The 288,358-nt window shown below is 39.6% G+C and overlaps 3 protein-coding genes across 3 annotated transcripts; 1 reads left to right on the forward strand and 2 right to left on the reverse strand.

The window, feature by feature from the left end:
* Positions 1 to 10,470: 10,470 nt before the first annotated feature.
* Positions 10,471 to 13,753, reverse strand: LOC150060066 (golgin subfamily A member 2-like). The gene is made up of 5 exons (XM_090337775.1): positions 13,637 to 13,753; positions 12,619 to 12,873; positions 12,040 to 12,510; positions 11,668 to 11,928; positions 10,471 to 11,553 (listed from the first exon to the last, which is right to left on the reverse strand). The coding sequence occupies exons 1-5, from the start codon at positions 13,751 to 13,753 to the stop codon at positions 10,471 to 10,473; spliced, it is 2,187 nt and encodes a 728-aa protein (XP_090193901.1).
* Positions 13,754 to 24,632: 10,879 nt separating this feature from the next.
* LOC150060067 (golgin subfamily A member 2-like) lies at positions 24,633 to 37,625 on the reverse strand. Its single transcript, XM_090337776.1, has 5 exons — positions 37,536 to 37,625; positions 26,781 to 27,035; positions 26,202 to 26,672; positions 25,830 to 26,090; positions 24,633 to 25,715 (listed from the first exon to the last, which is right to left on the reverse strand). Exons 1-5 carry the CDS (start codon positions 37,623 to 37,625, stop codon positions 24,633 to 24,635), a joined length of 2,160 nt encoding a protein of 719 aa, XP_090193902.1.
* Positions 37,626 to 41,097: 3,472 nt separating this feature from the next.
* LOC150060068 (uncharacterized) lies at positions 41,098 to 199,572 on the forward strand. Its single transcript, XM_090337777.1, has 9 exons — positions 41,098 to 41,447; positions 42,758 to 42,935; positions 78,823 to 78,857; positions 80,461 to 80,525; positions 80,877 to 80,920; positions 136,395 to 136,496; positions 136,868 to 137,079; positions 196,305 to 196,465; positions 199,513 to 199,572. Exons 1-7 carry the CDS (start codon positions 41,098 to 41,100, stop codon positions 136,886 to 136,888), a joined length of 795 nt encoding a protein of 264 aa, XP_090193903.1. The 3' UTR covers positions 136,889 to 137,079; positions 196,305 to 196,465; positions 199,513 to 199,572.
* The last annotated feature ends 88,786 nt before the right edge of the window (positions 199,573 to 288,358 follow it).

Consider the following 288,358-nt stretch of genomic DNA (forward strand, 5'->3'; position numbering starts at 1 on the left):
TTTCAGGACGATTCCGTAAATGCTGAGTAGTGGAATTGCTGGGACAGTGGGGAGTTCTATGTTTAGTGTTCTGAGGAACTGCCATACTGCTTTCCATAGTGGTTGAAGGAGTTTACATTCCCACCAACAGTGTAGTAGTGATCCCTCCTGGCCACATCCCCTCCAGCATCTGTTGTTGTTGGATTTCTTGATCATGGCCATTCTACTTGCGTGAGGTGGAATCTCAGAGTTGTTTTGAGTTGCATTTCTTCTATGGCCAGAGATGTCGAGCATTTCTTCATGTGTCTATAGGCCATTCTTATTTCTTCTTCAGGGAAGCCTCTCTTCAAGTCTTTGGCCCATCTTTTAATGGGATGGTGGTTTCATTGAAGATTAGTGTTGGAGTGATTCAATTTTTTGAGCTGTAGATATATTTTAGATGTGTTGCCTTGTGTGTTGTCTGGTTGTTGACATTCTTCTCCCACTCGGTGGGCTCTCTATTTATCTTTCTATCTATGTCCTTTGCCATCCAGAAACTCTGCAGTTTAATGCAATCCCCTTTATCCAAACTTTCTTTGATTTGTATTGTTCCTGGTTCTTCTACGAGAAAGTTTTGGCGTGTCCCAAGGAGACCTAGTGTATCTCCTGTTCTTTTTTGTAAAGTTTTTAGGCTATCTGCTTTTACCACGAGGTCTTTGATCCATTTGGGGTTAATCCTGGTGAAGGGTGACATAGAAGGATCCAACTTTGGTTTTCTGCAGGTGCTTAATCAGTTCAGCCAGCCTCACTTTTTGCTCCCTTATCAACAATTGGGTGGCCACAATTCTGTGGGTTGATTTCTGGGGCTTCAGTCTTTTCCATTTTTCCTCGGGCCTGTTCTTGTGCCAGTACCACGCTATTTTGGTTACTATAGCTCTGTAATAGTTTAAATTCTGGTATTGAAATTCCTCCTGCCCTTGTTTTTCAATTATTGGACAATGTCAGGGTCATTTATTTGATTGAGACTCCTAGCACTACTCTAGGGGAGGACCATTAGCATAGATTTAAAATTGAGTTAGAATGATTGATGTGTGGGCATGGCTCTGGTGGTTTCAGATCCCGGGTTAAATACTTAAAATTGGAGTTTTGATTTTTGTGTGAAAGTTGTATACTTATTGTACATTTGGTAACAGTAAAATGATTTCCGAAGCTTTCTTGTTATTTTTTCAATGAGGAGAGATGTGTACGACTTATCTACCAGAAAGTCAGGCATTTACAAATCTCAATGTCTTTGCTTATTGTTTCTTTGAGTGCTTTGCTGGTATCCTCCTTGATTTCTTTCTTTAGGCTTTTATAGTTTTCATTAAATAATTCATTTACATCCTTGGTTACGTTGATTTCTATATATTTTTATTGTTTCTTGCAAATGGGATCATTTCTTGATTCCTCCTTCTGTTTTTTTATTCTTGGTGTACGCGAAGACTACTGTCTTTTGAAGGTTGATTTTGTATTTTGCCAAATTGGTTATTAGTTCTAAGAGTTTGGGAATGGAATTTATTGGGTCATTCAGGCATAGGATCATGTCATCTGTGAATATGGATAGTTTATTTTCTTCTTTTCCTATGGGGATCCCTTTGATGTCCTTCTCTTGCCTTATTACTCTGCCTACGTGTCCCAGCATTATATTGAAGAGAAGTATAGAGAGTGGGCTTCCCTGTCTTATTCCTGATTTTAAGGTAAATGGGTCATTTAGCTTAGATCTGTCATATAGCTTTAATTACTTTAAAGAATGTACTACTTATTCCTATGTTTTCTAGTGCTTTCAACATGAACGGATGCTGTATTTTTTGAAATCCTTCCTCAGCATCCAGAGAAATTACATATGATTCTTAACCTTACATCTATTATTATCATGTATTACATTAATTGGTTTGCAAATGTTAAAGCAGTTTTGCCTCTGTGGGATTACTCCTACTTGATCATAGGGTATAAGTTTTTTAAGATTCTTTGGCTAGTATTTTGTTGAGGAGGCTAGTGTCTGTGTTCATCAGAGAGAGTGGTCTGTAGTTTTCTTTTTTTGTTGGTCCCTTCCTTGATTTGTGGATGAATGTAATATTGGTTTCATAGAATGTGTTTGGGCTGGCTGGCTCACTTTGTTTGTATTTCTCGGAAGAGTCTCAAAAGTATGGGTCTTAACTCATCTTTAAAACTCATATAGAATCCTGCAGTGAAACCATCTGGGCCTGGGGTCTTTTTATTTCGCATGTTTCTGATTGCTTCCACTATCTCATTGTATGACATTGCTTTGTTCAGTTGATTTGTCTCTTCTTGGTTCAATGCAGGCAGCCTATGTCTATTTAAGAAATCATTTATTTCAATAAATTTTCCTGTTTCATTGAATATAAGCCCTGGAACTACTTATTGAGGATGGTCTGAATTTTTTGAATGTTGGTTGTGACGTTTCCTGTGGCATCTCTAATCTTGTTTATTTGAGTCTCCCCTCTCCTTTGTTGATTAATCTCGCCAGGAGTCTGTGGATTTTGTTGACTATTTCACAGAACCAGCTTTTTAAGATTTATTAATTTTATATATGGTAGGTCTTATTTCAATCTCAGGAATTTCTTTTAATTTTGCCCTTTCTGTTTCTCTAGTTGTTTAAGAGGTAACTTTTTCTTGCTCATCTCGGTGGTTTAATTGCTTCTTTAGGTTATTTACATGAATTTGTTCTGTCTTTTTGATATGGGCTCCTAGGGTGATAAATTTGGTCCTTAGGACTGCTTTTGCTGTGTCTCTTCTGTTGTGATGTACTTTTCATTGTCATTGCATTGTAAGAAGCATTCCATGCCTTATTTGCTTTATTCTGTAACCCAGGTATTATTCAGAAGGGGGTTATTCAACTTTTAAGAGTTTGAATGGGTTTTACACTGTACTATACTGTTTAGAACTAGTCTGATTCCTGGTGATCAGATAGAATGCAGGGGATGATATCAGTTCTCTTGTATCTGCGTAGTTTCTTTGTGTGAACTATTATATGACTGTTTTTGAGAATGTTCTGTGTGCTGGAGACAAAAATGTATAGTGTTTTGCCATTGGGCGGAAAACACTTTGTATGTCTGCTAAGCCCAGCTGGGCTATGGTGTCATTGAACTCAGAGGTGTCTTTGCTTATCTTTTGCTTGACTGATACGTCCTTTGGTGAGAGTGGTGTATTGAAATCTCCCACTATGACTGTGTTTGAGCTTGTCTTGTCCTGTAACTCTATAAGTGTTTGCTTGCCACACTTAGGTGCTCCCCTGTTGGGAGAATAAATGTTTATATCTGTAATATTCTGGTTATGAACTGGCCTGTTTACTAATATATGGTGGGCATCTTTATTTACTGATATTACTGAGAGGTTAATTTTGTCAGAGATTGAGATTGCTACTCTTGATTTTTTTGAATGGTGTGTTGAAATGAATCATTCTTTTCCATCCCTTCCCTTGGCATTTGTTCTGTCTTTGGCAGTGAACTGTGTTCCTTGGAGACAGAAAGTTGATGGATCTTGTTTCTGAACCCAATCTGCTGTTCTTCTTTTGATTGGATTGTTAATTCCGTTCACATTTAGGGTAATTATGGAGAAGTGGTTAGCATTCTTTGTTATTATTTACTCTTCCTTCTGTTTCTTTTTTCCCCCTTTTGTGCTAAGTGATCTATAGATGATAGCTTCTTGATGTGATTTCCTGCTGTTCTGCTCTTTTTTCTTGATTATTTAATATTTTTTGAAATGCTGGCTTAGTGTGAGTGTGCATTAATTCATATACTGTCCTTTGTTATGAGATTTTTTGTTTCTTTTTCAAATGTAAATGCTAATTTGACTGGATGTATCAGTCTGGGTTGGCACTTGTGGGTCTTCAGGGCTTGGATGATATTTTTTCCATGCTCTTCTTGCATTGAGGGTTTGCATGGAGAAGCCTGCAGTGATTCTAATTTTCTTCCCATTGTAGTATAGTTCTTTCTTTGTTTTGCAGCATTAAGGATCAGCTCCTTACTATTCAGGTCTAATGTATTTTTTAATAATATATTTTTATTGTAATTAATAGAAGGGTTACATTGTATTCGCCAGATAGAAGGTGCATTACTTAACAAATATTGCTACCCCTTCTCATGTTTTTGTCCCAATTTCCCATCCCCAACCCCCTCCCCTCATTTTGATTTACCCCCTTCCCTACCCTATTACAATAAACAAATAAACATGGCATTCAGTGTATCAGATAACAAGGTAAGAGACTGTAACAATATGAGATATAAGGTCTAAAATTTTTACTATGATGTGTGTGGCAGAGTTCCTTCTGAGGTCTTATTTATTAGATGTTGTATAGGCTTCTTTTATGTGGGTGAGATTTTCTCTTGTGAGACCGGGGAAGTTTTCTGCTCTAATCCTGGTGATTAAGTGTTGCATCCCCTTCGTTTATATTCCTGGAACTGCTTTTGAGTTCTCTTGTTATTTCTTTGGCCAGGTCTAATATCATCTCTTTGAGTGGTGTCTTGCCTCCCATCCCTTCTTGTATCATCTCTTTGCATGGTGTCTTCTCGCCCTCTTGTTTCCTTTTGGGGTTTGTGTGGGACCTTGGTTATTGATACATTTCGAGATTTGTCTCTGTGATTTCCTCATTGGGACTTCAGGGCTTGCCACCTACTGCGCTTAGTTTGGTATGTTGGTGGCCAGTAGGTGGCTGTCTTCATTTGGTTTGGGGCTTGTGGTTCTCTCTGGGGATAAGTGCATCTGCTTGGTTATCAGCCCAGATGAAATTGTTATTGTCTCCACAGTTGGCTTCGGGTAGCTGGGACAAGCTGTGGATGTGAACTTGTGGTATTTCTGGGTCAGGAGGATTGTATGGCTGCTTTCCAGCAGAGGCACACTGCCTTTGCTGACACATCTACTGATCCCCAGCAGTGGCTCACAGTTATGTGTATGAACCTGGGATTCAGCTAGATAGAGCAGGGGTTGGGACTTGTCCATCAGGTACTCAGAAGCAGTGCACCATTGGTTCTATTGCAGTGAGTGGGGCACACACCTGATTCTCGGTATGAGCAGGTAGCTGTTGTTGGCATGTCTCCTGCTCTGAACGGTGATTGGCACTTGATACTTTTGCACATGCCTATGTCTCAGCTGGGTAGCACAGCGGTGGTTATCTTGCACACCTGATGACATACAGTAGGGCTCAGCTGTAGGTGCTCTCTCTTTGTTTGTATACCCTTATTCAGGGCATGTTCTCAGTTGCCAATAGGGAGCATGTTCTCAATTCCCAGTAGGAGTGAGTGAGCAGCTACCGCTGACATGCCCACTTATTCTCAGTGGAGACACATAGTTGTATCTTAGTTACATAGCACCGTTGTAGTGGGGTGGTGTGTCCTCCCAATTCTGGGTCTGAGCATGCAGCTTTTGCTGGTGTGCCCACAAGATCCAAAGGCTGCATGCAGTTGCACTCCTGGGTTTCAGCTAGCCAGCACAAATGGTACTAGTTTGGCTGCACAGTTTCCAGAGGCTGGGCCTGGCTGAGGACGTGTACTCTGGGGGTTTCCACAGTAGGGCAGAGCAGCTCCTTTCTGGTTCACAGAGTACAAGATCGGCCTTTGCTGGTCTGCCCTCCAGTTCCCCACAGTGGTTCGGCGTTGCTGTCCCTGCTCTTTCTGTTTTTCTTCAGTAGGGCAGAGCATACCCCTGATTTCCACTGGTGGCACAGGGCTTTTATTGGCTGTGTGTTTTTCTGTTTCTCATTCGCGTGACCACCCCCGGCTGGCTTGCCAAGGGCTCCCAGAGGTAGAGCGCCCTACCAGGTATTGGCTTACACGGGCAAACACACCTACCCCCACACCTGCTGTTGGGGTGCTGGGTGTTTCCGCCCATCCATCTCCAGTCTCAGTGGCCTGGGGGAGGGTGCTGTTGGGAGGAGCAGGACTCTGGGTTCCTTGTCTCCCCCAATGTTTGCCTATCCTTCTTGGGCAAGAGTGAGAGGTGTCTACGTTATGTTCTATAATTTGCCACCAGAACTACTCTCCTTAAGGGGTGGGGGAATCCTGGTGGGCTACTTGCTGATCTGGGGTCTGGCTGTGGGCTGTTCTGTGGTATTGAAGGCTCCTTCCTGATCAGTGTGTGCCTGGCACATGCTTTTGTGGCTCTGAGGCTCTGTGGCAAGGGATGGGGCATGGGTCTTGGAGTTTCTTATTATTTGAATGCATTGATTATGAGCTTTATCAGTTTTTCATTGCCAGTTTGTGTAGTTCCCTGGTGCTTCCTATATTTGTAGTTGCAAGTTTCTTAGGAGAGTTGCCTCCTTGGACTCCCCAGCCTTGGACTCCTTTCTGTGGGAGGGAGAGAGCTAGGCTCCATCCCTAGGGTTTTGGTGCCATCTTCCCTGAAAGTGCAAACTATTCCTACGAGTAGTTGTGACTTTTCATTTAGATTGTTACTATGTAAACGTGAAATATATATTGTATATTAACGTTTTACCTTGCAACCCTGTTTTCTTGAAATTTCATTAGGTTCAGTGAACAGTATGCCATATTTACCACTTGAAAAATCCCTAGATGAGCAGGTGCCGGTGTCACATGCCCATAATCCTAGCTACCCAGGAGACTGAGATCTGAGGATTGTGGTTCAAAGGCAACCCAGGAAAAAAGGTCAGAGACCCTTATCTCCAATTAACCACAGGAAAACTTGAAGTGGTGCTGTGGCCCAAGGGATTAGGGTGGACAACTGAACTGAACTGATCAGGGACAACACCAGGCCCAGAGTTCAAGTCCCACGACTGACAAAGTAAAATTCATCAATGAAAAACTGAGGTGCTTTATATTCTCATACAGATGTTCCGTAATCGTACACATTATTCTGCAGTATGTTGCTGTACTTCTTTGGTGTATGATTTCCCAATACAGGATACCTGCTTTTGTTCTATTACTGTTATTAGCATTATTCATTTTCTCAAACTTGCAAGATTTTATTCTTGTCAGTCATAGGGCTTGAACTCTGGGCCTGGACACTATCCATAAGTTCTTCAGCTCAGTGCTCTCACACTACCACTTGAGTCAAAGAACCACTTCCGGATCGTCAGGTCTAATAATGTTTTAAGCTTTCTCAGTTTGTAGTTTTTTTTTCACCGTAGTGTACTATCATTATGGTTTATTAAAATACACATGAGAAAATTCATTGTTGCTGTTATGGAGAAATATTTAAGAATCACAAACGCAAAGAATTATTAAGGATATAAACTAACTCACCTGAGAAAATAAATTTTACCTTCAATCTAAATTATAAGAACTGCTTCATAAACCATAAAACTTCATCAGAAAAAATTAATAAGGTAATGGAAATTAATCTCACTAATCTCATTATTCTTCGTCTAAATATACAAAGAATTTTTTTATTAGTAATAAGCCCAGCAGGAGCCCCTGCTCTGGAAATCAGTGGACTTTGAGGTGTCTTAGAATTGGGGTGACCTCCCAGCCATCTCTGGCCTATGTGGCCTGCAGCTGAGCCATGGTATCAGGTCCTGTGAGGACGCCATGCGGCTGCCTATGTCTCTGTGCCACTTGTGCCAAGGCTTTGGGAAGTCATGGACGGAAGCTCATCATGTGCCTCAGTGTGGAGAGGAGAGGGCCCAGGCCCAGGAGAGGGCCCAGGCCCAGGCGCGGGCTGCCCCAGCCTGAAGGCTCCTGGGGGCGCTTGAGGTCGGGCGTCAGCAGCACAACATGTTCCCTGGCCAGGGTTCCCTCGGTCTTCAAGGTGCCCTTGGGCCAAACCTTTCTGCTCCCCTCTCAGCTCCATGTGCCCTGGGCCTGACGTGGGGGAAGTGACCTCCCCAGCAGCTAGGGTCTCGGGGTCTGCCTGTGTACCTGCCCTGCCACCCCGTGCCAGGTCCTGCAAGCCGCAGCAGCAGCTCCTGCAGCTCTCTCCTCCTCTCCATCTTCTTCTGGGCCAGCTGTGGACACACTAGCCAAAGCTCCTGTTCTTGGTAGACAGAACTCCACTGTCAGCTTTTGGGTGGGTACTTAAGAGTCTGAGACTTCTCTGCTCAGACTTCCATCCTTAGATCTCAGTTTCCTCAGTAGGTAGAACGACAGGCCTGAGCCATCACTTCCAGATTGTAAGATATTCCTTTTCTCCAAACTGCAATGCTTAAACATTCACTAGGACTGTGACCAAAGGCAGAGTTGATGACTGTGACTGATGACTAGTGTGAGCAGTTCCGAAGAACGTGGGACCTTCAGTGACATGGTGATGCCCATTTCAGGAGGCGAAGCTCACATGTCTCTCAAGGAGAGAGATCCCTGTGGGTCTAGGCAGTGTGTAGACTCTGTGTTGGTGCTAGCCATAGATTTATGTATGAATTGCTGACTTACACTGTCGAGAATAAGAAGAGTCCTGGGAACTCTGTGTGCTCTTTCATAATTTATTATGTTAAGTCACGTTCTCTAAGGGATGTGCCGGCTGTGACACTTAACCTACTGTCCAAATAAAACAAATGACTAATTTCAATGGTTTTCAAATCTTGGAAATGGTCAGGGTCATTTGTTTGACTGAGACTCCTAGCACTAATCTCGAGGAGGACTATTTACCTAGATTTAAAAATCACTTGGGATGATTGATGTGTGGGTTTGGCTCTGGTGTCTGAAAGGGGTATACTTACCATACCTTGAGTTAAGAAAAGTGATTTCAGATTCTCTTGTGTTATTTTTTCAATGAGGAGAAATGTGTATGACTTCTCTACCAGAAAGCTAAGGCAATGGCAAGTCTCAGTCTCTGCGTGTGATTCCTTGAGTCATTTTGCGGGTGTGGATCTTCACATATGTGCAGAAAGGTGACTGGCATTTGGGAAGGAGTCTGGAGTGAGCTCCTACTGCTCCAGCAGTAGGGCCTGGGCTCCATCTCTCAGTACTAATATGAGAAAAGTATACATACCAATGACCCAGACACTGAGCTAAGCAAAAATATGTGTAATTGCCTGTGTGTGTGCCCAAGACTCTGTGTGTGTGTGTGTGTGTGTGTGTGTGTGTGTGTGTGTGTGTGTGTGTCGGTGACTCCCACTAGAGGGGCTTAACTCAGGGCTTCATATTCTTGCTCAGGTTTTTTCCCTCGTGACTGGCACACTTCCACATGATGCATGCTTCTACAATCAGTAGAGAGTCTAAGCAGGGGTAGTGGGAAGGGATGGTGGAATGAAATGGAAGCAAGGGTGAAAATGCAGGCAGCACACATGTGATCAAGGCAGTGAGAATCAAGAACTGAGTCTGGGCAGGCACAGGGATGAGTCTAGGGCAGCAGAGAGGATGATGGAAGGGGTTAATCTGATCAGAGGAAACCTCAGAAAAAAACGTGAAAGCTATTCTTAATAGTTTTGAATTTTCATTTTTAAATTGTTACTGTCCAAGGTAAAATATATTTTGTACCTTAACCTTTTTTTTTCAACCATGTTTTTTTTTTGAAATTTTAATATTTCACTAGATTCTATGACCTGTATGCCATATTAATCACTTGAAAAAGAAATAAATGAACCAGGCTCCAGTGGCTCACACCTGTAAACCTAGCTACTCCAGAGGCTGAGATCTGGGGATTTTAGCTCAAAGCAGTCCTGGGCACAAAAGCCATGAAACTATTATCTCCAATTAACCAGTTGGAAACAAAAATGACACTGTGGCTCATGTGATAAGAGTGCTAGCTGTGAGCTGAATAGCTCAGGAACACTGCCCAGGCCTAGAGTTCAAATCCCATGAACAACAACAAAATTAATGAATGAAAAATTGAGATGCTGGATATTGCATATTTTATTATGCAATACACTTCTGCACTTCCTTGGTATATATTTTCCCAATACAGAAGACCTCTGCTTATTCCAGTAATAATTATTTCGTGTCGACATTTTCAGACTTTCTTTTTTGTCATTTGTGGGGCTTGAACTCTGGGCCTATGGATTCTCCCTAAGCTCTTCTGCTCAGTGCTACCACTCTACCACTTGGGGCACAGAAACACTTCTGGATTGTCAGAACCTAATAACCTTTTACTCTTTCTCAGTTTGTACTAGTGTTTCACCTTAGTGTACTATCACTGTGGTATATTAAAATACACATAAGAGAATTCAGTGTTGCCATTATGGAGGGATATTTAAGAATCACAAATGCACCAGACTCTAAAATGTATATTAACTCACTTGCTAAAAAACTTTTACCTTAAGTCAAAATTAGGAGAATGATTCCAGAAATCAGTAAAACTCTATGTCAGGAAATACACTATCACTGATATGCTAAGGGAAAATTACCTCATCACGCTCAACTATCATTGCAAAGAATTTATTAGTAATAAGCCCAGCAGAAGCCCCTGCCCCTACAATCAGTGGACTTTGAGGTGTCTTAGAATCGGGGTGACCTCCCAGCAGTCTCTGGCAGGTGTGGCCTGCAGCTGAGCCATGGTATCAGGTCCTGTGAGGACGCCATGCGGCTGCCTAAGTCTCTGTGCCACTTGTGCCAAGGCTTTGGGAAGTCATGGACGGAAGCTCATCATGTGCCTCAGTGTGGAGAGGAGAGGGCCCAGGCCCAGGCGCTGGCTGCCCCAGCCTGAAGGCTCCTGGGGGCTCTCGAGGTCGGGCATCAGCAGCACAACATGTCCCGCGGGGGAGGCCTCTCCAGGACAAGGGTTCCCGCGGTCTTCAAGGTGCCCTTGGGCCAAGCATTTCTGCTCCTCCCTCAGCTCCATGTATCCTGGGCCCGACACAGGGGACAAGGCCTGGCCAGCAGCGGGGGTCTCGGGGTCTGCCTGTGTCCTGCCCTGGCACCCCGTGCCAGGTCCTGCAAGCCGCAGCAGCACCTCCTGCAGCTCTCTCCTCCTCTCCATCTTCTCCCGGGTCAGCTGGTGGACATACTGGGCTTTCTCGCGGTGCAGCTCCTCCAGGACTGCCATCTCTTCTGTACAGGTCGCAAGAGACGCCTCGATGGCGCCCATGTGCTCAGACAGCTGGCTGCACTGCAGCTGCAGGTCCCGTACTGGACTCTGGAAGTCCACGTTGTCGGGCAGGGCGTGGAGGAAGCAGATTGTCGGCTGATTGTTAGCCACCTTCAGGTCCAGCTTCAGGTCCCCAGACCCGCCATGGCTCCAGCTTCTGGGGAAGAGGGCCTGGTGCTCCAGTCTCGTCTGGCACTGGGCTGCCAGGTTGGCCAGGCAGCTGCAGCGGGCCTGCTCCTCCTGCAGCCGCTGGCTGAGCCTGTCTTTTGTGGATTCAGCGACTGCTAGCACCTTCAGGTAAAAATCCCTCAAGCTTTGAGGATTCTCTACATCTGTGGGGACAGTCAGATCCCCTGGAGTTGCCTCCTCACTCATCTCCTCTTCCTTTCTCACTTCTCCACCTTCCTTAGGGAAGGCCAGGAAGCTGAGCAGGGCCTGTGGATGCTCCTGCTGCTGCCTCCTTGCTTCCAGGCACTTCAGGGTGTCCTTTTGAGGCACCCTGTGGTCCCCCAACTTGCTGTGCCCCTGCCCTTGCTCCAGGTGCTCCAGCAGCCGGGTCTGCCTCAGCAGATGCTGCTGCAGTGCCTCCTTCTCTGAGGTCAGCTGCTGATTGTAGGCCACGTGCTGAGCACAGGTGGCTCTGAGCTCCTGCAGCTGGGCCAGGCACTGGCCATGCAGCTCCTGCAGGTTCTCAGCTGCTTGGCTCCTGGTCGCAGCCACCTCTTTCCAGTCTTCTACCTCCTCCTGTCGCTGCTCCAGCTTCTGCTGCAGCTGTTCCTTCACCTGCTGCTCTGAGGTCAGGAGGCTGGCCAGGTCCTCCTTCTCAGAGCTCAGCCTGTGGAAAGCATCCTGCAGCTGGGTCAGCTGCTCTTGCAGCGCTGCGTTGTGCGCACAGGTGCGTCTGATGTTCTGATCCCTTTCCTTGTCCTTCTTGTCCAGGATCCGCAGCCGTTCCTGCTGCTGCAGGGTCTGGAGTCTAAGGCTCTGGTTTTCCTGGACCTGGGTGTGAAGTTGGTGCTCCAGGATCTTTATGTCCTTCTGCATCTGGCAGGCCTGGGCCTGCAGCTGCTGTTCAGCCTGAGATGGTCCTGTGGGGGGCTGCGGCTCTGCCAGCTGCTTTGTCAGTTGGGCCAGGTTGGTCTCTAGCTGCAGCACCTGCCTCCCCGCTTGCTCTCTCTCCTCTCTCATTTGATTCATCTGCTCTGTGAGCTGCTGGACCTTGTCTTTCCACGTGGACCTCTCCACCCTCAGGTCCTCCTCAAAGGTGTCTCTCTCCAGCTTCAGTGCGCTCACCAGGCTTCTCAGATTGTCTCGTTGTCTTTTCAGCACTGCCCGCTCCCCCAGTGCTTGTTGAAATTTTCCAATTCGGTTCTTCATGTTGGTCTTCTGAGTCCAGAGCACTTTGATCTTCTCCTGCAACTCAGCGTTGGCTGCGTCCAAGTCATCGTAGCTTCGGGCCTTTTCCTGCAGCTGAAGCTTCACATTATTGAGGTCTTCCAGGAGCTGGAGTTTCTTCTTCTCAGTCCCATTCTGCATGGTGGTGAGTGCAGACACTGTCTTCTCTAGCTGTTGGCAGCGCTGCTGTGAAGCCTGCAGGTGTCTGCTGAGACCTTCATGCTCTCTTTCTCTCTCCTTGGCTACCTTTTCCATGTGGGCCAGGGCAGACTGCAAATCCCCTTCTTGGGAAACCAGCATTTGTAAGGAGAGCGTGTGGATTTCCAGCTCTGTTCGCAGTGCTTCTTGCTCATGTGCTGTCTTCTCCTTTTCCTTCTTTAGTTGTTGCACCTCACTGCACAGCTGTTGGATTGTTACCTTGCTGGAGTCCAGGGCAAGCAGCAGGTGTTGGTATCTTGTCTCCAGATCCCTGGTGGTATTGGGACCTGTGACACTCTTGACCTCGGCCGCTGTGACTGTGTCCAAAGGCAGGGGAGGCTCGGGGTCAGCCTGGAGTTTGGCTGTACCCTCAGTTGAGTCACAGTGTCCCGTGTTGTTTGTCTTGGGGCTACCTCCCTTTTTGTTTTTCTTCTTGTTCTTCACGTTTGCAGGTCCACTCGGACACTTCTTCTGCTGGTATTCTTGCAGGAGTTTCTTCCCTGCATCTATTTTTTTTCTCCTTGTTTGTTCAGACATCCCAGCACTGGGACGGGGAAGATGGGCGGGCCACATTCCCAGGCTCTCTAAGATCACCTCTCCTCTCCCAATCAGTAAGAACTATGTCTTTTTTCCTGCTATTTCTCCCAAATTACCTGAATTCTCTCACTCACCACTTAGCCACCTCTATCTTCCTCTACAGCTGTAGTGGTGTAATCCAACGGAGGGAATACCAGTGCCACTAGGCAACATGACATGTGGGCGTGGCTCCAATTCCTGCTTCCCATTGGTCAGAGAGAATTAGTAAGTAATCGGGGGTGTGGCCGGACACTTGTGATCCAGGTGGGATGGGTGGAGTCATAATGACAGGTGTTCTTGCACCCCCATGCCCATCTAACTCTGTCCGGTTTGGTTTGGGGGCAAGTGGGAACCTGCTTTAGGTGGATAGTCCCCAGTTTCAATGCACCTTTCCTGGGTCCCTCATAAAACTATGGCCACCAGAGTTTCTCCCTGTCTTTCCAGGCAGTGGCACTAAGAAAGAAGCTATCCAGTCCAATGTCTTCCTGTTGTCAGTTCTTGCTAAAGTAGCTCAAGTTTTCTAATCATGGTTGCTGACACTTGAATTCTGTTCATGGAATCTCTGAGGTTCCTGATGTTCTTCATATAACGTGCTCTTCTTTCCCAGAGGATCTGGAGGGGTCAGGGATATCCTACGTCCAGGGCTTGTCTCCATGAGTATTGATCTTGCTGCTCGCCTAGGCCATGCTTCCTAGATTGCCTTTTTTTTCACAGTTTGGCTGATGATTTCAGAGGAATCAGGACAGTCATGGGAGAAAGGAGAATATCTGAGAAGCGCATGCTGCTGCCCATGTGTATGTGAAATCCTCCCCAGCACAGAAAGAACAACTGGCACATGATTGAAACCACAGCTGCTGTCCAGCTGTCAATACGCAGCTTGGTTCTGGGAAGTCCTCTACCACTCTTTCTGATGGCTGCACAGAATTCCGTTGTGCATAAATACCACATCTTGTTGATCCACTCATGAACTGAGGGGCATCTTTGTTGGTTGCATATCTTTACTATGGTAAATAGTGCTGCAATGAACATTGTTGTGATATTGGATTTAGTTTGTCCTTGTTTCAGGACGATTCCGTAAATGCTGAGTAGTGGAATTGCTGGGACAGAGGGGAGTTCTATGTTTAGTGTTTTGAGGAACTGCCATACTGCTTTCCATAGTGGTTGAAGGAGTTTACATTCCCACCAACAGTGTAGTAGTGATCCCTCCTGGCCACATCCCCTCCAGCATCTGTTGTTGTTGGATTTCTTGATCATGGCCATTCTACTTGCGTGAGGTGGAATCTCAGAGTTGTTTTGAGTTGCATTTCTTCTATGGCCAGAGATGTCGAGCATTTCTTCATGTGTCTATAGGCCATTCTTATTTCTTCTTCAGGGAAGCCTCTCTTCAAGTCTTTGGCCCATCTTTTAATGGGATGGTGGTTTCATTGAAGATTAGTGTTGGAGTGATTCAATTTTTTGAGCTGTAGATATATTTTAGATGTGTTGCCTTGTGTGTTGTCTGGTTGTTGACATTCTTCTCCCACTCGGTGGGCTCTCTATTTATCTTTCTATCTATGTCCTTTGCCATCCAGAAACTCTGCAGTTTAATGCAATCCCCTTTATCCAAACTTTCTTTGATTTGTATTGTTCCTGGTTCTTCTACGAGAAAGTTTTGACGTGTCCCAAGGAGACCTAGTGTATCTCCTGTTCTTTTTTGTAAAGTTTTTAGGCTATCTGCTTTTACCACGAGGTCTTTGATCCATTTGGGGTTAATCCTGGTGAAGGGTGACATAGAAGGATCCAACTTTGGTTTTCTGCAGGTGCTTAATCAGTTCAGCCAGCCTCACTTTTTGCTCCCTTATCAACAATTGGGTGGCCACAATTCTGTGGGTTGATTTCTGGGGCTTCAGTCTTTTCCATTTTTCCTCGGGCCTGTTCTTGTGCCAGTACCACGCTATTTTGGTTACTATAGCTCTGTAATAGTTTAAATTCTGGTATTGAAATTCCTCCTGCCCTTGTTTTTCAATTATTGGACAATGTCAGGGTCATTTATTTGATTGAGACTCCTAGCACTACTCTAGGGGAGGACCATTAGCATAGATTTAAAATTGAGTTAAAATGATTGATGTGTGGGCATGGCTCTGGTGGTTTCAGATCCCGGGTTAAATACTTAAAATTGGAGTTTTGATTTTTGTGTGAAAGTTGTATACTTATTGTACATTTGGTAACAGTAAAATGATTTCAGAAGCTTTCTTGTTATTTTTTCAATGAGGAGAGATGTGTACGACTTATCTACCAGAAAGTCAGGCATTTACAAGTCTCAATGTCTTTGCTTATTGTTTCTTTGAGTGCTTTGCTGGTATCCTCCTTGATTTCTTTCTTTAGGCTTTTATAGTTTTCATTAAATAATTCATTTACATCCTTGGTTACGTTGATTTCTATATATTTTTATTGTTTCTTGCAAATGGGATCATTTCTTGATTCCTCCTTCTGTTTTTTTATTCTTGGTGTACGCGAAGACTACTGTCTTTTGAAGGTTGATTTTGTATTTTGCCACTTTGCCAAATTGGTTATTAGTTCTAAGAGTTTGGGAATGGAATTTATTGGGTCATTCAGGCATAGGATCATGTCATCTGTGAATATGGATAGTTTATTTTCTTCTTTTCCTATGGGGATCCCTTTGATGTCCTTCTCTTGCCTTATTACTCTGCCTACGTGTCCCAGCATTATATTGAAGAGAAGTATAGAGAGTGGGCTTCCCTGTCTTATTCCTGATTTTAAGGTAAATGGGTCATTTAGCTTAGGTCTGTCACATAGCTTTAATTATTTTAAAGAATGTACTACTTATTCCTGTGTTTTCTAGTGCTTTCAACATGAACGGATGCTGTATTTTTTGAAATCCTTCCTCAGCATCCAGAGAAATTACATATGATTCTTAACCTTACATCTATTATTATCATGTATTACATTAATTGGTTTGCAAATGTTAAAGCAGTTTTGCCTCTGTGGGATTACTCCTACTTGATCACAGGGTATAAGTTTTTTAAGATTCTTTGGCTAGTATTTTGTTGAGGAGGCTAGTGTCTGTGTTCATCAGAGAGAGTGGTCTGTAGTTTTCTTTTTTTGTTGGTCCCTTCCTTGATTTGTGGATGAATGTAATATTGGTTTCATAGAATGTGTTTGGGCTGGCTGGCTCACTTTGTTTGTATTTCTCGGAAGAGTCTCAAAAGTATGGGTCTTAACTCATCTTTAAAACTCATATAGAATCCTGCAGTGAAACCATCTGGGCCTGGGGTCTTTTTATTTGGCATGTTTCTGATTGCTTCCACTATCTCATTGTATGACATTGCTTTGTTCAGTTGATTTGTCTCTTCTTGGTTCAATGCAGGCAGCCTATGTCTATTTAAGAAATCATTTATTTCAATAAATTTTCCTGTTTCATTGAATATAAGCCCTGGAACTACTTATTGAGGATGGTCTGAATTTTTTGAATGTTGGTTGTGACGTTTCCTGTGGCATCTCTAATCTTGTTTATTTGAGTCTCCCCTCTCCTTTGTTGATTAATCTCGCCAGGAGTCTGTGGATTTTGTTGACTATTTCACAGAACCAGCTTTTTAAGATTTATTAATTTTATATATGGTAGGTCTTATTTCAATCTCAGAAATTTCTTTTAATTTTGCCCTTTCTGTTTCTCTAGTTGTTTAAGAGGTAACTTTTTCTTGCTCATCTCGGTGGTTTAATTGCTTCTTTAGGTTATTTACATGAATTTGTTCTGTCTTTTTGATATGGGCTCCTAGGGTGATAAATTTGGTCCTTAGGACTGCTTTTGCTGTGTCTCTTCTGTTGTGATGTACTTTTCATTGTCATTGCGTTGTAAGAAGCGTTCCATGCCTTATTTGCTTTATTCTGTAACCCAGGTATTATTCAGAAGGGGGTTATTCAACTTTTAAGAGTTTGAATGGGTTTTACACTGTACTATATTGTTTAGAACTAGTCTGATTTCCTGGTGATCAGATAGAATGCAGGGGATGATATCAGTTCTCTTGTATCTGCGTAGTTTCTTTGTGTGAACTATTATATGATCTGTTTTTGAGAATGTTCTGTGTGCTGGAGACAAAAATGTATAGTGTTTTGCCATTGGGCGGAAAACACTTTGTATGTCTGCTAAGCCCAGCTGGGCTATGGTGTCATTGAACTCAGAGGTGTCTTTGCTTATCTTTTGCTTGACTGATACGTCCTTTGGTGAGAGTGGTGTATTGAAATCTCCCACTATGACTGTGTTTGAGCTTGTCTTGTCCTGTAACTCTATAAGTGTTTGCTTGCCACACTTAGGTGCTCCCCTGTTGGGAGAATAAATGTTTATACCTGTAATATTCTGGTTATGAACTGGCCTGTTTACTAATATATGGTGGGCATCTTTATTTACTGATATTACTGAGAGGTTAATTTTGTCAGAGATTGAGATTGCTACTCTTGATTTTTTTGAATGGTGTGTTGAAATGAATCATTCTTTTCCATCCCTTCCCTTGGCATTTGTTCTGTCTTTGGCAGTGAACTGTGTTCCTTGGAGACAGAAAGTTGATGGATCTTGTTTCTGAACCCAATCTGCTGTTCTTCTTTTGATTGGATTGTTAATTCCGTTCACATTTAGGGTAATTATGGAGAAGTGGTTAGCATTCTTTGTTATTATTTACTCTTCCTTCTGTTTCTTTTTTCCCCCTTTTGTGCTAAGTGATCTATAGATGATAGCTTCTTGATGTGATTTCCTGCTGTTCTGCTCTTTTTTCTTGATTATTTAATATTTTTTGAAATGCTGGCTTAGTGTGAGTGTGCATTAATTCATATACTGTCCTTTGTTATGAGATTTTTTGTTTCTTTTTCAAATGTAAATGCTAATTTGACTGGATGTATCAGTCTGGGTTGGCACTTGTGGGTCTTCAGGGCTTGGATGATATTTTTTCCATGCTCTTCTTGCATTGAGGGTTTGCATGGAGAAGCCTGCAGTGATTCTAATTTTCTTCTCATTGTAGTATAGTTCTTTCTTTGTTTTGCAGCATTAAGGATCAGCTCCTTACTATTCAGGTCTAATGTATTTTTTAATAATATATTTTTATTGTAATTAATAGAAGGGTTACATTGTATTCGCCAGATAGAAGGTGCATTACTTAACAAATATTGCTACCCCTTCTCATGTTTTTGTCCCAATTTCCCATCCCCAACCCCCTCCCCTCATTTTGATTTACCCCCTTCCCTACCCTATTACAATAAACAAATAAACATGGCATTCAGTGTATCAGATAACAAGGTAAGAGACTGTAACAATATGAGATATAAGGTCTAAAATTTTTACTATGATGTGTGTGGCAGAGTTCCTTCTGAGGTCTTATTTATTAGATGTTGTATAGGCTTCTTTTATGTGGGTGAGATTTTCTCTTGTGAGACCGGGGAAGTTTTCTGCTCTAATCCTGGTGATTAAGTGTTGCATCCCCTTCGTTTATATTCCTGGAACTGCTTTTGAGTTCTCTTGTTATTTCTTTGGCCAGGTCTAATATCATCTCTTTGAGTGGTGTCTTGCCTCCCATCCCTTCTTGTATCATCTCTTTGCATGGTGTCTTCTCGCCCTCTTGTTTCCTTTTGGGGTTTGTGTGGGACCTTGGTTATTTATACATTTCGAGATTTGTCTCTGTGATTTCCTCATTGGGACTTCAGGGCTTGCCACCTACTGCGCTTAGTTTGGTATGTTGGTGGCCAGTAGGTGGCTGTCTTCATTTGGTTTGGGGCTTGTGGTTCTCTCTGGGGATAAGTGCATCTGCTTGGTTATCAGCCCAGATGAAATTGTTATTGTCTCCACAGTTGGCTTCGGGTAGCTGGGACAAGCTGTGGATGTGAACTTGTGGTATTTCTGGGTCAGGAGGATTGTATGGCTGCTTTCCAGCAGAGGCACACTGCCTTTGCTGACACATCTACTGATCCCCAGCAGTGGCTCACAGTTATGTGTATGAACCTGGGATTCAGCTAGATAGAGCAGGGGTTGGGACTTGTCCATCAGGTACTCAGAAGCAGTGCACCATTGGTTCTATTGCAGTGAGTGGGGCACACACCTGATTCTCGGTATGAGCAGGTAGCTGTTGTTGGCATGTCTCCTGCTCTGAACGGTGATTGGCACTTGATACTTTTGCACATGCCTATGTCTCAGCTGGGTAGCACAGCGGTGGTTATCTTGCACACCTGATGACATACAGTAGGGCTCAGCTGTAGGTGCTCTCTCTTTGTTTGTATACCCTTATTCAGGGCATGTTCTCAGTTGCCAATAGGGAGCATGTTCTCAATTCCCAGTAGGAGTGAGTGAGCAGCTACCGCTGACATGCCCACTTATTCTCAGTGGAGACACATAGTTGTATCTTAGTTACATAGCACCGTTGTAGTGGGGTGGTGTGTCCTCCCAATTCTGGGTCTGAGCATGCAGCTTTTGCTGGTGTGCCCACAAGATCCAAAGGCTGCATGCAGTTGCACTCCTGGGTTTCAGCTAGCCAGCACAAATGGTACTAGTTTGGCTGCACAGTTTCCAGAGGCTGGGCCTGGCTGAGGACGTGTACTCTGGGGGTTTCCACAGTAGGGCAGAGCAGCTCCTTTCTGGTTCACAGAGTACAAGATCGGCCTTTGCTGGTCTGCCCTCCAGTTCCCCACAGTGGTTCGGCGTTGCTGTCCCTGCTCTTTCTGTTTTTCTTCAGTAGGGCAGAGCATACCCCTGATTTCCACTGGTGGCACAGGGCTTTTATTGGCTGTGTGTTTTTCTGTTTCTCATTCGCGTGACCACCCCCGGCTGGCTTGCCAAGGGCTCCCAGAGGTAGAGCGCCCTACCAGGTATTGGCTTACACGGGCAAACACACCTACCCCCACACCTGCTGTTGGGGTGCTGGGTGTTTCCGCCCATCCATCTCCAGTCTCAGTGGCCTGGGGGAGGGTGCTGTTGGGAGGAGCAGGACTCTGGGTTCCTTGTCTCCCCCAATGTTTGCCTATCCTTCTTGGGCAAGAGTGAGAGGTGTCTACGTTATGTTCTATAATTTGCCACCAGAACTACTCTCCTTAAGGGGTGGGGGAATCCTGGTGGGCTACTTGCTGATCTGGGGTCTGGCTGTGGGCTGTTCTGTGGTATTGAAGGCTCCTTCCTGATCAGTGTGTGCCTGGCACATGCTTTTGTGGCTCTGAGGCTCTGTGGCAAGGGATGGGGCATGGGTCTTGGAGTTTCTTATTATTTGAATGCATTGATTATGAGCTTTATCAGTTTTTCATTGCCAGTTTGTGTAGTTCCCTGGTGCTTCCTATATTTGTAGTTGCAAGTTTCTTAGGAGAGTTGCCTCCTTGGACTCCCCAGCCTTGGACTCCTTTCTGTGGGAGGGAGAGAGCTAGGCTCCATCCCTAGGGTTTTGGTGCCATCTTCCCTGAAAGTGCAAACTATTCCTACGAGTAGTTGTGACTTTTCATTTAGATTGTTACTATGTAAACGTGAAATATATATTGTATATTAACGTTTTACCTTGCAACCCTGTTTTCTTGAAATTTCATTAGGTTCAGTGAACAGTATGCCATATTTACCACTTGAAAAATCCCTAGATGAGCAGGTGCCGGTGTCACATGCCCATAATCCTAGCTACCCAGGAGACTGAGATCTGAGGATTGTGGTTCAAAGGCAACCCAGGAAAAAAGGTCAGAGACCCTTATCTCCAATTAACCACAGGAAAACTTGAAGTGGTGCTGTGGCCCAAGGGATTAGGGTGGACAACTGAACTGAACTGATCAGGGACAACACCAGGCCCAGAGTTCAAGTCCCACGACTGACAAAGTAAAATTCATCAATGAAAAACTGAGGTGCTTTATATTCTCATACAGATGTTCCGTAATCGTACACATTATTCTGCAGTATGTTGCTGTACTTCTTTGGTGTATGATTTCCCAATACAGGATACCTGCTTTTGTTCTATTACTGTTATTAGCATTATTCATTTTCTCAAACTTGCAAGATTTTATTCTTGTCAGTCATAGGGCTTGAACTCTGGGCCTGGACACTATCCATAAGTTCTTCAGCTCAGTGCTCTCACACTACCACTTGAGTCAAAGAACCACTTCCGGATCGTCAGGTCTAATAATGTTTTAAGCTTTCTCAGTTTGTAGTTTTTTTTTCACCGTAGTGTACTATCATTATGGTTTATTAAAATACACATGAGAAAATTCATTGTTGCTGTTATGGAGAAATATTTAAGAATCACAAACGCAAAGAACTATTAAGGATATAAACTAACTCACCTGAGAAAATAAATTTTACCTTCAATCTAAATTATAAGAACTGCTTCATAAACCATAAAACTTCATCAGAAAAAATTAATAAGGTAATGGAAATTAATCTCACTAATCTCATTATTCTTCGTCTAAATATACAAAGAATTTTTTTTTATTAGTAATAAGCCCAGCAGGAGCCCCTGCTCTGGAAATCAGTGGACTTTGAGGTGTCTTAGAATTGGGGTGACCTCCCAGCCATCTCTGGCCTATGTGGCCTGCAGCTGAGCCATGGTATCAGGTCCTGTGAGGACGCCATGCGGCTGCCTATGTCTCTGTGCCACTTGTGCCAAGGCTTTGGGAAGTCATGGACGGAAGCTCATCATGTGCCTCAGTGTGGAGAGGAGAGGGCCCAGGCCCAGGAGAGGGCCCAGGCCCAGGCGCGGGCTGCCCCAGCCTGAAGGCTCCTGGGGGCGCTTGAGGTCGGGCGTCAGCAGCACAACATGTTCCCTGGCCAGGGTTCCCGCGGTCTTCAAGGTGCCCTTGGGCCAAACCTTTCTGCTCCCCTCTCAGCTCCATGTGCCCTGGGCCTGACGTGGGGGAAGTGACCTCCCCAGCAGCTAGGGTCTCGGGGTCTGCCTGTGTACCTGCCCTGCCACCCCGTGCCAGGTCCTGCAAGCCGCAGCAGCAGCTCCTGCAGCTCTCTCCTCCTCTCCATCTTCTTCTGGGCCAGCTGTGGACACACTAGCCAAAGCTCCTGTTCTTGGTAGACAGAACTCCACTGTCAGCTTTTGGGTGGGTACTTAAGAGTCTGAGACTTCTCTGCTCAGACTTCCATCCTTAGATCTCAGTTTCCTCAGTAGGTAGAACGACAGGCCTGAGCCATCACTTCCAGATTGTAAGATATTCCTTTTCTCCAAACTGCAATGCTTAAACATTCACTAGGACTGTGACCAAAGGCAGAGTTGATGACTGTGACTGATGACTAGTGAGCAGTTCCGAAGAACGTGGGACCTTCAGGGACATGGTGATGCCCATTTCAGGAGGCGAAGCTCACATGTCTCTCAAGGAGAGAGATCCCTGTGGGTCTAGGCAGTGTGTAGACTCTGTGTCGGTGCTATCCATAGATTTATGTATGAATTGCTGACTTACACTGTCGAGAATAAGAAGAGTCCTGGGAACTCTGTGTGCTCTTTCATAATTTATTATGTTAAGTCACTTTCTCTAAGGGATGTGCCGGCTGTGACACTTAACCTACTGTCCAAATAAAACAAATGACTAATTTCAATGGTTTTCAAATCTTGGAAAAGGTCAGGGTCATTTGTTTGACTGAGACTCCTAGCACTAATCTCGAAGAGGACTATTTACCTAGATTTAAAAATCACTTGGGATGATTGATGTGTGGGTTTGGCTCTGGTGTCTGAAAGGGGTATACTTACCATACCTTGAGTTAAGAAAAGTGATTTCAGATTCTCTTGTGTTATTTTTTCAATGAGGAGAAATGTGTATGACTTCTCTACCAGAAAGCTAAGGCAATGGCAAGTCTCAGTCTCTGCGTGTGATTCCTTGAGTCATTTTGCGGGTGTGGATCTTCACATATGTGCAGAAAGGTGACTGGCATTTGGGAAGGAGTCTGGAGTGAGCTCCTACTGCTCCAGCAGTAGGGCCTGGGCTCCATCTCTCAGTACTAATATGAGAAAAGTATACATACCAATGACCCAGACACTGAGCTAAGCAAAAATATGTGTAATTGCCTGTGTGTGTGCCCAAGACTCTGTGTGTGTGTGTGTGTGTGTGTGTGTGTGTGTGTGTGTGTGTGTGTCGGTGACTCCCACTAGAGGGGCTTAACTCAGGGCTTCATATTCTTGCTCAGGTTTTTTCCCTCGTGACTGGCACACTTCCACATGATGCATGCTTCTACAATCAGTAGAGAGTCTAAGCAGGGGTAGTGGGAAGGGATGGTGGAATGAAATGGAAGCAAGGGTGAAAATGCAGGCAGCACACATGTGATCAAGGCAGTGAGAATCAAGAACTGAGTCTGGGCAGGCACAGGGATGAGTCTAGGGCAGCAGAGAGGATGATGGAAGGGGTTAATCTGATCAGAGGAAACCTCAGAAAAAAACGTGAAAGCTATTCTTAATAGTTTTGAATTTTCATTTTTAAATTGTTACTGTCCAAGGTAAAATATATTTTGTACCTTAACCTTTTTTTTTCAACCATGTTTTTTTGAAATTTTAATATTTCACTAGATTCTATGACCTGTATGCCATATTAATCACTTGAAAAAGAAATAAATGAACCAGGCTCCAGTGGCTCACACCTGTAAACCTAGCTACTCCAGAGGCTGAGATCTGGGGATTTTAGCTCAAAGCAGTCCTGGGCACAAAAGCCATGAAACTATTATCTCCAATTAACCAGTTGGAAACAAAAATGACACTGTGGCTCATGTGATAAGAGTGCTAGCTGTGAGCTGAATAGCTCAGGAACACTGCCCAGGCCTAGAGTTCAAATCCCATGAACAACAACAAAATTAATGAATGAAAAATTGAGATGCTGGATATTGCATATTTTATTATGCAATACACTTCTGCACTTCCTTGGTATATATTTTCCCAATACAGAAGACCTCTGCTTATTCCAGTAATAATTATTTCGTGTCGACATTTTCAGACTTTCTTTTTTGTCATTTGTGGGGCTTGAACTCTGGGCCTATGGATTCTCCCTAAGCTCTTCTGCTCAGTGCTACCACTCTACCACTTGGGGCACAGAAACACTTCTGGATTGTCAGAACCTAATAACCTTTTACTCTTTCTCAGTTTGTACTAGTGTTTCACCTTAGTGTACTATCACTGTGGTATATTAAAATACACATAAGAGAATTCAGTGTTGCCATTATGGAGGGATATTTAAGAATCACAAATGCACCAGACTCTAAAATGTATATTAACTCACTTGCTAAAAAACTTTTACCTTAAGTCAAAATTAGGAGAATGATTCCAGAAATCAGTAAAACTCTATGTCAGGAAATACACTATCACTGATATGCTAAGGGAAAATTACCTCATCACGCTCAACTATCATTGCAAAGAATTTATTAGTAATAAGCCCAGCAGAAGCCCCTGCCCCTACAATCAGTGGACTTTGAGGTGTCTTAGAATCGGGGTGACCTCCCAGCAGTCTCTGGCAGGTGTGGCCTGCAGCTGAGCCATGGTATCAGGTCCTGTGAGGACGCCATGCGGCTGCCTAAGTCTCTGTGCCACTTGTGCCAAGGCTTTGGGAAGTCATGGACGGAAGCTCATCATGTGCCTCAGTGTGGAGAGGAGAGGGCCCAGGCCCAGGCGCTGGCTGCCCCAGCCTGAAGGCTCCTGGGGGCTCTCGAGGTCGGGCATCAGCAGCACAACATGTCCCGCGGGGGAGGCCTCTCCAGGACAAGGGTTCCCGCGGTCTTCAAGGTGCCCTTGGGCCAAGCATTTCTGCTCCTCCCTCAGCTCCATGTATCCTGGGCCCGACACAGGGGACAAGGCCTGGCCAGCAGCGGGGGTCTCGGGGTCTGCCTGTGTCCTGCCCTGGCACCCCGTGCCAGGTCCTGCAAGCCGCAGCAGCACCTCCTGCAGCTCTCTCCTCCTCTCCATCTTCTCCCGGGTCAGCTGGTGGACATACTGGGCTTTCTCGCGGTGCAGCTCCTCCAGGACTGCCATCTCTTCTGTACAGGTCGCAAGAGACGCCTCGATGGCGCCCATGTGCTCAGACAGCTGGCTGCACTGCAGCTGCAGGTCCCGTACTGGACTCTGGAAGTCCACGTTGTCGGGCAGGGCGTGGAGGAAGCAGATTGTCGGCTGATTGTTAGCCACCTTCAGGTCCAGCTTCAGGTCCCCAGACCCGCCATGGCTCCAGCTTCTGGGGAAGAGGGCCTGGTGCTCCAGTCTCGTCTGGCACTGGGCTGCCAGGTTGGCCAGGCAGCTGCAGCGGGCCTGCTCCTCCTGCAGCCGCTGGCTGAGCCTGTCTTTTGTGGATTCAGCGACTGCTAGCACCTTCAGGTAAAAATCCCTCAAGCTTTGAGGATTCTCTACATCTGTGGGGACAGTCAGATCCCCTGGAGTTGCCTCCTCACTCATCTCCTCTTCCTTTCTCACTTCTCCACCTTCCTTAGGGAAGGCCAGGAAGCTGAGCAGGGCCTGTGGATGCTCCTGCTGCTGCCTCCTTGCTTCCAGGCACTTCAGGGTGTCCTTTTGAGGCACCCTGTGGTCCCCCAACTTGCTGTGCCCCTGCCCTTGCTCCAGGTGCTCCAGCAGCCGGGTCTGCCTCAGCAGGTGCTGCTGCAGTGCCTCCTTCTCTGAGGTCAGCTGCTGATTGTAGGCCACGTGCTGAGCACAGGTGGCTCTGAGCTCCTGCAGCTGGGCCAGGCACTGGCCATGCAGCTCCTGCAGGTTCTCAGCTGCTTGGCTCCTGGTCGCAGCCACCTCTTTCCAGTCTTCTACCTCCTCCTGTCGCTGCTCCAGCTTCTGCTGCAGCTGTTCCTTCACCTGCTGCTCTGAGGTCAGGAGGCTGGCCAGGTCCTCCTTCTCAGAGCTCAGCCTGTGGAAAGCATCCTGCAGCTGGGTCAGCTGCTCTTGCAGCGCTGCGTTGTGCGCACAGGTGCGTCTGATGTTCTGATCCCTTTCCTTGTCCTTCTTGTCCAGGATCCGCAGCCGTTCCTGCTGCTGCAGGGTCTGGAGTCTAAGGCTCTGGTTTTCCTGGACCTGGGTGTGAAGTTGGTGCTCCAGGATCTTTATGTCCTTCTGCATCTGGCAGGCCTGGGCCTGCAGCTGCTGTTCAGCCTGAGATGGTCCTGTGGGGGGCTGCGGCTCTGCCAGCTGCTTTGTCAGTTGGGCCAGGTTGGTCTCTAGCTGCAGCACCTGCCTCCCCGCTTGCTCTCTCTCCTCTCTCATTTGATTCATCTGCTCTGTGAGCTGCTGGACCTTGTCTTTCCACGTGGACCTCTCCACCCTCAGGTCCTCCTCAAAGGTGTCTCTCTCCAGCTTCAGTGCGCTCACCAGGCTTCTCAGATTGTCTCGTTGTCTTTTCAGCACTGCCCGCTCCCCCAGTGCTTGTTGAAATTTTCCAATTCGGTTCTTCATGTTGGTCTTCTGAGTCCAGAGCACTTTGATCTTCTCCTGCAACTCAGCGTTGGCTGCGTCCAAGTCATCGTAGCTTCGGGCCTTTTCCTGCAGCTGAAGCTTCACATTATTGAGGTCTTCCAGGAGCTGGAGTTTCTTCTTCTCAGTCCCATTCTGCATGGTGGTGAGTGCAGACACTGTCTTCTCTAGCTGTTGGCAGCGCTGCTGTGAAGCCTGCAGGTGTCTGCTTAGACCTTCATGCTCTCTTTCTCTCTCCTTGGCTACCTTTTCCATGTGGGCCAGGGCAGACTGCAAATCCCCTTCTTGGGAAACCAGCATTTGTAAGGAGAGCGTGTGGATTTCCAGCTCTGTTCGCAGTGCTTCTTGCTCATGTGCTGTCTTCTCCTTTTCCTTCTTTAGTTGTTGCACCTCACTGCACAGCTGTTGGATTGTTACCTTGCTGGAGTCCAGGGCAAGCAGCAGGTGTTGGTATCTTGTCTCCAGATCCCTGGTGGTATTGGGACCTGTGACACTCTTGACCTCGGCCGCTGTGACTGTGTCCAAAGGCAGGGGAGGCTCGGGGTCAGCCTGGAGTTTGGCTGTACCCTCAGTTGAGTCACAGTGTCCCGTGTTGTTTGTCTTGGGGCTACCTCCCTTTTTGTTTTTCTTCTTGTTCTTCACGTTTGCAGGTCCACTCGGACACTTCTTCTGCTGGTATTCTTGCAGGAGTTTCTTCCCTGCATCTATTTTTTTTCTCCTTGTTTGTTCAGACATCCCAGCACTGGGACGGGGAAGATGGGCGGGCCACATTCCCAGGCTCTCTAAGATCACCTCTCCTCTCCCAATCAGTAAGAACTATGTCTTTTTTCCTGCTATTTCTCCCAAATTACCTGAATTCTCTCACTCACCACTTAGCCACCTCTATCTTCCTCTACAGCTGTAGTGGTGTAATCCAACGGAGGGAATACCAGTGCCACTAGGCAACATGACATGTGGGCGTGGCTCCAATTCCTGCTTCCCATTGGTCAGAGAGAATTAGTAAGTAATCGGGGGTGTGGCCGGACACTTGTGATACAGGCAGGATGGGTGGAGTCATAATGACAGGTGTTCTTGCACCCCCATGCCCATCTAACTCTGTCCGGTTTGGTTTGGGGGCAAGTGGGAACCTGCTTTAGGTGGATAGTCCCCAGTTTCAATGCACCTTTCCTGGGTCCCTCATAAAACTATGGCCACCAGAGTTTCTCCCTGTCTTTCCAGGCAGTGGCACTAAGAAAAAGAAGCTATCCAGTCCAATGCCTTCCTGTTGTCAGTTCTTGCTAAAGTAGCTCAAGTTTTCTAATCATAGTTGCTGACACTTGAATTCTGTTCATGGAATCTCTGAGGTTCCTGATGTTCTTCATATAACATGCTCTTCTTTCCCAGAGGATCTGGAGGGGTCAGGGATATCCTACGTCCAGGGCTTGTCTCCATGAGTATTGATCTTGCTGCTCACCTAGGCCATGCTTCCTAGATTGCCTTTTTTTTTTTTTCACAGTTTGGCTGATGATTTCAGAGGAATCAGGACAGTCATGGGAGAAAGGAGAATGTCTGAGAAGCGCATGCTGCTGCCCATGTGTATGTGAAATCCACCCCAGCACAGAAAGAACAACTGGCACATGATTGAAACCACAGCTGCTGTCCAGCTGTCAATACGCAGCTTGGTTCTGGGAAGTCCTCTACCACTCTTTCTGATGGCAGCACAGAATTCCGTTGTGCATAAATACCACATCTTGTTGATCCACTCATGAACTGAGGGGCATCTTTGTTGGTTGCATATCTTTACTATGGTAAATAGTGCTGCAATGAACATTGTTGTGATATTGGATTTAGTTTGTCCTTGTTTCAGGACGATTCCGTAAATGCTGAGTAGTGGAATTGCTGGGACAGAGGGGAGTTCTATGTTTAGTGTTTGGAGGAACTGCCATACTGCTTTCCATAGTGGTTGAAGGAGTTTACATTCCCACCAACAGTGTAGTAGTGATCCCTCCTGGCCACATCCCCTCCAGCATCTGTTGCTGTTGGATTTCTTGATCATGGCCATTCTACTTGCGTGAGGTGGAATCTCAGAGTTGTTTTGAGTTGCATTTCTTCTATGGCCAGAGATGTCGAGCATTTCTTCATGTGTCTATAGGCCATTCTTATTTCTTCTTCAGGGAAGCCTCTCTTCAAGTCTTTGGCCCATCTTTTAATGGGATGGTCGTTCCTTTGAAGATTAGTGTTGGAGTGATTCAATTTTTTGAGCTGTAGATATATTTTAGATGTGTTGCCTTGTGTGTTGTCTGGTTGTTGGCGTTCTTCTCCCACTCGGTGGGCTTTCTATTTGTCTTTCTATCTATGTCCTTTGCCATCCAGAAACTCTGCAGTTTAATGCAATCCCCTTTATCCAAACTTTCTTTAATTTGTATTGTTCCTGGGTCTTCTACGAGAAAGTTTTGACGTGTCCCAAGGAGACCTAGTGTATCTCCTGTTCTTTTTTGTAAAGTTTTTAGGCTATCTGCTTTTACCACGAGGTCTTTGATCCATTTGGGGTTAATCCTGGTGAAGGGTGACATAGAAGGATCCAACTTTGGTTTTCTGCAGGTGCCTAATAAGTTCAGCCAGCCTCACTTTTTGCTCCCTTATCAACAATTGGGTGGCCACAATTCTGTGGGTTGATTTCTGGGGCTTCAGTCTTTTCCATTTTTCCTCGGGCCTGTTCTTGTGCCAGTACCATGCTATTTTGGTTACTATAGCTCTGTAATAGTTTAACTTCTGGTATTGAAATTCCTCCTGCCCTTGTTTTTCAATTATTGGACAATGTCAGGGTCATTTATTTGATTGAGACTCCTAGCACTACTCTAGGGCAGGACCATTAGCATAGATTTAAAATTGAGTTAAAATGATTGATGTGTGGGCATGGCTCTGGTGGTTTCAGATCCCGGGTTAAATACTTAAAATTGGAGTTTTGATTTTTGTGTGAAAGTTGTATACTTATTGTACATTTGGTAACAGTAAAATGATTTCAGAAGCTTTCTTGTTATTTTTTCAATGAGGAGAGATGTGTACGACTTATCTACCAGAAAGTCAGGCATTTACAAGTCTCAATGTCTTTGCTTATTGTTTCTTTGAGTGCTTTGCTGGTATCCTCCTTGATTTCTTTCTTTAGGCTTTTATAGTTTTCATTAAATAATTCATTTACATCCTTGGTTACGTTGATTTCTATGTATTTTTATTGTTTATTGCAAATGGGATCATTTCTTGATTCCTCCTTCTGTTTTTTTATTCTTGGTGTACGCGAAGACTACTGTCTTTTGAAGGTTGATTTTGTATTTTGCCACTTTGCCAAATTGGTTATTAGTTCTAAGAGTTTGGGAATGGAATTTATTGGGTCATTCAGGCATAGGATCATGTCATCTGTGAATATGGATAGTTTATTTTCTTCTTTTCCTATGGGGATCCCTTTGATGTCCTTCTCTTGCCTTATTACTCTGCCTACGTGTCCCAGCATTATATTGAAGAGAAGTGTAGAGAGTGGGCTGAATTTTTTGAATGTTGGTTGTGACGTTTCCTGTGGCATCTCTAATCTTGTTTATTTGAGTCTCCCCTCTCCTTTGTTGATTAATCTCACCAGGAGTCTGTCGATTTTGTTGACTATTTCAAAGAACCAGCTTTTTAAGATTTCTTAATTTTATATATGGTAGGTCTTATTTCAATCTCAGAAATTTCTTTTAATTTTGCCCTTTCTGTTTCTCTAGTTGTTTAAGAGGTAACTTTTTCTTGCTCATCTCGGTGGTTTAATTGCTTCTTTAGGTTATTTACATGAATTTGTTCTGTCTTTTTGATATGGGCTCCTAGGGTGATAAATTTGGTCCTTAGGACTGCTTTTGCTGTGTCTCTTCTGTTGTGATGTACTTTTCATTGTCATTGCGTTGTAAGAAGCGTTCCATGCCTTATTTGCTTTATTCTGTAACCCAGGTATTATTCAGAAGGGGGTTATTCAACTTTTAAGAGTTTGAATGGGTTTTACACTGTACTATATTGTTTAGAACTAGTCTGATTTCCTGGTGATCAGATAGAATGCAGGGGATGATATCAGTTCTCTTGTATCTGCGTAGTTTCTTTGTGTGAACTATTATATGATCTGTTTTTGAGAATGTTCTGTAGGCTGGAGACAAAAATGTATAGTGTTTTGCCATTGGGCGGAAAACACTTTGTATGTCTGCTAAGCCCAGCTGGGCTATGGTGTTATTGAACTCAGAGGTGTCTTTGCTTATCTTTTGCTTGACTGATACGTCCTTTGGTGAGAGTGGTGTATTGAAATCTCCCACTATGACTGTGTTTGAGCTTGTCTTGTCCTGTAACTCTATAAGTGTTTGCTTGCCACACTTAGGTGCTCCCCTGTTGGGAGAATAAATGTTTATACCTGTAATATTCTGGTTATGAACTGGCCTGTTTACTAATATATGGTGGGCATATTTATTTACTGATATTACTGAGAGGTTAATTTTGTCAGAGATTGAGATTGCTACTCTTGATTTTTTTGAATGGTGTGTTGAAATGAATCATTCTTTTCCATCCCTTCCCTTGGCATTTGTTCTGTCTTTGGCAGTGAACTGTGTTCCTTGGAGACAGAAAGTTGATGGATCTTGTTTCTGAACCCAATCTGCTGTTCTTCTTTTGATTGGATTGTTAATTCCGTTCACATTTAGGGTAATTATGGAGAAGTGGTTAGCATTCTTTGTTATTATTTACTCTTCCTTCTGTTTCTTTTTCCCCCTTTTGTGCTAAGTGATCTATAGATGATAGCTTCTTGATGTGATTTCCTGCTGTTCTGCTCTTTTTTCTTGATTATTTAATATTTTTTGAAATGCTGGCTTAGTGTGAGTGTGCATTAATTCATATACTGTCCTTTGTTATGAGATTTTTTTGTTTCTTTTTCAAATGTAAATGCTAATTTGACTGGATGTATCAGTCTGGGTTGGCACTTGTGGGTCTTCAGGGCTTGGATGATATTTTTTCCATGCTCTTCTTGCATTGAGGGTTTGCATGGAGAAGCCTGCAGTGATTCTAATTTTCTTCTCATTGTAGTATAGTTCTTTCTTTGTTTTGCAGCATTAAGGATCAGCTCCTTACTATTCAGGTCTAATATATTTTTTATTTATTTATTTATTTTTTATTGTAATTAGTAAAAGGGTTACATGATATTTGCCAGATAGAAGGTGCATTAATTCACATACATTGATTCCCTTTCACATGTCTTGGTACCCGTTTCCCTCCCCCCCACACCCCCCACGCTTCTTGGTTTTCCCCCCTTCCCTATGAAATTTCAAATATCCAAATACAAATGAATTCAATATATCAGATAACAAAGTGAGATACTATACCAATATGAGATAACCAAGGGACAGCAAAGGAGATGAGAGACAACATAGTACATTAAGGACAACAATCATTCATTATATGGCTTTTGTTTCAATATCCTGGAGGTCCTTTCAATTAGCTTCACATTATATGGCCTTATGTATCAAGATTTTGCTCTATTGCAAATCTCTGCTAGTAGAGCCCAAGGTTTCTACTGATTATGACGAATGAGGGAAACCATTGAGCCTAAGATCCTTTGAGTCTGGCTTCCATCACTTAATATGATTCTTTCTAAGTCTTTCCATTTCCTAACGAATGGGGCAATGTCATCATTTCTGACAGCAGCATAGAATTCCATTGTGTACAAATACCACAACTTGTTGATCCACTCATCAATTGAGAGACATCTAGATTAGTTCCATATCTTTGCTATGGGGAATAGTGCTGCAGTGAACATTGTTGTGCTAGTGGGTCTAGTATGTCCTTGTTTCTGGGTGGTTGGGTAAATGCCAAGTAGTGGAATTGCTGGGTCATAGGGGAGTTCTATGTTTAGCCTTTTGAGGCACTGCCACACTGCTTTCCATAGTGGTTGAATGAGTTTGCACTCCCACTAACAGTGTAGTAATGATCCCTCCTGGCCACATCCCCTCCAGCATCTGTTGTCATTCGTTTTCCTGATCCTGGCCATTCTAGCTGGAGTGAGGTGGAATCTTAGAGTTGTTTTGATTTGCATTTCTTTTATGACCAGAGATGTTGAGCATTTCTTCATGCGTCTATAGGCCATTTTTGTTTCTTCTTCAGAGAAGACTCTCTTGAAGTCTTTGGCCCATTTTTTAATGGGATGGTTGTTACTTTGGAGGTTAGTTTTGGAGTGATTCAATTTTTTGAGTTGTTGATATATTTTAGATATGAGGCCTTTGTCCGTTGTTTGGTTGGTGAAGATCTTCTCCCACTCTGTAGGCTTCCTGATTAGTTTACTAGCTATGTCCTTTGCAATACAAAAGCTCTGCAGTTTAATGCAGTCCCACTTATCCAGCCTTTCTCTGATTTGTTGTGATTCTTGGTCCTTATTAAGAAAGTTTTGACCTGTGCCAAGGAGGCCTACTGTATCTCCTATTCCTTCCTGTAAAGTTTGCAGTGTGTCAGCTTTTACCTCCAGGTCTTTGATCCATTTGGAGTTAATTCTAGTGCAAGCTGACAAAGAAGGATCCAACTTTAGTTTTCTGCAAGTGCTTAACCAGTTCTGCCAGCACAACTTGTTGAAGAGGCTGTCTTTCTTCCATTCTATTTTTTTGGCTCCCTTGTCAAACATTAGGTGGCCATAGGTCTGTGGTTTAATATCTGGGTCCTCAGTTCTATTCCATTGGTCTTCAGGCCTGTTCCTGTGCCAGTACCAAGCTGTTTTGAGAATTATAGCTCTGTAATAGAGTCTAAAGTTTGGAATTGAAATTCCTCCAGCGCTGTTCTTTCTGCTAAGGAGTGTTTTTGCTATGGGGTTTGTGGCCAGACACTTGTGATCCAGGCAGGATGGGTGGAGTCATAATGACAGGTGTTCTTGCACCCCCATGCCCATCTAACTCTCTCTGGTTTGATTGTGGGCAAGTGGGGAACTACTTTTTATCTGTACTTACTTTGTTTTACATTCATCTTCCTGGATTCTCTCATATATTATCATCAGAGTTTCTCCCTCTCTTTGCACGATCTTCTAGAAAGTGGCACTAAGAAAGGAGCTGTCCATTCCAATGTTTTCTAGTTGTCAATCCATGCTGAAGTAGCTCAGTTTTCTTTTTGTTTTTGTTTTTGTTTTTTGCTGATACTTGAATTCTGTTCATGCAATCTCTGAGGTTCCTGATGTTCTTAATATAATATGCTCTTCATTCCCAGAGGCTCTGGAGGATTTAGGGCCATCTCATGGTCCGGGCTTATCTCCTTATGCATTGACCTTACTGCTCACCTGGGTCCCGCTTAGCCCAGCACCTGTTTTACACACTTTGTCATGTGATGTCAGAGGAATCAAGACAGTCATGGGAGAACATAAAATGTCCAAGAAGGGCATGCTGCCTTCCAGAAATATTTGAAATGCACCCCATCAAAGCAAGAAGAATGACTTGTACAGGAGTGAAAATAGATCTGCTACCCAAGTGATTAATACCCAGCCATAACCAATTGACGTTGTGTCCTCTGCCACTTCAGAGCCCTTGGACATGTATTTCCGTATGTTGTGATTGGTTGCCCTTCAGACTTTGGCTGAAGTGATTGGTGAGTTAATAGCCTGTGGCCCTCTTTTCCTTGCAGTGGAAATGTGTGCAGGTTGTGGTGGGACACACTTGAGATTATACTCAATTCAGTGCTTTGGATTAATGTGTTGTATTTAGAAAGCTACCATGCATAGGTGTTGCCTCCTCAGTTCCTTGACTAAGATGGCCACTGTTCCTGAGCCTTTGCAGAAAGAATTTGCTATGTGGGCCACAGTCAATTGCATTTCTCTTGTGTTAGCACATCATTTGCTTAGGTGTCTATGAGCTGGAATACATTGGGTCTTATATACACAGGGATAGAACTGGGCATTCACTTTCAGTGCCTGTTAACCCAGCATTCCTGTGGCCATTCACGTTTTGGATCTTAGAAACTGGAACAGGCTCCTCTTCTGCCTTCTCTTGGTTAGGCCTATCTGCTCCAGTCCAGCCTGCATATTTGTTACCTGCAAACACATGAAGTGGCCTCCCACCCAGAGTGACTTCTTCAGCTCTGCCATCTTACTTGAGGTACTCGGTGTTCTTTTAGTTTTAGCAGTAAATTTCTAGATACCAATCCCTGATTTGCAGTGTTGGTTTGTTATTTCTCGTCACATGTTGCTGAATTCCATTGCTGCTTGTGTTGTTGAGGATTATTATGTGCATGTTCTTTAGGACTGTGATTTTAATATTCTTGTAGTGCTCCTATCTTTGTTTCAATTTAAAATTAGGGTAGCCCCATGAAACAAATTGGGAAATCTTCCTTCTTGCTTAATTATCTGAAAGCTAGTCATTATTTGTATTCATCTGATGTTGCTGTTGGTTGTGTTTCCTGCCCCGGCTGACATTTAATAGGATCATCAGATCTCAGATGCCTTAGTTTTTGGTAATACGGAAATAGCCACTAGCACCAGTCTATTGGTATTGATTCTTCTTCTTCTTCCTCTTCTTCCTTGTACTTCTCCTGCTCCTTTTTCTCTTTATCCTCCTCCTTATCCTTTCATTTCTTTCTGGTGGTAGTATAAGTGAAAATGCCTTTAGTTACCAAGCATTTTATCATATTCACCAAGCCACTAGTCCTTACTTTGAGTTATTTCAGATATAGTCTAGCTTTTTTCCTTGGCAGCCTTCTGACCTCTACCATCTGATTAACTGGGATTATAGAATTGTGCTACAATAATCAGAGCACTTCTTTCTTTTTTTAAATTGTAATTAATAGAAGGATTACCTTATATTCACCCGAGAGAAGGTGCATTACTTCACAATCATTGATACTCTTTCTCATGACATGGTCCCCATTTCCCTCCCCCTTCCCCCCACTCATCTTGATTTCCCCCCTTCCGTATCCAATTTCAAGTAACCATTTAAGCATATATAAAATATATCAGATAACAAGGTGAAATATTGTAACAATATGAGATAACCAAGGGATGGCAAAAGAGATGAGAGTTAACATAGTACATTAAGGACAACATTCACTCATTATATGGCTTTTGTTTCCTTATCCTGGAGGTCCTTACATTTAGTGTCATACTATTTGGCCTTATGTCTCTAGGTTTTGTTCTATTGTAAATTTCTGGTAGGAGAGCCCAAGGTTTTACTGATTAAATGACAAATGAGGGAGACTATTGGGCCTATGTTCCTTTGAGTCTGGCTTACTTCACTTAATATGATTTTTTCTAAGTCTTTCCATTTCCTTACAAATAGGGCGATGTCATTCTTTCTGACAGCAGCATAGAATTCCATTGTGTATAAATACCACATCTTGTTGATCCACTCATCAACTGAGGGACATCTGGGTTGGTTCAATATCTTTGCTATGGTAAATAGTGCTGCCATGAACATCGCTGACCAGAGCACTTCTTTCTTTCAATAGCATTCTTTAGCAATGAGATTGTGGCCTGAAGATTTATGTAATTGTAATCTTAATTAGTTTATAGGAATATCTTCTGTTTCTTGTATTAGATTTGCCAAGTTGTATTTTACAAAGAATTCTACCCAAACTATTCTTATTTGTTCACATATTAATGATAGTTCTTTTTTCTTTTTTTTGCCAGTCCTGAGCTTGAGCTCAGGGCCTGAGCACTGTCCTTGGACTTTCTCAAGGCTAGAGCTCTACCACTTGAGCCTCTGCACCACTTCCGGCTTTTTTCTATGTATGTGGTACCGAGGAATCAAACCTGGGTCTTCATGCATGCTAGGCAACCACTCTACCACTAGGCCAAACTCCTGGCCCCTGTTTTCCCTTTTAATGTCAATAATTTGTTATTTTTCTTACATTCCTAATAGACTCACGTGATAAACATATGGTCATTGCTTCAGTGTTTAATTTGTAGAAAAAATCATTTTAATATTGATTGCCCTGACCTTCATGCAAAAGTTCTCAGCCCCTGTTAAATCAAAAGCATACTATTTTGCAAAGGTGAGGTTGTGGCCTTTAGCAAATATAAGATGAGTAAGCTAGCTTCCACTAGTAGCTTGTTTGTACAAGTGAGACCTCGCTAAGTGATGAGAAAGCAGTGTGTGTAAAACTGTCGATATCAACTGTAATGGAGACTTCCTCATATGCAGTGAATTTAGTCACCTTGTGTTTCGTCTTCAAATATATAGCCTTGGGCTCAGGTAGCGTGACTTGGGACAAGTGGGGATTGAGAAGATCCCACAGGGCCTTGGAGACTTAGTGAGAGAGTCAGTGATGCGATGGAGAGACGAGGTTTCCACACACAGGATTTTAGATATAACACCTAGAAAAAAATTACAAAGCTTATTTCATAAAAACTGTGAACACATGTGAAAGCATATACAGGGTCATATACATATGTCCACAAACAAGTTGACTGAAGTATGGTGTATCCAAGGGATTCCAGTGGTGTGGCTTTTCTGGACAGCTAACAGCTGGATCCTAGGGAATTGAAACATGCTTTCTTGGGGTTGGAGTGTTTTGAAGGTAGAGGATGGGTGGGAGAATGCAGTCATAACATTTAATGCACATATGTGAAAATGGAGATAGGTAATTTGGGGGCATGGGAGAGGGAATGGGAGAGGTGACCCATGATCTGATTTGTTGAGTTCAAAACCCTTGGTATAACTGCTACAAGATAATTTAAATAATAAGAAAAAATCCTAGGGGTCAAAAGTTAAAAATAAAACTGATTTTAGAAGCAGCTTAGAATACTGTTGTATATTTCTAGCACGATGACGTAGGCAGAGAAGAGAAATGACATTAAATATTTCTCAATACATCATTTCCTGTATGTTCTGGGTATAGGTGAATTAGATGAAGAGATGAACTGCTGTGTTTTGGCTTGTTGACAAGTTCATTTGCTCTGGGGTTTGTAATTCCCTAAGCTGAGAGCACAACTTTAGGACCGTGCCTACCTGCATCCACAATAACTAACATGGAAGCAACACTCAGATTCTAGCTCTTATGCAGATCTGAATGAGTCAGAGGAGTTGGCCTACAAACCCAACTTACCTTTGGAGAACCTACAGAATCAAGAGTTAATGTGGATACAGGAAAGTAGCATCCAAATTCCAGGATGACACCCTGGGGGCCGTGATCCATTTGTACTTACTCTCCATGTAAGTAGGAGTTTGGCACTGGCCTCTGGGGCAGAAGGTTCCAACAGCAAGAACCAGAACTGGTTGGAAGAACACAATGGATAAGATAAATAATAGTTCAGATTTATGTGGAGGGTGGGTAGCCAGCCTAAATAAACATGGAGATGGAGAGCCAGCAGGCTTAAGCAGTTTTGTAGCAAGGGCAGGGGCTGTGGAATATAGAGAGTGCGTGCATGCTTCCTGAGAAGGGTGCCACAGCCCTGGGTAGCAAAGGACTCAAGAGAAATGGAAAGGAAGTTTGAAATGTGTGAGAACATCACCTTGAAGTAAGTCTGTTGATTCATCATCACCGCCATAAAATGTTTTTCAACATCAAATGAACCATCAAATGATGGTTCTCAGTGACAAGTGGATTTTTCTCTTAGCGTAAACATAAAAATCCTCCTCATGATTAGAACTAAATGTCAAGATGTAACTAGAGTGCATAGCCTGAGACAAGGGAGAACATGAGTGTCCTGCATTAGCTAAGAAAATAGTTAAATGTATTTTTGTTGTCCGTTGTGAGACTTGAACTCTGGGCCTGGGCCTTGTCCCTGAGCTCTTCAGTTCCTGCTACCGCCCTACCCCCTGAGCCACAGTACCACTTCCAGTTAAATGTTTAATTATATAAACTGTCATTTAAAAATATTGGTTAAGATCCATCTGATACATAAGAGCCTCCTTGAATGGCTAAGGAGCATCCTTGAACTTACATGATCAGCTCTGTATTGAGCTGGTCTTTTTCTTCAAAATTACTACTGAATAAAAAGGTCATATTTTTAATGAGACAAGAAGAAATACTACCAGAAAGTGTTGTGCCAAGATTGTTCCAAGTTCTGGGAATGACCCCCTCCTCCCTTGTTTAGGGCCCATGTACTTGAACCCCAGGTGGTAACAGCTTGGTACTCAGTGGTTAGACACCTGAGTTCTAATTTGACCAGTGGTTAATTGTGATTCTCCTTTAAAAACGGTGTAAAGGGCTGGGAGTTTGGCCTAGTGGTTAAAGTGCTTGCCTAGCATGCATGAAGACCCGGGTTCGATTCCTCGGTACCACATACATAGAAAAAAGCCGGAAGTGGTGCTGAGGCTCAAGTGGTAGAGCTCTAGCCTTGAGAAAGTCCAAGGACAGTGCTCAGGCCCTGAGCTCAAACCCAGGACTGGCAAAAAAAAAAAAAAACAAAAAACAAAAAACGGTGTAAAGTTCTTGCTCAGGGTCTTTAAGCGTTGCCGGCTGTTGGTACGCGGAGGCCCGAGTCCAGACTCGAAAATAAATGAACCCCTGCTTTTTAGCTTTGGCTGTGGTCTCTGGTGGTCTTTTTGGGGTTCTAGAAATTCAGGTACAACATTTGGTGCGTTGGCCGGGAACCCCCAAGTCAACTCAGACGCCTAGTCAAGGGGTCGTGGAAAACCGCAGTAAATAGGCTGGCTTAGTTTGTCTTTGTGTATTGTGTTTTATTTGATAATTTGTTAATCTGGGTTGCCTATAGGTTCTGTATCTGGGTCAACGAAGAATCCTGGCAGACGTGCTATAGGATTGTTGATGGGGCCAGTGGGAGATGTCTCCTGTGCCCTTATTGGGAACTATTGTTAGGATGGTCCTGCTGCGACAATCCCTCTGTCTGATAGTTCCATCCAGGCTGTATTGAGGAGCTATTGTTAGGATGGTCGTGTTGTGATTGCCCCTCTGGTTAACAATTCCCTTCTGGTTATTGGTTTAAGCGCACACATGTTGTTTTTTTTTTTTTTTTGTATTTCTGTTTGTTTTTTTGATTTGGATATCTTCCCCTGAAATGGGTACTACTCTGCTTGCTCTTCTAATAATGAATTTTAAGGATGCTAGAAGCAGAGGTTCTGATTTGAGTAAAAATAAACTAATTACTCTTTGTAATTCGGAATGGCCAACCTTTGATGTTGGATGGCCCCCAGAGGGCACTTTAAACCTTTCCATAATACGGAAGCTAAGGGAGAGGATACCAGAACAGTTTGGCTACTTTGATCAGATTCCTTATATTCTTGTTTGGCAGAATTTGGTAGAAGATCCTCCTGCCTGGTTATCTCCCTTTCTTCTCTCGAGAAGTGACGTCTTGGCTCTACGCCAGGCTGATGCCTTTCGACCCAAGCCCTCAGCTCCTTTTCACCCGGTCTTGGCCGATAGTACAAACCCCCTTTTTCTTGAACCCCCTCCATATTCTCCTTCTCCTTTCAATCGGCAATTTTCTATGTCAACAGGAGGAGTAGAGGTTTCTTCTTTGGGCGAGGTGGAGGCGAAAGTGGCTTCCCCAAATGTCATTGAAGGCCCAGCGGGTAGGACACGGGGACATACTCAACGAGCAGCAAGCTCACATTTTCCTGATTCCACGATGGCCTTCCCACTGCGTGAAATTAGTTTTCCAGATGATACTGGGAATTCTAGGTTCCAGTATTGGCCTTTTTCCACCAGTGACCTCTATAACTGGAAAACCCAGAGTGCTTGTTTTTCTGATAACCCTAAAGTTTTGATTTCTCTTCTAGAAAGTGTTATGTTCACTCACCAGCCCACCTGGGATGATTGTCAGCAGCTCCTCCCAATCTTGTTTACTACGGAGGAGAGGGAAAGAATCCAGGTGGAGGCCAGGAAATTGGTCCCTGGCGACGACGGGCAGCCAACTGTTAATCCAGATTTGATTAATGATACTTTTCCCTTAACTAGACCTCCCCAGGATAAATGGGATTACAACACAGCAGAAGGTAGGGGAAGGCTACGGGTGTATCGTCAGACTAATGGCGGGTCTCCGGGCTGCCGCTCGCAAGCCCACTAATTTGGCTTAGGTATATTCAGTTCTTCAAGGTAAAATAGAAACTCCTTCTGAGAACTTAGAGAGATTAATGGAAGCCTTTAGATGGTTTACCCCAATGGACCCTGAAGCCCCTGAAAATCAGGCAGCTGTAGTTATGTTTTTTGTTAACCAGGCAACTTCAGATATTAAGAGGAAGCTACAGAAATTAGAGGACCTAGAAGGAAAAAGTATCCAAGATTTACTCAGGATTGCTCAGAAAGTTTTTAATAATAGAGATGCTCCAGAGGAGAAACAGCTGAGAGCAACACAGAGAATGACTAAAGTACTGGCTGCTGTAGTTCAACAGGGAAGACCACCACAAAGAGGTTCACGTGGCCCACAATCTTCAAGGCCTTCAGTTCGAGATTTGAGCAAAGATCAATGTGCTTACTGCAAAGAGTTTGGTCACTGGGCTAGGGAATGCCCGAAAAGAAAAAAGAACAGATTGGACAAGTGGCAACGAAAAAATTCCATGTTAGTCACTCATGACGCAGAGGACTAGGGGGGACGGGGTTCGGATCCCCTCCCCGAACTTAGGGTCACTTTGCAGGTGGAGGGGACTCCTGTCCAGTTTTTAGTGGACTCAGGTGCTCAGCATTCGGTTCTTACTAAGCCTCAAGGATGGTAAAGGATGCAAATAAGTTGACCCTGGGACAGGAGTTACAGGTCACAACACCTCACGCTATCGAGGGCATTCTTAAACAGCCCCCAGATCAATGGCTCAGTAATGCCCAGCTTATTCATTATCAAGGACTGTTGCTAAACCCCCTCAAGATTCTTTTCCAGCCTCCAACTGCCCTTACCCCAGCCTCGCTACTGCCTGATCCAGACCTGGAAGCCCCACTTCATGACTGTGCTGAGGTTTTGGCCCAAGTGCATGGAGTAAGAGAGGATTTGCAAGATAGGCCTCTGCCAGATGCGGAGACTGTCTGGTTCACCAATGGAAGCAGCTTTATACAACAAGGACAGAGGTATGCAGGGGCTGCAGTAGTCTCAGAGACTGAAGTAATCTGGGCTGAGTCCCTGCCTCCAGGAATGTCAGCACAAAGAGCGGAACTGGTGGCTTTAACCCAAGCTTTAAGACTGGGTAAGGATAAAAGACTGACAGTTTATACAGACAGTTGGTATGCTTTTGCCACCGCCCACATACACGGGGCAATATACAGAGAGAGGGGCCTCCTTACAGCAGAAGGAAAGACTATCAAAAATAAGGAGGAAATATTGGCACCCCTGGCTGCTCTTTGGGAACCAAAGAAACTGGCAATAGTCCATTGCCCAGGACACCAGAAACCTGTAGATCTAGTGTCCAGGGACAATCATCTGGCTGACTAGACTGCCCGGGAGGTGGCTTTATCTTCAACTCCAGCTCTAGCCCTCCAACTCCCAGACCCAGGACCCAGAGTCTTACCACCGATCCCAGGGTATACTGAGGAAGACTTGCAATGGATTGAGAAACTACCTATGGTACAGCTCCTTGATGGATGGTGGAGAGATTTCAGGAGTCACATAGTACTCCCAGAAAAATTAGAGATGAAGATGTTACAAAAAATTCACCATAGTACTCATCTGGGAGCCAGAAAGATGCAAGACTTAATCAGCCAAACTGGACTACGAATTAAGGAAGCAACCGTCAAAATTGATCAGATTATTTCAGGTTGCAGACTATGTCAGCTAAATAATGTAGGGAGAAATCAGCAAAATTTAGGGGCAAGACAGCAAGGGATAAGCCAGGAGCCTATCAGGAGGTAGACTTTACTGAAGTAAAACCAGGGAAGTATGGATATAAGTATTTGTTAGTTTTTGTAGATACCTTCTCAGGATGGGTCGAGGCTTTCCCCACTAAAAGGGAAACTGCACAGATAGTGGCTAAGAAGATACTTGAGGGCATTTTACCCAGGTATGGTTTTCCAGTAATGATAGGTTCGGACAATGGACCTGCATTTGTCTCGAAGGTAAGTCAGGGACTGGCTTCCATACTTGGGGCAGATTGGAAATTACATTGTGCCTATAGACCCCAAAGTTCAGGACAGGTAGAGAGAATGAATAGAACATTAAAAGAGACCCTGACCAAATTGACCATGGAGACTGGCACAAACTGGGTAGCTCTTCTCCCCTATGCTCTGTTCAGGGTTCGAAACTCCCCTTTTAAATTAGGACTTACCCCCTATGAAATAATGTTTGGTAGACCTCCCCCTATAATAACTAATCTTAAAGAAAATCTTGTTAAAAAAGAAGAGGATGGTGATGTTGAATTTTTGTTTTCACTCCAAACCCTGCAAAGGGCTCATCAAGAAGTCTGGCCCAGGCTGAGGGATCTGTACAAGACGGAATCACCTCTGGTGCCTCATCGCTATAGACCAGGTGACTGGGTACTCGTGAAATGCCACCGGCAAGAAAATCTGGAGCCACGATGGAAAGGACCCTTTCAGGTCATCCTGACAACACCCACCACCCTCAAGGTAGATGGAGTAGCTTTTTGGATCCATTACACCCATGCCAAGCCAGTGGATCCGTTTCCAGACCTTATAGAACTCTTGTCCAAAACAACTTGGAAGATAGATTGGACTAAAAGTAGCCCTTTAAAAATTAAGTTACGTCGCTAAAATCAATAATAGTTATGGGCAGTATTTGGACAGGGACTTTGTGTGGATAAATACTCATAGTTGTGTATTTCCATCTACTGGTGTTAAATGGGAAAGGGAGCAAAGTGAAGGAATTTTTCTCCTTGGTTGATAACTCTGTTTTTTGTCTTAGCTGGACCCTTAGGCCCTTGTGTGATTATGCAGAGATAGCCAAGATTGGCTCTAAAAGTATCATGGGAAAGGAGAAGGTTGTGCCAAGATTGTTCCAAGTTCTGGGAATGATCCCCTCCTCCCTTGTTTAGGGCCCATGTACTTGAACCCCAGGTGGTAACAGCTTGGTACTCAGCGGTTAGACATCTGAGTTCTAATTCGACCAGTGGTTAATTGTGATTCTCCTTTAAAAGCGGTGTAAAGTTCTTGTTCAGGGCCTTTCAGCGTTGCCGGCTGTTGGTACACGGAGGCCCGAGTCCAGACTCGAAAAAAATGAACCCCTGCTTTTTAGCTTTGGCTGTGGTCTCTGGTGGTCTTTTTGGGGTTCTAGAAATTTGGGTACAACAAAATATGTATACTAACATGAAAATCTATACATAGAAGGACCCCTGGAATCCTTTCAGGAAATAAACAAATATTACTGTTAAGGAGCCTTATAGCATGCTAGGTAAACCATGTATATGATTAATTCTCAAGACAAATCACAGCAATGGTGCAGAGACTCAGTATAATGGTTTAACAAGTCACCTATCTGGATTTCCATTAGTTGGGTTAGGAAGCCCAAGTAGTAATTCATTTTATAAAAAGTGTAGGACATAATAATGTGAATTGCTTTGATACTGCCAATTCTGGACAAAAAAAAGATGGAGGGAGAGACATAGACAGAGACAGAGGCAGCCAGACAGACTGAGATACACACACACACACACACACACACACACACACACACACACACACACACACATATCTATATATAGACACAGAGAAGCCGGGTGCTGGTGGCTCATGCCTGTAATCCTAGCTACTCAGGAGGCTGAGATCTGAGGATTGAAGCACAAAAAAAATCTGTGAGATTCTTATTTCCAATGAACCACCAAAAAACAGGAAGTCTTGCTATGGCTCGAGCGGTAGATGGTAGATGGTAGATTTGAGCTGAAGAGCTTAAGGACAGTACCCAGGCTGAGAGTTCTAACCTCATGGCCAACCACAAGAGAGAGACAGAGAAAGAAAGAGAGAGAGGGAGGGAGGGAGGGAGGGAGAGAGGGAGAGGGGGAGAGAGAGAGAGAGAGAGAGAGAGAGAGAGAGAGAGAGAGAGAGAGAGAGAGAGAGAGAGAGAGAGAGAGAGAGAGAGAATGATGGAGAAGACCTTGGGTGCCAGTTATGCACCTTGAACTTCGGGCCTGGATGCTGTCACTGAGCTTTTGTGCTCAGGTGGAACTCTACCACTTGAAACCATAGCTCTGCTTTTGGATTTTAGTAGTTAATTGGAGATAAGAGTCTCATAGTTTCCTGTTAGGCCTGGCTGTAGCTAGTGTAATCCATACCTGGCTCATCATGGGTATTTCATTATCGTTCACATTTTGCCAAACGGCACTACAAAAAATATCAGGTAAAAAATGGTTATGATGAGCCAAAAATAAAGGAGTGGAGCCAGTTTATTAGTATAGTAACTGTTTCTGATTTCATTTTATTTTTCAGTCCTCTTTTTCATTGTTGCTTGAGTTTTACATTGATTATCCTGACCTCTGTATTTTTTTCTCTTTCAAACAAGAGGGGGAGGATATTTCTTCTCAGCATGTCACACTATTTTTTCATAGAGAAAATAGATCAGTTTAGTGAAATAGTTTGGATCTAAGAGCCCATTGAAGAAAAAAAGGAAACAGTCAATGATTTGATTTTTATTGAGATGGAAGGTAATGGTTTTTAGCCATATCTATATATACAGTATAGCACTCCATTTCTCAATAAGTCTTGAATTTGAAAATAAAATAATACTTCACCTTTATATACTGTTCTTTCTTCCAAGAGCTCAAACTTTCTCCATATTTTTTCTTATTTATTTTTATCATAACTCTGGTGTAGACAAGAAAGGGTAGATAATGATTAACATTCTTAAAGGAAAATGTGTCTTTTGGAAATTTTATTTGAAGGTTGAGCGAATGTATCTTTTCTCTCACTATGAATTGTGAGAAACATAAAATCCACGCAAACGTATATACATATAGATTTATAGTGCTGGTATCCAGTTTTTTGAAAACTTATATATTGGTGCTTATAAGCCATAGAGTAGAACAAAATGAAATACATAAAAATACCCTGTGCTTTGTTTTATGACTCTAGATGATGTGATGTCACTATACTTCTGAAAGCAAGAATTTGTATATAGTAAATGCTAGAAACATAAAATCAGCTTAAATATATGCCTTGGTAAGGGAATATTATCAGGCATGAAGCTGTGTTAGCCATGAATAAAATTGATCTTAATGATCATTAGATGTCTGGCAGTTCAAACACCATGCCTGTAATACTTGTCAGAACGTGTCTGAAAAAATATATTTCACTGATGAATACATGCCAAGCTTGATGAATGTATTCTTAGAGCTGTTCTAGGAGATTTTATTTTCCCATTGCCATTTCTTAGTATTTTGAATAACCTACCTTTCTTTCTTTTCTTTTCTTTCTTTCTTTCTTTCTTTCTTTCTTTCTTTCTTTCTTTCTTTCTTTCTTTTCTTTTCTTTTCTTTCTCTTATGTCTTTTCTTCTTTCTTTTTTATTTTCTGCATCCCTCCCTGCTTCTCTGCCTCCCTTCCTTCCTCCCTCCCCCCCTTTCCTCCCTCCTTCCTTCCTTCCCTTCCTTCCTTCCTTTCTTGATGCGATACTCCCTATTCTTTTGTTACAGTTTCTGATGTCTGTATAGGTAACTATACAGGCATCAGGAAATATAGATGGGGAGAGATACAGTTTGAGTCTTTGCATGTTTAGAAACCTCTTCTTTGGACTCTCATAAGTATCTAAGACTTGAAAATGTGGAGGGCTCCCCATGCCTTTATTGAGAAGGACATCATCTTTGAGTCACATTCCTCTGCAGGCAAGCTGTCTTTCTCTTTGGTAGTTCTTTGGACCTTCTCCTTATCCCCAGATACACAACACTTTACCAGATGCATTTAAATTCTGGACCTAAAGTAAGTCTTGTTACCCTGAAGTCTGGATCCATCTCTTGAAATAGTATCTATAAGCACTTCTGGAATAAGCTTTTTTTTAAAAAAAAAAAAAACCAAAACCTCTTCTTTCTTTTTTTCCCTTTTATAATTATTTTGATACAATATATCATAGAATAGCCTATCGCATCATTTGCTTTTGCTTCTGTGTTTCAGTCTCCTCCTATTATAGCCTGGGAGAGTTCTTTAGATGTACTATCTAAGTTTGTTATTGAATTTTTATTTTGACAATTGCATTTCAGTTTCTAAGAGCATTTTCTACTTGATTGACAGTGCCTCTTTCATAATGCTGTAGTTACTTGATGGATCAGCTTTTTATCAACCAATCAATCATTTTGGGAAGAGGATAATTCATATTGTCAAGGAAACTTGCCCTCCCCACACCAGAAGGATGGATGTTTTTTTCTCACCTAATATATATGGTAGATAGAGGAAGCAGTGCCAAACGAGGCAGGGTCCTCTGCTCAGACAGGTTGAATGCTCAGTTGTCATTGTCTAACAGTTATTGATAATTGTATCTGTGAACTTGTATTATGGAATATGGGCATGAGCAGGGGGGTTCATGTAATGTGTGTGTGCGCCATAGTGATACTCACCTGTAGTTCCAGCACGTGCATGCTGAGGCAGGATGATGGTAAGTATGGAGTCAGCCAGAGCTACCTAGGGAATGCTGGGCCAGCTTGGGCAAAGTTCCAAGGCTGGCAAATTCCAGGATATGCAGATGATTTCTGGGGGTTCCGAAAGATGCAGACAGAAACAGGAGAAGTGTTGCGGCTGACTGTGGAGGTGCCGCAGGCTCGAGAGGCAGAGTCCTAACCCACCACTCTCTGGATGCAGGAGGAAGGCGTCGGCCACTAGGAAGCATGAATGATCCTGATGCTCTTCAATGCCCTTCAACCTGTGGCTCTTCTCTCTCTGCCCACTCCTTTATTTGGGAAACTAGACCGTGTACTAGTGCAATCCATAGTTGCTTTTCCTTTTAGTCTCTCCTTACTCGTCAGCAGGTAAACATGGTGTGTTAGTGGCACATGCTTGTGCCATGAAACCAAACAAAAATACTTCAGTGCATGCAGCTTTCCCAAGCCTCTGCTAAAAATTACATGTGCGCATGTGAATTACAAAATCGAACTGATTTGATAGTCTGTGTAATGTACTTACATTGCAAAAACAGTTATTGTACTATATAGACACGACTGGCTCAACTCCTGTAATAATTTTAAAGTTTGTTTCTCTTTTACTTAGAATGCCATTCAGTTACGAATGAAAAAAAAATGCCATAATATGTTCAGAGAGAGACAGAGAGAGGGGGAGAGAAGGAAAAGAAGTGGGAGAGGAAGGGAGAGAAGGAGTGAGAGGAATGGGGAGAGGAAGGGAGAGAGAGGGGGAGAGGGAGAAGAGAAAAAAGTTCTCATTATAGCCATTTCAATAGCACTGTCTTTTTCCAGAATTTCTAGCAGAAGGCCTCCTGCTTGCATTGTATGTTAGACTTCACAAATCCCATAGCCAGCTCAGCACATGTGCAGAGTCTGTGACTAACAAAGCTCATTCTCTATCAGCATACTCTGGAAGTGATAACTGGTAAGTTGCTTTGGCAATTTTCTTTTAGGACAAGTGGAGATACCATCACAGAACACTATCTTATCTTGCTTAGAGGAAATTAATTGGTCAAAATAAACCTGTGTAAATGGAGAAAATAGAAAGAGAAGAGACAGAAATCATAGAACTGGGTTTCAGTGATTGAAAACCCCTGCGCTCAAGTGATCCTCCTGCCCCAGCGTACTGGACTAACTGGGATATAGCAGTGTGCCAACTGCATCCAACTGGGCTTTGGTATTTTAATGTTTCATATATGTTTATAATTTAGATCTAAACTTCCACATATAAGAGAAAACATATATCCTTTTTTTCTTTGAACCTGATTTTCTTTCTCTAATTTTTTTCCAAGACCACCCATTTCTCTGCAAATGGCATAATCTTGTTCTTTCTGATCAAGGAATAAAATTCCATTATACATAGAGCCAATTTTTCTCGATCTATTCTCATTCTTCTGTTGTTGGCTATCAGAGCTGTTTCTATAGCGTGGCTTTGGTGACTAGTGCAGCAATAACAATGATTGTGCAAATGCTTCTTCTATAATTTGTAATCTTTTGAATGAAGGTCCCGGGGTGGTATTTCCTCACCATAAGGTGGTGCTGTTTGCTGCTTTGAGGAATTTCCAAACTGCCTTCTGCAGTGGCTATGCAATTTACTTTCCCTGCTGGAGTGGAATAGGGCTCCATCAGCCTAAGGCTTCAATAATTTTAAGGAAGAAATTAAAGTACAAAATTGTGAAGAAGCAATGCCAAAGGTGAATGTTGATTACTCCTTTGCAGAATGCTGTGTGAGAATATACTTAGAGTCCAGTGTATCAACCAAGGGCCTACCATTTTTTTTGTATACAAAAATATATCTGGTGGTTGGAAATATAAAAGGAGAGAAAGAATCAAAGGGCTTAGCCTTTTCTCGAATATCAATTTAAATCTATAAGAAAGAATTCCGAGTGGGTTCATCCCCTAAGTATTGATGGAGGAATAACTAATGAAATGTAAAATTCCACTCTAATATTAAAGAATAGAGCTTGTTAGATCTCAAATCATTTTGACAGATAGCATGCTGTAAGAGGGGATAGGAGCCAAGGTAAAAGCTACTGGCAGTAGAGGAACAAGAAAGGGTAAGAATCCAGAGCAGAGAGAAGTTTCAGGGAATTTTTCTTGGAATTGCTTACTTTTTATAAGAATGCAAGAGTGATGGATGATTCCAAAGCTGAGCTTTAATACCCAAGGATTGTGTGATATTTATTGATTTTAGAAGTGTGTTCAAATGTCTGTCTAGCTGTCTCTCTGCCTGGACTGCTTAAAAATGGGTAACTGCCACTAGGTGACACTGCTTGCACATTTGTGCAATCTAATATTAAACACACACACACACACACACACACACACACACACACACACACACACACACACACACTGACTGACTATATGCAGTAGGCATAAGGAAAAGCTTAGGGTTTATAAGAAAGATCCAACATAGAAGCAAGTCAGAAATGTAAAGTGCTTTTGTCTTTTAAAGATGCCAGCTCATATTGTGTATATGTTTATTTAAAATAGGAAAAGGAAGGTGGGAAAACAAGATGATTGGGAGGGGGTGGGGGAGGGAAATGGGGACAAAAGCACGAGAAGGAGTATCAATGTGTGAAAAGTAATGCACTTACTACCTGGCGAATATAACTATAACTCCTCTATACATTATCCTGACAATTAAAAAAAGATGCCATCTCTTCCTTTACATTTTCTTATTATTGTTGATAACTGCTGCTTACTACCATTGAAGCCTCCTGGCTCCATCTTAACCTGCAGCCTCATCCAAGGGTTCTTTGGAGGGCTCTTGCTTTGGGAGACAAACATTCATTTTATTTTGTTTGGTTTACCAGCCTGATTACTCATAGTAAAGTTTTTGATATGTTGGAAATAAGCAAGAATCAGGGTGATTTATGGGTAAAAGGCATCAGGTTTCTTAAGATGCCAATATATCAAATTAGGTCTCTTAAGTAGTACAATAAAAGTTCGCCTACACAGGTGAAACTTGAAGTTTCAACAAAAAAGATAAAACATATTTTATAGCATTCACATTGGAATTTATATAAAAGAAAGATAAATTAACTAGGAATATATTTTGATTCCTAAAGACCATCTCCTTTGCTTAAAAAGCTTTCCAGAAAATCTCTTTCACTACTTTACAACAGTAATAAAAACAACAGCAACAAACACAATTTAGACAAATTCTTGAAATGACACTAATGGTATAGATAGAATTATTTTTATTTTATAGGCAAAGAAAATGAAGCACAGAGTGTTAAAAATACACTAAAGCCAGGTATTTAAGAAAGGGTGAATGTAGGATTTGAATTCAGGTTGTCTACTTTCACTACACTGTGCCACTTTCTCAAATTTTATCTAAAATTTTATATTAAAACTTATATTAAAATTAATTATATAGCAATTAATTATATAGCAAGCATATGAATATATAAATATATTTATTTAAATACCCAATTAACACTAAGTATACAATATTTTATATTATAAATATTAGTATATTAATTATATGAAATGTTATATAATATAATCAAATATGCTAATATTAGTATCCTATATTAAACATGATATTACCATATGATAATAGAATACTAATCTATTCTGGATAAAAGGCATATTGCCAAAATTAGATTAAGAGTAAAAATGCCCTACTTAAAATTTGTCATGACATGGAGAATTAGGAGTTGAGGCATGGCTCGTGTGGTAGAATGCAGGCACGGATAAATGTGAGGCCTGATAGAGGGAAATCATTATGGTCTACTATACTTGGGTTCTGAGAGAAACCCCTCAATTGATAACATAAAAACCTACATAGAAGTAGATTTTTTTTTTTGCAGGGCAGGGGGTTGAATTTAGAGCCAAGGTTTTCCACTCAAGGTGTTTTTCCTACTTGTACCATGGCTCCACCTCTGGTTTTGTGCTGGTTAATTCCAGATAAAGTGTCACAGATTTCCTGTCTGGGATGATGTCTTGGAATCATGGTCTTCTGATCTTAGCCTCCTGAGTGGTGAGGTCACAGGTGTGAGCCACTGGTGCCCAGCTGGGATGGGTTTGTGCTGTTATCATGGCCCTTGAATTCCATAATTCAAAATGCGGAGCAGGGAAGTTTTGTCTTTTGTGTCTCTGCAGAGTGGGAGATTACACAATGTTATGTAACTGATACCAAACAGCAAAAGCAAGTCTGAAGGAAGTGTCTGTGAACATTAAAGCCTTACAATCCTTCTGAGAAAATACTGTCTGCAGAAAACCTTCTCCAGAACACAGGACTCAGTTCTCAAGGGCCAGAAAGATGGGGAGCTTCCATAAATATCTGTGGCTTCCATGCTGCTTGGTTCTACATGGTTTAACATGCTTATTCTCATGCCATTTCTGCCATCACTCAGAAAGCTTTTCTTCAAGACTACTGGCAACACATTCTTAGAAAGAGAAGATGATGTGATAAATGGCCTTTTATTTTCTGTTACAGATCCACATGTCATCAGACCCATCTGATCTTTGGTGACAAAGAATAATTCTCAGTGATAATGACACAATCACAGATATTATTAGCAAGTGGATTTTGCAATGAATTAAGAATGAACCTATTAGCTGGACACTGGTATTTCACGTCTGTAATCTGAACTATGCCCGAGGATGAGGCTCACCTGTCCAGGTCAGACAAAGTCCAATTAATTTTTGCTAGTTAATCTTCAGGAACTACCCCCTGCGTGTGCACGCACATGCGCGCGCGCGCACACACACACACACACACACACACACACACACACACACACACACACACACACAATTGTGAAACACATCTACCCAGCATCATTTGTAAAGGAATATGCACAGTAAATAGAATTGCTATTCCTACAAATTTGTCTTAAAAATAGAATCCTTGCAACGGGCATATACAGGCAAAGCTAATATTCAAAGGGAACGAGGAACATTTAGAGGACAGCTGCCTGCATGGGGGCAGTGGAGGAGGGAGGACATTGGTCTCCAAACAGCAGGACCTTCAGACTAGGCTGACTGGTCTCAGGTCAGGACACCACACGCTGGGATGCTGCTCACAGAGCTGCAGAGTTGAATGCTTTTCCCACTGGGTTTTCATGTCATTCTTATCCCTCCTTTCTATGTCCCCATTTCCACTTTGGAATGACAACATTTACAGTGTACTCTTGTATATTAGAAGTATGTAGCTTTTGAAAATATATTATTATCTTTTAAATAGTTGTACAAATGGTATCAGTTCAACATACCAGTTTATGAGCACAGGCATTTTGATCCCTGTCACCCTTTCATCCTTCTCCTCCTTCTCCCCAGCTCTCCCTACCCCAGCCATCCCTCAAGTTACCTGGCTCCATTTTCACATGTGTACATTGCATGTACACATTATGGCTGCATTCTTACACTTTTCCTCCCCTCTCTCTTCTTTCTCCCCTCCCCAACTCTCTTACCTTGACCTCCCCACCCACCCCCACATTTGTCTGTGTCTTCATTCTACCACATGAGCCATGCCCCAACTCCTAATTCTCCATGTCTTGACAAATTTTAAGCAGAGCACTCACCCTTAGTCTAATTTTCACACTATGCTTTTTATCCAATATAGATTAATATTCTATCATATGGCAATATCATGTTAATATTAGCATATTTAATTATATAACATTTCATACTAATATTAATAATATAATGTATAGCTGATATTAATTGATCATTTAATTTAAGAAAATATAGTTATATATTAATATGCTTGCTATATAATTAATTGCCTTGTAATTAATTTTAATATAAATTTTAATATAAAATTTTAGATTGGTATTCATTTTGTAAAGGACAGTAAGTTCCTTATTCAAAGGACTTACACCACTGGAATTCTTATTGCATATACATTTGTGTGTATGTCAAGGGGATATGAAAAATAATGCAATTTCTCTGACAAATATCCACACACTAGCTATATATATATTTATACTTATAAATTATATATGTGTATATTTTCTGCCAGTCCTGGGGCTTGAACACAAGTCCTGGATACTATCCCTCAGCCTCTTTGTGCTCAGAGCTAGCCCTCTACCATTTGAGCCACAGCACCACTTCTGGCTTTTTTGAGTTGTTTATTGGAGATGAGAGTCTCAGGGATATTTCTGTTCTGGCTGGCTTTGAACTGCCATCCTCAGATCTCAGCCTCTTGAGTAGCTGGGATTACAGGCATGAGCCACCGGTGCGTACCACACTCACTGTCTTAAACAATAATTTAAAGAAGAGACAGAAAAGCTTCTTATAGATGCAGATGAGTGCTGGTGGCTCACACCTGAAGTTCTAGCTACTCAGGAGGATGCTCTCTGAGTGAGGGTCATGATTCAAAGCCATCCCAGCCAGGAAAATCTGTGAGACTTTTATCTCCAATTAAATTCTAGAAAAGCAGTGTTACATGAATACACATATATGAGGAGAATTCTAGTAGTGTAGATTCTAATCTCTCAGTTGAGTTGTCAATCCAATTATTTTTTTGATTTACATTTTTAAATAATTTTTATTGTGATTAATATTATATTCACCAGATAGAAGGTGCATAACTTCACAAATATTGATACCCTTTCTCATGACATGGTCCCCATTTCCCTCCCACCCTCCTCCCATTTATCTTAATTTCCCCCCTTCCGTATCCAATTTCAAATAACCAATTAAGCACATATGAACATAGAAAGTTATCTGTCCTTCAAACTAATATTACCAATGGATATAATAGAGGCATTAGGTTACATGCTAAAACTAAAAGGACTGTAAATATGGTTGGTTCGCAATCCAATCTTCTTAAACGTATCAAGATGTGGTATTTATACACAATTTAATACTATGCTTTCATTAGAAAAATAACATCATTCCATTCCTAAAGAATTAGAAAAAATCATATTAAATGAAGTAAGCCAGACCCAAAGAAACACCCTCATTTTTAATAATTAGTGTACATCTAGGATTTTCCTAGCAGAGGGTTGCAATAATCCAAAAGCTATGTACATATATGGCCATAGGATGAGGCTAAGCAAAATGAATTCCAGGATAACAAGAGGTTTATTTTTGTGATTGTTTTTCTTTTTTCTTTTTGCCAGTCCTGGGCTTGAGATAAGGGTCTGAGCACTATCCTTGGGCTTTCAAGACTGGAGATCTATCACTTCTGGCTTTTTTTTCTATGTATGTGGTATCAAGGAATCGAACCCAGGTCTTCCAGCATGCTAGATAAGCACTCTACCACTAGGCCAAACTCCTGGTCACCGTGATTGTTGTTCTTTTCTCTTTTTTCCCACTTATGGTTTATTTCATGCTGTTTGTATATCTGACTTTGGTGCCTGGTGTATTTTATATATATATATATATATGTATATATTTGTTTGTTTATTTGAATAAGGAAGGGAAGAGGGAAAAACAAGATGATTGGGAGGTGGAGGTCAAGGAAGGTGGAACAAAAACATGGGAAGGGAAATCAATGTTCAAGTAGTAATGTATCCTCTATCTGATGAATGTAACTGTAACCCCTATATACAATAAAATACAATAAAAATAAATTTGTAGAAAAAAAAAAAGAAAAGCACTGTTACAGCACTAGCCTTGACCAAAATGAGCTCGGAGACAGCACCCAAGCCCTGAGATGCTGTGTTGGCTGAGGACTGGCTCTCTGTTTTGCACATGTTGATCTTTTTATAGTATCCATACAGGGGAAATGGAGAGAGAATAAGAGACGGAGAGAGAGGGCAGGGATGAGAAGAGATGCTGGTGTCTTTTCTTATAAAGGACCTGCTTCCTTAAAACACTAGGGAATAGAATTTCAACATAATGAATTTTGGACAAAACATTCAGTCCATAATCTAAAAATTAGGTAAGTAATCCTTTTCTTAACACGTTAGGATGCATTTTACAAATAAATATAGCAGCTTCCACAATTTCCACATAAATTGTAGCCATGTATCAGAATTATTTTGCCATGCAGAACAACCAAAAATTATAAACTATTTAAACTGCTCCTGTGAAGGCAGCAGAAGTTGTGAGGACTTGGATGTTGAGATTACTAGAGGAAAGGAAACACATGGAAACAATCCCAGTGTTCTGAATGCCTTTTCCCTTTAGGGCTTTGCTAATTGGGAAGCAGGAGTTGAAAGGTTCGAGGTGGAAGAGACTTGTAATTAAGAGACTAAAGTTAAGCAGAGCTTTTAGTTCTATTTGTTTAGCAGAAAAATATTTAAATTCAGTGCCTACCGAACAGCAGGAGACTTGGTAAACCACCCAGGCTTTAATGTGACAAGTCAGAAGGCCTATCTATCTTGAAGCAATGGTAAACTGGAAATAAATGACCATATAGGCTCATATTTCAGTTTTGAGATATATTAATCTCTATTGGATAATGACAATCAGCTTCTATCTTTATAATAGAAGCATCTACAAATAAGCCATGGAAAAAATACCTTGTAAAGTTTCAATTTATTCCTGCAACTGATTATTACAAAATATTTGTAATATAAGTTAAAAAGAACTTACCAGGAATTCAAATGACCAGCTTTAAAAACAAACAAACAAAAAAAAAAAACTAAGAGAAAACAGACCAAACACTGAGGATCTAAAACAACAGACATATTGCTTGATAAGACATGAGCTTTGGTAGAGGTGATCTAAGTATGCTAGACCAAAGTGTCCATGCTCACTCTAACTAATATATTCTAATTCAAAATGCTTACTGAATTGTGTTAAATACCTCAGAGGAAGAACGATGAGGGATTCGAACTAAATTTTTTTTAAAAAAGAAAATGATCAAGTAGAAACTAAAACAATTAAAAAATTAAGAACTTACTAAAAGTTACCAGAAAAATACTGGTAAATAGTCAGTGAAATGAAGGATTAATCAATAGAATAGTGAGTTTGAAAAACTTTGAAAGGAAAATGAGGAAAAACAGTGAAACTTGAACTAGAAGAAAAGTCTTAACACTACAGAGAAAATAATAAAAAATGGAAACATGTTAATTCAGGTAGAAATTTTAAAAAAATCACAAAAGTAAATGCCAATGAAATCAACTCTTCAATCTTAACTTTTATGAATCTAAAATATGTGTAGATCTCATAGTATGAAAAAATTAACCTGAGAAAAATTCTTTACCTTGTCCAGGAAGTTTTAAAAGTACCAACATATATTAATTAACAATGAAGAAGTGGAGCTGTGGCTCAAATGGTAGAATACTAGCCTTGAACAAAAAGAGCTAAGGGACAGTTCCAAGGTCCTGATTCAAGGCTCAATATCGGCACCAACAGAATTAAACATATCCCCATCATAGTTTGTATATAAAGATAAAACCAAGCATAATGTATTATTTTACACTCAAGCAAAATATATTATAGGAAGTCAAACTTGTTTAAATTCTAAAATTTCTGACTAAAAAGTCTAAAAGTCAATCAATAACCCAATCAGTGAATAAAATTAATCACATTAGTAGAAGAAAAGAAGCTTATTTATTTTTTTATTTTATTGTCCAGGTAATGTATAGAGGAGTTACTTATTTTTATTTTTATTTTTGTTGGTCCTGGGGTTTGAACTCAGAGCCTGGGCAATGTTCCTGAGCTCTTTTCTCAAGGCCGGTACTCTATCACAGTCCTACTTCTTTTTGTAAAATATATATTTTTATTGTAATTAATAGAAGGGTTACATTATATTTGCCGGATAGAAGGTGCATTACTTAACAAACATTAATACCCCTTCTCATGTTTTTGTCCCCATTTCCCTCCCTCACCCCCTCCCCACATCTTGTTTTTCCCCCTTTCCTATCCTATTTCAAATAAACAAATAAACATATATACAATATATCAGATAATAAGGTAAGATACTATAACAATATGAGATAACCAAAGAAAACAAAAGAGATGAGAAATAACATAGTACATTAAGAACAAGAATCACACATTATATGACTCTTGTTTCCATATCCTGGAGGTCCTTTACTTTAACCTCATCCTATATAGCCTTATGTGTCTAGGTTTTGCCCTGTTGAAAACCTCTGCTAGGAGAGCCCAAGGTTTCTACTGTTTATGACAAATGAGGGAAACCATTGAGCCTATGTCCCTTTGAGTCTGGCTTACTTCACTTAAGATGATTTTTTCTAAGTCTTTCCATTTCCTTACAAATGGGGTGATGTCATTCTTTCTGACAGCAGCATAGAATTCCATTGTGTACAAATACCACATCTTGTTGATCCACTCATCAACTGAGGGACATCTGGGTTGGTTTCATATCTTTGCTATGGTAAATAGTGCTGCAATGAACATCCTTGTGCTAGTCGCTTTAGTATGTCCTTGTTTCTGGATAAGTGGGTAAATGCCAAGTAGTGGAATTGCTGGGTCATAGGGGAGGAACTGCCATAGTGATTTCTCCATAGTGGTTGAACAAGTTTGCACTCCCACCAGCAGTGTAGTAGTGATCCCTCCTGGCCACATCCCCTCCAGCATCTGTTGTTATTGGATTTCTTGATCCTGGCCATTCTAACTGAAGGGAGGTGGAATCTTAGAGTTGTTTTGATTTGCATTTCTTTTATGGCCAGAGATGTCAAGCATTTCTTCATGTGTCCATAGGCCATTTTTGTTTCTTCTTCACAAAAGTCTCTCTTTAAGTCTTTGGCCCATCTTTTAATGGGATGGTTGTTTCTTTGGAGATTAGTTTTGGAGTGATTCAATTTTTTTGTGCTCACAGCCCTTATTCTGTTTTGTGTCAGTGTGTATGTTTATTTGGAAATAAGAGTCTCATGAAAATTTTCTGGCTGGTTGACTTCGACCCTCGATTCTCAAATTTCATCTTCTTGAATAGCTTGGATTATAGGTATGAGCCACTGACACTATCTTTTAAGGCATACATTAGTAAGACCCTATCCCATTGAAAAAGTCCAGTATGGTGGTAAAATTTATTGACTTTTTGTATGTCTAGTGAAAAAAATTGTATTTTTTATTAGTCGTAAATACAATCAATGGCAAATAAAAACACAGTGGCAAGAATTAGATGTATTACACTTCACAGGCTAAAAGAGGCAGAGTGGCAACAGCACGGATTACAAGCAAACCTTTTTTTGTCAGTCAGAAAAAGTGCTTTGTATTTTATTTTGCACATATTTGGCTTTGTTTTCCTAGTAGTCTTGGCTACCTGACCACGTTCTTTTTTTGTGGTTCATGGGGCTTGAACTCTGGTCCTGCCCAGTGTCCCTGGGCACTTCAGCTCAAAGCTACTGCCCTACCCTGGAAGCCACAGCTCCACTTCCCCTGACCACGTCTTATAAATTATGGGGATTCTATTCATTTGCTCTGCTTTTTGTATGTCTGAACTGAGATGAATAATGAGGTGATTCATTGAAAACACAAGATATTTGTATGTTTATGATTATATTACATTTTTATGTCATATTTCCCTAAGCTGTGTTTAATTCTGAGTTGTCAAAGGAGCGATTGTTCTGTATAATTGTAATCACAGAAACAAAAAGTGTGTGTATATGTTGGTACTTTTATAATTTTATAGCTTCCACATATAGGTTGTTCACAAATAGCAAAAAAACATGAAAACATTTATATATAGTTGACTAAATACCTTGAAAATCCACTAAGTATTAGTTACTTTTGCATCATGTGACTGAGTACCAGGCGGAAGAAGAAAGGATTTACTTAGAATCACAGTTTCGGAGGATTTTGAATATGGTCCTTGGTTCTGTGAGTTCTGGGCCTTTGAGAAAGCAGCACGCTGCATTTTTAGGAGAATGTGGCAGAAGCTGAGTCTGTCATTATGGGCAGAAAGTGGAAAACAAGGAACGGGGTAGAGATCAGGCTGAACCATCAAAGTCATATCCTCAGTGACTTATTTCCTGAGCATAGATTGATCCCTAGTTGGAAACCAAGAAAATGTTCAATATATGAACTTGTGGTGGGACATTTTATATTCAAATCGAAACATTGAGATACTCTGTCAATTCCTTTAGCAGCATTTGGTCTGAATATTGCAGTCTTGAATTATCAAATATTCAACCTGTACTTTTTCTGGAAGGACCTGAGAGGAAGTGAGTAAGATGTCAGGCAGTAAGATTCCTAAGTGACTCTCTCTGCATGAAGTCATCAATTCAGACAGCTGTTCATATATAAAAGTAATTTCCCGAGAGTGGAGGGTACTAGGCGGGAGATTATTGCATTTGGTCTTTTCATAATGGTAAGAAAAGAGGTATCAAAGAAATCCCCAAACTGCCATTGCATTGATCTAATGTGGGTTCATATTTAGGTGTGTATATATATATATATGTGTATATATATATGTGTGTATATATATGATATATTGTTTTTGGCCAGTCCTAGGACTGAACTCGGGTACTGAGCAATGTCCTTTGGGCTTTTTCTTCAGGGTTAGAGCTCTATCACCTAAGCCACAGCACCACTTCTGGGTTTTCTATGTATGTGGTACTGAGGAATTGAACAAGGTCTTTGTGCATGCTAGGCAAGCACTCTTCCACTAGTCCAAACTCTGACTCCTATTTAGGTATAATTTATTATGTTCTAATTATTGTTGCATATATATATATATTCTCTCTGGACTAAATGATAAACAGATCAATTAACCAGAATGTCTTGACCTCTATCTAAATACACAGAATAAAATCAATAATTACCATGCTTAGAGATTACATTATGTGAGGAAAAGATGATTTGGAAAACTCGTTCTACAGTATTTTTGAAACCCATTCAGTGAAAGTAGGAATAAGTGAGAATATAAAGATTTCAAAATATTTCTTTTTTTATAATTTTTTTATTGTAATTAATAAAAGGGTTACATGATATTTGCCAGATAGAAGGTGCATTAATTCACATACATTGATACCCTTTCACATGTCTTGGTACCCATCACCCTCACCCCCACCCACCCCCCACCCCCTTCCTATCAAATTTCAAATAATCAAATACAAATAAATTCAATATATCAGATAACAAAGTGAGATACTGTAACAATATGAGATACCCAAGAGACAGCAAAGGAGATGAAAGATAACATAGTACATTAAGGACAACAATCATTCATTATATGGCTTTTGTTTCAGTATCCTGGAAGTCCTTTCAGTTAGCTTCATACTATATGGCCTTATATATCAAGGTTTTGCTCTATTGCAGATCTCTGCTAGTAGAGCCCAAGGTTTCTACTGGTTATGACAAATGAGGGAAACCATTGAGCCTAAGTTCCTTTGAGTCTGGCTTACTTCACTTAATATGATTTTTTCTAAGTCTTTCCATTTCCTAACAAATGGGTCGATGTGTTCATGTCCTTTAATTTGCTGAAGGAAAAATAAAGCCTAGCTAGGATGCAACTTGTCTGCTACCTGATTTGCAAATGGGAAAATGTTCCAGGTAGCGTCTCAGCTGTAGTCTAACTTTCATAGAGAAAATATTTAAAGAGGTAGTTGCATCCATGAATTCATTTCATGTGACTATGGATATATGCTACATATGTATGTACGTGTGTGTATGTGTACATTCATGTGTGAACATGTGTATGTGTGTGTGTCTGTGTGTACTGAGTTTAACACTCAAGGCCTGGGTGCTACCCTTAGTATTTTTGCTCAAAGCTGGCACTCTACTACTTGAGCCACAGCTCTAGTTCTGATTTTTTGGTGGTTAATTGGAGGTAAGAGTCCCATGGACTTTCCTTCCTGAGTTGGCTTTAAAATCAGGAGCATTTAGTGTAGAGGCTTGAGCTGCCAAAGTCAGTCTTAAATACATGATACATTTTAAAAGAGACTCTGAATCCCAATTTTGAGATTTATCACATTCCACTTGGAAGTGTAAAAAACTTGGAGAGCAAATTAAAGGTAGTTTTACGACCACCCTAATTAAGCTCACTCCACAGTATCTATGTATAATAAAACCTTGATTTTTTTCCACTTTGGTGTGAATGGGGTTAGTCTTCCAAAAGCTATCTTCTTTTGTCTCCATGTTAGTGAAATATATAACGGAACACAGTTTTGCCTGTATTTCGCAGTCACTGATTTGACCTTTACTCTTACTGATTTTTGAGAAACTTATTTTAAATGTTAATATTCCTCCTTCTGTGCCATATATTTTACCATTTTTACTGTACATTGGTAGTATGCAAAAGAACACGCAGTAAAAATACACATACATCTCTCACTTTGGGAAATCCATATCATTGCAAGTGTTATTTCAGTAGTGGAGGGATAAGTAAGTGTAAGCTATCTTAGGTACAAGTTATTTAATCTGCCTCTATTTTCTGAGAGTGGGAAAAATAATCTCATAATTTCTAAATGCTACTTAACACTGTAACTCACAAGCCTGCCTCATAGGCTGCTTCTTATTTAGTTTTCTAAATTAATTTTTGGACCTCTATTCTGCAGTTTACATGTATGTAAGTCCACTCTTCATTTATTTATATTTTTACTATCATCTTTAAGTAGTTGTACAAAGTAGTTGCCATTTAAGAAAGCAGTTTATGAATACAGTGCATTTTGACCAATGTCATTCATTCCTTTCCACATTCTCACCCACTCTTCCTGACCCACAGCTTCCCACACTCCTCTTAATTTTGTAGGATAGACATTTTCTTCTTCTTTCATCTCCCCCTTCCCCCTGATCTCATCCCACTCCTTTCCAGTACCTGCTTTCTGGTGTTTTATTTTGCTGAACTTTGATTTTGGCTTTCTAAAGAATTATACTATTGAGATTTCCCTTGCATCTACCATACTTCAGTGAACATTTCATACATTTGCATACAACTCAATGTCTTTATGGATTTGCGTGTGGGGGAAACATTAGAGCTCCTGGGCACAAGTAAAAACTTTTGGAATAAAAGTCCAGAAACACAGCAAATCGTGATAGGACTTGATAAATAGGACTGTAGGAGACTAAAATGTTTCTGCATGGCAAAGGACATAGCTGGCCAGCTAAAGAGACAGACTACGGAACAGCAGAAGATTTTTGCCCATTATACATCAGACTATAGCCAAATATCCAGAATATACAGAGAACTTAAATAATTAAGGTCTCAAAAACCAAATAACTTGGGCTGGGATGTAGCCCAGTGGCAACGTGCTTGCCTAGTAAACTGTAACATCTTTGGTTTGATCCCTGATATAAAAAACCCCCCAAACATACCAAAATTAAAAAAAACAACAACAACACAGCAACTCTATTAGTAAATGGGCTAATAAGCTAAAGAGAATCCTCTCAGAGGAAGAAGTAAAAATGGCCAGTAGACAAATGAAGAAAGGCTCAGCATCTCTGGCCATAATAGAAATGCAAATGCAGTCTTATTTATTTTGACTTCCTTTCACATGCCAATAACAGTGTAAATTTGCCTGTCTTAAGACTTGTATTCTATGGAAACTGGTGGCAAAATTCAGTTCAAATATTTTTCCTTCAGTGCCCTCTTGGTTCCAAATTATGCTTATTTCTCATGCATACTTAGAATCTGCTGACCCACTAAGAAAGCTTTGAGAATTTTGATCATAAAATATTCAGTTCTATAAAAATGATTTAATCTGATCATTGAGAAGTAGAGTTTATTCTGCTTTTCTTAGAATTTACTCTAAAAGGAAAGTGAATCACTTGCAGGGTTAGAGCGTTCCATTCATTAAAGTGCTGTTTACACAACTTAAACATAAAAAAAGCATTATTTTCTTTGTTAGCCAGTATACCCCAGCGTGTGTGTGTGTGTGTGTGTGTGTGTGTGTGTGTGTGTGTGTGTGTGTGTAGTATAAGGAACTGGCTCTGAGAATTCCCATTATCTGCAGTTGGCCAGAGACCCAGAGACCCAGTAGATTCATTTGAAGTCAGAAAGCTTCAGAACCAGAAAAACAGATGGTATCTGTTCCTGTCCCCGCTTCATACAAGCTCTGATGTTGCTTTCTGACTCTGAAAGCTGGTGCAGAGCAATGTTCCAGTGAAGAATGCAGCCATGATATTCAAGGCATGTCTTCTGAAACTAGGAAAATTGAGCAGATGAGTGGGGTGGGATGGAAGGGGGAGAAAGAGGAAGGGGTGATATTGAATAAGAATGCACTGCCATCATAAACTGACATGATGAATGGAAGCCCCTTGTACAACCACTTAAGATACAAAAAAAGATCAGTAAGGAGGATTTCAGCTTTTTTGTTCTGAATGGAACATGTCTTCAGTTGATCAGACTTGGCTCACCCACATAAGAAGGGCAGTCTACTCTTTATTTCAGGGTTAATAACTGTCCCAAGAAACTAGAGACACCAAATTTCAGGGCCCATACGCTAGGCACATAATGGTGCCTTATCATACTTATGATAGGAAACTGTGCTCAGAACTATAACTTAGTAGATCTTTTTTTTGCCAATCCTGGGGCTTAGACTCAGGGCTTGAGCACTGTCCTTGGGCTTTCTCAAGGCTAAACCACTACCACTTGTGCCATAGCCCCACTTCTGGCCTTTTCTGTGTATGTGGTAGCGAGGAATCGAACCCAGGGCTTCATGCATGCAAGGCAACCACTCTACCACTAGGCCAAACTCTGGGCCCCCACACTTAGTAGATCTTGATTATTATGTCAACTCTTGACTGATGATGTGATGTAAAATTCTCATCTCATGAGACTTATTTTAGATTTCTATAAGTAATGAATGCAGGGAGTGAGTCACACACACCTGTAATCCCAGCCTTTTAGGAGACTGAGATCTTGGATCTGGTCTCAAAGCCAGCCTGGGCAGGAATGTCTGTGAGACTCTTTTTTTCATATATTTTTTATTGTAGTTAATAGAAGGGTTACATGGTATTGGCCAGATTGATGGTGCATTAATTCCCATACATTGATACCCTTTCACATGTCTTGGTCCCCATTTCCCTCCCCCCCAACCCCTCATATTGTTTTTCCCCGTTCCCTATCCAATTTCAAATAACCAAATACAAATATATCCGATATATCAGGTAACAAAGTGAGATACTGTAACAATATGAGATAAGCAAGGGACAGCAAAAGAGATGAGAAATAACATAGTACCTTAAGAACAACATTCATTATATGGCTTATGTTTCTATATCCTAGAGATCCTTTCATTTAGCATCCTACTACATGGCCTTTTGTATCAAGGTTTTACACTATGGCAAATCTCTGTTAGGAGAGCCCAAGGTTTCTACTGATTATGACGAATGAAGGAAACCATTGAGCCTAAGATCCTTTGAGTCTGGCTTAATTCATTTAATATGATCTTTTCTAAGTCTTTCCATTTCCTAACAAATGGGCCAATGTCATTCTTTCTGACAGCAGCATAGAATTCCATTGTGTACAAATACCACATCTTGTTGATCCACTCATCAACTGAGGGACATCTAGGTTGGTTCCATATCTTTGCTATGGTAAATAGTGCTGCAATGAACATCGTTGTGCTGGTGGATTTAGTATGTCCTTGTTTCTGGATGGTTGGGTAAATGCCAAGTAGTGGAATTGCTGGGTCATAGGGGAGCTCTATGTTTAGTCTTTTGAGGAACTGCCATACTGCTTTCCTTAGTGGTTGAATGAGTTTGCACTCCCACCAACAGTGTAGTAGTGATCCCTCCTGGCCACATCCCCTCTAGTATCTGTTGTTATTCGTTTTCTTGATCATGGCCATTCTAACTGGAGTGAGGTGAAATCTTAGAGTTGTTTTGATTTGCATTTCTGTTATGACCAGAGATGTCAAGCATTTCTTCATGTGTCTATAGGCCATTTTAGTTTCTTCTTCAGAGAAGACTCTCTTTAACTCTTTGTCCCATCTTTGAGCTGTACATATATTTTAGATATGAGGCCTTTGGCTGTTGTATGGTTGGTGAAGATCTTCTCCCACTCTGTAGGCTTCCTAATTAATTTACTAGCTATGTCCTTTGCCATACAAAATCTCTGCACTTTAATGCAGTCCCAGTTATCCAGCCTTTCTCTGATTTGGTGTGATTCTTGATCCTTATTAAGAAAATTTCAACCTGTGCCAAGGAAGTCTAGTGTATCTCCTATTCCTTCCTGTAAAGTTTTCAGTGTGTCAGCTTTTACCTCCATGTCTTTGATCCATTTGGAGTTAATTCTAGCACAGGGTGACAAAGAAGGATCCAGCTTTAGTTTTCTGCAAGTGCTTAACCAGTTCTGCCAGCACCACTTGTTGAAGAGGCTATTTTTCTTCCATTCTATTTTTTTGACTCCCTTGTCAAAGATTAGGTGGCCACAAGTCTGTGGTTTAATATCTGGGTCCTCAGTTCTATTCCATTGGTCTTCAGGCCTGTTCTTGTGCCAGTACCAAGCTGTTTTGATAATTATAGCCCTGTAATAGAGTCTTAAGTTTGGTATTGAAATTCCTTCTGTGCTGTTCTTTCTGCTAAGAGGTGTTTTTGCTATACGGGGTCTTTTATTATTCTATATTAAATTTTGGATTGCCTCTTCTATTTCTTTAAAGAATGACATTGGGATATTGCGTTGAATTTGTAGATAACCCTTGGCAAGATTGTCATTTTCAAGATATTGATTCTTCCAATCCAGGAGCATGGGAGGTTTTTCCATTTCCTTAGTTCTGCTTTAATTTCCTTTTTCAGGGTTTTAAAGTTTTCATCAAAAAGTTCCTTTACATTCTTAGTTAAGGTAGTTCCTAGGTACTTTATTTTCTTTGAGGCTATTGCAAAAGGAGTTGCTTTCCTGATTGTTGCCTCATTCCTCTCACTGTTGGCGTAGAGGAAGGCAGTTGATTTTTGAGGGTTAATTTTATAGCCTGCTACCCTTACAAAGTTTTGAATCAGCTCAAGGAGCTTGGGAGTAGAGTCTATAGGATTCTTTAAATACAGAATCATGTCATCTGCAAAGAGGGATAGTTTTATTTCCTCTTTCCTTACTTGGATCCCCTTTGTGCTTGCTTCTTGCCTTATTGCACTGGCTAGGAATTCTAATACTATGTTAAAGAGGTGTGGAGAGAGTGGGCATCCTTGTCTTGTTCCTGATTTTAGAGGGAATGACTTTATCTTTTCGCTATGTATGGTTTCAGTGAAAGTAAATTTTGCTTGATGAAGTTCGGAGCTCGGGATTGGGTGTGTAGATATTTAGGATGGTTATGTCCTCCTGGAGGAAAGATCCCTTTAGTAGTATGTAGTAACCTTCTTTGTCTTTTCTCACTAATTTTAGTCTGAAATCTATTTTATCTGATATGAGAGGCCGTTAGCTTGATAGAGTTTATTCCAACCTCTCATTTTCAAAAGGTGTTTGTTTTTTGGGGTAAGATGTGTCTCTTGATGACAGCAGAATGATGGATCCTGTTTTTTGATCCAACTAGATAATCTGTGCCATTTAATTGGAGAGTTAAGTCCATTGATATTGAGAGTCAGGATTGAGAAATTTTTATTAGTTCCTGACACTTTTACAAGCTTTCATTAGGCCTTGTGTCTTGATAGTTTCTGTGGTACTTAGATGTTATGAGTTTTAGCTGCCATGTCTTTCTCTGTATTACATTTGTGTTGGTTTTCCATGTGTAGAACATCTTTGAGAATTTTCTGTAGTGTTGGTTTTGTTGCTACATAATGTTGAAGCTTTCCCTTGGAATGGAATGTTTTTATTGTTCCCTCAGATATGAATGAGAGCTTAGCTGGGTACAGTATTTTTGGCTGGTAGTTATTTGACTTCAGGGCATGGTATATATTGTTCTATTCTCTTCTTGCTTGCATGGTCTCTGCTGAGAAATCTGGGGTTATTCTGATTGGTTTGCCTTTATAGGTGATTGTTCTCTTCTCCCTGACTGCTTTTAGGGTCCTCTCTTTGGCCTCTATTGATCCAGTTCGGATTATAATGTGACGGTGGGATGTCCTTTTCTGGTCAGGTCTGTTTGTGGTTCTAAAAGTTTCTTGTATCTGGATGGGCCTTCCCTTCTGGATATTTGGGAAGTTCTCTGAGATGATTCCCTGAAGTATATTTTCAATACCATTGACCTCTTTCGCTAGACCCTCCTCAATACCAATTAGCCTTAAATTAGGCTTCCTAATTGTATCTTGGAACTCCTGTAGCGTTTTCTCATATTTCCTAGATTTGAATTGACTCATTTTCTGTTCTTTCTCTATAACAACTAAATTATCTTCAACCCCGGAAATTCTGTTTTCTGCATTGTCTAACCTGCTATCAAACCTATCTACTTTATTCTTCATCTCCCTTGCTTCTAATTGCTCATTTTTGATGCCTTGCATATCTTGTTTTAGATCATGTATGGATTTTTTTAGCTCCTTGATTTCCATTTGAGTGGTTAGCTCAGCAGCTTTATTCTCTTTGAACATTTGTTGGAGTTTAGTTACCTTTTTGTTTGTGGATTCTATGAATTCATCCATTTTTCTTTGAAAAACCTTTATTATGGACTCCTTTATGGCTTCCCCTTTTTCTCATATCACCTTGTTTATGGTTTCCTCTTGTTTAGCTGTGGCTTCCTCCCTTATCTCTTTCTTTATGTTTTCACATTTTTCATTAATGATGTTTATCAATTGCATTTGTATAGCACTTGGAAGACTCTCCTCTAGATTTGCCAGTGACTGCTCCATTGCCTGTTTATGTTGGGTTGGAGATGCTATTCCTTGATTTGACATTTTTCTTGAGATTCTTGTTCTGCCCATTTGAGGATTAATACTAAACACGATTATAATTTTTCAGATATAACCAACCTAGACTTTTTAGTTGGCTGACAATAGATATTAGCTCTTTTAGATTGGTAATAACACTCTCTCTTTCTTTTTGCACACTTGCATACAAATTTAATACAACCACAGATGACCAATTTATGACCAAAACAATAAGACTCTAAATCCAATCTCTATTGTATTTAAGTCCTTCTGGATCTAGAGTATTATTGAACACCTAGATACACAGCATTGCTCAACAACCATCAAATGTAGATCCATGCATTATAAGAGTTGAAGGATGAACAGAGGACCAGAGATAGAAAAATAATATGAAAGACAACAAGGGAGGTAGGAAAAGAATAATACAGGAGTGTAAGAATATTATAGTAATGAAGAAAGGTTATCGTGTAAGGACAACTGACCTAAGGTGATAGACAGGTAGAGTATTTGTGTAGAAAATTTAGATGAACTTAGATAAAACTTATCAAAATAAGAAGAGTAATAAGAACAATATATAGAGAAAAGAGAGAGGTTGATATAGGAGATTTCAATGATACCAATTTAAGAAAGAAAAGAAAAAAAAGAAAAAAGAAACAAAACAGCAACAAAATAAAAGAAAACAACACACACACACACACACACACACACACACACACAAAACGAAAACGAAAACAAAAAAAAAAACAAAAACAAAGAAAAAGAAAAAAGGTGGGGGGAGATTCTTCACTGTTCTGAGTTCTTATCCAAGAGATATTAGGGTTGAGGACCTGGAGTTTAAAAATCAGGTGACTGTATCAATATGGATATCATTTTTGTTCAAACTGTACACAGAGCTGTCGCTGTGTTTCTAGGAATGACCACAGTGACAGCAGGATTGCGGGAAAAGAAAGGAGAAAAAAAAAAAAGGAAAAAAAGGAATGAATCATAACATTAGAAAAAAAGGTGTAGGTTAAATGGCAAAGAGAAAAATAAGAACATTTAAAAATGAAAATAAAATGGGATAAAAAGAAAAGATAAAAAAAGTATTCTTCAGGGTTTTTTTTTTTTTTTTTTTTTTTTTTTTTTGGTGGGGGGAGAGGTTAGGAAACTTGTGTCTCCACTAAGTTCGGGTTCTAAACACTTCACAAAGTCATTTTCTCTTGTGATTTGGCTTTGCGGTTTTTCAGATGAGATTGCTTGTTTGGTAAAACAAGCTAAAAGATCTGCAGGCGGCTTTGTTTACCAGGTCTGCGGGCAGCGCAGGGGGAGGGACTTCAGCAGCACTGGGGCTGGATTTCTGGCTAAGGGATCTCTGGGAAATCCTTTGCCAGTTAGGTGGCACTGTCAGCACCACCTCTCAGGCTCCAATTGCTTTGCCCTGGGTCATTGCCAGCAGTCAAGATGGTGCTGCTCTCAGCTGGTGGGGGAGGGGCTCCCTCCCAATGCCGTTCCTGGAGCAGAAGTGGAAACTTCTTGGAGGTACTCACACATTGCTGGATTCTCCAGTTCCATGAAGCTGGCAGGTCCTTGCACGGCCGGGTGTGGGCTCTGGGCTCGCATAGGCTCTGTGTGGCTCTGTCTGCAGCTGGCGGGTCTGTGCTGCTGTGGAGACAGCGCTTTCTCTGCTGTGATTCAGAAGAGCCTTTGTCTCCAGGCTGCTCCACGGTGGAGCTCTGCGCTCTCTTTTCGCGCTGGTATTCTTCCTTTTTTTCCTCTCTGTCTGAGTTCCCTGTGGTCCTAAAGCTTACTTAGGATCAATTTCTGTTAGAGGACTGTCTCCTGCACTGCCAGTACATGAATCTTGGCAGGAGCTCAGTAAGTCTCACCCTGAACCGCCGCCATCTTCCGTGGAATGTCTGTGAGACTCTTATCTCCAGTTAATTACCAAAAAACCAGAAGTGGAGTTGTGAAAAGTGGTAGAGCAGTAAAGAGCTCAGGGACAGGGCCCATGGGGGTCCTGAGTTCAAGCCCCACAACTAACCACAAAAAAACAATATATGAAACAGTCTGCTCAGTATAAAATACTATATTGCATCATTTTGATTAGTTGTTTTTGTGATGTCTAAATTAATTATTTTTTTTAAATTTTTTAATTGTAATTAGTAAAGGGTTACATGATATTTGCCAGATAGAAGGTGCATTAATTACATACATTGATACCCTTTCACATGTCTTGGTACCCATTTCCCTCCCCCCCCCACACTCCCCACCTGTCTTGGTTTTCCCCCCTTCCCTATGAAATTTCAAATATCCAAATACAAATAAATTCAATATATCAGATAACAAAGTGAGATACTATACCAATATGAGATAACCAAGGGACAGCAAAGAAGATGAGAGACAACATAGTACATTAAGGACAACAATCATTCATTATATGGCTTTTGTTTCAATATCCTGGAGGTCCTTTCAATTAGCTTCACATTATATGGCCTTATGTATCAAGATTTTGCTCTATTGCAAATCTCTGCTAGTAGAGCCCAAGGTTTCTACTGATTATGACGAATGAGGGAAACCATTGAGCCTAAGTTCCTTTGAGTCTGGCTTACGTCACTTAATATGATTCTTTCTAAGTCTTTCCATTTCCTAACGAATGGGGCAATGTCATTCTTCTGACAGCAGCATAGAATTCCATTGTGTACAAATACCACAACTTGTTGATCCACTCATCAACTGAGGGACATCTAGGTTGGTTCCATATCTTTGCTATGGGGAATAGTGCTGCAGTGAACATTGTTGTGCTAGTGGGTTTAGTATGTCCTTGTTTCTGGATGGTTGGGTAAATGCCAAGTAGTGGAATTGCTGGGTCATAGGGGAGTTCTATGTTTAGCCTTTTGAGGCACTGCCACACTGCTTTCCATAGTGGTTGAACGAGTTTGCACTCCCACCAACAGTGTAGTAGTGATCCCTCCTGGCCACATCCCCTCCAGCATCTGTTGTCATTCGTTTTCCTGATCCTTGGCCATTCTAACTGGAGTGAGGTGGAATCTTAGAGATGTTTTGATTTGCATTTCTTTTATGACCAGAGATGTTGAGCATTTCTTCATGTGTCTATAGGCCATTTTTGTTTCTTCTTCAGAGAAGACTCTCTTGAAGTCTTTGGCCCATTTTTTAATGGGATGGTTGTTACTTTGGAGGTTAGTTTTGGAGTGATTCAATTTTTTGAGTTGTTGATATATTTTAGATATGAGGCCTTTGTCCGTTGTTTGGTTGGTGAAGATCTTCTCCCACTCTGTAGGCTTCCTGATTAGTTTACTAGCTATGTCCTTTGCAATACAAAAGCTCTGCAGTTTAATGCAGTCCCACTTATCCAGCCTTTCTCTGATTTGTTGTGATTCTTGGTCCTTATTAAGAAAGTTTCGACCTGTGCCAAGGAGGCCTAGTGTATCTCCTATTCCTTCCTGTAAAGTTTTCAGTGTGTCAGCTTTTACCTCCAGGTCTTTGATCCATTTGGAGTTAATTCTAGTGCAAGCTGACAAAGAGGGATCCAGCTTTATTTTTATGCAAGTGCTTAACCAGTTCTGCCAGCACAACTTGTTGAAGAGGCTGTCTTTCTTCCATTCTATTTTTTTGGCTCCCTTGTCAAACATTAGGTGGCCATAGGTCTGTGGTTTAATATCTGGGTCCTCAGTTCTATTCCATTGGTCTTCAGGCCTGTTCCTGTGCCAGTACCAAGCTGGTTTGAGAATTATAGCTCTGTAATAGAGTCTAAAGTTTGGAATTAAAATTCCTCCGGCGCTGTTCTTTCTGCTAAGAAGTGTTTTTGCTATACGGGGTCTTCTATTATTCCATATTAAATTTTGGATTGCCTCTTCTATTTCTTTAAAGAATGACATTGGGATGTTGATGGGTATTGCATTGAATTTGTAGATAGCTCTTGGCAAGATTGTCATTTTCACAATGTTGATTCTTCCAATCCAGGAGCATGGGAGGTTTTTCCATTTCCTTAGTTCTGCTTTAATTTCCTTTTTTGGGGTTTTAAAGTTTTCGTCAAAAAGGTCCTTTACATTCTTAGTTAAGCTAATTCCTAGGTACTTTATTTTCTTTGAGGCTATTGTAAAAGGAGTTTCTTTCCTGATTATTGCCTCGTTCCTCTCACTGTTGGCGTAAAGGAAGGCAGTTGATTTTTGAGAGTTGATTTTATAGCCTGCTACTCTTCCAAAGCTTTGAATCAGCTCAAGGAGCTTGGGAGTAGAGTCTATAGGATTCTTTAAATACAGAATCATGTCATCTGCAAAGAGGGATAGTTTTATTTTCTCTTTCCTTACTTGGATCCCCTTTATGCTTGCTTCTTGCCTTATTGCACTGGCTAGGAATTCTAGTACTATGTTAAAGAGGAGTGGAGAGAGTGGGCATCCTTGTCTCGTTCCTGATTTTAGAGGGAATGGCTTTAGATTTTCACCATTAAGTGTAATACTAGCAGTAGGTTTCTCATACGCAGCCTTTATTATATTGAGGAATGTTCCATGGATTCCTAGTTTCTCCAGAGCTTTTAACATAAAGGGGTGTTGGATCTTGTCAAATGCCTTTTCCGCGTCTATTGAGACAATCATGTGACTTTTGTCCTTCCTCCTGTTGATGTGTTGAATTATATTAATTGATTTGCGTATGTTGAGCCAGCTTTGCCTCCCCGTGATGAATCCAGTTTGATCATAGTGTATAATTTTTTTTGATGAATTGTTGTAGTTGGTTGGCCAGTATTTTGTTGAGAAGTTTTGCATCGATGTTCTTCAAAGATACAGGTCTATAGTTTGCTTTCTTTGATGAATCTCTGTCTGGTTTGCGGATGAGGGTTATACTGGCTTCATAGAATGAGTTTGGTAAGGAACCTTCATTTTCAATTTCGTTGAAGAGCTTGAGGAGTATTGGTGTGAGCTCTGCTTTGAAGACCTTATAGAATTCAGCTGTGAATCCATCTGGCCCTGGGCTTTTCTTAGGTGGAAGTTCTCTAATTGCCATTTCTATTTCAGAGCTTGAAATAGGCCTGTTGAGTTGGCTTAGTTCTTCTTGGTTCAGTGTGGGTATGTTAATATTGGCTAGGAATTCATCCATTTCATCTAGATTCTCAAATTTGTTGGCATAAAGGTTTGGGAAGTATTTCCTCATGATATTCTGGATCTTGGTAATTTCTGTCGTGATATTACCATTTTCATCTGCGATTTTGTTTATTTCGATATGCTCTCTTCTTTTTTTGGTAAGATTTGCTAAGGGCTTGTCAATTTTGTTAATTCTTTCAAAGAACCAACTCCTTGTTTTGTTGATTCTTTCTGTAGTTTTTTTGGATTCCAAATCATTTAATTCTGCTTTGATTTTAATAATTTGCTTTCTTCTACTGGGATTAGGGTTGGTTTGTTGCTCTTTTTCCAGGAGCTTAAGGTGAGACATTAACTTGTTGGTTTGCAATTTTTCCAACTTGTTGTTGTAGGCACTCAGCACTATAAATTTTCCTCTGAGTACTGCCTTTGCTGTGTCCCAAAGGAGTTGGTATTTTGTGTGCTCCTTACTGTTAAATTTCATAAACTGTTGGATTTCTGTTCTGATCTCTTCGATGACCCATTGGTGATTCAACAATGTGTTGTTCGGTCTCCATGAGTTACAGGGTTTTCATTGGTGGAGATGTGTGTTCAGTTCCAGTTTGATGCCTTTGTGGTCTGAGAGTGTGCATGGAATAATTTCAGTGTTTCTGAATCTGTCCAGGTTTGTTTTATGGCCTAAGATGTGATCTATTTTGGAAAATGTTCCACGTGCTGCTGAGAAAAACGTATATTCTGTTGTTGCTGGGTGGAATATTCTGCAGATGTCTGTTAGATCTAGTTGGTCTATATAGTTGTTTAGTTCTAAGGTTTCTCTGCTGAGTTTTTGCCTTGTTGATCTGTCCATAGGTGAGACTGGTGTGTTAAAGTCACTGACAATCACTGTATTTCGATCTATGTATGGTTTCAGTGTAAGTAAAGTTTGCTTGATGAAGTTTGGAGCTCTGGGATTGGGTGTGTAAATATTTAGGATCGTTATGTCTTCCTGGAGGAAAGATCCCTTTAGTAGTATGTAGTAACCTTCTTTGTCTTTTCTTTCTAATTTTGGTTTGGTCTATTTTATCTGATTTGAGGATGGCAACTCTAGCCTGTTTATGGGGGCCGTTAGCTTGATAGAGTTTATTCCAACCTCTCACTTTCAAAAGATGATTGTTTTTTGGGGTAAGATGTGTCTCTTGAAGACAGCAGAACGATGGCTCTTGCTTTTTGATCCAACTAGACAGCCTATGCCATTTAATTGAGAGTTAGGATTGAGAGATATTTATTAGGTCCTATCATTTTTAAAAGCTTTTATTTGGGCCGGTGTCTTGACAGTTCTTGTGGTCCTTAGATGGTATGCTGTTTAGGTGCCATTTCTTTCCCTATATTGCATTTATTTTGGTTTTCTATGTACAGAACATCTTTCAGAATTCTCTGTAGTGTTGGTTTTGTTGCGACATATTGTTGCAGCTTTTCCCTGGAATGGAATGTTTTTTTGTTCCCTCAGTTATGAATGAAAGCTTAGCTGGGTACAGTATTTTGGTTGGTAGTTATTTGACTTAAGGGCATGACATATATGCTTCCAGTCACTTCTTGCTTGCATGGTCTCTGCTGAGTAATCTGGGGTTATTCTGATTGGTTTTCCTTTATAGGTTACTGAACCCTTTTCCCTGGCTGCCTTTAGGATCCTTTTTTTGGTTTCTATTGATCCAGTTCAGATTACAATGTGGCGGTGGGATGTTCTTTTCTGGTCAGGTCTGTTTGGGGTTCTAAAAGTTTCTTGTATCTGGATAGGTCTGCCCTTCTGGATATTTGGGAAATTCTCTGAGATGATTCCCTGAAGTATATTTCCAATACCATTGACTTCTTTCTCCACGCCCTCCTCAATACCAATTAGCCTTAAATTAGGCTTCCTAATTGTATCTTGGACCTCCTGAAGCGCTCTCTCATTTTTCCTAGATTTGGATTGACTCATTTTCTGTTCTTTCTCTATAATAACTAAATTATCTTCAGCCCCGGAAAGTCTCTCCTCTGCATTGTCTAACCTGCTATCAAAGCTATCTACTTTATTTTTCATCTCCCTTGCTTCTAATTGCTCATTTTTGATGCCGTGCATGTCTTCTTTTAGATCATGTATGGATTTCTTTAGCTCCTTGATTTCCATTTGAGTGGTTAGCTCAGTAGCTTTATTTTCTTTGAACATTTGCTGGAGTTCGGTCACCTTTTTATTTGTGGATTCTATGAATTCATCCATCTTTCTTTGAAAAACCTTTATTATGGCCTCCTTTATGGCTTCTTCTTTTTCACTTATCACCTTGTTTATGGTTTCCTCTTGTTCAGCTATGGCTTCCTCCCTTATCTCTTTCTTTATATTTTCACATTTTTCATTAATGATGTTTATCAATTGCATTTGTACAGCACTTGGAAGACTCTCCTCTAGGTTTGCCAGTGACTGTTCCATTGGCTGTTTACATTGGGTGGAGGGGGGTGGGGGATGTTGTTTCTTGATTTGACATTTTTCTTGAGTTTCTTGTTCTGCCCATTTGAAAATGGGAGCAAGATTAATACTAAACACGATTATAGTTTTTCAGATATAACCAACCTAGACCTCTGTAGCTGGCAGACTCTAGATGTTCAAAAGTTTTGATTGGTGTTATCACTCTTTCTTTTTGTGCAGTTACCGACTAGTCTAATAATCCACTGATAAGCGATTTATACCCAAAACAATAAGCCTCTCAATCCAATCTCTATTGTCTTAGTCCCTCTGAGCCTAGAGAATAATTAAACACCTAGATATACAGTGTTGCTCAACAGCCATCAAGTGTAGATCCATGCAGTATAAGGGTTGAAAGACGAGCAGAGGTCCAGAGATAGAAAAATAGAATGAGAGAGGTCAGGGGGTAAGTAGGTAGCGTATTTGAGTACAAAGTTTGGAAAGTATTAGAATAAAACTTATGTGTTGCTCCGCGACTAGCTCTTAGCCCAACCAGTGGCCTCACAGTGGACCATGGGATGGATCTGCGAGCTTCCGTCTGAGTGCGGTTGGCAGACGTTTTCCTGTGCTGCTTCCAGGGGCGGCCCCAAGCCAAGGGTCTGGGGATTGAGAGTTTCAGGGGCTCTCAGCAGGACCAGCAGGAGACCCCTCTGTTCCCAGGGGCGGGGCCCAGCTGGGGACGTGGGCTCCAAGGGCGGAGCCGCGCATTTTTGGTTCTCAGAAGGGGAGCTTGGCTGCTGGTCGGCCCTTCAGATCCCTGCTGTGTTTCCACTGCTTTGTCAGAGTCTGTGACTGTGCGGGGGGGGGGGGGGGCCCTCGGTGGTGTCTTGCTCAGGATTCCCAGCTGGAGGATGCCCCGCTCGAGAATTGAGGGGGGGCAGATTCTGGCTCCTATTTACCCGCACCCCCTACCCACTGTTGTAAGGCAGGGTCCCAAAGCGCTCCACTCTCCAGATCCAGTGGCCTGGGTGAGGAGCCTGGTGGGCGGGTGGGAGCTGGGACAGCTCCACCTCCCCTGGTGGGGTGCTGAGTCTTAGGGTCCGCCCACTTGTCAGTCTCTAGTCAGAGGGCTGGGGGTTGAGCCCATTGGGTGGGTGGGAGTTGGGACAGCCCCGCCTCCCTTGGTGGGGTGCTGGATCTTATGGGTAGCCCGCCTGTCAATCTCCAGTCAATGGCCTGAGGGAGGGGGCTGTTGAGGGGAGGACAGGATTCTAAATTCCTTGCCCCCCTGCTCCCGCAAGTCTTTCTCGGGTGGGGTGTTGGGGTCTGAGTTACGTTCTATTGCTTGGCACCTGCTCCGCTTTCCCGATGTGTTTGGGGATGCGCTGTATTACTCACGCCTCTGTGTCCGTCTGCGGGTGCTCCACGGTGGTGGGGAGTCTTTCACTCCCCTCGGGTCTCCGCTGCCACCTGTGTTCTGCGTCTGGGTTCCACTGCTTGCTGTTCTGGTTTCGCATCTGGGTTCCGCTGCTTCCACCGTTCGCTGGCCGGGTTCTGTGCTGGTTTCTGCAGCCATTGGGTTCCCAGCCTGGCGCCCTCCACTGCGCCGCTTTTCGTGTGTCTAAATTATTTAATAGATATATCTTTATAGATTCAAATTGTAAAGCTACAAATAATAATTATAGGTTTATATATTTTCTTGAAATTAATTTTTAGAAGGAAGACTACAAAATGTAATGTGGTGACCTTATTTGTAGTATTTTTAAAGATGCTCCTTAACAAGTAATTTTTAAAAATTCATAACAAGTAATTTTTGATCCTAGCAATTAAAATTTTAATGTAATACATTTTATGAAAATTATTAATTGCATTGAATTAGAATCTCCCTTAACAATTCCCATTATGCTAAAGCTATTATTTCACCTCACTCATGTTTTTCAATGAGGCCCTAAATCTTTGGTAAATATTGGTTCTTAATGTGGTGATAAATTTTGATTGCAAGTTGCCATTTTGCAAATAGCATTTAGCACCACGGGAAATTCAGGCACAAATGTGTTGATCCCAGCTAGGTTCACATTCCATCCTCTGCAACACAGACTTTAAGGGATGCTGTCAAACATCTGTCTTGTCTGAAACTCCTGCCTGAAGAAGGTGAGAGGAGTGGGTCACCTTGCTGAAGCAGAGTCTCTTGAATATGCAAGAGTCCCTTTGAGAGAATTAAATATAATCACTTCCTAATATTAATTAGTGCTCAATTAATCCAGTCATAATTACGATGAGGCAGACAAACAGAAGTCTAAATAGGAGTTTACATTCTTTTGTGGGTGACCAAGGAAGGCTAGGACATCTTACCGGGATTCTGGTGGCCTACACCATCTGTCACCCACTCTATGTAACTATGGAATGTTCACTGAAGATTTGGTCACTTCCCCTTTGGATCAAGTTCACTGAGACATCAGATCAGGGGCACAGTACATGTGAACATTTGCTGTACACATCCAGTGTTGGTTTGTCTTGTTCTTCTCACAGGCCTCTGGAAGCTGTTGTGGAAATGCTTTCTAGTGTATGACTGCTCAGCTCCCCATGCTTCTGCTGGAAGGAAGGCCATGTCATTGTAGCCACCCAGCATCATTGTCTGTGAATGCTCACCCACACCCAGAGCCCCAGAGGCAAGGTGCCTTATTGCTGGCTTTTTGTGTGACTCCTGCACCCTTGTTCTTTCCTTAATTCTCTTTACTGTGTTCCAGCCTTGCATCCTCTGCTTCTTTCTCTTGTGGCATGCAGGCCTGACTGTTGGTGCAATCCAATCACATACGAACTTGCTTTCAAACCAGGCATCAAACAGCCTCCTCTCTGCTCTTCCAGGTAGGGACAACAGATCTAAACCTGTGTTCTCTTTTGGAGACTGGCACGACCTCACATTACTTCCATGTTAGGCTCTGCTTATTCCTTGACAGGTCCCCTCTTCTGATTTGACAGTGTTACTCATGTACTTTCCCTGTCCTGACATGACCCAAAGAAGTTTACTTTTTTTGGCATTTCCTTTTGCTCTTAAAAAAATAAAAACTTGGGGGGCTGGGAGTGTGGCCTAGTGGTAAAGTGCCTGCCTAGCATGCACAAAGACCCAGGTTCGATTCCTCAGTACCACATACATAGAAAAAAGCCAGAAGTGGTGTTGAGGCTCAAGTGGTAGAGCTCTAGCCTTGAGAAAGCCCAAGGACAGTCTCAGGCCCTGAGCTCAAGCCCAGGACTGGAAAAAAAAATAAAGTTGGGCTTTGAGTTTAGCCTAGTGGTAGAGTTCCTGTCTAACATGCATAAAGACCTGGGTTTGATTTCTCAGTACCACAGATGTAGAAAAAGGCAGAAGTGGAGCTGTGGCTCAAGTAGTGGAGTACTAGACTTGAGAAAGCCCAAAGACAGTGCTCAGGCTCCGAGTTCAAGCACCAGGACTGGCATTAGTTAATTAACTAATTGATTAATATATTAAAAATTAAAAAGTTGTAAGCTGATGAGGTCTAAACATATGATCAATTAAATTTACTTAAACAACTAAGAATGAACCTCCTTTTTTCAAGCATCAAAATATTTGCCTAGCATTTTAGATTTGACCCTGGGCATTGGGCTTGCCATTTAGAAAGACGTATCCCTTCTGGACTAGAGGTGTCACAGGAAGTCTAATGTCTTGGCTAAACATCAAGTGTCACAGGTGGCCATATTGTCTCTTTGGTTCTTTAAATTTGAACTGTAGTGAAGAGAAGACTAAAAATATTTTAAGGGGCTTTATGCTTTTCTATTTCTCATTTGAACAGGAGCCCCATGAGTAGATTTTGCATCTGTGCCTCTGATTCTTATGTTTTCTGTCTAATTCTAGGAACAAGACAATAACAAAAGGAAGAAATTGAGAAGGTAACTTCTTTTAAAAGACATATTTGGGTTTCATCTCAGGGCCTTGCCCTTGCTAGGTAGATGTTGTTTCATTGAGTCTTGCCTCCAGCCATTTTGCTTGTGTTAATTTTTTAGTGGGCTCTTACTTTGTGCCTGAATTGTCTAGACCGGTGATTTTTCTGTTCTTGCATTCTTCCCTAATTAGGACAACAGGCATGTATCACCAGCTTTTTATTCATTGGGGTGGGAATAAACCTTTTTCATGGGCTGGCTAAACCTCTCAGCCTTCAAAGTAGCTAGGGTTTCAGGTATGAGCCACAGTACCAAACTGAAAAAGTGATATGTTGATAGTACCTGAGCATGATGTATAGTGTTCAGCATAATCTCTAGTACAAAGCCAGAACATCACAACTACTCACTGAAAACCTCCATTGAGGTGTCCAATCTGTGTTGACCACATTCGCTGACCTGTCCTTCCATTAGAACACAGCAATGATATGAGAATCCTTTGTGCTAAAGCAATGTTTGATGACTATCATTGACTTTGTCATGTAGCAAGGAGAATTATAGTCTTCATTAGTGAAAGAACTCTTGTTGGTAACACTATCCTCATTTGTTTGGTGCTATGTTTGTTAGTCAATTAAAAAAAGTAACCAATTCAGGAAGTGATGTCTGTAAGGAAGCCGATGAGATTTAGGATGGGACAAATCAAGTTTACAATTTCAGAATCAGAGCTAATAGCACATCGGGATCAGTCGGGGATTATGACTTTGGTCTTTATCTTTTGGTGTACAATACATGCCAAAAGGGTGAACTCATTGGAAACAATCTGAATATTGAAAGATAGGATTCTATTTAAATTAAGTAGTGTGGATAGTTCTAGAGGCCAAAAAAGATTCCTCTCAGACTTGAGACTTAACTTTGTCAATAGAAGATAATGTGCAATAGATAGGCCTTGACATTCATGACTGAAAATTGCAGAAATTCTAGCAGTATTTTAGTTAACTGAGGTCTTGGCTCCTGGACTATTGTGTTGTATCATTTGCCAAGAATTTGAATTATGGCAATTGATGTAACTGCTATGCTTTAGTTTCTTTTAAAAATTTTAGGGATTATGGAAAAAAATCTCAACAGAAATGGTTAAAACTTTTAAAATATGGCAGATTTTATACAGCAATGTAATGGGAAGTGTAATTTGTAGGCTGTGTACTTCACCTCATGTAGACACTACCTCAGTCAGGGTTTCTTGGTTGATAATAAAATGATATCCCACCACAACTGTCTTGCCAAAAGGGATTATGAAGTTATAATCATTTATGGAATTGTATTGCTGAGTCCTATGTGAACTTATCCTGGGCATGGGCTCTACCTTGCATTGTCAACATTGACCAGGCCTGCTGGGAAGAGAACTGTACTGGGCTGGGGTTGGATCCTGGGCCCTAAGATGACACCCAATGGGGAAGGGAGATTAGAGCTCTTTGCTCCCTCTTTGAGGAAGAGAGGAAAAAGTAAAGGAACTTGCTCAAACTGAGGAAAGGTGCTCTGAAAGCACTAGGTCACCAGAAAACACAACAATTCCTACTCCCAGCCCCTCATCTAAACTGATCTGTTTTGATCTTCACAGATCTCTGGTGAAATTCCATTATAAAGGACTCAGGTCAAGCATGATCTTGCCAAAGCTCTCTACAAGTAAGTAGCTGAGGTAGACTGCAGGCTTAATGTTAGGTTTTGGATATGTAGTGCCTCCTCAAAGGCTCATGTATAGAAGGCTTGACTCCAACTTATGGATCTAGTCATTAGGAGATAACTGTATCTTTAGGGTGTGATTGGATCTAACTTAACATGTAAATTCATACATAGACACATTTAGAACTGGCATGATTGGGAGATTATGGAAAGTATTGGGGGTTGAGCCTCTCTGTTCTCGAAGCTACATTTTTTTTCACTCCTTTCCATCTCTCTTTCTGCTTAATGGCTGTTATGAGACATGTAGTCCTGTTCCATTGTAGCATTTGGCAATGATATTCTGTCTTACCACAGGTCCAGAAATGAGCCTATCCATGTGGACTGAAAGCTCTGAAATGGTGAGTCAAGATAAAGCTTTCCTTCTCTTCAATTGTTGGTATCAAGTGTTTTACAGTGATGCAAAGTGAAATAGCTCAGTGGTTAGCTAAGTGGACCAATTATAAGTGTAAGGTTTGCTGAAAGGAAACTCCACGCAGTTCAGGAGAAGAGGGTTTATTGCGTGAGGAAAGAGCAGACTCCTGCCACCAAGATGGAGTCGGATGAGCAGGAGGCCTTAGGGCGGGAAGTGAGAAATTATATAGGGGGAGGGGTGTAGACACAGGGGAAGTGGATGTGATCTCAGAGGATGGGGAAATACCTCAGTTTGGACCTCTCACTGCCCCCAGGCATGCCAGTTGCCAGGGTTACAGGTGCTGGGCGGGGATTTCCAGGGTGCAGGGGGAGAGAGCCAAGGGAAGAAGTCATTTTTTCCAGTTGCACCTAACATTCCCGCCTTCTGATAGTTATAAAGGGTCACGGACTCTTTTTGGCTACTTCCTGCTGACAAAGGGTGTCTTCATTGTGGGTAGAAGCAGGGATGCTGTCCGTCCAGAAGGAGCAGTAAGAGTTCCATGGTAGTGAACGTGCATACATGTCCTTGGATGAAATTCAAAAGAAGTCTTAAGAGGCAGGGGTGCCATCTTTTTCAGGGATGCGAGATACCTTGGCATCATAGAAGGGGCAAGAGCAGGAGCCTTTTACATTCTTGACAGAAGAAACCACTGTGGCTGTCCGTTGAGCTGTCCGTTGAGCTGTCCGTTGTGGGAGTGCCAATACTGGGACTTGAACTCAGGGTCACTGGTTTTCCCTACACCTTTTCTACTCAAGGTTGGCATTCTAGCTACATTCCCACTTCCAACATTTTCAAATTATTTGGAAAAAAAAGCCTCTCAGATTTGTTAGCCTAAGCTGATTTTGAACCAGGATCCTCAAATCGTAGCCTTCTGAGTAGCTAGGATTATAGCATGAGCCACTGGTGCCTGGTGGAGTTAAAAAAACATGTATACACATGTATATGTATGTATATATATATATATATATTGCTATTATTTCTGCCAGTCTGAGAATAAAAGAAAGATTTGTTGAGTATGCTTGATAGATTTAAAAACCACAATATTTAATTTTTTGTGCTTCAAGAAGTATTATATAAATACTTAAAGACCTACTCATTGAGTCTATTTTCTGAGTACTCAATAAGGCTATAAACTTCTTCAGAAAATGACCCAGGGTTCTGTTGATGCATAAATTGATCTGACCACTAAACACACGTGCGTGCATGTGTTTATCCTGGGGCTTGAATTCAGGACCTATCTAAGTGCTGTCTCTTAGGTATTTTTGATCAAAGCTGATACTCTGCCACTTGAACCACAGCTCCACTTTGAGCTTTATGGTGGTTAATTGAAGATAAGGGTTTCATAGACTTTCCTGTCTGGACTGGCTTTGTATCTCATTCCTCAGATCTCAGCCTCCTGAGTAGCTAGGATTACAGGGGTGAGTCACTGCCACCTGGCTTAAATCTCAAAGTTTTAAGGGATTGCTATGCCAGTCATGACCATTGTTTTTTTTCCAGGTATCCGAGGAAACTTGAGCTATAGAAAGGCCACTGGCCTTGGAAAAAAAGAGTTTTGTTCCCTCTTTTGCCCACCTTAGTAGCCGTGGGAACCTGAGTGAAGCTGGTCCCCAGCAGCCTGGGCTCCTTGTCTGGAACAGGATAAGTGATGCTCATATGCTCTCTTTCATGGGAATTGTAGATTAGTCATGTCAGTGCTTGTAAAATGGCAGTCCACTATGCGAATCAGAGGAATCATTATGAGGCCTGACAGTTCAACTGCTGTTTACAAAGAAGGAAATATTCTTTTATTTATAATAGTGTTTTCCTAACCCAGTTTCTAAACTGCTGCTGCTACCAAGACCCAAAGATTTCTATTACCAAAACAAGATAAACAGAATGACATCCAAACTATATATGCAGTAGATGGTTGGTGAATGTTCTTTTGGCACGGAATGTTCCAAAGCCAACACAGCACTATATTGGATCATTTGTCATAGCTTTCCTTGGTCTTTTGATGGATGAAGGAAAGCAAGATTTGACTTTCAGCATTTCCTTCAGGGGAAAGTTCATATTGGTTTTCTAGTTTTGAAATAAGACTAAATTCTAGAAGAAAGGATCTAAGAACGAAGTTACTAAAATTAAGAGGGGAGAAGTAATTTCCTATTACTAATATTAAATAGCACCTTTTGAACTTTACTATATATGAGGTACTTTTCCAAAGACTATCTAATTTCTTTGCCACCTGGTAGAAAGATGCTTACCCTGCATACAAATGAGGGAATTGAGGCTGGCAGGTGTTCAAGAGCTTGCCCAAGGTCAAACAGATGTTCACTAGCTTTTCAAGGTCAAAGTAAGAAGGGGAGCTGTGGTATAACCCAGCCAGTCTGAGCCTAAAGCCATCCCTCTTACCCACTTTGCTAGATTCCAGAAAGCACATACAAACGACTACACACCACAGCACAAGGGACAGTCATGCAGTGTCTGGCCAAAAAAGTGAAGACTTTTTGGTATTTCTGGTATATCTGCAGATTGACATCAGAGTTTTCATGCTAGGTATGATTCAGGGAAGTTGATGGGGAGCAGAGTAGGCTTTTGGAGTATGGAGAAAAACGTCACAGACGACAGAAAAGTCTTTGTATATTTGGTTTGTGACAAATGTAATTTTATTTTATTTTTTGTCATTACTTGCTCAGCAACTGTTATTCCAGGCCTTACAACCACATTTTATTTGCAAAAATATTCCATGGATTGGGAAAGGATTCTTCTAAGGAAATCCATGCCATGTCTGCATCATAATACACAGTTCTTTCACATTTCACTGGGAGACCAAGCCAGAAGGAATCATTCAGAAAGCTGGAAACAAAGAAGAATTTGTCTTTGATGTACTGTGCCTTGAGTACCTGGCAGTTCATCTGTGTGGCCCCACTGACAGAAATGAAGATGAACTTATGGCCTGTGGAATACCATATGGCATCTCTTGGTTTTCTGACGAAGGCAAAAGCACTGCTTTGCCTGAACTTTGCTGTGATGGAAAGCAGAAGGGGTCCTTTCCAAAAAAATACTCTGAAATGGTGAGAAATCATTGTAGCGATGCTATAAAAATTTCCTTAGCATTCTCCTGGGATAGAGTGCTGAAGCTCAGAGGAAAGAAAAAGCAGACTAATGGAGTTTTCTTGTTCACCTCTTAGGATAGCTAAGAGGTGACAGAGCTCTTGACAGAGCCATCTGATTTGGGAGCCATTTCTTTCCTTTTGGCCATCTCCCTTGCGTCCTTCTTTGTACTTTTATCTCACACACATCTTTCTTTTTCTTTTATGAAATTAAAAAGGAATGGATCATGTCATTTTCTGTTAACCTTTCTGTTAAAAAAAGAGTCTCAATAGTGTTAAACTATCTGTGAAACATTTTGCCTAATAATTTCTATTCAAAATGAACATTAGGTAATAATTTACATGTTTAACATATTAAGTTAACCATCGTATTGCCTGCTGATAATCCTAGCACTCAGAAGGCAGAAGACTGAGTGTTTGAGGCCAGCTTGGGTTAAGTAACAAGATTCTGTTTCAAAATAACAAATGAGAATTTAATACCTGGTTGTCCACTGGGATAAGGAGCCTAAGAGAATGGTCAGGGTTCTATGTCTGCCCATGAAAGCCACCAGAACTGTCACTTCATTCTTCCTGGTCTATACCACAATAAATAGAAAAGTGTTCTGCACAGACTCACTACTTTTTTGCCCATTTCTGTTCTCAGGTCCTGCAATCCATCTTTATCACTCTCTAGATCTTTCTAAAAGGCCTCTCTAAAAGGCCTCATGGCTAAACAGTATTTTCTCTCAACTTCTCAGCTCCCTTTAGCATTTCCTGACATCAGTGACCTTGAAAGTTGTCTCCTGTTCTAATTTTTCATTTCTTACAGCCCAGTACTTCTTTGTCTCCCTCTGCACTGGCAGAAGCCCCCCCCCCAGGTTATAGGTGGAGGTTTCCTTGTGTACCTCTATCAGATGAAGGGAATATGCAAAAATGAGGGCCTGGATATATGTTCTCAGGAAACTTCAGGGTCTCCCAGCCCCCCTATAATTCATGGAGGCCACTGAAGGGCAGCTCCTGCTGTAGTTTTGGGGCTCTCACTGTAGCTTGTATATAGACTTCTGGAGTACTGGTGAAAATGAAGCTGAGGACCTTCCTAAATGTTCAGGAGGTGGCAGAAACATCTCGTCTTTCATCCGGGGAGGTTTTATACAAGCTTGATTCCTAATAGAGTAATTGATGTGGTCTGCCCAGTCCCCATCTTACAAGGCTATGGAGGAGTAAAGAGAGACTTTGTCTATCCTTGCAAATAGTCGAAAGGAAATTTCATTTAGTTCTATGTTCACTTAAATGATTCTGAGAGAATTACTGCTCTCAGGAAAATTTAAATTATATCATCAGACAGACTGTAAGAAATGTTATACATGTCCCTGTAGTGACAAGAGAATTTTAACACCATTGATTATGAGAATGGAAAAACATCCAATTTTAGCAGAGCAGGGATTTTTGGTTTTTGTAGAAATAGTTCATTTAACTTTCTATTACTTCAGTATAGTACACAATGAAAATATGGGATCTTTGTTTTCAAATTGAGAATTGTTTGCAACTTAAGAATTTCAATGTGGTGGCAGAAAAATCATTAAACCAAGGGTAACTTCATACCAATGAACCTGATCTTGCCTGTGTATTATTAATACTTACCAAAGGTTGAGTGGTGTGAATTGGCCAAGTAGGACTTTGTACCAGTTCTGGGTGTATCAGTACTGACACAAGTGAAATGATAAGGAAGAAAAGTCACATTAAAGAGCAGTGTATGTAGATCATGTCTCTCAGCATACAGCCTTACCATTTGAGTCTTGTTTTCTCTGCTTTGTTATTACTCGTTTTCAAATAGAAGCTCCTTTTACTAACCAATGTGGCTTCACTGATATCAAGATAATTGCTCAGGGACTCTGCTTCCCAGAATTTATAGGAAATTGAGGTAAGGATCTGGGTTATGCATATGCTTATTTATTTTCTTCTTACATAAAGTCAAGGAATACATGTCAATTTAATATTTTTTATTATAACAGTAGTTAGATTGTGCTCAGTATATTATTTGGAATTTCACTATGGTTTTTACAGATTCCTGACACACCAGTTTTCTCAAATTATAGCTTTATATTACTCAATAAAGGAACACTACACTTCTTTATTTCTTACAGAAACATCTACCATTTAGAAACAGGCACAATGGTCTTTGAGTTCATATGCTTGCTGTGTCCCAGTGTTAAAAGGAAGATTCCTTAAGCACCTCATTTTGGGAGAATTTAAAAAACGGAATGAAGAGAGTGCAGTCATAATAGTCAAGATATGTATGTGAAAATGGAGCTAGAAAAAACAAAGGGCAAAGTGGTTTGGGAGAGGTAGAAGAAAAGGATGAATGGGTAACACTGATAAGGATGTAGTACTCAAAACCTGATATGCCAAATGGAAACCCATTTGTACAACCACTTCAAGTTAATAAAATTAAAACATAAATGGGTTTTTATTATACAGGTTCAACATCAAAGGGGAAGAAGCTGTAATGTTTCTACTCATTAACCAGCATATCTAAATATCTTTGGCTACCAACCATGGCACAAAGGCATTCAACCATGTGATCTGATTTACTTATGAGTGCATTCTCATATGCACATGAAAACTCATTACATAGATGGAAGCACGAAGTTTACAAAATGATACTTTTATATGTAATGCTTTCAAAGACTTATGACTTTTTTATAGATATGCATGGCATATGAAATTATTTTAAACCATGTTAGTCAGACTCATTAACTTGTTTCTGACTATGGAAGCAACTGTGGATTGTGATGCACCATCTAGAAAATAGTCCTTTTGACTGGAGTTGCTCATACCTTGGGGTTCTTAGACATAAACTGTGCCTGTGCTAAAGCACAGTTTATGGACTTGTTTTTCAGGACACAGTGTTCTTAGGTTTTATCAGGCTTGTGGTAATTGATCTGAAAGTACCTTCAGATTCATCAATCTTATCTTCAAACTTTTATTTCTCTCCTATTCTGTTTTTAGTGGAGTTGCGTTCTTTCTCCCATCCCCTAATATACTGCAATCAAATGTATTGTTAGAAAGCTTCATGGACAAGAGGATAATATTTTTAAATTTTACTACATGATAGTAGTAAAAATAAAGTAACAACTATATTTAATATAAAACTTATTCTTTGATGAGAGCTTTAATCATTTTTTCTGGACTTCCACGGAAAATGCCACAAAGCAGATGTCTTTTATCCTCATGTTTTCATATATAGAATCTGAGATTGAGATAGTGAAAGTAATTTTCCCACACTCTCACAGAGTAGTAAAGACATGTAACACTGATTTATGAAACTTGAAGCAAACAAACTTCTACTGCCCTGTACCGAGCAGAATCTTTATGGATATTCTTCCCTCCCTCCCTCCCTCCCTCCTTCTCTTTCTCTTTTCTTTATTCTTTCTTGTAGAGCCAGAGATCTAGGCAAGGGAAGAGGTAATTTAGTTGTGCATGTTAATATACTGAACAAAGGTACCACACTCAGTCTAGGAACTGGCTGCATTTCTTTCATTCCTGAGGGGGTAGTTGTTCACTTCAGTAGGTTCAAGCTCAAGGCCTCAGGCTTTGATACATTTCTGAATCTAAGAATGCAAGTACACAGGTGCAGTTCATAGATGCAGTTTCCTATTTCTCTAAACAGACCTGCTCTTAGACAAAATAGAGCTTTCCAGAGTGTCTCTGTAATCTGCTTTTCCTATAGAATAGATACTCCTGAAGTAAGAAAAGGTGAATTAGATATTAGTAAAAATTGAATTTGATGTTAGGGCAAAATAGCTTAATTTATTGTGCTTTAAAGGTGTGATCCCAGCCTGGTGTGGAGGCTCAAGCCTGTAATCCTAGCTACTCAGGAGGCTGAGATCTGAAAATCCCAACCAGCCGAGGCACAAAGAGACTGAGACTCTTAACTCAGGGAAGTGGGGGTTGGCTCAAGGGTAGAATGGGAGCCTTGAGCTGAAGAGCTCAGGACAGTGCCATAACTCCCCTCTCCCCCAAAAAAGGTGTGATCCGTGTGTGTGTGTGTGTGTGTGTGTGTGTGTGTGTGTGTGTGTGTTTACTGGTATTGGTGCTCAAACTCAGGGCCTGGACACTATCCCTTAGCTTTTTTGCTTAACTTTGATGTTCTACCCCTTGAATCATTGTTCTATGTCTGGTTTTTTTGGTGGTTAATTGGAGATAAGAGTCTCATGCAGTTTTCTGCTTGGTGTAATTCTGAACCATGATCCTGGGCTCTCAGTCTCCTGAGTAGCTACAATGATAAGTTTGAGCTACCAGTGTGTACCACTGATGCATTTTGAATGCTAGGTACTCTTCTAAGCTGACTTAGGGATGGGAATCAGCATCATTCCAATATTGGGAAGCCAAGGGGAAGGGATATTAACAAATCTGCTCAAAGGTACATGAACTCTAAGGAGTAGGTGTAGGCCCCTGTGTTCCAACCTCTAAGCTACATATCCTTTTATCTATGGGATTCTACCTGAGTTATCAGCTAGTTTTCATCTGGCATAGAATTTAAATTTGTTGCCATGATTGGTCAATTTTTTAAAATTGTTGGGATAATGTGTAGAGGGGTTACAGTTACATTCATCATGTAGTAGGAAAAATATTAAGAAAAATAATAAAAGAGCAAATTAAACTTATTGAGGATTTCTTCAGTCTCTGCAAAACATAAGCTCACTTAAGCACTGATGTTCTGTACTTGATTAACTTAAAAATGGAATCGAAAATTTATGACTGTGGTGCTTTTTAAATTTTTATAGTTCTTTGAAATTCATACCCCCTCTCGTGTTTTTGTCCCCATTTCCCTCCCCCAGCCCCTCTCAATCATCATCCCCCCTTCCCTTTCCTAATTTTAAATAAACATGTTTATATAATATACCAGGTAACAAAGTCAGATACAGTAACAATATGAGATTAACCATGAGGGCAAAAAAAAGAGAAGGGAAATAACATTGTACATTATGAACAACAATCATTTAAGTTGATTATTTAGTCATGGTGATGCCATGCAATAATCATTCCTCCCAAGGCACACTACTCTTCCAGAAATATATTGAGACTTCATGCCATAGCATAAACAGTTCCCAGTGAAGATTTTCTATGCTTTCTCCCTTGAGGCTTCTCACAGAGAAATGCCGGCTAACAGAGTTTTTAAAATGTTAATTCAGCTAAAATCCAAAGCCAAAACGAAAGAGGTCCAGGTAAGAGTTGACAAGCAAGACTACCTAGTGAAAGGCTGCATTGTCATTAGCCAATTGAGAGAAACCTCTTATTTTCCAAAGTTTCCATTTCTCACAAATCTACCTTCAAGGAGAGAGGGGGGAGGGAGGGAGGGAAGGAGGGAGGGAGGGAGGGAAGGAGAGAGAGAAAGAGAGAGAGAGAGAGAGAGAGAGAGAGAGAGAGAGAGAGAGAGAGAGAGAGAGAGAGAGAGAGGTACAGAGAGGCAGACAGAAACAGAGAGGGACAAGAGAGAGATGGGAATCCAGGTATTAGAAGTAATTTAAAACAACTTTTATTTTTTTATATTTTTTATTGTAATTAATAAAAGGGTTACATGATATTTGCCAGACAGAAGGTGCATTAATTCACATACATTGATACCCTTTCACATGTCTTGGTACCCATTACCCTCCCCCGTCTTGGTTTTCCCCCCTTCCCTATCAAGTTTCAGATAATCAAATAAAAATAAATTCAATATATCAGATAACAAAGTGAGATACTGTAACAATATGAGATACCCAAGGGACAGAAAAGGAGATGAGAGATAACATAGTACATTAAGGACAACAATCATTCGTTATATGGCTTTTCTTTCAATATCCTGGAGGTCCTTTCAATTAGCTTCATACTATATGGCCTTATGTATCAAGGTTTTGCTCTATTGCAAATCTCTGCTAGTAGAGCCCAAGGTTTCTACTGATTATGACAAATGAGGGAAACCATTGAGCCTATGTTCCTTTGAGTCTGGCGTACTTCACTTAATATGATCTTTTCTAAGTCTTTGCATTTCCTAACAAATGGGTCGATGTCGTTTTTTCTGACAGCAGCATAGAATTCCATTGTGTACAAATACCACAACTTGTTGATCCACTCATCAACTGAGGGACATCTAGGTTGGTTCCATATCTTTGCTATGGTAAATAGTGCTTCAATGAACATTGTTGTGCTGGTGGATTTAGTATGTCTTTGTTTCTGAATGATTGGGTTAATGCCAAGTAGTGGAATTGCTGGGTCATAGGGGAGTTCTATGTTTAGCCTTTTGAGGCATTGCCATACTGCTTTCCATAGTGGTTGAAAGAGTTTGCACTCCCACCAACAGTGTAGTAATGATCAATCCTGTACACACACCCACACCAGCATCTGTTGTTATTCGTTTTCCTAATCCTGGCCATTCTAACTGGAGTGAGGTGGAATCTTAGAGTTGTTTTGATTTGCATTTCTTTTATGACCAGAGATGTTGAGCATTTCTTCATGTGTCTATAAGCCATTCTTATTTCATCTACAGAGAAAACTCTCTTTAAATCTTTGGCCCATCTTTTAATGGGATAGTTGTTTCTTTGGAGATTAGTTTTGGAGTAATTCAAAATTTTGAGCTGTTGATATATTTTAGATATGAGGCCTTTGTCCATTGTATGGTTTATGAAGATCTTCTCCCATTCTGTAGGCTTCCTAACTAATTTACTAGCTATGTCCTTTGCCATACAGAAGCTCTGCAGTTTAATGCCGTCCCACTTATCCAGCCTTTCTCTGATTTGTTGTGTTTCTGGGTCCTTATTAAGAAAGTTTCAACTGTTACCAAGGAGACCTAGTGTATTTCCTATTCATTTTTGTAGAGTTTTCTGTATATCTACTTTTGCCTCGAGGTCTTAGATCCATTTGGAGTTAATCCTAGTGCAGGGTGACAAAGAAGGATCCAACTTTAGTTTTCTGCAGGTGTTTAATCAGTTCTGATGACACCAATTGTTGAGGAGGCCGTCTTTCTTCCGTTCCATTTTTTTTTTGCTCCCTTATCAAAGATTAGGGACCATAGGTCAGTGAGTTAATATCTGGGTCCTCAGTTTTTTTTCCATTGGTCTTCAGGCCTGTTCTTGTGCTGATACCAAGCTGTTTTTATCACTATAGCTCTGTAATAGAGTCTTAAGGTTGCTATTGAAATTCCTCTTGTGCTGTTCTACTGAGAATTGTTTTTTTCATACTGGACCATGTATTAGTCAATATGGAATTCTGGATTGCCTCTTCTATTTCTTCAAAGAATGACATTGGGATATTGATGGGTATTGCATTGAATTTGTAGATAGCCCTTGGCAAGATTGCCATTTTCATGATATTAATTCTTCCAATCCAGGAGCAAGGGAGGCTTTTCCATTTCCTTAGTTCTGCTTTAATTTTTCTCAGGGTTTTAAAGTTTTCATCAAAAAAGTCCTTTACATTCTTAGTTAAGTTAATGTCTAGGTACTTTATTTTCATTGAGGCTATTGCAAAAGGAGTTGCTTTCCTGATTGTTGCCTCATTCCTCTTATTGTTTGCATATAGGAAAGCAGTTGATTTTTGAGGGTTAATTTTATACCCTGCTAACTTGCCAAAGTTTTGAATCAGCTCCAGCCACTTGGGAGAAGAGTTTATAGGGTTCTTTAAATACAGAATCATGTCATCTGCAAAGAGGGAGAGTTTCACTTCCTCTTTCCCTATTTGGATCCCCTTTATGTTTGCTTCTAGCCTTATTGCTCTGGCTAGGAATTCTAATACTATGTTAGAGGAGTGGAGAGAGTGGGAATCCTTGTCTCAGTCCTGATTTTAGAGGTAACGGCTTTAGATTTTCTCCATTAAGTATAGTGCCAGGTGTGGATTTGCCATACACAGCCTTTATACTGAGGAATATTCCATGGATTCCTAGTTTCTCCAGAGCTTTTAGCATAAAGGGTTGTTGGATCTTGTCAAATGCCTTTTCTGCATCTATTGAGACAATCTTGTGATTCTTGTCCTTGCTCCTGTTGACCTTTTGAATTATATTAATTGACTTGTGTATGTTGAACCAGCTTTGCGTCCCTGTGATGAAAGCTGTTTGATTGTAATGTAAAATTTTTTTGGGTGAGTTGCTGAAGACAGTTGGCCAATATTTTGTTGAGAAGTTTTGCATCAATATTCATCAAAGAAATGGGCTCTTTCTTTGGTGAGTCTCTGTCTGGTTTTGGGATGTGGGTCATGGTGGCTTCGTATAATGAGTTTGGCAAAGAACCTTCGTTTTCAATTTTGTTGAAGAGATTGAGCATTATTGGTGTGAGCTCTACATTGAAGACCTTATAGAATTCAGCTGTAAATCCATTGGCCCTGGGCTTTTCTCGGTTGGAAAGTCTCTTATTGTCATTTCTATTTCAGTGCTTGAAATAGGTCTATTTAGTTGGATTAGGTCCCCTTGGTTCAGTGTGTGTATGTTAATATTGGCTAGAAATTCATCCATTTCTCCTAGATTCTCAAATTTGTTTGCATGAAGGTTTGAAATGTATTCCCTCATGATGCTCTGGAATTTGGTAATTTCTATCATGATATTACCTTCTCATCTGTGATTTTGTTTATTTGGGTGTGCTCCCTTCTTATTTTTGGTAAGATTTGCTAAGGGTCTGTCAATTTTGTTAATTTTTTCAAAGAATCATCTCCTTGTTTTGTTGATTCTTTCTATAGTTTTTTTGGATTCCAATTCATTTATTTCTGGTTTGATTTTAATAATTTGCTTCCTTCTACTGGGATTAGGGTTGGTTTGTTGCTCTTTTTCTAAGAGGTATGGTGTGACATTAAATTGTTGGTTTGCAATTTTTCAATATGTTAATGTAAGCACTCAGAGCTATAAATTTTCCTTGAGTACTGCCTTTTTGTGTTCCTAAGGAGATGGTATTTTGTTAAATTTCATGAACTGTTGAATTTCTGTTCTGATTTCCTCGATGATCTGTTTGTGATTCAACAATATGTTGTTCAGTCTTTGTGAGTTACAGGGTTTTTGTTGGTGGAGATTGGTGTTCAATTCCAATTTGATGCCCATGTGGTCTGAGAGCATGCAGGGAATAATTTCAGTGTTTCTTAATCTGCACAGGTTTGTTTTATGCCCTAAAATGTGCTCTATTTGGAAAATGTTCCATGTGCTGCTAAAAAAAACGTATATGGTGATGTTGCTGGGTGGAATAATCTGCAGATGTCTGTTAGATCTAGTTGGTCTATACAGTTGTTCATTTCTGAGTTTTCTCTGTTGAGTTTTTGCCTGGTTGTTCTGTCCAGAGGTTAGAGTGGTATGTTACAGTCACCAGCAATCACTGTGGTTCGATTGATGTGTGGTTTTAGTGAAAGTAAAGTTTGCCTAATGAAGTTCGTTGCACCGGGCTTTGGTTTGTAGATATTTAGTATGGTTATGTCCTTCTGGAGGAGAGATCCCTTTATTAGTATGTAATAAACTTCTTTGTCTTTTCTCACTAATTTTAGTTTGAAGTCTATTTTATCTGATATGAGGATGGCAATTCAAGCCTGTTTATGGGTGCTGTTAGCTTGTTAAATTTTATTCCAACTTCTCAGTTTCAAAATACATTTGTTTTGGGGGGCCAATATGTGTCTCTTGAAGACAGCAGAATGATGGATCTTGCTTATTTTTTTTTCTTGAACGCATTTTACTTCAGATTGAAAACTGGACAGTGTCCACACTGTTTGTCACAAAGATACAAAGTATTCACAAATACAATGCTGGTCACAGAGGAAATGTATACACACTTCAAGTTCTCCTTCATGCTTTTTCTTTTAGAAAGGTACTGTTTACCAAAAGGAAACTTCAGCAGTACAGGAAAAACTATTTTCCCAATAAATTTACGAAAACTTAAGATTCGCAATGGAATCAAGATTACCTTCCCGCTACCACTGCCACAATATAATCACATGCTTATTGGAACACTAATAGTTGCACCCTAAGAGTACATTTACTTTCAACAATGAGGATGATTCTTTAAAAACAAACCAGTGTGGTAAATGTAACATGGAGCTCTGTGAGTAATAGGTGTCTGAAGTAGGCAGCTAATACTGGATTTAATATTATTTTATAAATAATTGTTCCCTTAGCAGTAAACATAAGTCTATGCATTCACAATAATTCTATAAAATAAATACTGTGATTATGCAAAACTTTATGACAAACTAGTTTCAAAAAAACCCCAAAAGCTTCAACATCTTAATAAAAATTCTGATTAGAATAAAATGTGACTCTAAAACATTGTCAAAATAATATCACATTTGGACCTTGCTTTTTGATCCAACTATACAGTCTGTGCTGTTTAATTGGAGAGTTAAATCCATTGATATTGAGAGTTAGGATTGAAAAATATTTACTAGTTCCTGCCATTTTTAAAAGCTTTCTTTAAGGCCTGTTCTTGGGATAATTAGCTGGTATGATTTGGGGGTGCCATTTCTTTTTCAGTATCACGTTTGTGTTGGTTTCCATGTGTAGAACATCTTTCAGAATTTTCTGTAATGCTGGTTTGGTTGCTATGTAATGTTACAACTTTTCCTTAGAATGGAAAGTTTTTATTGTTCCCTTAGTTATGAATGAGAGCTTAGCTGGGTAGAGTATTCTTGGTTGGTAGTTATTTGTCTTAAGGGCATGACATATATCTTTCAAATCTCTTCTTGCTTGCATGGTCTCTGCTGAGAAATCTGTGGTTATTCTGTTTGGTTTTCCTTTGTAGGTGATGTCCCCTTCTCCCTGGCAGCTTTTAGGATCCTTTCTTTGTTCTCTATTGATCCTGTATGGATTATAATGTGGCAGTGGGATGTCCTTTTCTGGTCAGGTCTGTTTGGGGTTCTAAAAGCTTCTTGTATTGGATGAACCTGCCCTTCTGGGTATTTCAGAAGCTCTCTGAGATGATTCCCTGAAGTATATTTTCAATTCCATTGACCTCTTTCTCCAGGCCCTCCTCAATACCATTTAGCCTTAAAGTAGGCTTCCTAATTGTATCTTGGCACTCCTGAAGAATTCTCTCATATTTCCTAGATTTGGTTTGACTCATTTTCTGTACTTGATAACAACTAGATTATCTTGGACCCTGGAGATTCTCTTTTCTGCATTGTCTAACCTGCTACCAATACTTTCTACTTTGTTCTTCATCTCCTTCCCTTCCAATTGCTCATTTTTGATGCCTTGCATCTCTTGTGTATGGACTTCTTTAACTCCTTGATTTCCACTTGAGTGGTCTCTTTGAAGTCTTTTATCTCAGCAGCTTTACTCTCATTGGACATTTCTTGCAATTCGGTCAGGTTTTTGTTTGTGGAATCTATGAATTCATACATTTTTCTTTGTCTAACTCCCTCACGTGCACATAAATCTTTTATTATGACTTCCTTTTTGGCTTCCTCATGTTCACATATCTCCTTCTTTATAGTTTCCTCTCATTTAGATATGGCTTCCTCTCGTTCATGTATCTCTTTCTGTATGTTTTCAAACTTTTCATTAATCATGTTTATCGATGCATTTGTGTAGCATTTAGAGGACTCTCCTCTAGTTTTGCCATTCACTGCTCCATTGCCTGTTTATATTAGGTGGGAGTTGCTGTTCCTTGATTTGCCATTTTTCTTGAGTTTCTTGTTAAATTCCTGGGTTTTCTGGTTTCGTGAAGCTGGCAGGTCTGTGCCACAGCTAGGTGATGACTCTGGGATTGAGCAGGCTCTGTCTGGCTCTGTCTGTGACCGACAGGTCTGTGCTGCCGAGAAGTGGTATCTGCTCAGGTTCCAGAGGGAGGCTTTGTCTCTTCAGTAGCTTCGAGCAGCTGGCTTGGCTCCATGCTGTCTTTTTGCGCCAGCTCTCTGCCTTTTTCCTCTTCTGAGATCTCTGTGGTGCTAAAGCTTATTTTGGATTGTTCTTTGGGTATAAAGTTTCTGCTACGATGCTAGAATTGGTATCTTGGCAAGAGCTCAGAAAGACTCACATTGAACTGCCGCCATCTTCTGCCGATCTCGACCTGAGACTTTTATCTCCAATTGACCACTAGAAAATGCAAAGTGGGGCTTGGCTCAAGGGTAGGAAGATAGCCTTGAGGTGAAGAGCTCAGGGACAGTGCACAGGCTGAGTACAAGCCCCATAACCCAGAAAAGAAAAAAAAAGATTAGGTGGCCATAGATTTGTGGGTTGATTTTTGGGTCTTCAGTTCTATTCCATTGGTCCTCAGGCCTGTTCTTGTGCCAGTACCAAGCTGTTTTGGTTCTTATAGCTTTGTAATAATAGCTAGAGTTTGGTATTGAAATTCCTCCTGTGCTGATCTTTCTGCTAAGGATTGTTTTTGCTATAATGGGTCTTTTATTACTCCATATGAAATTTTGGATTGCTTCTTCTATTTCCTTAAAGAACAACATTGGGATATTGATGGGTATTGCACTGGATTTGTAGATATCCCTTGGCTGAATTGCCATTTTAACGATGTTAATTCTTCCAATCCACAAGCATGGGAGGTTTTTCCACTTCATCAGTTCTGCTTTAATTTCCTTTTTTTGTGTGAAAAGAAACATTTTTATTATTCTAATAATGATGATGTACAGAGGAGTTACAGTTACATAAGTCAGGTCAGGTATGCATTTCTTTTTAGACAATGTCATCCTTTCCCTCCCTCCCAATTTATTCTTCAAAAATATAATTTCGTTGTAAAGATGATGTACAGAGGGGTAACAGTTACATAAGTCAGGTGATGAGTACATTTCTTGTCAAAAAATGTTGCCCCCTCCCTCATGTTCTCTGCATGTCTTGAGTTTCACAAGTTTTCCTGTGCTGTCAGGGCCATAACTGTGGCTCATATTTGGCTGTAACTAGAATATCTCTCCCAGGGATTCTAGTGTGGAAGTATTCCCAGGGTCAGTCCCTGGGGTGAAGAATTAGCAGGGTGGAAACTTAATCTGAACATCTGTTTAGGGATGGAGACTTAGGGAGGTGATTCAATTCAATGAGGTTCTCAGTGCAGATCCAACATGACTGAACTGCTAGGAGCCTTCTAGGTGGGGGAGAGACTAGAAGGTACACACAAACATGCACAATCACCATTTCTATCTATGAGGCCTCTGACACTATGAAGGATATCACCAGATATAGCCCCAGGCCTGTAAGCACCTCCCTAAATGTCTGTTTGAGCATATTCCAAGTATATTGTATGCATGGATGAAAAGTTATTATTATTATTTTGCAACTTTGGGGCTTGAGCTCTGGTTATGAGCACTGTCCTGGGACTTTCTTAAGGCTAGTGCTCTACTACTTGAGCCACAGCACCACTTCTGGCATTTTTCTATGTATGTGGTACCTAGGAATTGAACCCGGCCTTCGTGCATGCTAGGTGAGCACTCTACCACAAGGCCAAACTCCCAGCCGAAAGGTTGTTTTTTTTTTAAACCCACTTTAAAATGGTAAAAAATGTTAAACAGGGCCAGTGTTAATCAGGGTTCAATTCATTACTACTACATACAGAGAAAAGCTGAAAGTGACACTGGGACTCATTTGGTAGAGTGCTAGCCTTGAGAAAAGTCCAAGGACAGTGCTCAGGCAATTTTCAAACCCCAGGACAGGAAAAAATGTTAATCAAAGGGATAAAAGGATGTAAGGAGATGAAGAAAGAATAACAGGGGTAAATTAAGTAAGAGTACACTATCTACATGTATGGAAACATCATAGTGAACTGTGAAATCTATTTTCTAATGTATGTTTTTATGAACAAATAATAAGGCTATTAAAAGAGTGTGTGAGGGCTGTGAGGCTGGCCTAGTAGAATGAATACCTGGCTTGCATGAAGACTTGGATTCGATTGCTGGTACCACATCTAGTAAAAGCCAGAATGGGAGATGTGGCTTAAGTTGTGGATCAGTAGCCTTGAGAGAAAGCACACTATAAGCAAAGGAACTCAGCAATATATGAAGAGAAATAACAAACCAACAGTAAAAATTATGGATTGGTACCAAGAAAATTTACTTTAAAAACCCCAAGAACACCAAATACCTCAAGCAAGATGGAGGAGCCCAAGGAGGTGATTCTGGGTGGGAGGTGACTTCAGAAACTGCAGGTGATTGATGTGAAGGCCACAATGAATCAGCCAGGCCTGGAATAGAGAAGGCAGAAGAGGAGCCTTGTCCAGCTTCACAGAAGATCAAAAATGTAAGTGGCTACAGGAATGATGGGTTTACTGGCACTGAAAGCAAATGCTCAGATCAGTTCATTACATATAAAGAAAAGCTCACTGAATTCAAGCTCACAGTCCCCTAAGAAACTTCGCTGCTAACACAAGAGCTATGGAATTGACTGTAGCCCAACAACTGATTCTGTCCTTAATTTTCAGGACCAACAGCCATGTATCAAGGCACTCTACGAGGCATGGCCTAGACAAGTGGCAAGGTCAATACTCATGGACACGAGCCCTAGACGTGGGATGTCCCTGAACTCTCCAGATCCTCTGGGAATGAAGGGCATGTTATATGAAGAATATCAGGAACCTCAGAGGCTCCGTGATCAGAATTCTTGTGTCATCAGGACGTCAGTGGCTCCCACATCTGAATTTAAGTGTCAGCAACTATGATTAGAAAATTTGAGCTACTTCAGCATGGACTGAAAACAGGAAGACATTGGACTGGGCAGATAGCTTTTTTCTTAGTGCCACTTCCTAGAAGATCATGCAAAGACTGAGAGAAACTCTGGTGGCAATATTGTGTGAGGGAAACCAGGAAAGGTGCATGTGAAACTGGAGTAGTATCCACCTAAAGCAGGTCCCCACTTGCCCCCAAACCAAACTGGACAGAGTTAGATGGGCATGGGGGTGCAAGAACACCTGTCATTATGACTCCACCCATCCTGCCTGTATCACAAGTGTCCGGCCACACCCCCGATTACTTACTAATTCTCTCTGACCAATGGGAAGCAGGAATTGGAGCCACGCCCACATGTCATGTTGCCTAGTGGCACTGGTATTCCCTCCGTTGGATTACACCACTACAGCTGTAGAGGAAGATAGAGGTGGCTAAGTGGTGAGTGAGAGAATTCAGGTAATTTGGGAGAAATAGCAGGAAAAAGACATAGTTCTTACTGATTGGGAGAGGAGAGGTGATCTTAGAGAGCCTGGGAATGTGGCCCGCCCATCTTCCCCGTCCCAGTGCTGGGATGTCTGAACAAACAAGGAGAAAAAAAATAGATGCAGGGAAGAAACTCCTGCAAGAATACCAGCAGAAGAAGTGTCCGAGTGGACCTGCAAACGTGAAGAACAAGAAGAAAAACAAAAAGGGAGGTAGCCCCAAGACAAACAACACGGGACACTGTGACTCAACTGAGGGTACAGCCAAACTCCAGGCTGACCCCGAGCCTCCCCTGCCTTTGGACACAGTCACAGCGGCCGAGGTCAAGAGTGTCACAGGTCCCAATACCACCAGGGATCTGGAGACAAGATACCAACACCTGCTGCTTGCCCTGGACTCCAGCAAGGTAACAATCCAACAGCTGTGCAGTGAGGTGCAACAACTAAAGAAGGAAAAGGAGAAGACAGCACATGAGCAAGAAGCACTGAGAACAGAGCTGGAAATCCACACACTCTCCTTACAAATGCTGGTTTCCCAAGAAGGGGATTTGCAGTCTGCCCTGGCCCACATGGAAAAGGTAGCCAAGGAGAGAGAAAGAGAGCATGAAGGTCTCACCAGACACCTGCAGGCTTCACAGCAGCGCTGCCAACAGCTAGAGAAGACAGTGTCTGCACTCACCACCATGCAGAATGGGACTGAGAAGAAGAAACTCCAGCTCCTGGAAGACCTCAATAATGTGAAGCTTCAGCTGCAGGAAAAGGCCCGAAGCTACGATGACTTGGACGCAGCCAACGCTGAGTTGCAGGAGAAGATCAAAGTGCTCTGGACACAGAAGACCAACATGAAGATCCAAATTGGAAAATTTCAACAAGCACTGGGGGAGCGGGCAGTGCTGAAAAGACAACGAGACAATCTGAGAAGCCTGGTGAGCGCACTGAAGCTGGAGAGAGACACCTTTGAGGAGGACCTGAGGGTGGAGAGGTCCACGTGGAAAGACAAGGTCCAGCAGCTCACAGAGCAGATGAATCAAATGAGAGAGGAGAGAGAGCAAGCGGGGAGGCAGGTGCTGGAGCTAGAGACCAACCTGGCCCAACTGATAAAGCAGCTGGCAGAGCCGCAGCCCCCCACAGGACCATCTGAGGCTGAGCAGCAGCTGCAGGCCCAGGCCTGCCAGATGCAGAAGGACATAAAGATCCTGGAGCACCAACTTCACACCCAGGTCCAGGAAAACCAGAGCCTTAGACTCCAGACCCTGCAGCAGCAGGAATGGCTGCGGATCCTGGACAAGAAGGCCAAGGAAAGGGATCAGAACATCAGACGCACCTGTGTGCACAACGCAGCGCTGCAAGAGCAGCTGACCCAGCTGCAGGATGCTTTCCACAGGCTGAGCTCTGAGAAGGAGGACCTGGCCAGCCTCCTGACCTCAGAGCAGCAGGTGAAGGAACAGCTGCAGCAGAAGCTGGAGCAGCGACAGGAGGAGGTAGAAGACTGGAAAGAGGTGGCTGCGACCAGGAGCCAAGCAGCTGAGAACCTGCAGGAGCTGCATGGCCAGTGCCTGGCCCAGCTGCAGGAGCTCAGAGCCACCTGTGCTCAGCACGTGGCCTACAATCAGCAGCTGACCTCAGAGAAGGAGGCACTGCAGCAGCACCTGCTGAGGCAGACCCGGCCGCTGGAGCACCTGGAGCAAGGGCAGGGGCACAGCAAGTTGGGGGACCACAGGGTGCCTCAAAAGGACACCCTGAAGTGCCTGGAAGCAAGGAGGCAGCAGCAGGAGCAACCACAGGCCCTGCTCAGCTTCCTGGCCTTCCCTAAGGAAGGTGGAGAAGTGAGAAAGGAAGAGGAGATGAGTGAGGAGGCAACTCCAGGGGACCTGACTGTCCCCACGGATGTAGAGAATCCTCAAAGCTTGAGGGATTTTTACCTGAAGGTGCTAGCAGTTGCTGAATCCACAAAAGACAAGCTCAGCCAGCGGCTGCAGGAGGAGCAGGCCCGCTGCAGCTGCCTGGCCAACCTGGCAGCCCAGTGCCAGACGAGACTGGAGCACCAGGCCCTCTTCCCCAGAAGCTGGAGCCATGGCGGGTCTGGGGACCGGAAGCTGGACCTGAAGGTGGCTAACAATCAGCCGACAATCTGCTTCCTCCACGCCCTGCCCGACAACGTGGACTTCCAGAGTCCAGTACGGGACCTGCAGCTGCAGTGCAGCCAGCTGTCTGAGCACATGGGCGCCATAGAGGCGTCTATTGTGACCTGTACAGAAGAGATGGCAGTCCTGGAGGAGCTGCACAGGGAGAAAGCCCAGTGTGTCCACGAGCTGACCCGGGAGAAGATGGAGAGGAGGAGAGAGCTGCAGGAGCTGCTGCTGCGGCTTGCAGGACCTGGCACGGGGTGCCAGGGCAGGACACAGGCAGACCCCAAGACCCCCGCTGCTGGCCAGGCCTTGTCCCCTGTGTCGGGCCCAGGATACATGGAGCTGAGGGAGGAGCAGAAATGCTTGGCCCAAGGGCACCTTGAAGACCACGGGAACCCTTGTCCTGGAGAGGCCTCCCCGGAGGAACATGTTGTGCTGCTGATGCCTGAACTCAAGCGCCCCCAGGAGCCTTCAGGCTGGGGCGGCCTGAGCCTAGGCCTGGGCCCTCTCCTCTCCACACTGAGGCACATGATGAGCTTCCGTCCATGACTTCCCAAAGCCTTGGCACAAGTGGCACAGAGACTTAGGCAGCCGCATGGCGTCCTCACAGGACCTGATACCATGGCTCAGCTGCAGGCCACATAGGCCAGAGACTCCTGGGAGGTCACCCCAATTCTAAGACACCTCAAATGCACTGTTTGGGGGGCAGGGGCTCCTGTTGGTTTTATTAGTAATAATAAATTCCTTGCAATTTACATGAAGAATCATACGATTAATTTCTATTAGAATATTAAGTTTGTGTGATCGAGTTTTTTGTTTATGTAGTTTTTCTCATAAGTTTGATTTTAAGTAAAATTTATCTGCTCAGGTGAGTTAGTTTATAACATTAAACATTCAGTGCATTTGTGATCCTTAAATGTTCTTCCACAACAGCAGTATTGAATTTTCTCATCTATTTTAATATACCCTAATGATGGTACACTAAGGTGAAAAATTAGTACAATCTGAGAATGTGTGAAAATTCATTAGACCCGATGATCCAGAAGTGGTTCTTTGGCTCAAGTGGTAGTGTGATAGCATTGAGCTGAAGAGCTTAGGAACACAGTGCCCAGGCCCAGAGGAATTCAAGGCCTATGACTGACAAAAATAAAGTCTTTTAAGTTTTAGAAAATGAATAATACGAATTACAATAATAGAACAAATGGCAGTATCCTCTGTTGGGAAATCATACACCAAAGAAGTACAGAAATATACTGCAGAATAATGTATACGATTATGGAACATCTGTTTGAGAATATAAAGCACCTCAAGTTTTCATTGATGAGTTTTATTTTGTCAGTTGTGGGAGTTGAACTCTGGGCCTGGTGTTGTCCTTAATCAGTTCAGCTCAGTTGTCCACCCTAATCCCTTGAGCCATATCACCACTTCAAGTTTTCTTGTGGTTAATTGGAGGTAAGAGTCTTTTGCCTTTTGTGCCTGGGCTGGCTTTCAACCATGATCCTCAGATCTCAGTCTCCTAGGCAGCTAGGACTATGGGCACATGGTCCCAGCATCTGTTCATTTATGCATTTTTCAAGTGGTAAATATGGCATTCTGTTCATTGAACATAATGAAATTTCAAGAAAACAGGGTTGCAAGGTAAAACATTAATATACTATATATATATATTTCATGTTTACACAGTAACAATCTAAATGAAAATTCACAACTATGCTTAGGAATAGCTTGCAGTTTCAGGGATAATGGCATCAAAACCCTGCGGACGGAGCCTAGCTCTCTCCCACATAGAGGACTGGGGAGTTTAGGAGGCAACTCTCCTAAGAAATCAGCAACTACAAATATAGGAAGCAACAGGGAACTATAGGAACTGGCAAAGAAAAACTGAGAAAGCTCATAACCAGTGCACTCCAATAATAAGAAACTCAAGGACTCCTCCCCTACCCTTTGCCATGGATTCAAGTTTTTTATCTGTTCATGTATTTTAGATATCATCTGTTTTTTTTTTTAGTTAATTGGAGATAAGAGTTTCATGACTTTCCCTGCCTAGACTGGCTTGCTTTGAATATTGATGCTAAGATCTTACTTTGCCTAAGTAACTAGAACTACAGTGTAAGCCATCAGCTCCTAGCTTCTCTTTTTTATTAGTTTCATGTAGATCTTATAGGGCAGTGAAATTAGGTCATTTATTTGCAAACATTTATTTGCAGAATATAATTAAATTTTTGATATCTTAGTGGCATTGAGTTTTTGGACACTCATAAGCTTCCTTGCCAATATTGTCTGCACTGTTTACTTTGTTGTTCTTGTCTTTTTTTCCCTGTAAAGTGTTTTTCCATTGTGGGTTTTTTTTTTGGCCAGTCCTAGGCTTGAGCTCAGGGCCTGTGCACTGTCCTTGGACTTTCTCAAGGCTAGAGCTCTACCACTTGAGCCTCAGCACCACTTCCAGCTTTTTTCTATGTATGTAGTACCAAGGAATCAAACCTAGGTCCTTGTGCATGCTAGGCAAGCACTCTACTACTAGTCTAAACTCTTGGCCCTTGTACTGTGCAGTTTTTTTTTAAGGTTAACATTTTTACATTCAGTTAGGTAAACTAACTCTCTCAGATTTTTTTTTCAGTTTATCTTTTTATGTGGTCCCTCCCTTGAATGACTGGAATGGGCTGCCTATTAGAGTTAATGAGTTTAGAAAGAATATAAGCAACTTGAATTCCTTGTTGGTAATTAATGAGACAAGCAGTGAATATTAACAGTGGCTCTTGTTTTCCTTGGTGAACAGTGGACACTGAGCAGCCCAGGGCCTCTGGGGTGCAGGCCCGATCATCTCATGACCCAGGAGGAGTCCCACAGAGTTGATTGGCGCCTCCCCTTGGGGCTTGCCATCAGACCTCACAGCCTACAGTGTCTGATCCTTCTTATCCTGGGAGATAAACTGACTGATTGCACTGAGACACTGCCCAAATATGGACAGATTAAAAAAAAAACAACAAATTTAACCATCACACATGTGACCATAAGGAGCTGTGATAGTACTGTCAGCCTAAGAAGTCAGCCAGAGCTCCTTCTGAGGTCTCCGCCCTTCAGGCAAATGACAATACCTCATGCATGGTAAATGCTGGTCTCTGCCAGGAGAATTACTCAGCATTTCCTAGATCTATTTTCAGCCTCCTATGAATGTAAAATGAGAGCAGCGTCTGCACCATCAATATACTTTAGTGTAGGGGTGACCCAGACCTTTCCTTCCTTGGAAATAGAACAGTCTGGAAGAAGGACCTCATCTTTGGTATCTAATTTCCAATAGTACTTCACCTCAACTATAACATCAGTGGAGCTCACTTAATGAAAACATGTTCCCTGAGATTTTCCAGTGCTCTAAAAACACCTCAGCAGAAAACATACATGGGGGCTATGAGTATGTCATAGAGGTAAGAGTGCTTGCCTTGCATGTGTGAAGGCCTGGGTTCGATTCCTCAGTACAACATAAACAGAAAAAACTGTAAATGATGCTGTGGCTCAAGTGGTAGAGCTCTAGCCTTGAGAACACCCAAAGACAGTGCCCAGGTCCTGAGTTCAAGATCCAGGACTGGCAAAATAAACCAAAACCAAAACCAAAATATACATGACAGAGAGTTGACAGGAAAGTAGCCACCATTGATTTATGAATTATAGACATAAAAATGTTCGAGCATTCTTTTTTGTTTTTTCATATATTTTTATTGTAATTAATAGAAGGGTTACATTATATTCATAAGATAGAAAGTGCATTTTTTCACAAGCATTGATACCCTTTCTCATGTCTTGGTCCCCATTTCCCTCCCCCTCATCTTGTTTTTCCCCCTTCTCTATCCTATTTCAAATAACCAAATACACATATATGTAATGTATCAGATAAATGTTCCAGCATTCTTTTGACTTAAGTATGTGGTGGAGTTCTTTACTTAATTCTTTGGGAACTATGTAGAATGCCTACAAAGCTCACTCAGTATTACTCAAGAATCACTTCTTTCCTCCCTCCCTCCCTTCCTCCCTCCCTCTCTTTCTCTCTCTTTCTTTCTTTCTTTCTTTCCTTCCTTCCTTCCTTCCTTCCTTCCTTCCTTCCTTCCTTCCTTCCTTCCTTCCTCCCTTCCTGTCTTCTCATCCTTCCTTCCTTCCTTTCTTTCTTTCTTCCTTCCTTCCTTCCTTCCTTCCTTCCTTCCTTCCTTCCTTCCTTCCTTCCTTGCTTGCTTCCTTTCTATCTCTTTCTTCTGGGCTTGAACTCAGGGCCTAGGTCCTACCCAGGAGCTTTTGTGCTCAAGGATAGTGCTCTTCCATCTAATCTGTAGCTCTACTTCTGGCTTTTTGGTAGTTAATACAATGAGACATACAATAAGTCAATGAGGTTTAATAACAGGAGGACAATTTAACATTATTTCAATTTTTTTCTCCTCAGGGTAGGCAGTTTTCTAGCTATGGCAAATGTTGTCACAAAGAAGTGAAAGATGAAATGATGATTCATTGGAGAGGGCAAAAAGAAATATAATAGAAGAATTTTGAGAATAAAAGTTGGTGCTGCTGGGCGTGGAGGCTCATGTCTATAATCTTAGCTACTCAGGTGGCTGAGATCTGAGGATCAATGTTCAAAAGGACCTGAGATTCTTATCTCCAATTGTAGAAAGTGGGAAGTAGGGCTTGGCTCAAGGGTAGGGTGGTAGCCTTGAGCTGAAGAGGTCAGGGACAATGCTCCCTGGCCCAAAGTTCAAAACCCATGACTGACAAAAAGAAAAACAAGAAAACAGAAAAAAAGAGAGAAATCTTATTCATTCATTCTTTGCTTCATTTCTTCATGCTTCAAAAGCTTTCATTTTTCATGGATTGTGCTATGTCTCCAGCTGTTCAATAGCTTTCTTAAGAAGAAGCACAATTAGCCAACTGTCACTTCTCTAGGGGTATGAATTTCTAATATATTGTATTTTGACAAACTTTTATAACTAGATGAATTATTTTTCATCCCCTAAAGGCTCTCTTTAATAAATGGCCACCAGGCACATCCATAATGCTAATACCAATTTGATTTAGTCTTTCTGGATGAATGCTTTCTATGTGACTTAAGGCTTTGGTGCTATCTTCCAAGTTTTCAACTAAAGGGAAAACTCCAGTAAGTTTTTTCCCAGGAGTTTGTTTCTGGGTACTCAAATCACATTTCTAGGTGGGGTTGGAGAAGGAAAATTAAAGAAACTGAAAATGAAAATATCATTAAGCATTTTCTGATTCTAACATTCATTATGAAGAGAAATACTAGTCTCTTCTGAACTAGGTTTCCTTATTAGCGCTCTTGGGAAAAGAGATATTTCATTCCTTTCCATATTTCCCTCTCTCCCATTTACTGTACAGCTATATAAAAGTTTTCTATTGAATCAGAATAAAAACTGATAATACCACTTCTGTTTTTATCCACATATTTTAGACTTACCTAAAATTTTATCATGGCAGTAATGAAAAGAATTGTAACTAACCCTTAAAGAATTCATAAGGATTAGCAAATATTTTTGGTATGAAAATAAAAGCAGTTTCTTGCATTTGACCTGAAAGAGACCCTGTAGATATAATCTGTAAAGCTAAATCTGTGTGCCTGGCACTGGTCGTTCACTCCTATAACCCTAGCTAGGGACGTTGAGATCCGAGGATCATAGTTCAAAGCCAATTCAAGTAGGAAAGTCTGTGATATTCCTATTTCCAATTAACTACTAGAAAACCAGAAGGGGAGCTGTGGCCTGAGTGGAGAGTGCTAGCCCTGAGCAGAAAAGCCCAAGGACAGCATCCCGGTCTTGAGTTCAAACACCAACCAACCAAACTAAACAGTACTTAAATTTGTAAACTCTAGACTTCTCTTCAAAGCCTCACAGAGAAGCAAGCTCTCCAGGAAGTCTGCAGGGAAATGGTTTGCTTATTATAAGACTTTCTGAGAGTTTGTTTAAAAATCTGGCCAAGAGAAACTTGTTTTTCCAAGATTTGGAATTGTTAAGAACAACTGCAAGAGAGAAAATATTTTTACTTATTTAATCATTCATTTTGGAGATCCTTGACTTTAAATTCAGGGCCTTGCTCTTGTTAAGTAGGTGCTCTATCACTTGAGCCACACCTCCAGCCCTGGGAATAATTTTAATAGTAGTATATTATAGTAGCATTTTCCTGAGTGATAAAATGAAATATATAAACTAGGGAGGGTACATGATTTTTTTTTTGCCAGTCTTGGGGCTTGCACTCAGAGCCTGAGCACTGTCCTTGGGCTTTCTCAAGGCTAGAGCTCTACCACCTGAGTCACAACACCATTTCTGGCTTTTTCTATGTAGGTGACACTGCACTGAGGAATCAAACTCAGTTCTTCAGGCATTCTAGGCAAGCATTCAACCACTAGGCCAAACTCCTGGCCAATGAATTCCTAATAAATGAAAATATATCTTGTAGTGTTGTTTGTAAAAAAAAAATCACACATTTTTTTTACTTTTTAAAACTTTTTTTCTTTTTTATTGTTGGGGTAATATATAGAAGGGTTTCAGTTACATTCATTAGGTAGTGGGTGTATTACTTCTCAAACATTGATACCCCTTCTCATGATTTTCTTCCCCTTTCCTTCCCCCCATCCCTTCCCAATCATCTTATTTTCCCCCTCCCTTCCCTATTTCAAATAAACAAGTAAACATATATACAAACACAGACACATATATTATTAAATTCAAGTGATAAGCATATTTTTCATATATATTTATTGTAATTAATAGAAGGGTTACATTATATTCATCAGATAGAAGGTACATTACTTCACAAATATTGATACCCTTTCTCATGTTCTGTTTCCCATTTCCCTCCCCCCCTCACAACATGGTTTTCCCCCTTCCTTCCCCTATTTTAAACAACCAATTAAGCATATATAAAATATGTCAGATAGCAAGGTGAAATATTGTAACAATATGATATAACCAAGGGACAGTAAAAGAGATAAGAGATAACACAGTACATCAAGGACAACAATTCAAGGGATAAGCATATTTTTAAACCGTTAATGAGATTTCCATATTGACCAAAAACAATTTCTATAGACAGATATTTTATATTTCACACATGATTAACCTGTTCCTGATGACAAAGATGACATCTGAACCCCAAGGGAGATGTTGGCAAGGCTTCTGAGGCAGTTTTCACAGGAGAATCAGGAGACCTTGCTTTATTAGACATTTTGGATATCATTCAATTTTTTATATCTGTAGCAAGGGAAGCCCTCTTGGAATATCAGCTTTAGGAGTACAACTCACATACACATTAATTCGCACCTAAATAGCAGACTGTTCCTTTCCTTTCATTCCTTTCTTTTGCCTTTTCTTCTTCCTTCCTTCCTCCCTCCCACCCCCACCCCCTCTTGTGGTGTCAGTCCTGGAGTTTGTACTCAGGGCCAAATCACACTTTCTGAGGTTTTTTTTTTTCCCCACACTCTACCACTTGAGCCACAGCTCTACTTATGGCCTTTTTTTGGTGGGTAACTGGAGATAAGACAGGCTTGCTTCACACCAGGATCCTCAGATCTTTAAGACAACAAACTGAGATTTTTGGAGGTTCATTTATTCCAACAATTAATTATTGAGCAGCTTGCTCTTTTCTAGCCAGTAGTAAATCCTGGTGATACAGAAGGATTTGCAATGCTAGATAGAGAAACAAGTCAAGATAGGAAGATAAGCAATGGATTAAGATAGATGTGTTGAAAAAATCATTAGGGAAACAGCAAATGTGTGTGTGTGTGTGTGTGTGTGTGTGTGTGTGTGTGTGTATTCAACTTTTCTGCAGAGCAGAGAAGATATTATGGTCAAGGCATCATTTGTGTGAAAGCTGAAAATTTAAGCTGGGGTTTTCTATGGAATTGGGGAAAGCTATTCTAGTCTGAGTGAAGAGCTAGTGCAGAGTTGTGAAAGATCATATGCAGAAAGCAACATAGTTGCACATTGCAGACACCATGTGGGGTTAGAGGGGTTGGAGTCTGGGCCAGGCCTGAGCCAGGACATTCCCTTTGTCATAACAAAGTGTTGTAAATTAGGTTGTTTATAAACAAGAGGAAAATGATTTATCACAGTTTAGGGAACCCATAGTTGGGTTCTACTGAGGTCTTTTTCCCTCACCTGGGTTGTAGCTACTAATTTCTTATAGCCTCACCAACCAAAGAGAATGTGGGAGTCTCTTTTTACAGGGTGGTATATCCTATACATGAGGACTCCATTCTCATGAACTAAGAACTTCTAGAGTCACTGCACTGGAACAGGAGAATGCAATCCACAAATTCCAGAGTCCTAGAAACATTCAGTCAATTGTAGAAAATATATAGGCAGTAGAATTTCATCCCTCAATGTGGAATGCTCTTTAAGGAAGAACTCATGAGTTCAGATTTGTTTCCCAGGCAAAATAATTTGAAGGTACAGACTTTATCTTAATTTGTTTTACTGGAAAATATTTATTTCTTGCCTGATTCAAAATTGTTTTAATTGAATCCAATTATAATTTGTGGTACAAATGTAAAAACAGTTGGAAAGTGTCTGACAAGAAGGAAAGAATTTCTTCTGTCCAAGACTTGATAATCCAGAGGAGTGGTCAAGTGTAAATTCCATTGCATGGGTGGTTCTGAGAGGGGCTTTTTGGAGTCAAGATATCATAGAGAAGGAAGTAGGGATGAAGAGGAGTGAGGCAGGGGTGAGGCAGGGATGAGGTGTGATGAAATGGTTTTTGGAGGATCTGCATTGAGTATTGGATAATGAAGTTTTCTTTCTTTAAAGTATATTAATTAAACAAAGGAGTTTCATTGTGATGTTTCCATATATGCATATAATTATACATAATTACATATTCATATACATGTCTCATTCTCTCTCTGTCTCTCTCTCTATATATATTGTATGAAACATACTGAAAGTCTTAAAAATTGGTTTTCACAAAGGAATAGTTTTGCGGTGTTATTTCCATTGTCTGAACTAGTATCTGACTTCTACAAGGTGATGGAAAAGAGATATAGTCAGGCTTGGTACTAGAAAGAAAGTAGGCTTAATTTCCAGAGGAAGTAGGATTGAAGAGCTTCTTTTAACTTAGGATATGTTCAAACATGTTTGTAGATTGAAGATGTTTTCTAAGTTCACACACACACACAAACACACACACACACACACACACACACACACAGATCAATGTTTAGGAAGAGAGGCTCCAATGGGAACACTTGCACCATCATAAAGCCACAAGCACATTCAAAGAAATGGAGCTAAGCAGATAGTTTAAAAAGTAAAATCAGGAGGATCATGTAAGTTGTTCTGAAATAAATGTGCTTGCCTGCACACATGATTGCAAGAGTGATGGCAGTTCTAGGCGGGTGGGAAATGGGCAGACACCTTAGAAAAATATTTTCTGTGTAAGACTGGGTGGTCTATGTAAGGCCATGGTTCTTAGCTGCCCTGTCTTCAAGTTGTGATCAAGTTTAATGTACACAAATCTTCTTTATAATCGCCTGTTCTTTTGTGTTACTGCTGTTGTTGGAGTCTGACACAAGTGACTCCAGGATGATGCTGTAACTTTCAGAAAGGGGAGATTCCCATGGGAGGCCATGGAGCGAGATTGTGGAGTGAGGCACAGGGTGTCTCAGCACAGCCCCAGACATCCATGCAGCCTTATGGAGCCTGATTGCTGATGGGCCGCCGCAAGCCAGTGAGCCACAAAACCCATTGTTCTAAACATGCAACATGATGCAGAACCCAGGAAGCCCTAGCACAGAGACAGAGTGGAAACATGTTTTTTTTTTGTCTTCACATCTTAGACGATACAATCATGGATGATAACAACGCGGTGGAGGGGTTAGATTGTAGACATGTAGACTTGCAAAAATGACTCCCTTGCACAGTCCTGTTTCTGTGCTTTCCCTTCTTCCTCTATCTGAGCTCTCTCCCTTCACAGATTACTATTACTTCCGCAGTGGTAACTCATGCTCCCCTCCTCTGAGCTGAAGTCTGTGGTCTGGGCGGATTCCCATGACTCTCTGGACATAGTTTAGAATCCTGTCCCCAGAGCAGTGCCGTGTGTATCTCCTCTGTTTATTCACAGCCCCCTCCTCCAGACAAGGCTGAATCTCCTGTGTCTTCACAGCCCCATCGTTTAGCTTAGGTACTATCACATGAAGTGGCTGTTGAACTGAAACTGTACCAGCAAGTTGCCCAGGGGTTATTTGGGGAGAAAGATGTATAAATTAACCATTATGCCACTATGTGATAAGAGCTATTGCAGTTATCTGTGAAAATAAAACTTGAGCTATAGCCCAGTGGCAGGCCCAGCTAGCTCTGAAGCAATTGTGCTTTTCCCCTGGTGTATTTTAGCAGCATTTATTTTTTTACTTAGGAAACAACTGAAAAGATATTAAATTGTATAGTTATAAAGCAAAGATCCTCAAATGGGAAATTACAATTTAACAGCAAAATACTAACCTCAGAGCAGCTATAGGCCAGCTTCATTTTCATGGGCCTTTAAGGCATATCACTGAATTTGCAGACACCTGTAAATAGCTCCCTCCCACTGGGCATGGTGGCTCATGCCTGTATTCCTACTTACTCTCAGGAGGCTGAGATCTGAGGATCGTGGTTCAACACCAGCTCAGGCAGGAAAGTCCTTGAGACTCTTATCTCTAATGAACCACCAGAAAACTGGAAGTGATGCTGCTGCTCAAAATAGTAGAGGGCTAGCCTTGAGCAAAAGGGCTTAAGGACAGTGCCCAAGTTCTAAGTTTAAGCCCCAGGACTGACATAAGCAAGCAAAAACCCACTTTCTCCCTGTGAATAAAAATAAAGGCATAGCACAAAGGTTAGCTTTAACATTATTTTAAGAAGGTTTTTTTTTTGGTAAGTAGTGAAGGTCAAAGTGATTAAATCAGACAACAGTAATTAAAATCGACAAAGTCTTTATCCCTCTGTGGCATGTATGTTAATTTTTGTGCATTTTCCTTATTGTAGGGAAGCAATTGTTAAGAGTATTTCTTAATCACTTAAGCTCATCTCTCTACACATCAAGCATGTTGGTTCATTTGAACTGTATAAAAGGTGGGAAACATTCATTGAATGGATTTTGGAGGAGGAATCCTGGTTTGAAGAAAATTTATTAATGTGGAGATCAAGCTGTATTCATACTTTTCCTCAGGCAATCTGGATGTAATCTGGTTGTGAAATCAAATTTTGATTGTCATTCAAAACCTCTTGGGTTGCTTTGCTAAAGCTGTACAGTACTGGTAAATATGATGTTCAAGGAGAACAAGAAATAAGATGAGATATCATGTGCAACTAACAAAGCATTTTGAAAATAAAATGTTTATATGTACGTTTTTCTTTTTTTATAGAGCTAACTTTTCCTTTAAATCCTTCTTGCTAAATATATCCTTCTTGCTTTTAGATTTGGCTACATATTTATTGTCTTCAGATTCAATGCCCCAGGATTCTATAATAATAATAATAATAATAATAATAATAATAATATAAGGGGTAAAATTTACTGGGTATATATTACATAAGAACTATGCTAAATGACTGCTTTCAAGAATCTCATTTCTTTCTTACTTAGGTCCATTTCAGAAATAAAAAAACTGAGATACAGAAATAATGCAGTCAGCTTCACAGACTGCACTCACCTCTCCCATCGTTCAATTCCAAAGCTGTGCCCAAAGTGCATACTTTTGAATATAATATTCACTTTTTAGCTCTTTTCTTATCATTAAAACGTATGCAAAGCAAAAAGATTCCCAGAGTCAAAATATGAATAATAACTTCCAAGATTTAGGGGAAATAAGGGAATTAATTGGTAAACATTACTTGTATCAGTCATTTCAAAGGAAAGGCTGGGTTAGAAGTATCTCAGTAATTACTTATTCAGACTTGTAGATTCAGAAAGGTTTTTTTTGTATTAGAGGACAAAGATATCTTTAGTATCAATTTGTGGTGCCAAAGTTCAGGTTTAATAACTCAATTAAAGTAGCATTTGCACTGAAATGTCCTAGATATAGGAAACATTTTTTCTGTAGTACAAAAGAATGTTTTGCAAACAAATACATCCTTCTAACATGTTGTTAATCGCAACTTATTTTGATTAATTAATCAGTCAGTTAGTGCTGATACTGGGTCTTGAACTCAAGGCCTGGGTGCTGTCCCTTAGCTTTTTCACTCAAGGATAGTGCTCTACTGCTTGAGACATAGATCCACAGACCTTTTGCCCAAGCTGACTTTGAGTCATGATCCTCAGTCCTCAGCCTCCTGAGTAGCTTGGACAATTTATGATTCGAATAGCAGATAGATTTAGATCCAGGTTGGTGATATCAGTTCAGTGTTTAGCTCTAGAAAAACTGAGACAGGACTGCAGAGGAATCCACAGCCATGGTTGTCCTACTTAAAAGAGTTGATTGATGGGAGGGTTAAGTGCTGAATTGAGAAAGGGACTAATAATAAGCTTCCTTACGAACTACAGAAAAGTGATCAAGATTTCAGTTTCTAAACTTGAGGTTGTTTCTTGGTTTTAATCATTTCTTGTCCCTCTGTGCCATGGTATTGCACATGATGATTATAATACATGCTATAATTATAGACTTCTTTCATCAAGTGTAAATTTAAAATATAACTTTTGTACTGAAATTTCCATAGTAATTCTAACAAAACTCTTTGTAGTTCTCAATTTTTCCAAGTCCTACCTTTCTTTTGTAGTTGTATTTGACTGGAGTACAAATACTAATTGTTAAATTTGGGGGTGGGTGAGTGGAGGTAAGGCTAATATTACAGAAGATAACAACACAGGTGGAAAACAGATTTTACTTATGATGGCAGCTCTTACCAGTTGAATTAGGCATAAGGCAGACTAGTTCTGCCTCAGGCAAGAGAGAACACATTGATTGACTGGTAATGTCTGAAGGATTGTGGAGGGATAGGATTGTGGTGCCCAGATCCAGTTCTCCCTAGACTAATTATTGGGAAGAAAAAAGTCTCAGGTTGAACATGAGACTCAACAACTCCAGCTCTGACAACTGGCATTTGGCAGTGTAAGCTGGTGCACTCCACAGGCTGAACCTGATGAACCTATCTTTTCAACTCCCATGCCAACCTATGATGCTTACAGCTCTGTGATTCGGCCACTTTAGGTCTGTACTGGAATTCCAGGGTGTTTGATGTGGAGGTCTAGACACCATCAATTGGAACCATGTCAGTACGATCGCCATTAACTATTAAGTATTAACTTAGAAACCATTAAGTATTAACTTAGAAAATCTTCCCTCTCTCCCTCCCTCCCTGCTTCCCTTTCTTTTTCTCTTTCTTTTTTCCTTCTTTCCGATATAGATTAAATGCAGGGTCTCACACATACTAGGTAAGCTCTCTTCCACTTCAGTCATGCCCCAAGTCTTACGTGTATGTGTGGTGCTAGCCTTGAATGCAGGGTCTAGGTGTTGTCCCTGAGCACTTCAGCTCAAGGCTAGTGCTCTGCCACTTTAAGCCACAGCACCACTTCTGGTTTTCTGGTGGTTAATTGGAGATAAGAGTCTCATGGATTTTTTGCCCAAGCTGGCTTCAAATCTGATCCTCAGATCTCGGCCTCCTGAGCAGCTAGGATTATAAGTGTGAGCACCAGCATCTGGCTCTTTCTCTTTATTTTTATTTTTTGCTCCATTTTAACCACATTGTTTCTAGGGCAAGGTTTCCCTAAATCTGCTGGTGCCGGCCTTGGTCTTGCTCTCCTCTTGTCTTTGCCTCCCTGTAGCTGGGATTGCAGGCTAGCATAGCAACACTGAGCCTCCATTCATGTCCTTGAAAGCTTTGTTTCTATGATAGGAGCTCTACCCAATTTCTGCCAAATAATTTATGGCAAAGATAAATATCAGGTCAAGCAAGGATAACGTGTAACTTTTTAAGTAATGAAATTCAATTAATGAAGTTATCAAACAAAAAAAGTTCATTGACGTAATTTTGCCAGAGTTACTGTTATGAAGGGGGTTTCAATCAGTCCACTACTGTTTGCTGTTTCAGATTCTTTTGTTACTTGCAAACTGCAGATTGCTTTTTCAGTTATTCATGGAATGCAAATACATTGGTGATTCTTTCTGACCAGATGTGCTGGATAGGCATGAGGGCACAATCATTTTCCTAACCAATATTTCCATTAAGAACCTCTTCAGCATCTTAGAATTACTTGCTCCTCCTTCCAGCTGAATTGAATGGTCCAGCATTGGAGGAGACAGGTTTGTGTCCTCAAATGCTCTTTGGGGGCCAGGAGCCTGGGATGCTCGAAATATTCCAAAGTACATTAAGCCCTGGCTTGATCTTGCATTGAAACTCAAAGGCTGTCTTTAAAGTCAAGGAGCTGGGAATGACTGATTTCTAGATTTGCATCAGATCAGGAGGGAAGCATGCCCCATCCTCACAGGTCAGCATTTGTCAGCTGATGCGGGAGGGGGACTGGGTGTCTGTGGGACAACCCAGTGGAAAGTGAGCAAAGCTATTGGGAAATGGCTCCCTTTTCTCTTTGTCTCCTGCCTCACTACAGTGCAGATGTGACTTGAACAATAAATCAAGTATATTTTATGTATTGCTAATCATTTTTTGCAAATCACTTTTTTCATATATTTTTATTGTAATTAATGGAAGGGTTACATTATATTCACCAGATAGAAGGTGCATTACTTCACAAACATAGATACCCTTTCTCATGTCTTGGTCCCCATTTCCCTCTTCCACCCCCACCCCTCATCTTGTTTTTCCCCATTTCCATATCTTATTTCAAATAACCAGATAAACATATATATGATATATCAGATAAGAAGGTGAAAAACTGTAACAATATGAGATAACCAAGGGACAGCAAAAGAGATGAGAGATAATATAGTACATTAAGGATAATAATGACTAATTATATGGCTTTTGTTTCTATATCCTGGAGGTCCTTTCATTAAGCATCATAGTATATGGCATTATGTATCTAGGTTTTGTTCTATTGTAAATCTCTGCTAGGAGAGCCCAAGGTTTCTACTGAATATGACAAATGAAGGAAACCATTGAGCCTATGTTCCTTTGAGTCTGGCTTACTTCACTGAATATGATTTTTTCCAAGTCATTCCATTTCCTTACAAGTGGGGCAATGCCATTCTTTCTGACAGCAGCACAGAATTTTATTGTGTTTAAATACCGCATCTTGTTGATCCACTCATTAACTGAGGGGCATCTGGGTTGGTTCCATATTGTTTCTGTACTAATTTGTATATGGTTCCATATCTTTGCTATGGTAAATAGTGCTGCAATGAACATCATTGTGCTAGTGGATTTAGTACGTCCTTGATTCTGGACGATTGGGTAAATGCCAAGTAGTGGAATTGCTGGGTCATAAGGGAGCTCTATGTTTAGTAAGGAACTGCCATACTGCTTTCCATAGTGGTTGAAGTAGTTTGCACTCCCACCAGCAGTGTAGTAGTGATCCGTCCTGGCCACATCCCCTCCAGCATCTGTTGTTATTAGTTTTCTTGATCCTGGCCATTCTAACTGGAGTGAGGTGGAATCTTAGAGTTGTTTTGATTTGCATTTCTTTTATGGCCAGAGATGTTGAGCATTTCTTCATGTGACTATAGGACATTTTAGTTTCTTCTTCAGAGAAGACTCTCTTTAAGTCTTTGGCCCATCTTTTAATGGGATGGTTGTTTCTTTGGAGATTAGTTTTGGAGTGATTCAATTTTTTGAGCTGTTGATATATTTTAGATAGGAGGTCTTTGTGTGTTGTATGGTTTGTGAAGATCTTCTCCCACTCTGTAGGCTTTCTAGTTAATTTGCTAGCTATGACCTTTGCCATAGAGAATCTCTGCAGTTTAATGCATTTCCATTTATCCAGACTTTCTTTGATTTGTTGTGTTTCTGGGTCCTTATTAAGAAAGTTTCCACCTGTGCCAAGAAGACCTAGTGTATCTCCTATTCCTGCTTGTAAAGTTTTCAGGGTATCTAGTTTTACCTCGAGGTCTTTGATCCATTTGGAGTTAATCCTGGTTCAGAGTGACAAAGAAGGATACAACTTTAGTTTTCTGCAGATGCTTAACCAGTTCTGGCAGCACCACTTGTTGAATTGGCTGTCTTTCTTCCGTTCTATTTTTTGGCTCCCTTATCAAAGATTAGGTGGCCGTAGGTCTGTGGTTTAATATCTGGGTCCTCAGTTCTATTCCATTAGTCTTCAGGCCTGTTCTTATGCCAGCACCAAGCTGTTTTGATAATTATAGCTCTGTAATAGAGTCTAAAGTTTGGTATTGAAATTCCTACAGTGCTGTTCTTTCTGCTAATAGGTGTTTTTGCTCTATGGGTTCTTTTATTATTCCATATGAAATTTTGGATTGCCTCCTCTATTTCTTTGAAGAATGACATTGGGATATTGATGGGTATTGCATTGATTTGTAGATAGCCCTTGGCAAGATTGTCATTTTCACGATGTTGACTCTTCCAATCCAAGAGCATGGGAGGTTTTTTCCATTTCCTCAGTTCTGCTTTAATTTCCTTTTTCAGGGTTTTAAAGTTTTCATCAAAAAGGTCCTTTACATTCTTAGTTAATTCCTAGGTACTTTATTTTCTTTGAGGCTATTGCAAAAGGAGTTGCTTCCCTGATTGTTACCTCATTCCTTTTATTGTTGGCAAATAGGAAGGCAGTTGATTTTTGAGGGTTAATTTTATACTCTGTTACCTTGCCAAAGTTTTGAATCCGCTGAAGCAACTTGGGAGTGGAATCTACATGGATCTTTAAATACAGAATCATGTCATCTGTAAAGAGGGAAAGTTTCACTTTCTCTTTCCCTATTTGGATCCCCTTTATGCTTGCTTCTTGCCTTATTGTTCTGGCTAGGATTTGTAAAACTATGTTAAAGAAGAGTGGAGAGAGTGGGAATCCTTGTCTCATTCCTGATTTTGGAGGGAATGGCTTTAGCTTTTCTCCATTAAATATAATGCTAGGTGTGTGTTTGTCATACACAGCCTTTATTATACTGAGGAATGTTCCATGGATTCCTAGTTTCTCCAGAGCTTTTAGCATAAAGGGTTGTTGGATCTTGTCAAATGCCTTTTCTGCATCTATTGAGACAATCATGTGATTCTTGTCCTTGCTCCTGTTGATGTTTTGAATTATATTAATTGACTTGTGTATGTTGAACCAGCTTTACATCCCTGTGATGAAACCTGTTTGGTCATAGTGTATAATTCTTTTTGATGAGTTGCTGAAGATAGTTGGCCAGTATTTTGTTGAGAAGTTTTGCATCGATGTTCATCAAAGAAATGGGTCTATATTTCTCTTTCTTTGATGAATCTCTGTCTGGTTTGGGAATGAGGGATATAGTGGCTTTATAGAATGAGTTTGGCAAAGAGCCTTCATTTTCAAGTTCGTTGAAGAGCTTGAGGAGTATTGTTGTGGACTCTGCTTTGAAGACCATATTGAATTCTGCTGTGAATCCATCTGGTGTTGGGCTTTCCTTGGTTGGAAAGTCTCTTATTGTCATTTCTATTTCAGTGCTTAAAATAGGTCTGTTTAGTTGGATTAGGTCTTCTTGGTTCTGTGTGTGTATGTTTATATTGGCTAGAAATTCATCCATTTCTTCTAGATTCTCAAATATGTTGGCATAAAGGTTTGAAATGTATTCCCTCATGATGCTCTGGATCTTGGTAATTTCTGTCGTGATAGTATCATTCTCATCTGTGCTTTTGCATATTTGGGTGTGCTCCCTTCCTTTTCTTGGTAAGATTTGCTGAGGGTTTGTCAATTTTGTTAATTTTTTAAAGAATCAACTCATTGTTTGGTTGATTCTTTCTATAGGTTTTTTTTGGATTCCAAATCATTTAATTCATTTGATTTTAATAATTTGCTTCCTTTTATTAGGATTGGGGTTGGTTTGTTGCTCTTTATCCAAGAGCTTGTGGTTTGACATTAAATTGTTGGTTTGTGATTTTTCCAATTTGTTAATGTAAGCACTCAGAGGTATAAATTTTCCTCTGAGTACTGCTTTTGCTGTTTCCCAAAGGAGCTGGTATTTTGTGTGTTACATTTTGTTAAATTTCATAAACTGTTGAATTTCTGTTCTGATCTCTTCAATGACCCATTGCTGATTTAACAATGTGTTTTTCAATCTCCATGAGTTATAGGATTTTCATTGGTGGAGATTAGTGTTCAGTTCCAATTTGATGCCCTTGTGGTCTGAGAGAATGCAGGGAATAATTTCAGTGTTTTTGAATCTTCACAGGTTTGGTTTATGCCCTAAAATGTTGTCTATTTAGGAAAATGTTCCATGTGCTGGTGAAAAAAATGTATATTGTGATGTTGCTGGGTGGAATAATCTGTAGATGTCTGTTAGATCTAGTTGGTCTATACTTTTGTTCAATTTTGAGGTTTCTCTGTTGAGTTTTTCCTGGTTGATCTGTCTGGTGAGAGTGGTTTGTTAAAGTCACCAACAATCATTGTGTTTCATTCTATGTGTGGTTTTAGTGAAAGTAAAGTTTGCCTGATGAAGTTCAGTGCTCCGGGATTAGGTGTGTAGATTTTTAGGATGGTTGTGTCTTCCTGGAAGAGAGATCCCTTTATTAGTATATAATAACCTTCTTTGTCTTTTCTCACTAATTTTAGTTTGAAAAATATTTACTAGTTCCTGCCATTTTAAAAGCTTTCTTTAGGGCCTGTGGCTTGACAGTTTTTACAGTACTTAGCTGTATGATTTTTAGGTGCGATTTCTTTGTTAGTATCACGTTTGTGTTGGTTTTCAATGTGTAGACCATCTTTGAGAATTTTCTGTAATGCTGGTTTGGTTGCTATGTAATGTTGCAACTTTTCCTTGGAATGAAAGGTTTTTTATTTTTCCTTCAGTGATGAATGAGAGCTTAGCTGGGGACAGTATTCTTGGTTGGTAGCTATTTGTCTTAAGGGCATGACATATATCCTTCCAATCTTGTCATGCTTGCATAGTCTCTGTTGAGAAATCTCTGGTTATTCTGATTGGTTTTCCTTTGTAGGTGATTGTTCTCTCCTCCCTAGGTGCTTTTAGAATTCTTTCTTTGATCTGTATTGATCCTGAATGGATTATAATGTGGCTGTGGAATATCCTTTTCTGGTCATGTCTATTTGGTGTTCTAAAAGCTTCTTGTATCTGGATGGGCCTGCCCTTCTGAATATTTGGGAAGTTCTCTGAAATGATTGCCTGAAGTATATTACCAATACCATTAACCTTTTTCTCCAGACCCTCCTCAATACCATTTAGCCTTAAATTAGGCTTCCTAATTTTATCTTGGACCTCCTGAAGCGTTCTCTAATATTTCCTAGATTTTGTTTGGCAGATTTTGTTATTTCTCTATAACAAGTAGATTATCTTTGACCCCGGAGATTCTCTTTCCTGCAATGTCTACTTTATTCTTCATCTGATTCCCTTCCAATTGCTCATTTTTAATGCCTTGCATCTCTTGTTTTAGATCATGTACGGACTTCTTTAAATCCTTGTTTTCCATTTGAGTTGTTAGCTCAGCAGCTTTACTCTCATTGGAAATTTGTTGGCGTTTAGTTAGCTTTTTGTTTGTGGATTCTATGAATTCGACCATTTTTCTTTCTCTAGCATTCTCATGTTCATGAAAATCCTTTATTATGGCCTCTTTTATGGCTTCCTCACATTCACGTGTCACCTTCTTTATGGTTTCATCTTGTTTAGATATGGCTTCTTCACGTATCTCTTTCTGTAGGTTTTCAAACTTTTCAATAATCATGCTTATCAATGTCATTTTTATGGCATTAAAGGACGCTTCTCTAGTTTTGCCATTCATTGCTCCATTGCCTCTGTATATTGTGGGGGAGATGCTATTCCTTTTTTTGCCATTTTTCTTGAGTTTCTTGTTCTGCCCATTTGAAAATGGGAGCAAGATTAATATTGCACAAGATTATAATTTTTAAGATATAACCAACCTAGAGTTCTTTAGCTGGCCAGACAGTAGATCTTCACAATTTTAGAGCGCTATTGTCACTCTCTCTTTTTGTGCAATTATAGAGAAATCTAATACCACCGCCTGTCACCATTTTATGACCAAAAATACCCCACAATGCAATCTCTATTGTATTTAAGTCCATCTAGATCTACAGTATAATTGAGCACCTACAGTCTTGCTCAACAACCATCAACTGTTGCTACATGCATTATAAAAGTTGAAGGATGAACAGAGGACCAGAGATAGAAAAATAGTATGAAAAACAAGAGGGAGGTAAGAAAAGAGTAGTCTAGCAGTGTAAGATTAATATAGTAATGAAGAAAATGGATAGCATAAGGATAACTGACCTAAAGTGTTAGAAAGGTAAAATAGTTGAGTACAAAATTTAGAAAAAATAAGATAAAACTTATGAAAATATGAAGAGTAATAAGAAGAATTTATAAAGAAAAGAGGAATGTATATCTAGGACTGATCAATGATAAAAAAATTTATAAAAAGTAAATATAAACAACAAAAAAAAGAAAAACAAGAAAAAATGTGGGGGGAGACCCCATGCAATTGTGAGTTCTTAGACAAGAAATACTAGGGTTAAAAAGCAGGTGACTGTGTCAATAAAAATATCATTTGTATCCACTCTGTACCCAGGGCTGTCACTCTGTTTCTGGGAACGACTACAATGACAGAATGAAAGCAAGGAAAAAAACCGGAATGAATCATAACATTAAAAAAACAAAAAGGGTGGAGGTAAAATGGCAAAAAAATAAGAACACTTAAAAATGCAAATAAAAAAGGTAGAAAAAAAGGGGTATTCTTCAGTTTTGTTTTTTTTTTTTGTGGGTGAGGAATGGGGTATGAAACTTGTGTCTCCACTAAATTTGGGGTCCAAACACTTCAAAAAGTCTTTTTTTCCTGGGATTTGGCTTTGCGGTTTTTCTGATCAGTTTGCTTGATTGGGCTGAAAAAAATACTCTGTGGACCGGCTTTGTTTACCAGGAGTGCACTGGCCCAGGAGGAGGAACTTCTGATAAGGAGGGGGGGGGACGAGGGGGGGGCGGATGTCCAGCTAAGCTGCCTCTGGGAAAACCTTCGCCCTTTTGAATGATGGCACCACTCCACAGTGTCTTCTTGTGCCATTTTTTTCATTTTTCCTCTCTGACTGAGATCTCTGTAGTGCTAAAGCTTACTTAGGATGGATCTTTGGGTATGAACTTTCCCCTAGGATGCTAGAACTGGATCTTGGAGAGAGCTCAGAAAGACTCACACTGAACTGCCACCATCTTCCACCTTTCCCTGTCCTGCTAATCACTTTTTAAATGGGGGAGGAGGGAAAATGGGAGAAAATGAAGGAATAACATTGTTTGAAAAGAAATACACTCATTACCTCACTTATGTAACTATAACCCTTCTGTGTATCATCTTTACAATAAAATTAAAATGGTGCAAAATCTTTTTTCTTTTTTCCACCCTTCATTTGGCCTGTTGGTCCTTAGATCATGTAGGTTTTTAAACACAAATTCAATGAAATGTGTACGTGTGATATTTTTCCTCTTTAAAAAATGAACTGAAGAAAGCCAATTTATTAGTGATATTTCTAGTTCATGTTTTAAGATAATGTTTTTTTATCAGATATATATCTTTCCTATGTATGAAGTTTCATTCATCAGTAATTTAGTGATATTTTTTCTTGTTTTCCTTACATTTTGATTTCTTAGGTTTTGTATTTGTATATTATGTATTGAATATTTATTTGTCTTTTCTTCCCATTCTTTGTCCAATAGTGATATTTAAGGCTCAGTGTAACGTATTTATATACTTTTGACGTGGGGAGTTCGGTTCTGGCTGCCGCCATCTGGGTCACATGGTGGATGGGAAAATCTGGCATCTTATCTTCATGGTGGGGGAAGGTGAAGCCCCTCCCTCATCCTGTTCATACAAGCAGTGTGGAATGAAGTAAGGAAACAGTCTAAATATTGCCACAGCCATCCTGGCACCAGTCCTGGTAATGGGAATTTGTTGTTTTCATAACCATCCTGGCACCTAGCCAAGTGTTAGGGGCCCCCCCTCCCAGCACCAATGCCTAGAGGTGAGAGGAGCCATTGTTTGAATTGTAGATGCCTGGGCCAGTGGGTAAATGGGTACAGCCAGAAGGCCCCTGCCTTGGGGAATATATAGATACATCATATTATTTAGCCTCTGGAGATCCCTGCTCCTTATAGTGTGCTTAAATATAATGCTTTGCTAAGGCTTGGTCTCTGACCAAACATGTGGCTATTTTTTTAAAAGCTTGGTGCAAGCTTTGTGAGGGGCCACAGGTCTTTGTGACAAACATGCACATACATACTGTTAGCACTCCAATAAAGACTCCAAAATTCCACCTTCTCAAATTGTTGCTTCTCTATTTTTCTCATGACTGAATTCAGGTACAACTCTCTCTCCCTCTTCTCATTTGTCTGCCCCTTCCTACTAAATTAGATATCTTGCAGACTTCCTCATACTCTAGTTTGTTAAAGTTAACTGTTAATTGTTCAAAGCGATTTTACCATGGTGTCTCACACATGTGTATGCTAGTCAGAACTATCTATCTATCTATCTATTTATCCTCTATTTATCTTTCTATAAATCTGTCTATTTATCTATCTAGCCAACACATTTAAACATTATTATTGACATAATGGAAGTCTGTGGGGCGTTTGAGCTCTAATGCCAATATCTTGTTTTTAGAATAAGAACACTTGAAGTACTTTTTCTTGATGGGAAAATAAAAACTTCTATTTTAATTTAGAATCATCTTTCTTAGTTCTGAAGAAATCTTGTGAAGTCAAAGCTTTATTGGATTGAAGTGAACTTAAATAAGTGGTATTTGATTTATTTCTATAATGCATTCTGCTCTGCCAAGAATGATGAGAAAATTTACAACTAAAAGCAGATTTATGTGTGTGTCACACTGGGATTGGATAGAAGGCCTAACAGTGAATAATTGCCATTTTTTAAACTTATATCTTAGAAATAGAGTACGTTTTTTAAATGTACATTACTGGCCATACAATTTTGTGTTCATGTAAGTCATTAAGAAAACAATAAAGCAACCTTAATATGAATCTGAGTTAAAGAAAATGACTTAGTAAAAGCTCTGATGAGCCATGAAAGATAATGTTGGATAAAAAAGGCTTTGTCCCTCCCACAGTCCGTCACGCTGTCTGAAGGCACAAAACTATGTCCTAATATGCTTATCCTCTTTGAAAATTATTCATACTCAAGTATACTTACACTTCAGTTAGGAAGAGAGAGTTCAAGGTTATATTAAGCAAAATATTAAATGTGCCACCTACATGAAAAATTACCTAAGGCAACATGTTTAAAATACATTTATCAATCTATCTACATTGGATCACAGATTTAGTATCTATATTTGCCCTTCACTGGATACAGTTTTTAGAAAAATATCTTCAAAAGTCTCAAAAGAAGTCTTTTGCCCTTTTTCTTTTCTTTTCTTTTTTGAAAGTGGGGTTTGAACTAGGGGCCTAGGTGCTGTCCCTGAGCTCTTCAGCTCAAGGCTGGTACTCTGCCACTTGAGCCACAGCACCACTTGTAGTTTTCTGGTGGTTAGCTAATGATAAGAGTGTCATGAACTTTCCCACCCAGGACTTTCCCACCCAGGGTGGCTTTGAAGTACGATCCTCAGATCTCAGCCTCCTGAGTAGCTAGCGTGACAGGCATGAGCCACCTGAAAGGCTCAAAAGACTTTACTACCAAAAGGCAAGGACAGGAGTCTTTTATTCATCATTACTGAGAAGGAATAAATGTTAAAACCACATGTTCTTCCCACAGGCTGTAGTTAAAGGTAAAGTGAAAACGGAAGGAAAACCAGCCATTATGGAGTACCTGCTGTATTCAAGGTTCTTCAAGAATAATGCTAGTATCAACAATGAGAAAAGTTTCATTATACTAAATGACTGATGTGAATTACTGCATCTAGTTCCCTATGCCATAGCTATGAAAGAAATCCTACTCTTGGCTAGTTGCTGGTGGGCTCATGCCTGTAGTCCTAGCTATTCAGGGGACTGAGATTTGTGGGTCATGTCTCAAAGCCAACCCAGGGCAAAAAGTCCCTGTGAGACTCTTTTCTCCAATAAATTATTCAGAAAAAAACAGAAATTTGTGCTGTGGCTCAAGTTGTAGAGCTCTACTCTTGAGCACAAAGAGGCTCAGGGACAGCGCCTAGGTGTGGAGTTCAAGCACCATGACCTATGTTAAAAAAATACATCTTACTCTTATTTCTAATTTCCAATATATATCTGGGAAAAATGATACTGCTCAAGTTTAAATCACTTCATGGAATTTAAAGTGCAGACCTCTTATTCTAGTGTGTAGTAGTTCCCTGTGACTGGGGAGCTGAGAGTAACTGGAGACTGGGCCATGGAATTCTGTTTTGGGGGAACCAAGGGACCTGAAGTGATCTGCCAGCTTCAGATGCCCGAGGTCTCAGAAACAAGTGTTCCTGGTGAGTTTAGTATGTGCAGAAAGTAAGGTATCAATATCTTTGAAGTTACAAACAATAATGTGACATAACTTTGTGTACAAATGATAAATGATTTCTTAGGAAGTAGAGGTAAGTGGTAAACAACTATTTATATTCCTACTTTTTGAAATCAAAATTTAGAATATCTTCCAATTGCACACTTTTCTTTCTAAAGGTTTAGAACACGTTAAATAAATTAGCTGGCCTTAGAGAGATTTGTTTTTAAATCTAACTTATAGGAGACTTTATGGAATCTGCATGGATCCTGAATGATATGAATTTAAAGATTCTCTGTGATATGCACTGAAATAATGATTAAAATAGCAAAGACCTGCAAGGACAATCAGATACTGAAGTTTCTGCTGAATAATTGATGACGTTGTGTTTGGATTAGAAGTATTCTACCCTCAAATTTTTAGGTTATTGTGTTCAAGGACTTTCAAAATTGGGAGTCAATTGGTATAGTCCTTGTGAACACAATTTAATTCTTTTATCACAGTTCCTCAGGTATTCTTATCTCCTTAGTGCCAGCAATAGATCAGAGTTGCTCACACTTTATATTTTCAAGAAATCAATAATAGGATATCCAGGGCAAATGTTATGCCCTGGACACTCACACAGCTACCACAGAAAACAGGGTGAGAAGTTCTTTGGAGAAGATCTGAAGATTCGTATGTTTGAATGTGTGTGTGTGTGTGTGTGTGTGTGTGTGTGTGTGTGTGTGTGTGTTTCTGGGGGGTAGGATGGGAGAGAAAGTTCCTCTCTGCCTCTGTCTCTGTCTCTGTGTCTCTCTGTGTATGTGTCTCTCTCTCTGAGTTAGGTTGCCTGTTCATTTTTTTTTTTGTGGGTCATGGGGCTTGAACTTGGCCTGGGTGCTGTCCCTCAGCTCTTCAGCTCAAGGCTACCTCCCTACCATTGTGCCTGGGCATTGTTCCTGAGCTCTTCAGCTCAAGGCTATCACACTAACCTTTGAGCCATGCCCCATTGAACTTGGTTGAAAAATTTAAAAAAAGAAAAAAAACAACCACTAGTTCCACTAGGACAAGGAAAAAAACCTATTGATAAGTCAGTGAGTTTTGAGTACATCTATCTATCTATCTGTCTGTCTATCTATCTATCTATCTATCTATCTATCTATCTATCTATCTATCTATCTATCTACATGTATCTTACTCTGTTTAATTGTAATTGTATTCTAAAATCTAAGGCAATAAATGCATAGAAATGTCTGACCAGCAATACAAGTATTTTGGTGACTGAATATATTGGAGATAAATAGGTAGGGGAATGCACTCTGAAAGGAGGCCAGACAGGTTTTATTTTTCTAAGCAAAAATTAAAAAAAAATTAAAGGCCAGAGCTGTATTTTTCTTGATGCTGAGGATCAAACCCTGGGCCTGCTAGATGCGCACATTACCATTGAGATGAAAATAAAGGCTTTGTAGTGATTTTCTCAAGTAGAATAGGTTATATTTGTTGAGAATCACAATTTCTCATTTAAATAGCTTTTTGATTCAAGAAAACTAAGATTCTTCTATTTCATTTTTTCTTGGAAATACTTATGTTTAGAAATATGGCCTGTAATACTGCATCTCTGAATGCACAATGCTTGAGCAATATGTTTACAAATATTTTTAATACAAGTGTAAATTTGCCTTCTCAAACATAAATCTGTTTTTAACATAGTAGTCTGAGCAAACCATTTATTGTTTTGATGCACTGAATAGGTAAAACAATAAGTGTGTTTCACCCACATGATCACGAGATTGAGTACATACTTTAATACTTTTGTTATTATTGATTTTACTATGCAGACTTTTTAAGGTATTTAATAAAGCTTGCTATTGAAGAAAATATTTGTCTTTATCTATTTGTTTTCTAGTGATTGAACCTTTAATCTGTAATGTTTCTCATTTCCCTCCCCAGATTTAGATGATCAAACTATTATAGGTGAATCTCTTTTTTTTGCTCCTACACCTTTGATGTTATATGTGACAAAGATGAACAACAAACTGTTCTTTAGAACAAATAAAGCCACTTAGATAAACCATGACACCATTTATAGTGACAATTGTGTTTGGTGAAACTGTGTGCTTTTTCCATCCTGTAGAACATATGCTTATAGACTTTTCATTCTTCTAGTACCAGCCAATCAGCAATGTAAAAATTCCAGTACAGATGGATTACATTTGTAGAGTAGAGCGGATCCTAACAAATAGTGGACCCATCACCACTCCTCCTCCTCCTCCTTTTCTTCCTCCTCCTCCTCCTCCTGTTCCTCCTCCTCCTCTTTAAACATTAAAACGTTTTGTGGATTAAACATGCATAACTGTGTCCGGGATAATACATACTACTTAAGTTCACAGATTACTTTCACTGATACAGAGGCTGGGCAGTACCTATTTAGTGCTACAACTGAGTGGTGAGTATCAACTTTATAAAGCTGGTAATAGTCAAGCACTCACAGAGTACAGGTACTAGACTACTTCTGCTGGACAGTTTGTTTTGCAATGAAAGAGGGAGAATTCAGTGTGTGAAGAGTGCTCATTATGCTGGGAACCACAGATGGGTTTTGCAAGAGAGATGTATCTAAGTTTGGCAAAGCTCGTCTCCATACTTTGTAGAGGAAGAAATGGAAGCATGGAGAGACTAAGTGACTTGAGCAGCATGACATACCTAGCATGAGACATGCCAACCAGGAGACATGCAGAGTCCACAGCTGGCCCACCAGTGCCTTTTCTACCTCATTAAAGGCTACATGATGAGGGGATGCAGTGAGAACGGCCGAACTTCCATCAGCAATGCAACTGCTAAAAATTACAGAGTCCATTGTGAACTCACATTAAGTGGATCAAAGGAATATGTGGAAGACACATTTTCCACTCAGTGGTCACACTGGTGTCATTTCAGGTGGTGCCAAATTTTCAGGGTATCTTCTGCTATGGGTTAGCTGTGTGCTCATAAATTTGAGTTGTGGATACACAACACTTCTAAAGAGACACCACCTATTAATTAAAATCACCAATCTTACTTCCTCTTGTTCTATTTGGCTTTGCCACTCTACAGAAGATGCTTTGGTTATTTATTTGGTATAGTACCTCTCATTAATTACAGAAATACTGTTTATTATTATAATAATACTTTATAGCATATATAATATAATAACATAATATAGAATTAAAATAACAATATATAATAATGACATCAATTATTCAACATTTCCTTCTAGAAATTTATCATAGTCTCTAACTTGCCTTTGGCTCAGATGTGTGAAGTTGATAGTTATGATGATAGCTCATTCCTTTTGAACTCCAAAACATAATCTTCATTTTAAATAGAATATTTTATTTCTGGAAAATTGAACTGAGTAAATGATTAAGTGTTTTTAATTCTTCTTCTGTGGTCCTGACTTTAGTATATTAGGTATGAAATGTTAGCATTTTATCTATGATAAAACATGAATCCACTTGTGCACGTTATCTATGATAAAACATGAATCCACTTGTGCATGTTACATATGGGCACAAGAAACAAGCACAGATTTAGTATTGACACGGGTGCTATCCCTGCCCATGACATGCTTCCAGCAGGCAGAGGATAGTCCCCAATTGGGAGGTTCAAGCTGCTGACTTTTTTTAAAAAAAAATTCTAGATGGCAAACCCAATGGAGCCATATATATTTGAGTTTTCCCAGTGCTCAGCTTTGGCGGTAGAGTCCAGCTGAAAATATGTATTTGCTTTTTTTTAAATTATGCTATCATCAGGATAATATATAGAGGGGTTACAGTTACATTCATCAGTAGTGAGTACATTACTTCTTGAGCATTGAAATATTTGATTGTTCCATTCACTTTCTTTCCTATCAATTTTTTCATACAATTATTACTGTCTGATATGATTTTTGTTTGATTGTGGTTTTTTTGCTTTTAGGTAGGCTTGAAATCTAGGCCTGGGCTCTGTCCCTGAGCTACGGTGCCACTTCTGTTTTTTTTCTGTGATTAATTGGAGATAAGAGTCTCACACACTTCCCTACCTAGGCTGGCTTTGAGCCATGGTCCTCGGAGTGCAGCCTCCTATGTAGCTAAGATTATAGGCATGAGCCACCAGTGCCTGGCTGTCAGATGTTTTGCATCAGGAAATTTGACCTGAGACATGACTTTTTTTTATCTATCCCTTCTTGCTTCCTTGCCTTACAGAACACATCCTTCTGGGGTCCAAGGGGAAGTTTCTTCTGTTTGTCTTTGGGCCCATCCTACAAATGGCATGCTATGCATCCACTTGCTTTCTGGACAGTTTCAGCCTTTTTTTCATAGACCTGTGGAGCCTGGTCTTTGACTTTAGAAGACTAGTGAGAAACACACATGTTCTCTTTCACATTTTCCTCCAGAGACTCTGAATGCTTGAGTTGATGAGGAGGAGCCTGAAGCACACCCTTTACAGTGGGACCGGTTTTATTCAGCCCAGACGACGATGAAGAGTAGAGGAGTGAAGGCTACTGCAAATGCCCAGAAATTCATTTATTTGCTTCCTGTTGGAAAAGAGAGACTAGCCAAGAATTATACATTTCCTGGAAAAGAAGTGAGCAAGTGTCAGGAGCCAGTATCCCCTATCGTTAAAATTTTAATTGCGGGGCCGGGAGTTTGGCCTAGTGGTAGAGTGCTTGCCTAGCATGCACAAAGACCCGGGTTCGATTCCTTGGTACCCCACATACATAGCAAAAAGCTGGAAGTGGTGCTGAGGCTCAAGTGGTAGAGTTCTAGCCTTGAGAAAGTCCAAGGACAGTGCTTAAGCACTGAGCTCAAGCCCAGGACTGGCAAAAAAAAATTAATTGCACATAGAATTAAGTTAAAATTTGTTGGAGTAACTTTAATCATGGGAAATACAAATATTCTTGATACAACTCTCAATGATGTTTATTTTGTATAGTTTAGAATTCCAGAAACTCAATACCCCTTAAGATCTGCAAGCCACTAAATTAAATTTCACTAACCACTTTCTTGGGATATTCATTTAAAAAAGGTAATTTGATAGAATATGAAAAGTACAAACTGAGGTAGAAAATGCCCTGGATAAAACTCATGTATGGCAGAGTAAAGTATCCCAATAATAAAAACCATGTGGTTTAGTTGGTGAACTAAAAGAAGAGACTTTTTTTCTTTCAGACTATTATAATTTTATGACTCCTTTTTTTTGCGGGTGGGGAGGAGGGGGGAAGTGATGGGGCTTGAACTTGGCCTGAGGACTGCCCCTGAGTTCTTCAGCTCAAGACTACCACCCTACCCCTGGGCCTGGGCATTGTCCCTGAGCTCTTCAACTCAAGGATACTGCCCTGGGCTTGAGCCAACCTCCACTTCTAGAGGTCAATTGGAGATAAGAGTCTCAGGTCCTTTCCGTGCCCTGACTGGCTTTGAACCTTGATGGTCAGCTCTCAAGCTTCTCAGTAGCTAGGATTACAGGCATGAGCCACCATGCCCGGCTTATGATTCCTTTTTAAGCCAAATGTGGAGATTCATGACTGTAATCTCAACTACTTGAGAATCAAATATCTGAATAATCTCATTTCCATTAAAAAAAAGAAAAGTTAAAACCATCTCAATAGAAGCAAAAAAAGAGGGAAAAACCAAATAATCAAACAAAAACAAAACAAATGCTGAGTTTAATGCTTCTCAATGGAACAATTCATAAGCAGAAGGATCATAGTCCAGGCTGGATCAGGGGAAAAATATGAGAGCCTATATCAAAACTAAGTTTAACTGACTAGTGTAAAACTTCATGCCAATTGTCCACTGCCTGCATTCTTTCTATTCCCCAAGTAGGTAAGCACTTCAGGTATAAATCTGAGAAAAGCACTCCAAGAAGATATCTTCACTTAGTGTTATCACACCAAAGATGTGTTCCTCATTTAATAAGAAAGGATTAGAGGCATCAGAATGAAAGAAAATGGAAGGAAGGAAGGAAGGGAGGAAGGAAATGAAAATAAGCATATAGAACTGAATTAAATTTGAAAGTATCTTACTTTTGAAATTTATTTGAATTGTTATTTAATAATCATATTCTACTGGATACTAGAGATATATTTGCTCACAGCTCTATAATTTTACTATAAATATTTAATGTAGACAAATTACATTTTTTAAGTTTATGTTATTATTTATGTATTTATTTATTTTTCTTTTTTTCCACATCAGAAACTTTAGTCTGTAATAGTGGTTCATCCTACTCATATATTTATATTTATTTATTTAGCCAGTACTGGGCTTGAGCTTGGGGCCTGTGCACTGTCCTTGGACTTTCTCAAGGCTAGAGATCTACCACTTGAGCCACAGCACCACTTTTGGCTTTTTTTCTATGCATGTGATACTGAGGAATGGAACCCCGATCTTCATGCATGGCAGGCAAGCATTCTACCACTAAGCCAAACTCCTGGCCCCTGTATTTATTTTTTTTAAGATTGTCCTTGTTATGTATTTTTATTATCTTTAAGTACTTGTACAAAGAGGTTGTCATTCAACAAATCAGTTCATAAATTACATCTTCATCAATGTCACCCTTTCAACATTTGAACTTATCCCTTCCTACCCACCCCTTTCCTCACTTTTATTATTGTTTTTTTATATTTTCTTTTTTATTAAATAATTTATTAACATGGATTTTTACATTATATTTCAAATGTCATGTTCAACAAACAAGTATTCAAAAAGGGAATTTCTATATACAATCACTAATTAACTTAAATTTTTCTGGTTGCTCATGGAGGTTGAACTTTGGATCTGGGCACTGTGCCTGAGCTCTTGAGCTCAAATTTAATGCTCTACAACTTGGAGCCACAGGACCACTGTCAGTTTTCTGGTGGTTAATTGGATAAGAATCTCACAGGCTTTCCTGCTTGGTCTGTCTTTGAACCATGATGGATAGATCTCAGCTCTGGAGTAGTTGGGATTACAGGCATGAGCCACCACTGCTTGGCTAAAATTATTTTTTAATTGCACACGAGTGCAAGAGAGATAGAGAATTCTAGACTCCTACCTGTGGGTTGGAAGGGAACGTTGTTGTGACTGTTGTTGCTGGTAGTGGTGTGGATGAGGTGGAATGTTACTGTACCAAACAACCAAATATTCTGTAAATTGCTCCTTTCCATGCTGACACTCATGTTTGATCAAAGATGAATCCATCCACTTTTAAGAACAGGAGAGGGAACTGTTTGGCACATGGAATATGGCTGATCTCTGTTGACTTGAATATTTGCTAGCAGCTCTCTGAAGTAAATGATAAAAATATTAAAATAGAAACATTTGCAGAGCCAGATGTAAATGAAGGCATATGATTCAGTATGTTCAAGAAGTAAAGAATACAAATTTAGAATCGGTTATGTGTGTATGCTTATTTAATTTATAAAGATGTATATTTTAGAAAAATTCATCCCTTCACATCCCTTAATCTTCATATATCCAGAATTCTGGATACACATTTCAAAGTCCAGAGCAATGGCTCTGATTATCTTGATGTGAGCCTTTTAATTTATACAATGTCCTCAAACAGGGGCCATGTGTCTTCTGCATCATCTTCTGCACTTCACAAAGACCTCTTCTCCAGAGGTATTTTCTTACTTTTATCTGCAGGAATTAAATGACTCTGGGTCTCATAGTGTTTCTCAGTGTTTCTTAGGGTCTTACTTTGTCTCCCCCAATACCTAATTTAATATTCTTCTTTGCTGTTGTTGGTCATGGACCTTGAACTCTGGGCCTGTCCCTAGGCTCTTCAGCTCAAAGCTAGCACTCTCTGCCACTTTAGCCCCAGCACCACTCCGGTTTTCTAGAGGTTAATTGGAGATAAGACTCAGGATTTTTAGTGCCCAGGCTGGCTTTGAACCTCGATCCTCAGAGCTCAGACTCTGAGTAGCTAGGATTACCAGAGTGAGCCGCCACAGCCTGGCTTAATTTTTAAAACTCCTTTCTTCTCTGCCAAAATTTTGGTTTCCTTTATTCTCCTCATTGGTGTTTATAGTGTGGTTCTTTGGTCATCTTACTTTAATTTCATAACCTGAAGTATAATTATTGATTCCAATGACACTTATCAGAGTATGACTTGTAATAGTGACAATGGAAGATAATTCAAAAGAACAAAATAAAAGAAAGATTACATACAATATGATATATCCTTCATAGAATAGTCTGAGGTACAATAAGCAAAAAGGGCACATATTACTAATTGTCATTGTATTACCATTTTCAATTTTAATATGAAGAGCTGTCATTGGCATCAAAACTCATTTACTTGCATCTACACTTTGCTCACTTTGCCTTGCAAAAATTGGATTATATATAGCTAGGGCACTGCAGCTTACCCAAGTTACTCACCTTTTGATAAGATAACTGTATAACTAACTGTATAACTTTCTGAGATGTAAAACAGGCTTGATAACATGGACATCAGTAAACATATTTTCACATAAACAAAGTATGAAAATCACAGTTCTGGGTTAGCAAGGAAGAGAATATAATTGAAAATTACAACCTACATTAAGAAAATAGCTTACATTAAGAATGTGAGCTGGTGGCTCACGTTTGTAATCCTAACAACTCAGGAGGCTGAGATTGAGGATTGTGGTTTTGAAGCCAACCTGGACAGGAAAAGCCCTTGGGACTTATCTCCAGCTAACCACCAAGTGGCAGAGAGCTAGTCTAGTGCAAAAAAGCTCAGAAACAGCAGCCAGGCCCTGAGTTGTGCCCCAGGACTGGTATGAGCTGGTGAGGAAGACACAAAGGGTGACAGAGCTTCATAGGTTCCATCCTCCTGGGGGCTTTGAGGTGACACCAGAGGCTTTTTTTTTTCTTTCGTGGATCATGGGGCTTGAACTTGGCCTGGGTGTTGTCCCTGAGCTCTTCAGCTCAAGGCTACCACCCTACCCCTTGATCCATAGCTCTACTTCAGGTTTTCTACTGGCTTTGAACTTCGATCCTCAGATCTCAGCCTCCTGAGTAGCTAGGATTACAGGTGTGAGCCACTGCACCCAGCACAAAGGACAGAATTTTGAAGACAAAAAGTGAAGGGGGTAAGACGAAAGGGTATCAATGTATGTGAATTAATGCACCTCCTCTCTGGCAAATATCATGTAACCCTTCTATTAATTACAATAAAAAATATATGAAAAAAAAGAAAATGAATTTTCAAAAAAAGAGGCAAATTCTGGTAGTAACATTGGGAACACAATAACTGTATATGGAAAAATCTAGTCATGAAAAGGATCAAGGGCCATCTTTCTATGACAGGATGGAAAGAAGAGAACATTGGCAGACATGTTTTAATTAGGCTTCCAATGGATTCAGGCTACACTAGAAATTTGTAGCTTGTCAGAATGATTGAGAGTACTTCACCTCCCCAAATCTGTGTTCCTTTTCGTAGAAGTTGAAGTTCTCCTTTCTATCTGGCAAACATAAGCTTTCAAGCTTAATTCATCATTTACTATCTGGCAGATCTAGAAAATGACTGCCCAGGTAAAGTTATGGTGGTCACTGAAAACTTCCCTCTTCTCTGTGACTTTCGTGTTGTATTTGAGGTTTCTTACCTTTACTTATGTGGGAATGTAAACTTGGATGATTTGTTAATTCCATTTCACATAGAGTCCAGGTTAGGGATAGGTGGTTTGTTGTTGTTGTTGGTATTATTTTGCTAGTCCTGGAGCTTAAACTCAGGGCCTGAGCAATGTCCTTGGGCTTTCTCAAGGCTAGAACTCTATCACTTGAGCCACAGCACCACTTCCAGCTTTTTCTGTGTGTGTGGTACCTAGGAATTGAACCCAGGTCTTTGTGCATTCTGGGCAAGCACTCTACCACTAGGCCAAACTCCTGGCTCCAATAGGTGCTTTATTTTAACCAAATATTGTCTTGACTTCTCAAAGGCATTTTCTTTATACTTTCCACACCACAAAAATCTTTTTTTTTTAGAATAAAATCCTTCACCCTGCAGCTGTTTTCGGAACATGCAAAATTATGTGGTTCAGACAGGTAAGGGCATACCAAGGCTGAGCATGAGCCTTAATTCCAATGAATTAATTTGCTCAGAACCTTCCTCGGAAGGGCTAGGCCGCTGTCCTTTTTAAAGTGAATACTGAAAAACTTCTATGCACAAATTAGGACAATGATCTGAAGAGACCCAGGACATCTCTCTCTTTCTCTTCTAAATAGCACATGTGGTTTATTGGATGAACTTTTAGAGATAATACCTTAGGTGACGCCTTTGCATATGGAAATGATTTTAGTTTCTAGTGAAGCAAAATGAAAAGAAAGCCTAGGGCAGAGAATGATCTTGGATAGGGAAAACAGATTTTTGATGAAATAGAACAGGGCACTTTATTTACAGTGACTAACCCCTGATCAAGTGAGAAAGGAGAAAGACTTGTAATTAAAGCACATGGCAAATTACTTGTTCAAACTGAAATGAATTATCTAATTGTATTTGTTAATTTGAGCTCTGGATTGCTAGCTAAACACTCTGTGCTTGGATATACTCCTTTCAAATATTGCAATTAGTTATTCAGCCCTTTGATAAACTATTATTTCATTGAGATCTATATTCTTAGTGTCTTTAATCTATATGCCAGCCAGTATAAATTAAATCTCTGTTTCTCTCAAGTCTTCCAGCCTCCAGTGGACTTTCCCATTGAATCTGCATTTTTATTTCATTGAGATGCTTGAATATTCTGTTATTATACAAAGAGGGACCATTATTGTGTGGGTACGTTGCATATTCTTTATTTATTTTGGTCCTAATTGTCATCACTCACTGCATGATCTTCTATTATAATCTTCCAAATCATCTGTGAATCTCTTTCTCAAGATTAATTCTGTTTTCCCTGCTTTCAAAACAAAATGTGCCCAAAGAGGAAACTCAAAAGTAATTTATTTTTCCAATTTTGTGATTTTCCTGTCTTTTTTAAATTTTCCTTTTTTTCATATATTTTTATTGTAATTAATAGAAGGGTTATATGATATTTGCCAGAAAGATGGTGCATTAATTCCCATACATTGATACCCTTAGGTAATATGATTATTTTCTGTCTGGAATTACAGTGTTCACAATGTCTGTTTACTTCTTCCCACTGATAGATTTATTGTCCCTTTAATTAAAAGCCATCTGCAACCACTTGGGAGAAGACAGTCACAGATGATGCTGAGCCCCGTGGCCCACAGTGGGAACAGGGAACGAAGCACTTGCTTGGCATGTGCTGGACCCTGAAAACCAACTAATCCCAATGACAACAGAGAATGAGAGATAATCAGAGTGCCCTGGGCATGCAGTGACCTCATTCCCTCCAAAGGTGAGTCTGCTCTGTGTCCCAAATCCCAGTGAGTTCTTTTTACCCCTTTTCCCTTGTGAGTTTTACTCTAACACCTGCCACCTTCTTATGGGCCTCATGTTTGCTTTGTAAAATCTGAGCAAAGAGAATTGGCTCCACCCTGCAGACTAGTCTCCATTGGACATCTTGCCTCTTTGTGTCCCCAGCGCCTCACTCCTTTTTTTTTCCATATATTTTTATTGTAATTAATAGAAGGGTTACATCATATTTGCCAGATAGAAGGTACATTAATTTACATACATTGATAACCTTTCTCATGTCTTGGTCCCCATTTCCCTCCCCCCCTACCCCCACTCCTCATCTTGTTTTCCTCCCTTTCCTATCCAATTTCAAATAACCAATACAAATATATCCAATATATCAGATAACAAAGTGAGATACTGTAACAATATGAGATAACCAAGGGACAGCAAAAGAGATGAGAGATAACATAGCACATTAAGGACAACAATCACTCATTATATGGCTTTTGTTTCTATATCCTAGAGGTCCTTTCATTTAGCGTCATACTATGACCTTATGTATCAAGGTTTTTCTCTATTGCAAATCTCTGCTAGGAGAGCCCAAGGTTTCTACTGATTATGACAAATGAGGGAAACCATTGATCTTATGTTCCTTTGAGTCTGGCTTACTTCACTTAATATGATTTTTCTAAGTCTTTCCATTTTCTAACAAATGGGAAGATGCCATTCTTTCTGACAGCAGCATAGAATTCCATTGTGTATAAATACCACATCTTGTTGATCCACTCATCAACTGAGGGACATCTGGGTTGGTTCCATATCTTTGCAATGGTAAATAGTGCTGCAGTGGATTTAGTATGTCCTTGTTTCTGGACAATTGGGTAAATGCCTAGTAGTGGAATTCCAGCACCTCTCTTCTTGCCTCCTATAAAGGGCCAAGTAGCTGAACAGGGTAGGCCTGATACTGAACTTTCTGGGCCTCAGTTTATCTTTTGAATTCCAACTCTGAGCAACAGTAGACAATTGTATTTGTTTTATTTTTTTAACGTTGATTTTTACATCATATTTGAAATGCAATGTTTAACAAACAAGTATTCAAGAAGGGAATCTCTATATACAATCAGTGGTACATAGATTTTAGAACATAATTTAAAGTAAGCTGAGGGTTTGTATGTCATAGATGCATATTAATCTATGTAATAAAACATTATGTCTTTAGAGTATATAGCCCATCATAGATTTTTATGTCTATGTAGTTATGTTTATATCTCCAAGACCATGTCAATAACCTTGGGTACCCATATATTGAGTCATTGCTCTCTTGTTCTGTTTGGATCTAATATCCACATATCAAGGAGACCATGCACCTTTTGTTTCTTTGGTCTCGACTCACTCAACATGATTTGCTCTAGTTTCATCCACTTCCCAGAAAATGCCATTATTTTATCTTGTCTGTTGGCTATGTAGAATTTCATTGTACATTACCTTGCTTTCTGTCTTCTAGGTATTTATGATATTTATCCACCACATTAAACTCTGTGCATTGTGAAATGCCTTTCCACCCTCATAGCCTGTCATGTTCATCATTTTGAAGACTTCTCTCTGCCCTAGTCCCCCATGAGGTTTTGACCCAAAGGACATATTTTTCATTTTTTTATATCTAGGTATTTTTTATTCAGAATTACCATAAAGGAAGAAAAACTTTCACAACCCCCCCCCCCAATTTATACTAATTTTGCAAATTATCTTGACAAGCCAAGACATCACCTCACTTACTTTTAGTTTTTTAGTCCATCATGGGACTTTAACTCAGGGCTTAGATTCTCTTCCTGAGCTTTTTTTTTTTCACTTAAGACTAGCACTGTACTGCTTTGAGCCATAGCTCCACTTCCATTTCTCACAAACTTTCCCACCTGGGTGGCTTCCAAGTGTGAACCTTAAGTAGCCTCCTGCCTAGCTAGGATTGCAGGCATGAGCCAACAGAACCCAGCTGTCAATTTATCTTAATACTGTAGTTGTAATGTTCTCATATTGGGAATATTTTGGTAGCTCAGAATGCAAGCTCCAAGAAGGCACACTATTATGTAGTAGTTTATTAAAAATGAGTTAAGAAGGCTGGGTACCAGTGGCTCATGCATGTAATCCTAGGTACTCAGGAGGCTAAGATCTGAGGATCCTAGTTCAAAGCCAGACCAGGCAAGAAAGTCTGTGACACTCTTATCTCCAATTAACCACCAAAATCTAGAAGTGGAGCAGTGACTAATGCAGAAGAACACTAGCGTTGAACAAAATAGTTCAGGTATTTTGCCAAGATTCTGAATTAAAGCTTCAGGGGACACACACACACACAAACACACACACACACACACACACACACACACACACACACACACGTCAAAAAGGGTTGGGTCTGAGAGTGTGGCCTAGTGGTAGAGTGCTTGCTCTGCATACATGAAGCCCTGGGTTTGATTACTCAGTACCACATACACAGACAAAAAACAAAAAACAAACAACAAACGGAAGTGAGGTTGTAGCTCAGCTGGAAGAGTGCTAGCCTTGAGAAAGCTCAAGGACAGTGCACAGGGCTGGAAAAAGAAGAAAAGAAAGAAAAAGAAAAGAGAAAGATGATATGCCCTGGTACAAATTTGTAATAAGGAAGGTCGAAACATAGTTTTTATTTCAGGTAGGACTATCTTGAAGTATACATCTAAGAAAGGAAGTAGGATATTTAGTAGTGTCTAGCAGTATCAGCCACACCTACAACAACAACCCAATTTATTGCTAATTTCATGGTATGTCATAAAAAGGTTAATATGTTGTTCTCAAGTAGAGGTAGTCTTAGCTATAACACTGATGACTTAAATTGACTATAACAGTAATCACTTTTCAAATATTTGTTAATTAATTAATTAATTTATCTACCCATTGTTAGATATGGGGTTTGAACTCAGGGCCTGGGCGTTGCTCTTGAGCATTTCTGCTTAGGGGTAGTGCTCTACCACGGTAATCCATAGCTCCACTTCTGATTTTCAGGTGGTTAATTGGAGATAAGAAAGACTTGCCTGCTTGAGCTGACTTTGAACCAAAATCCTCAGATCTCAGTAGCTAGGATTACAGTCATGTGGCACCTGTGCCCAGCTGAATATTTATTTAAGGGAGGGAGTGTTGAAGTGTATGGTGATTTTTCCATCAGCTATTAAGTAGGAAATATTGATTTGCTTCTCTTTCTTGTGTTTTATACTTGTAATATAAAGAGCAGCTGTAAGACACTTTGTTAAGTCTGTCCTTGGCGTTAAAATCACTAGATTTTTTTCCCAATTACAAATTTTGTAAACAGAGAAATTAAAATAAAGGAGTTGAATAGAGAAAGGAGTCTACTAACCTTGGATTGTCAACATTTATTTCTCTTTATTTCTTTGCGATGATTTACATGCATTCTCACTTTGCAGATATTGTGAATGATATTTCTCATGGAAACTTCCACCAGCCAAACATTGCCTCTCTGTAGAACCATTAAAAATCTGAGCCTGAAGCAAATCTCCTTAAAAATATACACTTTTCCATTTGATTTCTATTGGACAGAGTCTGAAAATAGAGGCCTCAAAATATAGAAAACAAAGCCCTGCCTCCATGTAAATATCACCTATGCATTCATTAGCATAAGCTTCCCATTTATTTACAATAGCAAAAACACTTGTTTTCTATTTTCTGTTAAATATACTGTGACTTTTTTCCAATGGAATTCACTGATGAGGTATGGGATGATAGTTCAGGAAGGAATTATCAGCACGATGTTTATTTGTATTCCTACATATTATTTGCCCACAAAACTAGACCCTGGTTGAGATTTGGAAGGAAGAGTGAGAGAAATAAATAAAAATGGAAGTTGGTGATATGTTTTGTCACGAATTCTTCAGCTTTCTTGGTTTGTACTATGTGAGTCAGAGTGACTTAGTAACAGGGGAATCTAGTACAACTTACTAAATGAGGCACAGAGCTGCCCTGTTGAAGGACAGAGATAGGTGGCATGATTTCTGACTCAGGTGGTCACGTGTTCACCAGCAAGCCATATGTGCGATCACATCCAGTGCTTCTAGCTGAAAAAGAATTTGGTCTCCTAGAGTGTCACACCAAAGTAGCCTTGAGAATTCTCTTTGATTTGGACATGGTACGCCAGGGAGCTGGTGCTCCAACAATTGGAGAGTGGAGGCGGGTGTCAGCCAGGGGAAAGCAGAAATTCCTTGGTGGCACCAACAGGTGGTTGGTACCAGCAAGAAGATGCTGCATAGCAGTAGCTAGATCTGTTATTGTGGAACCATCAGAAAGAAGTTGTGGTTGTGGTTGAGGTAGGAAATGACTGGTGGGTGGGAATTGCATGTTGAACAGAAATTCTAAGTATCTTAGCTGGTGGATGATATGAAATTGCACAAGGGAAGAAGGTACTAGCTAGGAGTGATGAAGACGGCATTGAAGGAGCATCTGTGATCTGCAGGATTTGGGTATTCAGAGATGGAGGTGCTTTGTCTGTGGAGCTGTTCTGGCAATTTGGTTCTAGTGGGAAGGTGATAGAAGATCTTTGTTAGTACCAAGGTATTTCCTGAAGCATTGCTTATGAAAGGAAGAGCTTTTTATTGTATGATGATGTTCCAGAAAGAAAAGGACTAAAAAGAGAAGATTGGATTTGTTATAGTAAGAAAGATCTGGTGGACTGTGGCAGTCTATGCCTGTGCTCTTTTTTAAAAATAATTTTTATTGTAATTAATAGAAGGATTACATTCTATTCACCAGATAGAAGGTGCATAGCTTCACCAACATTGATACCCTTTCTCATGACATGGTCCCCATTTCCCTCCCACCCTCCCCCCCGCTCATGCCTGCACTGTTACCTACTTGCTTAGATGTGAGAATTGTGGTTTAAAGCCAGCTGAGGTCTGAAAGTCCACAAGATTATTATCTCCAAAACAACAACAGGCCTGAACTGGAGCCATGGCTCAACTGGTAGAGTACTAGCCCTGAACAGAAAAGCTCAGTGACAGTGCTCAGACTGAGGTTAAGCCCCAGTACTGTGGGAAAAGAGAGAGTGAGAGCAAGAGCATGGGGGAGAGTGACAGAGAGGGAGAGAGAGAGAGAGACAGAGAGAGAGAGAGAGAGAGAGAGAGAGAGAGAGAGAGAGAGAGAGAGAGAGAGAGAGAGAGAGGGAGAGAACAGGCTAGGGAAGACATTAAAGACTAATCACTAAAGAAGTATAGGCGATATAATGACAAGTCTAGTGGCTTTTACTTATGCCAGTTTGAATAGTTATTTTTGAGTTTCATATAGACAATGTACACAGCATAGCTCAATGACAACTGTATACACAAGCACCTGACCTTCAGTACCAACATTCTTCCCTTTACATGACTCTGTTTACCTCAGTGTAGAAAAATATTGTATTCTTGTCCTTGTCATCATCTTCCTTATCTACACTGTGCCATTTTAGTATTCATCTTTGCAAGTAAATGTAACTGTGTACATTTAATTTCATTTTAAAGTTGCTATCTAGAGGGCATTCCTTTATTTAAGCAAAGGGGAACGATAACCTGAAATTACTGTCTTATTTAATCTTGAAATTAATAAAACAATTTGAAGGTCACCTAGTCTAGTAGAAAGGAAACTTGGTTATGCTCTCAATATTACAGCTAATATTTCAGTTATAATCTCAGTGCTTTTACTTTCTTGTCATTTTTTGAAGTTTACTTTTACTTTTTGTTTCTTTTTTTCTTTTTTTCCATATATTTTTTATTGTGATTAATAGAAGGGTTACATTACATTCGCCAGATGGAAGGTGCATTACTTCACATACATTGATACCTTTTCTCATGTCTTGGTCCCCATTTCCCTCCCCCACCCCCACCTTCATTTTGTTTTCCCCCCTTTTCTATCCAATTTCAAATAACCAAATACAAATATATCCAATATATCAGATAACAAAGTGAGACACTGTAACAATATGAGATAACCAAGGGACAGCAAAAGAGATGAGAGATAACATAGTACATTAAGGACAACGATAACTCATTATATGGCTTTTGTTTCTATATCCTAGAGGTCCTTTCATTTAGCATCATACTGTATGCCTTATGTAACTAGGTTTTGCGCTCTATTGCAAATCTCTGCTAGATCTCAAGGTAAAAGCTGACACATTGAAAACTTTACAAGAAGGAATAGGAGACACACTAGGACTCCTTGGCACAGGTCAAAACTTTTTTTGTTTCTTTTATGAGGCAAAGTTTTGCTACAGTGTCCAGGCTAACCTTGAACTTCTGATCCTTCTGTCTCAGTCTCCCAGAACTTACAGGTGTGTACCAGCACACCTGCTTCTCTTGTCTGCCTCATTCCTCAATTTTCTCTTCTATTAAATACATGCTATGCCTTAACCTATAATAAAATAATTCAATAAAATTATGTATGTACTTAATGTTGCTCAATCAACAGATTTTTTTTTGCCAGTCTTGGGCTTGAACTCAGGGTCTGGACACTATTTTTGAGCTTTCTTGAGCTGGTGTTCTACCACTTGAGCCACAGAACCACTTTCAGCTTTTTCTGTGTATGTATGTGGAACCCAATCCAGGGATTCATGCATACTAGGTGAGCATTCTATCACTAGGCCACATTCCTGGCTCCTCAATTAACAGTTTTTTTCTGTTAGCTTAAATTTATTGTTTTTAAATTTTTTAATGAGTTTAATTTTTTATTGTAATTAATAGAAGGGTTACATTATATTTGCCAGATAGAAGGTGCATTACTTCACAAAGATTGATGCCCCTTCTCATGTTTTTGTCCCCATTTCCCTCTCCCTAACCCCTCCCCTCATCTTATTTTCCCTTTCCTTATCCTATTTCAAATAATCAAATAAACATATATATAACAAGGTAAGATACTGTAAAATATGAGAATAACCAAGGGACTGACAACAAAAGAGATGAAAAATAACAGTACATTAAGAACAACAATCACACATTATCTGGCTCTTGTTTCCATATCCTGGAGGTCTTTTCATTTAGCCCATATGGCCTATGTATCTAGGTTTTGCCCTATTGTAATCCTCTGCTAGGAGAGCCCAAGGTTTATACTAATTATGACAAATTAGGGAAACCATTGAGCCTATGTTCCTTTGAGTTTGGCTTACTTCATTTAATACGATTTTTCCAAGTCTTTCCGTTTCCTTACAAATGGGGCAATGTTGTTCTTTCTGACAGCAGCATAGAATTTCATTGTGTATAAATACCACATCTTGTTGATCCACTCATCAGCTGAGGGGCATCTGGGTTGGTTCCATATCTTTGCTATGGTAAATAGTGCTGCAATGAACATTGTTGTGCTAGTGGATTTAGTATGTCCTTGTTTCTGGACAAGTGGGTAAATGCCAAGTAGTGGAATTGTTGGATCATAAGGGAGCTCTATGTTTAGTCTTTTGAGGGACTGCCATACTGCTTTCCATAGTGGTTGAATGAGTTTGCACTCCCACCAACAGTGTAGTAGTGATCCCTCCTGGCCACATCCCCTCCAGCATCTGCTGTTGTTGGATTTCTTGATCATGGCCATTCTAACTGGAGTGAGGTAGAATCTTAGAGTTGTTTTGATTTGCATTTCTTTTATGACCAGCGATGTTGAGCATTTCTTCATGTGTCTATAGGCCATTTTTATTTCTTCTTCAGAGAAGACTCTCTTTAAGTCTTTGGCCCATCTTTTAATGGGATGGTCGTTTCTTTGAAGATTAGTTTTGGAGTGATTCAATTTTTCGAGCTGTTGATATATTTTAGATATGAGGCCTTTGTCTGTTGTATGGGTAGTGAAGATCTTCTCCCCCTCTGTGGGCTTCTATTTAGCTTGCTAGCTATGTCCTTTGCATTCAGAAGCTCTGCAGCTTAATGCGGTCCCGTTTATCCAAAACAGTTTTTTTTAAATAAGTGATTTACATTTGTTTGTTCTAATATAAGTATATATGTCTGTGTATAGAAACATTGGGATGAAAGACTGGGATACTTATAAATATAATCCAGATTGATATCTTACTGGAAACAAAGGATTTGAATTCTGTACCGAAATGATTGATTTGGTTGCCTTTCTTTATGAATTATATTGCTACATGTCCCTATTTTAGAGACTTGAATATTCTTCCAACTGTTCTTTGTGTGTGTGTGTGTGTGTGTGTGTGTGTGTGTGTGTGTTTGCGCGCGTGCATTCTGGGGCTTTAACTTAAGACGTAGGCGCTGTCCCGGAGCCTCTTTATGCTCCAGGTTAGCACTCTACCACTGGAGCCACAGGGCCAATTCTGCTTTTGAGTAATTAAGTGGATATAAGAGTCTCATGTGGACTTTTCCACCCTAACTGGCTTTGAACCTTGATCCTCAGATATCAGTCTCCTGAGTAGCTAGGATTACAGGCATGAGCCACTGACACCCAGCTCTTCCAGCTATCATGCAACTATTCCTGTAATATAGCTGACTGAGGATGAATAAGCATAAAGAATATGAATTGAAAAATAAAGACAGCCTTTGTATGCTTATAAATTTCTCCAGTAATTATTGTTACTAAAATTAAAAAAAAGACATGACTAATTCTGGTGGAATCTAGGGAGGATAGAATCATTGCTCCTTGGTTTCTATACTTAGTTGCATATGGACTTTTCCCACTGAGGGAAAATAGGCCCATGTGTGAGCAGGGTCAAGTACTAGAATTAGATCCAGTTGAGAGCTGAACCAGGTGAAAATCATAATAAGCATAAGCCTGTATTCACCTTTCAGGGCCAATATGATCTGTATTCTGTTTAACTGTTCTTTAGACAAGTAGGAGATCTTATCATACCTACATAAACATACATGCATGCATGTCATGTTTCATCCTTATACACTACCATCTAATGTATATAGCAATACACCTCCTAGGTCCAAATGAAAAACATTGATTTATTGCAGATTTCAAAAACAAAGCAGCATTCCAATTGCTAGACACAACTTCACCATGTCCCCAGGAATTTTGAAAGATTATTTGAGCATACCTGATATGTTCAAATGGAAATATAACATTGTAATTCATTTAGCCAATGAACTTCTTTTTCCATTCATTTCCTTTGTTCATAAAATCACTATTATTATTAACAATACACACCATTTTATATGAAATTACATTTTTATATTATAATCTAAGGCTAAGCAAGTCAGCTTGAGATGATAATTGGTTGGCTCTAATTTTCCAGCTTCCAAAATGTTTTAATGAACTGCATTTCACGTCTGGTTGAATGACAATTTTTAAGGGTAAGTTTGCTGAAGGGCAATTCTGAGGTTTTCTTGGATCAACATTAAAGGATTTATGTCAAACCTCCACATCAATTAGCCTTTCCAGTTCATTTGTAGGGTCTACTCCTATATAAATGTCTGTGAATAATAAGGCAGCTGTATTTAGTACTGAGAATTTGACAGTGAAGTCTTTTTCATGTTTGTCTAAAACAATTTTAGATTCTTTCAGGATTGCCTGTCAGACATCAGACAATCTGCTTGGTGCTAGGGAAGACAGTGTGGTTGCTGGCTTAAGTTTAATCTTGTTGTTGATTGTGAGGCTTGAACTGAGGGCCTGACTGCTGTTCCTGAACTTGTGTGGTTCAAGGTTGATGATGCTCTACCACTTTGAGCCACAGCTCAGTTTATGATTTTCCAGTGGTGAATTGGAGATAAAAGTTTCACAGACTTTCCTGCCTGAAGTGGTTTTGAACTGGATTCCAGGTGTGATCCAGCACCAAGCTCTAAGTGTAATCTTGTGGAGTTTTTAATTCATTCCCTTTCATCATCTTCAGTACTGGTCAGCTGATCAGTGCTCACTTGGTTTTATTGCTACTGGAAATTTCCAGTTCACCTCAGTGTGACATTAGTTTAGATATTTAAACTCAAATTATTTTTAAATTTTAACTTAACTTATTTAATTATTGTGATTCAAGCCTTTAAGAAGATGGAGGGTAGAAAAAGTTCGGGCAGAAAATCTAAGAGTCACTTATTTCCAATTAACCAGCAAGAATCCAAAGAGAAAGTGTGGTTGAAGCGGTAGAGCACCAGCCTTGAGGAGAAGCGTCAAGCAAATGCTTGCAGCACCGAGATGACACACGTCCAAAAACTACTCTTAGTTGTTGTTGTTTTAATATAGGCACTGCTAGTAGTCTCATTCAACATGTGACATTATTCCCTGGCTGTTTAGCAGTATTGGAATAATGCTATTGTGACCACTGTGCACTCACTACCATCCTTAGCACTAGCCTGACATTGTGTGTGTTACAGTCAGTGTGCAGCTGTTTTAAAAGTCGCAGTCCAGTTCCCAATCAATTTGCCAATTAGGCTTCAAAGAAAATAAAGAGTTGGCCTAATTTCTCAATCTCCCTCTGTCTTAACTAAATTTTAGAAGCTCATCAATATTATTGGACTCTAAAATCATTTGTGAGTCTTATCCTATCTTTCTGCCTATGGCTTTCTCATCTATCTAATTGCCTAGTTTTATATTATTGATGGTGCATTTAGCATTAAGAAAAGGTTCAGATGCTGGGAAAAGCAAGAAAATTAATTTCATTAGGGCCAGTTAGGGTGTGATAACTAAATAAATAACAAATTTTAATGGAACACCAATAATTTCATTAGTCAAATAAACTCCTCCAGATACTCTCTGTCATGTCAAGATAAGTCTTAAAAGTCAGTCATCAGGCACAGAGTTCTTTTTCTCTTCAATTCTTAATGCTCCTTATCTTGAAGTTAAATATGCAGCCGTGAATATTAGGTAGAATCTGATATAAACAATGAAAGAACTTTGCATGCATCCCACATCCTTGTTTGCTAACTCTGTCATTGACTACCCCAACATAGGGCCACTGAAAGTAGGAAGAACCAGCAGGAAGAAAAGCGAGGAATTCTACTCGATTCTATGTCTCTAGCACTGTGTGAACCTGCCTACCTTGAGCCTGCTGGGTCTGTGATTGGTGACTTCCTTATCCTTCTTCTATTCAAGCATGAACACTGTTGATACCTCAGAGCTGCTGTGAGCTTGAGCTTGAACTCCCTGGCATAAACAATGATGCTTTTAGATTTGTACTCTTAGTTTTCAGAGCACAGCTATATGATTTTCTATTCTATTTCCTAGCCATGTGGAAAGTTTCCACAAGAGAGATTATGATCTGTTTCCACCTTTGAAGAGCCTAAGACAAAGACAGGTTATGTGACATGCTCAAGGCCAATAGTAGGAGATAAAAATGGTCCTGAGATCTGATTCTAACTACTGTTAATGCCATTTTTCTGCTCTGCTGCCCCTTATCACATGCTTTCCTGGTGTCAGGAAACTGCTTCAGAAATATCTCCCTGAATTCTGTCCATAGCCCTTTGAAAGACACACTGAGAGTCCCCTTGAAAAGCTAAAGGTTAGTAGAGCAGGGGTTAGAAATGGTACCGGCATTTACAGTGCTGAGTTGATAACTAACTCTCTCCATTTTGAGGTCAACTCAATTACTTCCTTAACAAAGATGATGGGCTCTTGTGTTTCCTTCATAATGACAGGTCATGAGACTCATATCGTCTGCACCTCTTCTTTTAAGTCAGCCTGAAGAGCTGTAGATAATTACATGCAGGCTGAAAGGTCACACAGACAAGTTCTAGACCCTGGAAGGTCGTGGTGCCTCGCTGCTCTCCCGATGAAGACGGAAGTTGCTGGATGCAGAGACAGGGAAGGGTGCTCTGAGGGATATGTATTTAGGGTCTAATAGTTTGGGGCATTCATTGAGGTATTAGAAAATTAAAATTTACTTTCTTGTTTACTTTCACCATGGATGGGTAAGTAATAAAATCCCTCCCAGTAACCCCGTTGGCTGGCTTTCTTTGTAGCAGGCTGTGAAACTGATAAATTCCTTTTAGAGTCAAATTGTGGCCTTTTACCACTACTCAGACAAAAAAGGGAAAAAAATCCGGGGAATATATTCTTTATATAAGATCAGCTTTTAGGGCCGGGAGTTTGGCCTAGTGGTAGAATGCTTGCCTAGCATGCATGAAGACCGAGTTTGATTCCTCGGTACCACAGACATAGAAAAATGCCGAAGAGTTTCTGTGGCTTAAGTGGTGGAGTTCTAGCTTACAGAAAGCCCAAGGACAGGGCTCAAGCCCTGGCTCAAGCTCAGGACTGGGGAAAAAAAAGATGAGCTTTTGAACATGATAGAGATGCTGAATTACATTAGCAGAGAAGAAAATTTTCCACTTTATTTCCCCAGTTAATCCCAAGCACGTAACCAAGGTTCTTAACATTCTGAAGTTGTTTTTGCAATTGAAGGTATTGTGATGATTCATTGTGTGATACTAATTATTAGATTTCCCCCTGAAAATCTGGGCATATATAAATTTTGCTTTTGAAATGAAGATAATTTCTCTGTTAATCACTGCCAAGAAACATGTTTTGAAGAACATCAACTTATCTAAAATTAATGACATAGTTATCCATCCATTTTTAACTTTCTCCATTTAGAAAATAATGCTTTTAATTTTGTTAAATAAAATTTCTGCCTTAATCAGAAGAGTTAAACATAAAAAGACTTACCAAGCTTGGCTTTCTCTGTGTGAATTGAAGAATGAGTATAAACCAGCATTATTGGAATAAAATCTGTTGAGAGTCATTAAGAAGTGGAGACACACCATTTTATAAAGTTGAAGAAATAGTTTTCTTTTGAATCTCACATAGAGGGTTAGAAGTTCATGAGTTTGAAAACTGTTCCTTATCTACTATAGGATTAATTAATTCATTTGTTTGCTTGTTTATTTGTGTACCAGAGCTTGAACACAGTGCATGAGTAATGTCCCTCAGCTTTTCACTTCTAGCCTTCTGCTGGTTAGTTGGAGATAAGCCTTGCCTTGCTTTCCTTCTGGAGCTGCTTGTGATCTGTGATCCTCAGATCTCAGCCTTCTGAGTAGCTAGGATTATAGGCCTGAGCCACCAGCGCCCAGCTGAGTTTTCTTTCTCCTTTTATTATGACTGCTCGTGTTCATCCGCCTTTTACTGACAGGTACAACCCCCAGGTCAAAACAGTCTATGGTATCTTATCCAACTATATACATACTACTTTTAGAGTCAACATTTATTTTATTTTATTTTTTGCCAGTCTTGGGTCTTGAACTCAGAGCCTGAGCACTGTCCTTGGGCTCTTTCAAGGCTAGTGCTCTACCACTTGAGCCACAGAACCACTTCTGGCTTTTTTTTCTTTGTATGTGGTACTGAGGAATTGAACCCAGGTCATTATGCATGCTAGGCAAGCACTCTAGCACTAGGACAAACTCCCGGCCCTTATTGTTATATAAAGTGGATACAATGATATTTTGGCTGGCTCCATTAGTAAAAAATCTCTTAAGTTCATCATTCAGGAATTACTGGCAAACCCATCCTTCAGGAGAAACAGAGTCCTTCTCCTGATTGCAAATGTTTCAGATTGCTACTATTTTTTGACTTTGACAATACATTGGAATATTTGAAGTTTTAACAAACTCCAGACTGAGACAGAGCCGTGCCAATTCTTCTCTAATCAGTGAATATACTATTTTGATAGTGGGAAGGATATGTACTGTTTTTACTAGGACAGGATAAGAGATATTTGCAAATCTATTATATAAAACTCTGAATTGGCGACTTAGGCACAGAAAAGCTGTTTCCTTTGGAAGAAAATCGAGTCCAGCCTCAGCTTGGTCAGAAGCTCATCACTGGGAAGAGAGCACCACTATGCTTTGGTGGCACTGAGTTTGAACTCAGGGTCTCCTGCTTGCTAGGCAGGTGATCTATCATTTAAGCCATGGCCCCTGAGCCTCATTTTGGATTCCTTACTTGAAGCTTTAATTTTCATGCTAGGCTTCAAGTGGGAAAGGCCTTCAGCTATTTGTTTTCCTGGCATGATTGTCTTCCATCTTTCTATTTGTCTCCAGTGTGTTATCTGCAAAGACAGTTAACATAATCAACATTCCTAATTATTTACCATGAGGCTCTTTATTTGTTCGGAACTCTTGGCACTTTCATTACATTTAGGGGAACTCTATAGTTCTTCAGGGGCATTGTTTTTCCTTTATAAAATAGGAATGTGTACTTGCATTTTGATTTTTTTTAGGTCAAGGAAAATGCTCAATGGCTTATGATATTTAGCTAGGCAGTCACCAGTGAGAACTGAAGTGAGAATCAGACTATCACACAAACTGCTAGAATTTGCTAAGGAAGAAGGGTTTGAACGATTTCACAAGCAACCTCAAAGGCAGGCATCAGGCTGAAATCTGTAGCATGGCTGGTAGGTATTGAAAACAAAAGGTTTGTTTTTTTGCACAGCCAAAGAACTAGAGATGTCATTTTCTTCTGGGAGTGCAATTCAGCCGTTGCCAGGTAAGACTCTGTTATCTTATGACTGAGGAAGAATAGATTCGTGCTTGTCAACAGAAGCACTTCTATAAGGGGTCATGGGATTTCAAAGTAGACTTTCTGAAGGGAGGCAGAAAGCCTCACAGAGGAGAATAGTTGTCTATAATATTGCTTTTGTACAGCAGGGAGCTGGACACTTCTGAGAGCACTTGGAAAGTCCTGCATTGATAGAAACTGAACTATGTATGGCAGAATGACTGTGAGACTGAGAAGAACGACAAAAATAGATTTGCTTCAGACTAAAGACATGCAAGAAATGAGAAGTCAGTCCACTGGAATCTTCTGGAATTGTTTTTCTTTTCCCTCCGTCAATGTCGTTCCCTATGACTAAACACATAAATGACTTAGTAGTTGTTTTAAGTTCGGTACCTAAAATCTATGAATATCAATGATGAAGGCAAATATTTGATGTGATTAACATGTTATCAAGGAATAACACATACAGTCTAGCAAGAGAATTCAGGTAAGACACATGGAAGGCTTGTGAAGGTGGCAGGACAGTTTACTGAAAAATAACATCTTCCTCTCAGGGAAATGCAAAGATGGGCTGGACAGAAGTGTGGCGGCAGGGGAGAGGGACACCCCTCTCCTGCCAGAAAGAAAGGAATTGAATGGAATTGGAGGAACCTCTGAGGGCTGGTGGACAGGTTGATTGACAGGTGGAGCACTGACAGGCATATGATTGCAGAAGCCAAGGCTTGTCAGGCCTCACCAAGATGGCTGCATGCATGATCGTCCTAGAGGTCTGGCAGTCTCAAATGAGGTCCAGAATGCCACTGTGTGGTCATTGTTCTTGCCCCCATGCAAACACACTGTGAGGGCTTTGTGCTGCAGGATCAACATCCTGGCTATCTAGATGTGGTGCTTTTTTTTCTGGTCTCAGGAATTCCATCAGAAGCTTTATTATCACAATTAGGGGATAGGAGGGCGGTAGAAATGGATGGGTGAGTAGACTCAGGTTCTGGCCTTTGAGAACAGCCTTGGTAACCATGGAAAATAGGTTTTATCTGTCATTTTGATGGCCCTGGACTCTGAAATATCTGCTTAGTCTACTGATGTTTGGATAAAATAAATATAAAATAACCGAGATCAAGGTGTAGCTCAGTGGTAGAGGGCTCTGCGGCTCCCCAGGGTGGGTCCCAGGTACTGTACACCAAATCCAAAACGAAGGAAGCAAGCTCCAAACAAACTGATGAAGAAGAGTCCCCATGGTACACTAACAAAGCTGCACTGGGATAGGGCTGTTGTAAATGCTAGATATTTGCAAGGACATGTGCAGACTCACTCCAGTGATTTCCATGTTATATGGCTACACCTTTGAATTTTTCATGTTGGCCCCTAATTTGCTGTGTCTTCATTTAAGATATCAAGGATACATATCCTCTCTGTCTATCCTCATGCATACTTACACATACATATATGTACATATGAATATAAACAGTCATGCACATATAAATATAAATATATCTATGCACATACGTGCATACTGGTGTATATACCTATATGTACACATATAAATACATATACATGCACACATCCATATACATATCTACATGTATATAGATAGATAGATAGATAGATAGATAGATAGATAGATACACATACAGATGTAGCTGTACGTATATAGGTATGTGTATATTTGTCTGTCTGTCTCTTCCAAGTTTTACCGCAATTGGTACCATTTATTTGTGGTAACTGCTCACATGCACTTCATACATAATAGACACTAGATAAATATTTATTGAAGGAATGCACATAAAGGAAATTGCCACAATTAATCAACTGGATAGAACTCCATTAAAACCATATGAGGCCCTGATTGGGAATAATTCTCTTGTCACTCTGCCCAAGGAATGATATTTAGTGTGCCCCCAGTGTGGAGGCTGCTGTATTGAGTTTGACCAGCTGGAGGAGGTGAGGGCGACTCATCTCTCAGAGGAAGCTGGGGAGGGTCATGGCTTTGTACATGATCTGGGGAGAGGTTTCTCATTGGACAAGTACACAGGACTGTGGCACAAGTCACTGACCCAGATTCTCCTATTCAATCCCAGCTCCAGAGGAAGGGAGAGTTGGGGCATGCCTGCTGTAGTCTGTTTCCTCCATTGATTTCAGTCTCCCTGACTCCCACTTCTCTCAGCCCTTAAGCTCCCACGTGTAACCTTCAGAATAAAGCCCAGCTGAAGATCCAGGAAACAGGCTATTTTCTCAATCTCCTTTCTTAAAGGGCCAGCCCTTGCCTGCAAAACCGCGCTGAGTGAATGTGGTGTGAATTCAAACTCTCTGACTTGACCTAGTTTCTTTCTGTGGTTTAGTAAAAGGTTATTCAATCACTTGATGGTCCTTTTTTTACCTCCAAGAGGGCAATTCACATAATTTTCTTCATATTCCTTGAGTCTTTTTCTCTTTGTGTTTCTCCTATTTAATAGATAAATTGATTCCTATTTTATTGAGAAATTTGTGAATACTTCTTTTCTTTTGGCTTTACAATTGTTATTTTTTATTTTTTTGGCTTTACAATGGTTATTTTCTATTCTTTTTACCCCTGACTCTGATAAAGGAATATTCTTTGTGCCTTTGGTTTTTTTCCTTTTAGATTTTTCTAGGAAGCTGTGAAGCATCTGCTCTCTTTTGGTTTCCCATCTGGCCTCATCTATTCTCATTAATGCCTTGAGTAACCTTTAATGTAGGAATAAATAAGAGCAGAACCCTTCTGTACCTTCATTTTCTGAATCCACGTTTCTGCCTCATCTGCCTTCACTTCCCTAAAATTTCTTCAAAGGATCATTTGTGGAGGAGAGTCACTGGTTTTAGGCTTGTTTTAAACATGACTGATTGTAGGCAATAAGAAATCATTTCCCCCAAAATAAACATAAATGTCTTACATATGGCTTGCAAGTGGGGCAGCTTTCTAGGCCTTTACTGGCTAAGTTCATAGGTCTAATACAACACTGAAGGTAGTTTATTTAGGACTGTGCAAATCTGTTATTTGCAATTTTTATTTTTTAGCAGCACCGTGTTTGAGCTCTGGGCCTCACTATTGTAGGATACATACCTTTTACCACTGGAGGCATGGCCCCAGCCTCCCACCTGGAATTTTGAAGGCTATTCATACTGGGGGACAGGTGGTGAAGGTCATAAACTACTTACCTTGATTCTTCTTTATTTTTTTATTTTGTTTGCTGTGGGGCTTGAACTCATGGTCTGGGTTCATGCTCTCCCTGAGCTCTTCAGCTCAAGGCACTAGAGTACTAGCTCTATCACTTTGAGCCACAGCACCACTTCCAATTTTCTGGTGCGTAATTGGAGATAATACTCTAAAAGACTTTCCTGACCCAGCCAGCTTTGAACTGCGATTCTCAGAACTTAGTCTCCAGAGAGGCTTATAGGCAGGAGCCACCTGTGCTGGGTTTAACTTGATTCTTTTTGCTCTCTTTATACCCTAGGTTTCTTGCTCTTTTGGGAACAATTACCAGGCATAAATTATCCTGGAGAGTTCTTCAGGAGACCAGACTGAAACTTGAGGATCCTATCTGGGCTTCCTCTGTTTCCTTTCCTGTTTTCCCAAACCTGTTTCCTGTAGGAGTACTTTATTAATAAATCACTTCTCCTTATATCCTCATTTGAAGATCTGTTTCTTGCAGAACATGACTTAAAAGTATGTCCATGTCATATTAATTTCAGAAATACTACTTGGGGAAAATGTCATATGATAGCAAGAGATTCTTTTAATCTTTTAAAAGATAAAAAATATCCAGCTAACAGTCATCCTGTCACAGAATTTCAATGAGTTAAACAAATGCAAATTAAAACCTATTGATCTTTATTTCAAATGCTATAGGGAAATGAAAATGAAGTAAAAAGTCCTTCATTAGATATATACTAAGTTTTGATGAAATCTATCTATTGGGAAAAACTATTTATTTAAATAATCAACCACAATTTCAGCTATTTTCATTTGTCCTTACTAGGACAGTAAAATTATGAACCTATGAAAATATTTGAGATGTTAAACAATGCCAGCTGTATTTCATAATGTTTTTCTTAAAACCAAAGTTGACATGTTTTTTATTTCCAGTGTACTTGTATAATTTATCATTACTTGACTTAAAACTAACTCAACACTTATCAGGAATATAAAACCCTGATCTATGTATCTGTAATTAATTTGATAGCATATGTTTATTGGTGATAAGCATAAGTGATAATTGATATGAAAATAACTCCTATGTTTATAGGAACTACTCAGCAAACTCAAATAAGCACTTTGTAGCACAATCAATTCTAGAATCTTTTCTTCACTTCAAAAAGAAATGGGACAGCCACATATATGAGAATGAAACAGGACCTTTCTACCACATATACAAATTAACTCAATATGGAATAAAGACTTTACAATAGAGCTGAAACCCTTGTTTTTGAAAAACGGAAACTCTGGTAAAAGCACTTGAAGAAAACATGTGGGGAAACCCCACGACACTAATCTAGACAATAATCTTTTTATGTGATCCACAAAATCACAGAGGCAAAATAGAAAAATCCAAACATAAAATGGGATCACATCACATGTAAAAAGTTTCCTCACAGTAAAGGAACTGATAGACAGGGTGAATAAACAAGTTGAAGAAAGGGGAAGAAAATATTTATAGATCAATGGTATTTTATGCAATTTATTCCCAAATAGTTAAAGGGGCAGCTCAATAGCCATAACAAACAAATAAAACAACAAGAAAAATAGCCTTTAGAACAAATAACAATTTTAAAATAGGAAAGCTGTAGGAATAGACACTTCTCAAGAGAAGACATTTATTTTAGGGTTTTCTCTTAGGGCAGTCATGGTGGGAGAGGTGGAAGGACCCCCTTCTTGCTTCTATTTAAGGCAGAATGACACCACCATACATGATGTGAGTGGGTGTATCTAATTATCTAAAGGTAATTCTGTAAGGGTTTTGTTTGTTTATTTGCAGGAAGAGGTTGAGTTTAAGGCAAGGAAACTTGAACATTGAAGACGGGAAGGCAGCTTACAAAAGCACTTGCAGAAATGGCAGAGAGGAAGCTTTGCATGAGAGAGGCTGAGGCTGCTTTGAGAAGGGTGCTGTGAGGTTTCCTTTAGAGCTGGAGAAGATGAGCTACATTTCACTGTGGGAGCCTCGGACATCAGAAGGCCTCTGTTTTTTTTGTTTTTGTTTTTGTTTTCTGCCTTGCTGGTCCCACAGGTTCTACAGACAGTGCGTTCACCAAGAAACACGATCTGTACCTCTAGACGAACAGGGAATAGAGTGGTTACTTTTCCATAATGTCCCAACTTTTAGCCCTTTCTCTTCAAGGGATAATAAACATTGTACTGTAGGGTTAGTAAAGCCAAATAAGACGATCCTGAAACAGGATCATCTTCAGAGGCAGGGATGAACGCTTCAGTCCCTTCATTAGACTGAAATATTTCCATCATGAAAATGTGTCCCTGTTACATGATTCAACAAAATTTTATTCTCCAGATTCTCAAGGAAGCCTGGCGTGACATTCTAACTACAATGGAGAAGGCTTTAAATGGGAATAATGGATGCTGGTGTCTCATGCTTGTAATCCTCAGCTACTCAGGAAGCTCAGATGTGAAGATCGTGGTTTAGAGACAGCTTGGGCAGGAAAGGCTGTGAGGCTCTTCCCTACAGTTAAGCTGCAATGGAGTTGCAAGTGGAGGAACTCGCATTGAGCACATTGAGCTCAGGAACAGTGCCCAGGCTCTGAGTTCAAGCCGCCTCAGGAGAGAGGGAGAGGAGAGAGGAGAGATTGTTTTCTATAATTTACTTGTAGACATGATTCAAATTGGCTTATTCCAATAACACAATAGCTTCCTGATATGCAAGTATAAAAAGGTTCTATTTCAATATTCATCTGTCCATGGGAGAGAGATATGTCATAGATTTAACTTTATGTCTCTTTTTCCTGCTGATTTTAGCTTTTATTTTATTTTTGTTATCTTTAAGTAGTAGAAAGGAGTCATTATTTAATGAAACAGTTTATGAACATGGTGCATCGTGATCAATGTCACCCCTCTTCAATATTCTCACCCACAACTGCTGAGCCACTGCTTCTCTCACTCTTCTTAATTTTGTAGAATATACATTGGATTCTTGTCTGCAATTTCCCTCTTCTCTTCATTCATGTACACCTTTTCCCTTGATTCTATGCTACCCCTTTTGAGTACTCACTTAAAGGTGTTTTCTTTTGCTGAACTTTGATTTGGGCTTTACACTAAGGAATTGCACTCTTGAGATCTCCCTTGGCTCTACCATGTTTCAGTTAATACATTTGTATACACTTGCACACCACACAGCACATTCATGCCTTTGTATGCTAAATCTAGCTTCCACACAGAATAGAAAACATGCATCCCCTATGGTGAAGGGGCCAAAGAGAACCCTAATACACTGGTGGGAATGTAAACTTGTCCAACCACTCTGGAAAGCAGTATGGAGGTTCCTCGAAAAATTAAACATAGAACTATCCGATGATCCAGAAGTTCTACCCCTGGGCATTCACCTAAAAGATGGTAAACCACGATATGGGAAAGCCACCAGAATTGCAGCACTATTCATCATAGCCAAGGTTGAAATCAGCCCAGGTACCCCTCAGTGGATGAATGGATCAAGAAAATGTGGTATAAATGAAAAATGGAATTTTACTAATTCATTAGAATGAATAATATTTGTAAAGAAATGGAAAGACTTGGGGGTAAAGTTTGTTAAATTCAGAACTTTGATTTCTTCTGTCTCCAAACTTACTTCAGGAATATCTATGTTTCTTTTAACTAGAGTTCATGCTTGAATTTTCTAATTTTTTTGTCTATATTTTGTTGCTAGAGTAATTATTCCAGTTATTTAAGGCCAGGAAGTCATTTGGGGAAGGAATCTTGGGAACCCATTCTTAATGGGTTGTTCTTACTTCCCAGCTATCTCCAATAACTGTCAACTGGAGACAGCTGCAGTCTTTGCTAACTTCAGTGGGTTTCTACGGGGATAACTGGAGTCTGGAGCCCCGGTTTCTCAGCCCCTCTCCAGATGATGTCATTGGAATCTTATGGAGTTTGGCTTATTCCAGAGTAAGCATTCAAAGAAGAGTGGCTAGAAACTGGGTGGCCTTTTATGATTTAACCTGGCAATCAAATAACACCACTTGTGTCAATTTCTACTTGTTGAAGTTATTATGAACCCTTCCAGATTAAATGAGGAGGGGAGGGAGATACATATTCCCACCTCTGGCTGGAAAAGTGTCTAGGAATTTGTGGTCCTTTAAACAAGACCAAAATGTTGATATTTGTAAAATATAATTCTGACTGAATGCCTTGCAGGAGTAAAACACTATTCTTCTTTACAGCATACTAAACTCAATTGTATATGTATATGCTTATGAGATAAATCAGAATAACTACTTATTGAAAAGCATATCAAAAAAGAAGTAATACCTTCTTGCTTTAGTCTAACATAGGGAAGATTTAGAATGTTTCAGAAGCTTCTGAAAACAAGTACCACAATACAGTGCATTTGCTAGAGCACACATTCGGGCAATAAGTACCAAAAATCCTAAAAAAATAGGTGCTACCATTATATCATAATTTCAATGTAGAAATTAATTAGCAGATGTATACAAGGATAAATGTTTGTCTATGGGAAATTTGCTTAACATATCATGACATAGCCATATGGTAAGCCATATAAATAATACATATAATTGCTTCAAAATCAATTTAGTGTAGATGGCTTTTTAAAAAATCCAGTCTTTCTAAATCATCACTCTTCACTAACATTCTTTCAGTTAGTGGTGACCACTACTGAGTTAAAAAAATTGTTTGTACCAGTTCTGGGATTGAGCTCAGAGTCTGGGCTAGTGCTCTCACTTGAAGCACAAGTTCTGGATTTTTCTGAGTAGTTGGTAAGAGTCTCACAGAATTTCTTGCATGGGCTGACTTTGAACCATGATCCACAGATCTCAGCCTCCTGAGTAGCTAGGATTACAGGCGTGAGCCACTAGTTCCCAGTTCTGATTATTATTATTTGTATTGAATTTACTCCCATATTGAAAATAATGTCTTATTGCCTACTATATTATTTTATCCCCACCTAGGGGTTACATATTGATTTCCTGTTTTGTAAGATAAGGAGTGAACTCTCTGAACAGCTTCTCTACCATCCACATTTCCCCTAGACTCATCTGGTTGTGTTACATCTAATCAATGTCCAATCTGGTATTTTAGTTTTCTGAATGAATTCAAGAGTCCTCTGATCTGAAATAGTTTATCTTCTTTTCCTGTCTTTTTGACATCCTTCTGTTGACATCGATAGAATGTTTCTTGACTAGGGCTCGTCTGGTTCCTAATGCTTGTATTCCAGTTGTGCATTTTGGCAGACATATGATGGTGTTGTGATCTCAGAGTGTAACCTCAGGGGTGATTATATCCATGCATCTATATCATTCAGTGCATCCATCTGCTGATTCGCACCTGGGCTGATTTTATAGATTGGCCAGGATGACTGGAACTATAATAAACACCACTCAAGTATCTGTGTTGTAAGCTGACTTGCATTCCTTTGGGTATCTTTTCAAAAGGAGGAGAGGACTGTGTAGTCATTCTCATTTTCATCAACTGAGGAAACTCCATGCTGACTTCAACAGTGGCTGCAAATTCCATCCAAAGTGATTGAAGTAATTAGGGTTTTCATTTTCCCCACATAAGCTTTTCTCCAGCATTTGTTGCTGTTGTTGTTGTTTGTTTTCTTCATAACTGGCATTCTGACTTAAGTGGGAAGGAATCTTAGCATTTTGATTTGCATTTTCCTTATGGATAAAAATGGCAAGCATTTTCCTTGTGTTTTTAGGCATTTGGACTTCTTTCAAGAAGTATCTGTTTGACTCCTATAACCATTTATTAATTAGATTGTTTATTCTTTTGGAGTTTGTTTTGATCTCATATATCTTCTTTCCCCCCCCCCCATTATAACAATCAATTTATTTGAAGCAGTTCACTTTTGAGAACTTTAAGTTACAGCAGTCACAAAACCAGGGAATAGTCAGAAACAATGAGAGAATGATCAGGCATTACACTTTTTAATTTGTTTTAACACTCTCATGACTTTATTCAAAACACAGTTGCACCAAAGTATTCAAACTTTTAAGGACAAATTCTTGGAAAAACTTAACATTACATACATATGGCCATACAAAAAGCAATATAACAGGACCCAAAACTTCGACAAGACATAAACCTATCCTTACTTATTTGCATGAACATACCACCCACAGAGCTAAGGAAGTGTTAAAAGTTATTTAGCCTCACACTGTCTACCTTGTGCCCATCTTCCCCAGGGTTGCTGGGTTTATGTCGGTGGCCTTGTCAGGGTTGAGCATGATTCATCAAGCATTTTCTCTTTCTCTCTTTGGAATATAATGACTCTTGGTTACCCCGACTCGTGCCATTCATGGAGGCAAAGAGAAGACGTTCAGGCCCACTCTCCTGTCCCATTTCCCCTTCATGGGTCTTGGGCTTAGTTATCTAGTGATTCGGTTCGCTGTTACTTGAGTCTCAGATTCTAGAACCATTCAGGCTCAGTTTCTCCAGCAGGGGTAGTGTAGGCCCAGGGGCCTCCTCTTCCACAGTTTACCTTGTAGCTTGGCATTGCCCTTTCCCAGGCCCATTCGGTCAAAGCAGTAAATAACCAGTTCTGGCCCAGGGTCTCTTCCCCCTTTTCCATAGTTTAGTGTGCCTGGCATAAGCAACACCAGGCCCTTAGATTAGGGCAGTAAGTAAATAGTTCCCTCCCATTTACATTGGGATATCACTCCTCTGGGTAGCCCTAAACCCTATGGGCCAAAGGATGTGTGCGAAGAGCTACTGGATTCAGGAGTTTAGTCTTCACGTGTGCTTTCAGTGAGATTCCTTTAGCTTCACTTCTTCCACTCTTCTTGGTTCAGGTAGCTTCTGTGTCTCCTGGCAGTTCTGTGCTATGCAGCAACTTGTCTTTGTTAAGTTTGTTTCTCTGAGCTTTCCATTTTTGTTTGTTTATGGAGACATAATAGGTATCATTTCTGTTTTCAACCTTCCAAAGTTCTGTTGGTATTATCTGTCTGCACTCATCTTGGCTTATAGGCTTTTCTCCCACAGTTTTAGTAATTATTTTATGTGGAAATGTTGATGTGTTTTGAGAGGGATTATGGATAGATATATGTTTTAAATTTACCACATGTAACAGAAGCTAAAAACAGCATGATTCTTTTTGTTTTTGGAAAATAATGGTCCTTTCAATTTTCTATACCTTCCTTTATTCTAGCAAGAATTGTTATGATGGTTTATAAAATTTGGAGCACTGGCATAAGAAATCCATAAGCTGTATTGGTAGAGCTGTTTATACTTATGACAAACACCTGAGAAGAACCCTTGGGAAATCACAGCTACTTTTTGAGGTAGGACCATTAGTGTATTGTTTAATGGGCAATACCAAGTCTTTCAAATGCCTGCAGCTGCTCTGCGCTTATCATGGTCTCTGAGCACACTGTAACATTTCAAATGTTGGGGCGTGATAGAAGTGTCACTATGCTGTGGAATCTTGAGAAGGCTCTTGTTGACTATTTTACTGTAACTAATAGGTTGACATTTGATGAGCTGATGATGAGAAGATAGGCATCCGATGAAATTCCTGGAGAACTCCTCACTATATAGTGGTTTAATAGAAAAAAAAACAGACAGGTTCTAACATGAGATTGTTATTTCTAAAAAGAACCTTTAAAAAAGATGGATATAGCCGGGTGCTGGTGGCTCATGCCTGTAATCTTAGCTACTCGGGAGGCTGAGATCTGAGGATCACGGTTTAAAGCCAGTCTGGGCATGAAAGACTGTGAGACTCTCATCTCCAATCAAGCCAGAAAACAGGAAGTGGTGCTGTGGCTCAAGTGGTAGAGTGTTAGCCTTGAGTTGAAGAGCTCAGGGACAGTGCACAGGCCTAGAGTTCAAAGTCCCACATCTAACCACCTCCCCCACCTCCCCCCCAAATATATATATATGGATACAGCAAAACACATTTTAGATACTTGACAGTAAGATCAAAACCTACCCCAAAGTATTTTGCAATGTGGATGCTGGTAATTAATCTACTGAAGATAGTTTTTCATTTAGTTTTAAAATGTTATTGTAATGGTGAGGTACAGAGGAGTTACAGTTACATAAGTAAGGTTACAAGAACTTTAATTTATTTTAATGTGTGTGTGTGCACGCTCATGTGTGCGTGTGTGTGTGTGTATGTGTGTAAGCGTGCACACATGTGCCTGTTCTGGGGCTTGAACTCATGGTTGTGCTCTCTCTCTCAGCTTTTTTGCTCAAGGCTGGTGCTCTTCACTTTATATAGAGAACTGGGATGTGACAAAAGAGTTGCTGGAGTTACCACAGATGTCCAAAGAGAAAATTAAGGAAAATTGTAGACAAATGTGAACAAGAAAGTGATTTCACCAGAGACCTGAATGGTCCTAATTTATCATCTGATGCTTAAAATGAATAAAAATCACTGCAGAACACGAAATAATTAGACCAGTGAGGAGTCGAGATTGTCTCTATCTTATCATACTAAAATATTGATTCAAGCATCAGGAACAATCTACAATTTGATTAAAGTGGAGGATGATGAGAATTGCAAATATTGGTGACTATGTCATGATAAATATCCAAACTTTATTTACCGTGCTCCGTTAAACAGGAATGCCGAGTCAAAGCTATGCCATTCACAGGAAAAAAAAGTAACCTTTATCTAGACTCAGACAATATATCAAGACCAAATAATGATAAATGTCGTTTGACTAGAATTTAAGATTCATTTCTTCTTCATCAGTAATTCATTGTTTCTCCTCTGAATTCTCAGGTCATCTCAACAAGTAACTGAAGAAGCTTCACTCAGTGATAAAAGGAAATAATACACAAATGCTTTCTTTAAATCATTGTTGACACTTAAAATTATGCTAAAGCAAGTCCCCCTCCGCCTCTCTGAGTTGTAAAAGATTCTACTTCAAGCCATAATGAGTTTGCAATAATATCACAATGGGCATTTTACCATCTGGGACTCAGTTTCCCATCCTGTGCTGCAAAGTGATAACAAAAACAAACTGAAGGACTGGATGAATAATTCAGAATTTCTCTAGCAGCGAGAATCTCTGGCTTCAACCCCAGTACTGAAGACAAATAGCACACTGTATTTGACAACTTTATTGATCCTCAGAGGGAGGTGGTGTCTTAACAAGTATCTAATTTAATCCATTAATTTTGAAGGTAAACAGTATAAATTTAGGGAGATAAAATGAATTGACCAAAGCCACATAGCAAGCTAGGTACAGGATATAGATGTCAATAATTGAAAAGCCATTCTTATGCCAAGACATTCTGTCATCTATAGAATTAATGTTTTCATAAATTTGTACATTGTTTATGCCATTAACTGCTTAATGGTAAATGCAAAAACACAGAGAGCAGAGAGATACAGCAGGAAGATGAGTGATTTGACTGGATCTACAGGAGAGCACTATTAGTGAATGACAATAAGATTTGCAATGTCAGAAATTAGAGGCACCTTTCAAACTGTCTTAATTAGCAGGTGACTCACACCTGTAATCCTAGCTATTTAGGAGTCTGAGATCTAAGGAATATAGTTTAAAGCCATCCCAGGCAGAAACCCCAATCAGTCAGAAAAATGCCAGAAGTGGCAGTGTGGCTCAAGTGGTAAAATCGTAATGTAAATGTAGAATTGGAACATAGAATGGAAATTTGAAATGTAGAATATTTATTATTATCAGCATGTCTTGGAAAACATAGTAGTTATTTTGTCAACAAATTATCAATCTATGCAACAGGTAGTGGATCACCACATCGATATTAATTTAAAAAGTTTTGTGCTTGTAATGGGGCTTGCACTTGGAGCCTCAAGCTCTTGCCTGGCTTTTTTTGCTGGATACTGGTGCTCTACCACTTGGGTCATATCTCCGTTTTCAGCCTTTTGTTGGTTAATTGGAGACAAGGGTATTAGATCTTAGGAACTTTCCTGCTAGAATTGGATTTAGATCCTTATTCTCAGCTTCCTGATTAGCTAGGTTTATAGGCATGAAGCACCAGCACCCCACAAATGGTATTAATTTTTAAAATCTTTAAAAAGTTCATTTTATTACAAGACAGGCACTTTAACCAACTAAGCAATGGAACCAGTTCTTCATTTTATTACAAAGGCATGTTATTACAAAGGTAATGTACAAAGGAGTTATAATTACATAAGTTAGGTAAAGAGTACATTTCTTTTTGGAAAATATCACCTGTTCCCTCATTCTCTCCTAGTTTTTCCCTCCTTTTCCCACCCACAAGTTATGTGGTTCATTTTCAACAGAGTGTCTAGTGAGTGTTGCATCCATTTGTGTATGTCACTGCTACATTTGCGCATCTTTTGTCTTTCCAATTCTGTATTGACCCCTTACCCTCCCAAAGATAAATGAAGGAACAAATAAGGCAAAAGGAACAAATAAGAAACAAATAAGAAAATCTCTTGTTTCCATTTCCTGAAGCTAATTTTTATAAATATTATTTTATATGATCTGATGTACATAGGTATTGAGCCAGATGTGCATGTACGTAGGTATTGAGCCTCTATAGTCCTCTGCTAGGAATATTTTCCTTTAGTCTCACTGTGTGTGAGTGCTCAGAAATCTGCATAATTTATCATGTTCCTGTCTATTTTTAATGATTTCATTTCATTTATTTATGCTAATTTTAATAGGCTAGAAGTGTCCTAAAACTGGTACCTGCACCGTACTGAAAAGAATGGGAGAACTTGTATGCAGTCCATTTTTTTGTCAGTTTTGGGCTTGAGCTCAGGGCCTGAGCACTGTCCTTGGACTTTCTCAAGGTTAGAGCTCTACCACTTGAGCCTCAGCACCACTTCTGGCTTTTTTTCTATGTATGTAGTACTGAGGAATCGAACCCGGGTCTTCATGCATGCGTGGCAAGCACTCTACCACTAGGCCAAACTCCCAGCCCCTGCAGTCCATTTTTGAAACTTAAATTGGTTTGCATGCTTTAAGTATTAAAAATAATTCTAGAGTAGTGTTTCTAGATCAACATTCACATTTTTCTCCCAAACATGATCAATATGCTACAATGAATTGCTTCATTTAAAATAGCTGGAATCCCAAATACAGTATGCTTCCAAATGTTAAAAATCAATATATGAACATTTTTAATTTAATGTAATAGAGTCTGGAAAACTTTGTGTGAATTGGCCATATTTCCCTTCCTTCCTTCCTTTCTCCCTCTCTCCTTCCTCTCATTTCCCCCCTCCTCCTCTTCCTCTTCCTCTTCCATCTCTGCCTCCCCCTCCTCCTCTTTCTCATCCTTCTCTTCCTCCTCTTTCTCTTCTTCCTCCTCCTTCTCCTCTGTCTGTCTGTCTGTCTGTCTGTCTGTCTGTCTGCCTGCTTGTCTCTCTGTCTCTGTCTTTCTGTGTCTCTCTATCTCTGTCCCTGCCAGAGAATCAAACTGAAAATTTTCTAGGCAAATGCTATACTACATGCTTAATCCTGATTCTGGCAATCATTTTCAAGTAGATCAATGACTCCCTTTAAGCCAAGAACTTCACTGGCACAATGCCCCACATTATATGGAGGTCTCAAATGCATATGGCAGAAGTGAGCCTCAACATAACTTGGAACCAGAGCATTCTCTCTCTTGTCAATAATGGTGACTGGAAATAATTATAACATCTCTGTTTCATTAGAAAACATCTACTTTTTGCTAATTTTTGATGAGTTTGCATTGTCTAGCAATTTGAGAAAAGAAACTTAAAGAGCTATAAGATGTAGGATGCTATATCTTTCTTTTAAAATTTTAGTATCATCTGTTTCCCAGATAGAAATAAATTATATAGAACAGTAATGTAGGCCATTAGGATGAAAGTTTGGCTGACAGTAAAAATGTATGGAAACATCCCCAATTTGAATTCTCCAATTACTGCATGCATAGAAAACTTTGAGGCCTGGGCACTCAAGAAATCAACCAGGAACAAAAAGGGAGCTCATTAGTTAATAGCACCATCTATTTTTTTTACAGATTTTTTATTGTGATTAATAGAAGGGTTACATTATATTCACCAGATAGAAGGTGCATAACTTTACAAAAATTGACTCTCTTTCTTATGACATGGTCCCCATTTCCCTCCCACCCTCCCCTGCTTATCTTGATTCCCCCCTTCCCTGTCCAATTTCAAATAACCAATTAAGCACATATAAAATATATCAGATAACAATGTGAAATATTGTAACAATATGAGATAACAAAGGGATGACAAAAGAGATAAGAGATAATATAGTACATTAAGAACAACAGTCAGTCATTATATGGCTTTTGTTTCCTTATCCTGGAGGTCCTTACATTTAGTGTCGTACTATTTGGCCCAATGTCTCTAGATTTTGTTCTATTGTAAATCTCTGCTAGGAGAGCCCAAGGTTTCTATTGATTATGACAAATGAGGGAGACTATTGGGCCTATGTTCCTTTGAGTCTGGCTTACTTCACTTAATATGATTTTTTTTTTTGCCAGTCCTGGGCTTGAGCTCAGGGCCTGAGCACTGTCCTTGGACTTTCTCAAGGCTAGAGCTCTACCACTTGAGCCTCAGCACCACTTCCGGCTTTTTTCTATGTATGTGGTACCGAGGAATCGAACCCGGGTCTTCATGCATGCTAGGCAAGCACGTTAACCACTAGGCCAAACTCCCGGCCCTTAATATGATTTTTTCTAAGTCTTTCCATTTCCTTACAAATGGGGAGATGTCATTCTTTCTGACAGCAGCATAGAATTCCATTGTGTATAAGTACCACATCTTGTTGATCCAATCATCTACTGAGGGGCATCTGGGTTGGTTCCAATCTTTGCTATGGGAAATAGTGCTGCAATGAACATCACTGTACTAGTGGATTTAGTATGCCCTTGCTTCTGAACCATTGGGTAAATGCCAAGTAGTGGGTGGGTCATAGGGGAGCTCTATGTTTAGTCTTTTGAGGAACTGCCATACTGCTTTCCATAGTGGTTGAATGAGTTTGCACTCCCACCAGCAGTGTAGTAGTGATCCCTCCTGGCCACATCCCCTCCAGCATCTGTTGTTATTAGTTTTCTTGATCATGGCCATTCTAACTGGAGTGAGGTGGAATCTTACAGTTGTTTTGATTTGCATTTCTTTTATGACCAGAGATGTTGAGCATTTATTCATGTATCTATAGGCCATTTTTGTTTCTTCTTCAAAGAAGACTCTCTTTAAGTCTTTGTCCCATCTTTTAATGGGACGGTTGTTACTTTGGAAATTAGTTTTGGAGTGATTCAATTTTTTGAGTTGTTGATATATTTTAGATATGAGGCCTTTGTCCATTGTATGGTTAGTGAAGAGCTTCTCCCATTCTGTAGGCTTCTTAATTAATTTAGTAGCTATGTCCTTTGCCTTACAGAAGCTCTGCAGTTTAATGCAGTCCCACTTATCCAGCCTTTCTGTGATTTGTTGTGTTTCTTGGTCCTTATTGAGAAAGTTTTGATCTGTGCCAAGGAGGCCTAGTGTATCTCCTATTCCTTCTTGTAAAGTTTTCAGTGTGTCAGCTTTTACCTTCAGGTCTTTGACACATTTGGAGTTAACCCTGGTGCAGAGTGACAAAGAAGGATCCAACTTTGGTTGTCTGCAGGTGCTGAACCAGTTTTGCCAGCACTACTTGTTGAAGAGGCTGTCTTTCTTCCATTCTATTTTTTTGGCTCCCTTATCAAAGATTAGGTAGCCATAAGTCTGTGTTTTAATATCTGGGTCCTCAGTTCTATTCCACTGGTCTTCAGGCCTGTTCTTAGCACCATCTATTTTACCACTCCAAACCCAGAGTTAAGAAGCAGCGCTTTCATGATAGATTGTATAGTATGAGAAGAAATAGTGAAGAAGGCATTACCTTCCTCTGCGTCAAGAATATCCTTAGATATTCTTGGCTATTAGACCCAAACTGTACAAGAGCAAGGACTCAATATTTGCATACCCAATGCTATGGGCATGGTATTGGAAATACAAACACAACTACATAGTCATAAAAATTTATGACTCTATAGACATAATGTTTTATTACATAGATTAATATGTATCTATGACATACAATCCCTCAGCCTAATTTTAATTATGTTCTAAAGTCTAAGTGCCAGTATTGTATATAGAGATTCCCTTCTTGAATACTTGTTTGTTAAATACATCATTTGAAATATGATGTAAAAACCAATGTTAATAAATTCTTTAATAATGAAAAAGAATTCTGCATTTGCAAAGAAAAACAAAAGAAGCAAAGGAGCCCTTCACTTCATAACTGGATCACTGGTTTGTTTTATTGCCATGGAAAACCTATACCCTGCATGCATTCAACTAGACAGGAAATGGCTACAGTGTTCTGGTGTATTTTCAGTTCTAGACTGTGGAAGTAAAGTTATATTATTATTGTTATATAAGATGTTACTTTTAGCAAACAATTGGCAGACATTCAATGTTTGATAGTCCTACTAAGATTGTCCTGAAGTTTTGCTTCTGGTAACCATTTGCTGGCATAATTTGTGGTTGTAGCTGACGATGTATCTAAACATATGATTGTACGGAAACTAAATTTTCATCTTCCTTTATCCATGGAATATATGTGTGTAAATAAAGCTTTATGTAAGAATAAAAAGCACACCCCAAACTGTTTGTATGGGATCTTACTTCATATTGGCTTTCTTTATACATTTTGTTTACTGGGATATTTTTAAAAATATATTCAATTAATTTGTATATAGTTATTAGACTGAAACTTCTAATAGCAATCAATATAAACATTATATGAGCCTGTATTTAGGCTAATAATTCAAAATCAAGTATAAAGACAATTATTTATTTGGACATTTAGGTAGATTTAATTTTTTCTTGATATAATCTATCTATCTATCTATCTATCTATCTATCTATCTGATGATAACATTTGTTTACCAGTAGCAGGCAAATGCAAATTTCTTTTTAAATACTAATTAGTAAATGGGCAATTAGATATTGCTCCCTGAAAATTAAGACTTGTGAAACTCTTACTGTACAAGTGAAATGTAAATATATTTTCACTCACTAACAATTATAATCAGGATAATAGGCTGTTCCACAGTGATCAGAAGCATAGCAATTACTTGGGTGCACAACATAAATTCAAAGCATTTTTACAGCATTTACTGATTGCTTTTCTCTCTTTTGGATAAGACTAAATCTTACATAATTGATATTAATTAAATTCACCTCATTTTGAAGACAATCATCTGAGGGCAAATCAAGATATGATACTATGCTTACTTTTTTTTAGTAGAGCAGAATTTGGAAAATAGGGGTAAGAATGATAGAAAATTAAAATTAAAATTCTTGTATTTTACTTATGAGACCATTTTGAACTAGATTTCTTCTCTCTTTTACTTTCTGGGCTTTCTGAGCAGATTGAAGATTTTACTGGCTGTGTTTGAGTTTCGTATTTTGCAAGTGGCAGAGTGGGTATGGATCCCTTTTTCTTTTGGGATATACCTTCATGGGGGTTTCCTGAGGCTGAGACTGAAGCATTACACTACTGAGCTGTTGGGAAAAGTAAATGCTTACACAGAAAAGTCACAAATTCCTTTCTATTCTTATATGTGTAATACACAAGAAGAAGTCAGGCTTCATGCAAGAGTTTCAGAAACAACAGGATAATTTTTGGCATGAGGCAAAATGAGTTAAGTGTATATGCATTTCCTATATAATTCACCTGTGATAGCATAAAATAGACAAAAGGACATCAAAATGATAATAGTATACAATATAGTTGTCTGTTAAATGCATTTGACTGTGTGGCTTTATTGATCATGTAGAGTCATTTTATGGCAATAATAGACATTAATTATTCCTGAAAAAACCTACCTATACCCCTAATTTTTTTTATTTATTTAGGTTTTGTTTTGCCAGTCCTGGGGCTTGAACTCAGGCACTAAAAACTGTCCTTGAGCCTTTTTAGCTCAAGGCTAGCACTCTACCACTTGAGCCACAGTGCTACTTCGGGCTTTTTCTGAACCCAGGGCTTTTTGCATGTTAGGCAAGCACTCTACCACTATGCCACATTCCTGACCCCTATGCCCCCCCATTTATATATATATTTACACAGTATTATATGTGTGTACATATATATGCTCATATATTTGTATATATTTCTACACATGTGTTTATGTTATATACATATGGTTTGTACATGTTATAGTGTGCATATGCTCATACACATATGATGCTATATATAGGCACACATATGCATATATGAAGCATTGCGCAAAGATGTTCAGGCAATTTTTTGTTTGTTTTAGTTTTTTCAATTTTTATAAGTGTGAATGAATGTGGAGTCCAATGTGTGTAAATCTTAAGATTTGAAGAAATATCGACCTGTATGTTTACTCACATTTTTATCTGCTCTACTTACACAAAGCAAATAGTTCTTGGAAGAAGAACTCTTTAAATATTTATGTAACACACACACAGAGACCATTTCAAGGAAAGTTTATAGTTTCAACACATTCTTTAAGGATTTTCTTTAGTCTCTGAAAGTTAACTTACAAGAAGATGATTGCATTGAAAGGTTTGCTTGTAAGTTTAAGGTTCACAGGGTTGGAAGTGATTTGCTCATTGATTTTGTGAGCAATCCCTTGTGAAGTAATTTAAAATGTTTCTAAAACCTGAACATACCAATATAGCATGCATTTCAAAGGAAAGAGTTCTAAATCTAAAGGGGAAAAATAACATGACTAAATAGAGCAAACAGCTTTTACCAGTATCCTCTTAGTTTTATTTATTTATTTTTGGTGCCAGTTCCAGGCACCAGAACTCAGGGCCCCACATTCTCACTTGGCTTTTTGCTCAAGGCTGACCTTCTACTCCTCAAGCCACATTTCCCAGCTTTGTGAGTGATTTATATATAAAAGTCTCAGGTTGCTATGGCCAGGCTTGCTTTAAGCCATGATCTTCGTATCTCAGCCTCCTGAGTAGCTAGGATTATAAGCAGTGTGCTGCCAGGATCTGGCAAGCATTTTGTTACTGATAATATTACTTTACAAAATAAATAGAAAATGAAGTCCTTATTTGCATGAGCAACTGCTATAATCTTTTAAGAAGTTATTCTTTTTATTTATTTTAAACAATATCTATATAATTGATTTTGCATTTAGAGGGTATTCAGATGCAGTAGTTCAATAATTGTGATCACTAAGAGGCTTTCTAGCTTCATTGAACCTTCGTGATATCAGGGAGAGGAAGGAAGAAATGGAGGAGAAAAAAACAAGGAAGCCACTGCATAGATCTGTAGAAGGACAGGAAGGGGGAGTGCAGGGTGAGAGAATGAGCTTCTGTCATTGCAGTGCAGCAACTCTGCTCTTTCCTGTGGGAAACCAGAACAGAACTCACTCCTTCGGAGGGGGATACTCACTGAGTCCGAGCAGGGGAATTGGAGGATTGGTTTGCTGGGTGCTATCTGGCCTTTCCTTCCAGGCTGTGTTTCTTGAACCAGCTGCCTGCGGGATATTGCTGCGTTCTCTGGGCTCTTCCAGAAAGCAGCCGAGCTCGCAGGAGCGCGGGGTTGGGGGCCAGCATAAACACCATCCGTGCAGGGAGTTGGGACCTCTGTGGGTCCACGTGGAAGTTTCTCTTGGGTGCCTTGTAAGCGAAGTCAGCTTCCGATCCTCCTCTCTCAGGCTGGCAAAGCAGGCGGCTTGAGGCTAGGTGGGTGCCGGTGGGAAAGTTGCCCGTGTTGTCGCCATCATCTGAGAGCCAGCACAGAGGAGGAAAGGCAGGGGTGCACTGCAGTGTCTTTGGCACGGGATGAGCTCAGGCTTTTTGCGTGAAGTCATAACCCCATGGTTCCCTGGAGCGGGAGCTGTGTAAGTCAGCCGCAGTCGTGCTCACTTCCAGGTAGGTACCTACCTAATCCACTCCATGCACGGAGATTGCAGTTCTTTGGGAGCTGAGAGGTTGCATGGTCTGGGGTTGGAAAAGGTGATTTCTCTTCTCTTTACTGCCTGAGCTAATTTCCAGCAGAGCTGGAAATGACAGAGTTGCCCTTGACAGAAACGCTCGCTCAGTACAAGGTCCATGGGGTGTATGTGCTCCAAAATTATCAGCTCTAGCCTTGAGAAAGTCCAAGAATAGTGCTCAGGCCCTGAGCTCAACCCCAGGACTGGCAAAAAAAAATAGTAACAAACACTGTTTATGTGCCAAGGAGCTGATATGTTGGGTCAATAGCTACAAAAGAGAAATGCCATTTATCACTGTAACTCTCCTATTGTAAGGCGGCAGAAACTGAGGCACAGAAGAAACTGAGCATCCTGCCAAGCTCAGTATCTAGAAGGCGGGAGACAACTTGAATTTTAGTGTGGGCAGCCAGTCTTCAAACTCTACACCCTGGCTACCATGTTGCATTTCTTCTCTTCCTCTGTTTAGTGTTTGAGAATCTCTGGGGAGCTGGGAAAGCAGCTTCTTCCTGTCTCACCTTCCTTGCTTTTTACACAGTGGTGGTAACATGCTGTGACACCATTATGAGAAAGTCAAGGGCAAAAGACACCTTTGGACAAAATGTGTCAGACCATCTTTTCTGCACAGTGTTAAATCTTTCATTTCATATAATTCCTTTCTCCTTTTGGACAGAGAACTTGATCATTGTATAGTCCCAAATTATTCTGTTGAAGTGCGAATTAGCCTTTGTGGAATATCATGAGAAAACAAAATGCTTAAATTTCTGAGATAAGCAACAGTGGAAGCCACATTTAAAATGTAAAAATGACTCATTCATCAAATATTTATGGAGCATCAGCTATGTGCTAGGTAGGGTAGAGGCCTGGAGGAGAGCTCAGTGAATGGGATATGGTTAGTACCCACATTGGCTGAGTTTTCCAGAGGGGACAGGAAAGCAAAGAGACCACTACCCACCCCAGGAGGCACAAAGAGAGCAGAGCCTACAGAAATCTCCAGACAGGAGCCTGTCTGCTGAGGCCACAAAGACCAGAAACTGACAAGGATGAACTGCCAGAGACTACTTCAAATCCAGATTGCTTACTCTCTGTCCTCTGAAAGCTTCCTTTTTCTCACCTGTGAAATGGGTTTCAGCTTCATGGCACTGAAATGAGGCTGGGGATACAATTCAATGCTAGCCATGCTTAGCTGGCCTTAGCTGAGTTTGATTCCTGTACACACATATTCTCTCTCTCTGTCTTTCTCTGTCTCTGTCTCAGTCTCGCTCTCTCTTTCATGTGCGTGTGCGCACGCGCGCGCGCGCACACACACACACACACACACACACAGAATAAGTGAACTTGTTTATGTTGTATTTAGGACATACTAAGCAGCCAACAAAAGTTTTATTATTGTAACTATTCTTAACACAAAGACTGTGTCGACCTCTGCCTTCCCTTCATTGGTGTCCATTTTCCTGCATGGTTGAAACTCAGTTGAGGGAGGACATGGTGAATTGTCCAACTCCTATACAGCCTCAGTTTGCGAATGTTTATTTCTGAGTTTTCATCTCAGCAGATGTTTCTAGTGTCAAGAAATCAAGTCAGCTTCTCCAAACAGGGGTGTGAGCTCATCAGTCACTGTCTTCAAACCTGAGCTCTTGTTCCTGCTCTCCCGAGGCTCCTGACCCTGGGAGCTGAGCACTGCTTCTTCCTGGTACCCTCTCCTGCATCTGACGACATCTGACTGTCATGGACTTAGATCTTCTAAGTTTATTGAAAGAAATAGAAATAAAGCAACAGTAGAATAGTTTCTCTTTATTTTAAGATGAATTTTGTTGAGAAGGGCTAGACAAACATTTGTTCTCTTTCAAGATTCATGCAACTGTAATCCCTATGTATACCTATTCTACAATAACAATAAAAAACAAAAAAACTCCAACAGTTGCATTACCTGTCTCAACCCCAGGCCCTCCATATGCACAATCTTTCCACAGAGCAAGTGCTCTGCCCAAAAAGTCACTGAGCTGGGTACTTCTTTTGTTTCTAAGTGCTATGGGGTTGTTCTTGTGAAATTAGTACACTAGGGATGTTGCATGCTTAACCTAATTTTTCAAATCATATTCATGAGGAACATTCACTTCAAATCTGCAGGCATTCACAGAAAGATTTTTAGAAGAATCGTTTTCTTTTCAGTAGAGTTGAATTCCTTAAACTTCTAGTCATTTTAGTTTCTCCTTTAATTGTCACAAATATACCAAGATGCATTAATCTCAGTCTGTCTGTCTGTTGTTCCATGGTAAGGAAAAATATAAATGAAAACAAATGAGAGTTTCTTTCTTCTCCCTGTTGAAATTAAGGGAAGATGTTCTTTTTGCCTTTCTTAAAACATTTTAATTAGCAAACAGCTCACAGGGTGGACCTGTGTCTCAAATAGTAGAGTGTAACCTTGGGCAAAAACAAGCTGACAGCCCTTGGGCACTGAGTACTGGCAGAAAAAGAACAGAAAAGAAAGAAAAAAGAAATAATGAAAGGAAGAGAAGAGAGAGAGAAAGGAAAGGAAAGGAAAGGAAGTAAGGGAGGGAGGGAATGCCTTTCTTAGGATGAAATATAAGTTTCAGAAGAACTATTTCTGAGCCATCTCATTTAAGAAAAGAAAAGAAGTTTAGTTAGCACTCAAACTTCATGAAGACATGTGCTATATGGCAAATTTTTACTGAGGCTTAACCCTTGGATATGATTATTCTCTGGGACATAGTAAGAGGGTCCAGTTTACATCTAGCACCAATTACTTTCTTAAACTACAATACTAAACCAACTGTACTCTTTTCTATTTAGGGTACTAAAACATCAAAAAGTTTAATAAAACTGGTTGAATTGATACAGCCCTCACAACTTTTTTGTTTATAAGTATTGTTCTTAAATGATAGAGAACATCTTATAAAACAATTCTACAGCACTCAAAGATACATTTCTGAGAAAGGTTTTATAGACCACATCTTTTATCATTACCACAACAATCTTAATGCAAGGGAAAATAAGACAATGATGATTTTCTTCACAGGAATTATTTTGCTATCAGAATTGATATTTTGATCCACTAAGAGCATCCAGTCAGGATGTAAATATTCCCAAAGAAGCAATCACAGCAAGAATTTCATTCAAAATTGCCTATTTCTAGGAACTAATTATGGTTAACTTCTTTCCTGAGTCTTGTCTTCTTCAGCAGCAAAGTTTATGGGTGTGAACCTTTCTTCTCAAATCAACTCCCTTTGCTACTTCAACTTGTTTTTTTTTTCTCATTTGTTTGTTTTTGTTTTGTTTTGGAGTCATGGGGCCTGGGTACTGTTCTTCAGCTCAAGGCTACTGCCCTACCTTGAGCCACAGCCCCACTTCCCATTTTTCTAGTGATTAATTGGAGGTGAGAGTCTCACGATCTTTAGTGCTGGATTGGCTTTGAGCTGTGATTCTCAGATCTCAGCCTCTTGAGTAGCTAGGTGTACAGGTGTGAGCCACTGCACCTGGCTTTCAACTTTTTTTTATATATTCATGGACTAATTACTTATGTTCCTACATCCTAAATTACCCGAAGTCATTTCTGAGTGCCATCTCATCATCAACTGGGCTATGGGCTCTGTGAATATAATTTTCATGATAGGTAGATAAACCATAGCTTGTAAACAAAGGCAGCTGGTGTCTATCAATAGCATAAGCCAATAAGACTGTAGTGAGAGAGTGACCAAGTCACGGTGTGACAGCAATGGCCAGTCCCTCACCATGGCCCCTCCCTGTCCAGCCAATGTCACCATGAAGAGCCAAAACTGTGAGGTCTCTGTGTGAAAGTTCCCACTGACCCACAATGGTCTGACAGTGCTGCATGCAAATGACAAAAATTGTCCAGTTCCCATTCCTCTAGTAAATATGTCAAAGAAAAGTTAGTTTTCAACATGTTACCAGCAATTCACTTCTGTTCAATCTATCTAAGACTGATTGCACTAAACCTCAAGACAAAAGGCCCTGGACACAAAGAGAGAGATCCCTGCACTATGTGGGACCTAGTACAGATATGTCCTTCTAGCTTCCATCTGTGTGGGAGGTCAGGAGTCTAACTTTGCCAGGGCCTCACTCCAAATTACAACACCCCCTCCTGTCGCAGAGATTTGAGAACTCTATTTCTTCTTTGAATAAAGCCAATTAGCAAGTACAGATGGCCACCTTTAATTACTGGGTGAATCCTGGCTAAATTATTGATAGCAAATGGTATTGCCAAATCTATTTACTGGAAAACTAGTTGCTGTATTGGGTATGTTATAATGAGTTGTGTTGGATTTGGCATATGAAGAGTCATTCTTTCTGTAGTTACAATTATTTTTAGTAGATTGTGGCTCTGATGTTCATTCAAAATGAAAATTATTTTAGTTCTTGCCTATCATTGCTTTGGTTACATTTCATTTTCTTTTTATTTCATTGCATTTTCTCAACTCTGTCTGTCATCTACCTGACTACTTATCCACCCATCCATCATCTGCATCCATTTTGGCTGCATCACACTACCTGTTATATGTGGTAGCTACCTGCCTTCAGTGCTCATTTTTGTGCTTTTTTAGCCTCTTTCTCATCAGCTCTGTGGCCTTGAAAAATACAACTCTGATTCTGCTATTCCTTTCCTAAAACCATGCAATGACTCAACTTGTTCCTCTAATGAAATCCAACATCCTATAAGTTTTAAATGACCTGGCTCTTTCTCAGGTGTTTCCCTTAGCTTCTGCCTCTCTTCTATTTGCCTATTATGCTCCAGCCAGGCTGGCTTTTCATTTAGTTTTCTAAATAAATCCCAGCAAAATCATTTAGTCCCTTAAATGATTTCCCATATTCCATTTGCATGGAGAAAAGACTATGGATGACTCTCTCCTCACTTTCTCTAGTTTATTATGCAGTAGGTCTGAACTTCATATAGAGGAGCTATGTCCCATGGCCCAAGTGAAGTAGATTGGTCCCTCCATCCCCATAACTCACCAACACTGCACCCTGACCAAAGTCAGAGCTCTGTCACCATGTATATCCATGCATTTACTTGTTCTGTGCTTGATTTATAAAACATAGATAAACACTGGGCCTAATTTTTTTTAAACACCATGTTGTTTTCTCTTCAGATCATCAGAAACATGGCAGCTCTAAGCAGGCATTTGTTTAGCAATTGGATCTCCACTGAAGTTCATTTCAAAGAGAAATGTCTCAGAGGTGTTTTTTCTGTTCTGTTTGTGCTTTATTCAAGTTGAAGGGCTAGGCTGATTTGGAGACTGGACTTGCCAGGGAGCATAAGAACAGATAGGAATAGCTTCAGTGCTTTCGAAGACTAGTGATTTCAGTTGAGAGCTGTTTCTTTAACTGCATTTCCGATCCAACATAGAACAGTTAGGGCATTGCTATGCTTGGTGGCATGCTGGCCAGGCTGGGTGTGTATAGGCGTTAGATCGCTCCTCCATTTGTTACCCATCTGATGCTGTAGTGTGCAGTAGCAATCGGCACTGGACTGAAAGAACAGAGGGTGAGGGTTGGCCCAGCTCCCAGTTCAGTAAGATGGATGCTGCTGCTAGATTTGCCTGTGTTTATGGCTGACCAAGGTGTTAGCCTCTGACAGTTGATTGAGGATGTGGCAGGCCATGGGGGCACATTTTCCTGCACAAAGTACAAGAGGGATAATTTTAATGAAATAGGAACTTGTGAAGCGTGTAGCTGTGAAAGTAAGTCTCCTCAGAGGAAAATAGGTTTGCGAACTCTCAGGTGGGGAAAAAGAAGGGTTTTCTACTTTAGGTTTTCACCTCAGTAGCTTCAAAACATGGATAGTTAAGTTTCATTTTTTCCAATGCATTTGATGCCACAATGCTGAGACTTCTGACTTTAGTGATGACAGTGGAGGTGGTTCTGTTATTAATGAGGCACAGAATATTGGGCTTAAAAGAACTTAAACAGAGAAGCTGTCCCCCTCCTCTCCACATCCTGTCCCTCTCCTCTGCCCCTCCTCTCCTCAAGGACATGTTTGTCTTCATGCACACACTCCAAGGTTGGTTCCCATTTGTACCTGATATTTAATTTAAAGAGCAGAGGCTTGTCTGGGACATTAGGCAGTTACTCTGCTGTATCAGACTTTGGTGGACCTAGGCCCTGGCTGGGTCTGGGCCTGGCTGGGCTTGGGGCCTGGCTGACTGCTACTGGCTCTTCTGCTGCTACTACTGAGACTGCTGCCCTTTGCTGCACAGTATCCAGCACTTCATGGTGAGCCAAGTATGCAATTACTCACTCACTTGCCTATTTTATTTTTTGCCATCCCTGAGCTCTTTAATTCAAGGCTAGCACACTGCCGCTCAAGTCACAACCCCACTTGGTTTTCTGTTGGAGTTAAGAGTCTCACAGACCTTGCTTCCTCTCTGGCTTAGAGTGGTGATCCTCAGATCTCAGGCTCCTAAGGAGCTAAGACGCCAGGCATAAGCCATCAGTACCCAAATTCCTTGTCATTGTAGTCCCCCAAAATGTTGCTACACCAGTTGTGGTCATTCTCTCCCCAAACAAGTGATCAACATGAAAAAAATCATTCTGTAATCATTTTCCCTGCTCAGCCCTCTCCCCCTCCCCCACTTTTCCCTCCCTTCCTCCCTCCCTTTCCAAACCTTCAGGTTATAGGTCAGGGATGGAGGACATAAAGCAGACAGTGAGTGGACCTGGATGATTAATTTTTTGAGTTCTGTCTGCCTCAAGTGGAAGCACCATTATGTTCTTACAACCCTGTTTCTGCACTTTTTAGCCCTGATCATCAGGATTTCAGAAACGGTTGCACTAGGATCCTTAGGGGTATTAGAGACTCTTCTGTCCCAGGCCCCTCCACCATGTTATGTGCAGAGAAAGGATCCAGGAATTCTCCCTGTCCCTGAGCCCTCACAGCATTCTTCTGGCCATGATGGTCTACAAGTGTGAAGTCCAGGCTCAGGGCAGCCCTACCCCCCAAAGGAACCATTATTAGTGTTAGAAGGGGTAGATGTGAAAACAGTGCTCTGTGCTGGGGGCATATGTCTCTAATCCTAGCCTTGAGAAAGCCCAAGGACAGTGTTCAGGTCCTGAATTAAATCCCCAGGACTGGCAAAAAAAAAGATACAAGTTTAAAGGTAGTAAAGGAAAATGTAGATATCAAGCCACCATGATGGTGTACTCCTGTTTTCTCAGGTCTTGGGGCTGAAATAGTGTGATTTTGAGTTGAAGGCCATCCTCTGCTACCTTGCAAACCCCTGCCTCAAATGAAACGGAAAGAAAAAATGACACTTTATGTACTAGCTAATTATTTTGGTAGGTTTATCAAAGGTTTCATTACTTAAGTTGCCACAGTACTGCTGCCTCCACAGGAGGGAACTGGATGCTGTACTGGGGCAGAACTTATTTATTGTGGTGAGAGCATCTGAGAGCTTGACTTAATAGATGTCTGCAGGGAAGTATCAAAATATTTGATATAACAGAAAGCTTTCAAGAACAGATTTCTGTTCCTTAAATAGGTTATAGAGCTGGTGGGTGGCAGAGCTGAAATTTTTGATTTTAAAAAATAAAAAAAACACATAATTTGCCAGGTGCCTGTGGCTCATCTCTATAATCTTAGCTATTCAGGAGGTTGAAATCTGCAGCTCAAAGCCAGTCTGGGCAGAGAAGTCCATAAGACTCTTATCTTCAACTAGCTACCAAAAAATGTTGGAAGTAGAGCACCAGCCTTAAGTGCAAAAAGTAAGGTACAGTGTCTACATCCTGAGTTCTAGTTGACATATTTATGTTAAAGAGAATAAAATATAGAGCTCAAAGTGTGTTGGGTGCTTAGGTATTTTTCTTCATTTAAACCTACACAATACATAATAGAACAGAGCACTTACATAATTACTTTTTTATCTTTTCTTTTTGGTGAGAGCATGTAGGATCTACCCACTTATTAATTTTTAAATATCTAAGATAACTTTATTAATTATGGTCATATTGTTGTACATTAGATCACCAGAACTTACTCATCTTTTGTAATTCAGAAATATTTTGTATTCTTTAATAAATACCTCTCTATTTTTCCTCCTCCGGCCCCTGAAAACCATCATTGAAATTTTTGAGTCTCTATGTTCAACATTAGGTCACGTTAGGTGAAGCCGGGCACTATTTGATGTTTTGTGGTTAGATTATTTTGCTTAGTATAATATTCTACACATTTCATTTATGCTTCAAATGGCCACATTATTATTTTTTTTAATTTTATGTGTAATGTGGGTGCTATGAAAATTTCTGAAATTATCCTGGGAGTACAGGTACTGACTTGGATTGGATTTCAGGATTTCTGTGAATATATAATTAGCAGTGGGGTTGTTAGACAAAATGATAATACTATTTTTATTATTTGGGGAAATTTCCATAGTGATATCCTGGGTAGCTATGCCCAGTTCTTGGTAAAATGCTCTTTTATATTGAATTCCAGCAGCATAAAGCTGGAGAAGGTTCCCTGAGAACATTTGGTCCAATCACTCATCTTTCTTTTAACTCATGAAAAAGAAGTTTGTTTTTTTTGTTTAACTCATCATTCTCATATTCTTTTATGTTTTTGGAATACAAAAGTAGACTTCATAAAAATATCCATAAATTCATATATGGCATATTGTATAGCTCAAAAATATTATATGCTACAGGAAAGTGACTAGATTAAAATCTCAATTTGTTGAAGGTTTCATTTGCTGTTTAAAGCAATCTGACTGAGACAATAACACATTCTAAGCTTTATTAAATAAACAACACTATTTTCTTTAAAACCACACTTTTGGACATGATAGTAGCAAATTTCAATAGTTTAAAAAGCAATGGAATTATAAGACCAAAGAAACAAACATTTAATAGCTGACTTGATTAACCAGTTTATTTTACTACTTAAAAGTAATTAGTTTAAATGAGGTACTAATTGTTACTAAAAATAAAAATTCATCATGATGGTTCAAAGTGATGATTTTATTGTTGAGTTTCTGATTTTACTAGCTAAAGTGTATCTGCAAGATAATGGAGACTTCTCTCTAGAACAGAGGGGACAGAGAGACAGACTGACAGACACACAGACGCACAGAGAGAGACAGGAAGAAAGAAACAGAGAGAAAGAGAAGGCCGTTTTAATTCCTAAATACAGCAAATGAATTTTTGTTATATGCATAAGTGAAGGTTTACTTTTTTTTTTTTTTGTGGGTTGTGGGGCTTGAACTTTGGGCCTGGGTGCTGTCCCTGAGCTTTTCAGCTCAAAGCTAGTGCTCTACCACTTGAGCCACCGCCCCACTTTCTGTTTTCTGATGGTTAACTGGAGATAAGAATCTCACAGACTTTCGTGCCCATGATCCTTAAATCTCAACCTCCTGAGTAGCTAGGATTACAGGTGTGAGCCACCGTGCCCAGTGTATATTTTGCTTTTGAAAATAACTTTTTGACAAGCCCCTTTATCCTTGATTATTTTATTTCCTGTGGCTGATTTAATAAGCTAAGCACTGATAAGCAATGTGTAGAAAACCCACAGCATCTGTCTTGGAAGAAAAGAGGCTTATGGTAGGCCTGTATGTTTTAAATAGAAAAGGATGATCAAGGAGTTGAAGGCACGCATCAATTAGTAGAGTGTTAGCAAATGAGTGAAAAAAAAATCAAATACTGAGTTTTAGTCCCAGTCTTGGGCCAAAGAAAGAAAGAAAGGAAAAAAGAAAGAGTGTTAACAACAACAATACAAAGCATATAAGAGGAATTCTGCATAGGAAATAGAGAAAGGTCACAGATATCAGCATGGTGGCTGATGCAGAATCATTTACCAGAGCATCCAATTATAAATACACTGGGCAGGGTATACTCAACAAAGAGACAAAGATACTTTGTGGGGTAAACAGGACTGACAAATGAACTGGAGTTTGCCAGCACATATCCTATAAGGAAGCACTGTAGTGGAAAATACCACCCATGATTTTTGCTGTACTGGAAACGTCCTTGATATGGGCAAATACAACTGGCTACCCATTTCCTTTTCAACTTGCTCAATTTCTCTGAGCCTGTTTCTTTCTTTGTATACCACGCCCACCCCTCAAACATCTGTGGAGGTTCATTCACAAGGCTACTGGGACTCATGCTAAATGCTCTTCTTGTTTAATACAACCATTGATAACCTTCTTAGACAGTACTATCTGCATTTGATTAATAAGTCGTAAAGTCACAAATGGAATCTTGATCTCTCTTACTCCTAAGCCCAAGCTGGTAACAGCAGTTTCTCCATTTAACAAACTGGTAGTCCATGGATGCTTCTGACAAATATTAGCTCTATTCAGCTATTGGTTCAATAGTTTCCCATGACATACTGTTTTCGAGAACTTCATCTAAAGCACAAAGAGTGTAATACTAGAGGCTCCAGTGAGGTTTAAAAAAACAACAACTATGATCCACTATTTGTCAAGGCAGAGAATTCATTCTAAATGTAAAGATAAGAACTTATCTCCAATGAATGCAATTTGTAGCCCTCAGCTCATGTAATGATTTTCAGTTCTAAAATAATCCCAGTTATACAGTATCGCTGAATTGTTTGGATATATACCTATAGGAACACAAAATAAATGAGATAAAATTGGTAGGAATATTTAATTTTATTGCAAGTATATTTTACATACATAGGAAGTCTGTAGGTAAGAATGGGATGCATATCAGTATGTGCCAATCTACATATTCTCGGTCTCTATAACTTAACAGCAAACTATATCAAAATTGCATATAAAAAGAGTGAAGATCTGACAAGCTTTCTGAGTTTAAGGTAGAAATAACAACACTTGCAAACAAAGCACTTCCCAGGCTTCAGTGAAGGATATAGGAGAGGCCAGCTGAATAATCACTGGAAGGATGCTTTAGCAAGTGCTCCACAAAAGCACAAGGTGTGTGAGGCCAGCACAGGTTTCCTAGGTGTCTGTTACACTAGAACATGAAGGACACACGAGTGGTTGTTGACAAGTCAGCTAGAGAAGCAGAGAGACTGTGATTGTTTTGTAACTGGAGAAGGTTTATAATGCTGAAATATTATTATGATACAGATTTTTACAGCAGTGAGAAGGGACTAAAATAGCTGGCAGCATGCCCCAGAAACCTCAGCACTGATGTAAGAAATGCATTAGAATGACCTAGGCTGAAATCGGTTGGGTCTAGAAGGGGAGATGGGAAGGTAATAAAAGCAATGATAAGGGAACAGGCTCTAGATCAACTTTTCTTTGGCACTGTCTCAAATATATACTGATTAAGACCTTTTGTTTATTATATAGAGGAAGTCATGATTAAGGCAAGTGTCACATCATAAATGTGACTGACTTTTCTGTGTATCCACATGTGTAACTATAACAGCATCCATACTTAGTGTATATATCTATCTAGAAATGTTTGGTGTAAAAATATAGTCAATACCTCTGGCCTTTGTAAATAACCTGGCCCTGGGAATATTAATTCAAGATGTCAGTTAAGTGAACAGGTGTGGAGTATCAACTGTCCCTCAGATGCTATACTAGAAATAGTGGTTAAGGACTATAACACCTACCTAGCAAGTGCAAGTCCTGAATTCAAACCCCAGTACTGACAAAGAAATTTAGAAAGCTGATGTACAAAGATACATTTTAGCAGTGGTGATGGGTTGTGAAAGAACCAGGTGAGCCCAGACTACCTTGCTGTCCTCAAAAGCAGACCATCTTCTTTACCTTTGCAATGCTTCCTGTCTGAGCACATACCTGTGGTTTCGGCAATCCACAGTCCCAGGAGAGGAGGTTCTGTCATTAGTACATCCCTACTGGGCATAACTGAGAAGGGGGACCCTTCTGGTCTTCATTCTGGAAAAGAAGAGCACACAAATATTCCTGCTGTGAAGTTTCCTTACACTTCCATGTAATGACTTGAGGTTTTGACTAAAATCTTTTATTATGTTTCTATGTGTTCCTTAGCTCTACATTAATGTGAATCACATTCTGGTTCTCTTGGGCTTTTAACTATCTGGAACATGTTTGCTACTGGTTTGATTAAGACTGACTAGACTAAATGAATCTAGGGAAAAGATAAAGGTAATTTTTATTTTTACTAACAATTAGCATTTCATTTAAACTAATTACTTTTAAGTAGTAAAATAAGAAGCTGGTTAGCCAAGTTAGTTATTAAATTAAATATTTGTTCCATTGCTTTTTAAAATATTGAAATTTGCTATTACTATGTCAAAAAGTGTGGTTTTAAAGAAAACAACATTGATGTTTATTTAATAGAGTTTAGAATTTGTTATTGTCTCAGTCAGATTGCTTTAAACAGCAAATGACTGATTTAATATTGTGAATTTCTGGTCTTAATATTAAGAGATACTTTGTATATTGAAAATATTTGCTTTGTTTGAAAATCAAAGCAAATATTCTCTGTAGAAATTAGTATTATATGATGTAAGTGGGAAGAAAAGCCTCTGACACAAATTATATTTGTCTAGTAACAGAAGAAAACACTAACACCTTTAAAACCAACGTATTGGTGCTTGTTTGCTTTTTATTATTTCACCCTTCTATTAATTGCAATAAAAATATATAAAAAGGCCTCTTCAACAAATGGTGCTGGGAAAACTAGATATTTACATGCAGAAAACTGGAACTGCATCCTACCTACCATCCTTTACCAACAGCAATTAAAAATGGATCAAAGACCTCAATGTAAGGCCTAGAACCACAAAACCACTGAAGAAAGGAGTAGGAGAAAGGAGTAGCAAACAAGCTAGAGACTTCTCAAAAGGAGTAAAAATGTCTGATAGACACAAGAAGAAAGTATCAACATCACTGGACATAAAGGAAATGCAAGTCAAAAAACACTGAAATTCTATCTCACTCTAGTTGGAATGACCATCATCAAGAATATAAATAACAACAGATCCTGGATAAGATGTGGGGAACAAGAAGAATCCAAACAAACTATTGGTGAGAATGTAAACTAGTGTAACCACTCTGGAAAACAGTATGGAGTTTCTTCAAAAATCCAAACTAGAACTACCCTGTTACCCAACGATTCCAATCCTGGGCATTTATGCAAAATATTGAAAATCAAGATTATAGTAAAGCCACTAGCATAACTATGTTCATTGCTACAGTATTTATCAATGTCAAGCTATGGAAAGAGCATAGATGCCCCTTAATGGATCAAGAAAATGTGGTTTATATATACACAATGGAATTTTGCTCAGCTATTAGGAAAAATGATATTACATCATATACAAAGAAATGGGTAGACCTGGAAAAATTATGTTAATTGAAGTAAGTCAGACCCAGAGAGATAAAGGACAGATGTGTTCTCTCATGTGTAGAAGTTAGATCTAATTTATAAACATATATGTAAATGTATTCAGGGTCATATGCATGTGCATGTGTACATAGAACATAGAAATACAGATGTTAGTATGGTATATGCAGAGAGAATTCAAATAGTGTAATTCTTTAGAAAAATGAACTCATATTCTAATACAATGAATACCAGGAAGCTAGTATATAGATAGGATGGGGTAGGAGATAATAGGGAAAGAATATACAATGAAGAAAGAAAGTTTCATATCCTATGAAACTAGGAAAATTGAGGGAGGGATGGGGCTGGGAGTGATGGGGATAATGATGAAAGGGTGACAATGATCAAGATACATTGAACTTAGAAACTTCTTTGTTGAATGGTTATTATCTTTTTTGCCAGTCCAGGGGCTTCAACTCTGGGCCTGGGCACTGTCCTTGGGATTTCTCAAAGAAACGAGGAATCAAACCCAGGTCCTTATGCATGCTAGGCAAGCACTCTACCGCTAGGCTAAGAATGGTTATTTCTTAAAGATATTAAAAGTGTAATTTAAAAAATGATAAAAATCAACTCTTTCCAACATTGATATACACAGTACTTTATACACAATTGCTTCTTCAGGTCCAACACAGTGCAACTATTTAAGCACATTGCTGCATAATTTTATTTATTTATTTATTGCACAATTTTATTTAACAACATGATGATCAAAATGCCCAATTGATTTTTCATAGTAAAATTGATCTTTCTTCTGGAATATGTTCTAGGAAAAAACAATTCAGAAACTCTTCCCAAAGCAATCATTTCTTTATTAGCAGTTTAACTCTCCACATGTAGCTATTTAAAAAAAAATCCAATCAAAAGAATATGTTCTGGGGGCCGGGAGTTTGGCCTAGTGGTTAAAGTGCTTGCCTACCATGCATGAAGACCCTGGTTCGATTCCTCGGTACCACATACATAGAAAAAAGCCAGAAGTGGTGCTGAGGCTCAAGTGGTAGAGCTCTAGCCTTGAGAAAGTCCAAGGACAGTGCTCAGGCCCTGAGCTCAAGCCCAGGACTGGCAAAAAAAAAAAAAAAAAGGAATATATTCTGTTCGGCAACTCTCCACAGATCACATCAGTCATTCTAGAACTTTTGATTCAATATATAGCATTCATCTTTCGCCAGATGGCATTTTCCAAAATAATTACATGAAATCATGGACCATGTTTAAAGATGGCCCTTGGACCATTGGACACAAACAATGTGGCATGATGTGGAATTCGGGATCTCCTGAAACCTACTTCCAACTTAGTGTTCTCACAGACCTCACTAGCTGGGAACAGAACATAATGCTTTGCGCACAGGCTCACCATAGATGGAAGCCTGATTCAAGATTCACATCTAGTATTTAGAGAGAGATGGGGAGACAGACTCTTTAATGAGAGTATTGTGGAGTTGAGGTAGCCAGGCATCCCTAGAAAAATATGTAGCCACTTTGGTCACAGTTTAGGAGCCAGCAGGGGACAGTTTGATGGTACAGGGCTCTGCAGGGAATCCATTTAATGGTCAATACCAGAGCACATTGTCATGTTTCTATGCACAATTATTTCAATAGTTCCTTGGATTATTATTCACCTTCTTCAATGTGCCATCCAAGAGGAATGACAACTGGTTTAACCCAATAGTTTGAGAAAAAAAAACATTAGGTTTGAGTTTGTAGGAAAAATAAATGATTGGAAAAATTAGCAGATTAAACACAAGGCAAAAAGGCAATGGGTCTTCCCCTAGGAACTAAAGGACAGGCAAGATGTCTGGTTCTCATCTCGGCCTCAGAATCTACCAGAGGAAAAAAAGCTCGTCCTAGAAAAATTCTTTGTGCTTGAATTTGGTTTTGAAGTCTAGGGTAGACTGAGCACTGAGGAACGACATGTCAGAAAACTTAGGTGTGGGCACACAGGAATATCAGGGGAGGAAGAAATGAGCCGTGCTGACATTTCCAACTTCACCTTCTATTCTGCAGAAATGTCAGCTGTCTTCCTCCCTGAGAGCATTCACTGCAAATACAACATGGTCTTCATTTCCACCATTCCTCCAGCTGGAAGTGTAGAATACTTTGCCTGTTTCCTTCCTACGGCTAACAATGACTTCAGTTTAGAAACATTTATTTTAAAACTACTGCCTGGCACCCTCCATGTCTGTACCCTGCTGTAGAGATGGAAAGATCTAGAAATTGTTGTCAAGATATTGTTAGAAAGCCACGTCTTTCTATTTTTCCCCCACTAATTCTGAGTGCATGTTCTTTATGCTCCTCCAGTTTATTTAATGATGATGATTTGAAGTAGTTTATGTTTTCAGGGTGTCTTAATACAACTTGGAATATGTGTATTTCAAACACTGGTGATAGAATGCAACTTGCTTCAAGTATAGACATTGTTCATTAAAAACGTCTTTCCTTCCCACTTAACAGTTTAGGCAAAGTCAGACCTCAGCCAGGGATGGCTGAGTTATTTGATCATTCAGTCTTAAAGTTTGATGGATGTAAACTTTGTTTATCATTATGATGTTTACATTAGTTCAACAGTTATGCAATTTCGTCAGAGGTTTTAAAATCCATTTGTAACTTTTAATATTTTTAGAGGGAAGGGTTTTCTCTTATGCAAATAGAAACTCAATGATAAGCAACTCTACAAAATGGATATATTGTGTGCCATAATTCTATCGACAAATTGGTAAAAGTTTGTTTCTAGGGCTTGTCAATTTATTTAGAAATGTTGGCCCCACAAAGCTGAGGAGAATTATCTAGAATATTTAAATGTATAATTAAATAGCTCAATTTTAATCCAACATTAACTTGTTTTTGTCTTATTTTATTGCTTATGACATTATTGTCTAACCTTGATCTCATTTTATGGCAGATCAAATTAAAATTTTAAATAATTATCTTAATTAGATATTAAAGTTGAATTGTATATTCACTAATGAATCTTAACAGAATATAAGAAGGAAATGAACTCAGATAAATGGCTAGGTCAGTTATAGAGAAACTCATAATTGAGGAAATAAATCCCTACAGAAGCCAGTTGTAAAGAATTCAATATATAATGCAAGAAGCAAGTATGCTGATCTTTTGAAAAAGTATACAGCTCTGTATTTTTCTCTTATTATTAGTCCACCTGATAGCGGGAGTTGATTATTGTCTATTATGATCAGATTTGTTTTTGTTTGGCGTGTCTTCCGTACGGAAAGGTGACTAGAGTATAAGAGCCTATAGACTTTTATAAAGCAACAGTAATCTGGAGAATATAGAGACTCTGGCATAAGCTATTCCTATAACTTGTCATCCATGAGCACAATCTTCACCGACATGAGGTGGTTGTTCCTTCAATGATTTGCACAGTAGCTATGGATGTCCCATCTCATGATCATTCTTACGGAACTCCTAGGAGGTCTTGAAGGCACCCTCTCTGAAGCTAACTCATTATATCTTACTTTTTTTGTGTGAGTCAAGGGGCTTGAACTTTCAGCCTTGGTGCTATCCCTGTGCTCTTCAGCTCAAGGCTATTGCCCTACCCCTGGAGCAACAGCCCCACTTTCCATGTTCTAGATGCTAGTTGGAGATAAGAGTCTCAGGTTCTTCAGTGTCTAGGCTGGCTTTGAACCGCAATCCTCAGATCTCAGCCTCCTGAATAGCTAGGATTACAGTCATGAACTACTGCGCCTGGCTTATTATATCTTATTTTGAAGAGGACTTGGGGAGAATCTCCCCTCATTTTTTTCATGTAAACATAATATTATTTTTTAAAGAAACAACAAAAACAATCATTTGGATTTTCTTCCAAAACTCATTGCTGAGATCTACCTTATTTCTCCTTCTGAATCAGAATAATCACTAAAATTACTTTTCCTTTGAAAGAAAATTGCTGTTTCAGATTTGTCTTTTGCTTCCCTTTTTCCCCCCTTCCTGTGTACCTGGATGATGAGTGTTTATCTGGCCAGTGAGTGTAGGAAGAACAGCACTGTGTTGGAAGAATGTTTTATATTTATTGAGGAACTACCATATTCCAAATCATGTGGGTTTTGTTCTGAGAGTACAGAACACTCAAACTTCTAAGGTCCTGGAAGAATTTGGAGGCTTACAGTGTGTGCTGGTGACTGTAATTCTCTCTCTTATTTTGTGGGTCATGAGACTCGAACTCAGCCTGGGTGCTGTCCTTGAGCTCTTCTACTCAGGGCTAGCACTTTACCATTTGAGCTACAGCCCCACTTCTGGTTTTCTGGTAGTTAATAGGTTTTACTGTGCCCTGGCTGACTTTGAACCGTAATCCTCAGATCCCAGACACCTAAGTAGCTAAGATACAGGTGTGACCCACAAGTGCCCAGTGAACAGTAAGCCACTGCAGAGCTCCTCCTCAGGAAGAGTTAGAAATGGAGAAACAAAATGTGGATAAAACCTTCATAACAGCATTATTATCAAATTGACTACAAATTCTTATAATGTGCCAATCCATGTGTTAAGCACTCCCCATATAACATTTTGAGTAGCCCCTAAAACAATTGCTGAGTAATAGTGGTACACCCAAGCTATTTCTTTATTCCTTTTCTTGCTAGTTCTTGGTCTTGAATTCAGGTCCTGAGCACTGTCCTTGAGCTTTCTCATGGCTAGCACTCATACCACTTGAGCCATGGCACCACTTCTGGCTTTTTCTGTGTATGTGGTACCAAGTAATTAAACTCAGGGCTTTGTGCATGTTAGGCAAGCACTCTACCACTAGGCCACACTCTGGGCCCCATGAGCTATGTCTTATGAGAGGGAAAAAAAAATCACTGTATTATCAAACTTCTTCTGTGATTTTTAGTTCTGAAGATTGTTTTGTTTGTTCTTTCAACATGTCTTCAAGGAAATGAGAATGGATGTAGAACTGAGTAAGTAACTGTGAAAGGAGATACTGTGGTGAACAGTACGAGGGTCTTCTATTGAGTATCTGTGCCAGTCCAGAAAGGAGGCAAGATGTCATTGAGAGGGCTTAGCCTCAAGGCTGCTTCTCCTGTTCCACCTATTTTTTTTTCACCTGGGTTTGAATCATGCCCCTCCCCCCAGATTCTCACTAATTATCATAGGAACTTCTAATGACATTTCCAGACTTCTGCCTCTATTATTCAACTTGCGTTCCATTTTCACAGAACTGTGCAAGACATCTTTCTAAAACATAGGCCTTCGTGGATTGCTCAACAAACTCCTAAAAATGACATTCAAAGCTCCAACCCTCTAGGCCCATTCTTTCTATCTAGTTTGGTTTGCTTTTTGCCCCCCCAACCTTTCATTCATTCCAAGCCCTACCAAGCCCTGAATATTTGTCATTCCTGATAAAATTTGCCACTTGAAAGACTTATTTGTCTTCCCCACTAGGTGGTGAGGCTAACTATTCTGGCCAGAAACAGGCAGGAGAAGACTATGACCAGCCAAACTCCTTGGTGGTCCAGGCTGCACTAGGAGAGTCCATTGTAATGAGAATAATTATAGTGCCTCTCCCACAAGATTATCAAAGAAGTAAAAGAATGAGCCAAAGGCCAATGGTCTTTGAGATGCAAAGGCAATTTTGTGGCATTGTTCACCCATCCTGTCACAGAGACTCTGATCACTTTCATTCCTACCTCCTATCAATTGTCTTTCAAGATCCTACCCGGATCTTGCCCCATGCTGCCAATTGAAATTCACCCTTTCCACTTCTGCACTTCAATAGGAGGGGAATAGAATAAGCAAAGAGGCTTGTATCTTACACTGATTGTCACATCATGTTTGCTTCTTTCTTCTCCCAGGGGAGAGTTTGTTCCTTCAGGTCAAGGCTCATGTAGTCCATGTGTGGTATAATACAAAGGACAATGCCTGGAAACTGGCCATCCTAGCTACTCAGGTGGCTGAGATCTGAAGATCAATGTTCAAAGTCAGCCCAGGAAGAAAAGCCCATGAAATTATTTTCTCCAATGAAGCAGCAAAAATTCAGTTCAAATGGTAGAGCACTACCTTAAGTGGAAAAGCTAAAGGACAGCACCCAGGCCTCGAGTTCAAGGCCCAGTACAGGCATATTAAAATGTAACTGAGGGCTGGGAGTTTGGCCTAGTGATAGAGTGCTTGCCTGGCATAGAAGAAGACTGGGGTTCAATTGCTCGGTACCTCATACAAAGAAAAGCTGGAAGTGGTTCTGGGGCTCAGGTGGTAGAGCACTAGCCTTGAGGAAAAAGCCCAAGGAAAGTGCTCAGGCCCTGAGTTTACCCCAGGTTGAAAAAAAAGTAACTGATATGTGACCAAGGAAGAGCAGATTACATAACTGCTTAAAGACTTAGTCATTTTTTAAAAAAAGATAAATCAGTGATTTCATAAGGCTAAATCATCATTTCTCATCATTGTTATAGCATCTCCAGCATAATAAACTTTAGAAATGTTTTAGAGCCACTTTCCATAAATTACTTCCCTTCACTGACCGAACTTTAAATTACACAGTGTCTCTGAGAACATGCACATGACATGGCCTTGTTCTTTGCTGAGTAATACCCGCCAGCTTTAACCTGTATGCCTTTCCTCTTACCTCTGTCCTCAAAGAAGCATCTCACCTGTATCATTTTAGGTTATTTTCAATGTAAAGGGTTTCAAAATTTCATGATTTAATAAATTTGGAGGCCTCCTTCTTCCAGTTAACTTACTTAAAGCCTATTCAATAAAGTGCTTCTAAGGCAATTCTGACCAAATCAATGGTAATTTCTGCTTGGGAGAATGTCTGCAAATGGAATTTGGACATGTTCTATGCTCATACTTTTTGCCATTCTGCAGAGCAAGAGAAACATTGCAGGTATTATGGGTAGCTCAGCTTTCAGACAGAGAAATTTGAGGATTAAAAAGTTTAAGATAGATAGAAGGAAGAACTACCCAGTAAATCTCATGCCTATATGTGTGCTAATAGCCATTCACTAGGTTGAAGTTTTCTGTGTGTTATATTATGTTTTTCACTCAAATATTTATCCCTACCTCTATAATTTAATGGGAAAATATTCTTTCATGACAAGATATTTTGCTACACTCTTCTTTTTTTAATCATGGTTTTCTCACTGTTAAAACCTTGAGTGCCTTTGAGAACTAGCATTTAGAAATAACAGTGGATAGCAACATAAACATACTTTATTCTATAATCTATAATAAAATTGGCTCACAATATCAAAAACCAAGTCACCAAGTCAGGCAGGATGGTTCACACATGTATTCTCAACTCCAGGAGCCTGAGATTGGAAGGATTACTGTTTGAGGCATTCATCTCAATGGAAGAAGCTGGGATTGTAGTGCAAGGCTGTCAATCAGGCTATGGTAGAAAACAGAAATCAGGAGGATTACAGTCCAGCCTCTTTCGAAAGAACCAGATAACAAGTGATTAGAGATCTATCCTCAAGGTGTGGGATGCCTGCCTGGCAAGCACAAAGCCCTTAGTTCAAATTCTGCTCCTGGCAAAAACAAAACCAAACAAAAACTACATGACTATTAAGTTGTTGAGGAAATTGTCTAATAAAATGATTTATTTGGGGACTCATTAAGTTGCTCAAACCAGCCTGGAATTAGCTATAGCTGGCTTCAATTAGCCAGTGCAAATAGCTTAAAGAGCTCAGGCTGTGTTCTCCTTCCTCAGGCTCTAGAGCGGGAGGGGGGGGGAGGTGACAGGGTATACTATCACCCTAGGCTAACACAGTAGTTTTAGTTTGCTTTTATGCCTATTTTACAAGTTTGTGATTTTTTAATGACATTATCAAAGACAAAGGATTGTGAGTGCTGACAACTATAAATGGAGGCATTTCCTCCTAATATTTCTAAGTTATTAACAAAACATCAAGACACAAAAATCCATGATAAAGTAATATTTTCAGAGTGGAGTCTAGCTTTTGTTTTTCACTGAGCATTACTGTAGTTAACATGAAAATGCTTCATATTTTTATGCTTTCTAAATTTGTGAAAGTGAAAGGAAGATCTTACAAATTGAAACTTCTTGTTAAATGTAGGAAAACAAGCCACAGAAAACTACCCTCTACCCCCCCACCTCGCAAATGCTGCTATAAATAACTGAAGCCTACCATCTAGAATGGAAGGTTAACAACCTATTTTATTTGTTTTAACTCTTACTTTATTAATGAAAAAGTCATCTACATTAGTACCATTTGTGGAGACACTTTTTTTTCAATATAGATGAATTAAAATTGCAGCAGGGTTGGCAAATTCATACATGTAATCCCGGGTAATAGCCTGGGATCCCAGCCTAATTCTATATAATTTGCTCCAAAATGTTACATAGTGGATACCAGCTAGCTATTAAGGCCTGGGGGCATCTTGAGCTGAAATCCTTTAGTCAAATGTCGTTTGGAAATCTTTTTTTAAAAAACAAAACAAAACTATTTCCCCAGCCCAGGCAGAAAAGTCTGTGAGACTCATCTCCAAGAAACTATTGAGAAAAAGCCAGAAGTGGCACCATGGCTCAAGTGGCAGAGCAGTACCTTGAACACAGGGGGCTCAAGACAGTGCCTAGGCCCTGAGTTCAAGTCCCAGGAGTGGACAAAACAATTAAAAAAACAACACAATTCCTCTGGTTTCACTCTTTTTTTGTCTTTAGAATGTACACAATCTTTCCCTGATCCTTCTCTTTTCTTTTCAAATCACCCATTTTTCCTTGCATGCTTCTGTTTGTTTTGAAGTTAAACTCAACTGTTTACTTGTGTCGTAAGTTATTGCTTTTGTCATCTAGGATTAAGTAGGTTCCACTTCTGTGACTAAGGGAATGCCTCCAAAGAGCAATGGCTTAAGGAAGAGAGACATTTTTTAATTGTATTTTATTGTTGGGATTATGTGTACAGGGGTTACAGTTGCATTTGTCAGCCAGTGGGTACATTACTTCTAGAACCTTGATACCCTTTCTCATGTTTTTGCCCCCTTTTCCCTCCTCCCCCTCCTAGTAATCTTGTTTCCCCCTTCCCTTCCTTCTTTCAAATAAACAAGTGTATATACAGTACACCAGTATACCAATTCAGATACAGTAACCTCATGAGATTAACCATAAGTAGAAAGAAAAGAAATCACTTCACCTAGTACATTAAGAAGAGAAATCACAAAGATAAACCTCCTGCTTCATTAACCTTGAGTTCATTTTGTTTAGACGCATTGTGTACAACCTTATGTTCACAGCTTTTGAGCTATCGTGATCCTCTGTTAGGGAAATCCTAAATGTGTATTAATTATTACAAATCAGGAAAACCATGGAGCCTGTGTTCGTTTAGGATTGGCTTGCTTCACTTAATATGATTTTTTCCAAGTCTTTCTATTTCCTTACGAATGAGGCGATGTCATTCTTTCTGATTGCAGCATAGAATTCCGTTGTGTATAAGTACCACATCTTGATGATCCATTCATCTACTGAGGGGCATCGGGGTTGATTTTTTGTTGACATATGATAAAAGTATAGAGCAGGATCAAGCACTATCTAAGGTCTCATTTTTACCACAAACACGAGCTTCCCTGTTACACTTAGCTGTCGGCCTCAGCTTCCATGTTTCTGGTTTCTTCATTCTTGTAGTCTGACAGAGCTTTGGGGGCCCAGCTCCCACATTCACATCCCTAAACAGCAGGAAATTAAGAAAAGAGAATATTGGCAGGGTTTAATCATTAGGAAGTTAGCCCAGGCTTTTATAATTAAAAAAGAATGGAATACTAGATATTGCACGGGAAGCAGAGGCTTTATATTTCTCTACATAATCTGCAAGAGGCAGGCTGCTAATCAATTATTGTACAGGAAAGCTCATTTCTTTATTTCTGCCATGCTGTGGTTTTGTGTATGGTGTCTGGGTGTTTTCTCTCAGATGCCTTTGTGTTTTGCCTCTGAAATGAAGGTAATTAAAAAAAAATGGGTGTTTCCTTTGATGAAAAAAGTCAGAAACTTTTTGGTGTTGGGAAAAGTTTTTAGTACACAGTAAGGTGGAGGTTGTAATATTTCCTACTAAAACTACTAAATATCCTTTGTGGAAGACATAGTGTGGTAAGTAATCTCATGCCAGTAGTTTAAAGACGAAACAGAATAAACAAAATAGCTGCGAATGTTTGACGCTCCTCTATCATTATTTGCCCAGATAGTTTTCTAAGCCCTCGGCAAATGTTATCTCCACTGCATATTCCTCTCATACTCTCTCATAGAGTATGTGATGATCTTTCCCAGTTCTGTATGAATTATGATGACATCATCATGCCAGTTTAATGATCATCGCTATTGTTATTATGCTTTACATTTTCCTTAGCTTTGATACCTTATATAGGACATAACAGAAACAATCAACACAAACAACAGCTTTGAATGGTTCCTCTTTTTTTTTTTCTTTCTTGGCAAGGGCAACAGGAGGCTTATACTCTCTGGGCTTGCTTGGCTGACATTCTACTACTTGAATCATGAATCCAATCTGGCATTTTGATGGTTATTCCGGAGATGAAGTCACTTTAACATTTTTGCTTAAGCTGGCTTTGAACTTTGGTCTTCAAGATAGGATTACAGGTATGGACTACTGGAGTCCAGTGGCTTCCTTCCCTCCCTCTCCTCCCTTCCTGCCTCCCTGCCTCCCAGTCTCCCTCCCTTTCTCTTCCCTCCCTTTCTTTTTTTTCTTTCTTTCTTTCTTTCTTTCTTTCTTTCTTTCTTTCTTTCTTTCTTTCCTTCCTTCCTTCCTTCCTTCCTTCCTTCCTTCCTTCCTTCCTTTCTTTCTTTCTTTCTTTCTTTCTTTCTTTCTTTCTTTCTTGTACATTGTACTTGCAAGTGTGTTTTCACACATGCACATGACATACTTTGACAAGATCCTCCATTAACCTGTGTGTCTTTTTTGCCCTCACTCTGCTCCCTTTCCTGTTCTCCTAACTGTCCGTCTATGTGAGTGACACCACTCTATATTAGCTCTAATTTTTACATTGATCACTTAGGTGCTGCCTGTATTTCACAGATCCTAAGGTCAAATAATGTGTCTCATGAGAGGCAGAGTTAGAGCTTCAGAGACAGCAAAACTCCAAGTTCAAACGAGAGCTTCCTGCCACCCCCGAGAGCACATCAACCTACAGTTTTCCATGAGATTGCACTTCTACTTATGGCATAGAAAGGTCTTCTTTTTCTCCATACCCTCACCAACATTTCTTTTTTTATTTTACCTTATTTTATTTTGAGAACAGCCATTGTGAATGGGATAAGATGAGATTTCAGCGTGGGTTTGATTTGCATCTTCTTAATGGCCAAATGAGACAAGCACTTATGAAACTGCTTTGATCACAGGCTCTTCTCCTCTCTCTTACCTCCTCCCTGTTTGCCTTCTTTCCTTTCCCCTCACTTTCGTAGTTGTCTTTTACTTTCATGACTTTGTTTAGTTTCCTTTTGTTTTATTCTGTTTTCCTTAGCTTCCTCAAATTAGAGAAATTATTAATACTTGACTTTGTAAGACTGGTTTATTTGAATTTTCGATAACAGAATTTCACACAACACCATGTGTCTTCATTTCAGATAATGCTTTTGTGGGCTTGTGTTATTTTATTGACTGAGTAGAATAGAGAAGAAACATAGTCTTTATACTTGATTTAACCTTATATATCTTAATTTTATGAAAATATAATGAACGACTCATTCTCCATAAACACTGAAACTCAAAATATTAAAAGAATAACTCACAAGATGCCAAAATCAGGTGCCCACCATTTTTGTCAATAATGCAGAGAAAAATTATTCAGAATATATTGAAATGTCTTTACAGATATAAAGAATATTCTCTGTTGCTTTATCCTGTCAATATACATTGGTTAATTAATATACTGTATAGTGTATTTATTAATGCATTAATTAATGGACATTAATTATATCATGGACATTATTTAATTAATGTATATTAATTAACAAAATTAATGCTAATTTATCAATATACATTAGTATGCCCAATTTTGTAGCATGATGTATTTTACTGATTAAATCAAATATCTCAAGATGTAATAAAATATAACTGAATTTTGAACTGGCCTAAAATATCTGGAAATCTAACAATGACTTTGCTTGAAAGTGTTTTAAATTGTCTACTTTCCACAGTTCACAGTGGCTTACAACCCTTTCCTGAATGAATAGCCTGTCATTCTTACCTATGGTTAGAAGCTGTGATGAAAGAGTGGCTGAAATGTAGGTAGCTCAGAATGACTTTGGAAGATGAGATTAACTTTTAGTCCTCATCTTCCAAGATTATATGAAACAATGACAAATTCTTTAAACAAGGCTATTAGAAAATGTACCATGCTCTCTGATCACATTCAACTTTTCTTCATCTGATACCTGTATTCTTATTTCCCTCCCCCCAAAATAAGTAGAATTCCTTCAGATTTTTTTTCTGAGGATTTTCTGAGTGGTGAAGCCTACAAGGATTTAATTTCTTTCCTTGACTGAACTCATTCTCTGTTGAATGGATACTGAAAATAGCCTCTGCTGTAGCTTTATGCCTCTTTAAGCCTTTGGAATGTGTATTCAATTGGTTTAAGGCAGACACCAACTATATAACCCCAAACAGTAATGCCATATCAATACAAATAGATAAATATATCTCTATTGAAGGTTGATGTAGCTCAGAATCCCGAAGTATAAAATACAGTTCAGGGAGGTTTTTGTTAAGGTATCTGGAGTTTTGTTTGCTTTTAGTTCTGGACACACTACAGTATTTTCTAATTTTCTATAAGGAAGTTTATTTATATCTAGCTCTTATAGCTTGAAACAAGGAGAGAAGAAGTAAGAAAAGGATGAGAAACTCCAGCTTCTGAAGTATATTTGATGTTTATTGAATTACTCTATAACATGTTAGCTTTTCTCATGTTTAATATTTGAATTTCATTTTTTAAAACTGAAATGCAAATGTTCTGTGAAATACTTAAATGGTTCATAACATACCTTTATCCTTTAATGAACACAAATTGTAGTATGTGTTAGCTTCCATGTAAATAATTTGCATGATAAGTTATAAAATACTTTATAAGTTACAACTTATCCTGGGGTTTCTCTCAGAATAGAATACAGCATTTTGCTCTGTTAGATTTTATGAAAATAAAAACTAGGGCTAATTAACTTGCATGTAAACCAGCAGTCATGCAATGAGAGCAGTGACCCCACTTAGTCCACGCCAATGTCGCAGAGTCACAGGCCTAGATGACAGAGCCCAAGTATGGCAATTCTAATGTTGGGATACAGGCTAGCTTAGGCTCATGAGGCCCTCATCTTGATAGATTTGCAGGTAAAGGTGTATGCTTTCTCATTGTATTCTCACAAAACAGAAGAGAGGAAGTGGGAAAGGAGAGTGTGAGGGAGAAGGAGGGGAGGGAGAGGAAAGAAAGGGAAAAGAAGGAAAGAAAGAGAGAAGGAAAGCAGGCAATAAATGGATCCCTATTTTCTCCTACCTATGCTTTCCCTCCACTCCCCTTCTTTTCCTTCTCCCTAATATTTTGCCCTATTTTGTTCTTTAAATAATATTTAAACCATTTTATTTTTTCAATGAAAGCTTTGTTAATAAACTCTAACAGCAAGTCCTTTTTATTTTTTAGTCCTGTGCTGCACTCAGATGAATAAACCCTGCTGCTGCTGGATGCTGATGGCTCAGGCCTTCCATCTTAGCTCTACAGGAGGCTGAGGTCTGAGAAGCAATGTTTGAAGCCAGTACAGGCAGAAAAATCCTAGAGACTCTTATCTCCATCTAACCAGTAAAATAATGAAAGTGGAGGGGTACCTCAGGTGATAGAGAGGCCAGCCAGCTGTAAGTGAAAAGACAAGTGAGAGAGAAAGTGAAAGCACTAACACTGGCACTTGCTCATGTGTATGCTCACACACTTACATCCTCATCCACCAACTGCTGAATTGATATATAATACAGATACATGTATCATTACTGAATAATACCATTATGCTATCCATTTTTCAACAACAACTTAGGTTTACCTCTGTATGCGTTCAACTTTGATTTCCCATATCCAGTTAGTTGGCCAACAACATTTGTATGTTATGTTTCATTTTACTTTCAACCATTCATCTGCTTTTCTTCATATCGTTGCACACTGATTCTGTGTTCCTGTGTCCATCCTTGAGCTTCCCTCCAAACTTATATTCCAACCTCCCACTAAATCAGGAACCTGACTCCTCTTCCTCCCTTGCTAACTATCCATCCCAGGAGTTTGCCAGTGCCTGCTCAACTCGTTGACCCATTTCCTGGTCTATGAAGTCCTCCGGGCCTGGCCTTCTTCATCCTTTCCTAACCACGGCTGATCACCAATGCCCTCCGGCCCAACCACCTGTCTTTCTCTTCTGTTTGCATGAGGCTAGTTATTTTAGTTCTTCTTTTTAATGACCTTTGAATGATGGGAACCTTATTCGGGATTTTTCTCTGTCAACTGAATCTGCCTCCTAATTCTACTGTGCCATTTCTGTTGTTCGTTCAGAGCATAAAATTTGAACCTTATTTGCTTGCTACTGATTACTACTTCCTGGCCCTGTGCTCTGCCACCCTCTTGCTCCTGAGAGAGAACATCTCTACTTATTTACTGTTGCATCCCCGACTGTACGAAACTGCCTAGACCACCCATACATTCAATCATTCAGCGGATGCTTTCCGACTCGATGAAATAGCACATATAATGGACTTAATGTTACTTTGCTTCACAGTAGCTTAATAAATGTTAATTATTGCTACAGAAAGTGATGTTCATCTCTTATCTTGATTTTAATATTCTAAAGGTGAAAGAGTGAGGGAAGAATGAACGGGAGAGAGGCAGAAAAGGGTAGAAAGGAGAGTGGAGGAGGACAGAGTTTCAGATGATTGCTTTTGCTCAATGCTTAAAATACCTGGACAGACTGGAGTTCTTTTGTCATGCCAAACATGTCTCACGCATTGCTTCATTTGAACTGAATATAGTTGAATACCCTATTATCATTTCAGGTCTACTTTTGCTCTATGAAACATAAAATGATTCAATCTATCAGAAGCTTCCAAGGTCATCAAGTAGTATGATTAAATAAATCATGGGCCTCATAAAGATTGATAAATGATGCAGACAATACACATAAGGAGGGGATGTTCTGTGCCAAGAACAGCGTCTGGAATGAGCTTTGAGGAAAAGTTCCTCTGATAGCCCTTCCAGACACTTGTGCATTAGTGAATCCCATTTTTAAATAAAACTTTATTTAACAAGAATTTGAAAGTTTTACATATTGATGGGCTTAGTGGATCTTTTGTAAGTTTCAAACACAAAATGTGTTCTCTTAAGTCTTTTCAGACTTCCCTTTTGAGACAATTCTAATGCTTCAATGGTGTGTTTGGGCCACCAATGACCACGTTTCACCATCTCAGGGGCTCTGGGGAATTGTCCTTGAGGTCACTGGCTTTGTCCTTCCGTAATCGTCCTTCTGATGACCCTCTGTGTCATTATCACAGTGATGTTTGTAAAATAGTACTTACCACTACACTGCATGAAAAATTTCCAATTTCAGCTGAGTTCGTGTGTGTGTGTGTGTGTGTGTGTGTGTGTGTGTGTGTAAAATTTCTTTTTTTTTGTCAGTTGTGGTGTTTGAACTCAGGGCATGAATGCTGTACCTTAGTGTGTAAAATTTCTTTTAGACCCTGGCATTCATGGCTCACACCTATTATCCTAACTATTAAAGAGGCTGAGATCTGAGGATCATGGTTCAAAGCTATCCTGGGCAGAAAAACTCATGAGATTTTTATCTGTAAATAACTACCAGAAAGATGGAAGTGGTGTTATGGCTCAAAGTGGTAGAGAGCCAACGAGCTCAGGAGACAACGTCCAGGCCCTGAGTTGAATTCTCAAGATGGATAAAAAAATTCTTTTATAATAAAACTGGAACTGAGTTTGCTATATGTTCTACTTCTCACCAGAATATACAGAATATACATCCAATATTTTGGGGGGGGTGGAACAGCAATTTTCTATGCAATCTAGACTGGCCATAGAATGCATTTATTCTACTCCAACAACTCTTTCTGGCACATTGGCTATTGCCATCTTTTATTTGTTCTTTTTAAAGATCACACATGTTACAAATTGTTTGCATTTTCTTTAATTGTAGAACTGTGCTGAGTTATCTGTATATTTTCCAATTATTTTGTTCGTTTTCTCTAGCTTCTAATAGATTTTGCTGTCATTTTTCCTTCTTAGTTGGGTATATTTGCATACTTTCTTTTATTGTAATTCTGTTGAGTGTAAAGACTCTTTGTTTATTATGTTTTTGTGGTTTTTATTTGTATTTTATTGTGGGGATAATGTACAGAAGGCGTAAAGTTATCTTCGTCAGATATTAGATGTATTACTTCTCACACATTGATAACCTCTCTCATATTTTTGTCCCCATTTCCCCACCCCCCTCCCAATCATCTTGTTACCCCCTTCCCTTTCCTATTTCAAATAAACAAACATATATACAATATACCAGGTAACAAAGTCAGATACAGTAACAATATGAGGTTAACCAAAGGGCAAAAAAGAGAAGAGAAATAGCATAGTACATTAAGAACAACAATCACACAAGATAAAGCTCTTGTTTCCATATCCCAGAGATCCTTTCATTTAGTCTCATCCTATATGACCTTATGTACATAGCTTTTGAGCTATTGCGATCCTTTGCTAAGAGAGTCCTAGATGTGTACTAATTATTACAAATGAGGAAAACCATTGAGCCTATGTTCCTTGGAGTCTGGCTTACTTCACTTAATATGATTTTTTCCAAGTCTAGTCTTTCCATTTCCTTATGAATGTGGTGATGCATTCTGTGGTTTTTATTTTTTGGGTTATTACTTTTTTGTGCAGATTATGGGGCTTGAACTCAGAGCTTGGTTCTGTCCCTGAGTGTTCTTTCTTAAGACTAGTACTCTACCACTTCCAGCTTTTTGGGGGCCAATTGGAGACAAGATGCTCACAGACTTTCCTGCTGGGCTTGGCTGGCTTTGAATTCTAATCCACCAATCTCAAGTCTTCTGAGTAGCTAGGGTTACATATGTGAGCCACCAGCAAGAATAAATACTTGCAGTATTTTTTTCTTGCCATCTCAGTCCAAAAGAATAGATTTTTTGGTTCATAATTCCAGCATTTTGATGATGTCATTCAATTGTTTTCTGACCCTGAATGAATAATATAGTCTTTCTAAGACTTAATTTTAGTGATTCAGTGAGCAAATTAATTAAAACATACCTGAACTCAATCAAAACCTCCTTGAAGCTTCCTGAAACACAGGCTTCCTCACCGATCATAGGAACTCAATATTTTCACAGGCCTTTGGAGCCTTAAGATTTCCAGGGCCAACATGTGGAATTTCCATCAAGCAGCCAAAATACAGGAAAATTGTCTTTCCTGACTGAATTATGGTGTCTCAATTTTCCTTTTAGGAGGGGACACATGCATCCTTTGGCTCTCTGGCTCTGACTTCACAAAACATAATTTCCCATCCATTTCTTTGCAAATGATGTAATGCTATTCTTCCTAATGGATGAGTAAAATTCATATACATATGATAAATGCATATATCATGTATATATGATATATATAATGTTTTATTGGTCTATTTATCAATTGAGGAATATCTGGGCTGTTCCCATACCTCGGCAGTGGTGAAAAGTGCAGCAGTGAGCATGATTGTGCAAGCAGCTTTCCTGTATACAGATTTGTAATCTTTTGGATAAATGCCCCAAAGTAATATTTCTGTATCATAGGCAGTTCTATATGTAATGTGCTTTTTTCTTTTTTGAAGCACTTCTGTACTACTTTCCAGAATCGGTGTCTGAAATTGCATTCAGTGTATTAGGATTCCTTTTTCTCACATCTATGTCACCATCTGTGGTTTGTATCTTTTTTTAAGCTTAAAATTTGTTTTCAACTTTGAGTTCACTCTACTTTTTTTTGATTATTGTGTACAGGAATAAAACAGAAAGATCCTGTACAGTTTTTGTCTTATCTCCTCCAGTGCAAACATATCCTGTAGCGGTGGTATTATATCAGAAAATTGGTAAGATTTGGAATTGATTAAATCAAAAGGCTGAGGCAAGAGGTTGTGATTTTTGAGGACAGCCTGAAGTATATAGCAAGACTGTGTCTTAAAAATCAAAACTAAAGGTCCGGGAGTTTGGCCTAGTGGTAGAGTGCTTGCCTAGCATGCATGAAGACCCGGGCTCGATTCCTTGGTACCACATACATAGAAAAAAAAGCCAAAAGTGGTGCTGTGGTTCAAGTGGTGGAGCTCTAGCTTTGAGAAAACCCAAGGACAGTGCTCAGGCCCTGAGCCCAAGCCCAGGACTGGCAAAAAAATGCAAAACTAAAAAGGGGATGTAAAATGCCCAAAATACGTGTTAAGGAAGTACATGAACTAAATATTATTTATGTGATATGTCTTAGAAATAGGAGAAAGCCTCAGATTTGCCAACTTCTTTTTAAAATGTTTCATGTGTAATAGTATACTTGTTGCCTAAAGAAAATAAATGCTTTCTTAGGATGGAAAGTAAAATCAACAAGAGTTTCAAGACAACAGAGTCTTTTCAAGACTTATATGAAAACATCCCATTCCTTTTACCAATTATGTACCGTTTCAGCAGACACAGTATGTGCAATAATTGTTTATTATTTTTGTTTCAAGAAACTGTACTTATACAAGAGCCGAATGAATTTGAAAATTAATTAGCAATTGATCATGACAGCATGTCATCCCATAGAATTTATACCACGCCTGCCTTGATTATTTTTGAGTCTACAAAGAAGCAAGCATAACAAACTTCCCTTTGACAAACAAACCATCTAATTAAAGGTCTATCAAAGACAGCCAATGGAGCCAAAATGAATCAGGAACAATGCTGTTTGCTAAAGTCAACAGATTATTAATATAGTGCAAAAACATCTGGGGCATAAAATAACTTTTTTTTCCAAACATAAATTGGATGCATAACCTTTGACAGAGGATTCAATTCAGCAAACTCACCTGTTCTTTCCGCTCCTTGAAGGTACTCATGGGAGACCATATACCATGTTATAGTACCTAGAAGAGAGGTGACAGAATATCAGGCAATTAACATGTTGGAATGACAGGGCTGCTCAGGAAAAGTTCATGGGACTCACCTGCCTTGCAAAAGTTCAGCAAAACACACAGCAAGTAAGTGGGGATGGCAGATTAAAATAATGGTGTGCTTTTGTACTCGCTGCCTGGTACTGGCATGGGAGAGAAGGAACAGAGCAAGTTTGAATCCTGTCAGAGATCTCAAAGCTCTCAGAATATTGGAGCTTTTCTCAAATATACATAGCTTAATCGTGAAACGTTGTGCTATGTCTTTTAAAGTACTTCTAGTAAAATAGTAATCCAACGATATCTCTGAAATCCCAGAAGTTAATAATCTTATTTTTTTCTACTCAATTCTATCTTATTTTGAGCAATGTTCGAAGGCATGTGTTCAAGTATAATCACATGTCCCAAAATATTTTCAATCCACATAACTTTGAACTGGAGGTTAGAAACAGATTCATAAATAGTGCAAAACAGCAGAAGAGACTTTTAGTTTCTCATATTAGCAATAGATCAAATAATGAGTTGATGTTAGTGGTTAAAAACTCTTATTAATAGTAAAGAAAACTTTCTCCCCCTCTGCCCCCTGTCATTACTGAGATAATGTTTTATGGTTTTTCTAGGAAGACCTTGGCCTGTAATCCTCTTGTCTTTGTTTCTTAAGGACATGGATTACAGGCGTCTATCACCAAGCACAGGAATAGGCTGCTCTTACGTCTTCCCTAATAAGATGGATTATTCATCAGAAGACAATTTTTTACTAAGAAATCATCTAGCTTATGTTTTATTAAATCTACTTAAGGGATTTGGAGATGTCCATGGAAAAGGCTGAATATTTATGAAAATGTAAATAATAGTAGGAAACACTAAAAGAGAGGAGCTAGAAGTGAGTGTGTATGTGTGTGTGTGTGTGTGTGAGAGAGAGAGAGAGACAGAGAGAGAGAGAGAGAGAGAGAGAGAGAGAGAGAGAGAGAGAGAGAGAGAGAGAGAGAGAGAGAGGAAGAGGAGGGGAGAGAATATCCTGGGACTTAGGACCTAAGTGCTTTCTCTAAGCCTTTTTTTTTCTTCTCAGAGCTAATACTCTCATACTTGAGCCTCACCACTGTTTCTGGCCTTTAGGCAGTTTCTTGGAGATAAGCGTCTCACAGACTTTGCTGCTTCGACTGCCTTCCAACCTCAATCTTCAGATCTCAGATCTCAGCTTCCTGAATAGCTAGCGTTGCAGGTGTGAGCCACCAGTGCCAGGCTTTTTGTTTTGTTTTTTGTAAGCATGCGGGTCTGGGGCTGAGTTCATAAACCTCAAGTGAATATGGCTGAACCCTGAGTTTAAAATATTGCTCAAAATAATGTAGAATTGGGCAAGAAAAAAATAAGTTTATTAACTTCAGATATTTCAGAGATATCACTGGATTAATGGCCTTTCTTGTTACCTACTACAACATATAAATTTAGTCTTCTACTATTTTACTGGAAGTGCTTTAAAAGGCCTAACACAACATTTCAGAATTAAGAGATCGATATGTGAGAAAAGCTCCAGTGTTTGGAGCTTTGGAATCTCTGACAGGATTCAAACTTCCCCTGTTCCTTCTCTCTCATGCCAGTATCAGGCAGTGAGTACAAAAACACATGATTATTTTAATCTGCCATCCCACTTACTTTCTGTGTGTCTTTTCCCAAATTTTTACATGGCAGGAACTTTTCCTGAGCAGCCCTGTCATTCCAACACGTTAATTGCCTGATATTCTGTCACCTCTCTTCTATACACTTCAGTTTATGGGGACAGCAATGGTTGTGTGGTCTTTCATAAGTACCTTCAAGGAGCCGAAAGGTGAGCTTACTGAACTGAATCTGCCCAAAGCAATGCTTTAGACTTACGATAGGAAAATGTGTGGAATAAGTTATGTGTATTACTAATGAAAGTAATTCAATTTATTTGACAGTAGTAATGCAATTAGATAGGAAAATATTAATATATAAAAGAGCTTACAAACTACAGAATTTCAAGTCACCTGTATCTGAACTCATCGCAGCTTTCTCATGTGTGTGCCCGTGGTGGGCTTGGATTCAGGGTCTTGTGCATGTACTTGGATTTTTTTCAATTTCAACTTTATTGTAAACATGATGTATGGAAGGGTCCTGATAAGATCGTAAGTCAGGTAGTGAGTACATTTCTTTTTTCTTGTTTGGATTTGTTTTTTTTTTTTTTTTTGCCAGTCCTGGGCTTGAGCTCAGGGCCTGAGCACTGTCCTTGAACTTTCTCAAGGCTAGAGCTCTACCACTTGAGCCTCAGCACCATTTCTGGCTTTTTTCTATGCATGTGGTGCCGAGGAATTGAACCCGGGTCTTCATGCATGCTAGGCAAGCACTTTAACCACTAGGCCAAACTCCCGGCCCCTCTTGTTTGGATTTTTATAGCTCAAGGTTGGCCCATATCTCCACTTGAGCCATATCTCCACTTTTGGCTTTTTACTGGTTAAGTGGAGATAAGATTCCTACAATTTCTTTGCTTATGCTGGTTTTGAAGCACAATCCTCAGATCTCAGCCTCCTAAATACCTATGATTACAGGTGGGAGCCACCATTTCATGCCTTGATCAGTAGCTTTGACTACCATGTGAATGGTACAAGATTCCTACAAAAGAGAGATGCTCTGTTCACCAAGTTTAAGGGATTCAGGAAGAGAACAACTCAACCTACCAAGGAAGCCTACTGACAGCTCTTTAATTTTTAAAATTAAAAAATAATTTTAGGGCCGGGAGTTTGGCCTAGTGGTTAAAGTGCTTGCCTAGCATGCATGAAGACCCGGGTTCGATTCCTCGGTACCATATATAGAAAAAAGCCGGAAGTGGTGCTGAGGCTCAAGTGGTAGAGCTCTAGCCTTGAAAAAGTCCAAGGATAGTGCTCAGGCCCTGAGCTCAAGCCCAGGACTGGCAAAAAAATAAATAAATAAATAAATAAAAAATAATTTTAGTTTCTATCCTTTAATTCACTGGCTCATTAGCCAAATTTGAACTTCCTCCCAACTGAAAGAAGATCGTATGTTTATACTGAACAATGCTATTGTAACACTGGAGAGGTTTCTCCAGCACCTATCAGAATCTGGATTAAATAGCTCTAATTCCTTCCATTGTCCTTCCTAGGACAAGATTCTGAGTCCTTCCATTCATCTGGTCATTCTCTAAAGTGCTTATATTTTGTTCTCAAGGCTTTCATAACATTTTCCAAACTGAATGTCACTCTGAAAATATTTCAATATTATAGGATGGATAACTGAGACACTTTCTTTCCCATTTGGATTTCATTTTTTTTATTGTTGCCCAACATGGCTGCCTTTAGTAATAAAGCAAATGGAAGAACTGGAGTCACCCAGATTAGTACTGTGCATGACAAATAACAAAGGAAACAGTTTCTGTTTTGCTTTTATCTTCAACAAAGAGAACATATTTTTCAGGGAAACTATAGTATTAACCTATGGCAAAGTGACTTTGAATTTCAACTCTAAATTTTCCCCAAATATGTGATGTTGATGAATCTTTTCTAAGATTTTTTTTTTGCAAAATAGCTAAATCTAATCCTAATCACTGAATCTCTCTGCAGTAATTTTATATTTTAAGTAGGTGGAAAAGGTACAGTGATACTGGGTACTGGTAGCTCCTGTCTGTAATCATAGCTACTCAGGGGACTGAGATCTTTGGATTTTGGTTCACAGCCAGCCTGAGCAAATAAACCTTTAAGACTTGTATCTCCAATTAACCAGTTAAAAGCCAAAAGTGGAGATATGGGGGCCAGGAGTTTGGCCTAGTGGTAGAGTGCTTGCCTAGCATGCACGAAGACCCGGGTTCGATTCCTCGGTACCCCACATACATAGAAAAAAGCCAGAAGTGGTGTTGAGGCTCAAGTGGTGGAGTGCTAGCCTTGAGAAAGTCCAAGGACAGTGCTCCAGCCCTGAGCTCAAGCCCAGGACTGGCAAAAAAAAAGTGGAGATATGGCTCAAGTGGTAGAGCACCTACCTTGAGCTTTAATACCCAAACAAGAGTGCAAGGCCCTGAGTTCAAACCCCACTACTGGCACACCCATGGAAAAGCCAATGATGGATTAAGTCACAGCTAACTCGGAATTGGTTAGTCTGTAAGCAGCTTAATGTATTAGTCTTTATCTAACTGTGTTATGACTGTCAAATGAATTGAATTGCTCTCATTGGTAATACATGAAATTTATTCCATACTTTTTCCTAAGAGGACCATCATCATTTCTCCATGGCAGTGCCTCACAAATACGGATGATTGCACACTGCAGGAGACATTTGACAGTGCTCAGATCCCTAGCGGGTGGGGATTTCATAATGAGAAGCAGTGTGACTATAATCTAATAGGCATGAGTGAGGCCTGCCATTAGTAATCCTATCATGTACACATTGGTCCCCCACAGCGATGAAATCCAGTCTACTGTGCCAGTAGTGCTAAAGATGACAAGTCATAATCTATACTAATAGGGATTTCCCTCCATCACTGGTCTTATTCCCTTTGTCTATAGATTCTTGTCTGCTCTTTCAAAATATCTATATTTATCCTTTTACTATCTTCTCTATAACCTATGTATTATCTATCCACCATCCATTTACATCTATCTATCATTTCATCTCTTGGTGTATCATCTGTCATCAGATCTGTCTGTCTATCCATTTATCTACCTTGACAAGGAACACCAAGTTTGTGGATCAGCAAATAGAGACACGATTTCTGGTAGAGCATCTGATTTCCACTTCACCACAAACTGCTACAGTGAAGGCTGATGTCTATGAGATCTCACCACAGGTGAGAGTCACCTCTGAAGGTGACTGCAATGCTGTCACTTGAAGCTTATGTGCATGTCTGCCAGGGGCACACATCTTTCTCCCAGAAGATAACGAGACATTCACTCTGGAACATGAACGTGCCTCTCCAGAGAGAGGAAAGCGAAGTACATATATGACTCCAAGGAGAGTTAGTAATTGACATCACCCCAGAGTCTCTTTACCTTCATTAGCTTTAATCCAGTTGGCCAGCAATCTTGCCCTAGAAACTTTTGACCATGAAGAAACAGGAAAATATTCGTAGAACATTGATTATCAACATGATTTTTATTCCTTTTCTTGCCCTCCCTCATTTGTTCATCCACTACACTACCTGGCTCATTTCAGGGTTACTAACACCTTCATTGCTTTTCTGGTAAGATTCAGAACATCTCAGGATACGTAAAAGAAACTCTGAGGGCTTGACGTTGCTCAAACAGGAATAAAATGCCCTTTAAGCTAAATGTGCATACATTTAAGGCAGAACCTGTGTATCCAACTGACTTTATCTAATCTACCATAAAATATAGTGATTGGTACTTTGGTAAATTGGAGCTTGGTAAATTGAATAATTTGATAGCTGAGCAAATGGAGCATAGGGCTAAAAAGAAACCTGGAACGAAATTCCTTTGTAAAGTGGTTTCCAAGATAACTATTAAACTCATTGTTATTTTATTTTGTTTTGTATAATTTCAGGTAAATTTTAGAGGACTGCACAGGACTCTGATAATATGGATGTAGGTAAGGTTTTCATGAAGCTGTCACAAAATTGTTGAATGAACAATAGTAATATATGGCCCTCAGAAAGGGAAAAGGATAAAGGAAAACAACTTCTAGCAAGATTGATTTTTGCTCCATTTTCATTGCTTATCTAAATATTGATATTCAGCTCCAATATCATTGAGTAGAGACTCCTAAGCCAATATTAAAGGCTGAGTAATGGTTTTACAGGGTACACTGGTAGATATCTTGGGCATCATAAGATGCATGATGATGCAAGCACAGGGTTACAAAGAGCAGATATTAGATAAGTAGTATCTAGAACAGAATTGTAAATGTTGACATAATTTTTCAGAGTTAGTAGACTAGGTAAATGACTCTACTGGTCAATAACAACAACAACAAACAAACAGACAAAAATACCTGCCTAGCAAGTTCAATGTCTGGATAGCAATAAAACCCAAATCCAAACAAAAAATACAATGAACTAACACGTGGGGAGAAAGCATTGCTTCTTTGCCTTTTGGCTTAGAACAAGTGCAGAGACAATAATTTAAAGGTCCTTTAAGGCAATCATCCAGTGAGAGGGAACCATCTGGTTGAGTTTGGGGTTTGGTGGTAGTAGAAAGTTGGGGATGCAGGTGGGAGATAAGGTTACAGAAGCACACAGGGCAGTTCTTAGGTGGGTGAGTGGGCTGGAGTGTGTGATTTTATCCCAAACACAATAGAAAACCACGGAAGGCTTTTAGGGAGAACATTCAAAGTTTATGACTTAGTTTCTTTTTCTATAAAATGGGCATACGATCTGTATTCTGTGTATCTTAAATATATATCCTATCTTGATAGAAAATAATCTACTACCCATTAAATGCTCACCATAAGTAATCAATATAAGATTATGTTTATTAATGCAAATGAAAGCCATAAAGCTGACATCCTGGAACTTCAGAGAATAATAAAACAATAAAAATAAAAAAAATAATAAAAAAAACCTTTGAATGCCTTCTCCATGTAGTATTATCCAGTGCAATCTGCACTTCAGCCTTCTGCAGGGGAAGCTAGCTTTTAAATGCAGAGCTGGAGAATTCTGACTGAAGTAAATGCTGAGCCTTCTGTGCCCTGTGCCACATGGGTGGGTGTTATACCCTGTCTTCTCTTGACAACTGTGATGATGCCCTTCTCAAAACCTTCTGTCTTACATTGAATCTGGGTTTCATGAACCACAAATCACAAAACAGGCTGCAGTCATTTGTTCTGAGCATTGCTATCTTTGACTAAATGACCCTGTAAATGAATAATTCAAATTCAAGAACTCTGTCCTCAACATCCCTCTATTTGATATGTAGTCATCAAGAAGAATACCATCAAAGAAAGAGCAATTGATGGCTGTGGAAATACTGCTCAAGGCATTGCTTAAATTCAAGATGTTGTTGTAATTGTTATTATTAAACAGATTACCTAGAGATGGATGTAGTAGTAAATGAGCATTTCTTCTGTTCCTTAAACTGATATATTCTGCAAGAAGGAGAACTTTCCTAAGGCATTAGCATGAAAGGAATAATTAAATGAGAAGCTTTGTGTTGAGAAATGAAACAGAACACAAAGGATCTGCCCTTGGAGGATAGTTTTTTGTTCCTCTGGGAAGCCCACAGAGGCCACAGTGACACTGTGCAAGCAGCCCTGCTTCAGGCCACACCAGTCTGAGTTGCCAAGGGCCCACTCCTTTTCATTTGCCATGATGTGGTTATGGGAGAGCACTACGTGCACTGGAGTTTGCTTTGCAAAGCAAAATGTTGTTGTCTTCTGAGATGGAGAAAGTTGGAGAAATAAAGAATAAGACAGATGGCTGCGGTTAGAATAGAAAAAGGATATTTTTCTTCATCTAACTTTGTCCTCCGCCATGAATCATTGAACTGCTTTACTATCACTCTTTTTGTTTGTTCCATTTGGATTCTAAACTTCCTCCCAATGAAACAATTCCTATTAATTCCTGTGAATACCTAGTGAGGCTCATTTCCAACAGTGAAAGCTTTTAATCATCCAGCAGGTGCAATGCATAATGTGAAAACTAATCTTCATGCACAATGTGTCTCTTTGTCATCTTTTTACCCATCTTATTTCCTCTCTTCCCCAGATAATTGAATTGGGGCTTGGGATTTAGAAGATTTAAGGTGAGTTGGTTTTCTTTACCAAATGCTATTCTAGTTCTTATAGGAAACAAAGAAAGGGGTCTCTGCCTTTTTGGGGTCCTGGCCCGCAGAGACCATAAACATAAGATGCTATGTTGTGGAAACTGCTGGAGATGATCGTTGTTCCAAGAAGGGGAGCAGAGGGGTTTGGTGTATTTAGATAGGTATCTTTTTATTGTTCAAAATAGTCATATTCTAATATTCAGTATAGAAAAAGGAAATTTTATCTATATATCATAGAAAATGGATAAATTCATGTGATTTTTTTCCTGTTCATTTAAAACATTTTATTTTTATAAAGCTGATGTATAGAGAGATTACGATTACATGAGACAGGAAAAATGTACATTTCTTTTTAGACACTGTTACCCCTCCCCTCATTCTCTCCCCAATTTTTTTTCCTGTTCCTACCCACAAGTTATATAGTTCATTTTCAACGTAATGTCCAGTGAGTGCTGTATCCATTTGTGTTTTTTTTTTATTGAAAGCATAAGTTCTTAAAGCAGGCTGTAAAGGAGGTTGTTTTCCCTTTGATCACTTTATTTAACCTGTTTATCCCAACCAATCAGACATCTGTGGAGGGGGCGTGGCTTCCCTACCACTTCCAATCAGACGTCCTTGGGAGGGGCGTGGCTTTCCTGCCACTCCAGGGGAATGTTACTTTGACACTGAATATTTCTCATTCACTCAGATTCGAGCAAGTGGCTACAAAGTCAAACATCTCCAACAATTTGATGCGATTCAATAGAATCCTGCATGCTACGGAGGGATACGTTCAAAGACAAACAGACCATCCTCCGTCATGTTACATTATGGATTTCTGGCTCCTGCGGAGCCCAATCTGAGCTCGGAGGGTGATCTGAAACACCTTCTAAACAGGCACTCAGAAAGAAAACACCAAAACGAACCAGGGAGACAGGGTTTCCTAGTCCATGCTTTCTGGAGAGAACAATCCCCCTAGTTCTTAGAGACTGAACTGGATCCGAGGGCCCACACCCTTTCCACTTTTGGAAAGCTCCAAAGAGACCTAGCTAATTTATTAATTAGCTGTCCTCTGACCTAACCTCTCAGACTGGGGACATTCTTCTTTTGACCTTTGCAGAGTTTAATGCCCAGCACTGGCATGACAAGAAACTTCTTAGAAATCCAGAATCTCTGGACCCACCCAATCTTATGAGCAGGGAGCCTGTATTTCAACAAGGACAGCAAGAGGTTCGGGTGTGTGTAAGAACTCTGAAATGCCGCTGGCTCTCCTAACCAAGGAAGCAGCCCCAGCTTTGAACTTGACCTTAAAATTCTAAACAAGGCCTGTCTGCAGCCAGTCCCACGCCTGTTCTGGGTTCTGCGAACTTATTCTGTGCTAGTGGGCAGCTTGGCTACTAAGGGTAGTGGCCATTTGGGGTGGATCCTTTGGCCAGCTCCTGGGTATGCTTCCCGGAGCGGATTCAGTGGGTCCAAGAAGACAGGTGCCAGTTCAGGCAGATACTGTGAATATGCCAAATTCTCCCCTCTGCCCTCTGCCGTGGGCATCCCCAGGTTTCAGTCTCTTGTCCTCCCCTATTAGAGAACCCAGCTCCTCTTAAGACCACATTCGATTGTTCAAATCATTGCACGTGTATGTGGCATTATTACAAAGAATTGGGGACATTATACTTAGTAGGGACCTTGGTTTTGGAGAAAATATTGTAAAGAAAAAGTTGTCTACTGTTTTCTCTAATACTTTTAACTGCATCTGCTTTTGACTTTTTAAATTTTAATTTCCCAGTCAGACCTGTTCTTGGGTTTTGGAAAGGTCAAGCTGAGCCTCATTTAACTGACCACTGAGAGCAATTTTGTTCCACATTGAACTTCTTGGCTGTCTGGGATTTGGGGATAGGGGGGTCAGAATCTCAGTGCACAAAATTCGGTCCCCATTTGCTAACATTTGCTAACTAACTCTTGTCCATTGGATAATCACTATTGTTGTCATAGACTAACAAAATCGGAAGTTCAAGGGAAAATGTTTTGTTTTTTCCTAGGTGTTAAATTAATCACATGTAGGTGAGGTAAGGCTGTGAAGAGGGTGAAGATTTAGAGCTTAACCTGAATTTTGATTTTAAAGAGCTATCATGGGCAAAGATTATGGGATGTAGTGTAATTGTAAGCTGCTTCATATAATTACTCAAGGTTATTAAAAATAAAAGTTGAGAAAAGAAATTGTTATGCCCAAATCTCAGGACGACCACCAAGAGACCACCGAGAGTCAGACGTTCCGAAATGCAAAAGCAAGGCTTTATTCAGGCGGGCTAGCTCCGGGCTCCGTCCTACACTCCCATACAGCGGGAGCCCAGGAGGAAGCCCTGAACAGCTTTTCTACAGGGCTTTTAAAGGCAGACTACAGATTTACATCAACACAGCAATCAGCTATTGGAATGAGATAAGGTAGGGGTTAGGGACAGTTCAGGGCGGTTGGAGCTAAGGGGGATTCCTATACCAGTAGAGTCCTAATTAGCTGTCTAAGGGTAGTTTTATGGTTTTAGAAAACAAATGCCATCCCTTGAATTTACGTGCAAGTTCTGCTTTGGAAAACAAATGCCATCCCTTGAATTTACACAGAGTTCTGGTTAATTTTAACACAGACAGGTCAGTTCCTGGGACTTAATGGCACCACAATTCTGTTTCTTTAATTTGGGTGCACTTTTGGGTCACTCACAGTTTAGATAAAAAACAAGACAGTTGCTGCTTCAGAATGGGGGCGCTTTTTTTAGCTCTTCAAAATAATAATGAATATTAGGGAGCCCAAATTGGTGTCACTGATTATTCTAATGGTTCACATAAATTACTTTTGCACATTTCCTTAAGGAAGTACTATCATGTAAAACTGGTTAAGAACCATAGAAATTAGCCAGGCAACAGTAGTTCACGCCTGTAATCCTAGCTACTCAGGAGGCTGAGATCTGAGGATTGCAGTTCAGAACCAGTCTGGGCAGAGAAGTCCTTGAAATTCTTATCTCCAGTTAACTACAGTAAAGCCAGAAGTGGAGTGGTGGTTGAAGTGATATTATGCCAGTCTTGAGTGGATAAGAGGTAAGAGATAGTCCCAGAAAGTGCACGTGTACACACACACACACACACACACACACACACACACACACACACACACAATACGAATTATCAGAACTGGAGTATAAGAGCAGGTACTTTATCTCCATTCTATTCTATTGTCTTACAATAATAAAGAATATATAGGAAGTAATTATAAGACACAAATAAAAGTGTTCACAGTCATTTAATAATTTCTGAAAGAAAGTCAGAGTTTTGCAATGGGCTGAAAGTTTAGTTTTAGAAGGTCCGGATGTAAGAGTGTCTAGGTTTGTACAGAGCTTTTCTCCAAAAGGAGAAATGTGCTTCATTTCCTTACCCACTAAGGCCTTTATTTTTGTTGTTGTTGTTGTTGTTGTTAACATGGAAAAGGTTGATGGAGAGAGGAGAAGCAAACATATTCCTCTATGTAAGTGACAAAATAAAATGGTGATTGAGGAGGAATGCTCAGCCAGCTACAACCTTAGCAGGACATATGAGCAGCCAGGATGAGGTCCTCTCTTGGGGTCTATAAGAGGGGGCTCAAGGTCCGTGCTGCACCACAGCTGATTGTAGGTGGCTAATGTTTGATGAGTGGATGATATGTCCCCTCAATACAGAAAAACACCTTTAGAATGTGAATTGCTGCCCACTTATAACTCATGTGTCAGCTGTTATAGGTGACTGTGTTTTGCACACAGCACTAGGAAGGGATCTTTGATCCCCTAGCCACAGCAGAGCTGAGGTAAATGCACATGATATAGTAGCTTATCATGCTCTGTGTGTGCCTGCAGAAAACAGAATGCCTTGGGGCAGCACACTGGAGTCTGGTGCACATCGCTTCTCCACTTTCTGAACCAAGTTCAGGTGCTTAAAAACACAGAGGAGTAAAGGTTTTGGTATTTTCTACCAGAAGCCTAGAAAGTCTCTTTGGTAAGTCCCTCTGGGCAATTATTCATCAGCCATTCTCTCTTGCAGCATCTGTGGGAAGATGTACTGTAGGCCTAGGGGACAATCTTCCCTAGGGAACTTTTGTTTCATTTCTGCAGGCTGGCCATGTACTTACTTGCTCAGGGTTTGGGAATGGAGAGAGGACTTGATTCACATCATCTGAGGCTAAGAGTCTACACTGAGTTCTGGGCTGTACTACCGAAGGACGTGTGTCCCTTCTGAGATACCTTTTTGGCATGGGTGCTCAAGCAAACCTTGACTTGCACAATGTCTTTTGAAGTGGTATCAAAATAAAGAGAAGAGCCAGGCTGGAGTGTAGCTTAGTGGTAGAGTGCTCACATAGCATGCACAAAGCCCTGGGTTTGATTCTTCGGTACCACATACACAGAAAAAGCCAGCAGTGGCATGGTGGCTCAAGTGACAGAGTGCTAGCCTTGAGCAAAAAGCATGCAAGGACAGTGCCCAAGCCTTGAGTTTAAGCCCCAAGACTGTCAAAAAAAAAAAAAGAGAAAGAAAAGAAAAGAAAAAGAAACATGTGAACTTGTGGGCCAGGCGTGTATGGTGTGAGTATGTGTCTTCTAGTGCTGCTGATTCTATCTACAGCTGGTCCTCCATGATGCCAGTGGTGGAAACAGTATGAACACAGCGATGCTAATTGTTTAGCCTGGATATTGGCTCGTGAAGAACTCAGCTTCCTCTTACTGGAATGTATGTGTTTACCAGGAACACTGGTAGATTCATGCTTACTTTATCACTGTGGTGAATGCATTTCTAGGATCTGGTTTAGTTTTAGAGATAAAGGTAGGGAGTTGAGTTACACCTACTTTAGTTATAAGATGTGCCAACAGACCCATTTTAGTCATTTCTCATTTACCTTTGCATGTTATTACTTTCAGAATTCTAAAAGATGTCTACAGCCTTGCTATTTTTTTTTGCTTATAATTTTGGAGATGGAATCGCATGGGCTCTTCAGTCTTTGAACTACCTATCGTGTGGATCTCAGGCTCCTGAGTAGCTAAGATTATGTGAGTGAGCCACCAACACCCAGCTTTGCTAATGTTTCATATTGCGATTGACCTATTTGAGTGTAAATTTACAAAAAATACGAATATATTTTTTATTAGATAGCTTAATCCCATAGGATTCCTTTGGAGCTTTCTGAATGTTTAGATATGACTCAACAGTGGCAGAATTGTCATAAATTTTCTTTCTGCTCTCCTGGGAGGGAGCTGCTGCTCAATAAGTCAGAGATTCAATCCCACTCAGGATGCTGGGTCCCCTGTCCAGTTTCACTTGAGAAGAGAAAGTCTGTCTTTTCCATCCACTGCATTGCCAGGGCTTTTCTGCTCAGTGCTCTGAGCTCTCTCTCATACACAGCTGTGTGTGCTTTGCCAGTCCTTCTTTCTCTGCAGCATCTCAGTTGTTTAGTGATTTTTATTCTGTATTCTATATGGCATCCCCATTCCCACACAAACCCTTCTCTTCTCTTGAGAGCGGGCATCCCATTCCCCTCACTATAGATGTCTGTCAGGTGACAACCAGTCACAAAAGGCTTTGCTATCTAAACACCAGCTTTCTCTCTGTTTTTGGAAGATGCCTTGTTTAGCATTAGAAATGGCACCTTCTTCTCTGTCGATAGAAAAGAGGAGACAGCCCAAGTTTCAGACTGGCTCCCAGAATCATAATATGCCTTCTCTAAGTCACAGCCCACAGAATTGTGTTGTAGAAAACTTGATAGACACAAAATATGCAGTGCTTGGTGAGTGACCAAACCAACTACAACTCCAGATTTTAAAACTTTGAGGTGGTTCCAGTCTTACAGTACAAGTGTGTAGCTGTAACCATTTTTTAAATCTCAAGAGTGGACATTCCATGACCATGGTCATTGGTCTTGCAATGGAAAATTAGAAATCAGTAATATAAATTACTTTCTGAAGGTTCATTAAAAACAGCTTAGAGCTCTAACAGTAGAGATTAACAACCATATAGATTAATTCTCTAACTAGCATACTTTCCCCTATCTATGTAGTTGAATTTAACATATAGTATTAATTAATAAAAATATATGATCTTTGCCTCTGGTCTTTCATGGCTTTTATGTGTGGGGTGTGTGTGACAGGTGTTTCCACAAAAGGGAATTCTAGGGCCAAAAGAAAATGGAGATTCTAATACAGTGGGTGGTATGCAAATGGACATAAACATATTAAGTGAAATAAGGGAGATCTCAAATAGTATAATTCCTTAGAAAGGCAAAGTTAAAGCTCAACAAAAGAAATACCAGGTAACAAGTTCTTGAATGGGATGGTGTGGGGCCAAGGAGAAAAGGATAAGGAATGAAGAGAAGAGGGGGAGAATACAAATAAGAATCCAATGAAGATCCTACAAAGTAAAAATGAGTGAGGGAAGGGGTGGGTTAGCAAGGAATGGGTGAGAACATTGAAAGGGGTGAGGTGGATTAAGATGCGTTGTAGTCATAAAAAACTGCTATATTAAACTCCTTTGTACGAACTACTTAATAAAAAAGATGATAATAAAATAAAATGGAGTTTCTTATAACTGTTTAATCAGTCAATACTTGAGAATATAAAATTTTACACACTGAAGAAAAACAATTAACATTTTTCCAGGTTCCTTTGATCCCTCTTCTCTGGGAAGCAAAAATCAATTTACCCAAAACACTTTTTGAGGGGAATTCACACCTTCCTCTACAAACAGATTGAAAAAAAAATCTGCTTTTTAGTGAGGGATGCTCGAGAAAGCATAGGATGTTCAGGATTCATTCTGAAAATATTAGATGGGAGCTTCCTTTCATTAACTGCTCATTTTCTTGCTTATCCCCCTGCGGAGAAACATTTCACCTCCTACTCTAATATTTCCAAAAGCTTTATTGGCGTTATTTTCTCGGGTCATGTCCTTAACACATACTTAATAGGTTTTTATGACTGACCTTTAAAGTCCTCCGATAGTTTCAAAGTCGTAAGATAACTTGAGAACTTTCTTAGTTACTTCTTTGAGGAAAAGAATAAATGGACTTTAGATGTGAGTTTTCTTAAAAAGTAAACATTTTAACTTTAATTTTCTTTTCTATTCTTTCCATTTTAGAGTAGTCATATAGTTTTCAGACATGGGCTGGGTGCTGGTTTCTCACACCTGTAATCTTAGCTATTCAGGAGGCTGAAATCTGAGGATCATGGTTCAAAACCAGCCTGGGCAGGAAAATTTATGAGATTCTTTCTCCAAGTAACCACAAAAAAAGATGGAAGTGGTGCTGTGGCTCAAATGGTAGAGCACTAGTCTTGAACAGAAATGCTCAGGGTCAGTGTCAAAGCTCTGAGTTCAAGCCCCCAGCACTGGCACAAAATAACAACAACAACAACAACAACAACAACAATAATAATATCCAAAAATGTGAATTGCCAGGAGAACCAAACGTAGTGTATGAAAAATTACACTGACATACGGAGGAGTCTATTTCTAAGTTGGGTAATGAGTAAGAAGGACCTGCAGCAAGGAAAATAGTGGCATTACCCTTACCAGATGTGGTTGCTCATTGGAGAGTTTGCTGACAATAGATTGTAGGGCTCCCTCGCTGTTGTGGCTACTCACTGGTTCTTGGAGTGCATATTTCCTCTATTTTTAATAATTAAAGGCTTCTAGGTCAAAACAATGAAAGGAATTCCTTTCACTGTAATGCATGCAGCAGGGGAGCTAGTGAGACAGAGGTGAGGATGGTGTGGTAAGAAACAAAAGAAAGTCAACATGTGTATTCTTTTAGAAGGGGAATCATGTATCCTTGTCAGCTTTGGGATGGGTGTAGATCTCAGAAGCTGGCATACAAGATTCATTCTCTGTAACTTCCACCATTATACCTCTGGCAGTTCACTGTTGCTATTTAAGATGATTGGTTGTTCTATGATATTTGTGGACATATGTGGGGGAGCAGTGTGTCCCCAAATCTCGTTAGTCTCTATATTTAGACATTCACATTATTCTCATACTGCAGAGTTAACTTTGAAAGTAACCTCTGAGGAGATGGGATATTTCTCTAGAGTTGCATTGTGTTCAATCTGGGAAGTTTTCCACTTACAGACTTTTCCATACCCTAAACCGTGCACACATGTATTGTTATGTTAAAAAAAAAACAGCACGTGCCATGAATTAATTGCCTCTTCTGGCTCCAAGTGAGCGCTTTGAGATAACTATGGAAATTTCCTCAGTGCACAGGAAGACTGACACTGAGGGTGTTCAGGGGAAGAGTGCTGGAGAGATCCCACAGGGGAAAGTGGGCCTGCAGGGTCGAGGTCAGAGGAGTTCCTGTTCCACTCAGAGAATGCAGACCTGGGAGAAGAGGATGCATTGCACAGACTTGCATCCAGGCTCAGCATGGTACACAGTTCAAAGCTGGCAAGGGCATGAAAGTCTGTGAGACTCTTTATCTACAATTAACCACCAGAGTACCAGAAGTGGCATTGTGGCTCAAGTGGTAGAGCCATAGCCTTGAGGTGAAGAGAGATCAAGGACAGTGCCCAGACCCTGAGTTCAAGCTCCACAACCAACAAAATAATAATAATAATATTTAGACAAATTATTATGTATTACATATATGTATACATTATATATCACATAACATATATATATATTCTACAGAGAATATTTCTGTACTCTATATTGCATATTTCTCTCCAAATATATCGGGTATACTCTATATACGCTCTGTATAGGTTACATGCTCTGTGCATGTGTAATAGCATGGACCTTCTCTGTATGTATATACATACATGTGGGTGGGTGCTGTGGGATGCAGGAGGGAGAGACCAGGCTGGAGCTTTGTCTTGGAGGTCCAGGGGCGATGTCGCCGTGGTCTCCGGCCACTGCAGAGCTGGCTCCCACGGTGAGGTGGAGAGGACCAGGAGAGCGCTGACGTGTCCACAGAGTCCCTAGGGAAGACTTCGCAAGCCTGGGAGATCAACTGGCCAGCCAGTTCATGGAGGGCTGTACTTAGGTTCAAGTCTTTCTGGGCTCGGCTGTGGGTAGTGGTGTTCCCCAGTTCCCCGGGACCTTCTGAAACCCCACTTTGCACCCGAGCAACTCCTTTGATTAAGCTGCTTTACATAATGCTGTTGAACAGGTTCTTTCTTAGGAAGAATTATGGTGAACTGGTAAAGCTTTCAAGGCTTGCAAATAATGAAGAGATAGTACAAGTTTTCAGATAAAAGCATCCTGACAAGACCTTTCTTTCTTTTGTAGATATTCTCTCTCTCTCTCTCTCTCTCTCTCTCTCTCTCTCTCTCTCTCTCTCTCTCTCTCTCTCTCTCTCTCTTCTCTCTCTCTCTCTCTCTCTCTCTCTCTCTCTCTCTCTCTCTCTCTCTCTCTCTCTCTCTCTCTTTTATGGTCTGATAATGTATAGAGGGGTTACAGTTACATTCGTCACATAGTAGATACATTACTTCTCGCACATTGATACCTCCTCTCATGTTTTTGTTCCTGTTTCCCTTCTCCACCCCTCCCAATCATCTTGTTTTTCCAATTCCCGTCCTATTTCAAATAAACATATATACAATAGACCAGGTAACAAAGTCAGATACAGTGACAACATGAGATTAATTATTATAAGGGCAAAAAAAGAGAAGAGAAATAACATAGTAATTAAGAGCAACAATCACACAAGATAAAGCTCTTGTTTCCATATCCTAGAGATCCTTTCATTTAGTCTCATCCTCTATGACCTTATGTACCTAGGTTTTGCTTTATTGTAATCCTCTGCTAGAAAAGTCCTAGATGTGTACTAATTATTACAAATAAGGGAAACCATTGAGCCTAGGTTCCTTTGGTGAGAAAACATTTCTAAAAGAGCATTCTCTTCTGTTTGGGTTTTGCTTTGTGATAATTTTTCAGTGGCTCTTGAATTAGATTTTCCTAATAACAAAGCTAGACATTTCCTTACATTTGTTTTTATTAAGAAAGTTATCAGATCAAAGCCAGGCATTAGTACCTCATACCTGCAATCCTAGCTACTCAGGCGGCCAGCCCTTACAGCACAGTCCCTGAGCTCCTGTCTACCATTAACTACCAACCAAAAGCCAAAAGTAGAGTTGTGCCTCAAGTGGTAGAGTCAGCCTTGAGGAAGAAAAGCTAAGGGACAGCACTCAGCCTCTGAGTTCAAGAAAAAAATAAGTAAAAAGAAGACTATTAGCAAAGGAAATGAATATTAATTTGGTTGATGCTATATTTTGTTTATAATTTGAAACTCCTCCAGCACTTTTTCCTTTAAGTTTCCAGAAAATAAATGAAACAAATGAGTTAATATATTTAATTCCTCACAACTCTGTGCTGTGTCCAAAAAGTATGGAACCAGGGACAGCAATTCTGCTCATTCTTAGTAACCAAAAAAGTTTTGGCACTTCCAAGTCAAGATGATCAAAAGAGGTCTTGTACCAAAGAAATGAGTTTCTTGGGTTTGGGAGGCACATTATATAAACATTTAAGTAGTAGAATCTTCCCCTCTTTCTCTCTCTTACACAAATTTGAAGGTCAGCTTTGTTTGTAAATTCATTGAAAATATTTATTATGAGCCCATTGTATCTCACACAACACACAATGTTGTAGAATGTACCATCTCACAGAGGAAAAATGGCTATGATTACATCTCATCACTGTTGCTACAAAGAAAACAAAACAAATTCTATTAGAGAGTCTGAGAGAAATGTACCTTTCTGTAGCAATCAATCATTTTATATGCTTGCCAAAAAAGCAAATGTCTTAAAAATCAAACTTAATATTTATGGGACAACTTTGTACATGCCAAGTACTGTTTAGCATAGTTAAAATGGATGGTGGTGATTTCTATGTTGGATACAATGGGTGTAGCAAACTTAAACTCTGGAAAGAGTATTTTTGTGTGTTTTCCAAACTTTACTAAAATCCTAGTGGAATTTTTTTTGCCAGTCCTGGGCTTGGGCTCAGGGCCTGAGCACTGTCCTTGGACTTTCTCAAGGCTTAGCACTCTACCACTTGAGCCTCAGCACCACTTCCAGCTTTTTTCAATGTATGTGGTACCGAGGAATCGAACCCGGGTCTTTGTGCATGCTAGGCAAGCACTTTAACCACTAGGCCAAACTCCCGGCCCCCCTAATAGAATTTTTAAATGAATCTTTAAAACAGGACAAACCCAGATAAGAATTATAGAACTATTAGTACATTAAGATTTTTTACAGTATTAATATAGGGTATTAATATAGGGTTAATTCTTGAAAAAATGATAGTGGGAGAACTGGTTCTTGGTAATTCTGTTCAGGCAGTTTCTTCTTTTAGAGTTATTTCTGAAATACTGTTTTATTTACTATCAGAAGAGTTAGCTGTATTGCAAGCATTTCCACTTTAAAAATGGCCTATCTTCTTTCCAATCCTTCTCTAGCAAGTAGAGAGACTTTTCTATCCTTTCTTGCTGAGTTTTATCAGTTGGATCAATATAGATGAGGCAAGAGGAAGTAAATGCTTTGGGAAAATAAATCTGTTCTTGCATTTTTCTCCCAGATTGTTTCCCAGATCATTTCCAGTATCTGCATGCTTTACTGGGAGAATTGCGAAGCCTTGCCAGCTTTGCTGCCCAAGTTCTGACATAGCTCCCTGAGGAAAAACTTGGACTGCAAACCAGTTAACAGTTGATCCACAGTCTTTTGCTTTATGCCACATTTGATAGAAAGGAATCTGGGCTTGAAGTATATTCATAGAAGTTGTGCCATCCTTTCCTGCAAAGAGAAGAGTCTTTGCTTGTGTTCATGCTGCCAGCCCCTTCTGGTTCCTTCCACCCAGCCTCTTCTGCCCCTTCTTTCATATTTAGGCTGGGAAAATCTTTTACTCTGTTCCAACTTGGCACTGTTAATGTATTTATAGCATTTGTTTTCCCTTCTCTCAGTTAAAGAGCTAAAGCAAATTTTAACTCTTCTGCTTAACTTTCTCTGCTATGTCCGGAGCTCACACATGTTTCATCTCTATGAACACTTTTATGACCCTAGTGACCACATTCCAACAGTGACCACGTGTCCCCTTCTTTCAGTGACTCAAAGGAAGACATATTTTAACCTTTAGGAATATGAATCACCAGGCTGAGTTCTCCTTTTGTTTTCCATATCACCATAAGTATTCACCCAGACATTGGAAAAAGTTCCTAACTACCTAGGTCACAGTTGAGAAGCTTCCAATACAGGCTTAAGCCCCAGCAAGATGCTTTTATAATAACTTGCTCTCTTAAGAACTAATTTAGGGTCTGAAAAACTGCCTTAATCCTTCTGAAAGCTATGCCTTGATGGCCTAACCAATTCCAACAGGTTCTAAGGTACTATCTGCTCCCAATGTCTCCATGCTAGAGGTCAGTCTTCCAAACCATTCACCTGCATCCATTCCAAGCCCAAACCTGTAGATAGCAATGGAAGAAAGTGAATTTGTTATCCAGCAGAATCTGAAAGACTTTGGCTATTCAAATGCCTCCCACTGTGAGATGGGTAGGCAGATAAGAGATTATGTGTCATCTACTGTGCTCCAAAAAGTGGTAATTGAAGAATTTACACTAAGAAAAAGAAAGGAGACAAGAGAAGTAAAAGACAAACAAAGCCCCGTGCTGGTAGCTCATATCTATAATCCTATCTACTCAGGAGGCTGAGATCTGAGGTTTAGGGTTTAAAGCCAGCCTAGGCAAGAAAGCTTGAGAGACTCTAATCTCCAATTAACCACTTAAAAGAAACTGCAAGTGAAGCTATGGCTCGTGGCAGCTTGAATGCTAGCTTTGAGCTTAAAAGCTCAGGGATAACCCTAGCTCGCGTTTCTCTCTCTCTCTCTCTCTCTCTCTCTCTCTCTCTCTCTCTCTCTCTCTCTCTCTCTCTCTCTGTCACACACACACACACACACATACATGCACACACATGCATACACACACATGTGTGCACATGCACACTCATCCACAAGGAAACAGAGAAGGGAGATAGCACCATCTCTGCTGCCACCAGTAAAGTATCTTTCAGGTCTAACCCTGGCATTTAGACTGAGCTCAGAAGCTCTGGAGCTTCTGCAGAAAAGCATGATGGTCCTGACAGGAAGCAAGATGAGCAAGTGCACTGGGCAGGCGTTCTGCCCCACTTTTATTACTAAGGTATTACTGTCTGTCATTTCAATTGGTCAGAACTCAGGTTCACAATCTAGTGTGACTGGCTAGTTTGAAAGGGGCTAAAAGTGTGTATAAATAATCAACTAGTTCCAGGACATCTGGTGAAAGCAAGAATTGTTCAAGCAACCAATTGGATTTAGACAAAAACTGAGGTGACTGGTCAAGAACCTCTGTACTCTCAGATGTTACATTGTAACCCCCTTGTACCAACTTTTGATGTTCAGAAAAAAATAAAAATTAACCAGTGAAAAAACTGAGTTGAATGACTTCCTTTGTAGCTCTACGTTTGTACTATCAGATACACATTGAGGACAGAAACAATGCTTGATTATTTCTCTTGCCCACAAATAAGGAACAATACCTAATAGATGCTTGATAAAATAAAAAAATAATTAGTAAACAAATTAATAAATAAAGTTTTCATGGTTATAAGTAATAATGAAGTTCATATTTCAAAGAACTTAATAATTCTTAATGTTTTATAACAACAAATCATTTCATATATATATGTACATTTATAGGTTCTGGCATATGAACAAATTTTATACATTTGATGCATTTATATATTGAAATATTTATGTGTGTGTAATCAAACTGCTATTGATTATGAATTTTAGGCCTTAAAGAATCTAGTATTCCTCAATGCTCATGTACAAATGAATAAACCATTTTTCTCTTTATAGACATATATGTAAATATATATGTACATTTCTGACAATAAGTTTCTCAGTATCACATTAAGGAAAAATTATATTTCAACTATTCTCAGTGGTAGTAGGAATGGGAAAGTAAATTACCTGGCAGTGTTCCATGATATGAATAGCCTAGGAGAATTTGTGTTTGGGGAACTTATTAAAGATTTTTATAGATTAGATTGCTGCATTGTTTAGCAGAGAGAGGAACTACAGGCATGGGTAGAGTTTCTCTGCAAAGGTAAACCTGAGAGAGGCTTGTGATAGAGGCCTGTGCTCCCAACATTCTGGAGGCTGAGGCAGGTGAGTAGTGAGTTCTAAACCAGCCTTGGCCCCATAAAGAACTCTAGGCAAATCTGGGCCCCATTGTGGGACCCCCAAAGAAAAATAAGAAAATAGAATTAAAATAAGCATGTGGAACTGGAAATCAACACCTCAGGAAGTCAAATGGCCATATGCACCTCTGCTTAAGCTACTGAGGAGGTGGGCTGGAATGGAAACATAAAGGTGGTAATGTGCTTCTAATGTTCTCACAGCAGGAAGGATTTGGTCAGATACAAACTTTGAGGGTCAAGTGAAGGGGTATCCTTGCAGAGGTGGTGGGTTAGTCTGGCACTGCTGTAAGGGGTAACCAGTGGGGCACAGAAATATTTCACAGAGAGAAGTCTAAATGGGGAAGCTAGGTGGGCAATTGGTCAGGCTTAGAAAACACAAGATGGAGACAGGTAGGAAGCTGAGGTCGTTTCCCGATACAGCACCTGCCATCATTGCTATTATCTGTGTTATAAAACCAAGGAAGGTGACAAGTTTAGGAATTAAAATATAAGAGGGCCAAATTTGTAGAGAAGAAGAAGAGGGAGGAGGAGGAGGACGACGACGACGACGTCAATGACCAAAGAAACTTATTACAATTTTTTAACAGAGACAATGAAAAATGATTATGCCCTCCACTAAACAGTGGGCCAGAAAGAGTGCCAGCTTTGATTTAGATTCAATATGAATGCCAGACAAGAAGACGACAGGCATTCAGCAGCAGCAAATGGAGCCTCTGCACTTTGGACTGACGAGGTGCCTGGAAAAGGGGCCTCTGTAGCTGCCAAGCCCGTGGTAAATGCATGGAACACCAAGTGGAGGATTTGGGCCCTTTCTGAGGATACAACGGAGGGACTTTTGTCTAGGTGGGGTCTGGGCACTGTTTAGCTGTTTTGCTCAAAGCTGCAACTCTACTACCTCAACCACTGCTCTGCTTCTCTCATGGCCTTTTTTGTCTCAGCCTCCTGAATTGCTAGGATTATAGGTGTGAACCCAGTACTGTACGACTCTGGGCTACATCCCGGCACTTAAGTATTTCTTTATTGTAGCTAGCCCAACGTTAGCCTCTTGTGCCTGGTTTATTTTATAAGCAGATGTTTCCTAGATTTGTTCATATTAATTTATAGCACAATGTTTTCCAGATTCATCTGTATCCATTCATCATCAGAGTGCCCTCCCTTTTTACAGCTGAATAGCATTCCCTGGCACCCATATGCCATGTTTGGTTCATCCCTTCATCAACTGGTAGAAATCTGGGTTATCTCTACCTTTGGGTGGCTATGAATTATGTTGCTACAGACACCAATACACAAGTATGTATTTGAACCCTGTCACAAGTTCTTCTCAGTACATATGTGGAAGCATTAACACAAGTTTGAAAGTCCTCCCTTGACTTCAGGATAGTGCAGAAGGGACAAGCCAGCTCTGACTACTACGTTCTGCAGATCCCGTTACTCTTCCTGATGCTCAGCAAGGATGCAGTCATGGCAGTGAAAACTGCCATTCGGGCTACTGTCAACTAAGTCTTTGCATTATGGAGAGGCCACTTTATTTCATAAAATTTGGGAGAACCACCCAAATTGTGATTCACTTAGTAGACTGCAGGCATCATCAAAGTCCCTTCTCCAGCAACACACCAGCATGGGAGGCCAGAGACAATTAAATAATATCAGTAAAATTCACATTCCCTTTAAGATTATCCTGACAGTAACATTCAAAGCTTATGCTGAACTTGCCTCTCAATACTGAAGCTAGAAGGTAGTAAAACCGAATTTCAAAATTCAATAGGTTTCCAGGAAGCTGAGATTTGAGGATTACTCTGGGCACAGAAATCCTGGAGACTTTTATCTCCAATTAAGCAGCCAAAAGCTGGCAGTAGAACTCTATGGTTCAATTGGTAGAGACTCAGCCCTGAGCTGGAAAGATAAGCAAGGGGCCTTGAGTTCAAGCCTTTGTACTCATTAAAAAACAAAAACAAAAACAAAAACAAGTAATTAATGTGTGTGTGTGTGTGTGTGTGTGTGTGTGTGTGTGTTTGAGATTTTAAACAAGGATTAAATGCCAAAATTTTAACTGGGATTGGAGATTACATCAGTCACTGTTAACAATGTAGATTGGAGGAACAAGCTAGAAAGCTGTTATAAAAAAGGAATGGGTACGTTAGAGATTATACATGTAGACTCATTCTCAGAAAGGTAATGGGAGCAAACAAAAAAAACAATTTCAGGGAAATGAAAGAAGTTAGGGACAAGGTGAACTCAATGGTTTTCTGTAGGATTGAAATCCTTTATTTGATCTCTTGATAGTTTTTGCCTTATGTGGTATTCTTGGATGATAGTTTATTTTTCCACGAAAGGGCATTTTGAAACTTGACAAATTTTTATGAAATTAAGATACAGAAAGAAATTTGAAAGCTATGAAAATGTACCCGAAGTGGTTTCCTGATTGTTGAATCACTTGAGGATGGCAACAGACAAAGACAAGGGCTTGGTGTTTGGAGGGTGTTGTTGGAGATGGAGTGGGAGCAATCAAGAACAAGGAGCTGCTTGGTTAAGAAAGGGAGTTCGGGACAAGATGACCGGATACGAATCTGTAGGGTTGAAATGTTCTGCCACGTTCAACATTTCATAATTTCAGTCACTGTTATCTGACACAACAAACAAATCTGAAACAAATCCAAGAGACTTATCTCTAATGAACCAGCAACAAGCTGGAAAAGGAGGTGTGTCTTAGGTAGAAGTAGGAAATTTCATTAGCTAGCCAAAAGAGCCTTTCCATTTATTCCGAGAGAGAGAGAGAGAGAGAGAGAGAGAGAGAGAGAGAGAGAGAGAGAGAGAGAGAGAGAGAGAGAGAGAGAGACAGACAGACAGACAGACAGACAGATGAAGAGACAGACAGAGAAACAGATGGACAGAGACAGAGATAGGACAGAAAGAGACAAAGATCAAGATAGAGAGAAAGAGAGACAGAGACAGAAAGCGAGACAAAGAGAAAGATAGAGACAGAAGAGACAGGGGTGCCTGCATGTTTGTGTTGCTGCTCAGAGGGCATGTGGCTAACCAAAGAAGCACAAGTGCAAATTCAACATTTAGTTTTGCAAAATTATCCTTAAGGATTTTAGAACTTGATTCAGGCAGAATTTCTTTTTCTTTTTCTTTTTAAGGTGTTAGGCCATTTGTAGTTGTCTTTTCTCCTCTCCCCTTCTCTCCCTTCCATTCTTCCTACCCTCCCCACTTTCTTTCTCTTGATCTCCCTCTCTCTTCCTCTTTTTCTCTCTCTTCAGCACAAGAGATTAAGCCCAAGGGTTCATGTGTGCCAGGCAAGCATTTTATTACTTGATTCAAAACCTCAACACTTTTGCTTATGTTTTGTTCTGGAGGTAAGGTATCATTAACATTCAGCCTTGTCTTGACTCTGAAGACTCTGGGATTACAGGCATATGCTGACATATCCAGTGAATATTTGGTAAATATTCTTTTTGTTCTTTTTGTGTCACAATCGCCCCTTTTTCTCCTACCTACCCCTATCTCCTCCCTTATTTCTTTGCTTCTTTAGTTTCTTCTTTACGTCTTCTATCTCTGTCTCTCTGTCTGTCTGTCTGTCTCTCTCTCTCTCTTTCTCTCTGTCTGTCTGTCTGTCTGTCTCTCTCTCTCTCTCTCTCTCTCTCTCTCTCTCTCTCTCTCTCTCTCTCTCTCTTTCTTTCTCATTGCTTCTTTTTTTGTCACACTGTGCTGTGTACAGGTCTTTCTCCAGAAGACAGCAGAACTCAGAAACTCTCCTCAAAAAGCTGAATGTGTCCTTATTTTTTGTTATAGAAGCTGAGATTAGAGCTGGCACGAAGCAATTAGATTGTGATTTTGGGAGCAGTTCAGGCCGAATTTTATATTGAGAGGCAATGATTAAAATTGGTCCATTTCCTGAAGTTCTCAATTTCAAAAGTGTCATTTATTGTCACAGTTCTTAGCTGCCACCGAATGACTCTTAGGGTATGTTCACCAGTGAGAAGGAAGGTAGAACCCAAAAATTGCTGACCTTGCCTTTGGCATGATATTCATTCATTCATCCATTCATTCATTTGTTGTGCTTGTCATGGGGCTTGAACTCAGAGCCTTGGCACTGTCCCTGAGTTTTCTGGCTCAAGGCTAGCACTCTGCCACTTGAGTCACAGCTCCACTTCAGGCTTTTAGGGTGGTTTTGTTCTTGTTTTTGTTTTATTTTTGGTAGTTTATTGGAGAGTCTCAAGGAGTTCCTTTGCCATGGCTGACTTCAAATCATGATTCTCAACCTCAGCCTCCTGAGTAGTTAGGTTTACAGGAGTGAACTACCAGTGCCCAGGCCTGTCATATATTTTAAACAGCAAAGTTTATTGGGATGGGAACTTATTACCACCACTGGAAGGTAATATTCAAAATAAATGAACTGGAAACAGTCTGTTCTGACTTTTGTGAGGAATCTTATAGTTTCCTTCATTTCATTTTCCTTTTTAAATTGTAATTACAATACTTCAGTGCAGTTGTGCTGTCCTATTCTGAGATAAGGCATTCATTTGCCTACTGGAGTTTGAAAACTCTTTGTTGACTTATTATAAAGCCAAAGAAGTCAAGGTTCCCAAACAAAAGCTCAAAGCTCTGGCTTCTTTTTCCTTTTATTTAGGGAGACGGTGTAGGGTGTGGCTATATGAAATATCATTTTGAGCTTTCTATCCATTTGTCTGAAATTTTCACATGGAAAGTAGAATACAGAGCAATTAGGAACTTATTATGAAGTAATTTAACTTCCTTATATCTTTGTTAGAATGTTATTAACTTGTGAAATGTTATTACTCTATAAAATTTGAAAATATGTATGTTCTGAATCTCTATGTGAAAAAGCAAAACTCAGAACATAATCCAGAATATAATTTAGAATATTATACAAAGATAATGTGAATTTGCCTCTGGGATGCATTTTATGTTGGGACATAATTGTGGAACTGGATGCTAGTGGTTCATGTCTACAATTGCAGCTCCTCAGTCCTCAGGAGGATCCTGGACAGGCTGTCTAGACCCATCTAGGAGACTTTTTTTTGACAGTTGTGGGGCTTGAACTTTGGGCCTGGGCACTGTCCGTGAGCTCTTCAACTCAAAGCTAGCATTCTACCACTTTGTTTCACAGTGTCACTTCTGATTTTCTGGTGGTTAATTAGAGATAAGAATCTTCTGGGCTTTAGCACCCAGACTGGCTTTGAACTGCAATCATCACATCTCAGCCTCCTCAGTAGCTAGGATTACAGTGTGAGCCACTGCAGTCCTGCTCTAGGAGAGTTTTTGCTCTAAAGAATCAACAATATCATTCTTTCTGGCAGCATTGAATTCCATTGTGTATAAGTACTACATCTTCTTGATCCATTCATCTACTGAGGGGCATCTGGGTTGGATCCATATCTTATCTATGGCAAATAATGCCGAAATTAACATTGTTGTGCTAGAATGACATCACCCTATTCGTAAGGAAATGGAAATATTTGGGAAAAACTCATATTAGGGGAAGTAAGCCAGACCCAAAGGAACATAGGCCCAGTGGTTTCCCTCATTTGTAATAATTGGTGCACATCTAGGACTCTCCTAGTAGAGGATCACAATAGCTCAAAAGCTATGTACATAAGGTCATATAAGATAAGATTATACAAAATGAACTCTAGGATAGGGAAACAAGTGGTTTATTTTTGTGATTGTTCTTCTTAATGTACTATGTTATTTCTTTTCTCTTTTTTCCCCTAACAGTTAATCTCATGTGGTTACTGTACCTGACTTTGTGTATTTGAAATAGGGAAGGGAAGGGGGAAACAAGATGAATGTGAGGAGATGAGGGGAGGGAAATGGGGACAAAACATGAGAAGGGTTATCAATGTGGGAGAAGTAATGCCCCCCTACCTGATGAATGTAACTAACCCCTCTATACCCAGACAATTAAAAACACATGAAGAATCAACAATATCTGGGCACATTGTCTCACCCCTGTAATCATAGCTACTCAGGAGGCTGAGATCTCAGGACCATGGTTCAAAAACAGCTGGGGAACTAAAGACTGTGAGACTCTTACCTGCAATTAATCACTAGAAAATCGGAAGTGGCACTGTGGCTCAAGGGGTAGGGCAGTAGCCTTGAGCTGAAAATCTCAGGGACAGAGTCCAGGCCCAGAGCCCAAGCCCTAGACCGACAACAACAACAACAACAAAAACAAACAAAAAAAAAACCCCAAAACATCAACAGTAGCTCAAATGGTAGAGTGAAAGTAATGGTTGAGGTAGGCAAGAAAGTACCAGCTGGACTCAGATGACAAATGATTATTCTTGGTAGAAGAACTGAGCAATATGAACGTCCTTTTAGAATCTGTGCAAAGAATGAGTGATTTCAGAAGTACTCTCAGAATGTGCATGAACTACATCAGAAATGCAGGACCAAATATAGGGGTTCATTCTTGTACTTGCTTCTCTCAACACAAATGGAAGATTTCCTAATCAACCCCAGTGCTGGTCTAACTGAAGCTGTATAGAATGGATGCTATAGCCTGCTATTGTCTAGGGAAACTTTGTCTTCAGCTTATAGTAATCACCTACTTCAAAAGTCATTGTTAGTCCAGTGTGCTTCTCTACTATGGAAGGCTCAGCTGGCTGCACATGAGCTGATGGGCCTTAGAACCCCTAGTGCGATGCATTTAGAATCATTGCCTCTTTACTCCCAGAATAATACCTGGAATATAGAAGGAATTTGGTAAATATTCTTGAAGTGAGTTAATCAAATTAGCAGATAATGGTAGCTCCACTATTGGTAATTATGCTTAATCTCTGTTATGGTTTGTTTATATTCCCTCCAAAATTCATGTTGAAATTTAATCTTCAGCACAAAAATATAGAAGGTGATCCTTGCACACACACAACACACACACACACACACACACACACACACACACACACACACACACACACTTTATGGCTAAGTTTAGGCCTTTTATTCTTTTACCAAGTGAAAACAAGTGAAACTAGAGACCAGACCAGGTCCTAGTGAGATCTGACCTTACTAGCCTCACCATCTTGTATTTCAAGTCTTTAAAACTATGAGAAAGAAGTGCAATTCTCCAGTCTGGTGTACCTTTTATGACATTGGGAATGGACCAAAAATATCTCCCTCATAATAAAAAAAAATGTGAATTTCCTTCAGATTGAGAAAGAAATTCCTATGAGAGAATCTGGAAGTAATATGAAACAATCAAAGAAGGGAGAAGTTATATAGACTGATAGCCTTGAATAATGGATAGAGCCACAAGACAGTCTGGCCTGAGCTTCAGAGTCATTCTTTAAACACTGCACAAGTCACAGAGAATTGAGTAAGACAGACATTCCTAAATTTTTTTTGTCTCCAAGACTAACTGTCTTAGTGATTTTTTTCCACAATGCCTTTAGTCAAAAAGGACAACAATTTTACTTATTAAGTAGCTTGATCTAAAGGGCTTCATAAATATTTAAGTATGAACCATTTAGTAGCCACTTGAATAAATAATGCACATAAATTTAACAGAAAAAAATTCATTCTGAAACAGCCACTAGTACTCACCACGGTCATTCGTATACTTGCTCAGTATTTCACACATTCTCAAATTCTGTCATCATCATTTGTCTGTCCACGCTATCTTTCACACAGTGTTGATTGTTATTCATGGAAACACATTTGGAGAACATGGAAACCATGAAAAACACATTTTTCAAAAAGATGTACTGGTTCAAAAACAACTAGCCATCAAATGCTAAAACTCTGCCTGTCAAGAATTGTTGCACTTAGCTAGAAGTTTTGATATGTTTTCTGTACCCTTTCAGAGTCCCTTGGGAATCGGTTCACAGTAGTGTTGTAGAGTTCAAACAGATACATGCTAATTGTGTCTACTGCTTTCTCAAGAAAAAGATCATTGAACTGAGCCATTTATTCTTGAGAGAAAGTTCAATGTCTTATTGAATTCTTAATAAACTTCAGAGGAAGTTCAATGTCTTGTTGAATTCTTAGTAAACTTTCAGAGGCCAAGGGTCAAAGCCACAGAAATAGGGATAAGATTTTAGGGGTCTGGTGAAGAAAGGTCTTCTAATGGAGAGACCTTCAAACTGGGAAGGAAAGTTTGGAACATGATAATAGAGAATGAATAGACATAGGAAGCCTTTGTTTAGGGGTGAGTGTGACGAGAAAGTTGTTAAGGGTCTAAAGTGATCTCTTGTCCAGAGATAAGATGGTAAAGAAGTCCATTCAATTTGGAGGATGTTCCCAAAATCAACAAAAAAACAAGTTATATGCACTTTTATCTTCTTGGGAAATTTCTGTTTCTTGGAAGAGTGAAATCTTGTGAATATTGACATTAAGCTGTAATAGTTTGGGTTCTCAATAATAATGCTGAAAAAGGTTTGTAACTGCTGTATTCATAGACAGAGTTCTAAGTATTTCACAAGCATGCTGTTTTTTAAATGTTCTGAAGAATTTTATGAGCTAGCAATTATAACCACAAGCACAGAAAGGAATAGGACTCCAGGAAGACAGAGTGGTTAATTAAAGTTGTTTTTGGTCCTGTAGTGTAAACAAGCTAGGCTGTGTGCTCTGTTGTTTGTTTAGTGACAGGACATAGTGACTACAAGGGACTTAATGACAGAAATTGATGGGTTTGTGCATTACTTATCTGAAGAGAGTCCTTGAAACATTCATATTACTCCTGCTGTGGCCTTCTAAAGGCTAGATCCCACCCACACTCTGCAATGGGGGCTCCGCTTGTTTGTGCTTTGACTCCAGCTGGTTCTAGCTTTTCTATTTATTCTCTGTGGTTGTCAGTGGCTAAGTGTCCAGGGCTGACCTCACCCCTTACAGTGCTACTCAGGCATGGAAGTCCTGAAGGGGAGAAAAGCCTTTGACCATGGAGCATGGCCCTTCATCTGGGAAGCCAGTAGGTAATGCATAATCTCATATTCTATTATAGGCTGGTTGGGTAGTCATCAAGTCATGTTACAGATTATGACATTATCCTAATAAAAACACAAATGCAAGCCTAAAGAGATCTTCATCCTTGCTAACTTAAACTATCCTATTCTCAATGGTAGTGCTATATCAGATTTGAATTTAGAATTGGGGGATGGAGCAGGCTGGGAGTGTGGCCTAGTGGTAAAGTGCTTACCCAGCAAGCATGAAGCCTGGGGTTTGATTCCTTGGTACCATATACACAGAAAAAACACCAGAAGTGGTATGTGGCTCAAATGGTAGAGTGCTAATCTTGAGAAAGCTCAGGGACAGTGCCCAGGCCCTGAGTTCAAGCACTGGACTGGAGGTTGAATTTAGAGTCTCCTATTTTTTTAACTCTGTTATCGAACACAAGTCACCTAGTGTCTGAATTTCAGCTCTTCTTTAGTGAGTTATAGTCACTATGTACCTCGTAGAGTTGTGATGATTCCAATATGCTTAAAGAAAGAAAATTTCACCTGATTTTTATGAATGCTTGTTATTGCTGTTGTCTATTTTTGTGGTTTTGTGAAAATGTTTTATACATCAAATACTAGATAGTGCAGTCATTTTTATTCCTGCTGACATGTTTCTTCTTTGAAGCCTGGTATAGATCATTCTTCATCTCTGAGGATGTGGTAATTGAAGTGCCCTAGCAATTCATTTACAATAGACTCAACAATTCTAAGCATAAATGCACATTGGGTTGATAATCATTTCTCTAATCTATGTTTTGAGTTGAATTTTTCAAGTAAGTTCTAAACTGTAGGATGTCTATTATTGTTGCCCTTTAACACATACCCATAGGCATGTCACACAGCCTTGGTCGCACTGGGAAATTCCTTTTCCAAACGTTCCTTCACACGGACAAAGTTCAAGGTGACTTTCATCAGTACTAGATGTTTTCCAAGGTAGTTAATACCCTTTGCGTTCATTTTAGTCTCCTGAGAATTAAAGCTCTTATTGACATAAAAGAAAATTTAGGAAGTGAAGGAGGAGGTGAAACAAATTCATGAAAAGTCAGTTTCTTTTGTCCTAAATTACTAAACTCCCTGGAATATATTAAACTTTTAAAAGACCAAATTGTCATTGCCACAGATGAAATAAATCAAACTACAATTCCAAAGCTTATTCTGTATGTTTGTCCATGGAGACACAGAATTTAAAACGTCCATGTTAAAAGTTCATTTCAGAGTTTCTGAGTGTGAAAAGGCAATTGATTTGCCAAAGGTGGATTAAATATTCCATGTTATGTTCCTATGACAGCTATTGAAAAGTCCTGCAATTGTATATAGTTCTTGATTACCAAAATAGAGGCCAGCCTGGAAGGATGGGGGATTTCCTGTTGGAACTACCTAAGAATAGAAGGGCAAGAAGTAGAGCTGAAGTCTACCACCAGTGATTTTAGATGCAAAAACCTATATTTACAAAACTCTGCATTTGGTAGATAATCCATAGTATTAACAATGTCTGAGTTAGTAGGCATCAGTGTAGCCGAGCTCCCGGGAATAGGTATTTAAAGGAGTTCTGTAGGTAAATACTTGAAAACAAACCTAATCATTGTGACTGCCTGAAACATCCCCTTAAAAGTAGCTATTTTACATATATTATTTCTTATGTTATGTTGGTATAGTAGTTTACAAAGAACTGATTTACTTCATGTTATTGAGTATGTACTTTATAGTTGTGTGATTCTTTATGCTACAGGGGCTTTGTCTATCTGCTCCCACATTTTTCATTGGTATCTTTTATATCTAGTCTGTATACAGACATTTTGGGTTCAGTCTAAGAGGAGGAAAGGAGTGGAATGAGCAAGAAAAGGAGTGTGAAAGAATCCAGTGAGCGAGAGGTGAGTCATGTACATGCATAAAAAAGAAGCAATCAAGACAGATAGCAAGGAAGATCTTTGTGTCTCCATTGTGTAAGTTTGCCACATATAGCAGATCTCACCTGAAAAGTCTCTCATAAGAGATTCTATGACTTAAGTTAGTCATGCTTTGCAGAGAGGAATCAATTATGCATAAGGCTCATTTACGCCTAACCTTCTTCTCTTCCCGGGGTCCTGGGGATTTTCTCTCAAGGAAGGTACTAGTCTTTACATGACTTCATCCTAACAAAAGCAAAAATGCAAGCCTAAAGTGATCTCTATCCTTGCTAACTTAAACTGTCATATTCTCAATGGAATGTAGAAGCATGTAAACATGGAACCTCAGAGGCTCAGGACTCTTGTATAGTGTGCATAGAAATGTGAATGGAATGGGAAAATGTTACAGAAAGGAAAATAAAAGGGAACAGACAATCCGGAGGGGGATTAAAAGACTCTAAGTACAAAGTTATTATAATCAAAACCCTAAGACGGGTGAGAAATGTTGCACACAGGAAAAATAAAGACAAACATAAAAATATGCCTTTTGTAAAGAATCATAAAAAGTGCTAGGTGAGTAAAACAAAAATCATTTAGAAAAATTCAATAGATGCTAAGAAATCCCATGGAAAGTAGAAAGAAAATATAAACACATGGAAAACAACAATATAGTTAAGAACTTTAAATGATCAACATAGGATTCAAGCATTTGGCTAATAGATGATATGTAAATGAGACTGAGAAAACAGCTTACAGTTTATGAAACTTTTCAAGAAACAGAGTATGAGCTGCAGCTGCTGCTCCTGTTGGACTCCTTGATGCTTCAGGGGCTGAACCCTGGACGGTCAAATCTCTACTGGAATGGAAAAATCCATGAGATTCTGCCTTTAGAGTACTAGCAACAAGCTGGGATGGATGTATTGCTTCAGTGGTAGAGCACCTAATAGTAAGCAAGAAAGCTTAACAAGGGTATAAGGTTCCTGAGTTTCAACTCTAGTACTGAGGATGGGGAGCAAGAGCCCAATAAAAAAGGACACACATTTTAATAAACTTTCAGAATATTTGGAAAAACAGGAACTCTTAAAACTTCAAAAAGGGCATAGGAGACAGAGGAGAGAGGGAGGGTGGGAGGGAGAGAGAGGGGGGAAGAGGGAGGGAGAGAAATGGGTGGATGGGTGTGTGGATGGAAGGATAGACAGATGGATAGAGAGAGGAGGAGGGAGAAAGAGAGAGAATGGAAGCAGAGGGGACAAGAGAGAAAGGGAGGAGAGAGAAAGAAACAGGAAAAAGAGCATTAAAACACATTTACCTACAAAAATTCTGGGATTAGAGTGAGGTAGAATTTTCAAAAGTAATAATGCCCAAAGAGAAGTATTTGTATGGAATAAATTCAATGAATTTTAAGAGAATGCGATCATTGGGTTTTTGTTCTTTTTTCTAGAAATTTATTGCATGATAAGCTTTGGCAGAAAGGGAGACAAAACAGGACAGGTGATAATACACAATGGAGGGAAAGGCCAGTTAATGCCTGAAGGGAAGTCTACTTTCATTTCCCATTCCCTCCCTCCTTTACTCCTTCCCTCCTTCCCTCTTTCTCTGTCTCTCCCTCTCCTTCTCCCCTATCCCCTCTCTCTTTTTTATTTCTAGTTTGGAAATGGTACCAGGCTTACAAATCTCACAACAGGGATCAGGGTGGATTTCTGTATCAGTGCTATGGCATTTTACTCTTTCCCAAAGAACTTTTGGCATACTGTCTTCACTGAGTCTCAGGATCAGAGGCAGAGTAAGAGTAAGAGTAAGAGCTTAAGAGTTTCGGGGCAGGGTGGCTAGGGAGAGAGGTACAGAACAGAATGAATGCATGGATGGATGACGAATAAGAGGGAAAAATGGAGAATTTTAGTAGTAGGAATGAAAATCAGGTGTGAATGAAATTAAAGGGTGATGACAAAAGTTAGAACTCAGCTTGCTAAACTTCCACAATTACTAAAACTTTTTATTATTCCCAATAGAATCTCTACATCATCACTTTAAGACCAGGGGTACAAAGCATCTACAAGTATACTAAGGGACAAATGAGGAAAATGTATTTGTAATAATTTTAATGCAAATATTACAAAGGAATTTGTTACAAATATTACAAAGCTATTTGTATATCAAAAATCACTTTAGAAGAATATAACAATTATTTTACCAACCTGTATACCATATATACCATAATATAAAATAGATTTTATATATGACTATGTATTTTACATATAGTACCATATTATTTCATTCAATGTAAAATAAAAGCCATGGGTATGTAATATGTATGTAGAATAATATAGAAAATCATTTCTTCAGCATAATGTAGCAGAGATTATATTCTTACCTTTGAAGTTTTCCTGGTTCACACCTGAACATAGAGGTTTTAAGCCAACTCAAGCAGGAAAACACATGGGATTCTTGTCTTCAATTATTCAGTGAAGACATGGATAAAGTGGTAGAGTGCCAGCCTTGAGCAAAAGGGCTAAGGGTTAGTGCCCAGGCCCTGAGTTTAAGCCCAAGCACTTGCAGTAAAAAAATAAACAAATAAACAAAAATTAGTGAAACATTGCTTCAACCAAATACTTGTTGCATTATTTATAGCATTACTTGGATGGGAAGTAGAAATAAAAGAAACAGATTATTGCCATGAGGAATTGAGGGCAGAGTCTAGGTTAACTGTTCTCCATGGGATCATGGAGTCATATTCTATTATCTATCGCTATTAAACTAATTTAGCATAGAGTATTTCGTGTGAGTGACATGTTTCTTGAACACATTTAGAATGCTACCTGTCTGAAAGACAATGATGTCCTGCCAGATGTGAACTGTAGCTCCACTGAGGAGTAAAGCTAAGTCATTTCTGGGCCTCAGCCTAAGCCACTGAATGAATTCACAGGTCTTATCCTCCTTCTGTTGTCTTTCTGTTTCTCCAATCTAGTTGTCCTAGTGTTGTTGCTTCCTTTTCTTATCACTCTGTGTCTTTTTAATTTCTTTTCAAAGGAAGGAAGTAGAAAATGCTCAAACCTCTGTGTGATCTGTATATCACACTCATGCTAAGGTAAACTTAATTTTCACTGTGGCTACAAGGAAATTTCTTGCTAGACTGCAGATTTGGTGCCAAATTACTCCTCAAGTGCAGTAAGGTTGAGATAAACAAATCTCTCTTGATTAACAACTACATTATTGTTTCTACAGAGCCCTGATGAAAAAAATAATCTTGCTTCTTTTTCTTATTCAGAGAAAGCCTAAAAAAGATTAATAAATAGTAGTAAATGCTATTTCATTAAAAGGGTTGATTTTTTTCCCCACAACATTTTCCTTCTCTTTCACCTAGAGGAACGGGAAAGCTTTCTTTTCCAGTACATGTTATAGCAGCAGATGCACCCTGTACAGGGAAAGATGAGTAAGTTTGACATTGAATGAATAGATTTTAGTGCTAAAGATTCTATTGAGATTTTGTTATTAAAGTGTCAGAGGAATTTTATTCCCCCCCTTCACAGGTTGCTTGTGTATGAAGTTCTTGGAGATTACCCTAAATGTAGAATCCCTCATTGGCAGAACAATCTAAAGGATTTTAGTTTCTGATAAAGATATTGTTGTGGTTTTGTGTCCTCTCCCTCTCCTACTCCCTCTCCCCCCCTCCCCCCTCTCACCTTGGGTCTAAGACTCAGGGCCTGGGCACTGTCCTTGGGCTTTCTCAAGGCTATGGCTCTACCACTTGAACCACAGCACCACTTCTGGCTTTATCTGTATATGTGGTACCAAGGAATCGAACCCAGGGCTTCATGCATGTTAGGCAAGCACTCTACCACTAGGCCATACTCTGGGCCCCGACTGAAGATGTTTAAGTCTTCTATTTTTTTTTTCTGTGCTCTATGGCCCCTGGCACCTGAACTTTTTCTCTTAATTCTGATGTGTGTAAAATAAGATCATGGGTCTGATGCTAGTAGTTCACGCCTGTAATTCTAGCTACTTAAGAGACTGAGATCTGAGGGTTCAAAAGTCAGTTATGGCAGGAACATCCAGTGAGACTCTTATCTCCCATGAACCATCAACAATCCAGAAATGCAGTTGTGGTTCAAGTGGTAGAATACTAGCTTGAACATAAGATCAGGGATAGTGCCCAGGCCCTGAGTTCAAGCCCCAGGACACACACACACACACACACACACACACACACACACACACGCACTAAGATTACAGACTTCTACTTCTTCATAAGAAACATAAAACACATAGAAGAGTGTGTATACATAGTAAGTGTTCAACCATTGTTATTTATCTTCTTCTTCCTCCTGCTCTTTGTCATAGTTTTCTTCGTTGTATTTTGTATTCCAGCTATTTGAGCAGATGAGCACCTATATTTCACAGTAGACCTGAGGATTCTTGAAGGTAGAGAATATGGCCTCTGTGTTTGTATCCTAGGCTGTACACACAGAAAAAAACCCCACAAAACACAAAACAGAATTTGCAGAGGATGACTCCAGTGATGGAACTCCTTTGACCAACTGACTTGCAGTCTAACAAAATGAATACCAGGAAGCAGAACATGTTGTTGGGGTTGTGAGGCGCATGAGGAAATCAAGGGGAGGGAGACAGATGAAGACAGATGTTCACATGTGAAAACGGAGCCAGGTTAATTGAGAAGCTGGATTGGCTTGGGAAAGAAGGGGGAGAAGGATGGAAGGGTGACATGGATCAAGATGTATTGTATTCATAAACTGATAGGTTGAATTGAAACCCCTTTGTGAAACTACTTAGGGATAAATAAGTCAATAGTTGCAATATTCAAAGCAGTATTCTCAAATAATAGATGCTATGAAATTTCTGTTCTTCATGTTTTAATTTGTGATGTTGACAACTTGGAAAAATGCGGTTACACTCCATTAAGCAGAAAAGCTACTGGGTTGTGACAAATAGTACAACACTATGCTTGGTTTCAAACACCTCAAGATGAGTAATTCACATTTCATAGGTGAATACCTACACATCTTCTTTATCTGCCAAGAATGGCTGTAGATTTGAGCGGGAGAGTTTAGCCTTCCCTTGGATTAAGAACTTTGTTACATAGAGCTGCAGAATAGCTATGCTTAAGGTATCAGATTTTGGACATTTGCCTATTTTCTTTTGACATAATGAGAATGGTATAAAAGCCAAATATAAATCAGCTCCAGGATAAGTCACAGCATAAATAAATAGTGAAATGGGCTCGAATTGACACTGCTCAAAATCAAATACTCAACACTTCTGGAAATTATCTGGGCCATCTGCTTTTCCAGTAGACTCAGTGTGGGCGTGTCCATGTCGTGTGGGCGTGCCCATGTAAGTGTGGGCGGGTCCCTGTGGCTATGCCCAGGTTATTGTGGGCCTAGTAATAATGCTGAGCTGCCACTGGAATTTTCTGGCGTAAGACAGAGGTTAAACAACAACAAGGTATTTCTCTGTTGTATTAATGTTTTTTTCTCTTAGTCATCCTTTATTGAAAAATAATCTCTCTTATCAAGGTATCTGTTAGGAAATATGAGCACATTTTTTTAGTGAAGTTTGTAAAATTAAGCATCAAATATGGTTTCTGTTAATGGCACATTTTAATACGTCTCATTCTTAACCTCTCTAATACGGTCTGAGAAGATGTACTTTCATTTTGTGTCTCTGCAGCTTCCTTCCCTGGCCTTGCCTTGCCTTCCTTCTCTCCTTCCTTCCTTCCCCCCTTCTCTATCTCTCTTCCTCTCCCTTCTTCTCTCTTTCTTTCTCGAGCTAATACTCGATCCCTTAGTTTTTGTACTGAAGGTTGATGCTCTTGTCAGTTGAGACACAGCTCCACTTCTGGCTTTATGGCAGTGAATTGGAAGATTCTTGATCCTGAGATCTCAGCCTCCTGAATAATTAGGACTACAGATGTTAGCAACTGACACCCAGCTCTTTCTTTATATTTTATCCCAATTATTAGCTTTATTAAAGCATGGCTCAAATTATTTTATACAGCTTATGATTGCATTGCTGAGGTGGTTGGAAAATCAAGTATTGTTTGAATATTTTCCATTGTCATTAAAATTAATGACACTTAGCTTCAGGAGAGAGTGATGTATTATGAATACGGCCAGATATCAGTGAAAGAGACTAATAATAGTTCATTACAATTGGAAATCAATCACTAAACATGAACTAATAAGCTGTAAGGAATTGATTTTTCATTTCTCTTGTTACTTCATTAAACACATTAATGTTTTAAATGAAGAGAGATTCTATATTTCTTAATATCTGGTGCAAGACAGGTTTTAAACACACACACACCACACACACACACACACACACACACACACACACACAATCCAGGAAGATCTTCACTAATCTTGTTTTCCTGGAAATTTATTTTGGACTAACTTCTTACTTTGTGTTGATTCCCTTCTTTGTATATTTGAGTTCTAGCGTAGCAACTGAAAGTTCTTGGAACAAGAGACTATTCAGTTCACGTCTGCTGATAGGATTTTTGTTTGTTCTTATTGATGATGGTATTTGGGGGCAGCTGTAAAGTGCCTTTTGAAGCTTGTAAATAGGGGTGATGAGATTATTCTTTGAAATTAAATTACAAAATCGATACATAATAGATCAGCATAGAACTATGTAGTCACTTTGAGAAAAAGCAGATTTATGGAAAGGGTCACATTTAGACTTCACTGGCTACGTAAATAAGTCTAGGGGGGAAAGTAAGTGAAAGAAGACACACTCAGCAATGAAGTCAGGAAAAGAAATGGATGCAGAAGAGCAATTATCGGACTTGTTTGCTGAATTATGAACTCCCTTTCATTGGGAGTCTGTACTTCTTCACATTGATGACTGTTTACTACTGATAATCTTATCTGGTGATGCTGATGTAAGGGTTTGTTGTTGTTGTTAAATTGTGTTTTTTGTCCTGGGGCTTGTCAGGACCTGGATCCCTGAGCTTTTGTGCTCAAGGCAAGCTACCTACCACATGAGCCCCAGTTCCAATTCTGGCATTTTGGGCGATAAAGTGAAGAGTCTCAGGAACTTTTCTGTCCAGGCCAGTGATCTTTAGTTCTCAGCCCCTGAGTAACAAGAATTACAGGCATGAGCCACTGGGATCAGACATGATGTGAGTAATTAAGGAGTCGAAATAGCTAAATAACTATTTGTAAATTTATATACATTAGCATTCTAATTTTATATATCATATTTTCTTAGCAAATGGGAATTGAACCCTGAAAGACAGATGGATTCTTGATGTGCTGACTTCTAGATTTTTTTTTTTTTTGCCAGTCCTGGGCTTGAGCTCAGGGCTTGAGCACTGTCCTTGGACTTTCTCAAGGCTAGAGTTCTACCACTTGAACCTCAGCACCACTTCTGGCTTTTTTCTTTGTATGTGGTACCGAGGAATTGAACCCGGGTCTTCATGCATGCATGGCAAGCACTATAACCACTAGGCCAAACTCCCAGCCCTGACTTCTAGATTTTTAAGCTTCTGTGTGTGATGGTCAGAAGCAGCTGCTTGGTGATTGTACCATAGATGCACACGTGAGACTTTTGAGATGAGAATGAAGGGAAGGATGAGGAGGGGAGGAGAATGGATTTACTAGGGCCTAATGCCGTACTTCCCTTTGAAACTTCTTCATGTTAAATCATAGTGCAACAACTTCTTCTACCTCCTCCTCCTCCTCCTCCTCCTCCTCCTCCTCCTCCTCCTCCTCCTCCTCCTCCTCCTTCTCCTCCTCCTCTTCCTCCTCCTCCTCCTCCTCCTTTCCTATCCTGGAACTTGAACTCAGGGCTTTGGCACTATCTTTGAGCACTTTTTGCTCAAAGCTAACACTCAGCCATTTGAGTCACAACACCATTTCCAGCATTTTCTGTGTATGTGGTACTGAGGAATCAAACACAGGGCTTTATGTATGCTAGGCAAGCACTCTATCACTAAGCCACACTCCTGTTCTGAAACTTCTTTTTATTGTTAGGGCTTGGAAAACTTTGCTCAAAACTCAATCTTACCTTTGTATTATACTTTGCTATAATCAATTCTTTTTAAGAGATAAGATCAGTGCTTAATTCAACAGTGTAAAAATGAGTTGGGTTATAAGACTGTTGAAATAATTTTCATTTTCAAGTAAAAGTTTTTTTCATGTCTGTAGTGATTCAATAAATACAAATGAAGAGTCTCTATATAACAGCTGTTAGAATAACAAGCCCTTACTATGGGTTAGTATTCTAGAGTTGGTAAAGCGATTTCATGGGGATTCTCTCTTGATCCTTTCAATTACTATTGAGGCAGGTGAAGTATTACTATTTTCAATTTGTAGATTGAAAAATTGTGGCTCAAAGAATTTAGGAAATCAAGCAAGGTAGTTTGACATGAAACCTGGCTCACCTAAAACCAGAGTCAGCACACACACATACACCTGCAAGCAGTAACCATGGCTCTTCTGATTTCCTTATTCTGCCTTGTACAGAGAAGTAAATGAGTTGGGCTCACTTTTGTATCCTAGCTACTCAGAGGCTGAGATCTGAGGATCTTTGTTTGAAGCCAGCCAGAGCAGGAAAAGTCTCCAATGAACCACAAAATGCCAGGAGTGAAGCTGTAGTTCAAGTGGTGAAGTGCTAGCTCAGAGCAAAAGAGGGAAGAGCCAGTGCCCTGGCCCTGAATTCCAGATCTAGGACCAGTACACAAACAAAACAACAAAAACAACAAAAATAAAAAAGAGAGAAATAGGCCGGGAGTTTTGCCTAGTGGTTAAAGTGCTTGCCTAGCATGCATGAAGACCCGGGTTCGATTCCTCGGTACCACATACATAGAAAAAAGCCGGAAGTGGTGCTGAGGCTCAAGTGGTAGAGCTCTAGCCTTGAGAAAATCCAAGGACAGTGCTCAGGCCCTGAACTCAAGCCCAGGACTGGCAAAAAAAAAAAAAAAAAAAAGAGAGAGAGAGAAATAAAGAAAAATTACTGAAAAGTTTTAAAAGCCAAAAATTAACTAACTCTTACTATTTTTCTCAAATATTCCTATTTGTTATGAAAATTCTCATGTATATCTACCTTGTATGAGACAATGAGCCGGGTCCTGGGCTAGGGGAGGTAGTGAGAGGATCTCATAACAACAGAAGTTTCATGAAGAAGATAGCCCTCATCCATGCAGCTACACAGTAACAATGCAGAGGGCTGTGGCAGTGCAGGGGGGCCTTGAGAGACCTTCCTTGGGGGAAGGACAGGGAATCCCAAGTCCTTTATAAGTAAGTTAGCCAGACCCAAGCTGGAGGAGAGACAGCCTCTGTCTAGAAGCCATTCCAGCTTAATTTAATCATCTGAAAGCAAAACAGCAAAAGCTGAATTCATCTCTGCTGGCACGAGGGAGATGAAAGCGGAGGAAGAAGAAAAGAGATGCAACTTTAAATGAGTTAATCCTTGATAATTAATTACCCTGGCTTCTCAGTTTCTATTATTAAGGTTTAGTGGAAGTTTTGAATATGAAAAGTCCCACAAGATTCAAAGATGTCTAATAGGATATTGTGTCTCCTGAAAACCATTAGTTAGAGGTCCAAACTTAATTGTCTTAATAAGCCACTTAATCATTCATGACAGACAAGAGATGCCACAAAGGACTCAATGCTAAAGCTTTCGGTTTTGAGTTTGCAAAAGCTCATTAGTAAAGATGGAGGTTGAAAGCAGGGTGTAAAATTATTTTATCCCAAAGTCTTCATAATTGTTAAATGAAATTTGTGGAATTGCTTTGTATTAATTCTTCTTGATAGCATGAGGAAAATTTTGAAGGAGTTTGGAGGTCACTTATTAGTGGCCTCACCATAACAAAACAAAAATTCACCAGAAATTACTTTGGAAAATTAATGTTGAACATTGTGAGACTGAATAGCTTTCATGATGAATAAAGTAAGTAACACCTAGACCTGGGTTAAGTTGAAGCTTTGGGGAAATGAATGTTTTGGTCAGGTATTAGAAATAAATTCACCTCTTAAAAAAACCTTCTTATTCTTGCATATTTTCAAGACTATATTTGTATGTGTTGATGGTAGATAATTAAGAAAACAGATTCACAGAAGGTGCAATAATATCTATGATTAAGTTAAAGTAATTCAGCAACCAGGTGCCAATTTTAATACAATTCCTTCAGATCCTGCAAAATTATGCATGTGATTAAATACATTAAATTTCATGTATACTGCTTCATACCATAAATATCTATTAAACTATACACATCATCATATTACATTTACAATGTACTTTCATATTGCATAAAATAGTTTTGGCCTTTTCATTTTTACAGAATATTCAATAGGTTTCAAACATTATTTTATCATTGTTCTTATGCTAGAGAGCTTGGATGTATTTTTTTGGCATTTACAAATAATGTTTGGATGAATACCCGTGCTTATGAATCTGATGTCTCAAAGGTTCCTGTATGGAGAAAATGAGTTGCATGGATTATGAAGTTACATGCTTATATGCCTTATTTGTGTTTTTTTAATCAATTTTATATGATTTGCATGTATTTATTTTGTTGCTAACCACAAACCTTGAACACTCTTCCTTAAATAATTGTACCAAATTGATGGACTCAGCATATATGCTTTCATCTCTCCTCACCTAAAATCTTCAAACTGGCAGGAAATGTTTTCAAAACAAAATTAAACTAGAGTAGTAAGAAAATCAAAACTAGCAGAAAGTCATTAATTCATTAGACACTTTTAGGAATTCCTGAAACTAAGAAAGCAGATAGCATTGGGACCACAAAGAAAGAAGAGAGGAGGAAAACATCCCCCAAACAACTGGAGAAACTGCAAAAAGTAGTAGTCATCACAAAGATATTAAAAATGATCTTTAAGTAGTTATACAAAGAATTTGACATTTCACAAAGCAGTTTCTGAATACGACACATCTTGATAACCCTTTTAGCATTCTTACCTGCCCCTTCTGATCCATCCTTTCCTGTACTTTTCTTAATTTTGTAGGTGATACATTGAATTTTTGGCTTCATTCTCCCTGTTTCTCCTCTTCATTCTCTACCCCTCCTTCCTTAGCTCTGTACTCCTCTACTCCCCACCTCCCACCCCTGTAAGTAATGTTCTTGGGCAAGGCTATGTTCTGGTGCTTATTTTGTTAGGCTTTGCCTTTGCCTTTCTATTTGAGATCTCCCTTGGATCTGCCATATTTCATTTAATACATTTGTGACCACTTGTATCTCATCAAACATGTTTACTAACAGTTATAGAGGCAAGTCCTCTCTAGCACATATGAATCTTTGTCTGTTCAGACCAAGATTATTGTGAGTGTAGAGTTAACACCACAAAGATTACAATGACAAGCAGCATGGATGAACTCAGGTTCTGTAGGATTGTTTGTGATTTTGAAGCCCTCGCCCTTGGACTTTCTCTCTGTGTGTGATGGGTGATTGTGTGTGTGTGTGTGTGTGTGTGTGTGTGTGTGTGTCCACACGTGCATGAACAGTGAACTCCTCGAGCAGATGGTTAAATATGAAGGAGAAGTAGAGAGAAGAGGCCATCTCAGCAGAGACACATTCCTGAGTAGAAGCTTCTGTCTTGTGGGACTTAGAGATGTATGCCTGTAGTTTACCTGTCTGCTTTGATCAAGCCCTCAGCCTGAAGCATTAAGAACAATGACAGTTGTAGATAATTCACAAAGTCCGTTACTCAGTTAAGTATGTTTTCTGTTATTCTTAGAGTGTTGGGGGTTTGTATTATGATTGGATGAAAGATTTTTTTGTCAACTTTTATCTCTTGAACTGGTTCTATTATCTATTATTTATTAATCTGTTACTAATATGGTGAATTAACTTGTTAAGCCAAATTTGCATTTCCAATACAATCTCCAGTTGATTTTGCTGTATATAAAGTCACATTTTGATGGGTTTGAGAGCTACTATTTACCAATCAATTTTGCCTTCTATGTATTTAGTCTGCTATTAAAATATTAAAAGTAGTGTTTTGAAGTCAGGCACAAGTGGCTCATGCCTACAATCCTAGCCACTCAGGAGACTGACATTAGAGACCTGTGGGTCAGAGATGGGCCTGGCAGACAATATTCAAGACTCTTACCTCCAATTAAGCAGCACAAAGCCAGAAGTGAAAGAATGGCCAAAGTGGCAGAGTACTAGCCATCAGTGAAGAATCAGAGTGAGGACATGAGTCTCTGAGTTCAAGCCTCAGTATCAGCACGCGGCTTAAAAATAGAGCTCAGGGCTGGGAGTTTGGCCTAGTGGTAGAGTACTTGCCTAGCATATATGAAGACCTGGGTTCGATTCCTTGGTACCACATACATAGGAAAAAGCTGGAAGTGGTGCTGTGGTTCAAGTGGTAGAGCTCTAGCCTTGAGAAAGTTCAAGGGCAGTGCTTAGGCCCTGAGTTCAAGCCCAGGACTGGTAAAAAAAAAATAAAAAAAATAGAGCTCAATGTGCTGGGAGTATGGCCTAGTGGTAGAGTGTTTGCCTAGCATGCACGAAGCCCTGGCTTCCATTCCTCAGCACCACATACACAGAAAGTGAGGCTGTAGCTCAAGTGGTAGAGCACTAGCCTTGAAAGAGCTCAAAGATAGTGCCCAGGCCTTGAGTTCAAGCCAAAAAAATAAAATAAAATAAAATAGTGCTCTGGGAAAATCTATTCTGTTATCAAGTTCGGAATAAAATGTATTGTCATTAAATGCAGGCCCAATAAATTTCTTGAACTTATTCTTACTAACCCAAATATTGTGTCCTTCTTAATGTATACTCAAGAAGAAAATCCCACTCAAAGATTTAGAAAAAAAATTGAGTGCAAACAAGGAAATAGCAAGTTTATCTAGGAAAGAATGCCTGTGATAGGACCAGGGGACATTTCATAGGAATGCTATTACAGAATATTGAAAGGCACTTGAATTCATGTCAGGCAGAATGATCAGGCAGAGATTATGGACCTTTTTGAATGTGCTCCTGCCATCCAAAATGCCAAGAGATCTCACCAACAGAAGAGGCCTGGGGACAGAATGACAGCAGGAGAAAAGGCCTGGGGACAGAATGACAGCAGGAGAAAAGGCCTGGCAGACAGAATGACAGCAGGAAAAGAGACCTGGCAGACAGAATAACAGCAGGAGAAGAGGCCTGGCAGACAGAATGACAGCAGGAGAAGGCCTAATGCGCAAGAGAAGAGACCTGGGGACAGAATGACAGCAGGAGAAGGCCTGGTGGACAGAATGACAGCAGGAGAGCCCTGGCGGACAGAATGACAGCAAGAGAAGGCTTGCGCATCTGAGCCTCGTGCTCCATGGCCTGGGCTTGGCTGTCTGTGTCTTGTGCAGAGCCCTGGGACCAGGACCACCAGGGGCTCCAGAGCTCAGGGTGCACCTGGCCAAGGGAACATGTACCCAGATTATGTACTATTCCCCAAAGGCCGTCTTTACTAGAGATGTGGGGCCTGGCTACATCCGGGGACCTCGGCATGTGTATGTGTGTGTGTGTGTGTGTGTGTGTGTGTGTGTGTATGCTGTGTGTGCATGTGTGTTTCTCCATGTGTACATGTGTGTGTGTTGTGTGTGCATGCATGTCTGTGTGTGCATATGCGTGTGTTCATGCGTGTGTGTGTGTGTGTGTGTGTGTGCATGCACGTGTGTGGCCCGGGTGGCTTGGCATGGTGATTCTGGGCTTGGAAACGCAGGCCTGGGCTGGCCGAGCCAGCTCCACAGGCCTGGATGTTACCTGACTCTAGGAGAGCCTCCAGCCCTGTGGCAGAGCACGCCTGTCACAGTCGGCACTGCAGAGGGCTTCTCTCCCGACCACGTGTGGTGGAATGTAGGTGTGCCACACAGAAGGAAGCCCATGAAGATGTGAATGGGGGAGCTGTGCAAGGGGGAGTCTAGCAGGGTGCTTCCACACAAGCTGGGGGAGTCCCGTGGGGTCAATCCACACAGGCAATGGGGGAGACATTGCTACAGGTAGAAGCTTCTAGTCTCTGAAAGCCTTAGTGTAGTCTTGTAGGTACCAATGTCATGGGGGCAAAGCCACCTGGAAAGATAATAGAAGGGTGTCTAGAAAAACTGTGAGCCACCCACAGTTATTATCATCTCATCATCATCACCATTACCATCACCACCACCAACACCATCACCATCATCATCATCATCATCATCATCATCATCATCATCGTATGGGGTGTATATATGTCTGTAAATGTTCATTCTCACATGCATGTCTGTTCTGGGGCTTGAGCTCAGGGCCTGAGTTCTATCTCAGCTTTTCTCTCAAAGCTGGTGCTCTACTAGTTGAGCCAGAGCTCCACTTTGGACTTTTTTGGAGATGAGTCTTACAGGTGTTCCTGCCTGTCCAGCCTTGAGCCGCTGCCCTTAGACCTCAGCCTCCTGAGTATCTTGGGTTAAAGGCATGAGCTACCAGTGCCTAGCAGGAGGTTATGCCTGATCTCAAAGATTAACGTTTGCCCTGTTGTGTTTGAGATTTGATCTGGGCTCTTGGTTTTAATTTTCTTTTTCTTTACTGTCCTGGATTCAGAGTCTCTAACCTATGCTTTGCTCCATGGTTGGAAATGCAAACTGTGTTTGATCTCACAGGTTCCCAGCTGCAGAATGTTTTTTCGGACACATCACACATTGAATCTCGCCCATAAGTGAGTTAGATGACATTTGGATGGTACTCTGGATGCTGCCTTTTCACTGGGTGTTAAATAAGTCAAGACTCTGGTCTGGGCAATTGGGAGGGCATGAATGCATTTTGCTGTGAGAAGGACACGAGCAAATTTTGAGACGCCTGGGGTAGAATGCTGTATGGAGGAGGTGGGGATCCCTCCTCATTCTTCTGTTGAAATGTAATCCACAACTCAACAGTATAAAGGGGCAGAGCTTTTAGGAGGTGATCTGGTCCGGAGGCTGTGCTCCACAGATGAGTGCCTCCAGAAAGGGACAAGAGGACGTTTGTCTCTTCCCACTTTCAGCACAATAGCAGGCACCTTTTGTGAGGATTCTGAACTGAATGTAGCTTTGCATTGAGCTTCCCTGGTATCCAGACATGCACGCCAGAGGCTACCTTTCTTTATGGTGCCTTTGAAAAATAAGCATTCACACTTATGAATTGTTCTCCTCTGGACGAACTAGCTCTGTCCTATAGTTTTTGACACATATGTTGTATTTCTATTGTTCAATTAAATTATTTTTCTAGAGTCATTAATTATTTTAGAAGTCTATGGTTAACTGGAAAATGATAACACATTTCACATGATAACCTATTTGTTGGTCATTTCTACTTTTATTCTGCTAGGGTCAGAAAGAAATTGCTGAATTATTTCAAACATTTAATTTTTTTGTTTTTGGTTGCTCTTGCCAGTCTTGGGGCTTGAACTCAGGTCTGTGCACAGTCATTGAATTTCTTTTGCTCAAGGCTGCCATTGAGCCACTGTGCCATTTCCAGCATTTTCTGTTGATGTGTTACTGAGGAATTGAACCCAGGGCTTCATGCATGCTAGGCAAGCACTCTACCACTGAGCCACATTCCCAGCCCCCAATTATTTAACTTCGTTGTGATTTGTTGTATGCGACTCTACATAGTCTGTCTGTAAGTGGACATACTGGGTAAGCATGACAAGAATGTGAATTCTGCAGTGGTACATTACAGAATATCTGTGTCTGTAAATACCAGTGGCATAGGTGTGTATTGCTCAGAGCATCTTACTGGCAGTGTTGCCTACCAACTGATGAGAGAAGAGCATCAGTACATCTTTTACAAATATGGGGTTGATGTTTTCCTCTTTCATTTTCTTCAGTTTGCTACTTCTGTTTAAGCCTCTGTGAGTGTGTGCATCTTCATCTTGTATCTTTTGCCCACTGTGCAATATTCCACTTATGTCTGGAAATCTTCCTTGTCTTGAAATTCATCATGATTGCTTTAGCAAATATGTCTTTTTATGCTTACTATTCACATCATCCATCTAACTTGAAACCCTGATTTTTTTTTGGTTGGTTGTGGGGCTTGAACCCTGGGCCTGGGCACTGTTCCTGAACTCTTCAGCTCAAGACTCCGGTCTTACCATTTTAAGCCATGGTGCCACTGTGCTTTTCTGGTGACTAATTTGAGGTAAGTGTCTAAGGGACTTTTGCTCCTGGGCTGACTTTGAACTGCAGTCTTCAAATCTCAGCCTCCTGAGTAGCTAGGATTACAGGTGTGAGCCACTAGTGCCTGGCTTGAAAACCTGAATTTTTATATTGTAACTGCCTCTTTTGTAAGGGAGGTATAATTTGTCTCACTTTTGACAGTCTCTCCATTGTAATTGGACTGCTTTTACCTCAATATTTAATGGAATTACTAATATGCTAATATGTTATCTCATCTTTTGTTTGTCTTTCTTCTATCATTTATTTGCTTTTTGAGATTTCTTAGCAAACATTTCTTTGCTTTACTATGTCTTTGAATCCAGGTCTACTGGAAACCATTTTTTTTCCCACTTCAAAAGTGCTTATTTTGCAAATACCAAGAAACGGAGACATATTTTTTTTCTAAGGGGTGCTGAACAGATGAATGAAGAGAGAAAGGGTGTGTGGAGGCAGTCACATTATTTAATGTAAATGGAACCAGTTAAGATTTGAGGGTGTGGGAATGATCATGGCAGACAGGAAAATGATGGAAGACATTAATACAGATGTACTGCTGTTATATATTGGTAATCAAGGCTCCTTTGTACAACTATTTAAATATAACAATAAAAAGCCCACTTTGTCTCCTGGTGGACAAATCGGGCACCATATGCATTATTTAATGAGATGCACTTTCTCTGCTAACTTCTGGGAAAACAGAGTAAAGAGAGGACATACATTCTGGTTGCTTCTACAGTCTTGTAGCCTTCTTAAAGTTGGTCTACTTTTGTTTATTGTCGAGAATCCTCAACTAGCTACTTTTTTTTGTCAAGAATTGATGATTGTTCTCATCATGAGGATTGGTGGATACTTGGCATACTATCACGAAAACTGGAGACAGCATTCTGCTGTTGTGTTATTTTGTTCAGAACAATGGCATGCAAGTGGCAAGCCTGATGCTTTTAGATATTTCTTTCAGGTTTACCATAAAGAGCTGGATGGGCAATTGAGTTCCAGGGAATAGCATGGAAAAATGAGGCACTGTTAGAGACTAGGGAGAAAACAAAAAGTAGTATAATCGATTTCAAGACAGAAATGAAACAGAAAATACGTATTTGTGTTTCTACATTTCAAAATTTGTGACTGATTTTTATTTTAGTGGTTGGGGCTTGAACTCATGGTTTTGTACTTGTGAGACAAGTGCTCTGTCGCTTGTACCATACCTCTGGATATTTGTCATGGGTTATTTTGAAAGAAGGTCTTTGTTTTCCCAAGCTCATGTTATCCATCAATTTTGGGCAGGAAGATGAGCGTAGACCATTACGCTTAGCATCTTTCATTGAGATAGAGTCTCATGAACTATTACCCCTGTCTCTGCAAGCCTGGAACCATGACCCTTCTGATCTCAGCCTCTCACCCAGTTTGCATGACAGATACGCACCACTGTCTCCAGCTGTTGATTGAGAAAGGGTCTCCTGTGTATCCTTAGGTTAGCCTTGAAGTGTGAGCCTCAATCTCAGCCTCCCAATGATCAAGGATTTCAGGCTTTTGGATAAAATTTCAGAATAATTTTAATAGTTGATAAGTTAACATTCTCATTCACCCATTTATAGTATTTTCTTCTATATATGAAAGCTTTACATTTTACATGAAAGTCAAGAAAACATTGTCTGGTAGCTGTCCTTACAATAAATATGTATATACATATATGCAATATAATTATATAATTGGTTATTTTCACTTACCTGGCTTAGAGTTCTTCAATAGTATCATTTAAAGTTCATTATACTGAAAAGCATAATATATAACATGTTTAGAGAATTTATTTTAAATCGGTGGTCAATGTGAACTCTGGGCCTGCACACAGTCACTGAGCTCTTTCTCAAGCCTGGCACTCTATCATTTTCAGCCACAACTCCACTTTGGGTTTTTGGGTGGTTAATTGGAGATAAGAGTCTTACAGACTTTCCTGCTCAGGCTAGTTTTGAACCCTAATCCTCAGATCTCTGCTTCCAGAGGAGCTATGATTACAGGCGCAAGTCACAGCAATTGGCTGTACAGAACTATTTGAAATGGGGGATTCCATGCATTAGCACCTGCTATCATTCCCCAGCATCCTTATGAGGTTGCGAGCACTGTGAGAACTCCCCGCCCGTGGCTCTAAGCCATCAGTATCATGAGAACAGAACAGATGGGTTATTTTAACCAACAAACGCAAAGCACAGTGACTCAAATTAACAAAGGCAAAGATTTCGTTTTGTTTCAAGGTCAATTCACATCAGTAGGAGACGAGGTGATGAACAAGCTCCCCTGGGGCTGCTGGTCTCACACACTTCAATGATGTAGAGTCACCTGGCAGGCCTCTGACCACCAGACAACCACAGGCTGAATTCTTTTTTGACAGTGTTAAGGATTGAACTGAGGGTCACTTTCAAGGCAAATACCCTACCATTTGAGCCATGCTCCTAGCCCTGTGCTTCTAACCATTTTGCAGAGAGTGGGCATTAGCTTTGGTCCTGTGCCAGCTCCAGGTTCCAGTCTTCCTGTATCTACATCATCTGCAAAGCCCGGAATTCAGGTGTCACCCATCATACCTGGCCTGAACTCTACAATTCCATCTGCGAATGACATGAATTATTTCTATCATTTGCTCAAATTATTTTTTGTGGTGATGCCTAGATTGAATTGCACAGACAAGAAGAGGAAAGCCAGAAATATTGGTGAATACTGTTAATATATACCAGATTCTATCTGCCTTTCCAGTTCTGTTCATGTCATTCTCTTTCTTATGTTTCAACTCCAAATCCTTCCTAGATCTTTCTAGTTTGGGGAATTTGTATGTGTTATGTGCTGTACCAGATATCATTTCTTCCTCACAGTCTTTTACTACTATGACCGTGTTTAAATTTCTTGATAAGTTCTCAGATAATTTTAATAAAGTTGATAGCACCTACTCTTCATTTATCTCTCTTCTTTGACTCTTATTTATGTGTAGTTTTTATGATATGCTATTTTATATGTTTATTTGCCTGTTCTTCATTAGTATATTAATTCTCTGAAGACAAGAATTACCTTTTTGAGGTGAGGTACACAATAAAAAAATTACTAAGAAACGCTATGAAATTAAATAAGTACAGACTGATCAAATAAAAATCTACTAAGATTTCTACCATGAATATATACTTACATTTGGATTTTTTTGGTATTCATTCTTTTGTTTGGGTTGTAGAGTTATTATTCTGATTTTTTCAAATCTATTCTTTTACTAAGTAGGGGATCTTACCATTGTCGTTGTTTCGACTCTGTTTCTTTCTTAAAGACTAATATATTAAAATGTGTCGTAAACATGTTTTTCATGTGTTTTTCATATGACTATGAACAATTTTCTTAGTTTATTTTACTTTTACCAGTACTGGGATTTGAACTCAGGGGACTTAGGAAGGTGCTTTATAACTTGAGCCACCTCTGCTCTTTTCTGTTTCAGATTTTTCAAAGATGGCATCCCTGGGCCACACAATGTGTGATTTTTTTGTGATTTGCTAACTTTCCCCAAGGATAGCTTTGAATTGCAATCCTCCCCATTTTTGCCTTCTCAGTAACTGGGATTGAAAATGTGAGCCACTGCACTGGGCTTTATTTCTTGTTCATTAAATATAAAATGGTTAAAATTATCTCAGCCTTGAATTGTTGGCTGACATCAAATTTTAGTCTTTGTGATTAACTTTTAACTTCAAAAGATGTTTTAGATCAAATATAAGCTAAATCTGTGTAAGAATTTCATATATGGTGTGAAAGGGTGTGAATTCTAAGCCAAATGAAAACATCCCGAGTAATAGAGTTTTGAATAACCTCATTATCCAAATTCATTGTGTGGCTCTTTCTCTACAAATATTTTAGAATTTAATTTAAAAAATTGTGTCTTTAAATAGTTGTACAAAGGATTTAGAATTCAACCACTCAGTTTGAGTACAATGTAGCTCACTTGAAATCACCCCTTCCATCACTGTTTCCCATCCTCCCCCCCAACTGTATTAATTCACAAGATATGCACTAACATTAATATTGTATTAATATTAATATCATTAATGTATTCTCTTCATTCACCTACCCACTTCACCTTGGCATACCACACAATTTTCTAGTGCCAGGTTCCTTCTGCTCATTATGTTGGATTATGAGTTCATTCTAAGAAATGATACCATTTGAATTCTCCTCTGAAAAATACCATACTTGGTTTAATACGTTTTTACACTACATACAGTCTTGTATGTGTGTACAAATATTTTGAATAATAAGAGTATTTGCATACAATTACTTAAAGATAATTTTAAAAGTAAAAGTATTTGCTAGTTTGCATTTCTACTTGTAGTTAAGGAAGGTTCAGCAGAAATGAATTTTAGGATTTGGACCAAAGATCTTTCCATTGTCCATGGATGTGACAATAAAAATATGACCATTGATTTACAGATACCCAAATTAATAAGTTTCCTGTTAATTGTATAAATTGTTTCAAAGGTCTTTTGTTTTAGGGCTTCATCGCAGCTGGATGTTTTAGTTGGAACTCTAAAGGTCTCTCCTCCTCTCCCTTCACTATGTGCCATCTTTTTCTACTTCCTTTGTTCCCTTTTTGCATTTTCCTTTATTTATACTACAGTAGTTTGTTTTCCTTCTAGGACATTCTGTCACACTTCTGTAGTAAGCTTCCCCTAAATATGTGATTGTTTGTTAATTACAGAAGAACCCCCTCATGTTTCTTAGAATTGTGCATTCACCTGTACCTTTAAAAATTATTTTCTAATAGAAGAGGCAATCCAAAATTACAAATGGAATAATAAAAGACCCCTTTTAGCAAAAACAATTCTTAGCAGAAAGAACAGCGCAGGAGGAATTTCAATACCAAACTTTACACTCTATTACAGAGCTATAGTAAACAAAACAGCTTGTTACTGGCCCAAGAACAGGCCTGAAGACCAATGGAATAGAACTAAGGACCCAGATATTAACCCACAGACCTATGGCCACCTAATCTTTGATAAGGGAGCCAAAAAAATAGAATGGAAGAAAGACAGCCTCTTCAACAAGTGGTGCTGGCAAAACTGGTTACTCACCTGCAGAAAGCTAAAGTTGGATCCTTCTTTGTCACCCTGTACCAGGGTTAACTCCAAATGGATCAAAGACCTCAAGGTAGAAGCAGATACCCTGAAAACTTTACAAGAAGGAATAGGAAATACACTAGGTCTCCTTGGCACAGGTTGAAACTTTGTTAATGAAGACCAAGAAGCACAGCAAATCAGAGAAGTCTGGATAATTGGGACTGCATTAAGCTGCAGAGCTTCCATATAGCAAAGGACATAGCTACCAAATTAACTACAAAGCCTACAGAGTGGGAGAAGATCTTCAGTAATCATACAACGAACAAAGGCCTCATCTCTAAAATATATCAACAGCTCAAAAAATTGAATCACTCCAAAACTAATCTCCAAAGAAACAATCATCTCATTAAAAGATGGGCCAAAGAGTTAAAGAGAGTCTTCTCTGAAGATGAAATAAAAATGGCCTATAGACACATGAAGAAATACTCCACATCTCTGGCCATAAAAGAAATACAAATCAAAACAACTCTAAGATTCCACCTCACTGCAGTTAGAATGGCCAGGATCAAGAAAACTAATAACAACAGATGTTGGAGGGGATGTGGCCAGGAGGGATCACTACTACACTGTTGGTGGGAGTGCAAACTCCTTCAACCACTATGGAAAGCAGTATAGCATTCCCTCAAAAGACTAAACATAGAGCTCCCCTATGACCCAGCAATTCCACTTCATGGCATTTACCCAAATGTCCAGAAACAAGGACATACTAAATCCACTAGCACAACGATGTTCATTGCAGCAGTATTTATCATAGCAAAGATACGGAACCAACCCAGATGCCCCTCAGTTGATGAGTGGATCAACAAGATGCGGTGTTTATACCCAATGGAATTCTATGCTGCTGTCAGAAACAATGACATCGTCCCATTTCTAAGGAAATGGAAAGACTTAGAAAAAAATATTAAGTGAAGTAAGCCAGGCTCAAAGGAACATAGGCTCAATGGTTTCCCTCATTTGTCATAATCAGTAGAAACCTTGGGCTCTCCTAGCAGAGATTTACAATAGAACAGAACCTAGATACAGAAGGCCATAAAAGAATGACACTAAATGAAAAGACTACCATGATATAGAAATAAAACCCATATAATGAGTGATTGTTGTCCTTAATGTACTATGTTATCTCTCATCTCTTTTGCTGTCCTTTGGTTATCTCCTGTTGTTACAGTATTAACAACTGATATATTGTATATATGTGTATTTGGTTATTTGAAATAGGATAGGGAAGGGAGGAAAACAAGATGTGGGGCAGTGGTAGGGGGAGGGAAATGGGGACCAAGACATGAGAAAGGGTACCAAAGTTTGTGAAGTAACACACCTTCTATCTGGTGAATATAATGTAACTCTACTATTAATTACAATAAAAATATATGGAAAAAATTATTTTCTATTTTCTAGCACATGTCCTGTGGTTCTTAGAGTGCAGATACAATGAGTTATGAAACAGTGAACTGTATGGCAGATGCTTTATTTTAATATGCATGAGAATTCTCTGAAACATCGTTTAATTTGTACTTTGCAGGGGAGAAAATGATGTCTTAGGATAGTCACTCAAATTCCCTGCTTGTGGACAATGTGCAGTAATACTTAGGGATCTTTGATCTCACATTCTCTCTACCCAGGTAATAAACCCACTGTGACTTTAGGGTGTTTTCTTCTATTCTTTTAAATAAGTATTTGTTTTCATTTTCCTTTTTGTTAGGAATATTTCCCTTGAATATCTTGGTAGGAGGCTCACCCTCCAGTAGCCTGCATTGTTCTTGACAAGCATGTCCTGTTTCATGAAGAAATACCTTTTGTCCTTAGGAGAGTACCTCTCGTAGCATAGTTTATCTCTGTCACATTTCTCACTCCTTGGTTATTATTATGGTTTTACTGGCTAGATTTATTCACATTGTGGCATGTGTCATCATCTCACATGACCACTGAGAGATTCCAAACAGAAATAAAGAAGAGCTCAACACAGTGAGTATGAGTCAACTGAAAGGTATGGTTTATCCTTATATTACCTTGGTTAACCTCCTGAGCCCTTGGACATGGAAACAATGTTCAGGTCTATTATAAATTATATTCAGGAGTCACAAGCTTGCCATATGTTCTTGGCTGCTCATTCCTTGAACTTAGCATCATGTCTATGGATAGATAATACAAAGAAAAAGTGAAAAAGCAAAAGAATGAAGGTGTGGCAACCAGGAACACGTTGGTACGTAAATCTCAGTCCTGCATTTCTGAGTAGCTTCCTTCTTAGGTTTTTTTGGTATGTTTGGTGTCCCATCTGTTTCAGTGGTTGCCTCTGAATCTTTTTTTTCTTTCTTTTTTTGGGGTGCTGGTCCTGTGGCTTGACTTCTGGGCTTGGGTGCAATCCCTGAGCTTTGTGCTTAGTCTAGTGCTTTAACACTTGAGTCATGACTCTACTTACCGCTTTTCAGTGATGGCTTCTTTAAGAGTCTCAGGACACACCTGTGTACACTGACTTTGAACCCTGATCCTCAGATCTCTGCTTCCTAAATAAATATGATTGCTAATGTGAGCCACCTGCACCAAGATGGAACCTTTAGCATTCTTACAGTGCCATTGAAATTTATTTTCAATTAGATTCAACATTCAGAAGTCTACAAGATGGAGCTTGATGTGAGAAAACAGCCCTAGTCTCAGAACCTAAGCACAACTTTTAACAAGTCCTTTTCATTTATAAAATATCTCTTGAATACAGTGGATAGCCATACATTTAAGAGTCATAGCTGTGTGCAGTGGCTGCACCTATCTGACTGCTGGCATTTTTCTTCCTAGCATGATTTGTAGGTGCTCTAGTTTCTCCATGAGTCCATTGTAAACTATCCTTCATGCTCAGTGACCTGCCTCACTGACAAGACAGTTCTCCAGGCAATCTAGAAAAACACACTTGCACTTCCTCCCAATGTCTTACAAAAGCAAAATAGGTTGCTTTTAAAGTATAGAAAAATAAGATGAATTTGTAACCCCTCTATACATTACAAAAAAAATAAAAAAAATTAAAAACACCTCAGGGACAATGCCCAATCCCTGAATTTAAGCCAAACAACCAACAAAAACTATGAAATAAATAAATAAATAGAAAAATAATAGGAATGCAATAAATATTTGAAAACTGAGTCATCAAATTATTTGGTAACTAATCCTTATGCTTTTTCTATAGTAAGAAAGATATTGTCATATATAGGGGAATATTTCATTATTTATTGTTTGATTTATTGTTATGATATTATGATCATAATTGGATGAGTTTCTAATCCCAAGCTTTACAAAGTGAGGGTCATTATTATTAGCACACAGTCTGTGTTTGCTCATTGCTCATAAAGCTCCATGGTAAGCATTACAACATTTAGGAACTGAAACTCTGAAAAAAAATCCCCAAAGACATGTGGTCTCAAAGTGAGGACAGTTAATGTCAAAGCACAATGACAGATGTGGCTCAAGCTGCTGTCTTGTGCTCAACTGGTGGTAGATTTCAAAGCTAGCTCAGCAATTCCCAGAACCTGATATTTAATCCAGTCTCTGTCAACACAGTTTGATCAATGTTGTCAAAAAGAGGGGGAGGCAAGCAGATGATTAACTGGAAACATTTGTCATCTAGACCGAGCATGGAGCCTGTTCAGCCAGTGTGATGGATGCTATAGGGAGGCCTCTTTGTGGTTGCCAGTCAAACAGAACTTCTGGGAAAGTGTTGAGAAGTGCAAGAGAATCCTCATTGCTCTCCTGTTTCTGTGCCTTCTCCTATGCCATGGGGATATTCCACTGTGTCAAAGGATACAGCCTGTGAAGGGCAGTGAGGGACAGAAAGGGAAAAGGAAAGATGCATTTGCTTTAATTCACCTCTTTCACGTTTGCCATTTCCAGAGACCATTTTTACAACAACAACAAAGCACACAGGCACAATAGAACAAACTTAGCCTTTAGATTCTGGAGACCTGAACTCAGATTTGAGAACTGCAGGGAGTTATGTACACATTTCATGTCTTGTCACTCTCATAAAAGTGGAGAAAAAGCATGAAGTTTCCATAGAAGTTCATGTGAGTTAGTGTACATTCTAGTAACTAGCACGTAGTAGGAAAAGTTGATAAGGTTTGGGGTTTTTAGCACTCTTTGCCTCCTGACCAACAGAAAGGCCAAAGAGAACACTCCTTGACTAAGACGAGATGGAGAAAGGATAGGGCCGGCTGACCGACCTTCACCCAGCCCTCCCTTCTCCAGAGGGAAGACACAGACACGCCAGGGAGACTGTCACAGCAGACTCGTTTAATGGGAAGATACCAGGAGCTAAAGTAAGAAGCAGGAATCTATTAACATAAAAGTAGGTAGGACAGAGGGAGGTAGGTGCGGTCAGAGAGGGCGGTGGGGCCAATCCATGGGTTCGAGGTAACCTTATTTTACATCACAAACCATAGCCAAACCTCCCAACCAGGAGACAGGCAGGTTGGATCTCCAAAACCAGGAAGTGAGCACTGGGCCACGAGATAGGCCTTTTACCCTTGATGTGATGTGCCCCACAAAGGTTTTAAAAGACAACATGGAGAAATGCCTATTTGTGTTTTAGTATATTTAGATAGAATTCAGTTGCTCATTCTGGCCCAATCCTCAACCAACTTGTCACTCTTTCTAATAGAAAGCAAGGTCTAACTATACATATTTATATATCTCTATATATGCATATACATCTCCCTGTATATAACACATAGTATATATTGTAGTATATATAATAATTATATGTAATATTTATGATGCATCATGTGATACATGAAAGTTTTTCTCATTTTTAATTGTAATTAATAGAGAGGTTACAGTTATATAAGAAAGTTTTTTTTTTTACTCAGAGAAAACACTGAGGTATTTTTTGTCAGTGTTCAGAAAATCCTGAATTAATGAGCATTCTCTCAAAAGAAGTGTCAAATAGATAGCCTTTGTTTTATTTGGAAAATATCACTATGCTATTGCATTCAGTAGTTTTTGTCATCCTCTTTGGCATACTTAGTAGACTTTTAAAAATGATACAATATAACAATGACATTTATGAACCACACTTATTTTAATAATGTTCTGTTCATGAACTAAAAATATTATTTGATATGAACTTTGCAAGATGTCAAGTTGCTTCTTTGATAACTTTAATTAGAGATGGTTGAGAGTATTTTTACTTCCAAGATTCCACTAAGATGTCACTAAGGATTGTGTATTCCTCTGTTGGACCACTCTAACCCAGAAGGTTTTTTTTTTTTTGTTTTGTTTTGTTTTTTTAATTTGGGCTGAGGTGCTGAGCTTGAAGATGATACAACTCATTCATTCATGTTTGCTCCCATTTCACTCTAAGGAAGTGACATGCAGGGAGATGGCAGGAATGGATCTTCACCTGTGTGAATGGAATATACACCCTAACCCATGAATGGGCTGGCTACAATGCTACAATGGATTAAGAAGAGGTGAAAAGGGAAAAGAAAGTTGTAGGGACATTCATGGCATATGTCCACACCTCCTTGCATTCACCATCAAGGAGAGAAAGAAGAGAAGATGAGCACAAACATGCGGTTGGAATACTAGGTCTACTTCACCTTTATTCTTTTGATTGCATTTTGCTTGTAGAAGTCATCATATTTAATGGAACATTGATTTGGAGGTCTTTGAGCATACGTCCTCATCAGATCCCACCTCAGAGAGCAGGTGAGATCTGGGCACCGAGTCTCACCCATCACTCCTCAGTGGCACCCATGTGGAGGCCACATAGGTCGTATGGAGGTAGAGTCTGTTTCGACCTTGAGTCTCCATTACCTGCTTCTTAGGATGCAGCCATGCAGAGGAGATGATGGAGGCCAGGTCGCTGACCGAAGGAGGAGAACAGGCAGGAAGGTGGAAACATGGAGCAAGTCGGGGCAGACAGAATGGAGAGAGCCCTGGAATAGTTTTTCTTTACTATCTCCTTTGTCCCAAGTATAAGAGAGAAGCAACAGAAGGTTGTATGGTGGTTTGAACAGTGGCTACAGTTAAGCTAGCATGTCGTTTGTGTCTCCCTGTTTCTGTAGTTCTCATCTTTCCTGTGCTTTTCCTTATCAGCCTGATTGTCCAGGATTATTCCTATCATTCAACTCTTTATTTCCCAGATTATGAGCTGCACTTGTGCTAGAGTTTTCATCTGGAATGGGACCCAGGGAAAAGATTCTAGTTTATTATATAAATAATTATAATAAATTATTATAGTTTTCATTATAGTTTGAGGAATCACTTTAATTCAAATAGTTCAGATAATTCAGGGAAGTTCAATGTTTAGTCTTTTTAGGAACCTCCATTCCTGCTTTCCAGAGTGGTTGAACAAGTTTATATTCTCAATAACATTGTAGTAGCATTCCATTTTGGCCACATCTCCACTAAGCATATGTTAATTTTTTCTTGATAGTAGCCATTCTAACTGGGGTGAGATGGAATCTCAATGTTTTGTTTTGCATTTCTTTTATGGCCAGATGTTCAACATCTCTTCATCTCTCTACTGGCCATTCTTATTTCTGCTTTACAGAAGTCTCTTTTTCAGTCTCTACCCACTTACTAATTGGGTTGTTGTTTCTTTTAGGATTTGTTTTCAGGAGATAGATTTTTTTTTTTTTGCCAGTCCTGGGCTTGAGCTCAGGGCCTGAGCAATGTCCTTGGACTTTCTCAAGGCTAGAGCTCTACCACTTGAGCCTCAGCACTACTTCCAGCTTTTTTTTTCTATGTAGGTGGTACCGAGAAATTGAACCCGTGTCTTCATGCATGCTAGGCAAGCACTTTAACCACTAGGCCAAACTCCCAGCCCGAGATTGATTTTTTTGAGCTTTGAGTATACTTTAGATACAAGGCCCTTTTCTGAGGCATAGCTAGTAATAATCTTCTCCCATTCTGTGGGCTATTTATCTTGCTAATTATGTCCTTTGCCTTAGAATCTGCATATGTTTAAGCTCAGATGTGTTCTTTGATGTTACATATTGGTTGAACAATGACAGCACTCAGTTCTACACAATTATCTGGCACAAATTTCTGTTTTCATTGCAAACATCACTCCTTGCAGCTTCTAAGTTAATGTGGGAACTCATCTCCCAACCAAAGGTATTTCCTTTCATGTTTTTACCTCTGAGTAACTTAGGTAGGTGGTGATACATTACCAATATGAAAGAATTCAGTAAGCTGAATGGGCATGGCTCAGACTTGTAATCCTTGCTATTCAGTAGGCTGAGACTAAGGATCCCAGTTCAGATCCAGCCTGGGGCAGGAAAGTCCCTGAGGTTCTTATCTCCAATTAACAAGCAAAAGGCAAGACCTGGAGCACTTGCTCAACTGACAGAGTGCCAACTTGGAGCCAAAATGATAAGGGACAGCACCTAGGCCCCAGGACCAGCACACACACACACACACACACACACACACACACACACACACACACACACACTCCAGCTCCGTGTATTATTTGTACTCTTCTTCTGATGTGACTCAATGTACAAGGCATGTAGAAAAGTAAAAAGAACAAAATAAGACTAGTTTCCTGCATAATTCTTTCTTTAGATGAGTTTCATTTTAGATATTCCGCATAAGTATTAAGTGGGTCAAAGGCAGCTAATATTTGAAAGATCCCCAATTCTTTCAGTATCTCCTGGTACTTTTTACATTATGAAAAGCAGCAGAAGGGAGCATCTACTCTCAATTTCCCATCTATGTTTTTGCAAGGATATATATATATATATAAAATACATATATAAATATATATAATGTGTGTATATATTTTAGAGCTGGCTCAAGGTAAAATAAACAAAAGAAGACATTATTAGATTTCTAAGGCTGATTTTTTAAGGCTGAAAAACCTGATGAATTTCAAGATTATGTAAGCTATGTTGCTTTGTGGAGTAATACAATGTTATAATTTAATTGTGATGATATTTGCACAACTCTGTGAACAAGCTATTAAATACCCTGAGTAAATCATCTGACATGTGAAGTCTCTCAATAAAGCTGGTTGAAAGATATGTCTATAGACTCTCCAGAATAAGAGAATAGTAGAAATTCAGAGGCTCTGGATGGGAGAAGGAAGATGTGGCTCTTGCTTCTTGAACAAGTTTTCAACCAATTTTTACACTTTGTTTGTTTGTTTTATCAGTGGTGTAGCTTGATCTCAGGACTTGGGCACTGTCCTTGGGCTTTCTCAAGGCTAGCACTCTACACTTGAGCAATACTTCCAGCTTTTTCTGTGTCTATGGTACCAAAGAATCAAACCCAGGGCTCTGTGCATGCTAGGCAAGCACTCTACCACTAGGCCACACCCAGACCCCCAGTTTGTATGCTTGAAAATTTAACTAACTTATAAGAAGAAGTGAAGATAACGAATGTGTTTGTTCTGCAATTTTTATCACAAAGTCAAGAGATTACATTTGTTTGCTTTTCAATATTTGTATTAACAAGTTAGGGGTTGTGGCTCAAATCCACTTGTAATGAAGCTCTAAAATCTGCCTGAGGCATGTGTGAATAAGTGTGGAGATGGAGGTGGGTCTTGAAAAAGAGTGGAGGTGAAGATAGGTCAGAAGCAGGACTCACCGAACTTCTTTGAACAAACGCAATTAGAAACCAGCCTCTCTTGCTGTGTCCCCGTAGCTCATGCCTAGCTACTCAGGAGCTTGAGATCTGAAGATCTTATTTTGAGGCTGGGCTAGGAAGGAAAGTCCATGAGATCCTCATCTCTAATAAAGTACTCAAAAAAGGCAGGAAGTGGTGGTAGATCACTGGGCTTTGAGCACAAAGAGGCTCAGGGATAGCACCTAAGTCTTGCGTTCAATCCCAAAGACCAATAATAAAAGGAAAGAAAAAGAAACCAGCTTTTCCAATGGCCCTGCCTGTCTAGTGAGTGACATTCCATCTTACCATTTCTAACACAAGTAGAGATTATTGGAGGGGTGACAGGTATGAATCTTGATACCAGTCCTGCCTCTGTGGTTTTGCTCAGGTTGGGTAAATCACTTCGCCTCATTTACCTTGCTTCTTCTGTTAGATTGTTTTTTAATAAAATATACTCCAAACATTTTTAAAAAGTGATGTACAGAGGAGTTAGTTACATACAGTGTTACCTCCTCGTTTTTCTCCCAGTTTTTTTCTCTCAACGTCCTCCCCACCTCCACAAGTTGTTTAGTTCATTTTCAGCATAGTGTCTAGTGAGTATCCCTGCTGCATTCACACTTTCTCCCTCCATTTCTGTGCTTTCCCTTCCCCTCGCCAAATCAGATAAGCTTATATACAAACAAAACAAAAAATTATGAAGTGACAAAACAATAAAAAGTATAAAAATAAAACAAACAACCTCTTGCTTCCATTTCTTTCTTTTTTATATTGTCAGCCTAATGTATAAGGGGATTACATGTATATTCGTCAGGTAGTGGGTACATTACTTCTCAAACATTGATATCCCTTCTCATGTTTTTGTCCCCATTTCCCACCCTTCACCCCCTCCCAATCATCTTGTTTTCCCCCTTCCCTTTCCTATTTCAAATATTCAAATAAATGTATATACAATATACCAGGTAACAAAGTCAGATACAGTAACTATGAGATTAACCATCAGGGGAAAAAAGAGAAAAGAAATAACACTATATTAAGGAAAACAATCACAAAGATAAACCTCTTGTTTCCATATCCTAGAGTTCATTTCATTTAGTCTCATCCTATATGAGACTAAAGCTATGTACATAGCTTTTGAGCTATTGTCATCCTTTGCTAAGAGAGTCCTAGATGTGTACTAATTATTACAAATGAGGGAAACCACTAAGACTATTTTCCTTTGGGTCTGGCTTACTTCACTTAATATGATTCTTTCCAATTTTTTCCATTTCCTTTTGAATGGGGTGAAGTCAATCTTTCTGATGGCAGCATAGAATTCCATTGTGAATAAATACGACATTTTCTTTATCCAATCATCTACAGAGGGGCATCCAGGTTGGTTCCATATCTTTGCTATGGTAAATAATGCTGCAATGAACACCGTTGTGCTAGTGGTTTTAGTATGTCCTTGCTTCTAGACATTTGGGTAAATGGCAAGGAATGGGATTACTGGGTCATAGGGGAGGTCTATGTTTAGTCTTTTAAGAAACTGTCATACTGCTTTCCAGAATGCTTGAACCAGTTTACATTCCCACCAACAATGTAGTAGTGATCCCTCCTGGCCACATCCCTGCAGCATCTGTTGTTATTAGAGATTTTTTGATAATGATAGTTCTAACTGGAGTGAGGAGGAATCACAAAGTTGTTTTGATTCGCATTTCTCATATGGCCAGAGATGTCAAAGATTGCTTCATGTGTCTCTAGGCCATTTTTATTTCCCCTTCAGAGAAGACTCTAAGTTTTTAGTTCACATTTTAATGGGATGATTTCTTCTTTGAGGATTTATTTTTGAGAGATTCAAAATTTTTTAGCTGTTGATATATTTTAGATATGAGGCCCTTGTCTGTTGTATGGCTAGTGAAGATCTTCTCCCATTCTGTGGGCTTTCTATTTAACTTGCTAGCTATGCCCTTTTCCATACAGAAGCTCTGCAGTTTAATGCAGTCCCACTTATCCAGACTTTCTCTGATTTGTTGTGTTTCTTGGTCCTTATTAAGAAAGTTTTGACCTGTGTCAAGGAGACCTAGTGTATCTCCTACTCCTTCCTGTAAAGTTTTCAGGGTATCTGCTTTTACCTCAAGGTCTTTGATCCATTTGGAATTAATTCTGGTGCAGGGAGAAACAGAAGGATCCAACTTTTGTTTTCTGCCAGTATTTAACCATTTCTGCCAGCGCCACGTGTTGAAAGGCTGCCTTTCTTCTATTCTATTTTTTTGCTCTTTTATCAAAGATTAGGTGGACATAGGTCTGTGGGTTGATTTCTGGGTCTTCAGTTCTATTCCATTCATCCTCAGGCCTGTTCTTAGGCCAGTACCAAGCTGTTTTGATTACTATAGCTCTGCAGTAGAATCTAAAGTTTGGTATTGATATTCTTCCTGCACTGTTTTTGCTGCTAAGGATTGTTTTTACTATACAGTGCCTTTTATTATTCCATATGAAATTTTGGATTGCCTCTTCTATTTCCATAAAGAATGACATTGGGATATTGATGATATTGCACTGGATTTGTAGATTACCCTTGGCAGGATTGCCATTTTCAGGATGTTAATTCTTCCAATCCAGAAGCATGGGAGGTTTTTCCACTTCCTCAGTTCTGCTTTAATTTCCTTTCCCAGATTTTTTAAAGTTTTCATCATATAGGTCCTTTACATCCTTAATTAATTCCTAAGTTTTTTTTTTATTTTCTTTGAGGCTATTGCAAAAGGAGTTGCTTTCCTGATTTCTGCCTTGCTCTTCTTATTGTTGGCATACAAGAAAACCATTTCTTATTTCCATTTCTTGTGGTTCATTTTGATAAGCATCACTTCGTATGTGGTATATATACACAGTGTAATTCTATGCTTCTATCAGAAAAAATTATATTGTCTCATTTGTATGGAAATGGAAAGGTTTGGAAAAATATATTAAGCAAAATAAACCAGACCCAAAGAAACAAGGTGCATGTTTTCCCCCATTTGTAATAATGTGCCTATAAATCTACAAGTAGGGCAGGGAGCACAGCCTGGTGATAGGGTGCTTGGGTAGCATGAATGAAGCCCTGGGTTCAATTCCTGGGTACAACATACTCAGAAAAAACTGGAAGTGTTGCTATGGCTCAAGTGGTAGAGATCTAGCCTTGAGCAAAATATATCCAAGAATAGCACTCAGGCCCTGAGTTCAAGCCCCAGGACAGGCAATAAAAATCTCCAATGGATAGTAAAAGACAAACAATTACCCTTGACCATGATAAACAGGACTCTAAACATTCACACAGAGAGACTAAAGGAGGATATTCTTATTCTTAGGAGGGGATCACAAGGGCCACATTTTCTAACCCACAGTTTTGCTATGGTGAACAGTACCATGCTAAACATAGGTTTGTGACATGCTGAGTTCTGTTCTTTTGAGTTTGTATCCAGAAGTGACAGTGCTGGATCATGTGGAATTCTCCATAATGATTTTATATTGGCTAGAGTAAGTTACATTCCTACTGCTGCCAAGTAATGTCACCAATATTTTCATGGATTCAAATAGCAGTGCTGCCAAACAACAATAGCAATATAAATTTACAACACGGTTTGTTGTTTTATTCTTGATAGGTTTTAATTATTTAGAAATATGGAGAGAGTGGGATGCTGGTGGCTCACACCTGTAATCTTAGTTACTCAGGAGGCTGAGATCTAAGTATCAGTTAAAGGCAGCCGAAACAGGAAAGTTTGCTGGGCCAGCAAAATTAGACAGACAGACAGACAGACAGACAGACAGACAGACAGACAGAGAAATAAGTTGAGAGCTGAATGGTAGTGGCCCGCGTCTCTAATCTTATCACTTGGGAGGCTAAATAGAAGGGTTAAGAGTTGAAGGCCAGCTTGGGCTACTTAATGAAAACTTGTCTAGACAGGAAGAGAGAAAAGAAAGAAAGAGGAGGAAGAAAGAAAGAAGGGAGGAAAGAAGGAAGAAAGGAAGGGGTAGTTATCTTCTCACTTAAAATCATTTTTCCAATAGATTCTCAAACCTGGCCAAAGACCAGACTATGCTTCTGCTTCCAGCAGAGTGTAGCGTTGACCACAGATTGTGTGATAAATACTATGCCTGGTCTATTTTGTTAAGAGGGGTGCTTGCTAATTTTCCTCAGAGCTAGCTTTGTTTTGTATGATGCTCCCAATCTCTACTTCCTGAGTAACAGAATTTACGCATGAGCCACTGGGCCTGGCTGTGAAGGATCTGTCAATAGCACATACCTTATTGATGTCATTCATTATACTAATTTGAAAGTACTGCTGAAATTGAAATATCCTAGCACAAAGAAAAATGTCAGCTCTAGCTTTTATTCTACAGTAACTGTGTGATTCTAAAACTGGAACCATTGGGGTGGGAAAATATTTTCTTTTGGGAATGACTTAGCTGTCTGTGCTCATGAGGCTTGCAGTTCTGGTATAGGAATGTGTCTTGCTGTGATCCAATTCTAAGCTCATATGAAATTCAGGTACCCCCTAAAGTGTTACAAGAATTTCCCAGACATCCTCACTGAAAGCAGAAAACACATCCATGCATCCATAAATAGGAGCATAAATGCTCACACCTTCTTTGTTTATTGGTGTCCTATGCTGGCTTGCATGATTTTGGCAGCCTATAATCTTTAATAAATTGATTATGAAATCATGTATAATTTCCACAAGTGTGAAAACCACATAATGAAATAAAGAAATGCTTACAATATTTTAACCTTCTTTTTAGATCACCAAGTCTATAGAACTAAAAGCAAGAGAGGGAGGGAAGAAAGGAAGGAGGGAGAGAGGGGGGGGAGAGAGAGAAGAAGGGAGAGGGAGGGGAAGAAGGAAAGGGAGGGGAAGAAGGAGAGGGAGAGGGAGAAATAATATGTTGATTAATTTTAATGGTATATCAAGTGTTAATGTATTAATGTTAAAGTTTTCTGTGTTTACTCAATCAGAAAAAATGTCCAGAGTAAATGATTTTTGGCTGGTTAGGAAAGACAGAAGGAACTCAGAGCCCAAATAATTGGTGAGGTCATTCAGTTGCTAAGCTGAGTGTTTTCATACATTTTCTTTGATAATTTCTCAAAACACTAGTACCGATTTTTCTGTCCTTTGAGATATTTCTACTCTAAAATACTACAACAGTTTTCATTTATTAAGATACCCAAATATCTGTCAAAAGTTTCCTGATTTATTACGGGGTTTTGACTGTATCCAGATATTGCCTGTATTTCAAAGCACATTAGATGTCTATACATTATTTATCAATCCACTCTAGAAAGCTGCTACTATATGACATTTTAGAAAGATTATTAGACTTAATTACAGAAGTCTTACACAAATGGAGTGTGAAATTTAGTTTCTAATTCTTTTGGCACAAGCTCAGAATATTAAGCCCCATCACTCCAAACCCAGATAACCACTTTTCTAATGGAATCCTGTCCCCTTCACAAAGATCACCTCCTTCATGACTTACTGTGAATTTCATGGTGAGGCGTTATCATAACCCTTCTAAGTGTATTAAAGTTTATTAACTTAGCCAAGTTAATAAAATGCCTCCCACAAAACCTTTCTTGTTTGCAGCTATGAGTCTGCGGGGACTTGAGTGAGGAACTTGAATCTGTTGATCCTAAGACTCGTATGTGGAGGATTTCCTGACCCTTCCACATTCAAGGGGCTTTATACTTGGAGATAGGCCCTTTAAGAGGCAATGAGATAGGCACTAATAGGAGAAGAGATTTGTCTGTACTGCTCAGGGAAAGACTCTAGGAGGACTCTAGGAAGTAGGTGGCCTTCTACTAGTTGTCATCAGAAACTGAACGCTATTCACCCCCAACCTGTCCCTTCCAGCCTCCAGGACAGAAAGAAATCAAATGCCTGCTGTGTAAGGCCCCTGGTCTGTAATGTTTAGTTGTGGCAGCCTGTGTGGATGACAGCGTGACAATATTCCCAGGGTGAATAAATGAATTTGCAGCATTTGGCTCAAAGTAGATTGATATAGCATTAACAATGATGTGGTCTTTAGCTTCTGCAATCTCCAGAAATTGAAATTATTTATCTTCTCACTCATTTTGATATGCATGATTTCAACTTTAATATGTGATTTAAATTTAAATATGCTTTGCAGCAAATTGACAATATAATTGCAAATATTTTACATTGCTTAGTGAGACTAAGTTATGTGGCCCCCTTTTTCCTTTTATGTGCTACTAGTGCTTGAACTCAGGGCTTCCTCTGTGCTATGTGTGTGGGTGATCTACACTGGTGCCACATCCCCAGCTCTTTTGCTTATGGTTGTTTTTGAGATGGAGTCTTCTTCTTGTATGAGCTGCTCTGGATTCTGATCCTCTGACTTTTTACTCTTCATATTGTAGTTGGGAGGCCAGGGGCATGTGTACCACTATACCAGCTCTTCTGTTGAGTGGAGTCTCACAAACTTTCTTTGCCTGAGCTGGTTTGCAGTTACACTCCTCCAGCTCTCGCCTTCCCACGGAGCTGAAATGACAGCAGGTATGAGCCATCCCGCCTATTGATTGACATGGGGAATTCTGTACTTTTTGCCTGAGCTACTCTCACATTGCAATCTACACTTCCAAAGGATCTAGGCCTCTAGGCACGAGCTATTGGAGCCTGTCTCTTAAATATTTGTTATGGCAGGAGAGTCATCCAATTGGCATGGATGACCAACCAATGAGAACAGAAAACTGCTGCACTGTGAAGCGTCTCTGTCCAGAACTGGGCTTGCCGGTACGCATATCACCAATGAAGGTGAATGGAAATAAAAGCAATAACTATCATAGTCTTCTGGGAAATTTCTTTGCAGTTATTCGTGTGAAAACTAAATAGTGTATAGAATATAATACCGAATAGCATTTGCAGCCAAGGTGAGTGTGATTCTAGGTATTTTTATACATAATTTTATTCTTATTAAAATAACCACTAAATTCTTATTTATTTTTATCTTATTGAGGTAAATGTTAAATTCTTCCTCCTACATTATTGTCTGCATGTATTGTCCCTTGATTTTATAATTTTTACATTATTATTATTATTACTATTACTACTACTATTCTTCTTTGCCTCTGGGATCCAGACTTATTCTTTTCTAGACTTGACTTTGGATATGACCAGTAAAGCTTATTTTCTTTACTTTTGCATAATTATATGAATTTAGAACTTGTCCAGTCTCACTTCCTTCAACACCCAGCCATGTTGGATTCTGTTATTTTTGGGGAAGTAAGGGCTAGAAGCATCCATATTGAGGCCCTAGAAACAAAGTAACAAAAGCAAGGAAAGGGCTCCAGCCATGGTTCATGTGGTAAAGGCTACTCTGAGGCACTATGTTCAAACCCCAGTACACTTCCCCCGACACATACACACACATCATGATGGAGTAAATTTAATCAAAGTACATTGTGTCTGTGTCATATATACTACAATAAACTCTCATTGTGCAATTAACTTTACTTCTTCAAAATAAAACAAACAAAAAAGAAACAATATTATAGTATAATTAAAAAATATATTAACAGCCCAGGGTTCTTTTAAGGTCAGATGAGTCAGGATATGTCCATAGGAGTCATTGCATAATAAGTATGTTCAAGATGAGATTATATTAACTGACCACCTGTCTCTGCTTCCATCGTTACTGTGATAATAGGACCATAGGAAAAAAGTCTGCAGCAAGGAGATTCAGGTTATACATGTGTGTAGCTCAGTCACAATTCAGAGTAATCACACTAGTTTCCTTAGGTTCTTGTGTGACATTTTTGAATTCCTGTCATTTTTCTGTGTTTTCCAAAAGAGCGCTGTGATTGAACCTAGCATGAAAAAATTCTTCCTGGAATCCATTTAGTCCATCAATACTCACAGAGCACAGAGCACTGTTGTAATTCTTCACGTGGAAGAAGTGAAATCTTCCATTCTTTAAGCAAACTCACAGTTTAGTATGAGATAGTCACATCTTGCTTCACTGTGGTGGGAGAGACAATGAGGTAAGAATTGCATTGTATTTGAAAACTGCTCTGTTGTGTGGCACCTCCTTTGTACAACTATTTAAAGATAATTTTTTTAAAAGCATGAGGTGGGAATTGAGTGTTAACCCTTGTGTAGCAGGGCCAGTGAGCAGCTCTTGGCTCAGCTCCTTAGGAGAAGCTCTGCTTTATCAAAAACCACTTGCAAGACATTGATTGTGAGATAAAGCTACAAAATGGCAACAGAGGCATATGGGTCTTGCGTGAAACAAAGTTTTAACAAAATGAGCATATAAAGGCTACAGTGACAGCACAGCATGTAGTGTATAATTGAAGTGATAAATTATTCTTATACACAATAAATCAAGATAAATGCCAGGACTGGGACTTTAAAATGACAACTAAATAAAGCAAATGAATTTGAATTATATTAATAACATGCTGTTACATAACAGGCACATTTCACAATAGCTATATAGTGTATACAATTAAAGATGTAATTTCTTTGGGAAGCAGAAGATGGGATAGATATTTAGAAAAGAAGGCATTATTTCCCTACACTGTAGATTCTGAGATGGCTGAAAATTTGATGCTTATCAGACAACCCAAGATTTTTGTTTGAGAACTTCATTTTTGACTAAAGTCACTACAACTATTCCAATCTAATGGGTTAATCTTTAACCATTTTCATCTCATTTTTCTCAGCAATGACATGTTTAGGTCTGAGAAAATGTTGTCTTCACTGAAATATAAGTTATGTGAGAACATCATTGTATCCATTGGATTTAGAAAAGTAAAAATGTAATAGATATATATGTATATACATATATATATACACACATAATATACGTATATATACGTATATACATATATATCTTGAGTGATTTTTGAAAGAATGAATGACAGAAGAAAAGGAAAGATAAAGAGAGAAAAAGGAGGAAGAATAGAAGAAAGGAAGGAAGGAGAAGAAAAGCAAGAAGGAAGGAAAAACTGGGCACTGGTGGCTCATGTCTGTAATCTAGCTATTCAGGAAGCTGAGATCTGAGGATCACAGTTCAAAGTTATCCCAGGCAGGGGCTGGGATTTTGGCCTAGTGGTAGAGTGCTTACCTAGCATGCATGAAGATCTGGGTTCGATTCCCTGGTACCACATACATAGAAAAAGTCGGAAATGGTGCTGTGGGTCAAGTGGTAGAGCTCTAGCCTTGAGAAAGTCCAAGGACAGTGCTCAGGCCCTTAGTTTGAGGTCCAGGACTGGCAAAGAAAAACGCTGGAAAGTAGAGCTATGGCTCAAGTGGTAGAGTTCTAGCATTAGACAAAAAAATCTAAGAGACAGGACCCAGGCCCTGATTTCAAGCCCCAGGAAAAGCACAAAAAATAAAATAAAATAAAATAAAATAAAAGAGAAGAAAAGGAGAGAGGGAAGGAAGGAAGGAAGGAAGGAAGGAAGGAAGGAAGGAAGGAAGGAAGGAAGGAAGGAGAGAAGGATGGAAGGAAGGAGGTACACTTGTTTTTACACTATATATTTATAGAAATATTTTCCCTATTCTTTAATCAAATTTTCAGCCAACACAACTTCCTTCTTTATAGATTTTTCCATAGATTCTCTTTAAAACCATTTTCTTCTAGGAAAAAACAAACAGCAGCAGGGAGAAACAGCTTATTGAATTATTGGTTTCTTTTTCTGCTGAAACACAGGATTTCATTGGTTTAGCATGGTAATCTCCATCTTTTCTTGGTGACTGATAGTCTTTCATATCACTAGTCTCCATGGGTGACTTTATTTAATTGTTTATAAGAAGACAGATTCATCCCCAGGGAGCTTCCAATGTGCCCATCAGGAAATGCACACATACATTCACACTAGACATGCTTCTTTCCATCCTATGTGCAGAGAAGTCCTTCAATCTGTCTCACACCCTTCCTCCTACTGTGCTCTGGGGCAGGCTCATTTTTTTTATATCTTCCAAAAGACTTCTTTCCTGTCTCATAGTTCTTTACTCTTATATGTCATGTGTTCTTGTGATCATTTTTATTGTGCAATCATGATCAATTCCCATCTTATACCAACTAACAGGATCTCAGTACTTTCATCTTCCCTTGCTTTTCTTCTCCATTTATCCTCCTCTAGTTCAATAGTCATGCTTCTAGTCATCTGTTTCTGCTCCAATTTCCCTTCACTACTTAGCTCACCTCCTCCTAGTTCCTCTGTCCTTCATTCCCCCTGCAGGTGCTGTGGTCAGGATTAGAAGCAAGCTCCTTTCTGTACCATACCAACACACACCTTGGCTGCGAGGTAGTCTCTGTCTTCATTCTGAATCCTTGGAGATTCCTAAAAAACAAAAAGAATGAAATATAAATCTACCCAAACTACCATGCCATTCTTAGGCATAGATGCAAGAGATTGCAAGTCGGGATACAGTAAAGCCAGTTGTACGACCATTTATGTTCAGTAATGCACTTTCAGTATAGCCAAGGTATATAACCAGCCAGGTTATGTAGTATATTTGCAACAGAACTTTATTCACCATCAGGAAGGATGGTATTACGTCATTGCAAAGAAATGAATGAACCTGGAAAATAATCATGCTAAGTGAAATAAATCAGGCCCAGAGAGATACGGGATATGTATTATTTCTCTCCTATGTGGAAGTGTGGGATAACAGGGGTCAGAACTCCAATGGTGTAAGTCATTTGAACAACTGACAATCTCACAATGCATATCAGGAAGCTGGCCAAAAGCAGTCATGATATTCAGTGTACACCTAGGACAATGGAACAAGGAAAGTGGAGGGGAGAAGTGTGGCTGGGAGAATGATGGAAAGGATGGCATCGGTCAAGATGCGCTGTACACACAAATTGACATGTTGAATTGAAATCCACCTTGTATACAGATACTCAAAGATAATAAAATTATATAAAAATAATTTCAGAAATACAGTTGCTTAGAAAATAGAGGAAGGAGTCGGGAGTTTGGCCTCGTGGTAGAGTGCTTGGCTAGCATGCACGAAGACCTGGGTTCGATTTCTCAGCACCACATACATAGAAAAATCTGGAAATGGTGCTGTGGCTCAAGTGGTAGAGTTCTCGCCTTGAGAAAGCCCAAGGGCAGTGCTTAGGACCTGAGTTCAAGGTCCAGGAATGGCAAAAAAAAAAGAAAATAGAGGAAAAAACAGCACAAATAATTTCTAGCCCATTCATACATATGTGGTGACTAACTTCACAAGCTTCTTGTGTGTACTTGTGTGTTTGTGCATGTGTGTGTGTGTGTGTGTGTGTGTGTGTGTGTGTGTGTGTGTGCTAGTACTGGGGCTTGAACTCAGAGCTTGGCTCTGCCACTGGAGCTAGAGCTTCAATTCCAGTTTTTTGGAAGTTAATTAGAGCTAAGAGTCTTATAGACTTTCTTGCCCAGTCTGGTTTTGAATTGCAATCATCTCAGCCTCCTGCGCCAGCTAGATTTAGCTTAAACATGTGAGTATATTGGGTTGTATGAGAGTGTATACAGATGTATCATATGCAGTAAGGTAGATCCAGGGCAGATCTCAAGAAATGCAATCTTTAGAAAGGCAAAATCAAAGCTCAGCAGAATAAAACACCAGGAAGCAAGTACTCAAAAGGAATATCTTGGGGTCAAGGGGAAAGGGTTAGAAGAATGAAGAGGAGAAGAGAGGAGAAATGCAGACAAGAATCCAATGTATATACTTCAAAATTAAGAAGAGTGAGAGAAGAGGTGAGTAAGAAGGGGTCAGTGAGAATGTTGAAAGAGGTGACATTGATCAAGATATATTTATTTGAAAACTACTTTGTTAAATGCAAATCCTTTGGACAACTATTTAAAGATAATAGTTAGAATCAATGAAATACTCTTTTGTTTCTTTCTCTTTTTTTTTTTTGCCAGTCCTGGGCTTGTGCTCATGGCCTGAGCACTGTCCTTGGACTTTCTCAAGGCTAGGAGCTCTACCACTTGAGCCTCAGCACCATTTCTGGCTTTTTTCTATGTATATGGTACTGAGGAATCAAACTCAGGTCTTCATGCATGCTAGGCAAGCACTCTACCACTAGGCCAAACTCCCAGCCCTCTTTCTCTTTTTTATACCAGTCCTAGGACTTGAACTCAGGGCGTGAGCACAGTCTGTGAGCTTTTTGCTCAAGGCTGGTACTCTACCACTTGACCACTTGAGCCACAGCTCCACTTTTTACCTATTGGCATTTAATTGAATATAAGAGCCTTACAGACTTTAGATTACAGCAGGATCCTATTCTTTTAACCCCACTGTTCAAAAATAACCAATGCAGAAAAAAATCTCCACTGAAGATATGAATCAGTGGTAGAGCACATGCCTAGCAAACACATGATCCTGAGTTCAAGTCCCAGTACCACCAAAATAACGAAATATTGAAAAAGTGTTTCAAACAAAATTAAAGACATATCTGGAGTAGTCACTGTTCTAGATTTGGTACAATCTGATATACACAAATGATGTATGATTTTTATTACATTTTCTTCCTTTTGCTTTTACCTTTCATTAATTTTTAAATTATCTATAAGTAGTTGTACACAGGAATTTCAAGTCCACACATCAGTTAATGAGTACAATTCATTTTGATCAGGGTTGTCTCTTCCATTACTCTTCTCCATGTCTCTCTCTTAAACCCACCCAACCATTCAACATACCTGGCTCCATTTTCACATGTGTACATTCAGTATTCCTGACTGCACTCACTATCCTTCCTGTCTCCATTCATCTAATCTGCCTTGATTTCATTCTCTCAAATTCCAGCTTCCAGATATTCATTTGTTAAACAGTACGTTAGTTTTTTTTCAAAGGAATTATGCCATTATAATCCTTCCGTGTATCCCAAATGTTAAATATGTTTGTGTATATATGCATAGGACCCTGTATATGTCTCTATATAATATATGTATGTAATATTTTCTTGACGACATCCTGCAAGGTGTCTTTTCATATGTCTATTTGCCAACTGCGTGTATTTGGTAAGGTGCCTGTTAATGTTTGCCAATTTTATGAATTTTTTTTTCCTTTCTTTCTTTTTTCTTTCTTTCTCTCTTTCTCTCTTTCTTTTGTTGGTCATGGGACTTGAACTCTGGGCTGGGTGCTGCCGCTGAGTACTTCAGCTCAAGGCTAGTGCTCTACCACCTGAAACACACAGCCACTTCTGATTTTTGGTAGTTAATTGGAGATAAGAGTGTCATGGAATTTCACGTCAGGGATGGATTTGAACCCTGATCCTCAGATCTCAGCCTCTTGAGTAGCTAGGATTACAGGTGTGGGGCACCAGTACTTGCCTTTTTTTCTTATTTTTGAGGTTTACATATTCTTTGCATATTTTTGATAGCAATTCTTCAACTGGTATGTGTTTTGAAAATTGTTTTGCTCATCTATGGCTTATCTCCCCACCCCCCCTTTTTTTTGCCAGTCCTGGGGCTGGAACTCAGGGCCTGAGAACTGTCCTTGGACACTCTTAGCTCAAGGCTAGTGCTCTGTCACTTGAACCACAGCACCACTTCTGGCTTTTTCTGTGTATGTGGTACCGAAGAACCGAACCCAGGGCTTCATACATGTTAGGCTAGCACTCTACCAACTAGGCCAAATTCTCAGCCCCTTACCCTTCATTTTTATAAAACAATTTTGGTTACTTATTTATTTATTTTAGCCAATACTAGGCCTTGAACTCAAGGACCTGGGGCTTGCTTGACTTGCTTGCTCAATACTGATGTTCTACCACTTGAGCTATGTCTTCAGTCCAGTTTGTGCTAGTGAATTGGAGAAGGAATCTCAAGGACTTTTCATCCCAGATGGATTTCAAACCTTGATCCTCTAGATCCCAGTCTTCTAAGGAATATAGGCCGGAGATACCAGTGCTTAGGACATAGCAGAACAATTTAATTTTAATTAAAATTAAATTTCTTTTATGAATCATAACTTTGGTGTCTCATCTAAAAAGTCATTTTCTAAGTCATCTGCACCTTCTCCTTTGTTAAAAGCTGCCTAGGAAGTTAGTAAAACCCCCTTCCAGGTGTTCCAATACAGGTATTGTATAGGTGAGACAGGAACTGGAGGGGCGTGGAAAGCTGCCTTGACTATGGGAAGAGACTTGGCCCAGACTGAACAAAAAGGAGACTGCCAAGGGATGCCAGCAAGCTCCACTAGTAAGAAGTGAATCTGTGGCTTCTGCTCATGGGCTTGGGACCCAGCATCGCCAGTCTTCCCCTGAGATCCACAGCAGGATCCCTCAAAAGCGTGCGAGGCTGTCAGCCTTGGATGGGGCTGCTTCCTTATTCTCTTTATTCTGTGACCATCTGCTCTTGCATTGAGCAGCTACTGATTTCTCAGGCTCTCCTGTATGTAGAGGTCCAGTGCTGAACTTTCCAGTGTTCAACTATCTAGACCAATCAGCTGCATCCCCTGTTATTCTACTGAGTGTATTTTCTCTGGAGAATTTGGACTACTCTGAACCATATCTTATTGGCTTAAACCAACAGATTTTGACCTCCAATTCTAAATCTTCCCTCTAACAAAGGAAAATGGAGCATGGCAAGTTCTCTGATTGGGTTAAAAAATAAGTTTCAGACAGACTTCATTGGATTTAGAATTTCTGTTTAAATATTCCATTGCTGCGCTCTCCTTTCAACATATATTTATATGTGTGAAGATTTAAGCTACAAGTAAAAATTATCAGTGATGGGCACACAATACAAGGAAATTAAATTTGGTGTTCTAAATTTATAGATAATGATAATTCTTATCAACTGTAGGCATGTTAAACTTCAACAGAAAGTTTTGGAATATTTTGGTGACACATGCTATGCTCTAGTCATTCGGGGACCAAATCAGATCATATTAATTTTATATCACCTTCTTGCCAAAGAGTGTAGAACGCATCCATTTCTGAAAACAGGGCATGATTTGTTGGTTGCTTGAAAATTCACTGGCCTTGTGTCATGGATACGATCCAAGGCATTCTGAAATCACAAGCCTTATTTTACCATTTATTAAATAAGTATTGCAATTGTTTTATTGTCTGTCCATCAGTGAGCAAACATACTTTCCAGCTAATACATACTTAGGAGATAGTAGTCAGAATAATGGAATGAGCAGGGATCAAATGAAGAAATGACCTTTCTATCAATCTACCTTGTAGTTTAGCATCGTGACATGTGTTAGTTTAGTTGCCCTGACCATAGCAGAAATTTCACTTGACAACTGTGTTCAAGGACTTGGTGAACATTAAGGAAGTTGTCATTTCTAAGAGAAAATGTGTTATCTGGGTAAATAGGGGTATGTACAAGAAAGGAGATTGGCATCCTTCCTATACATATAAACTTGAGGGCTCCAGTCTTGGTTTCTATGAATCATTAAATTATATAGTTTTATCTTAGTTTTACTGTAGATAAAAACCATTGAGAAATTATTTTATGGTTAGGAAGTTTCTGGGTGCTAGTGGCTCATGCCTATAATCCTCACTACTCAGGAGAATGAGATCCAAGGACACTGGTTGCAGTTTGTCCTCCTCAGGAAAGTCTGCAGTTAACCACCAAAAAACCAGAAATAGAGCTGTGATTCAAGAGACAGTGTCTAGGCCCTGACTTTAAGCCCCAGTACTGTTTTCAAAGGTCCTCTATTATTTTTTAAACTTTAACCCTCTATTTAAGCATCAGGATATGCAACATCTTAAACTGCCTCCTACATAACATTTTCTTTCTTCCAATAATGCATGTTATTCATGTGAAATGTTCCTAGCCAACCTCTTGCAGCGTCGTTGGTAGGATTTTAGCATACTGATACTGACAGATTTCTACCAAAATATTTCCTCATGAATTGTGTTCAGAGAACACTGTGGATGAAGAGCACTCAGGAAGGAATGCACAAAAGGAAGTGGCAAATTTAGGTTTTTACCAAAAATAACTGGAAAAAGAATTTTAACTAGTCCTTATTTTAGAATATTTCTGGAATGATATCTTCTCAAAATATCATACCTTCCCCTAAAGCTAATAAAGTTTTTCTCAATAGAATTGAGATAGGAATGTCTGGTTATGAATACTAATTGTCATATTACATTATTAAATATTCACTTTGCATACATATTGTGTTATAATAATGTGCTCAGTTATAATGGAAATTACAGGTCATTTTCTCATCCTTTGGTAAATCCACATGATTAAATAAAGGTCATTGACTAACTCAACAACTAAGAAAAATACTATTACAGAATACTATTCATCTCTGAGATAATAATTGGGTCTAAGCCTTTCAGGGAAAAAAAAGCAATGAAAAACAAGAGATCTTAGAGTTTAGACACCAAAAGTAGGATTTTACTGAAGCCTGATCATTACCGCATATCACAGGTTAAGTTATTTTCATTGTGTTGAACAATACAGTTATCCCACACTATATCATGGTTCACTTATTGCAGATTCACTCTATTTATACATACATACATATATATATATAAAGTTCTGTATCATGGAATTTTCATGATATTGTGGGGTTTAGCACTATAAGGTATTTATACAACATTAATGATGTGAATTATTTTGCTGAAAAAATTTTAAAACCATATAAAAATATAAAAAATGTCCATCCAAACATAGTAAAAGATTATTAAATTAAAATAAAATGCAATGTGTTTCATCAGCAGATGAATATTGTGCTGTTCACGATGGGAATACAGTATGCCACTACCACTCGCGCCAGTGTGTCAATGTGAGATTGTACACAGCACCCTATTGGCTGATGGAATGGTGAGAAACCACAGAATTGTGCTCTGTATCCGGGTGCTGCTTGGCTCAGTGGCCATGGCATCAGTCTGTTTGCTTTCTCTCACTGAGCCCACACATTCAACATCAGTCCTTGTCCACACCATAGATGTCTGATCACTGCACATAGTGTTGCTTTGTGGTGTGATTTTGTGCAATTTTCATCAATTTTTTATTGATTTCAAGCCCTAAGGTGTCGCCCATTCTGTGTCTTCTAAGGCTCCAGGCAGTGAACCCAAGAGCCAGAGAAAGATGCTTACCATCAAAGAAAAGGTGGAATTTTTGCTATGTTAAAGGAAGGCAAAAGCCACACTGATATAGGCCGCCATTATGGGATCAATGCATGGACTGTTCACTACATAAAGAAAGACATGAAGAATGTTATGTCTACAGCAAGGATAACTTTGAAGAAGACTTCAAAGTGGATGGTCTCTTCCCACAACAGGACCAGCTCAAGGAAGGAGTCTGCCTTGGCCCTGTGGATAAATTTGAAAAATAATACTATGGTCTTGAGCCTTCCTTTAACATACACAAACACAGACACACACTGACACACACACATACTCACTTGCTCACTACCTCTTCCTATCTGACCTTCCATTTAGTGATCTTCTGGATTCACTAAATGGTAACATATTTATCATAAATAGTGGCTTTCTTGCCAGAAGCCTCTGTGTCTTCATTTTTAATCTCTTGACTTTTTTCAAGAATCTGAGGAAACTTTTCCACTTCTTTCTGAGTAAATCTGGAATCCATTCATGTGTATACCTTTATTTCCTTTTCCTGGATTTCTGCAAAAGCTACCAATGTTTCTGCCTTATTTCTGCTCTTGGGAAAGGGTGGCATTTTCTCAAATTTAAGTCAGTGGAAAAATTCTGTTTCTTTACTTAGATTATTTCCTTCCTTCCTTCCTTCCTTCCTTCCTTCCTTCCTTCCTTCCTTCCTTCCTTCCCTCCCTCCCTCCCTCCTTCCTTCTTTTTTCACTTTCTTTTTTCTCTTTCTTTCTGCTTCTTTCTTTCTCCCTCCTTCCCTTCTCTCTCTCTTTCCTTCCCTTCTCTCTCTTTTCTTTCTTTCTTTCTTTCTTTCTTTCTTTCTTTCTTTCTTTCTTTCTTTCCTTCTCTTTCTCTTTTTCTCTCTTTTTCTTTCCCTTTTCTGTGCCCATCCTGAGCTCAGGGCCCGGGTGCTATTGACCCTCAGCTTTTTGGCTCAAAGCTAGTACTTAACCACACAGCTCCACTTCCAGCTTCTTGGTGGTTAATTGGAAGTAAGAGGTTCATAGATTTTCCTTCCCTGGACGGCTATGAACTCAGATTTTATCCTCCTCGGTATCTAGGATTACAAGCATGAGTCACCAACAACACCCAGCTTTTTCTATTTTTATTGTCTTTCAGTAGTTGTGCACATGGGATTTCAGCGCAACCTGTCAGTTTATAAGTACCAAGCATCTTGAGCAATGTCACCCCTTCATCATCACCCCCATCTCTCAAATGTATGCACCCCTCTCAAGTTACCTAGTTCCATCTTCACATATTTACATAGCAGATCATACATTTATATTGCATTATACCTCTATATCATATTGTACATTATACATGGATCCTTTTTCCACACTTTCTCCATTCTTCTGCACTCTCCCCTCCCCTGTTCTTTCCGCTTGTCCCACCCACCCAACACTTCAAGTTCCAGCTTTTTTAGTGTTCCCCTTATCAAACTGTAAGTTTAGAATTTTGCATTTACCATGCTTGCATTAATGTTTCTGTGTATTTGCATATGGCCCTATATATGTCTGCACATATATTTATAAATTAGATCTAATTTTTACAAATAAGTGAAAACATGTACCCTTGGTGCCTCTTGGTCTGGATTACTTCACTTAAAATCTTCATTAATTTTTTTTCATGACCTAATCCAGTCATTCTCACTGTGCTGTAAGAAGGCCAATAGCTACTCTTGTCTTTGTGGACTTCTTCCACTTCCATGCTCTTCTGCTGGTGTCCTCTCAGCAATTCTTCACAGTCTACTTGTTAGTGCAAACCTGCCAGTCTCTTCACCTTGCTTTTTATCTCTGTATAGGATTTACTACTGACATATTCCTGATTATGTCTTACTGTTTTGGTTATTTCATACATCCTGCTTCTAGAATGCAAGACACACACAAATAAGGATACACTAAAGCCACCAGCACAACTATGTTCACTGCAGTGTTATTTACCATGACTAAGCTGTGGAGTCAACCCAGATGTGCCTCAGTAGTTAAAATAGAGCTAAAAATGTGGTATACACACACAATAGAATTCTATGTTTCCAGAAAGAATGACATCACCCCATTCACAAGGAAATGGAAAGACTTCGAAAAAAAATCATATTAAGTGAAGTAAGCCAGACCCAAAGAAACATAGGCTCCGTGGTTTTCCTCATGTGTAACAATTAGTGTATGTCTAGGATCATCCTAGCAGACAATCACAATTGTTCAGTAGCTATATACATATGACCATATAAAATGATGCTTCAGAGAGAAATCAGATGAGTAATTCTTTCTGTTTGCAGCAATAACAGTGGGTAGATACCATCTCTTTGCATTTTCCAGCTTAAATCTTTAATAACTTTGACTATATGTGCATGTGGCCAACATATGGAAGTCAACACTTTTCCCAGTGCCACAATTTCAAGGTAGGTGGTTGAAAAAATGAGCCAGTAAATGGAAAACAATATGGCAGTTCCTCAAAAGACTAAACATAGAACTTCCCTATGACCCAGCAATTCTGCTACTTGGCATTTACCCAATCATCCAAAAACAAGACATACTAAATCCACTAGCACAATGATGTTCATTGCAGCACTATTTACCATAGAAAAGATATGGAACCATATCTTTGTTGATGAGTGGATCAACAAGATGCAGTATTTATACACAATGGAATTCTATGCTGCAGTCATAAAGAACGATATCGCCCCATTTGTAAGGAAATGGAAAGACTTAGAAAAATCATATTAAGTAAAGTAAGCCAAAAGTATGTTCAAAGGAACATAAGCTCAATGGTTTTCCTCATTTGTCATACTCGGTAGAAACCTTGGGCACTCATAGCAGAGATTTACAATAGAGCAAAACCTAGATACATAAGGCCATATAGTATGATGCTAAATGAAAGGACCTCCAGGATATAGAAACAAAAGCCATAAAATGAGTGATAGTTGTTCTTAATGTTCTATGTTATCTCTCATCTCTTTTGCTGTCCCTTGATTTTCTCATATTGTTACAGTATTTCACCTTGTTATCTGATATATTGGATATATGCATATTTGGTTATTTGAAATAGGATAGGGAAGGGGGTAAAACAAGATGAGGGGTGGGGATTGGGGGAGGGAAATGGGGACCAAGGTATGAGAAAAGGTATCAGTGTTTGTGAAGTAATGCACCTTCTATCAGGTGAATATAATGTAACCCTTCTATTAATTACAATAAAATATATGGAAAAATGAACCAGTAATTCTAATAATGTGGGTAATTGGTAAAGATGGTCAAGAGGTATGAAACCATAAAGGAGGGATGGAGAGAGCTCAGATATTAACTTCTCTTCCATTCATTGCTTTCCTTTTTCTTTGCCAAGTGTGTGTATGTGTTTGTGTGTGTGTATGCACGTGCGCACGTGCGCATGCACACATACACAGCAGTATTAGAGCTTGAACTCAGGGCTTTATTTGGCTTTTATGCTTAAGGCTCTCCCTCTACCATTTGAACTATAATGCTACTTCCATATTTTTAGTGTTTAGGTGGATGTTAAGTCTCACAGACTTACTAGGTGAAATTAATAGTTTTCTTTTATGGTTTGTATTCCAGATAAAAGCTTCATCTCAGAGATTTTGCTTTATTTTCTCCTTATGTAGTATATACGATCATTTCCCTGTAGCACTATTTTAGATGAACCCATAAAAGTTCAATATT

Source organism: Megascapheus bottae, chromosome 8 (assembly GCF_031878675.1).
Source record: "Megascapheus bottae isolate mThoBot1 chromosome 8, mThoBot2.hap1, whole genome shotgun sequence".
Taxonomy (NCBI): domain Eukaryota; kingdom Metazoa; phylum Chordata; class Mammalia; order Rodentia; family Geomyidae; genus Megascapheus; species Megascapheus bottae.

Coding starts and splice junctions, on each gene's coding strand:
- LOC150060068 (XM_090337777.1), top strand. CDS start 41,098: ATGGTAAAGGATGCAAATAAGTTGACCCTGGGACAGGAGTTACAGGTC. Junction 41,448..42,757: donor TTTATACAACAAGGACAGAG/GTATGCAGGGGC, acceptor AACCCTGCAAAG/GGCTCATCAAGAAGTCTGGC. Junction 80,526..80,876: donor CTTGCCAAAGCTCTCTACAA/GTAAGTAGCTGA, acceptor GTCTTACCACAG/GTCCAGAAATGAGCCTATCC.
- LOC150060067 (XM_090337776.1), bottom strand. CDS start 37,625: ATGGATCACGGCCCCCAGGGTGTCATCCTGGAATTTGGATGCTACTTT. Junction 27,036..37,535: donor ATTCTGTAGGTTCTCCAAAG/GTAAGTTGGGTT, acceptor GCCAAACTCCAG/GCTGACCCCGAGCCTCCCCT. Junction 26,091..26,201: donor CCCAACTGACAAAGCAGCTG/GCAGAGCCGCAG, acceptor CTTCACACCCAG/GTCCAGGAAAACCAGAGCCT.
- LOC150060066 (XM_090337775.1), bottom strand. CDS start 13,753: ATGGAGACAAGCCCTGGACGTAGGATATCCCTGACCCCTCCAGATCCT. Junction 12,511..12,618: donor CGCTCTCCTTACAAATGCTG/GTTTCCCAAGAA, acceptor CAGGCTTCACAG/CAGCGCTGCCAACAGCTAGA. Junction 11,929..12,039: donor CCCAACTGACAAAGCAGCTG/GCAGAGCCGCAG, acceptor CTTCACACCCAG/GTCCAGGAAAACCAGAGCCT.